The sequence below is a fragment of the Natrix helvetica genome (assembly GCF_964273705.1).
Source record: "Natrix helvetica genome assembly, chromosome: 4".
Classification (NCBI taxonomy): domain Eukaryota; kingdom Metazoa; phylum Chordata; class Lepidosauria; order Squamata; family Natricidae; genus Natrix; species Natrix helvetica.
In genome coordinates, this window is record NC_138550.1 from 67,798,222 (window position 1) to 68,086,579 (window position 288,358).

Genomic DNA, 288,358 nt, shown 5'->3' on the forward strand with positions numbered 1-288,358 from the left:
GGTTGTGATTTTGGTTACAGACCTAAATGATAATGCACCTGAGTTAGCCATCACCTTTGTGATCAACTTGGTGCCTGAGAATTCTCCAGCTGGAACTGTCATTGCCATTTTAAATGCCCGAGACAGAGATTCAGGAGACAACGGAGAGGTTAAATGCTCAATTCCAAGCAACCTCCCTTTTCGGCTCAAGAAAACAATGGAGAGTTTCTACAGTTTAGAGACAGACAAAACCCTTGACAGGGAACAATTGCCAACTTACTCTATCACTGTTACAGCAGTGGATGACGGGGCACCACCACTCTCTACATCTGTCGTTATTTCACTCCAGGTGTTAGACACAAATGACAACCCTCCACAGTTTCTGGAATCAAAATATACTTCCTACCTTCTAGAAAATAATCCAAAAGGTGCCTCAGCCTTTTCCCTTAAAGCAAATGATCCAGACTGGGAAGAAAATGCCAGAATAACTTACTCCATCATTGATAGCCGAATGCGGGACTCACCCCTCTCCTCCTACCTCTCCATTAATTCTGAGACAGGGACCGTCTATGCCCTAAGCTCCTTGGACTATGAGGAGATTCAAGAGATTCAGTTCCAGGTCAAGGCTCAGGATGGTGGATCCCCATCACTCAGCTCTAATGTCTCAGTGACTCTCTTCATCTTGGACCAGAATGATAATATGCCAGAGATCCTGTACCCCTCTCCTCCCGCTGATGGCTCCACTGGAATTGAGCTGGCCCCTCGCTCTTCTGAGCCAGGTTACCTGGTCACTAAAGTGGTGGCAGTAGATGCAGATTCTGGCCAGAATTCCTGGCTCTCCTATCAGCTGATCAAAGCAACAGAACCAGGGCTCTTCACTGTGGGACTCCACACTGGTGACATCAGGACTGCTCGGCTTTTTCTGGAGAAAGATGCCCTGAAGCAAATCCTGGTGGTTTTAGTGAAGGACAACGGCCAACCACCTCTCTCTGCCTCTGTCACTCTCACGGTTGTTCTGGCTGACAGCATCCCTGAAATTCTTTCAGATCTGAGCAACATCTCAGCTCCTGTAGATCCTCAGTCAGACCTCACTTTTTACCTAGTGATTAGTGTGGCGTTTGTCTCCTGCTTGTTTTTTACTTTCCTCCTTGTCTTATTGGCCATCCGGTTGTACAGGTGGAAGAATTTGAAATTGTTAGAGTCAGAAAGTGTACATTTCAGTGGTGTCCCAGTGTCACAATTTGTTGGGGTGGATGGAGTCCGAGCCTTTCTTCAGTCTTACTGCCATACTGTTTCACTCACCAGAGATTCTAGAAAAAGCCACTGCAATTTTCATGAGGAAAACTGTTCAAATACTCTGACTAATCAACCTCTAACCTGTGGGGTGAGTGACCCTATCCTAGCCTGTGAGGATTTAAATTTGAAGAATGATGAGCAAATCTTAGTCAAGGTGAGTTTAATATTTCAGAGTAATGGTGTGTTTTGTTGATCCTATAAGCCCTTATTTATGTCAACAGTGATTTCCCATCAGTCTGTTCTGTTTATTGAATGTTAATACTGGATGTTTTAACATTTTGTTTTTATTCTACTGGGATCCTTCAGCTTTGCCCTGGAGTGTTAGGATAATGTTCATACTGTTGAAATGAACACTGTTCCAAACTGAATGCAGAATATTATGTCTGCCATATTTGCCACTGTTTCATTATTCTTGTGATATGATAAGTCTGGCTAATTTCCTCATGTATTGATTTTCTATTCATAATGCTCATTCTTCCTATGGTAATGGTGTGTTTTGTTGATCCTATAAGCTCTTATTTATCTCAACAGTGATTTCCCATCAGTCTGTGTTCTCTAATGAAGCTTAATACTAGATATTTTAAATGTCTGATTTGTATTCCTTGTAAAAATCTGTTTGTTTACCATTTTCTATTATATTGGTTATATGAAATTTCTGAGGAATTAATTTCATTTTTGGATTAGATTTTCTTAATATATTTTATCTTTTATATGAAAATGTTATCAGAAAGATATAGACATAATATTTCAAGCATTTTATTCTTCTTCCTTTCACTTTATGTTTTAATTTTCTAGGAATATAATAGAACAGAGGAAAAAAATACTGTATTTTTCAGGCTATAAGACACACTTCCCCCCCCCCTCGAAAAGTGGGTGGAAATGTCTGTGTTATGTATCATAAGTTTTCCCTCTGGTCCGTTTCACTAGGGGGCACATTGTGCTCAACGCTGATTGGCTGACCGCTTGACAGCCGGCATATATAAAGGGCTGTCAAAGCCGGGCTCAGCTGTTGCCTGTTAGCTGAAACGCGCGAAATGTGAAGTGCCGCGTTTGGCAACCTGTTAGCAATAAACTGTTAGCATTTGCTAAGTCCTGGCTTGCCTCCGTTTGTACACCTGTGTTCTCCCAGCTAGAACATTGGCGATGAAGGTGGGATACACAGGCGGAGCCCAGGCAGAGCTGTGAAAGTCACTAACCTACGAGCTGAGTCACTGAGAGCTGAATTCCCTCAGGGAATCACATGACGAGAGGTCGAATAAGTCACTTGCCTACGAAGACTGCCTCTGGTTAATCGACAAAGAAAGAAATTACCTCAGAGATGGCCTCAATGAACACCCTAGCCATTTTCAATGCGACCACAGAGACTTGGGGCTCATACATTTCCCATTTTGAGTGTTTTTTAGAAGCCAATGGCTTTACAGACCTAACTGAACAGCGAAAAAAGGCAGGTTTTTTAAATTTATGTAGTACGGAGATGTTTAATCTGGCAGAGACCCTGGTTGCCCCACACTCCATCCATGATGTGACCTGGGACATTTTAATGTCCAAGTTATAAAATCATTATGCCCCAGTGCTGTCCCGCACAACAGTGGTTGTGGTCTAGCCATAACCGGCATAGATCAGATTCAGACCACTCCACTCCTTGACATGCTGATTAAGGAGTTTCCCGAAATTTTCGGGGAAGGATTGGGAAAATACATTGGCACCCCCATCTCATTTAACTTAGACCCCCAGGTACCACCACGGCATCTAAAGCCGTGTAGGGTACCTTTTGCGTTAAAACCTAAAGAAGACGCAGAATTAGACAAGTTCTTGACCCATGGGGTATTAGAACCTATTGACCATGCCCGTTGGGAAACTCCCATTGTTACACCAGTTAAGCATGATGGCTCTGTGCGCATCTGCGCGGACTTTAAATGTACCTTGAACCGCGCATTGCAGCAGAGCGCATACCCCGTGCCAGTGGTGCAGCATTTGCTGCACTCCCTGGGGCAGGGAACCATATTTGCAAAGCTTGACCTAGCTCAAGCATATCAGCAGTTGCCTGTGAATGAGGCAACTGCTGAAGCACAGACTATAGTTACACATAGGGATGCATTTAAGTGCAAGCGCTTACAATTTGGGGTCAGCGTAGCACCTGGACTGTTTCAAAATTTGATGGAAAGGCTGCTACAAGGGATACCAGGCATCGTTCCCTATTTTGACAACGTCCTGGTGTCAGCCCGTTCCCTGTCCCATCTTAGGGCCCATTTGCGAACCGTACTTCGGCGTTTCCGTGGTGCTGGCTTAAAGCTTAAAATGGCCAAGTGCCAGATTGCAGTTCCCCAAGTCGAATTTTTGGGTTTTTTAGTAGACAAGAAAGGGATCCATCCGACCCCTGAGAAGGTGCGGGCGATTAGTCAGGCTCCTACACCTACAACCAAAGCCGAGCTTCTGCTCAATTTTTACAATATTTTCCTGCCTCACAAAGCATCTGTTGTGGAGCCCCTCCACAGATTGTTAGACCGCTCAGCGAAGTGGGTTTGGGGCAAGAAGGAAGCCACAGCTTTTGAGAATGTTAAAAGGTTTTTAACTTCTGAGAGTGTCTTGCACCAATACGACGAATCCCTCCCGGTGATTCTGACTTGTGACGCGTCCCCTTACAGGGTAGGAGCAGTTTTAAGCCACCGTCTGCAGTCAGGCCTAGAAGCCCCTGTAGCATTTTTCTCTTGCACCCTATCCTCATCCGAAAGAAACTATAGCCAGCTTGATCGGGAAGCTTTGGCTATAGTGGCTGGGGTGAAGCGTTTTCACTTGTATCTCTATGGCTGTCATTTCCACATAGTGACTGATCACAAGCCCCTGCTGGGCATCATCGCTGGGGACAAACAGATGCCCCAGATTTTATCTCCCAGATTCATGAGATGGACTGTGTTCCTGGCTGCCTACAACTACACCCTGCATCACAGGCTGGGGAAGCACATTTGCCATGCCAACACCTTGAGCAGGGGCTTCTTGCCCATAGCAGTTCAAGACCCAGCGCCTGCCTCTGAGGTTTTGCTGATCAATGAGATGCAGTTACCAATCACAGCCTCTGACGTGGCCACACACACACGGCAGGACAAACTACTCTCCAAGTTGCTGGCTTGGACTGAACGAGGATGGCCAGCTAAACCACTGGGCACCGAGTGGCAACCCTTTTTGACCAGGCAACACGAACTCTCGTCGCAGCAGGGTTGCCTCCTATAGGGTAGCCGAGTGGTCGTTCCTGCCTCCCTACGAGAAGCGGTGCTGACAACTCTCCACAAAGACCACCCGGGCATCGTCAGAATGAAGTCACTGGGCCGGAGCTATGCTTGGTGTCCGGGCATGGACCAGGACTTTGCAAGGTGGGTCTCTGGCTGTTCTAAGTGCCAGGTGTCCCGACCTGCCTGTCCCAGAGCTCCCATCCAGAATTGGGAGCAGCCAAGGGCTCCATGGTCCAGGATTCATATGGACTTGGCAGGCCCAGTAAAAGGCCAGACTTTTATTGTTATTGTTGATGCTTATTCTAAGTGGGTTGAAATTGCATTATTGTCTAGCACCACTGCACCTGCCATTATCAAGGTATTAAGGAGGGTGTTCTCGACCCATGGGTTACCTGATCTGGTCGTTTCTGACAATGGGCCCCAATTTACTGCTGCTTTGCTAGACAAATTCTTTACCAAACTTGGGGTCCGACATGCGTTTGTAGCCCCATTCAACCCAGCGGCCAATGGCCTAGCAGAACGCGCTGTCAGATCAGCGAAAGAAGTGCTGGCTAGGTTTGGGCCCCTCAATTGGCAGGAAGACATAGACACGTACCTGTTTTGGCAGCATGCCACCCCATGCTCCACAACAAACAAAAGCCCGACTGAATTATTAATGGGTCAGCGAATCAGAACAACACTAGACAGGCTACATCCAGAGTATGCCCCATCAAAGTCTTTAGACTCACACTGTCAGCTTAAGGGGTTCCCATTAAACACCACAGTTTATGCCCGGAATTACGCTGGCCACCCACTTTGGGTCCAGGGAATAGTTAGAAAAATCACAGGCCCCTGCTCTTACCTGATAGAGCTAGAGGACAGCTGAGTATGGAGGCGCCATATCAATCAGCTATGGAATTGGCAAGGGAAGTCAAACATGGCAGGGGAACAACAGGGCCTATCCGACAGAAATGTGCAAACGCCTAGGTCCCGGTCTACCTCCCCTGAGCAATCATGTAATAGGATAGAAAAACCTAGACACTTACCTGATCTTCCCCGTGAGTTTCCAGCGGTGACAGAGTCGGATGGGGCAAGGCCCGAGACCTTGGGAACTGTGGCTACTAACTCCGAGGCAGAGGTTGCCTCCTATGGGGTGACTCTGCGAAGATTAGGGCGGGTCCGACGCCACCCAGGGTATTTGGAAGACTACGCATGCGCGTTCTAAGTGTGGAGGAGTGTTATATATCATAAGTTTTCCCTCTGGTCCATTTCACTAGGGGGCGTTGTGCTCAACGCTGATTGGCTGACCGCTTGACAGCCAGCATATATAAAGGGCTGTCAAAGCCGGGCTCAGCTGTTGCCTGTTAGCTGAAATGCACGAAATGCGAAGTGCCGCGTTTGACAACCTGTTAGCAATAAACTGTTAGCATTTGTTAAGTCCTGGGTCGCCTCCATTTGTACAACCGTGTTCTCCCAGCTAGAACAGTCTGTGCATCTTATAGAGTGAATATTGCAGCAGGGGGAAGGTTGGTGCCATGTGAATCAGCTGTTCTAGTCAGCAGGGATCACTGTCGCCACTACCTATTGCCACCACCCATTTGCCACCATCAATTCACCACTGATCACAGCGATCGGCAGCAAACAGGCAGCAATAGGTGGTGGCGAATGGGCCACGGTGGTGGTGAATGGGTGATGGCAAACAGGCCACGGTTAATGGGCAGTGGCAAATGGGTGGCAGTGAATGGTCCATGGCAAACAGTGCACGGCAGCAGTAAATGAGCCACAGTTGCAAATGGGATGCAGCGGCAAATGGGCCGCAGCGGCGATAATGTGCTGAAGCTGTTTGCTGCAAGGATACTAGCTATATGAATACCAGATGGATGCTGGGAGGCAGAGTCAGAGGCAGATTTTTTTTCTTGTTTCCTCCTCTAAAGCTAATGTGTGTTTTATAGTCTGGAGTGTCTTATAATCTGAAAAATGCAGTACATACAATGATTTCTCCCACTTTAGATTAATGTTAGGTTCTTTTGGTGACAGAAATATTTTCTTTCAGATGTCTAACTGAATTATATTCATATTCTCCCTACTGACTAGTCTCTCCCTACTGACTAGTCTATTCTCCCTACTGACTACAGTATCTTTAGCTGTCTCATGTTGTTTCTAAGAAATCTGATTGTAATATTTTTAATAGTTAAAAATGTAATATTGGATTTTAATATTGTAATAGTTAATACAGAAACCTGCTTCTTTATTAACTGAGTGATGAACTATGAGGAGAATTTCAAGAAAATTATGACTGTTGTAAATATTATTGAAGAAGAAAATGACATAAAAATAACAGTTCCCAAATTTTATTGGTACTCTGTAATTTTATTGCACTGCCTCTAGGCTAAAAAAGATATCTAACAAATGCCATATTTTTGGGAGTATAAGACGCACCGGAGTATAAGACGCACCAAGGTTTTGAAGATAACCTTAAAATAAAAAAAGGTGTTTGCACTTTGCAAACCACCCCAAAACCACCCATTTTTCGTGAAAACGGGCCCATTTTTGTCAACAAAATTGCATGCATAGCTTTTAGGAAGCTTATAGAGTACTCCTGGGGGCTGGGGGGCAAAATTGAGCAAAAAACAGCCCATTTTTCATTCATTTCTGCCCTCCCCAGCCCCCAAGAGCTTTCTGAAAGCCTTCTACAGGCTCTGCACGTCCCTTTTTGTGAAGGGGTGGGGTTTTGGGTGTCCAAAAATACTGTATTCAGTGTATAAGATGCACCCAGATTTTCAGCCTCTTTTTTGAGGGAAAAAGGTGTGTCTTATACTCTGAAAAATATGATATATTTCTCACAAAAATTTAAAATATCCCATGACATCCCTATAGGTTTACTGTATGTAAAGAAATGGCATATCCTATATGGCATCCAATTTCTTAAGTTATGTTGTTACTTAGTACAACACAGGAGAAATTATATTTCCAGAAACTGGCCATTTAAATGTAAAGGTATTCCTATATACCTATCATATAATCATATAAGCAGTGAATGTATATCATGTATAGATGATACACATATAGATAATATCAATGCACTGAGTTTAACATTGCATTATTTTCTTGACTTGGAGAAATTCCGTATGTTTGCAAGCCATTAAAATAATGATATGGATGCATCAAACACAACTGAGACTGTTTTTAAAGGTTTGGTAAAAGTATGGGTTTAACCTACTAGAACCAAGGGTTTAATCTATTGGAATAAATAAATGCCTTTATGTACTACTGCCTCCCCATGCCTCCAACAAAGCACGTTATGACTACTTTTGTGTCTACATCAAATTAATCCTATGTGAGGAAGAGTATGGATACATTAGGAACATCTACTGTAAGTAACACTAGCATTTAGCATTAGAAAAGTACCTCTCCAAAGCCCTCGAGTTTGAGGTAGTCACTACTTTGAGAACTGTGAAGGAATTGGTAGATTGCATTTTGTATATGTGCATTTTGCTTTTATTCTCTTCCTCTCACTGACTTCCTACTCAATTAATTGATCAAATAGAACTTGGATAAACAATATATCCTTAATTCCAGGCCAGGGGAATGTCTCAGTTTGCTCAGTTTCCTCCCATTGATATGTGTCTGTACTAGTCCAAAATGCATCTGTACTAGTTCAAAAGAAAGCAACTATACTTTTTAAAGAAATAGATTACAGTTTTATTTTGTTCTGTTTACTGTATATAAAATATTTAGATTAACGTTTTCATGTATTTGCTTAAAAACAAAGTTCTTTGGAAGATATGTTCCATGGAATTTGGTGGCAAAAGCTTGATTGAACTAAAAGGACTAATTACTATGCAATGGCTTCAATTAAGTCAGGAGGATTTATTTCAAAGAACATAGGTGTTGATGAATGATGAAATTTAGTATATGTCCTCTAACTCACACATTGTACAAAGTTTATGGAACACACATGAAATAAATAAATGGAACTTATTGTTGGGATTAAATAGTAGATGTAGATTTATTAGTAAGAATTGCAAGTGTACAGTCCTTTAGATGGTTCATTTATTTATATAGTAATCTATATCCCAACAGCTGATTGATTAATTGTGGGCTTTGATTTTCAAGTGCATATTGTTGCTTATTGAGAATCATAAATCCTCTACTCACTTGATTATCTTGATGTTCTCCCCATCTTCTACCCTTCAAGAGTTAAGAAGATGAAATTCAGATTGTGACTGTTTCATTTGGTGAAAAGGAATTAGGTACCCCAGTTCCATTGGTCAGAAAATTAAAACAATGTCAAAAAAAATGTATATCATTTGTTCAGCTGTTGGTGTTACAATGCTACTGACAAATCATTAATTTAGTTACAGATTGAATAATATTCTATGTTTTTGTAACAAAAAAACCCCCATCCGCTTAAAATAAAATTTTGTCAGGAAATGCAGTTCACAGTATAGACTCAGTGTGTCACTCTAGGACAATAGGAGCCTTGGATCAGCCCTCTATTCTTCTGCAGCTGTATCCCGGCAGTTGACTAGAAAAGATGCACCAGAAAGCTTTATTCTAAAAGGTTTTCCGGGGAAAACCATTTTCCTTATGAATCAACTCATTAAGACCATTATTTTCTCCAATATTATTGCTAAATACTGTGAAATTGGAAGGTATTACACTAAGAAAGAAAAACAAACAAGAAAGACAATGACAGTAATGGAAGCAAGCTGCATAAAGGGAATAAAGGAGTTCAATTTAAGGCAAGTACTTTTTCTGTTCATATGCTGGGATTTGGTCAATTGGGTGATACCTGAGCAGGTTCAGTACTCACTTTCAGAGGAAATGGAAAAAAATTCCTTTGTGGGGAACCTTGCTAAAGATTTAGAGCTGGATGTCGAACAGTTACCAAAATGCAAACTTGCTGTCTCTTCAGAAAAACAGTATTTTGCTTTCAATGAGCGAAGTGGTGATCTATATGTGAATGACAGGATAGACCGGGAAAAAATATGTGGAAACTCACCTATTTGTATGCTGCAGTTAGAAGTTGTGGCACATAATCCTTTAACTGTTTTCCACATAAAAGTTTTCATCCTAGATATTAATGATAATGCCCCATATTTCAGAAAGAAAAATATCAGTCTAAATTTGAGTGAGTCTCATTTGCCAGGAGCTCGATTTGCTCTGGGAAATGCTGAAGATGAGGACATTGGAATCAACACCCTTCAAGATTATCATTTGAGCTCAACCCCGTATTTCAAGCTAGAAGTTCAAGAGAGCAAAGATGGTGGCAAATATGCGGAATTAATTTTGCAAAAGCCATTGGACAGGGAGAAAGAGCACACACACCACTTGATTCTTACAGCTTTAGATGGAGGACGTCCAGTGAAAACTGGAACTCTTAACATAGAAGTCAAAGTTATCGACATAAATGATAATCCACCAGTCTTCTCCCAGGCAACTTACAAAACAAGTCTGAAAGAGAATACACCAAGAGGGACTTCTGTGCTTCAAGTGAAAGCATCTGATAGTGATGAAGGGTCAAATGCTGAGATATCTTATAGTTTCTGGGAAAATCCAGAAAATATGAATCAGAAATTTATTTTGGATCCCACCGATGGAACAATTTATCTTAAGGAAAGTGCTGATTTTGAAGACAGAGGAAGTTATATGATGATAATACGGGCAAATGATGGAGGTGAACTAGTTGCATATTGCAATGTAGAGATTGAGGTTCTTGATGAGAATGACAATGCTCCAGAAGTAATTATTACATCTCTATCCAGCCTCATTCTTGAAGATACTCTACCTGGAGCAGTGGTTGCCCTCATCAAAGTCCATGACAGAGATTCTGGACTTAATGGGGAAGTCACCTGTTACCTAAGGGAAACTGTACCTTTCCAGGTGGTCTCATCATCAGATAACTACTTCAAACTCCTCACAGATGGCCCCCTTGACAGAGAAAAAACACCAGTGTATAACTTAACAATTACAGCCACAGACCAAGGCATACCTCCTCTTTCCACAGATAAAACCATCTCAATACCAATTTCAGATATCAATGATAACCCTCCAGCATTTGAAAAACCTTCCTATGTTGCCTACATTCCTGAGAACAACCCATCCGGAATGTCTATTTTCCAGGTTAAGGCTTTTGACCCAGATTTGGATCGTAACGCCCAAATCATCTACTCCATTCTTAACAGCAATGTCAAGAACCTGCCTCTCTCCTCCTATGTTTCTATTAACTCTGAGACTGGAACTCTCTACGCTCAACGATCTTTTGACTATGAGCAGCTCAGAGACTTCCAGCTGCAAGTGCAAGCCCAGGATGAAGGCTCTCCATCTCTCAATAACAGTGCCACAGTCAAAGTGTTCGTACTGGATCAGAATGATAATATTCCCCAGATCCTGTATCCTTCCCAAACAACTCAAGGTTCATCATTGTTTGAGATGGTGCCTCGCTCAGCCAATTCGGGTTATTTGGTGACAAAAGTTGTGGCTGTGGATGCTGACTCTGGACATAATGCCTGGCTCTCTTTTCATCTCCTGCAGGCCACAGAGCCCTCACTCTTCATCATCAGCTCCCACACAGGAGAGATCCAAACAGCTCGAGCATTAGTTGAGAGAGACATCACCAAGCAGAGGCTGGTCATCATGGTGAGGGATAATGGACAGCCACCTCTCTCAGCCACCACTAGTCTCAACCTTGTCTTTGCTCAGAACTTCCAGGAGGCTCTTCCTGAAATGAATGCCCAACCTACTAACTCAGAGGATCAGTCCAAGCTCCAGTTTTACTTAGTTCTGACTTTGACTTTGGTATCCTTTCTGTTCCTGGTGGCAGTGATTTTGGCCATTATTATGAAACTTCAAGGGTCAAGGAACCCCACTTTTTTTCAGTGCTTCATTCCCAATTCTCATTCAAAAACTGGTACTGTATTTCCTCCAAATTATGAAGATGGAACTTTGCCTTATTCTTATCAGATCTGTTTATCCACTGAGTCCAGGAGAAATGAACTGACTTTTCTGCAACCCAATGTCCAAATAGTAGAGGATATTCTTTGCGAGGATAAACTTGATACCTCTGTTATGGTCAGCGAAGGTAACATTTTTGATTCTGGAAAGGGCATGGTGAGTTTGATTCATTTTCTTTATAAATTAAGATCAAGCTCTAATATTTGTTTCCATTTTGCTGATACTTTTATAAATATAATTCAAGCAAATAAGTTTGATTTATCATTATCAGTTATTGGTTAAATGTTGGATTCATTTCAGACTTCAATGTCTGTTTTGCTTCACTTTATTCAGTTGATGTTGCATTGACTATTATATATATATATATATATTCGTAGATTTTCACTGGTGTAGGTATGCTGGTTTTGTTGTATTCAGGTATAAATATATATAAATATATAATCAGAATAATTATATATTTAGCTAATATTTATAGTAGTAATATTTGTGTTAAATGTGACATTGTAATGATCTACATTTGCCTTTAAGTGCCATCTCTGCTAAAATTAGAAGCACTCAACTGAGAATATTATTACTGATGCCTTCTACTTCTGAACTGATTTCAATAAAGTTAAAGGATACATGTTTATTTTATGTCGGATGATCATTTCCTTTTAAAAGGAAAAGCTCTAAAAAGAACATTAATTCGAAATTTGTTTTGTCTTATATCTTTATCACCATTGTAGGAGTGGTGAAAATCAAATTCTTGAAATCAAAATAGCTTTCTCTTCTACTGAATTCAGAAAAGTTTTCTCAGAAGATCTCTAGTCAAAATATCCCACAGATAACCAGTTTATCTCAGGCAGGCAATAAAAATTCTCATTCTTCTTTATCTTCCTTTCCTTATGCGTCATTAGAAGGCAAATACAGTTTTTATTAGTGGCAAAAAGTTAATATTTTGAAGAGTTAAAACATTAAAATATTATTCTTGTTCAGATAACAGTGTATTAAATAGATATATAATTATGCATTAATCCTTCTCAAGGATTGATAAACTCCAAATCACATCACCTATTTGCCTACCAATCCTAAGGTAACTTGGTAGAAGAGGAGAGGGCACTTTTGCCTCTTTGCTTGTTCATTTTTGTTTTTCTTTTTCTTTGCCTTTTTCAGGTTGTTAAAGGCACAGTAAAACATTTGCTCTTCTCTCACCCATTTGCTGGATCATATATCTTAACATTCATCATTTGGGGAACCAATTTAATTGATGGATGGATGGATGGATGGATGGATGGATGGATGGATGGATTGTACATCAAATCTTAGTAGCCATCTAGATAAATTTCCTCCATGACAATCTGACTTTAACATAGTCTTTCAGGTCTTCTAATGGTGCACTTGTCACCATTATATGTTGACTGTGTCTCACTACCACTGTATATTGACTGTATCTGAGTCCACCTACCTTGCTGCTGGTTGTTCTCTTCTCTTCTTTTCTTTCCATCCTGTTTTCATACAGCAATAGAGTTTTCTCTGGAGAGCTAAGTCTTTGCATAATATGTCCAAAGTTGGATAATTTGAGCCTGATCATTTGTACCTCTTATTAAAAACCTTGGGTTGATTGGACCAATTTAGTAAGAGTAAATAAAATCATTTGCACAAATGATTAAGAGAAGTTCTGTACCCATTCCATATCTAAATTATTTATTTAATTTAAATTAAAATATCAAAATTGAGTGAAAGACACTCTGCTGTAATCATAGTAATAAGGCTGGCAAGGATGCATCATCAAAAGATAAAACCATTTTATTTGTTCTTGGGTTTTATTTGTTCTCCACTCAAACCATAAATTCCACAATTCTTAAAGACGAATCTATACCTGAGTTTGCAGTCTTTTGATTATGAACAAGAACAAATTCTTCAGCATGATTTCCATCAGTTTCATTTATTTTTTACTAAAATATGGGAATAATGTCTAAGGATGAGTCACTATATACAGATGGTCCTTGATTTATGAAACAATTGGGACTCGAATCTGTCATTGAGCAAAATGATCATTAAGCAAGATCCCCATGTAACTGCTTCATTCAACAACTGTAATCCCAACACTTGTGCTTGCAATCTCATGGGTCATTAAACGGACACTGTCTCAGGTAAGAAGTACCTTAGCGGAAGTGGGAGACCATGGGAAGTCTGCTCAGGAGCTAAAAACCCTCCATACTAAAATCCAAGCAGGATTTTCAGCACCTGGGTGGAGAGACACCAGGGCATGACCTGTGCCAGGTCTGCCATGGCCTCTCCTACCTACCTGAGGCACCCCACACTTCTTGCCTTAACATGTTCCCTCTTCACTCTCTGCTTGGATTTTGGGTGACAAACTCTGGCTGAAAGAGCTGCCTGCTGAAGAAGTTCAGCTTCCCACCATGCATAAGAGGAAACTCTGGCAGCATGCAGGTACAGAGATTTGAGCTCTGTTTCTGCACCACGCCAGAGGACTCCAGCTCCTCTATATGTGGAAAACTTCAGGATTTGAAGTTCGTTTTTACGCCCTGTCAAAGGACTTCATTTGGCAGGTAGCTCTTTCACAAGCCACCAGAGATATGAGTGAGTCCTCTCAGCAAGTGGCAGCAGCTTGCAACCTTCCCTGCTGGCTCCCCCGTTGACTTTCTAGCTGGAAGAAAAGATTGCAAATGGTGAGCACATGATCATGAGGCAACTGGTTGTAAGTGCAATAAAATCGTCAAACACCCAGATTGTGTTCATGTGACTCCAGGAGTAATGGTTCAACATTTTGTGATGACTGGAAATGCTTTACAGGCCATTTTAAAATATAGGTGGTGACCCAACAATTTTTTCCTTCCTATAATTAGTAGTCCACTAGTAGGCTAGTGAACTATTTGAACATGAGTGTAATTTTCCTGCAAGTATTTCAACTAGATAATCAAATAATTTCTCCCGGGCCACTTTGGTAAATTTGGTGGAAAAAAACTTGGCCTAAGCAATGCATTATGCTACTGATTGTGCCATATATCAGTTAATATGGTTTACTACTATTTATAATATTCCATGGTGGAGTGAAGGGAGTACATGTCTCCACAGATGGTGTTGTCCTCAGTGGGGCAACAAAGTGCTTTCTCTACATTCTTTTTTCCTTTTCGTACCTTTCTTTTCTTTCACTTTTATGTTATAAATTTCCTTATATTTTCCACTACCGACAATATTTAATGGAGCTTCCTTCATCTATACAAAGTCTTATTAATATATGAATGAGAGACATTTGAGAAATACCAGCACATAGGCTAGTATGGGAATTGAGAAACATCCCAGAAGAAAACTATAGCAAACCATTTCCATTCTGTTACTGAAAAAACTGAATATGTTCATGGAGATACTAGGAGTTGAGTTTAGTTCAAAAGAGACTGGTCATAAACAGTTGTACTTCAAGCAAAAATTATTCTAAATAAATCCACCTCACATTCAGGAGTAGAGGAAAAATGCTCTCCCCCATCTTGGTTAATGGACTGATTTATGCTCAGCCCATGTCAACTGTAAATAGATTTCCACTTTCCCACCCTATTTCAGCACATGTATTAAGCTTTCTGCTCACTTGTCATTTCCTTGTGGACACAGACTTATGAGTCATAGACATTGCATTGAGCATACTGTGTTTGAGATTATAGCTTTGATTTCTTATTTCCTTTTTATCTTGACATCTGCAAAACAAAATATAAATGGTAAAATAGCAAGCTAACTGATGTTAAAATAATGATGAGGTAACCGTTATACATCCAGTAAGTAATAGAAAAGGGCTCAATGGATTACTGTAACTGAAAGGCAAGTTAGCAGGAGGGCTGTTCCCCATCACTACCTGGTCTTCAGCCAATTAGCATGTGAAATACATAAAAGGATTGTATCTTTTGCCACATCAATGGAATAGAATGGAATTTCTCAGCATTCAAGAAGATTTGGAGGGGACACGGTTTTCATTGAACGTAGCACAGTGCTAGAGTCACATAAAAAAAGAATTCAAGGGTTTTAGTTAACTTGCATCATGGTTTATGGAAAATGATAGACAATGATAGACAAATTATAATGTTGGACCTGGAAGTTCAGGGGGGAAAATTAAGGAAGAATCCATCAGTGTTCATTTTGTAAACAGATGCAGATCAGATGCAGTCTGAAAAATATAGACTAGAAAAAATGCTTAATAACACCTTAGAATAAAGGCTGGCAATTTTTCTCCATTATATTATAGAATATAGCACCATTAGAATTTGTTATAAGAAAAATGGTCTTAATAACTTGAAGAAACATATTTACTTCATTTATCTCATGCAAAATCAAAAGGCCAATAATCTACCACCAATTTTCCAAGGGGGAAAAGTTAAACTTTATGAAATAAAAGTATTAAATACCACTTCACCTCTGTTGGCTATGCTAGTGCTTCAGTTAGCATTTATGCCACAGAACTGCCTTTTCATTGTCCCCTACCCTGCTTTGTCTTGCCTACTGATTCCAGAGACCCTAAATGGACAAACTCAAGAGTAATTTATCCATCAAAGTCACCAAGATATGGCCAGCATATTTTGCAACTATCCTATTTGCAGGTAATGGGATTGTGGGAGTAGGGTCTCATTTGCAATATATTGTATTAACTCAAATACATGGATCAAGTCTTTGAAGACTTTTCCTTTTTCATTTGATGTAGTTTTCAATGAAAAACTTATTATTTGTGACTAATTGCAATTATTTGTAACGTAGAGTAAAGAATACATATATGGATGTTAGCTTCTAATATTAGGTAGACTTCTGCTTTTGTGTGCCACCAAACAGTAACCAGGTTCTATTTTATTACTGTTGTTCTACTTTTTCATCTTTGAAGGATGGAAAGCATAATTTTCATTGAGACAATTAGCCTGATTTGTGACTACAGGTAAAGTAATATTAACATAAGCAAAGAAACATTACAAAAAGTACCTGTAATTTTTGGGTTGTAACTCTGGGTGTCGCTGTTTACCAGTCTGGCAGAGAATTGCTCAGAAAGCGGAACCTTCATATCTGTGCTCCTCAAATACCTAGATTATAGAACAGCAGGATCGTAAGGAAGAGACATACAAGCACAGGCAATTCTTGCTTGCTGAAGGTAAATGGAGAAAAGAAGCTACAGAGAAGGAATTCTACTACAATGCCTTATAATGATGAATTCTTGGAAGATTATTTCTGGTCAGCTCCATTATTCTATTCCAGAGGAAGTACGCAAAGGTACTTTTGTGGGAAATGTTGTGAAGGATCTGGCAATAGGTGGGAAGCAGCCTTTTAACCATGGACTACGCATTATTTCTAATTCAGGTACAGTTCAGTACTTTGAACTTAATTCCAACAGTGGCCATTTACAAACCTGTGAGAGAATAGATAGAGAAGAGATCTGTGGAACAGGAAAGAAATGCATCTTAAAATTTCAAATCCTTGCTGAAAGCAAGTTAAAGCTTTATGTCACTGAAATAGAAATTGTGGATATAAATGATAATGCTCCTTCCTTTCTTTCAATAAGATGGGAACTGAAAATCAGTGAAACATCTATTCCTGGTTCTCAGTTCTTTCTGCCAGAGGCTCAAGATCCAGATCTGGGGGAAAATTCTATACAGCACTATGAACTCACAGCCAGTAACCATTTTTCTTTGGAAGTGCAAAACAGCCAAAATGATGTCAAATCTACTAAACTGGTATTGGAAAAATCACTGGATAGGGAAGAGCAGTCAGTGTATGATTTGATCCTTACAGCTTTTGATGGGGGTGAACCTATCAGGTCTGGTACACTGCAAATTCACATCTTTGTTCTAGATGCAAATGATAATGTACCAGTTTTTAGCCAACCAATCTATGAAGTAAATGTCAAGGAGAACATGCCTAAAGAATCCATAGTGGCTACAGTGACGGCTATTGATACGGATGAAGGAATCAATGGAGAAATAAAATATTCTTTCCAGAAAATATCAAAAAAAGGCTCCCAAAAATTTATGATAAATTCAACTTCAGGGGAAATTATCCTTGTGGGGAGCCTTGATTTTGAAACATCATCAACATATGAATTTGAAGTACAAGCCATGGATGGGGGTGGGCTGAGTGATAGGTCAAAGGTTGTGATTTTGGTTACAGACCTAAATGATAATGCACCTGAGTTAGCCATCACCTTTGTGATCAACTTGGTGCCTGAGAATTCTCCAGCTGGAACTGTCATTGCCATTTTAAATGCCCGAGACAGAGATTCAGGAGACAACGGAGAGGTTAAATGCTCAATTCCAAGCAACCTCCCTTTTCGGCTCAAGAAAACAATGGAGAGTTTCTACAGTTTAGAGACAGACAAAACCCTTGACAGGGAACAATTGCCAACTTACTCTATCACTGTTACAGCAGTGGATGACGGGGCACCACCACTCTCTACATCTGTCGTTATTTCACTCCAGGTGTTAGACACAAATGACAACCCTCCACAGTTTCTGGAATCAAAATATACTTCCTACCTTCTAGAAAATAATCCAAAAGGTGCCTCAGCCTTTTCCCTTAAAGCAAATGATCCAGACTGGGAAGAAAATGCCAGAATAACTTACTCCATCATTGATAGCCGAATGCGGGACTCACCCCTCTCCTCCTACCTCTCCATTAATTCTGAGACAGGGACCGTCTATGCCCTAAGCTCCTTGGACTATGAGGAGATTCAAGAGATTCAGTTCCAGGTCAAGGCTCAGGATGGTGGATCCCCATCACTCAGCTCTAATGTCTCAGTGACTCTCTTCATCTTGGACCAGAATGATAATGTGCCAGAGATCCTGTACCCCTCTCCTCCCGCTGATGGCTCCACTGGAATTGAGCTGGCCCCTCGCTCTTCTGAGCCAGGTTACCTGGTCACTAAAGTGGTGGCAGTAGATGCAGATTCTGGCCAGAATTCCTGGCTCTCCTATCAGCTGATCAAAGCAACAGAACCAGGGCTCTTCACTGTGGGACTCCACACTGGTGACATCAGGACTGCTCGGCTTTTTCTGGAGAAAGATGCCCTGAAGCAAATCCTGGTGGTTTTAGTGAAGGACAACGGCCAACCACCTCTCTCTGCCTCTGTCACTCTCACAGTTGTTCTGGCTGACAGCATCCCTGAAATTCTTTCAGATCTGAGCAACATCTCAGCTCCTGTAGATCCTCAGTCAGACCTCACATTTTACCTAGTGATTAGTGTGGCGTTTGTCTCCTGCTTGTTTTTTACTTTCCTCCTTGTCTTATTGGCCATCCGGTTGTACAGGTGGAAGAATTTGAAATTGTTAGAGTCAGAAAGTGTACATTTCAGTGGTGTCCCAGTGTCACAATTTGTTGGGGTGGATGGAGTCCGAGCCTTTCTTCAGTCTTACTGCCATACTGTTTCACTCACCAGAGATTCTAGAAAAAGCCACTGCAATTTTCATGAGGAAAACTGTTCAAATACTCTGACTAATCAACCTCTAACCTGTGGGGTGAGTGACCCTATCCTAGCCTGTGAGGATTTAAATTTGAAGAATGATGAGCAAATCTTAGTCAAGGTGAGTTTAATATTTCAGAGTAATGGTGTGTTTTGTTGATCCTATAAGCCCTTATTTATGTCAACAGTGATTTCCCATCAGTCTGTTCTGTTTATTGAATGTTAATACTGGATGTTTTAACATTTTGTTTTTATTCTACTGGGATCCTTCAGCTTTGCCCTGGAGTGTTAGGATAATGTTCATACTGTTGAAATGAACACTGTTCCAAACTGAATGCAGAATATTATGTCTGCCATATTTGCCACTGTTTCATTATTCTTGTGATAAGTCTGGCTAATTTCCTCATGTATTGATTTTCTATTCATAATGCTCATTCTTCCCATGGTTCCCCACTACTATCACCTTATGAATTCAGGTTGATGGAGACTGATCCAAAGTCTTCCAGTGAGTTTGGCTGAATGTATAATAGGATATCTTCTACAATTCTCAATGATGATCTGAGGAATTGTTGAGGAATTATGGCACCACATAATTATTTATGTATCACATAACATTGGATGTTAATCTGTAAATAAATAATCCAGTTGTAGTACAAATGTGATTCTTAATCACTGAGGCCTTAATCTGAGAAGAAAGAATGAAAAAGAATTTCTGTGTAGATTCCATTGTAGCTAAATGTGAGCTTTTTGCTATCATTTCTGCAGATGTATTTTCTTTACACAAAAAAATGGTTAGTTACTTTTTTTCTAATAAAAGCCCCTCTAAAGGGAACTTTACTTGGAAGCCTACTCTGAGGCATTTTACATAGATTAAAAATCCATTTTAAATCCCACTACAACAGAGTATTTCCTGTCTAATGGGAATAGTGAAGTAAACCAGATTTTTATTAGTTGTGATAATATACTGGACCTATCTGTGACATTATCACATTTCTTGAAGAAATGAACAAAGTTTGGCATTTTAGATATAGCATTTTTAGAGTTCTTTTGTCCAGCAATTAAAGAAGCAACAGCAGTAACAATAGCACTTAGACTTATATACTATTTCACAGTGCTTTACAGCCCTCTCCAAGCGGGTTACCAAGCATATTGCCCGCAACAATCTGGGTCCTCATTTTACCAACTTTGGAAGGATGGAAGGCTGAGTCAACCTTGATCTGGTCAGGATTAAACTGCTGGCAGTAAGCACAGTTAGCCTGCAATACTGCACTCTAACCACTGTGCCACCACAGCAGTGGTAAAATGTCAGTGGTAATGTAAGAAGCTTCCTTTACTATATGTGATGTTTCCTATCATCCTGAGAAATACAGAATAATCAAAGGCTCTATTTTGACCTGCAATATTTCCCACACAGATTTGAATAAAGGGGTGCACATATTATTAAAATTAAGGAATGAATACCACCTTTTGTTAAGGATTATAGGATTATAACTCTCAGCTTTCAACCTGAGTAATGCCTTAATTTATCAACTATGGCATGCTGTATGACGGGTGGAAACTAATGACAACACATTATCATCACGTGATGTATCACTACTTTTTCCCCCCTTGCTAAATGGGGTGGGCGTGGCCAGTGTGTGTTGCATCCAGCCTGTAGGCTGCGAGTTTGACCCCCCTTCTGTATGAATTTAACCCAAAGTAATAGCTGAAATTCATAATTACCCTTCTTCCTCCTAGTCTGATGAAGTGTTACCTTTTACTCTTGACAGGGTTGTGCTTGCACAAACAGAATTGGTACACAATTTGAGAGTTCTCTTGGACTTATGGTTCCTGCTTGAGTATGTGACAATCTTTGTTAATATTTCATTTGTGCACCAATTGTACCCATTCCAGAATAGGGAGGCCTTGCTCATGGCCCTTTCCTGGTTGGACTAATTAACATGCTGTACATGTGCTGCCTTTGAAGATCCCCAGGAAGTTACAATTGGCACAGAAAGTGGTAGCATGTGTAGTGTTGGGCTTCCTGCTATTTACTCATATTATACTGCTGATTTATGTGTTGCACTGGCTCCCAGTTTCTTTCTGGGTGCAATTCAAGGTGCTGACCTTTAAAGCCTTACATGGCATGAGGCTAGGTTATTTGTGGGGCCATCTCCATTTGAGATTATCTGCCTGCTGCATTGGAACTGATAAAGTGGGCATGTTCCATGTTGCTTTTCTTAAATGCTACCATTTAGTGAGACCTAAGAAGTGTGCTTTTTCCATATCAACCTGTGAAGTTGAAGCTGGATTAAATGATGATAATGCACCCCATTTTTAGTAAGATAATTCAAAACCAGGATCCAGACTTCTTCAAATATTGTCATAATCCACAAAATAATTAAGTAAATTGCTCAATGATATATTTCAAATGTACTATTTTGTCTGGAGGTTAAGCAAAATTTCTAGGTGTCATAAATATTCATCTGTTTTTGGAAAATTCTTTGAACAATAAAGGGGACTCCATTTATAATAATAGCTATTAATGAGAGCTATCTGTCCATATGGTGTTATATTATTCTAAATAATTCTTTTATCCCTTGGGACGCGCCCGAAGACTGCAGCTAGTCCAGAACGCAGCCGCGCGGGTAGTCATGGGGAGTACTAGGTACTCCCACGTAACACCTCTCCTGCGCGAGCTGCACTGGCTACCTGTGGTCTTTCGGGTGCGTTTCAAGGTTCTGATCACCATCTTTAAAGCGCTCCATGGCATAGGGCCTAGTTACCTGCGGGATCGCATCCTCCCACATACATCCCTGCGGCCAATCCGCTCTCACAGGGAGGGCCTTCTCCTGGTGCCGTCCACGAGGCAATGCCAACGGGCGACACCAAGGAGTAGGGCCTTCTCTGTGATGGGCCCAACCCTCTGGAATGACCTCCCCCCCGATATTAGAACCACTACTGACCTCCGCTCCTTCCGACAGAAACTGAAGACACACCTGTTCCGACTGGCTGGTTTGGCATAATTTTAACGTCTACCTCCTGGCATACACATTCTTACTGGTTTTTAGAGGGATATTGTTTTAAATTTAACTTGATATTTTAAACTTTTGTATTGATTTATTTATTAGCTGTACAGTTTGGCATATTTTACCCTCCTCTTATACATGTATTTATATAGTTATTTCTATGTTTTAATCTGTTGTATTTTAATACGGACTGTACACCGCCCCGAGTCCCTTTCGGGAGAGGGGGCGGTATATAAACGCTAATAATAAATAAATAAATAAATAATATTTAAGTAACAATTTACTGGTTTTTAATCGTTTATATAAAATAAGTGTCACTGAGGATATCCTAAAGGAATCCATAGTCTGAACAATAAAATTCAGTAATCTTGATGAAGTAATCAATCATGATATAAATTATGCTTTCAGAAATTAGCTATGCAAACATTTATCTTCAGTTCTAATAAAGGGGCCCAAAGGAATTAAAATAAATGACCAGAAACATCCATTCATGAAGCATATGCTTTGTCAAGAATAAGAATATGACTGAAACCATCAAGCCCAATGACAATTATCTCTTCTTGCTAATACAAATGATACTCTAAAGAATAGTTACAGCTAATTCACCATAAAATAAAATTTTCAGAAGGAAGTTCAAAAACCTGGGAATTCAAGAGGCATTATCACCCAGTCTTCCAATCTGTTCTTCAGGTCAATGATGGGTTATGCAAATGGTATCAACAGGAGAGATTTGGTTTCTGGAAACAAGGCCTGGATTCTTGAAAATGGTCTGAATGGTCTGACTGCTAGCACAAAATAGGTTATACCTCACAAGGATCGACAAAAATTTGTTTGAACAAAGCAAGTTCATTAGAAGTCCTTAAATATTTTGGAAGTTGAAATGAAAATCTCATTTTCTATATACTAATGCCCAGAATTTTGGAAACAAACTGAATCCTTAAAATAGGAAGGCAAGTTTAATTTAATTCATAAAATAGAAACCTAGTGGCTGGAATATAGCAATTGAAGGATGCAGTTTGTTTAAAAGGGGGAAAAAGCAACAGAAAGCAAGGATGAATTGCATTATTTGTTAATAATATTCCTTCATGCTCAAAAATCAAAATGAATGAACTGGTCAATATTATCAGAAACTATTCAAAGAGTCATGAAGTCATACAAATGGGAAATCATTCCAATTGTTGGGAGGCCCAGCCAAGTAAAGACCTTCCAGGAGAGTTCTGATTTGTTTTGCTGACAAATTTCACCTTCAGAGAGAGGAGGAAGAGTCAAGGTTCTAACTCATAGAAATGCCTTAACTGAGGAAGTGGGCAAAGCACAACATTAGCAATGTATTTCTTATGTTCTTGATTTTAAGAGAAACTAAAAACTAACCATAGTCAGAGCAAGGATAAATGGGATTGCATGGGATAGGAAGGAAAAGGTTCTTAAAAGAGAAAACAGAATTGAAAACAAGTCCACTGTGAAGAAAAATGCAGGACAGCAGACCATTCCAGAACAGCAAACCAGTGTAGCTACAGAAAGAACTTACTGAAGATCTGAACACACACAAAAAATATGAAAGGGATTACAACGGAAGAGTTCTGACAGGTAAACTTACAGTGTACAGCTGGTATAAGGAAAGCAGATGCTTAGAATGAATTAAAGCTAGAGAAAGCTAGGTAATGGCACTGTTGAAACAAACCTGAAAAGATGTGGATGCATCAGAATTGATTTTTGCCTCTTTATCCAAAGAAATACCTGAAGATTCTACTTTAGATTTGTAACACTATATGTAAAATATAAGGCTTGTGGGGGCAGGGTAATGAGGTATGTTAATTGCCATTTAAAAGTGCTTTCCCATTCAAAATAATATCTGTTACTGTGACCTCTACTATAAGCACAATAAACTTCACAATATCTTTTAAGATTAACAAGGAATTTAAAGTAACATTGATTTAAGGAAGTCGCATATGTATTTATGGAAGTTGTAACTGAAAACAGCTGACAATATTGTAACATCTTTAAAAAGTCTGAAAACAATCTAACAAACTATATTATATATTGCTATAATATTACATATGAATATAATATTGCACATGAAATAATTGAAAATATTTATACTAATCATACACTTTTTCCTCTATTAAACATATATTGTACCAAGAAAACTCTAACAAAAACATTTTTATTTATTGCATAACTAGAAAGAACTAATCAGAAATTTAAAAGACATTGCATTATTACACGTAGGAGAGTCCTTGTTATTTCTTTCTAAAAGCCTAGATCCAGACATTTCTTGCAGTTCTGCATCTGAGACTCAGAGCGCCGCTGTTGGCCAACATAGTTCCCAGAAAGGAGCTGGAAATCTAATGGGGCTTCCTGCCTTCTGACTATCCAGTCACCGAGTGCAGAGCAGTCAAAGAGCAGGATTGAGGGACACTCACCGACCATGGCAGAGAAAAGAAAACCACTGCAATGTAGATAAAACTCAGGAGAATCGCGGGAACCGCTTGATACTTTCTTTCTAATGGGAATTTAAACTCCTCAGTTTACTGGATTGCACAAAGCACTTTTCACCGCAGGTGAGATGGACGGCAGAAGCCAAGCTAAGAATAGATCTGTAAAAAGGCAAGTACGTCTCCTCTTCTTATTGTCTTTCGTCTGCCAGACTGTCTCAGAGCACCTTCGCTATTCAATTCCAGAGGAAATGGGAAAGGGTTCCATTGTGGGGAATCTTGCCAAGGATCTGAAACTGAGTATTGCAGAAGTGGGAAATCGCAACCTGCATATCCTTTCTTTAGGCAAAAAGCAATACTTCTCCATTAATGCTGAAAATGGGAATCTGCATGTAAAAGACAGGATTGACAGAGAGGAGATCTGTGGGGAAACTGCACTCTGCCCCATCAGTTTTGAAGTGGTGAGTGCAAACCCCATGGACATATTTTACATAACAGTAGAGATCCAGGATATTAATGACAATGCACCACATTTCTTAAATGGTGATATCAAGCTAGAGATAAGTGAATCCACTTTACCAGGAGCTACATTTCTTCTTCGACAAGCAGAAGATGCTGATATTGGAACAAATTCTCTTCAGAATTATCATCTAAGCATTAATAAATATTTCATTTTAGCAATTAGCAAGCAAGACTCTTTAAACAAGTATGCGGAATTAGTACTGGAAAAACAATTGGATCATGAAAGTGAAAGTACTGTTAGTTTAACCCTCACTGCTCTTGATGGAGGAAACCCTGCAAAAACTGGAACAGCCAAAATACAGATCACAGTCATAGATGCTAATGACAACCCACCTATCTTCAGTCAAAGAGTATACAAAATCAGCCTCAAAGAGAATGTGTCAAAGGGATCTACTGTAATACAAGTCAAAGCTACAGACAAAGATGATGGTTCCAATGGACAGATCAACTATTGCTTTAGCAACATTGCCGATAATGTGCATCAAAAATTTGAGTTAGAGCCACATTATGGAATTATAACAATAAGGGAAGAGCTGGATTTTGAGGAAACAGAGAAATACACAATGGTGGTGGAAGCAAGAGATGGAGGTGGCTTAGTGGCTCATTGTAACATTGAAGTAAATCTGATAGATGTGAATGACAATGCCCCAGAAGTGATTCTCGCTTCCTCATCCAGAGAAATTCCTGAAAACTCTCCATTAGGAACATTAGTTGCCCTTATCAATATAAAGGATAAAGATTCGGGGGATAATGGGGAGGTCAACTGCCATTTACAGATTGCTTCCCCATTCAGAATAGTATCAGCAGCTAATAGCTACTATAAGCTGCTAACAGATGGTCCCTTAGATAGAGAAAGCACCCCAGCATACAATCTTACAATCACAGCGTCAGACAAAGGTACACCCCCTCTTTCTACACAGAAAACCATCTCACTGGAAATTTCAGATATCAATGATAATGCCCCTACCTTTGAGAAATCCTTATACACTGTTTATGTGGCAGAGAACAATCCTGCTAGCTCCTCAATCTTCAGCATCAAAGCTGTGGACCCCGATCTTGGTGGCAACGCTAGGATCACCTACTCTATCCTCACTAGCAAAATAGAGGCACTACCTCTCCCATCTTACCTCTCCATTAACTCAGAAAGCGGCACCCTCTATTCTCAAAGGTCTTTTGACTATGAGCAACTCAGGGAGTTTGAAGTACAGGTGAAGGCTGAAGATGGAGGCTCCCCACCTCTCAGCAGCAATGCCACATTGAAATTGTTCATCCAGGACCAAAATGACCAAAGCCCTCAAATTCTGTATCCTTCTCCAGGAGCAGAGGGCTCAGCCTCCTTTGAGATGGTGCCTCGCTCAGCAGAGATGGGGTACCTGGTTACAAAGGTGGTGGCTGTGGATTCTGACTCTGGGCACAATGCCTGGCTGTCTTATCATCTACTGCAAGCTACTGAGCCAGGACTCTTCACAATTGGTGCCCACACGGGTGAAATCAGGATACTGCGGACATTTCTGGAAAGGGATGCTCTGAAGCACAAGCTAGTGATCTTAGTGAAGGATAATGGGCAACCCCCACTGTCTGCTACAGTCAGTCTCAATCTGATTTTTGCTGAAAACTTCCAAGAGGCACTGCCAGAAATAAATAACCAAACCATGGATTCAGAGCAACAGTCTGAGCTCCAGTTCTATCTAGTGCTGGCCTTAACTTTGATCTCCTTTCTGTTCCTCTTGACTGTAACTCTAGTTATTATGATGAAACTCCGACAGTCGGGGAATCTGAAATTTCTTCCATGCTTTGCTCCCATTCCCCATTCAAGCAATGCCATTATATTCCCACCCAATTATGAGGAAGGGACTATTCCTTATTCCTATCAGCTCTGTTTATCATCAGAGTCCAAGATACATGAAATTACTTTTCCAGCACCCAAAGTTCAACCTGCAAAATATATTTCATGCAACCAAAAGTCTGATGAGCTTTTGGCCAGCAATGGATTTAATATCCTAAATTCTGAGATGGCTAAATCTAGTTTGGTGAGTTTTCTTTTCTTCCTTTTTCTTTTTTACCAGTACTACCTTTATAGTCATAACCGTCCTTTAAAATATATTATAGTATATTGCTTTATATACACATTTTACTTTATATTACTATCTCTTTCACCCGTTGTTTCTTATAGCTTTATTGTACAGAAAAACCTCTACCATTTCATTGGTTTCTAATGTATCTTTTATAAATTGTAATTATTTCAGAATCAGATTTTGGAGTAAGTGTAGTTTCCTTCTAATTGAAAATACAGTATATTATTTATTTGTGTGTGAGAGAGAGACAGTTTGCACACATGAATGCATATATGTCAGGTTGTGTATTAAAATAAGAGAGTTGTGGAAAGTGAGAGCTACTCAGACACTTTTTTTCATAGATCCTTCAATTTAATGAAATAAATGGAAAGGGACTCAATATTGTGAGTTCAAATAACATGTTGAATGCCTTGAATGAAAAAGCAAAATAACGAGCAAAAATAACATACAAGTATGAATAACAATTGATGGATTTCTTATGCTTCTCTAGTAGTAGTTTTCAATTCTATTGGAAACTTGGGTTGAGATATAACAGCTTATCTAAAACCACTTGTGGTATATGAATTAATGTGATGTGAATAAGCCTAATTTATGAACTAATCCAATTTGGCAAATGTAAAAATATTGTTACAATTGTAAAAGCAAATTAGAGTTTGTCAGATAACTCTTTTTTTCAAAGAAAGAAATGATAATGCAAAACAACTTAGAACTTTTTAAATAGATTTCTTTCCTTCCTTTCTGATGTCACTTTTTAATATAACAAGGGCAAAAATCAACATAGGGAAGCTTTGTGCGGAGGTAAAGTGGAGGAGATACTTTCAATCTAATTCTGAATGGGGTCTCTCTCTCTCTCTCTCTCTCTCTCTCTCTCTCTCTGTGTGTGTGTGTGTGTGTGTGTAGCTGCTTCTACAATACAGAAAATACAGACATTTTGGACAAACTTCCCCTCCCACTAGACAGAAATCTAAGGTGTTCAGAACTTGCTGTGCCAACCACTCTCAAATACAATTCTTACATGAGTACATTAAACTGATTACAATATAAATGAGACAAGAAAGAAAACCTTACAATCAATTTCTGTGAATGAAGCAGAGGAAGAAAACCTTACAATCAATTTCCACCCTCCCCATAGTCTTTTCAGCTGTCTTCTGGGAATTGAAAAGTCTTTTGGTCTTTACTTCTTCATCTCCTTCCGGGTTCTTTCATGTCTGCTAGGGTGGCATGCTTGGTTTGGTGGTAAGGCTGGTGAGTTAGGCTTCACTCTGGTTGCTGGACATTCAGTGGAGGACTAGATCCAAACCCAATTCCTGGCTCAAATGGATGGAGGTTCTCCTCTGGAGGCATCTGGATCCATGGGCTCTGCTCATCTGTGCAGGGCTGGAAGACACGAGAACAAGGTCCCCTCCCCCACAGAAAAGACATTGTTAGAGGATTAGGGGTAAGGGAGGGTGTGCGGGGGATATATAGCTTGCAGGCAGAGTTTGAAAAATGAAACCATCAGTTACTAAACAGATAAACTGGTAACATTATGGGAATATCACAGATGAGAAATGGGGTCTGGATTCACATGCTTCAGGAAAGAAATGAACAGGTAAAATCATTTAAACACACAATAAATGCAAGGATGAAACTTTTCTTGCAAATGAACTTAAAACATTTCCTGGGTTGTTACTTTAAGGTATAGGGAAGGAAGGAAGAGAAAAAAACTTCTCTTTACTCTGTTTCTGCTGGCCAAACAGACACAAAGTAAAGACTCCCCCCACCTTCACTTAGTTTTCTGGGCCCAACAAATTGAGCGAAGGCAATTTCTGCCAGTTTACTCTTTTCTTTCTTTGAACACTTTAAAATTCTTGTCTTTTTGGATTGGAGACATTTTATAGTTACAATTACCTTGAGGTTGCATGAAGACTTAGACACACATTTACACAAGGACAAGGATAAAATAAGAGGGGGGGGAGAGAACTCTCAGGTTTGCACATCCTAGTCATTCCCAGCACAAATCTGTTAAATGAGGGAAGGCACAAATCTTAACAAACAAACCACGTGGTTGCATAGAAGACAAGAGAAAGAGACAGACAAAGAAAAAAAGAAACCCAACATTTCCCCTTTTCTTTTAAGTACCTTTTATGTAGCCAAATTAGTTTTTCTTGTATCATCTTTCAGGAAAGCTCATTTTTCTACATATCTGTTTTGCTTTCCTTTTTTTCATTCCAGCCAAGACAGGCATCTGCCTTTTCGGCCCAGGCCCCCAACAGTTCAGAGGGTTTCCGTGGCCGCCCGTGAGCTACTGGTCAGATGTGGGGCTCACTTCGTCCTAGCCGGGCTTGCCGCTTCATATTCCCCGCTTCAAATTCGCATCCTTAGAGGACCTTTCGTGCCCTTTTAAAGGGACTTTTTCTCGCCCTTCGGAGGGACTCTTCGCACCCTTCAGAGGGACTTTCCGCGCCCTTCGGAGGGACTTTTTGCATTCCTCACCGCGGGAAACTTTTTTCGCACCCTTACTTGCAGGGACTTTTCGACAGTTTTCAAGTCTTGGGGAAAGACTCGGGAGGACCAGCCGCACAGCTACCCTGGAGGGATCCTGTCATCAGCGGGTATGCGCACCTCCTCTTTTCCTCTCTCTTTACGCACAATGGACATTTGTTTTTTTCTCTCACAGGACAAAAACAGCAGCAACAACAAAATTAAAAAATCATTCACTTTTCCATTCATTTTCACACACACTAGTCACACACATGTAGGCATACACACATTTCCCACGCTTTAAAATTAAATTTTAGAGAATTAAAATTTAGAGGTACTCACCTTCTTTCCAGGCAGCTTTTGAGCTCAAACTCAAAACCCCTTTAAAACCTACATCCAAATGGTAAAGGCCAAGATAAAGTCCACCCACAGACTCAATGGGGTCTGTGCCGGCATGGGAGGCTTACCTGGGCCATATCCATTTGTTAGGCTAGCTTGGAGTCCCATCTGGGGTGCCAATTGTTGGAAGAAATGTCCTTCTGGGTTCAGTTCCAAGTGGGGAAAAAGACACTGGAGACATGGAGGCTGCTTGGAAAGATGGTTTTAATGGTGGACAGGACCACATGGCTTGAGTCCTGAACAGAAAAGGTGATCACATGCTTCAATGTTGGTGGAGAAGAGAAGAGAAGGGAGGAAGAGAAGCTGAGTCCCTGGTTTTATGCCTCTCTGGCCTTTGATCTTGAGCTTGTGTTCTGATTGGTTGTCATATATATATGGTTTTAAACTTAATTGTTTATTTATGGCTTCTGGTGGTGTATCCTAATTTAAACTTCAGGAGTATATAAATAGGCTGTCCAAGTGTGGAATGAAAAAAGCCTGCAAAAGGCCTAGGATAGAATAAGAGTAACTTGGTTGTTTTTGCAAGATTTTTACTATTTGCTCAAATTTTTCTATCTTTTAAAATCTCTAAAATGCATTCCAAAACATATCAAAGAAACACAAATGTGATAAGGAAGAAATAAAACTGAAGAAATGCAACTTTTTACAACTTTTGATTGCTATGCAGTTGGACCAGGAGATGTGTAGGTGTAGCTTGCAAATTGAAAAGAAATGGGCTACTTCTCTGAAAACATCATTACTGATTAAGTTGTGAATAACTGTTCTGCTCTTACTTTATTTCTTTAATATTCTTCAGAAATCTGCTGTTTCAATCCTGCACTGAATTTTAGAATGTAAATTTCTCAGGTGTAGAATTTGGGGGGGGGGGGGGGTTCTTGCACTAAAGTAACTGGTTCAATCCAAACATTCTGAAAATAAATTAGTGAAATACTCAGACAACATGGTGAGCAACTGTATTTTAAACCATTCTGTATATCAATACGGCTGAATTTTTGGTTTGGACATCAGGTTTGGTTTGGTTTGGTTTTTAAGTGTAACATAACTGCAAACCTTTCATATTTCATGTTTTTCACATTTTATTGCTTTGGATTCCATGCATTTCTGAGCCTAGCTGTTGTTCCCATGGGATCCCCTATCTCCAAATGCTCTGAACAAAAAGAATGCCTTTTCAAAATTGAGGCAATCTGCTTTTATACTAATACTGGATAATAGACCAACCAGTTTAAAATTACAATCAAAGGCCAGCATCTAAGTTACTGAATTAGCCTCCTAACTAGGGTTCATATTTTAAGTCTTCAGTATTAAAAACAACAATGTTACTATATTAAATTTAAGAATCTCAAAAAACAGAAATAAGAATATCAGATTTAGATTATCTTCTCTCCTTAATAAACCATACTAGAGCAAAATTAATTCTGATGATTCAGGAATTCTAATTATTTTTATAAAAATTTCCAGTTCATTAAAAAAAACCCCGAAAATATATTCAAAACATCATCTTCCTATTTTCCCCACAACAACCAGGGAAGAAAATAGAAACACCAGAATACCTACTCGTCCAAAATCTATTGCTTAACATAGCATTTATTTTGAAATAAAACGGGTCACATGCAAGTACTTTTGAATATATCTCTTGCAGTTTCCCCTTTGGCCTCATGGTGTTGCTGTTAGCCAACGGGGATGCCGAAGAGAATGGGAAGAGCTGTTTGTTATACAGATGCTTCCCAAAGGAGGATTCCGGCATTTCGTTAAAAGACAGGAGTTAAAAAGACAAAGCAGTCTTGCGAAACGGACACTAGGAAGAAACGAGAGTGTTTTCTATTCTGCATTCCGCTGAGATTTTGAGGCAGTCACTTTATCGCCGAGGAGATGGAACGAGGGCAAGGAGGGAATGGCAGAGCAATCCGAAGGCAAGTACTATCGCTCTTAGTCTTGTCGCTTTCCTACCGGGCCGTCTCCGAACAGATTCATTATTCGATCCCCGAGGAGATGTCAAAAGGTTCTATAGTGGGGAATCTTGCAAAGGATCTAGGACTGAGTCTCAAAGGACTGGCAAGTCGCAAAATGCATGTCATCTCTGTGGACAAGGTGCAGCATTTCACAATTAGTGCAGGAAATGGAAACCTCTGTGTGAATGACAGGATAGATAGGGAAGAAATATGTGGCCAAATCCCACTGTGTATTCTTAATATTGAATTAGTTATTGAAAATCCATTAAATATTTACCATCTAAAAATAGAGATACAAGACATTAATGATAATTCTCCACAATTTCTCAGTAGCATAATCCAATTGGAGATAATTGAAACAACACAAATAGGCACCAGATTCCTTCTTGGAAATGCCAAAGATCCAGACATTGGCACAAATGCTTTACAGAATTATCATCTTAGCACCAATCCTTACTTTACTTTGGATGTGAAAGAGAGTCAAGATGGAAATAAATTTGCAGATTTAATACTGCAGAAACCACTTGATCGCGAGAGTGAACCAACAGTTCAGCTAACACTTACTGCGCTAGATGGCGGGAAACCCAGAAAAACTGAAACAGCCCAAATATGGATCAATGTCACCGATGCCAATGATAATCCACCTATATTTACCCAAGAAATCTACACTGTCAATCTGAGGGAAAACTTACCAGTTGGGTTCCTGGTGCTGCAACTTGTAGCTTCAGATAAAGATGAAGGCTCACATGCACAAATCAGATATTATTTCAGCAATATACCGCTGAGTGCAAATAAGAAGTTCAGCCTAGATTCAACCAGTGGAATGATTTTCCTTGTGGAACAATTGGACTTTGAGGAAAGCTCAGAATATGTGGTGACTGTAGCAGCAAAAGATGGAGGTGGATCAATGACCCATTGTAAAGTAGAAATAAAGGTCCTTGATGAGAATGATAATGTGCCAGAAATTATAACTGCATCTGTTTTTAGTCCCATTCTGGAAGATTCTCAGTCTGGGACCGTTACTGCTCTCATCAATGTAAATGACAGAGATGCTGGTGATAATGGAGAGGTTACTTGCTACTTGCAAAGTGATTTGCCATTCAAGATTCTTCCATCATCTAAAAATTACTACAAGCTCATGACAGACAGACCTCTGGACAGAGAAAAAGCATCTCAGTATAATATTACAATCACAGCCATTGACAAGGGAATCCCTCCATTGAGCGCAAATATAACTATCTTGCTGCAGATCTCTGATATCAATGACAATGCTCCTGCTTTTGAAAAAGCTATCTATAGCATCTATGTGCCAGAGAACAATCCTTCTGGTGCCTCCATCTTCCAGATTCAAGCCTTTGATCTGGATGTGGATCAAAACTCAAAGATCACATATTCAATCCTTACCAGCAACATTGAAGAACTTCCCATCTCCTCCTATATCTCAATTCACTCTGAGACCGGCATCGTCTATGCCCAGCGATCCTTTGACTATGAGCAGTTCAGGGAATTCCAGCTGCAGGTGAAGGCCCAAGATGGCGGGAGTCCCCCTCTCAGCAGCAAGGTCATAGTCAGGGTGTTTATCCTGGATCGGAATGACAACAGCCCCCAAATCCTGTCCCCTTCATCAGACTCCAAGGACTCTGCCCTCTTTGAGATGGTCCCTCGTTCAGCCGAGGCAGATTATCTGGTAACAAAGGTGGTGGCTGTGGATGCTGATTCTGGACACAATGCCTGGCTCTCTTACCAGCTGATTCAAGCCACAGAACCGGCCCTCTTCACTGTTGGTTCCCATACGGGTGAGATCAGGACAGCAAGAACCTTTTTGGAAAGAGATGCTGTGAAACAGAGACTGGTCCTTCTGGTGAAGGATAATGGACAACCGACTCTCTCGGCCTCTGTCACTCTGAATCTGGTGTTTGCTGAGAACTTCCAAGAGGCCCTTCCAGAGATGAAAAACCAGATGAAGAGTTCAGAGGATCAGTCGGACTTGCAGTTCTATTTAGTGGTGGCCTTAGCTGTGATGTCATTCCTATTTCTCTTCACAGTGATTCTGGCAATTGCAACGAAACTGCGGCATGCAGGGAGTGCCAGATTCCTACAGTGCTTTGGTCCTACTCCCCAATCCACAGCTGGGGTCATATTTCCACACAATTTTCAGGATGGGACTCTGCCTTATTCCTACCACCTTTGCCTCTCCTCAGAATCCAGAAAGAATGAATTTACCTTCCTGGCACCAAACATTCATATTGCAGAGAATGTGCTTTGTGGTGAAAAAACTGAGGTGCCTCTTTCAAGCAATGGAGAAAGCAGTTTGCATCCTGAGTTGGAAAATAACAGGAAGGTAAATATCAATTAATTGCAAACCCCATAAATCCATTCCCTAAGAAGAAGCATACTCCTATATTAGTTTATTCAGAAGCTGATTCTATTCTATTTTACTGTGCCAACACCTAAAATTATATTTCTTGCCAATATTTCACTGAGCCATTTAACTTACCCTTCATAGAAAATGGAATAATTAATTTAAATTGTCCAATTTAATACAATAGCAAGGTAAATTTTCTTTAAGATATGTATAATATTTAAAAGAGAAATTATCACATTCATTTTATTTTCTTGGATATAGATAATAAGTATTCGTATGAAGTAAACAATTTTAAACTAGTATTTATTCTACTTAAGTTAATGATACCTTTTATAGTGTGGATTTAAGTTCTTTTCAAAATATTTTTCTGAGGTACTGTTTGATTTTTTGCTGCCTAGATTAATTTCAAAACTATTAAGGAAATATACTAGGTAAGAGTCATAATTATGTCATGATGATTTTAGGAATATGCCGATCTTCTCTAGTTAGATTAATCATTTGACTATTTTCTGTTCCCTGTCTAAAAACACTCACTCTTCAGTCGCCTGCACTCTTTTCTAATATTATATGTCACTATATGTTACTTAATTTAGACAAGTAAATAAATATCATATTTTACTATAACAGAATGTTTTCTAGAACAAAGAGCTTCCCCAGGTAATTAAATGGTATGTCGTGCTCATGCTCCCATCAAAAGTGCTGTAGTCATGCAAAGTTAATAAGTGTGGAACTAGGCACTATAATATTAAGTTTAATTAAACTAACAGAAAATTAAATTCCTGGTCAAAGGCAAGAGAATCATAGAATTTTGCCATGATAGTCTTTTACTGAATGTAGACATCTAAACTAAAGCATCCAGGATAGAATCAAAGAATGATAGGGCTGGAAGTGACCTTGGAAGCCTTCTAGTCCAATGCCCTGCCCAAGACAGAAGGCCTTATATTATTCCCAGTAAATTTATTTCCAATCTGCTTGAAAACCTCCAGCAATGGAGTACCTGTGACTCAAGGAGGCAAGCTGTTCCATTGCTTAATTGTTCTCACTGTCAAAAAAAATCTCCTTAATTCGAGTTTGGGGTCACTCTTTAAGCTTCCACTCAATTACTTCCTCTCCTGCCCCTCATTTCTGTGACTCAAGTACTGGAAATCAACTATCAGGTCACTCCTAATCCTTTTCTATGTTAGACTAGTTCCCTTAATCATTTGGTTTAGTCTCCAGACCTCTTATCATTTTTGTTGCTTTTCTCTGTCCTCTTTCTCAGCATCTTTTTTATATCATACAACCAGAACTGGGTGCAGTATTCCAAGTGTGGCTACACTAGTGCAGTATAGAAGAGTACTATCACTTCTTGTGATCTTGGTGCTATCTCTCTGTTGATGCAGTCTACAACTTTTTTTAGCAGCTGCAACATATTGCTGGCTCATACTTAAGCAATGTCCACTAGGTCACCTAGATTCCTCTCATAGTAATGACTACTAGAATAGGTACCACCTATTCCATATCTATGCATTTGGTTTTTCCTGCCTATGTGCAGGACCTTTTCTTTTCAGACCACTGAATTGGATAGGGCTCAGAGGTCAAATCTGTCAAGATCCTTCTGAATCTTGAGTCTATCTTCCAGTGTTAGGAATTCTCCCCAGCTTGATGTCATCTGCAAATTTAATGAATGTCTATTCCCTCATTTAGGTCATTTATAAAGATGATAAGAACACTGGGCCCAAGACAGATAGACAGCACTCTAGATTGCTTCTGTTTGAACATAGTAAGGGAAAGGCACTAACCTTAACATCTCTGCATAATTGGTTCCACTGTCAAACCATTGATTCTGTTGGAAAGCTCTTTCTAAAACCATTTGCAAATGGCCTTGTTAAAATTGTGTTTTTGCATGTGATATGTAATGACAGGGGGAAAAGTCCTGACTTCTTTCTGTATTACATCCTATCACGGATTTGAAAAGTATTATCTCTCCTCTCCTCTCATTGCAATATTATTTTCTTATAATTGTTAATTACTCATACTTGTTCTTCGTCACAAAACAGGGCACTAAAGATATAATTAGGGAAATTATTTCTTTCTCAGCCTAAACTTTCATCTCTTTTCATACTGATTAACTTGTAAAATCCCTGATCATTTTTTTAGCCCTGCTCAGAACCTTTTTTTAGTCATCTTGAACCAGTGGTGGGATTTAGCCAATTCACACCAGTTCAGGCGAACCGGTTGTTAATTTACACCCCACCCCACCCCCACCCCAGCTATCAAAGTGGATGTGGGTGCTGTGCTGCAATGGAAAAACCGTCAATGGAGCGGCCGGCGTGAAGGAAGGCCGTTTTCCTCCTCCTTCCCTCATACCAGCTGCTCCATTGCCCATTTCCCCATCGCAACACAGCACCCAGGATCCACTTTGATAGCTGGGGGTGGGTGGGTGGGAGTAATTTAACAACTGGTTCGCCCGAACTGGTGTGAACTGGCTGAATCCCACCACTGTTTCAAGATGACTAAAAACAGGTTCCGAGAAGAGCTAAAAGAATGATCAGGGAATTTACATTAGGATCCACTTTGATAGTGGGGAGATGGGTTGGGTAATAATTTGCCTGGCCAAACTAACCCACAGTCTCCCCTGCATTGGGCCCAACTTCGATCATGCTGCCAACTTAATTCCTCACCCCTCTCACCCCCTCACGCAGACTAACCAACACCCCTGCACTCAGCTCCACAGGGAGGAGGGGAATCCCTCCACTTCCCCCGATTCTTGTGCAAGCTCTCAGGAGCATTAACTCCTTGTCTCTATGGTAACCCCCACCTCCTCATTCTTCAAAAACTTCGCCTCTTAAAGGAGCCATGTCCAGAAGGCTGAAACAGCCGCAAGACCAACATGCAGAGAAGCACCCTCAAAAACAGCCTTTTGGCAAAGGGTGGAAGTTTAATAGCCAGTTCACCCACGGTCAGATTAGCCATCACGGGAGGCTCACCCACATGTATGGTGGAGCTGGAGGATGGGGATGGGCCATGCCTCCCACGACAGCCAATCTGACCCTGGGAGAAACAGTTGTTAAATCATTTGAATCCCATCACTGTCTTGAACCCTTCTATAATATGGGGTCATAGCCAGATCCAGATCAGCTCTGTATAATCTAAAATAAAGTTTAAAAAATAGTTCCTGCAATTTTAATGTTTTATTTCTATTTATGCAGCTAACATTGCATTTTTTCTTTTTTGTCATTACATTACAGTGCTAATTCATGTGATTTACAGTCAAATATTCCATTCTGTGCCCTTCAATTTGATTTCTGTTTCCTATGTGAAGAACTTTGCATTTGTCTCTCTTGGATTCTTATCAGAATGTTTCTCATCAAGAGAGTTACAAATCTTATTTTTGTTTATAAGTAATAGTTATGCAACCTAATTTGGGCTCAGTTGCAAATTTGCTTCTACTTTTTCATAATTACTTTGCTGTAATCGTTGATTGATTATAGGGTACATGATTTCTTTCAATGCAAAACTAGCTGTCCCATACGCCTCATGAACTATGCTAGCACAGAATGAGCTGCTTCATTTTATTTGCAAAAATAAATGGAGATGCATTTAAATTGCATATGAAATGGAACAATTTCTGCATCATAAGAATGGCCAATTGGCAGTGACGTGCGGTGAAGTTTATGGCTGGTGAGGCTGGTGACATCATCAGGAAGGCGGGGAATGGGACCACGTGTGCTGGAGGCTGAGACTGCCTCCAGCACACGTAGGAATGATCCCATTCCCCGCCTTCCTGAGCGCGCTCCGCCGGCTCGCACTCCGCGATCCCCAACAGCAGCTGCTTTTCTGTGCATCTGGCGTTTAGGCCATCTACCTAAATGCCAGACGCACAGAAAAGCAGCTGCTGTTGGGGATCGCGGAGCGCGAGCCGGCGGAGCGCGCTCAGGAAGGCGGGGAATGGGATCAGCACATGTGTGCTGGAGGCAGCCTCAGCCTCCAGCACAGGCGGTCCCATTCCCCGCCTTCCTGATGACGTCACCAGCCTCACCAGCCATAAACCTCACCGCATGTCACTCTGCAGTGCTCCTCTCGTCCTGTTTTCGGGCCTGTTTTTGGCTGGCAAAATGCTTCTGGGGGCCAGGGTGGGCGAAAACGTGAGGTGCAGGGGCCAAAACTTTTTTTCTGGTTTTCCTCCTCTAAATATAGGTGTGTCTTATAGTCCAAAAAATATTGTATTTTATAATGAACAGTTTTTCATACACAAACATCTTGAATATCATTGTACCATTTCATAGTTCTTGTCACTTTAAGTAGGAGGGTTTCAACTTCACCCTAGCTCCCAAATAGCCCAATTAGGTAAGTATCCAGTTGCAATACTTACTCCTTTGGATTATTTGTGAGCTGGGGGAAAACACAGCAGCAGCTCCAGCATTTTGTACAAGTGGGCTTTTAAAAGCCTGGTGGAAAATTGGATTTCTCAGTAGAAGAAAAATAGGTTTTTTAAAAAAGTTTTTGCTGTGTTTCAAATCATCCTTTGTAGGTTAGGCAGGAGCTGTAACATTGCAACATTGTTTAATAGAATCATAGAATAACTGAATTAGAAGGGACATTGTGGGTCTTCTAGTTCAACTCTGCTCAACAAATGATTGTCCAATTTCTTCTTGAAAATCTCCAATGATTTTCAAGCATTCACAACTTCTGGAGGCAAGCTGTTCCACTAATTAATTGTTCTCACTGACAGGAAATTTCTCCTTAATTCTAGGTTGGATCTCTCTTTAATAATTTTCCATCCATTACTTCTTGTCCTGCCCTCTAGTGCTTTGGAGAATAAGTTGACCCCCCTTCTCTGTGACAGCCCCTTAAATATTGGAAGATTGCTATCATGTCACCCCTTGTCTTCTCTTCACGAGACTAGACATACCTAGTTCCCACAATTGTTCATCAGATGGTTTAGCCTCTAGAATCCTGATCATCTTTGTTGCTCTTTTCTGGATAATTTCTAGCGCACCAGCATTTATTATATACACTATATATTTGTATAGTGATGACCAGAAGTAGGTGCAGTATTCCAAGTATGGTCTTATAAAGTGGTACTAACCTTCACTTGATCTTGATACTATTCCTTTCTTGATGCAGCCTAGGACTGGCAGCATACTATTGTAACCCAGTTGACGAAATATTCCTGTCACTGCATGCAGTAGCCATTTGAAACAAAGGGGTCTTCCTAGCAAAACTAAACCCCAATAGACAAATTGGATTGCAATTTTCTGCTGCCAAAGCCAGAAAACACTACTTTTAACATGGAGCAGGCAAAGATTGCACTGCAGCAGATTGAGAGTAAGAAGAGAATGAAATCTTCCATTCTTTCCTTCCAGACATTATTGATGGGCCACAAATAATAATATGATTAGTGCCAAGAAAGACTCTATCATTTTAAAGCAGTGTTTCCCAACCTCAGGAACTTTTAGATGTATGGATTTCAACTCCCAGCATGCTGACCAGGAAATTATGACACCCACACATCTTACGGCTACAGAGGTTGGGAAACACTGCTTTAGATGACCACTCAACAATAACCTTTGGTAAGATCTAAATCACTCCCGTTCCTTGTAATATTTGGTTTTAAATAAATAAGGTTTAATTTAATGACAAGAAGTGAATATGACTTCATTTCTTCTACATCTGTATAAAGTGAGAACAAAAAATCTAAGGATTAGGTTTAAAAAGTAATTTAAAATTACCTACCCAACTTTCCTAAGACTTATTCAAAGCCTTGGCAACACTCCTAAATATGTTAGAATGCCAAATGATGAAAACAGGGTTCAAAGCTCAAGAAAATCTTTATATTTCATTATCCTATATTTAAGGGATATAATTTCCATTTTTCCCCATTGAATGTGTGCATAGCAGCTTGTTTGGAGGAATTTTGTCCTACATCACAATGCCAAGCCTTTAGAGAGTTCAAATGAACACCTTGAAAGGGTTTATTAAAAATCCTTCACCAGGAAATATATATTTATTAATAGAATTGTAGAGTCATGCATATATATTTCTAAATTAAAAGTTTTAATTTCACTGAACCAGTCATGAAATATATTAGAACACCATCATGATCTTTCAACTATAAATTTCTGTGTACTATACAATTACTAATTGAGCCAAATACCTTAACATATAATGTGTGAACTCACCACAGGCAATATAACAAGGACAGCACTTCTAGACACTGGCATTGGTGTTCTTCCTCAGGTTACTTTAGATGCAAAATGGTATTCAATAGATTACATTGTAATTTCACAACAATCTTTCTTTTCTTCATGAAAAGTCAGTATAATCAGGCACCACCAATATAGTAATTCAGTTATAAGAATTTAATCCAATGAAATGCTCAGGACACTCATACATTTTGCTTTTATGGCACATTGATTATCAGGAGAGAAGGGTCACTGGAGATAGGAATGCTGTAGAAATGAAGTGTGGCAATCTGGGTACAGAGATGAAATATTGCTTGTTCTATTGATAAAAGTACACAAAAAACCCTGTAAACACACATTATTTACTATAAGCGCTACAGATTCAGCTGTCCATCACAATCAAAATAATCAAAATGGGGAAAATCTGAATGTATTTAAGATGCTTCTTGCAGTTCTGCATCTGAGACTCAGAGCGCCGCTGTTGGCCAACATAGTTCCCAGAAAGGAGCTGGAAATCTTATGGGGCTTCCTGCCTTCTGATTATCCAGTCACTGAGTGCAGAGCAGTCAAAGAGCAGGATTGAGGGACACTCACCGACCATGGCAGAGAAAAGAAAACCACTGCAATGTGGATAAAACTCAGGAGAATCCCAGGAACCTCTTGATGCTTTCTTTCTAATGGAAATTTAAACTCCTCAGCTTACTGGATTGCACAAAGCACTTTTCACCGCAGGTGAGATGGACGGCAGAAGCCAAGCTAAGAACAGATCTTTAAAAAGGCAAGTACATCTCCTCTTCTTATTGTCTTTCGTCTGCCAGACTGTCTCAGAGCACCTTCGCTATTCAATTCCAGAGGAAATGGGAAAGGGTTCCATTGTGGGGAATCTTGCCAAGGATCTGAAACTGAGTATTGCAGAAGTGGGAAATCGCAACCTGCATATCCTTTCTTTAGGCAAAAAGCAATATTTCTCCATTAATGCTGAAAATGGGAATCTGTATATAAAAGACAGGATTGACAGAGAGGAAATCTGTGGGGAAACTGCACTCTGCCCCATCAGTTTTGAAGTGGTGAGTACAAACCCCATGGACATATGTTACATAACAGTAGAGATCCAGGATATTAATGACAATGCGCCACATTTCTTAAATGGTGATATTAAGCTAGAGATAAGTGAATCCTCTTTACCAGGAGCCACATTTCCACTTGAACTAGCAGAAGATCCTGATACTGGGATATATTCTGTCCAGGAATATAATCTAAGCATTAATAAGTATTTTACTTTAGTAATTAGTAAGCAGGACTCTTTAAACAAATATGCAGAATTAGTACTGGAAAAACAATTGGATCATGAAAGTGAAAGTACTGTTAGTTTAATCCTTACTGCTCTTGATGGAGGAAACCCTGCAAAAACTGGAACAGCCAAAATACAGATCACAGTCATAGATGCTAATGACAACCCACCTGTCTTCAGTCAAAAAGTGTACAAAATCAGCCTCAAAGAGAATGTGTCAAAGGGATCTACTGTAATACAAGTCAAAGCTACAGACAAAGACGATGGTTCCTATGGACAGATCAACTATTGCTTTAGCAACATTGCCGATAATGTGCATCAAAAATTTGCGTTACATCCAGAAAATGGTCGTATCACAATTCAAGAAGAGCTTGACTTCGAGGAAATAGATAAATATATCATAGGATTAAAAGCAAGAGATGGAGGTGGCTTAGTGGCTCATTGTAACATTGAAGTAAATCTGATAGATGTGAATGACAATGCCCCAGAAGTGATTCTCGCTTCCTCATCCAGAGAAATTCCTGAAAACTCTCCATTAGGAACATTAGTTGCCCTTATCAATATAAAGGATAAAGATTCGGGGGATAATGGGGAGGTCAACTGTCATTTACAGAATGCTTCCCCATTCAGAATAGTATCAGCAGCTAATAGCTACTATAAGCTGCTAACAGATGGTCCCTTAGATAGAGAAAGCACCCCAGCATACAATCTTACAATCACAGCCTCAGACAAAGGTATGCCCCCTCTTTCTACACAGAAAACCATCTCACTGGAAATTTCGGATATCAATGATAATGCCCCTACCTTTGAGAAATCCTTATACACTGTTTATGTGGCAGAGAACAATCCTGCTAGCTCCTCAATCTTCAGCATCAATGCTGTGGACCCCGATCTTGGTGGCAACGCTAGGATCACCTACTCCATCCTCACCAGCAAAATAGAGGCACTACCTCTCCCATCTTACCTCTCTATTAACTCAGAAAGTGGCACCCTCTATTCTCAAAGGTCTTTTGACTATGAGCAACTCAGGGAGTTTGAAGTAAAGGTGAAGGCTGAAGATGGAGGCTCCCCACCTCTCAGCAGCAATACCACATTGAAATTGTTCATCCAGGACCAAAATGACCAAAGCCCTCAAATTCTGTATCCCTCTCCAGGAGCAGAGGGCTCAGCCTCCTTTGAGATGGTGCCTCGCTCGGCAGACATGGGGTACCTGGTTACAAAGGTGGTGGCTGTTGATGCCGACTCTGGGCACAATGCCTGGCTCTCTTATCATTTACTGCAAGCTACTGAGCCAGGACTCTTCACAATTGGTGCCCACACGGGTGAGATCAGGACACTGCGGACATTTCTGGAAAGGGATGCTCTGAAACAGAAGCTAGTGGTCTTAGTGAAGGATAATGGGCAACCCCCACTCTCTGCTTCAGTCAGTCTCAATCTGATTTTTGCTGAAAACTTCCAAGAGGCACTGCCAGAAATAAATAACCAAACCATGGATTCAGAGCAACAGTCTGAGCTCCAGTTCTATCTAGTGCTGGCCTTAACTTTGATCTCTTTTCTGTTCCTGTTGACTGTAACTCTAGTTATTATAATGAAACTCCGACAGTCGGGGAATCTGAAATTTCTTCCATGCTTTGCTCCCATTCCCCATTCAAGCAATGCCATTATATTCCCACCCAATTATGAGGAAGGGACTATTCCTTATTCTTATCAGCTCTGTTTATCATCTGAGTCCAAGATACATGAAATTACTTTTCCAGCACCCAAAGTTCAACCTGCAGAATATATTGCATGCAACCAAAATTCTGATGTTCTTCTGCCTACTAATATCCTAAATTCTGAGATGGAGAAAATTGATTTGGTGAGTTTTCTTTTGAAGAGTAACAACTTAACATATCTTGTTAATGACATTGAAAATGTTAAAAGATTCTATAAAAGCTACCAGGTCGTTTGATTTCTGTGTAAAAATAAGGTTTTCTACTTTATTGTATACAAGTAGTCCTTCACAACTGATCCCAGCAATTTCTAGAGAAAGTGTTTTGTGAATTTTTCTGCATTTTCCAACCTTTCTTGGCACACAGTTGGTAAGTGAATCACTGCAGTTGTCACCTTAGTAACGTTCTTAAGTGAATCTGACTTCCCCATTGACTTTGTTTATCAGAAAGTTGCAAAAGATTATCACAGTGCCTTGTGGGATTACAGTTGTCTTATGAGTCAGTTGCCAAGAGTCTGTAACAATTACCCAATCCTTTAAATTCTGTATAGAAAGAAAATTATTTTCTGTTTTGTTCCTGCAGCTATCGGTCACTTTATTATTAATTCATTTTTAAACAAAGATAGGTATTTCATAAGTAGTTATTGAAAAACCTTAGAATTGATGTGATTTTTGTAGTTTTTTTCTATTGAAAGTAAACAATTACATTTGATCATATCTAACTTTTGAATGAAATGTCAATAATAAGTAATAATGAAAGATAACCTTTTAATGCTTCTACTATAGCAAATCTTCTGATAATATAGAGCGCGTCAGAATGATTCACCTTAAATAAGGTGTGCATATGAAATATCTCAGTAATGAATACCAATATTGAGTGTTGGGTATTTTTATGAACTTAATAGTATGAAAACCCTTTTGTTTTCTATTGCGACTATAATTTGTCTAAAATCACTTCTGCTCTATATATATTTATGTTAACAGATTACTGTATTTTGGGGAGTATAAGTGGGTGGAAATATCTGTGCATCATATACAGCGAATGTTGTCGAAGCCCGGCCCACCCACTGGCCCTCACCCTTTGGCTGTTTTCAGCCTCCATGTGTCGCATTTTCAGCCTTTGCACACTCCATTTTAGACCCGTTCCAGGCCACAGGGATCCCTGGCTGAAAATATGCCATGCGGAGGCCAAAAGGGGGTGTATGGAGGCCAAAAATGTGACGCGCAGAGGCCGAAAACGTGATGCACAGAAGCCGAAAATGCAATGCATGGAGGTGGCGATCATCAGTGATGTGGTATGGCAATCCCAGCAGCCTGGAACGGGTCTAAAATAGAGTGTGGAAAGGCAGAAAATGCTACGTGCCGAGGCCAAAAATGTGACACATTTGCTCCTCTTTAGGATACGTTCATTATGTTCATATAACAGATGTATGCATTCATCATGCTGTTTAGCATTTGTATACACAGAATTAACTATACTTTCATCAGACATTACATACAAACCATTCTTTAAATTAGCAGTAACCATTTTACCTGCTTTCTCTATGAGACATTTATCTCCCCTAAAGGTTACTACATAGCCAATCTTAAGTAGAGCTCTTACTGATAACAAATTAAATTTCAGTTTAGGTATATACAACATGGATAAATGCTCATTTACAAATGAACACCTTGCCATACCTTCACCAGATGCTTTCACCCTCCAACCATTTGCCAAAGATACATGTTGCTTGCTAGCAGACATTTTTATAAAACAATTCTTATTTCTAGTAATGCACTGTGATGCTCCACTATCAACAACCCATGAATCATGGCTTATTGGTGAATTTCTAGAGATAGTCAAAGTAGACATACCTAGGTTGACATTATCATGTTTCTTAGCCTTTCTAGTATTCTGTCGTTTTTCATTTTTACAGAATCTAGCTATATGCCCCTTTGCCCCACAAGAAATACATTTTCTAACAGTATAGGCAGTTGAAGGTGACTCTTCATGTTGTGGTGGTTTCACTCTCAGTTGCTCTCTTTCCAACCTTCTTCTGGACTCTTCCAACAGGCATGCAGTTATGTCAGTCAATGTTAGTTCATTTCGGGTTAGGACCTCGAGGGACGATACAAAATCATCATAACTCTCATCCATTGATGACAGAATGATGTAAATTTGATGTAACTCTGAGAAAATAAGTTCTTTTTCATGTAGCTCTTGGAAAACTAATTTTATAAAGTTTAAATGAGCTAACATATCTCCTCCCCTCAGAAGACGTGACCTAAACAGTTTTCGGGTAAGATGTATATGTGTACCTACAGTGTCACGTACATATATCTTCTTCAAATTCTCCCAACATCTTGCTGCAGAATTTCCCCACGAATATGAACTAACTGTTGGTCAGTCAACGTTAGACCAATTATACACAATGCTCATTCGTTGCATCTTTGAAACTCTGCTATCTTCTTGGCATCATCCTCGTCATCTGGATTCCAAGAAGTCACGTCTGGTGGATTCTGTACAGCATCCCACAATCCTTCAGTATGCAGAAGTAAGCTACACTTCATTGACCAGGAAACCTAGTTTGTTCCATCCAACTGGGTTATCAGTAATAAACTTGCTGATGGTGCATGTGCCATCTTCTCCATAATAGTAAACACTTATAAACTAAACAGCTATCTGTATACGGTAATGTGTATCAACACCAACTCTCTTTTTAGCTCTGTCTGGTACACTCTGGGCCCATAACCAGTTTTAGGTAATTAAGCTCCCTGTTAGAAGAGCGAGTATGTAGAGAAGCGTAATGAGAGTGATATGGAATAACACGCACAAACCAGCATACAGAGACACTGAATAGTATAAAAATATAGTAGTTTACTATGTAGAAATATAGAGGTATTCAGAGTCCGGTTAACAGTCCAAGTCATACACGGTTCAGTAATTCAGTTATCAAAATAGTCATCTAACACACAAAGTATAGCTAAACAGTAGCAAACCACAATACCTCAAAATACACCTGATCAGCTTCTAACAAAACAGAGAGCTAACAGCCATTCTGACTGCCTCTTATGGCTGCTTGAGGTAACAATCCAATTACATATCTTAAGCATTTAAAGTAACAGTAAAGTAATCATAGCTTATATACATTGCCAAGCCAAGCCTAGAGTTACATCCCTAACAAAAACTCTAAGGCAGAGTTCCTCAAAGTATAGATTTATTAGGCATATCATATTAGCACAGCTGGTGAAAACCCAAATCTGAAATCCCCCAGATTTTCCCCACCTATTCAAAGTCCAAAGTTCTCCCCTACATTACACACATCCATCTTATGCCCCAAACAGGTCTCTCTCTCCACCCCGGATGCCTCTATACCACACCTCTCCAGGTGCTGGTGAGAGTGTCCTTGGTTCCCAGAAGAATGTTATTTTGGCTTCATATCCCCCTCACCAACCTCTACTCCCCACTTCCTTTCCTACAGCTCCAGCCAGCCTTGCTGTAGCAACCCTGAAAATGCTCAAAGATGGCTCCAGGGAGGCATGCTGATTTTCAAGTAATATATGATAATGAAAAACAACTTGGGCTTTTTGTTTGCTGTTCTCCTTTTTTCGTAACATATTCCACACTTTCTGATAAATCTGTCAAAGCAGTTTACGATTCAGAACTTTTTTTATAGTGCTAAGAGAGTGATGATGTGACATAGGTTCACAAGTCTAAGTCAGTACATGACACTTCCTCATTATTCACTACACTTAAGCAGCAGATTATAAGAAAAGAAGAACCTGTGTCACTTCATTACTTTCTTATTAGCACTTGCATGAAAATAGTAGAATCCACCCCAACCTTAGGTACTCACAAAGAGGGACAAAATATGAATTGCATTTATAACATCTGCATCTATTGTGATTTTTGCCTGTTGCAGTTGTAGACTTCCACATATAGTAGTTTTGGGATACATGAAAAAAAATTATCAGTGAAAAGATCTTTGTGACAGAACCTAATTACAGCTGCTTGATATAAATAGAATTCAGTTAAACAATAAAGCCATTGTATGAATTTCAAAGGCTGGAAATGTAAATCTCATACAGAAAAAAGGACAGAAAAGTATAGTTTAGAAGCTTTTACATACCAAAGACAGCACTACTGTAAAAACAATTTAGATTTATTTGTATGAAATGATTCAGCAATGGCTTGGGCAAATATGTAGATCTCAAAAAAAGCATCTTGGTAACTTTAAAATAAAGTCCTCGTTAACATAAGCAGAGTTCTTGAACATTTTGCATGTAATAAAAACTCTGCAGGCATTATTCAGTTCAATTCAATCTTTATTACAGTTATGGACCAGCACAAAAAAATTAAACATTAAAATAAAACAACACAGAACAGAACAACAAGGCATAGTAATATATTACAATTGATGGAGAAATCAATGGGTGACCAAAGTGTGCCTAATTTTATAGACAGTGCAACAAAACTTAGCTAAATTCAGAGAAACTGAATCATACTGCTCCAACAATAAAATTCTATATAAAAATAATCAGAGTTTCCTGGGATATTTAATCAGGTAAGAACCCGTGAATCGCTGTAGAGGGGGCAATACAACAGGATATTGCCTGCACTTTCAATGGCCACTTTTCCACAGAGACACAGATCATATGGAACTTTTTTCTATCGGCCCTCCAGAATTGCTCTGAGCATAGCATTTACAGCATGCTATAGTTAATGCCCTCCAGAATTTAGAGACAGCTATATACCGTAATATAAATATTTAGCTGGTTTGAGAAATGGGCCCTGTCTGTTCAAGAAAACATTCTTGGGTAAACATTTTTCCTGTCCTATTTAACTTCCTGATCTTTAATACTTTGTTTAAATGCACTAGCCCTTCTTGGAGAGGTGAGATGCTGGAATTTTAATAAAATGGTTCTAATCCATATTGATAAATGATAAAGAAAGGGCTCAGTCCTGTCGAGAAGAACAGTAGTTTCAGCCAATATGTTATAATGCAGATCCATGCACTAGTTTCGATCTTGAACAGCCCCGCCTCCTTTAGAACTGCATTAATACAACCCTTACAAATTTAGACTGGACCTTTTCAAGAGGGGCAAAAGAGAAACAGAGTCCTATCTGGAATCTGCACACATTAGAATACCTACAGAGGCATTCCATGATATCAAAATCGTATGGGGACAGGGAGCAGGTGTCTCAGAGAACCCTGAACACCCTCCAAGAAAGACATCTAGGCTTCTAACTTGATTCTGGTGAAAAGTTGTTGAGGTTTCTTCAGGAATCTACTAATTAGAGCTTTCTCCAGGAATCTACTAATTAGAGCTTTCTCCAACTAAGAAATTGAACCTTCACAATCTGCCAGGAATGTGGTTAAAAATGGATACAATTCACATTTATCATTTATGGTTGGTTTTTTTAAAAAAACTAGGGATACATTATCTACCCACCAAAAATGTGCCAAATGGTCAGACTGAGTAGGTTGGATTGTTGTGCATCTCATTTTTTCCTAAACTCTTTTACCACTTCTCTGTACAGAGTCCATGTTTGGAAAAAAGAAGCAAACATATTATTTTTCATTTAATCTTCTTTTGAGTCTAGTCACTCACGACAATTGGGTAAATAATTCGTTCATGTTTGCTACAATACATGCCACACTTAGAGACCATACACAATGCCTTTGTTTTGGAACTATCCAGGTCTGATGCTCAGTGGTGCTGCAGGAAGTTATTATAAGACCTCTCAGAATAGTGTCTGCAGTGCACTTTTCCTTAATCTCTCAGAGAGAGAGAGACGCAGATGTCACATTGCATGCAATCATCCAACACCTCATACACGGAGGAAGAAATAATATAAAATATGTGTATATTTCTGAGACCTGAGTCAACTATTTAATCTATGAGGCATGGCAGCAAAGAAAGGTTTTGTATCTTTTGGCTGCCATTTAATGGTTGTCCAATTTGTTCAAAAGATTGAGTTTGAGAAAAAATTTTAGCTGAAAGGATAGAAGTGGGAACTCTAAATTACTTTAAAAACATGTGAAGTAAAGAAGTATGGAGCCAAGACACCTGGGAGCAGTGGCCACAGGGAAATAAATGTCCTGCCCCACAGACTACAGATATATAAGAGATTACTTTTTTCAGGGATACTTCCAATTACTTTGCTTAGATAGAAAAGTGCAAAAATAATCTGGAAGATGGAATACAAGAATTGTAATTAAACAACTCAGATGGAGTGACAAACAAATTCAAGATAATCTCCGCTTAATTCTGCTTTGTATGAGTAGAGTAGAGGAATATGTTGCCAGGATTCCAAGGCTCTGGTATGACAATCTATAGCAGTAGTGTTTCAGTGTCCCTGCACTGTCTATTTCCTGACCTAACCTACTTGATAGTTGATATTTTAAGATGGAAAAAGTTAGCCCATGTTAGGACTTGACACTCACTAAGTTGACCAGTTGACCAATATACCAACTCATTTCAAAAAGAAAATAAGTTGTGCTAAAGACGGGTTTCAGTTAAAAGAAGATTTTGGGGAGGGGGGTACTACTACCCCCCTCCCCAAAACCTGAGAGAGATGAAAAAGAGCAATTCTGCAGAAAACTGGCTCAAACAATTGTAGGCACAGTCTTCTGGCATGGAAACAGCCTCCTCCATGAACATCAACACACTCAGCATTGCCCCCCCCCTCAGTATATTTGTGTGTGTGCTTTTCTTTGATCTTTGACATAAATACAATAATAAATAATAGGATAGAAATAAAAAATGTATTGGCATGTATCTAACAGTTGTTGATCTGTTGAGATTCTATAGTGTAATGTTTACTTTTTGGCAAAATCCCAATGTGGATAAAAATAGATCTTAAAAAAAATATTTTTGAAATTAATTCAAATGCAAGACAACCTGCCCCTCTCAAATTTTCCAATGGGTACTAGAAGGGTCTGTACAAATAGTGCTGAATGGAGGTTTGATTCTGGGGACTATGAATAATCATAGACTAATGTACATTACAAAACAGTTGTAAACATGATTGATTTACAAATGTTGGTATAGCAAGGGATGCTTTCATTGACCAATTCAACAGGAATCTTTATCCCATACTAATCAATGACATTTGATCTTGTAAGAAATAATTTTTGTTTTTTACAAATATAAACAGAGTACAAATGTACAATATAATAAAGGAGACAATGAAAAAACCTATTTACAAACAAGGGGTTTATACTCTGACTGTATAATAATTGTATAAACAAGAAAATTATTTTATAGAAAACCAGTGCACAAAGTACTAGACAGGTGAAAAGATGTGAAAAGAGTCTGTAATCAATTTAAATTATCTATTCATATTCCAGTTGGCTTTGTTAATGAAAAATACACTCTAATTTTAATGTTAATAGGCCATGGTGCTTAGAAATTAGCAGTCATTATATGATTTAAACTGAATTTACAGTTGTGTCAGCAACCATCATAGGCAAATCTACTCTACTGACTACTCGGAAAGTTATTCTAATTTTAAGAACATGTTCCTAATACATAAAATAAATTAATATTCCTTCATGTGAATTGAAGTCCTCAATCTTCCTCTTGTTATTAGAATTGTTATGTTACAACTAATATGTATGTAAAGGAGAAACAAACAGAAAACAGATATTATTTTCCTTATTGTACCAGGATGTGGTTGAGGATAGCTGAAACTATGAATTCAAATATTGAAGCTATATTCCCAGATAAACAGGAAAAAGGTGGTATATGTGTGATAAGGAAAAAGGGATATATGTCTGAGATACAAAAAAAAATCAAAACAGCAGGACAATAACATTAGGATTCTGCCTACTGCTACCGGAATATTCAGATTCAAGTATCAATAATAATTAATTCTCATGACATTCTTGGAGTCTAGCCTATGTGCCATAGGGTATGTTATAACTTTTAAGATGCAGATTATATTCCTGTTTTCATGAGATCAGGTCTAGTGAAGACATTCTAAATTGATAGGTGCCACATTGCACTGACCAATAGGATATAAAGAGGTTATAAGATAATGCAAGAATATTGAAAGAGGTATGTTACAATTGAAACAATTGAAAGAAACACCAGAATGCTAACTCTTTCAAAATCTAGCATTTATTCTTGAACAACTCAAAAACGGGACACATGTAAGTATAAATCCTTTGCAGTTTCCCCTCTGGCCTCAGGGTGTCGCTGTTAGCCAAGGGGGATGCCGAAGAGAATGGAGAAGAGCTGCTTGTTATACAGATGCATCCCAAAGGAGGATTCCGGCATTTCGTTAAAAGACAGGAGTTAAAAAGACAAGGCAGTCTTGCGAAACGGGAAGACACTAAGAAGAAACGAGAGTGTTTTCTATTCTGCATTCCGCTGAGATTTTGAGGCAGTCACTTTATCGCCGAGGAGATGGAACGAGGGCAAGGAGGGAATGGCAGAGCAATCCGAAGGCAAGTACTATCGCTCTTAGTCTTGTCGCTTTCCTACCGGGCCGTCTCCGAACAGATTCATTATTCGATCCCCGAGGAGATGTCAAAAGGTTCTATAGTGGGGAATCTTGCAAAGGATCTAGGACTGAGTTTCAAAGGACTGGCAAGTCGCAAAATGCATGTCATCTCTGTGGACAAGGTGCAGCATTTCACAATTAGTGCAGGAAATGGAAACCTTTGTGTGAATGACAGGATAGATAGGGAAGAAATATGTGGCCAAATCCCACGATGTGTTCTTAATCTTAAAGTGGTTATTGAAAATCCGTTAAATATTTACCATCTAAAAATAGAGATACAAGACATTAATGATAATTCTCCACAGTTTCTCAGTAGCATAATCCAGTTGGAGATAATTGAAACAACACAAATAGGCACCAGATTCCTTCTTGGGAATGCCAAAGATCCAGACATTGGCACAAATGCTTTACAGAATTATCATCTTAGCACCAATCCTTACTTTACTTTGGATGTGAAAGAGAGTCAAGATGGAAATAAATTTGCAGATTTAGTACTGCAGAAACCACTTGATCGTGAGAGTGAACCAACAGTTCAGCTAACACTTACTGTGCTAGATGGTGGGAAACCCAGAAAAACTGGAACAGCCCAAATATGGATCAATGTCACTGATGCCAATGATAATCCACCTATATTTACCCAAGAAATCTACACTGTCAATCTGAGAGAAAATTTACCAGTTGGGTTCCTGGTGCTGCAACTTTTAGCTTCAGATAAAGATGAAGGCTCAAATGCAGAAATCAGATATTATTTCAGCAATATACCGCTGAGTGCAAATAAGAAGTTCAGCCTAGATTCAACCAGTGGAATGATTTTCCTTGTGGAACCATTGGACTTTGAGGAAAGCTCAGAATATGTGATGACTGTAGCAGCAAAAGATGGAGGTGGATCAATGACCCATTGTAAAGTAGAAATAAAGGTCCTTGATGAGAATGATAATGTGCCAGAAATTATAACTGCATCTGTTTTTAGTCCCATTCTGGAAGATTCTCAATCTGGGACAGTTATTGCTCTCATCAATGTACATGACAGAGATACAGGTAATAATGGAAAGGTTGTTTGTTATTTAGAAAATGACTTGCCATTCAAGATTCTTCCATCATCTGATAACTACTACACTCTCTTGACAGATAAACCTTTAGACAGGGAAAAAGCATCTCAGTATAATATTACAATCACAGCAACTGACAAAGGAATCCCTCCATCGAGCGCAAATAAAACCATCTTGCTGCAGATCTCTGATATCAATGACAATGCTCCTGCTTTTGAAAAAGCTTCCTACAGCATCTATGTGCCAGAGAATAATCTTTCTGGTGCCTCCATCTTCCAGATTCAAGCCTTTGATCCGGATGTGGATCAAAACTCACAGATCACATATTCAATCCTCACCAGCAACATTGAAGAACTTCCCATCTCCTCCTATATCTCCATTCACTCTGAGACCGGCATCATCTACGCCCAGCGATCCTTTGACTATGAGCAGTTCAGGGAATTCCAACTGCAGGTGAAGGCCCAAGATGGCGGGAGTCCCCCTCTCAGCAGCAACGTCACAGTCAAGGTGTTTATCCTGGATCAGAATGACAACAGTCCCCAAATCCTGTCCCCTTCACCAGACTTCAAGGACTCTGTCCTCTTTGAGATGGTTCCTCGTTCAGCCGAGGCAGATTATCTGGTAACAAAGGTAGTGGCTGTAGATGCTGATTCTGGACACAACGCCTGGCTCTCCTACCAGCTGATTCAAGCCACAGAACCGGCCCTCTTCACTGTTGGCTCCCATACGGGTGAGATCAGGACAGCAAGAACCTTTTTGGAAAGAGATGCTGTGAAACAGAGACTGGTCCTTCTGGTGAAGGATAATGGACAACCGACTCTCTCGGCCTCTGTCACTCTGAACCTGGTGTTTGCTGAGAACTTCCAAGAGGCCCTTCCAGAGATGAAAAACCAGATGAAGAGTTCAGAGGATCAGTTGGACTTGCAGTTCTATTTGGTGGTGGCCTTAGCTGTGATGTCATTCCTATTTCTCTTCACAGTGATTCTGGCAATTGCAATGAAACTCAGGCAGTCGGGAAATTCCAGTTTCTTACCATGTTTTGCTCCCGCTTCCCATTCCACAGCTGGAGTCATATTTCCATCTAATTTTCAAGATGGAACCCTGCCTTACTCCTACCAGCTTTGCCTCTCCTCAGAATCCAGAAAGAATGAATTTACCTTCCTGGCACCAAACATTCATATTGCAGAGAATGTGCTTTGTAGTGAGAAAACTGAGGTGCCTCTTTCAAGCAATGGAGGAAGCAGTTTGCATCCTGAGGTGGAAAATAAGGGGAAGGTAAATATTAATTAAAATCAAATTCCATAGATTTATCTCCTAGAAAACAGTACATTGCTACTCCTATTATTCAGAAGGTAGTTTCATTCTTTTTTATCATTCTGTCATGAAATATTCATTTTTTTAAAAAATCATTTGTTATTTGTTGTGCAAAATAAAATAAAAATTAAACCTATTAAAAAGAAAGGAAAAAAGAGAAAGAAGATTTTTTTTTCTACCCAGGTTGCAGTTTGGTTCTGGATTTACATTGGCTTCTCAATTTACAGGAAGCAAAGCAGAGTTTGGCTACTCCTGGAGATGTAAGATTATACTATTCAGCCAGCAGTAGTTGGACAATAAAAAATCAGCGCATCTTGATTAGTCCACTAAAATAAGTATAATAAACCTGTTCCTAATATCTCTGTACAAGAGGCAATATAATAAAGCATGGCTTACAGATTACACTGTGTTTGATCCACAAATATATAATTGGTCATTATAAGGGATTCTTCTGAATTTCTCTTCCATGTGAGCAGTAGTCATCATAGTGGGTCAAGGTGACAAAGCTGCTAAATTTATATATTTCAGATAACTTGCTAGTTTCCATTTCCACATAGGGACAGAGATGTTTAAGAGAAAATGTTTAGGAAAGGAGATAGACTTAGTTTATCATTATATATTCAGTATCAGTGAGTTTATCATTTTAGCTGCCTGATTAGGCTATAGAAGACTTCCCAAGATAATTCTAATGAATTAGGTATTTGGTACTATTTCCTCTGGCAATCAGTTTAACATGCCCTTTTCTCAGAATGTGGGATGATTAATTTGAATTGTCCAACTGAAACCAATAGCAGAGTAAGTTCCTTTTTTAAGACTGCAGTTCTGATAGTGTTTTAACCTAAAAGAAATGAATTATGTCTAGACAATGACTCTTCTATGAAATTGAAGATTTTAAACTGCTCTTATTTTACTTATGGTCCTATTTTACTTATGTTTTACTTACGTTGTATTCTGTGTGCATATTGCAAATGATAGTTTTTAAAGGGGAATGGGAGGTTATGCTCTTTTTAACATTATTCTCAGATAGTATTTGAATTATTCTTGCGAAGATGTCCTGAATTATGCTAAAGGAAATATGCTAATTTCCTTATCACATAATGGTTTTAGGATTATGGCAATATCAAGAGATATGGTACTTTTCGGGTGGACATCAATGTTTGCCTGGTCAGTAATCAGTTCTCTATCTGAAAGTATTCAATTTTCAATCTCATGCATACTTATCTAATATTACATGTCAAGTGCTTAGATAAGGGTATATAATACTTTTGCTTTTTATCGCATGAAAATATTACTGAATCAAAGGAGATTCACCCGGTAATAATTTGTTTTTGCATTTATATTAAATGTTTCTCCATTATATAGGCAAACAACCAGTTCTAATTTTAAAAACCTTTCAATAATCTATATAGTCTGGTTTCTCTTCAGAACATATAAATATTTCACCTTTTATTAGGTTTAGGTTTTAGGTTTTATTAAATTTATAGACCGCCCCCTCTCCCCGTAGGGACTCGGGGCGGTGTACAGACCGTTCGTGTATAAAACAACAAAACATAACATAAAACATCAGACAAAACAACGCAAACATACCGTCTGTATATACAACCCAAACTAATTAAATAATTAAAAACAATTCTAAAACCAATTTAAAACCCCAAAATTTAAAATTTAAAAAGCCATCCAGGAAGGTCAGTAGTGGGTGTTCCCTGTAAATACAATTACAGTTACAATTAGGCCAGGCCAGCTAATCGAAACAGGTGGGTCTTGAGTTTCTTGCGGAAGGAGCGGAGATCCAAGGTGGTTCTAATATCGGGGGGGAGGTCGTTCCAGAGGGTTGGGCCCATCACAGAGAAGGCCCTATTCCTAGGCACCGCCCGCCCGCACTGCTTAGCGGAAGATACCCGGAGGAGTCCCTCTCTGTGAGAGCGGATTAGTCGCAGGGATGTGTGGGGTAGAATGCAATCCCGCAGGTAACTAGGTCCCGAGCCATGGAGCGCTTTAAAGATGACAATCAACACCTTGAAACGCACCCGAAAAGCCACAGGCAGCCAGTGCAGCTCACGCAGGAAAGGTATTACATGGGAGTACCTAGTACTCCCCATAATAACCCACGCGGCTGCATTCTGAACCAGCTGGAGCCTTTGGGGAGCCCCATGTAGAGAGCATTGCAGTAATCAAGACGGGAAGTCACCAGGGCATGAGTGACTGTGCGAAGGGCGTCCCGCTCTAGTAGGGGGCGCAATTGGCGCACCAGGCGAACCTGGTGGAACGCCCCCCTAGCCACGGCTGTATTGATGTCTATGTTAATTAATTTGATTTTGAGAAATCCCTATGTGCTCAAGCAGTACTTCTTTCTGGATATTTTTTGTTGCAAGTATCGTTTCCTTAGACCATATACTTGATATGGATAGTGAGTATACCACAGCATCTAAGAGAAGTAATTTATATGTGAATAAACTTCATTAAAGAACTACAGGTTAGATTAACTAGATTTTTAAAATTGTAGGTCCTGTTGATATTCCCTTGAAAAGTATGCCACTCATCCAAAGTTAATAAATGTGTAGCCATGAGATATAAAACAAGATTTATATGCCACCCAACTCACTGCCAAGCAATTCTGGATACTTAACACTGTCATAAATATACAAGCCAAGGAAAGGGCACCAACCATATTTCTGTATAATTGGTTCCACAATCAAACCACTGATACGGTTGAAAAGTTCCTTCTAAAATTCACTTGTAAACGGCTTTCTTAAAACTTGTTGCTGTGTGACAGAGAAAAGATCTTTACCTTCAGTTCTATTATATTCTTTCAAGGATTTGAAAAGTACTATTATTTTCCTTCTCATCTTAATTTGCATTCTTATAATTGTTGCTAATTACCTAAAGTCACAAAACCAGGCACTAAATATACAACTAAGGATAAACTTCTTTATTTCTCTTCATACTCTTTTGTTTTTTGTTGTCTTTTTGTTACCATTTGACACTTGTTTACTCACACAATTTTCAGAGATGATTGTAGAATGATTAGACTTTACACTTTGTGGGCATTTTGTAATTAAATGAATATGAAACATTGAATTCCACCAATAAGAACTTCTCTGGAATTCTCTTGTCTTCCTTTGTTTTCTTCTTCTCTCTATATAAAAATGGTTTGTGTGTGTGTTCCAGAATAACTCTGGAACGCCTCAAGCAATTTCAACCACACTTGGTATACAGATGACTTACTTTCTGGAGACAAAAAGTGCGGGGGTAAGACACCTCTAACACCTCTCAGGGTGTATGTTCTGTTAAGATGCACCCTGTTGTGCCTTTAAATGGCTTCTACTCAGTGGTGAAATTCAATTTTTTTTACTACTAGTTCTGCTTGGTGGGCGTGGCAAGGGAAGGATACTGCAAAATCTCCATTCCCACCCCACTCTGGGGCCAGCCAGAGGTGGCATTTGCCGGTTCTCCGAACGACTCAAAATTTCCTCTACCGGTTCTTCAGAATCTGTCAGAACCTGCTGGATTTCACCCTTGCTTCTACTGTACTGCCATAAAATAACTTCTACTGTACAGCGCAGTGGAGTTGTCATGGTTTCGGCTTCACAGTACTCCACAAGGGGGCTCCCTCTGGTAAGGGGGAAATCCAACATTAAAAATTACGTTTGATCCGGACATTTTCCTCCTATAGGTAAATACCAGTGCAATGCTGGGTTATTAGCTAGTTCTAAATAAATTTCAACAGCCAATAAATTCTCTTTTATCAGGTTGAATAACCACAGTCAATAAGAATAGTAAAAAATATTCAGCAGAGCACTAAAAGCATCAGTCAAAAGCCCAGGGGGCAGCATTTATCAAGCTAATCTTTGTTGAGCTTGGCTGATCCTCAAGAGCAAAGCAGTGTTAGATTAATATTTGGATGGAAGACTCCCAACATATTATAGAGCTGCAGGCTTTAGAGGGAAGATGAAAATATCCAGAAGGAGAAAACAGCAAGAAATTTTTGAAGTGTTTCCACAAAAACTACAAAAGAAGTATACATTTTTTATGACACTCTAGGCTGAGAAACTCTAGGCTGAGAAACAGGAAAAACCTATATTAGTTGAAAACAGGGCATTAAAAGTGTGGTCATTCAAGATTTTTAACAGATGGATTTACATTAGCATAATTACTCATTTTGTGAAATGGTGACAAAAAGACTTTAGTAGCATAATCCGTGAAGAATTAAATATTGGAACTCTTCAGAATAAAGAATGACAATTGGAAGGGACCTTGGTGGACTTCTAGTCCAACCCCCTGCTCGAGCATATCATTTCAGACAAGCCAAGGTGGGCCAGCATTTCTGAGCAGAGCTCCATGTATGACTTTTGGAAGACAAGTGACAAGGCAGTTTTCAAAAAGGAGGCATAGCCAGGCAAAACCAAATTAGATTTAAATTTGGTTGTCATAAAAATGAGTAGTTAATATTACTACTCTCCACACTATCATATTAAAAATGACAATTTAGCAATAACTTTTGAAAGGATTAAGTCTTTGTTGACCTGTATAAGCCCTAGCTTTAAATATTCTTCAAATGTGCTTTTCAATTTCAGTCTTCAGTAAATAATTCTTATCTTCCAGAAGAAGTGAATAAAATTTCTTGTACATCATTGTAACAATGTGTAGAAGAGAGTGAGGCCCTTAAGGGATCTCTTTGAAGAGTCTTTTTAAAAAATCAGAAGCATTTCTTAACAGTTCCAAAGCCTTGACTATCCTCCCAACTGTACCAGAATGCCAAAGGAAAAATTAGAAAAATAGAAAACTTCTGCATTTGACTGAGCATCCTTTATTTGAGGGCTGTACTTTTGTTTTGTTGAAAGTACGCAGAGAGGCCTGAGTCCTATATCATGATGCCAAACCCTTCTGGGAGCCATACTATATACTTTCAAAATATTTTTTTTTAAATCCTCACCCAGGGAATATACTGTATGTATCCCCAAAACATGTATGTTTATAAATAGATTTCTGAAGTCACACATATCCATTTACAGTATATATTTGAAGATTCAATTTTACAGAAATCATGCATTTATTGCCACAACAGTACCATGTTTTTTACTCAGCTCCAACTTTCTGGGTATTGAATGCTAATTACCAAATTGAAATCTGTAATGTGTGAAATCATTTTAAATCACATAAAAAGGACAGCATTTCCAGACACAGATATTTGTGTTATAAAATATCTCCCATTTATATATTAAAATGTAATATATCAGTGTCATTCAGCAGACAGGATAGCATATTCAGAATAATGTTTTCCTTTCTCTTTATAAATGGGTTTAATCTAGCATCACCACCAATTAATTTTGAATCCACATTTGATTCACAACTACCTTTCAGGAAATGATTTTAAACTGCAGAAACAAGGTTTAAACAGCTGGCCTATATTTTGGATTATATAACATTTTTTCCAGAACTCTTTTTCTAACTTCTTGTTCAGTGAAGATTTCTGGAGCATTCAGAAACCTGAAAACACTTTGCTTTTCTGTCATGTGAATCATGCTAATAAGAATCCTCCCAGTTACAGATGGCAGAAAACTTATCAATCATACAGGAAAAAATTGTGGAAGCTTTTTGCTTTCTGAAATTTTCTAGCAGATAGACAAATTATTGCTTCTAACACTGAAAAGTACAAAAGAAACATACTGTATGTTACTTAGCAATCTATACAAGCAATCCTTCTTAACCATACAAAATCATCAGCAAAATAGAAGCAAAATGAAGTTATTTCTTTAAGGTGCTTCTTGCAGTTCTGCATCTGAGACTCAGAGCGCCGCTGTTGGCCAACATAGTTCCCAGAAAGGAGCTGGAAATCTAATGGGGCTTCCTGCCTTCTGATTATCCAGTCACCGAGTGCAGAGCAGTCAAAGAGCAGGATTGAGGGACACTCACCGACCATGGCAGAGAAAAGAAAACCACTGCAGTGTAGATAAAACTCAGGAGAATCCCAGGAACCTCTTGATGCTTTCCTTCTAATGGGAATTTAAACTCCACAGCTTACTGGATTGCACAAAGCACTTTTTACCGCAGGTGAGATGGACGGCAGGAGCAAAGCTAAGAGCAGATCTGTAAAAAGGCAAGTACGTCTCCTCTTCTTATTGTCTTTCGTCTGCCAGACTGTCTCAGAGCACCTTCGCTATTCAATTCCAGAGGAAATGGGAAAGGGTTCCGTTGTGGGGAATCTTGCCAAGGATCTGAAACTGAGTATTGCAGAAGTGGGAAAACGCAACCTGCATATCCTTTCTTTAGGCAAAAAGCAATACTTCTCCATTAATGCTGAAAATGGGAATCTGTATGTAAAAGACAGGATTGACAGAGAGGAAATCTGTGGGGAAACTGCACTCTGCCCCATCAGTTTTGAAGTGGTGAGTGCAAACCCCATGGACATATTTTACATAACAGTAGAGATCCAGGATATTAATGACAATGCACCACATTTCTTAAATGGTGATATTAAGCTAGAGATAAGTGAATCCTCTTTACCAGGAGCCACGTTTCTTCTCGAACAAGCAGAAGATCCTGATATTGGAACAAATTCCCTCCAGGATTATCATCTAACACTTAACCAATATTTTATTCTTGATATTAGTAAACGTGACACAGCTAACAAATATGTAGAATTAGTACTGGAAAAACAGTTAGATCGAGAAAGTGAAAATGTCATTAGTTTGACACTTACTGCTCTTGATGGAGGAAACCCTGCAAAAACTGGAACAGCCAAAATATGGATCAAGATCATTGATGCTAATGACAACCCACCTGTCTTCAGTCAAAAAGTATACAAAATTAGGCTCAAAGAGAATGTGTCAAAAGGATCTACTGTAATACAAGTCAAAGCTACAGACAAAGACGATGGTTCCAATGGCCAGATCAACTATTGCTTTAGCAATATTGCTGATATTGCTCATCAAAAATTTGATTTACATCCAGAAAATGGACTTATAACAATTCAAGAAGAGCTAGACTTTGAGGAAACCTGGAAGTATACCATAGCAGTAGAAGCAAGGGATGGAGGTGGGTTAGTAGCACATTGTAATGTTGAAATAAAGCTATTAGACATAAATGACAATGCCCCAGAAGTGATTTTCGCTTCCTCTTCCAGAGAAATTCCTGAAAACTCTCCATTAGGAACATTAGTTGCCCTTATCAATATAAAGGATAAAGATTCGGGGGATAATGGGGAGGTCAACTGCCATTTACAGTATGCTTCCCCATTCAGAATAGTATCAGCAGCTAATAGCTACTATAAGCTGCTAACAGATGGTCCCTTAGATAGAGAAAGCACCCCAGCATACAATCTTACAATCACAGCCTCAGACAAAGGTATGCCCCCTCTTTCTACACAGAAAATCATCTCACTGGAGATTTTGGATATCAATGATAATGCCCCTACCTTTGAGAAATCCTTATACACTGTTTATGTGGCAGAGAACAATCCTGCTGGCTCCTCAATCTTCAGCATCAAAGCTGTGGACCCCGATCTTGGTGGCAACGCTAGGATCACCTACTCCATCCTCACTAGCAAAATAGAGGCACTACCTCTCCCATCTTACCTCTCCATTAACTCAGAAAGCGGCACCCTCTATTCTCAAAGGTCTTTTGACTATGAGCAACTCAGGGAATTTGAAGTACAGGTGAAGGCTGAAGATGGAGGCTCCCCACCTCTCAGCAGCAATGCCACATTGAAATTGTTCATCCAGGACCAAAATGACCAAAGCCCTCAAATTCTGTATCCCTCTCCAGGAGCAGAGGGCTCAGCCTCCTTTGAGATGGTGCCTCGCTCGGCAGACATGGGGTACCTGGTTACAAAGGTGGTGGCTGTTGATGCCGACTCTGGGCACAATGCCTGGCTCTCTTATCATTTACTGCAAGCTACTGAGCCAGGACTCTTCACAATTGGTGCCCACACGGGTGAGATCAGGACACTGCGGACATTTCTGGAAAGGGATGCTCTGAAACAGAAGCTAGTGGTCTTAGTGAAGGATAATGGGCAGCCCCCACTCTCTGCTACAGTCAGTCTCAATCTGATTTTTGCTGAAAACTTCCAAGAGGCACTGCCAGAAATAAATAACCAAACCATGGATTCAGAGCAACAGTCTGAGCTCCAATTCTATCTAGTGCTGGCCTTAACTTTGATCTCTTTTCTGTTCCTGTTGACTGTAACTCTAGTTATTATGATGAAACTCCGACAGTCGGGGAATCTGAAATTTCTTCCATGCTTTGCTCCCATTCCCCATTCAAGCAATGCCATTATATTCCCACCCAATTATGAGGAAGGGACTATTCCTTATTCTTATCAGCTCTGTTTATCATCTGAGTCCAAGATACATGAAATTACTTTTCCAGCACCCAAAGTTCAACCTGCAGAATATATTGCATGCAACCAAAATTCTGATGTTCTTCTGCCTACTAATGTCCTAAATTCTGAGATGGAGAAAATTGATTTGGTGAGTTTTCTTTTGAAGAGTAACAACTTAACATATCTTGTTAATGACATTGAAAATGTTAAAAGATTCTATAAAAGCTACCAGGTCCTTTGATTTCTGTGTAAAAATAAAGTTATCTACTTTATTGTATACAAGTAGTCCTTCACAACTGATCCCAGCAATTTCTAGAGAAAGTGTTTTGTGATTTTTTCTGCATTTTGTGACCTTTCTTGGCACACAGTTGGTAAGTGAATCACTGCAGTTGTCACCTTAGTAATGTTGTCAAGTGAATCTGGCTTCCCCATTGACTTTGGTCATCAGAAGGCTGCAAAGATTATTACATGGCCTTGGGGGATTACAGTTGTCTTATGAGTCAGTTGCCATATATCTTAATTTTGATCACATGACCATGCTCTAATGGGTATATGTGTGAAAAATGGTCATGTTACTTTTTTCAGTGCCATAAGTTCAAATAGTTCAAATAGTTCAAATAGTCACTAAATGTAATGTTGTAACACTAGAACTATCTCTAGTCCTCTCTATTTTACTCAGTGTTTCACTTTAAGAAAGATTTGTTTTATTTATTTATTAAATTTATATGCCACCCAACTCACTGACAAGCAATTCTGGGTACTTTACACTGTCATAAATGTGTTGTTTTATAAGTATGATTGAAGATAAGAATTGATTTTTTTTCATAGATCTTTATAGTGAAACGAAAGGAAATGAGAAAATGTGTATTATTTGTAACTGTTTTGAATGAAATTTAGTAGCAATAACCTCAAATATATATAATGAATGACTTTTTAATGATTCTTCAATAGCAGGTCTTGTAATTAATTACCATAATAGAGAGCATTTGAAGCACTCACAATGGTTCACTTTTTTTGACACACATGAACTGTCTCAATAATGGATGCCAATATTTCGTGTGAGACAATTTTACAAGATAAAGCTAATATGAAATCCCATTTTCTTTCCTATTGTGACTATAATTCATCTAAATTCATTTTCTATGTATTTATTTTAATAAATTAAACTAATTTAGTTTTCATTATAAAGTAATACTTGCCGAGCACAGGAAAAACTTTCATACAAATAGATATACTAATAATCCACATATGCCATATTAAATGTTTGTGCCTTACTTTTGAAAGAGATAATAAAAAGCTTTTTAAAAGATTCATTGCTTTTTTTTCTTCTCAACATATTCATGCTGTTGATTAATTTAACTTCTAAATTACTTTCTTAGAAGTATAAAAGTAAAAAAAAGTCTAGTTAAGGAACACTTCCTCATTTTCTCTTTTGATTTGACAACAATTATTTTTTTAAAAAAGAAGAACCATTATCACATTGTCACAGTCTCAATAAAGAAGAGAATGGTGGAATTTATTTCTGACATCAGGGTTTTGCAAAAATATTAATTGTAACATAACATTTGCAACTAGGCTGATTGCTGCAGTTGTGGGCTTCCGCATTTAAAAAAATGGAGGACAATTTTAGTATACTATATATAAAACCCAGTATTTTACCAGTGAAAAGATTTTTGTGTCAGATGCTGCTTCTGCTTGATACAAAGTGAAGAGCTCGGTCAAACAATAAAGCCATTTCATGGATTTCAAAGGGCAGAAAATTACATTCCAAACAGAAGAAAGGACAATAAAGTATGATTTATAATCTCATGCATGTCAAAGGTACCTGGAAAAATTAACTCATTAATTTATATGCTCTGATGTAAATAAAACGAATCAGCATGGAATTAGGCACATACAGAGGTCTCAAAAATACATTTCTTGGTAACTTTAAAATGGCTCAAAATATTCTCATTTGAAATAATATATACAATACTTACTAATACTTATTAATTCATTGTGTTTACCACTGACAGAAAGCTTAATTATAAATATAAATGTGTACAAATATTCACAATAATAATGGCAACAATAACATTAATGAAAGGATATCTGTTTACAAAACAAGGTTTTGCTAGCATATTGATTATATACAGATTAAATGATAAAAGAAAAAATGACATAATAGAAGTTAGAAAAAAACATTACTAGAAGTATTAGAGAAATGAAAGGATGTAAAAGAGACTTTAAAACAATTACTTTTTCAAATCCTGGGTGGTTTCATTAATGAAAACTGTTCTAATATTATATTGCTTGCCATTGTAGTCAGGAATGTGGTTACATATTTTAAATTGACTTTCCAGATCTGTCAGCAATTGTTACAGGCAGACCATACAGATTATTTGGAAAGTTACATTATTGTTAAGAACATTTTCCTAACGCTTAAAATGAACCAGTATTTTTAAAGTGATTGGAATACATCTTCTTTCACTCATGCTCCTCGTGTTCCTTCTTCCTCTTGTTTGTAAAACTATTGTCTATGTAAAATAAAAGAAATAGAAAATTGACATAGTAGTTTTCCGCTGGTGCCATGGTATGTTTCAGGATAAACTAAATTCTGAGATCAAACACATTGAACCTATTTTTAGATATACAGAACCTATAGACTGTGTTAATTATAGGGGCAGTAAATATCAAAGCAACAGAGTAAAAATGCAGTAAGAACTTTAAGATATATATTTAAGTATCATTGTCAACCCATTTATTGAGTCTAACTTGTATGCCATGGGGTAGGTAAGAGTATTAAGATGCATAAAACTCTTAATCTTCAATTATGTTCTCGTTTTCTGGAAGCCAGACCTACTGGAGGGAATTGTAAGTTAACAAGTTTTAACATTGCACTGTATACCATGACATTAAGACTAGAGCTCAGTGAATAAAAGTTCATTGAAAGGGCTATGTTATAATTGAAGCGTGAAGAAGAGAGAAAAAACAAAAACTACAAGGCCAACTCTTACAAAACTCTGTTGCAGTTTTCAGTTAACATAACATTTATGAACACCCCAAAAACGGGTCATTTATGAAGACCCCAAAAACTGGTAACATCCAAGCACTTTTTTTATATTCGCCACTATTTTTTATTACTTGTGGAATAGAATCCTTTGCAGTTTCCCGTCTGACCTCACGGTGCCGCTGTTAGCCAACGGGGATGCCGAAGAGAATGGAGAAGAGCTGCTTGTTATACAGATGCATCCCAAAGGAGGATTCCGGCATTTCGTTAAAAGACAGGAGTTAAAAAGACAAAGCAGTCTTGCGAAACGGGAAGACACTAAGAAGAAACGAGAGTGTTTTCTATTCTGCATTCCGCTGAGATTTTGAGGCAGTCACTTTATCGCCGAGGAGATGGAACGAGGGCAAGGAGGGAATGGCAGAGCAATCCGAAGGCAAGTACTATCGCTCTTAGTCTTGTCGCTTTCCTACCGGGCCGTCTCCGAACAGATTCATTATTCGATCCCCGAGGAGATGTCAAAAGGTTCTATAGTGGGGAATTTTGCAAAGGATCTAGGACTGAGTTTCAAAGGACTGGCAAATCGCAAAATGCATGTCATCTCTCTGGACGAGGTGCAGTATTTCATAATCAGTGCTGAAAATGGAAACCTTTGTGTGAATGACAGGATAGATAGGGAAGAAATATGTGGCCAAATCCCACGATGTGTTCTTAATCTTAAAGTGGTTATTGAAAATCCGTTAAATATTTACCATCTAAAAATAGAGATACAAGACATTAATGATAATTCTCCACAGTTTCTCAGTAGCATAATCCAGTTGGAGATAATTGAAACAACACAAATAGGCACCAGATTCCTTCTTGGGAATGCCAAAGATCCAGACATTGGCACAAATGCTTTACAGAATTATCATCTTAGCACCAATCCTTACTTTACTTTGGATGTGAAAGAGAGTCAAGATGGAAATAAATTTGCAGATTTAGTACTGCAGAAACCACTTGATCGCGAGAGTGAACCAACAGTTCAGCTAACACTTACTGTGCTAGATGGCGGGAAACCCAGAAAAACTGGAACAGCCCAAATATGGATCAATGTTACCGATGCCAATGATAATCAACCTATATTTACCCAAGAAATCTACACTGTCAATCTGAGGGAAAACTTACCAGTTGGGTTCCTGGTGCTGCAACTTGTAGCTTCAGATAAAGATGAAGGCTCAAATGCAGAAATCAGATATTATTTCAGCAATATACCGCTGAGTGCAAATAAGAAGTTCAGCCTAGATTCAACCAGTGGAATGATTTTCCTTGTGGAACCATTGGACTTTGAGGAAAGCTCAGAATATGTGATGACTGTAGCAGCAAAAGATGGAGGTGGATCAATGACCCATTGTAAAGTAGAAATAAAGGTCCTTGATGAGAATGATAATGTGCCAGAAATGATGTTTGCATCCATTTTTAATCCAATTCTGGAAGATTCTGAGACTGAAACAGTTATTGCTCTAATTAAAACAAATGACAAAGATATGGACAATAATGGAAAGGTCATTTGTTTTTTAGAAAATGACTTGCCATTCAAGATTCTTCCATCATCTGATAACTACTATACTCTCTTGACAGATAAACCTTTGGACAGGGAAAAAGCATCTCAGTATAATATTACAATCATAGCCACTGACAAAGGAACTCCTCCATTGACCACCCACAAAACCATCTTGCTGCAGATCTCTGATATCAATGACAATGCTCCTGCTTTTGAAAAAGCTTCCTACAGCATCTATGTGCCCGAGAATAATCCTTCTGGTGCCTCCATCTTCCAGATTCAAGCCTTTGATCCAGATGTGGATCAAAACTCACACATCACATATTCAATCCTCACCAGCAACATTGAAGAACTTCCCATCTCCTCCTATATCTCCATTCACTCTGGGAACGGCATCATCTACGCCCAGCGATCCTTTGACTATGAGCAGTTCAGGGAATTCCAACTGCAGGTGAAGGCCCAAGATGGCGGGAGTCCCCCTCTCAGCAGCAACGTCACAGTCAAGGTGTTTATTCTGGATCGGAATGACAACAGCCCCCAAATCCTGTCCCCTTCACCAGACTCCAAGGACTCTGCCCTCTTTGAGATGGTCCCTCGTTCAGCCGAGGCAGATTATCTGGTAACAAAGGTGGTGGCTGTGGATGCTGATTCTGGACACAATGCCTGGCTCTCCTATCAGCTGATTCAAGCCACAGAGCTGGCCCTCTTCACTGTTGGCTCCCATACGGGTGAGATCAGAACAGCAAGAACCTTTTTGGAAAGAGATGCTGTGAAACAGAGACTGGTCCTTCTGGTGAAGGATAATGGACAACCGACTCTCTCGGCCTCTGTCACTCTGAACCTGGTGTTTGCAGAGAACTTCCAAGAGGCCCTTCCAGAGATGAAAAACCAGATGAAGAGTTCAGAGGATCAGTCGGACTTGCAGTTCTATTTGGTGGTAGCCTTAGCTGTGATGTCATTTTTATTCTTCTTGTCAGTCATTCTGGCCATTGCCATCAAACTCAGGCAGTCCGGAGATTCCAGTTTCTTACCATGTTTTGCTCCCATTTCCCATTCCACAGCTGGGGTCATATTTCCACCCAATTTTCAGGATGGGACTTTGCCTTATTCCTACAAGCTTTGCCACTCCTCAGAATCCAGAAAGAATGAATTTACCTTCCAGGCACCAAACATTCATGTTGCAGAGAATGTACTTAGTAGTGAAAAAACTGAGGTGCCTCTTTCAAGCAATGGAGGAAAAACATTACAACCCGAGATGGAGAATTATGAGAAGGTAAATATTTAACTGCAAATTCTATAACAGAACCCCTTAAAACACAGCAGACTCCTAGACATGTTTTCTCCAAAGTAGATTGCATTCTATTTTACTTTTCTAACATCTAAAATTGTATTTCTTTACAACATTTCACTGCTTTCTCAGAAAATGGTCCAACTAAGTGCAATATCAAGGTAAGCTTCTTTTTTAAGAAGTTCCATATAGTTTTAACAAAGGATCAGTTATCATATTATTTTTATTAAAGAAATTCTTGTGTCTAAGTGGTTAGTGTATGCATGAAGTTAAGTAGCTTAATCTGACCCTTGATATATTTAAATAAATTGTAGGTGTTTAAATCAGTTTCAACATATTCTGTGGCAGCATTTGAATGCCTGCACAAAGTACTGATATTGTTTTGAGGGATACATACAAAAATTGGGGCGAGGGGTATCATAATGCTTTTAGGACTATGTTGATACATATTACTTCAAGGTTTGACTACCAATTTTTGAGTCCAAGTGTTTATTTAATTTAGATAAATAAAAAATGTCTTGTATTTGACTGTCTCAAAATATTTGTTAAAACAAAGAGATAACCCAGGTAATGCAGTACTTTTGCATTTATGTTAGACTTTCTTTCATTATATAAAAAAACCCTTCTCACCCCTATGGGTGGTATGTGTCTTCCTCAATCTCAGGATCCCTACCAGAGTCCTGGGAGTTTGAAAGTTTTGCACAGTATCTTAGACGTTTGTAACATTGGACTCTAACATTGGACATAGAGCTCTGATGGTGTTCCTGGGATCTGTTGGAGCCAATCTCTCAGCTTATGAGTCATAGCCTAAAATGTTCCTAGCTTCATTAGGACCACTTTGCCTTTACTTTCCACATCCTCTCCAGTTTTTCCTACCTTTCCTGGTAGTTCTCCGACTTCTCATATTTCTTCTTCATGATGTTGCTGTCACTTAGCACTGCTATTTTTACTGTATTTTACTTTTACTGCTGTCTTCTGCTTCTTGTTTACTACCATAATGGTTGATTGACAAGTAGCGGCCTGTCTGTCTGGATCTGAAAGTCCCACAGGGTCTCACCTGTCTTATTCTCCATGATTTTCTGTGGGATCTCCCATCTGAACTTGGGAAGATCTAATCCACATACTGTGCATATTCCTGTACACAATCCCAAATTATGCTATCCAATGCATGCTATTCCTGCACTACATAGAGGCAATTGTAAGATCTCATCAAATTCTGCTTTCTACATGTATTTCATTATAAGTGCCATTACCTTACTCTGGTAGCCTGGATACGGCCATTTAAAGAAGTGTCTTATATTTTTTTATATGTAAATTTTAGATATATTTTAAAAATCACAGTTGAATAAAAACAGTTTCTAATGATAGCTGTGCTGATATTCCATTTAAAAGTGCAGTGATCATACAGAGTTAAAAGATCGGTAGTCGTGAGTTTTATGATTATAGAATTTTTATGGGCTTTATGATTATGATCACAAGCTTCATGATTATAGAATTAAAAAAACTCAGAATTGGTCAAGATCCAAGTCCAAGTCCATAGAAACATAGATTCAGAAAATTTTGGCTACCATTCATGATCTCTGTTGAATTCAAGAGTCCAAATTAAAAATTTCTAGGAAGATTACAATCTAGTTTTGCCTCTTAGCATATCCAAGAAAGGAGAGTTGATTACATTTGTAGGCAGATGGATCCACTGTCAAATCATTGTTAGTGTCAGAAAATGCTTTGTAACATTTAGAACCTGCCTTCTTAAAATTTAAATCCATTATTGTATGTCTTACATTTCTACATTTTCTCTATTTCTACATTTTTCTTTGTTGTATCATTGGGGTGCTTAAGAAGTACTCACTATTCTTCACTATTTTTTCTGTTCTTATATTAACAATCTCATAATTATTTTGATTGCCAAGAGTCACAAAATTGAACACTAAAACAAATAATTATTTTCCCCAGCCTAAACGTGCCTAATCTCTTGGATATCTCTTCATATTTATATTTGCCTGATCATCCTTTTACTTAAATCTATTTTCATCTAAATCTTTTTTAATGTGGGTACTCACAAATGATGCTATAATGATGGGGTCAGAATAATGGAAAATAAATTTAAATTTCCCATTATTTAAAATTCCATTTCCTTCCTGCAGCTAAATTGCATTCACCATTTTGCAATTGGTTCACACTACTGATTCATGCAATTTGGAATTAAATGCTGAAGAGAACAGTTAAGAGAACTAGCAGTGACGTGCAGTCAGGTGAGGCAAGTGAGGCATAGCCTCACCACTCTCATCATGAAAAAAAAAAGTAAAAGGAAAAAGCTGAGCTAGTTGCTGCCTCACTGTGGATGACTCTGCTTAACCTCACTGGTGCTCTCCCTCCCCAAGTGTAGTGACTTCCTCCCCAGGCCCCCATTCATTTCTCTCTCTCACACACACAGCTGGATAAAACTATATAAAAATCTAGCCCAGCTTCACTGATTACAAGTTTGAAAAGGCAACATGGCTCCACCTGCAATCAAACTACACTTGGGGAGGGAGAGCACAAGCGAGCACTGAGGAAACCACAGGAGGAGGCAGGAAGCCAGGCAAAGAGCCATGCTGTAGTACACACACTTCCCCCCAGCCTCTTTCTTTTGGAAGGCTCGGCTTGGCTCCCCTCCGGCTTCTCTGCCTCTCCTCTCACCCCAGCCTGCCAGCAGGAGGTGGTGGGTGGGCTTTATTGTGTTCCAGGCATTTCCCACCCAGACAGCAGGCTGCATTTGCAATGGTGGAGGTGTTTGGGAAAGGCAGCAGGGGAATGGGGGGGGGGATTGCAGAGGAGCTGCTTTCAAGCCACTGGAAAAGATATCCAATCCAACTTTTGTGGGGGGGGGGTTGTTTGAGAGTGAGTGAGGGAAGGGGTAGGAGAGATAGTCCAATCCAACTTCTGTGTGTGTGTGTGTGTGTGTGTGTGTGTGTGTGTGTGTGTTTGAGAGAGGGGGAGGAAGGGAGAGAGGGAGGAAGGAGGGGAAGGAAAAGAAAAAGAAAAAGAAAGAAGGAGCAAAGGAGAAAAACAAATGCTGTCACTTTAAATTGGAACTGAGCATGCCTGGCTGTGGAATTCTGGGAGTTGAAGTCCACAAGTCTAAAAATATTTGAAACCCAGCACTGTGTCAGTGCCTCCCCAGTCATAAACCTCACCGCATGTCACTGAGAACTAGGTATGTCTATCTAAAAAGAGAAGGGTTAGGGGTGACATGTTAGCTGTCTTCCAGTACTTGAGGGGTTGTCAGAGAGAAGAGGGGGTCAATTTATTTGCTATAGCTCTTGAGGGCAGGACAAGAAGCAATGGGTGGAAGTTTGTTAAATAGAAATCCAACTGGGAACTGAGAAGAATAAGTGGGAACAATTAATCAATACAATTTGCCTGACAGAGTTGGAGGTTTTCAAGAATAGATTGGGCAACTACCGTATTTTTGGAGTATAAGACGCACCGGAGTATAAGACGCACCAAGGTTTTGAAGAGGCAAATTTTTTTAAAAAAGTTTTTGCATTTTGCAAACCTCGCAAAAATGGTCTGTTTTTTGCGAAAACGGGCCCATTATTTCTTTTTTAAAAAGGCATGAATAGCTTATAGGAGGCTTGTAAAGTGCTCCTGGGGGTGGGCAAAAATAAGCAAAGAACGGCCCATTTTTCATGAAAATGGACCCATTTTTGTCAAAAAAAAGGGCATGGATAGCCTTTAGGAGGCTTATAGAGTACTCCTGGGGGCTGGGGGGGGGAAATTAAGCAAAAAACAACTCATTCTTTGCTCATTTCTGCTCTCCCCGGCCCCCAGGAGCTCCCTGAAAGCCTCCTAAAAGCTATGCACGGCCATTTTGGTGAAGGGGGCAGGGTTTCAGGAGGCAAAAACTGCTGTATTCAGTGTATAAGATGCAACCAGATTTTCAGCCTCTTTTTGAGGGAAAAAGGTGCATCTTATACTCCGAAAAATATGGTATTTATTCAGAATGGTATAAGGTCTGGGTAGGAGGGTGGACTAGAAGATCTTGAGGATCCGTTCCAGCCCTATGATTTTATGTTAGTTGGATATTATGTTATGTTACTTTATGCGATAGGTATAGAATGAAAATTCAGATGTTTATACACGCATTCCTTGTCCATATTGTACTATAACTAAATACTGTATTTTTTGGAGTATAAGACACACCGGAGTATAAGATGCACCAAGGTTTTGAAGAGGCAAATTTTTTAAAAAAGTTTTTGCACTCTGCAGACCTCCCCAAAAGGGCCCATTTTTCATGAAAACGGGCCCATTTTTTGTCAAAAGGCATGCATAGCATTTAGGAGGCTTATAGAATGCTCCTGGGGGCTGGGGGGCAAAATTGAGCAAAAACCGGCTAGTTTCTCGCTCATTTCTGCCCTCCCCAGCCCCCAGGAGCATTCTGCAAGGCTATGCACCGCCATTTTAGTGAAGGGGCGGGGTTTCGGGAGGCAAAAAATGCTGTATTCAGTGTATAAGAAGCACCCAGATTTTCAGCCTCTTTTTTGAGGGAAAAGGTGTGTCTTATACTTTGAAAAATATGGTAATTCCAGGAACTTAATACAGTATTCCACCCATGAGAATCTTACATTAATAGCTGACAAAGCTGCAATAGGATATTAAAAGACTTATTATGCAAAATTTCTCCTAATTCACATGGCATTTACACTACCATAAACATCCTTTCTAAAGTTGAGACAAAAAGATTTTTGTAGCATGACCTATGAAGAATTAAATATTAGAATCCCATCTCTTCAATCCAAGGTGTGCTAGCATTTCTGAACCAAGCTTCATATATAGCCTTTGGAAGGTGGTTTACGAGGCAAATTTCAAACAGGAAGCAGTTCTAGGACAAAATTAAATTGTTTCTTATAAAAATTAAATAATGGTAATTAGATACAGTTAGCACAATTATTCTCCATATTTTTCTCTCATATTAAAGACTGCAATTTATCAATAACTTTTGAAAATATTAAGTCTCTGTTCCCTATGACCCATTTTAAAGTATACTGCATTTTCTTATCAACTTTTCAGCAGTCATCTTTAACTGTAATTATTGTTATTATATTAATAATAATTATTATATTTTTATACCATATTCCAGCAACTCTGGGCAGGGGATCATTAAAAAAATCCTCTCAGTATGCTTATTACTTAACTACAACCTCTGTGTATTGTATACTTATAACCAGTTTATAAAGTATGAAATCATTATAGACCATATAAAAGGCACTTAATTTCCATATTTCTGTTATTTTTCAGTTCCACTTTAAGAGCAAAATGCCATTCAAGAGGATTGTTTCCTGTTTCAGAACAATCTTCTTCCTGAAAAGTGCCTATTATCTGCCACTATCAATACACAATATTGCCTCTTTATTTAGTTTGCAACTACCTTTTAAGGAATGACTTTCAACTGCTTCAATCTGACCAGTGATTGATTGATTGATTGACTGACTGACTGATTGATTGATTTAGTTTCAATGCCACCCATCTTATTAACCAAGTGACTCAGTATATCTTATATCACAATGTGGGTTTGGACTGTATTTCAACCCCTTTTCTAACTTGTTCCTCCCTTTCTGCAACATTTAAAAACTTGAAAACACTTTGCTTTTCTGTTACATGGAACCTACTAATAAAAGGGTCTTCCAGTTACGGATTGAAAAAAAGTTACAAGTATTACTAAAAAGAATTGTGCAATTTTGTTATTTCTGAAATTTTCTATCACATAGACAAATTATTGCTTCTAATACTGAAAAGTACAAGAGAAACATACTGTATGTTACTTAGCAATCTATACAAGCAATCCTTCCTAACCATACAAAATCATCAGCAAAATAGAAACAAAATGAAGTTATTTCTTTAAGGTGCTTCTTGCAGTTCTGCATCTGAGACTCAGAGCGCCGCTGTTGGCCAACATAGTTCCCAGAAAGGAGCTGGAAATCTAATGGGGCTTCCTGCCTTCTGACTATCCAGTCACCGAGTGCAGAGCAGTCAAAGAGCAGGATTGAGGGACACTCACCGACCATGGCAGAGAAAAGAAAACCACTGCAATGTAGATAAAACTCAGGAGAATCCCAGGAACCTCTTGATGCTTTCTTTCTAATGGAAATTTAAACTCCTCAGCTTACTGGATTGCACAAAGCACTTTTCACCGCAGGTGAGATGGATGGCAGGAGCCAAGCTAAGAACAGATCTGTAAAAAGGCAAGTACGTCTCCTCTTCTTATTGTCTTTCGTCTGCCAGACTGTCTCAGAGCACCTTCGCTATTCAATTCCAGAGGAAATGGGAAAGGGTTCCGTTGTGGGGAATCTTGCCAAGGATCTGAAACTGAGTATTGCAGAAGTGGGAAAACGCAACCTGCATATCCTTTCTTTAGGCAAAAAGCAATACTTCTCCATTAATGCTGAAAATGGGAATCTGTATGTAAAAGACAGGATTGACAGAGAGGAAATCTGTGGGGAAACTGCACTCTGCCCCATCAGTTTTGAAGTGGTGAGTGCAAACCCCATGGACATATTTTACATAACAGTAGAGATCCAGGATATTAATGACAATGCACCACATTTCTTAAATGGTGATATTAAGCTAGAGATAAGTGAATCCTCTTTACCAGGAGCCACGTTTCTTCTCGAACAAGCAGAAGATCCTGATATTGGAACAAATTCCCTCCAGGATTATCATCTAAGTATTAATGGGAATTTCATACTTGAATTTAGACTGGTGGAAAATAGAAAACAATATCCAAAATTAGTGCTAAAGAAACAGTTAGATCGTGAAAATGAAAGCTGTATTAATTTAACACTTACTTCTGTTGATGGTGGTAATCCAACAAAGCATGGAACAGCCAAAATATGGATCAGAGTCATTGATGCCAATGATAATGCACCCATCTTCAGTCAAGAACTTTATATGGTCAGCCTCAAAGAGAATGCACCAAAAGGATCTACTGTAATACAGGTGGAAGCCACAGACAAAGACGAAGGTTCCAATGGCCAAATCAACTATTTCTATAGAAATATTGCTGATAATGCTCATCGGAAATTTGACTTGGATTCCAAGCAGGGATTTATTTCAATTCACGAAGAGCTAGATTTTGAGGAAACAGAGAAATATGCCATAGCAGTGGAAGCAAGGGATGGAGGTGGGTTAGTAGCACACTGTAATGTTGAAATAAAGCTCTTAGACATAAATGACAATGCCCCAGAATTGATTCTTGCCTCCTTATCCAGGGAAATACCTGAAAATTCTGCATTAGAAACATTGGTAGCCCTCATCAATATAAATGATAGAGATTCAGGGAATAATGGGAAGATTAATTGCCATTTACAGAATGCTTCCCCATTCAAAATAGTACCAGCAGCTAATAACTACTATAAGCTGTTAACAGATGGTCCCCTAGACAGAGAAAGCACCCCAGTGTACAATCTTACAATCACAGCCACAGACAAAGGTATGCCCCCTCTTTCTACACAGAAAACCATTTCACTGGAGATTTTGGATATCAATGATAATGCCCCTACCTTTGAGAAATCCTTATACACTGTATATGTGGCAGAGAACAATCCTGCTAGCTCCTCAATCTTCAGCATCAAAGCTGTGGACCCCGATCTTGGTGGCAACGCTAGGATCACCTACTCCATCCTCACTAGCAAAATAGAGGCACTACCTCTCCCATCTTACCTCTCCATTAACTCAGAAAGTGGCACCCTCTATTCTCAAAGGTCTTTTGACTATGAGCAACTCAGGGAGTTTGAAGTACAGGTGAAGGCTGAAGATGGAGGCTCCCCACCTCTCAGCAGCAATACCACATTGAAATTGTTCATCCAGGACCAAAATGACCAAAGCCCTCAAATTCTGTATCCCTCTCCAGGAGCAGAGGGCTCAGCCTCCTTTGAGATGGTGCCTCGCTCGGCAGACATGGGGTACCTGGTTACAAAGGTGGTGGCTGTTGATGCCGACTCTGGGCACAATGCCTGGCTCTCTTATCATTTACTGCAAGCTACTGAGCCAGGACTCTTCACAATTGGTGCCCACACGGGTGAGATCAGGACACTGCGGACATTTCTGGAAAGGGATGCTCTGAAACAGAAGCTAGTGGTCTTAGTGAAGGATAATGGGCAGCCCCCGCTCTCTGCTACAGTCAGTCTCAATCTGATTTTTGCTGAAAACTTCCAAGAGGCACTGCCAGAAATAAATAACCAAACCATGGATTCAGAGCAACAGTCTGAGCTCCAATTCTATCTAGTGCTGGCCTTAACTTTGATCTCCTTTCTGTTCCTCTTGACTGTAACTCTAGTTATTATGATGAAACTCCGACAGTCGGGGAATCTGAAATTTCTTCCATGCTTTGCTCCTATTCCCCATTCAAGCAATGCCATTATATTCCCACCCAATTATGAGGAAGGGACTATTCCTTATTCCTATCAGCTCTGTTTATCATCCGAGTCCAAGATACATGAAATTACTTTTCCAGCACCCAAAGTTCAACCTGCAGAATATATTTCATGCAACCAAAACTATGATGTGCTTTTGGCAAGCAATGGAGGCAATATCCCAAATTCTGAGATGGATAAAACTAATTTGGTGAGTTCCTTTTATTAGTACTGACTTTGTAATCTACCTATTCTTTAAAAGATTGTGAATAAACGTTGGATTCTATAATTTTGTATATACTTTCTACTTTACCTATTGTTTGTTCATTGGTTTATTGTACTCAGGAAACCTCTACAGTTGCAATAGTTTCTAGCATATCTTTCATTAATCAGTGTTATTTCAGAATTAGACTTTGGCGCAAACATGGTCTCCTTCCAATTGAAAATATATTATTTGCTAGTTTTGAGGGTTTTTTCATAGAAGTTTCAAATTTAGTGATTTTAACACATTATATAGAAATATATATAATATTTCCCCCCTTACTAATTTCACCTCTATTCTATATCATTAACACAAATCTTATATTCGTAGGTGTTCTATTTCCATCCTTCATCTTTTGTCCATTTTAGTATTTCAATTCTTACTAATTTTTTGTGTGTGCATATTTTCCAAACTCCTCTTTTAGGGCTTTGTATTAATTACATTAGTCATACTCACATCATTATAATAACATCATAAATATTACAATTAAAGTTGTTAACATTATATTTGCTCCACCATGTATATAATCCCTCATCATTTAATTTTTCAATATGTTATTACACAATACTAATAGCCATAGTAACCTTAATACTGTCAAAGAGTATATAGTACAATCATCTTTCAACTTCTAATCCTTTCCTCTACATACTAATTTTAAAACATATAAGAATATACCTAATAATATTATCTCTCTTCCTAATTGCTGAATCTATTCTAAGTCCTGATAGCACAAATCTTATATTAGTGGATATTCTGTTTTTATCCATCATCTCTTGTTCGCTTTTGTATTTCAATTCTTATTGATTTTTAGCATGTTTTCCATACTCCTCCTTTAGTATTTTATATCTCTATGTATCATTCATATTTGATTTAAGTAGTTGCTCTGCTCTACCTCTGCCTCTCACTACCAAATCTTCACTATACCTTTTTGTATTTCTATCCTCACTTCAGGAATGTCTTTCTGCTTATCCAATTCTATTTTTAAGGTTCTTAATGTATAATCAGCTTGGCCTATTTCATCCATTTTAATTATCTCTTCTTTCTCCTTGTCTTTTGGATTCAATTATTGTTTTTTCTGCTCCATCATTTCCTCTGTTTTTTCTATTTTCTCCTCTATTTTTAGAGTTTTCTGTTCACTTTTCATTGTCATTTGCTGAACATATTCTAGTCTCATAACTATATCATGCACCAAACCTTTATCTCCCTGTGTTTTTTTGTTACAGTTTTATAAATACTTTGAAACATCAATGACATTTCTTGTTGAAATATGCTTGTTTCCCCCTGTTGAAGCATAAACTTCCCATTTGGCGTCGCTGTTTGACAGTTGTAGGGAGCGGGGCTCCGTGAACCTAGGCTGAATCCTCCTCGTTGGGAGGGCCCTTAAAGGGCTAAAGTCACCTTGGAGGGGTGATGAAGAAAGGAGAAGTGCCTCATAGATTGCTGAGAGTGGCAGCTCTCCTGCTTGATCCAAGGCTTATCTTCCTATCCAACAATGAAGAGGAGAGGCTGCCATTATCACTGCCATGAAGCTGCAACAATGGAAGAAAGAAGTGTGCTGGAACAATGTGTGAACAGTGGACTGGAGCTGGATGAAATGATTTTCAACTTCTCTACTAGAGACTAAACCCCATAGAAAAGAAATTTGAAAAGATAGACTCTCCAAAATGTTAAAAAAGCAGCGAACAAATACTTAGAGAAAGATTACAGATCCGAAAAAAGTGAAACCTAAAAGAGCATATAATTCTTAAAATACAGAAAGACTGGATTTGAATATTTTATTGGCAATATCTTGAAAGGGCATTTTAAAATGCTGGAAACATTGGGCTCATTATTGGAAGAAACTGAAAGAAATTATTTGAAGGAAATTGGAAGGCCTTCAGCTGTCAGACTGGGAGTAACATTGAAAATCTAGGCGATGGTGCCATCTACTGGTGAAATAAAGAAAATACATGATATTTTCACAAGGCTGGGAAACATACTACAGAGCGGAGATTTTTAAAAAATCTGGAAGACTGTTTCTTTCTTTTGTATACTGTCTGATACTTATTTGTTTCATGACTAAGGAGGAAAAATCTTTGAGACCTTTGAAGATTGCTAAGTAGAGTGGTTCACAAATACTTGGAATTATCATTGGAATTGAAGAGCTGACTATGTGGTTGATGAAGACAAAGGAAAACCTGTTGGATCATCTAGGATTATAAATGTTGTCTGATAACTGTGCAAAGAGGCAGGGGGAGGGAAGAAACCTAAAAGAAAAAAGAAAAAGGCTTTTTTGAAAACTTGGAAGGAATAAATTGACTGGTTATAAAGAATTATAAATATTGTGCATCTTGAGAAATAATTCTGGGACTGAGTGAATAGTTTTAAGACTGGGTTTTTTGATATTACAGACAACTCAGGGTTTGGGACCTTGATTGATTATTGAGTAATTTGTGGATTTATTAAACTAACATAATATATTTTCTGATGAAGTTGTGAAAGTCACTTACAATTTAATGTTAAAAAGGAAAAACAGAAGAATGCCAGTAACATGCTCCATCAATTCACTATTTAATTCCTGTGAAGTAACAAATTACTTCTACTGCCAAAGAAATCCAATGCAAACTACAAATAGCAACCATAATGAATGGAATTTGATCATTGATATTGCTTGCTAAAACATAATAAAATTGTAATTATTCTCTTTTTCAACTCGTGGCTTTATTTGTGTCTTGTATTTGCTGCAATTGCTAGAAATGTAATTTTTTTGGAATATTTTTATTTAATATATTTTATATCACTTTATCATGGACATGAATCAGTGTCCCAGTTAAAATGGAAAAAAATCCCAACCCCCAATTCTGAGAATTCTTTCTCAAAAGACAAATTTAGATATGTGAAAACAGAACACAAGCACGTTGCATCACTATATCTGGTTCACATCATGAGCAATTAATAGGCAAGTACTGAATAGCACATCCTTGATTGTTTCATTCAAGGTTGTATTGATATAAACAGGGAGGCTGCGAGTATAGATTTCTAATGTTTTGATATATTCCATTTAGACATTAGAAATCTATGCTTGCAGCCTCCCTGTTCATATCAATACAACTTTGAATGAAACAATCAAGGATGTGTTGTTCAGTACTTGCCTATTAATTGCTCATGTTGTGAACCAGAGGGTCTTTTCTCATTGCTAAGCCAGAGTCCTCTCCTGTATCTTTGAATCAGTGGTGGGTTCCGGATCCCGTTGCAGCTGGGCCAGGCGTCCACCACATGCACGCGCACAACACACGCATAGCACACGTGCAGCATGCGCATGCATACTTACCGCCCACAACACTTTGCGACACTCCAGCTGCTCAGCGGAGCGGAGTGCAAGTGCCTACCCTCCATGCGCGTGCACGAAAGCCCCGATCAGCTCAAATACAGGTAAGGAGGGCAGATGGGCCCTCCGGAGCACCGTACCGGAACGGTACCTGGTGCTCCCAGCAGGCACCGTTACCGATCGTATCCCACCATTGCTTTGAATCTGTAGAAAGTTAGTTTGAAATTTGCTGTTTCCATTACAAGTCACATCTTGCTTCTATTGAGTCATTGTAATAGCTTGATTATTTGTATCCACATGGTGATGGCCAAATAGAAACTATGGCATACATACTTCCTCATTGCACATACTATAGAGATATCCATAGCTCATTCATTGATGCTATTACTCCTAAGGATACCAGGCCATAAAAATCTCTTCTATAGCAAGTTATTAGTTTTAAGTAATGGAATATTACTACTAATGTAAACAAATACTTTGCAACAACACATAAAATATGATTAGAATTAATATATAATAAGTCTTAATCGAGCTGGAAACATTCTATATTTATAATTTAATCTCAGTACATAATATTATTATTGCAATATTATTATTGTAAGCTATGTTTACTAACGCATCTTTTAACTGGATTAGTTATCATCCCAGTATCTCAAGAGTTTAAGTTAGTTTGATTATTTTAAGCTAATTCAACAATTTAGTAAATTTTAAAGCAGCTGGTAGATCTTAGAATTATAGACTTCTTAATTGATACTTTTAACTGTATAGATTTCAATCTGTTATTTTACATAAATTTCAGACCTGCTTGTAATTTTTAATTTATTGTACATATTAAGTTCATGATAAACACATTTAAGACTACTAAAATCTAGCATTATAGTTACAAAATTTCTGGATTACTTTTGTATTGTCTATTTTACACATTATGCTAGACAAATAATATACAGAACTGACCAATCACTTGATTTTCCTCCAAGGCAATGGGAAACCAAAAGTTTCCATAGGCTTTGACTTTCCTCTTGGATAGGATAGGAATAAGAGAAGCATTACTTTAACATCCTTCAATATTCTACTCCTATCTTAACACTGGAACAGCTATGTACAAGTTTGATTTACTTGTGGGCTGGGACACAATTGGAACCAGCTGTTGCCAGAGCATATTTGTACAGTGGTTAGGCAAGCTTAAGAACTGAGCCTTTATAGTATGTCAAAAATCCTTGCAAACTCAGGGACGTGCGGTCAGGGGAGATGGGAGGCAGAGCCTCACCGCTCTCATCATGAAAAGAAAAAAAAAGGGAAAAGGCACACGTGGTCCGATTCCCTGCCTTCCTGAGTCAACATGAAGGGGACCGCAGAGCGCGCTCCGCCGGCTCGCGCTGCGTGGTCCCTTCATGTTGACTCAGGAAGGCGGGGAATGGGACCATGTGTGCAGGAGGCTGCCTCAGCCTCCTGAACACGTGGTCCCATTCCCCGCCTTCCTGATGACGTCACCAGCCTCACCAGCCATAAACCTCACTGCACGTCACTGGGCTGGGTTGACTTTAAATCAGCTTCAGACAATCCTGTTATGCCTGAAATGTTTGCAAAGTCCTCCCATTGGGCAGTGCTCTACTGGCTGTTTCTGCCCACATTTCTCTTCAGAAAAGCAATGACCGATTGTTTTTTTTCCTGGGGCCAGGTCTTATATAGAAGTGACCCGCCCTCCCAGTAAATTCACCACTATATCATTTTATCTTTTCTCGGTTATTTATACTCAGTTATAGCACATTCAACACTATACCATTTTATTTTTTGTCAATTATACTCAGTTATAACAATGAATGTACTTTGAAAAAGCTAAGTTTCAATCCAAGGAAGTTCTGCATGCAAGGCAAAAGCAATAAACAATAAATTTGATGTAATAAAATCATGTAACAGATGTTATTTAGGAAAAAATGCAGGGATCTGCTTCTGTGACCTCAGTGCAGGGTTGGTCTTGAAAAAAATGAAGCACAACAGGCAATACCTAAGGCAACAGAACCAGAAAACTCTAGTTTGAAAATAGAATAAAGTGGCCAGGAGGTTATATTTATAGTGGTTTAGATACTATCTCTTTGTTGACACATCCTAAAACTGCATTGGCTTTTTGGCAGCTGCAGCACACTGCTGGTTCTTACTTAGGTAATGGTCCACTAGGACACCTATATCTCCCTCTACATGTTATTGACGTGGCTTCACAAGTCTGTACTTTGTGACCAGTATTCCCCTGCAATTTGTTCTCAGCAATTGTTGAACTTTCCAAGATATGAAAGACAAAGTAAAAAAAAAAAGCTCTAATTTTCTCCAAGTAGATAAGTGAAGTCAAAGAGCTTCAAAGGTACCTGATAGAAAAAAACATATGCAAATATCTTCATAATTCACCTCACTCAGGGCCCTGTATAAGGAATTGAATGTGTGAGGATGAGTGTGTCTTTGAGTTAAGCTCCTGGAAAAATCCCTGCAGTTTTCTTGGCAAGAATTTTTTTTGAAGTGTCTTGGAATTGCATCTTTCCTAAGGCTGAAAGAGAATAACTGGCCCAAGATTACACAATTGGCTTTATGCCTGAGGTGGGACTAGAACTCATGGTCTCATGGTTTCTAGCCTGGCGTCTTACCCACTACACCAAACTGGACATCACATCCATAAAGCTCTTTGAAATATAACTTAGATAACCATGTTTTCCCCAAGACTATAAAAACAATGCAAGAAATTACCTTAAAAAGTATTGACTGGGGTAAAAGGAAAGAAGCACTGACTCCAAAATTATAATCACAGTGTTTTAAATATCCACTCAAGTCCGCAATAAATATAATGCTTAAGTAGCAGTCTACAGTATAATGATGTTCACACTGTATCTGCTCGGAAGCAGAAAAGAAGCATTCTTTGCAGTTCTCTTTCTGAGCCTCACATCACACACTGGTGGAAATTGACTTTTGAGTCTAAGATTATTTCACCAGTACTGTGTAAATTGGGGAAACAAAAAAGATGGAGAGAAAAGAGAAAATATTGAAGCTGCCAAACAGAAACTGCATGAGATTTCTTCAAAAAAAATGAGATTTTTTTCTTTATGGAATTTTCTTCCCTCCTGATGAAAATTTGATCTGATGTGAAAGGAAGCACACAGGATAGTGGGAAGAGGTCAAGATGGAAAGAAAGAAAAAAAAAGAATGGAGGAGCACATAGAAGGCAAGTATTACTTCTCTTGCAATTATCATTCCCTTACTGGGTTGCTTCAGAGCAGATTCATTATATAATACCTGAGGAAATGATAAAAGGTTCTATTGTGGGGAATCTTACTAAGGATCTGGGTTTGAATAACAAAGAACTGGCAAAACGCAATGTGCATGCAGCCTCAGTGGATGATATGAAACATTTTGGAATCAATACAGAAAATGGAATTTTCTATGTAAATGAAAGGCTAGACCGGGAAAAAATATACGATAAAAGTCTACTTTGCTTGGTTAATTTTGAAATGGTGATTGAAAACCCTCTGAATATTTTCCATGTAAGCATAAAAATCCAAGATATTAATAATAATGCCCCACACTTCCTTAATGGCAATATCAATTTGGAAACAAGTGAAGTTACTTTGCCAGGCACCAAATTTCTTCTTGGAAGAGCTGAAGATGCTGATATTGAAATACATTCTTTACAGAATAACAAGCTCAGTTCCAATCCATATTTCATTTTGGAAGTAGAAGAGAGTCAAGATGGAAATAAATTTGCAGATTTAGTTCTGCAGAAACCTTTAGATTGTGAAAGTCAAGAATCTATATATTTGGTTTGTATGGCAATAGATGGATATGAACCTAAAAAAAATTCTACAGTGCAAATATTAATAAACATTACTGATGCCAATGACAATCCCCCTATTTTTACTCAAGAGGTGTATAGAGTCAGTCTGACAGAAAATCCTATTGGAACCACTGTGCTCCATACTTCTGTTTCTGATGATGATGAAGGCATAAATGCTCAAATCAGATATCATTTCAGCAACATACCAACAAATGCATAAGAAAAATTTAGTATGGATCCAATCAGAGGGATAATTACTCTCATTAAAACATTAGATTTTGAAGAAACCAAAGAATATATTATAACAATGGCAGCAAAAGATGTTGGAGGATTAGTAACACATTGTAAAGTGCAAATACATATTGTAGATAAGAATGACAATTACCCAGAGATAACAGTGGTTTCCTTATTTACCCCACTTCCTCAAAATTCCAAGTCTGAAACTCTAATCGCTCTTATAAATCTTAAATATAAAGATGCTGGTAATAAAGGAAAGATAACTTGTCATTTACAAGATGATTTGCCATTCAAGATACTTCCATCACCCAATAAATACTACGCACACTAGACAAACAGACTCCTGGGTAGAGAAAAAGCATCTCAGTATAATATTACAATCATAGCACTGACAAAGGAACCCCTCCATTGAGCACACACAAAACCATCTTGCTGCAGATCTCTGATATCAATTACAATGCCCCTGCTTTTGAAAAAACTTCCTACAGCATCTGTGTGCCAGAGAACAATCCTTCTGGTACCTCCATATTCAGGATCAAAGCCTATGATTTAGATATGCACTAGAACTCACAGATCACATATTCAATCCTCACCAGCAACACTGAAGAACTTCCCATCTCCTCCTATATCTCCATTCACTCTGAGACCGGCATCATCTACGCCCAGCGATCCTTTGACTATGAGCAGTTCAGGGAATTCCAGCTGCAGGTGAAGGCCCAAGATGGCGGGAGTCCTCCTCTCAGCAGCAAGGTCATAGTCAGGGTGTTTATCCTGGATCGTAATGACAACAATCCCCAGATCCTGTCCCCTTCACCAGACTCCATGGACTCTGCCCTCTTTGAGATGGTCCCTCGTTCAGCTGAGGCAATAAAAGTGTTACCACTTTTGGTAACAAAAGTGGTGGCTGTGAATGCTGATTCTGGACACAACCCTTGGCTCTCCTGCCAGCTGATTCAAGCCACAGAACCGGCCCTCTTCACTATTGGCTCCCATACGGGTGAGATCAGGATAGCAAGAACTTTTATGGACAGGGATGTGGTTAAACAGAAACTTGTAATTGTAGTGAAGGACAATGGGTAGCCTCTCTCAGCCCTGAACCTGGTGTTTGCTGACAACTTCGAGGAAACCCTTCCAAAAATGAAAAACCAGTTGAATAATTCAGAGTATCAATCTGACCTACAATTTTATTTAGCATTGGCCTTAGCTATGATTTCGTTCTTATTCCTCTTCACGGTGATTCTGGCTCTTACGATAAAACTCCGGCAGTCAGGGAATCCTAGATTCCTAAAATGTTTTGGTCCAGTCCCACATACCAAGACAATATTTCCTTCAAATTTTGAAGAAGGGATGTTGCCTTATTCCTACCAACTTTGCCTTTCGTCTGAATCCAGAAAGAATGATTTTGCTGGGCTGACACCAAAAATTCATATTGCTGAGAATGTTCTTTGTGATGAAATATTTGGTGTATCTTTTGCAGAAGTTGGAGGAAAAAAATTACCTTGCGAGGTGAGATAAAATAGAAATATAAACTTCTTACTCTTTGTCATAGCACAATGCTATCTCTAAATGTTTAATTTGCAGTTAATTGCATTTTTCCAACTCTTTTAGTTGCATAAATCTATATGTTTTAGATATATTTATCTATCTCCATAGATTGTGCAATAATGAATCTCATTTAATATACAGTGCATTTCATATTGATTCCTATGGCACACTTTCACTTATTTATTGTCTATGTTATAATGTTTATTAAAAAATAAACATCTGTTCATATTACATCGGAAGTGATGTTCTTCATAATGTATACCTAAGAATAAGACAAGAGGTTTGATTGCTTTGGGGCAGCATATTTTCAAGAGATAATTGTTGCTTTATTAGCTAATAATAAATATTTAATTGGATCATGCGTAGGAGAATGGATAAATGAGGGTTTGAATAATATATAGTGAATATCTGCAAAATCTTATTTTCTTTGAATATTTATTGAATTTTAGATTTCTTTTACTCTTTGATCAAATGTGAGTAAAAGAGCAATTTACATATTCCATTCTAATGCAATGCTGAATCCTTGATCTTTTAAAAATTGATACAATATTGTTCAACAATCATAAATATATACAGCTTTTTGCCTGTTTATTTGTCTAATTAACTCATTATTCTGCTCAAATAGTATATCAGGTTTGGTACAAAGCATAACGCAGATAAAGGTAAATTTGCTTAATGCAGGGATGCCAAACTTGATTTCATTGAGGGTTGTGTTTGATCTCGGGGGGCCAGGGTGGGTATGGCCAGCTTAACATCATTTGTGTCAGAGCCTGTGGTGGCCTGAGCGCTCTGCCAGCAAAAATGGGCTCCTGAGCTCCATTTTTCAGCTGTGACGGCCTCCTGCAACCCTTTTCACTAGCAGAGGGTTGCAGGAGGCTGTCACAGCCGAAAAACTGAGTTCAGGAGCATGTTTTCGTTGGCAGAGGCACTGCGGGTCGATTCTTCACTCTTTCCAGGGTAGCCCCACGGGCCAGATCTAAGCACCCCATGGGCCGGATGCGGCCCACAGGCCTTGACTTTGATACCCCTGGCTTAATGTACTGTATGCTTTCTTAGTGTTACAAAACTGCAACAGGATTTAATATGAGTAAGAGAATGGGATAGTAAAAAATGTGCCAATGCCAATGTAAAGTAAAGGCCAACTTTCATTTCCCTAATACTCTGTGGAATTGTGAGTCAAATTCATCCTTCAGAGCATAGTACACTTCATAGCACATTACAATATATATTGATGTGTTTCTTCTTGGACATATTTGCATACAACAGACCCAGTTTCTTTTATGATTTGCATGAGTTGTGTAATGATCTCATTTGTATCTATTTGTCAGCATTCTTATTATGTCATTTCCCAGATGACATAAATTCCCACATTATGTCACTGGATATTCCTGAATAAGGAACATTCCCCTCCTCTGCAGTTTCACTGTAAGTTCATAGATTTCTGACAAGATCTGTACAGCCATACTTTTACATTTCACCTCCAGATTTACCCTCAAGTTAACTTCAGCAATAATATAGCTCTTTTCTAGCTTCCTGTTACCTTTTAGTAAATTTCTTTGCTCTCCACTTTGTGTGTCTTTTTTAAATGACACAAATAATTTTCTTAGCGATGTGTTAACATCTTTATTTTCAAAAGTAATATGCTTTGGTAAAATAAATATAACTTGGTAACCTGGACTTTTAGAAGCATTGCCTAAAGTTCTTCAAAAGGTATTAAGTAAATTTAACAGCCATTAAGTAAAAGAATGTCCTGTGTGTGATTTTTTTTTCTTCCATCCATTTCTCCCAATTTGGTCAAATTCTTGGAGGCTGCTTAAACAAGTCCCTGCAGTTTTCTTGGCAGGATTTTTCAGAAGTGAATTGCCATTGTCTCCTTTGTACAGCTAGGAAAAAGTGACTGTTCTAGAGCCACCCAGCTGGCTTAGTGCCTAAGGTGAGACTAGAACTCATGGTCTGCCTATTTCTGAAATAGGAAACACAGCAGGAAAATATTTGAAAGTTCTTACTATAAATAATATTAAGTGTAGCAATATTGGAATTTTATTGAGGCAGGGTGATCTATCACCAACTCTCAAACAAATTGAAGTGAACCATGAATTTCAAAGTGCTTGTCAGAAAAGGGACTGAAAATAAAACTGCTAGTATCAGAATGCTGCTACAGTCTATAGAGTCACTTCATTTGGAATACTCTACAATTCTGATATATCCATATGAGAAAAGATAGAGCTGGGAATTGTGTAGAAAATGGTATTAAAACAAGAGTCTGGAGCAATTTGGAAGAGAAAGATTTGGAAATAGTTATCTAAAAAAGATGACAATCTGAATATGATAAAGACTCTGGCATGATTTGGTAAAGGGAAAGCAAAATATTTTTTGTTTTAATTGATTAATTAATGCTCAGTGAAAATCACTGTCAGTAGTGTCAAGGGGATACAAAAAGTATTGTCAACACAAAATTCATAACTATTCATAATATCCATTATTTTATTCATGGTCTGCTTGCGAGGTTTTTTGAAGACATGTACTGTATATACTATTATGGAAAATGGGATACATTATATCCCTTCATTTACTGAATTTAGAATCTTTATTTTAAAATCCATCAATCAGAAATCATGCTGACCACAGTACTATGTTAACAGATGCAACATCACTAAATAAGTAGCAAATTGTTACTGAGGAAGTATCTTACAAATACAATTTCCATTTAAGGTTGCAAAATCAATTGTGCACATGTATATTTTTTAAAAAGCAGAGCTGAGTGAAGCAGGAAAGAAAATTACAGAGCAACACATGCTGTGGATATAGAAGCATTCAGTCATACCACAACACATGTTTTAAATCCTTAGCTTTAAATTGGTGAAGATGAATGTTCTTGCAATGCTCTGTTTAAACCTCAAAGTGCCGCTGTTGGCCAGCACAGGCTGCTAAAAAGAGTTCATGCTCAATATGCAGTTCTATCAATGCTGTCTAGGAAAATTGAGAAATATAGAGTCAGAGCTGACTTGAAGACTGTAGGAAAACGGGTTCGGGTGGTACAAGAAAAAGGGCAATTTTCCTTGTTTCATCTGTTCTCAATACCCTTTCACCTAATGACAGTAAGTTTAAAAGAAGAAGAGGAAGGGGTTATAGCCTATTATTGAAGAAGACAGATGGACACAAAGAACAGAAAGAATGGCAAAGCATTCACAAGGCAAGTACTGTTTATCTCACTATTCTGTTTCTCCCACTGGGCTGTCTCAAAACACATTGGTTATTCAGTACCAGAAGAGATGGCGAAAGGCTTTGTTGTGGGGAATCTTGCAAAGGATTTGGGACTGAACATAAGGGAAGTGGAAAAACATAATTTACATCTAGTGTTTATTGGTAAAATACACTACTTCAGCATCAATGCAGAGAATGGAAACCTCTATGTAAATGAAAAGATAGATCGAGAAGTAATATGTGGGAAGGCTCCACTCTGTCTTCTTAGTTTTGAAGTTGTGGTTGAAGATCCTTTGAATGTTTTTCATATAACTGTGTCAGTTGAGGACATTAATGATAATGCACCATATTTCTTGGACAACAACTTCAACTTAGAAATAAGTGAAACGACTTTACCTGGAACTCAATTTCTCCTTGCAAAAGCTGAAGATCCTGACATTGGAAAGAATGCCCTCCAAAACTATGAGCTTAGCTCCAATCTTTGTTGTAATTTGGAGACTGGAGAGAGAAAAGATGGAAATAAATATACAGAACTAGTGATTAATAATCCATTGGATCGTGAAAGTGAACCATATGTACATTTGATCCTTACAGCCATGGATGGGGGTGAACCAAGAAAAACCGGTACTGCCAATATATGGATTAATGTTACTGATGCCAATGACAATCCACCCATTTTCACTCAAGAAATCTATAAGGTCAGATTGGAGGAGAATCTTCCAGTAGGGTCTCCTGTGCTCCAGGTTATTGCTTCTGATAAAGATGATGGGACCAATGCCCAAATCAAATATCATTTTGGCAATATGCCTGGAAATAACCATCCCATATTTCATTTGAATCCAGGCAATGGAAAAATCATGCTTATGGCCCCCTTGGACTTTGAGGAAACTGCAGAATATACAATAACAGTAGTAGCAAAAGATGGCGGTGGCTTAGAAGCAAACAGCATTATTGAAATAATAATATGTGATGAGAATGATAATGCACCAGAGATAAACCTTGTCTCCTTATTTAGTTCACTCTCTGAAGATACTCCACCTGAAACATTAATTGCTTTAATAAGTGCAAATGACAAAGATGCTAATGATAATGGAAAAGTTACATGTCATTTAGAAAATGATATTCCTTTCAAGATCCTCTCTTTTTCTAATAATTACTACAAGCTCATGACAGACAGACCTCTAGATAGAGAAAGAATTTCTAAATATAATATTACAATCACAGCAACTGACAAAGGAAGCCCTCCACTGAGCGCAAATAAAACCATCTTGCTGCAGATCTCTGATATCAATGACAATGCTCCTGCTTTTGAAAAAGCTTCCTACAGCATCTATGTGCCAGAGAACAATCCTTCTGGTGCCTCCATCTTCCAGATTCAAGCCTTTGATCCGGATGTGGATCAAAACTCACACATCGCATATTCAATCCTCACCAGCAACATTGAAGAACTTCCCATCTCCTCCTATATCTCCATTCACTCTGAGACCGGCATCATCTACGCCCAGCGATCCTTTGACTATGAGCAGTTCAGGGAATTCCAGCTGCAGGTGAAGGCCCAAGATGGCGGGAGTCCTCCTCTCAGCAGCAACGTCACAGTCAAGGTGTTTATCCTGGATCAGAATGACAACAGTCCCCAGATCTTGTCACCTTCACCAGACTCCAAGAACTCTGCCCTCTTTGAGATGGTCCCTCGTTCAGCCAAGGCAGACTATCTGGTAACAAAGGTGGTGGCTGTGGATGCTGATTCTGGACACAACGCCTGGCTCTCCTACCAGCTGATTCAAGCCACAGAACCGGCCCTCTTCACTGTTGGCTCCCATACGGGTGAGATCAGGACAGCAAGAACCTTTTTGGAAAGAGATGCTGTGAAACAGAGACTGGTCCTTCTGGTGAAGGATAATGGACAACCGACTCTCTCGGCCTCTGTCACTCTGAACCTGGTGTTTGCTGAGAACTTCCAAGAGGCCCTTCCAGAGATGAAAAACCAGATGAAGAGTTCAGAGGATCAGTTGGACTTGCAGTTCTATTTGGTGGTGGCCTTAGCTGTGATGTCATTCCTATTTCTCTTCACAGTGATTCTGGCAATTGCAATGAAACTGCGGCATGCAGGGAGTCCCAGATTCCTACAGTGCTTTGGTCCTACTCCCCAATCCACAGCTGGGGTCATATTTCCACCCAATTTTCAGGATGGGACTCTGCCTTATTCCTACCAGCTTTGCCTCTCCTCAGAATCCAGAAAGAATGAATGTATGTTCTTGACACCAAATTGTCATGCTATTAAAAGTACCCTTAATGGTGATAATAGTGTTCCTTTTGTAGGCAACAGTGAAAATCAATTAAATTCAGAAATGGATCATGACATTAAGGTAAAAAAGGTTTTAAAATCATTTGTTTTATTTAATATTCCATGATTTTTGGTGCTATTGATTTTGTAAATTGGGGATGCAAAATGTATTATGGTGTTTTGTTTTTCATTTACTCAGTTAATTAAATAACTTTCAATTTGCCTACAGATTGGCCTTTCACAAACACTATAAAATCTAGCATCTGTACTACTAGATTTAATAATTTAAAGATCCCTGGTACAACTGTTGGGGCAATGCTGTTAAGTTATTGTTGTTTACAATTATAAGTTGTGTGCAATGAAAGCATGCAGACCTCTAAAAGGGACAAAACATCAGGATTGGATAATCCTGAATCTAAAGAGCAACTACATTGCAAAATTCAATTTAGTTAATGTAATATCAATGTTGTCAGCAGTCTTTCTCTCTGTTTCTTAAACTTTGAACATCAGATTATTTAAATAGCTCCTTTGTTCCTTCCATTAATGGACAGTGTGGAAAGATTTTACAGAGATTGTAAACCCGTGAAAGAGAAACCAATCCTCCTTTAGGTGCTAGGGAGCAAAACTACCACAACAGGTCCAATTGCATCATTGAAAGATATCAAATTCATAGCACCATATTCTCTTTCATTTTATGTTATATATTTCAGCAAAATATGTCTGTCTCAAAAACTTAGGAACTTTAGGCTTGGGAATAGAATCCCAGAGGCCAGGGACTTTCTCAAGTTTTGTTTTGTTTTAAATCAGAGAAGTTTTCAATACAGGGATAAAGAGTCTCTTTAGATAGTGATATGGGTGGCATATAAATTTAATAAATGATATGTAATAATTAAAAAAATACATTACTTTCTCTCTTTATTGCTTCCCAACCAGTCATTTTCTAACATGTGAAACCATCGTGTTGGAATTGGAAAGCTTCAAAAAAGAGATGTAAGGAGATAAGTAGGAGATATTTTTCCGTGCCTCTAAATGTGGAGAATATTTAGAGCAGTTTTAGAGGTAATATAGAATTCCCCTCAACAGAAGGGAAAGCAGCAGAAGCCTGGAAAGTTCTGTTGATTGTTGATTCTTGAGCATCAGACTCTGTTCTTGTTTTTCTCCATGTATTTATCCATAAATTATCATATTTAGATAGTAATTAAATGTATGCATTCAAATATGCTATATTTTCATTTGTTTTCAGCATTTCTATATAAATTATTGTAATTATTCCTAAATTTATATCCATAAGTCAAGAAAATCAGGGGGTTTTTTTTACAAATCTTTTTTGCTACCCCAAGCCCCTTTGAGGTTTTTCAGTTACAGAGTCTGAAAGACTTGGCAAGAACTACTTCTTAAGATTCAAAAGTTATAGTGCCTTTATTTCCCCAGTGGGGGATAGATAAATTCAAATATACCAAAAGTGTCATCCTAATGTATAATGATACCCATTTTTAATACCAACTTCATGGGTAGTCACTATTTACTATACCAAAGACAACAAAACTATGTATCAAATTGGCCACTGTTTTTTGGTTAGGCATGGATATGCACATGTAATTTTCTGTACTTGTACTAGCATACACTGTGGATTTTCTTGTCACTTTCTCCATTATAATGTTTCTCCTAAAGAAAATGAAATTGTTGGCAAAAATGTTATGGGTTTCTTCATAAGTATCTATATGTTATACAGCTTAATTCTAATAAGCTTCTAAGGTTAAACAATCTCATGCTTTAGACAAAACTATTCTATATATCGAGATTGAACATGGGAATTCAATCACTGTTAAATCAAGATACTATAAATTGAAATTCAAAATTAAGTTTTTTTATTTTTACTATAATATTGTAGATTCTTCAGCAGATATATTCTAAACTTAAGACATTAGTTTTGCAAATATAGTTTCAATGGGACCTGGTTTTTAATTATAATATTTTCATATGCATTCTTGGGACTTATTCTATTTCATAATCATGAAGTTCTTTGCAAAATTCTTGACACATAGAATAAAGATTAGAATGAAGCTCAATGAACTTATAGGAAAACAATTGTGTGAAGTTATTAGCTGTGACTAATGGAGTGAAAAATTAATCCTCAAAATTTAGCAGCTTCAGAGGACAAAATGTGGAGAAACTAAAAACAGACCAAATGTTTCAGCTGTAAGACACTATCAGTTGAACAACACATATTTTCACTTTCTGGCAGCTCCCTATCAATCCTCAGTCACAAATCTCCTTGGTATTTCTTAACAAAATAGAAATAATAATAACAAAATGTTCCTAAAACCACAAAAGAGGAGTTATTTTTATTTATTTATTTATTTATGAAGATCCAGATTGTTGGGGGCAATATGCTGACTCTGTAAACTGCCTAGAGAGAACTCTAAAGCACTATGAGGTGGTATATAAGTCTAAGTGCTATTGTTATTGCTATTGCTATTTCTGTTTATTAACATCTACTAAGTCAATCCATTCCCCCATTCCTCAAGAAACAGAGAAAAGCTCTTTGATAGGAAACTGGAACTGGAAATGGGACTGGAAATGAAGAAGGTAACTGATTATATCATCCACTTTGTTTCTTCAAGCCAGACTCCACTTTTTGCTTTGCATTATTAGAATGGACATTATGTATTACAAGGTTAAGGAAGAGAAATGGGGTCAAAGAAGGGAGTGTACCTCTAATTGTGAGATTACAGCTAGAGATTTGATTAAAAATTAAAGAATTGAAGTAGAATTCACTGATATTAATGATCATGCTCCTACCTTCCAGTCAGGGAAGCTAGCAATTATTATTATTATTATTATTATTATTATTATTATTATTATTATTATTATTATTATTATTATTATTATTATTATTATTATTATTATTATTATTATTATTATTATACAATTGTATCACAGTGGCCAGTTGTTTCGCCAGATTTGGCATTGATTACTAGTCGGCCCCACCCAGGGACCTAGGATGTCGTAACATATTTTCATAATATACGTGCGGATCCAAGCAGTGCAGCTTTTTGCATTTGACTGATGGTGATTTTGTCAAGTTTTAACTGTTTTAAATGTAATTCCAGTGCTTTTGGAATAGCACCCAGTGTGCCGATTACCACTGGAATTACCACTGCTGGTTTGTGCCATAATCGTTGAATTTCAATTTTTAGGTTCTGGTATTTTGCAATTTTTTCATGTTCCTTCTCGGCAACCCTGCTATCACCTGGTATTGCGATGTCTATGATTGTAACCTTATTTTTCTCAACCAGTGTGATGTCTGGTGTGCTATGCGCCAGTATTTTGTCCGTTTGTATACTAAAATCCCATAGGATCTTGACCATCTGATTTTCGGTGACTTTTTCAGGTTTATGTTCCCACCAGTTTGTTGTTGTTTTAATATTATAATTTTTGCACAAATTCCAGTGGATCATTTGTGCTACTGAATTGTGCCGCAATTTATAATCAGTCTGCGCGATTTTTTTACAGCAGCTGAGTATGTGGTCAACAATTTCATCAACTTCTTTGCAGAGTCTGCATTTGGCATCATCAGAGAATTTTTCGATTTTGGCCTTAATGGCATTTGTTCGGATAGCTTGTTCTTGCGCAGCCAGGATTAGTGACTCTGTTTCTTTCTTTAATGTACCTGTTGTTAACCATAACCAAGTTTTTTCACTGTCCACTTTATCTTTTATTTTTTCCAGAAATTGACCATGCAATGCTTTGTTCTGCCAACTCTCCATTCTTCATTTTATCACATCTTTTCTGTATTCTTGTTTCGTCTGTTGGGCCTTCAGTAGATTTTTGTTCTTTACTTCGATTAATAGATGTTCTTGTCTTTCTTTGAAATAATCAGCCAGTGCATGTTTTTCTTCTTCAACTATTTGCTTCACTTGTAATAATCCTCTGCCACCTGATTTTCGGGGCAGGTATAGTTTATTAGTGTCACCACATGGATGTAAACTGTAGTGCATTGCCATTAGTTTCCTGGTTTTTCAGTCCAAAATGTCCAAATCAGCTTGTGTCCAGTTAACTATACCAGCTGTGTATCTTATAACTGGTATTGCCCAGGTATTTATGGCCTTGATTGTATTTCCACCATTTAATTTAGATTTCAAAATTTTCCTAACTGTTGGTGTACTTTCTCCTGACAATAGTTTTTACTTCTCCATGTTTGATGTTATCCAACTGCAGAATGCCTAAGTATTTGTAGGCTTCATTTTCATTGCATTTAATTAGTTGGCCATTGGGCATTTCAATTCCCTCACACGCAGTGATTTTGTCCCTTTTTATGGATACAGTGGACCATTTTTCCATGCCAAACTGCATTGAAATATCGGTGCTGAATACTCGGACTGTGTTTGTCAGTAATTGGATTTCTAATTCTGACTTACCATAGAGTTTCAAATCATCCATATATAATAAATGCACAATTTTTTTAGCTTCTTTGGCTGTTTGGTAGCCTAATTTCATTTTTTTAAAGATTACCGATAGCGGGATCATCGTGATGATAAAGAGAAGAGGTGAAAGTGAATCACCCTGGAAAATTCCTCGCTTGATATTAACCATTCCGTAGTTCTCATTCCCTACTGCCAACTCAGTTCTCCATTGTTTCATCGCCTTTTCAGTGAAGGATGTAATATTTTTGCTAATGCCAGTTGTTTCTAAGCATTTTATGATCCAACTATGTGGCAATGAGTTAATTGCCTTTTTATAATCAATCCAGACCATATTCAAGTTCATTTTTCTTTTCTTACAATTTTCTAATATCATTTTATCAATCAGGAGCTGATATTTTGTGCCCCTGCTCCTTCTTTTATTGCCTTTTTGCTCTACTGGCAAGATGTTGTTTGTTTCCAAATAATCCATAATATTATCTGCAATAATGCCTGTGAGTAATTTGAAGGTTGTTGGCAAGCATGTTATTGGTCTGTAGTTTTCAGGTATTGTTCCTTTAGTTGCATCTTTCTGAATCAAGTATGTTTTTCCAGTTGTCAACCATTCATCAATTTGACCATTTTGTAAAATTTCATTCAGTTGCCTGGCCAATATTGTATGTAAACTGGTCAGATATTTGAGCCAGAAACCATGTAATTGGTCATTTCCAGGTGATGTCCAATTCTTTACTTTTTTTACTCAATTTTGACCATCTCAGTTGTTATTTCTAATACTTGCATTTGTTTGTTACCAATGTTTTTCTCAAAGTCATGTATCCACTTTGCTTCCTTATTGTAGTCCTTTGCATTTTCCCACAATCCTTTCCAGAATTCAGCTGTGGCCAGAATGGATCTTGATTCAATTGTTGAAAGCACTGCATTAACCATTTTCATGATAGGACCCAAAATTTTCTTAGGGACAGTTTTTAATGATGGTAAATGTTGCCTTTCCTCACTAGCCAGAAAATGCTCCATGATCTTGTCCTTCAGTTCTTTTTGTTTTTGAGTTGGTTCATCAGTTGGTTCAATGGTAACTGGTTCTGGTGGTAGTGTTGTTATTTCCTCTCCGACAACTTGATCTGGGAGTTCTACTACGATTTCTTTAGTTGTGTCTTGAGTATCAGTTAATTCCTCTTGTGATGTTTTTTTTTTTTTTTTTGGCAATTTGCCTGAATTTCTTCAAGTTCAACTTCGCTAAACACTTTATTCCGTATAATAAATCACCTTTGATCTGCTAGTCGTTGTTCACTAACATTTAAATCTGGATATTGTTGTTTCCATAAATCATACATTCGCTTTAAGTAGCCTCTTTTTTTTTGGCTCTGAGTTGTAATAACAGACCATTATGGCACAATTTTCATCTGCACTATATTTTTGTCATTTTATTGGCTGGTCCACTTGTAGCCCACTTGTCGATGGATGCCCAGGGACCTCAACAACCCGCGCGACAACCGATGCGGTATAGAATTTTTAGTCGTTTCTTTCACCATATTGCATGGGTTGGCGAGTTTTTATGGGGCCAGGTTGCCAACCTGACCCCAACCCTCCTCCTATCTCATCCGGGCTTGGGACCGGCAACGGCAGAGTTGTTGTTGTTGTTGTTGTTGTTGTTGTTATTATTATTATTATTATTATTATTATTATTATTATTATTTGGTTAATGTTTGGTGAGATTCACAGCCTTTGGGGCTGGTTGGTAGCTCAACAGCTCGAGTCCTAACCAAGGGCCTAGGAACTGTTAAGGTAACGTCGGAGGATATAAGTTGTTCCAAGTAGGGTGGTTTTTTTGTAGAGTCAGAATGTTCAAGTCAGGTAAATTTAAAATTTTCAAATAGTGAGGGAGCTCTTTAGGTATTGATCCAAGGGCTCCAATTACAATTGGGACAACATATTATTTCTTTTTCCACAGTCTCTCAACCTCAATTTGCAAATCCCGGTATTTTGTGATTTTTTTCTTGCTGTTTATCTTCAATTCGTGCATCACCAGGTATTGCAATGTCAATGAACCAAACGTTTTTCTTTTCAATTATTGTTATGTCAGGTGTGTTGTAGGCCAAGTGCCTGTCAGTCTGGATTCTGAAGTCCCACAAGATCTTGACTTTCTCATTCTCTAAAACCTTCTCAACCTGATGGTCCCAGTGGTTTTTGCTGTACTCAAATCCAAACTTTTGGCGCAATTTCCAGTGAATAATCTTAGCAACATGGTCATGGTGTTGTAGGTAGTCAGTTTGTGAAATTTTGATGCATCCACTGATGGAGTGGTCGACTGTCTCATCTTTCTCATTACAGAGGTGACATTTGCTGTTGGTGGTAACATGTTGAATTTTTGCCTTCATGCAGTTTGTGGCTAAGGCTTGTTCTTGAGCTGCCAAAATAAAACCTTCTGTTTCTTTTTTCAGTACTCCTGATCTTAACCAGTTCCAAGTTAGTTTTTGGTCAGCTTTGCCTTCAATACTTTTCAAGTATTGGCCATGCATAGCTTTGCTTTTCCAATTTTCTTTCTTCTCAGTTACTTCTTTCTTATATTCAGCTTTTAACTTAGTTGTCTTCAAAAGGCCTCCTTTATTTACTTCCTTAATCATTGGTTCTTCACTTTTCTGGATGTTGTTGTTGTTGTTGTTATTCACCATTTTTCTTTTATTTACAATACAATACAATACAATAGCAGAGTTGGAAGGGACCTTGGAGGTCTTCTAGTCCAACCCCCTGCCTAGGCAGGAAACCCTATACCATTTCAGACAAATGGCTATTCAAGCTGTTCCACTGATTAATTTTTCTAACTGTCAGGGAATTTCTCCTCAGTTCTAAGTTGCTTCTCTCCTTGATTAGTTTCCACCCATTGCTTCTTGTTCTACCCTCAGGTGCCTTGGAAAATAGTTTGACTCCCTCTTCTTTGTGGCAACCCCTGAGATATTGGAACACTGCTATCATGTCTCCCCTAGTCCTTCTTTTCATTAAACTAGACATACTCAGTTCCTGCAACGGTTCTTCATATGTTTTAGTCTCCAGTCCCCCAATCATCTTTGTTGCTCTTTTCTGCACTCTTTATAGAGCCTCCACATCTTTTCTACATCGTGGCGACCAAAACTGAATGCAGTATTCCAAGTGTGGCCTTACCAAGGCATTATAAAGTGGTATTAACACTTCACGTGATCTTGATTCTATCCCTCTGTTTATATAGCCTAGAACTGTGTTGGCTTTTTTGGCAGCTGCTGCACACTGCTGGCTCATATTTAAATGGTTGTCCACTAGGACTCCAAGATCTCTCTCACAGTTACTACTATTGAGCAAGGTACCACCTATACTGTACCTGTGCATTTCATTTTTCTTGCACAAATGTAGAACCTTACTCTTTATGTAAGAATAATTTATGTAATGTCATGTGAGTGAAGTTCCTCAAGCTCAATAATACTTGGGAAAAAATATTCTATTGTATAAAATGTTGATAACATCTTTAACAAAATATTAGTGATATAATGCATAAAATAATTATGGGAGAAAGGTTATTTCCATTTCTTTTTTAATTATTATGCAATTTTCTTTGTTATATATAAATTTTCCATATTCACAATAGCAGTGTACTGTCTGGGTACAATCTGTTTTACATACCATAATAAATCTTGTACATACAATAATTATGACTGTTATTCTCAAAATGTATTTGCCATGGTCATCACTTATCCTTATTAAGCATCTTCCATTGTTTAATTAAACACTCTGTTCATTTTTCTCTATAATCAATTTATACCATCAGACATCATAAACACCATGTAAACATCACATTTATAACCAAGTCATAGTGTTTACTTATCCTAATTATTCAATATTCATTATTTTATTACTATTACTTCATCTTTGTTTACATATCCTCCTTGATTCTAAATTTCTAACATCTGCTTCTATTTTCTAACCATTATTAAAATAGTTCCCAAGTTAAAGAGTAATATTTTCCCCATTTCCTCTATACTAAGTTTTAATAGAACAACTCCTATATTAGTCTGATTCTACATCTATTCCTCATCTCTCGCCCGTTTTCGTATCTCATCTTTTATTGACTTCTTGGCACATCTCCCATACTCCTCCCTTGGGGTCTTATATCTTCTTATATCATTCATGTTTAATCTAAGTATTTCATCTGTCTCTATCACTTCTTCACTCTGTTGAGCCATCAGTAGACCTTTCAATGATCCTTTCCTCACTTCAGGAGTGTCTTTCCATGTATCCTCTTCTGTTTTTTGATCTCTTAAAGTGTAATTTACCATTTCTATTTCATCAGCTTTTACTATCTCTTCTTTTTCTTTTTGTATCCTTTGTCATTTTTCTTCCCCTGTCCTTTCCTCTGTTCTTTCTATTTTCTCCTCTACTTCCTGGATTTCATATTCACTATTCAGTAACATTTGCTCATAATTTTCTGGTCTCACAACTCTGTCCTATATTAATTCCTTTATCTCCTTATGGTTCCTAGATATCATTTCCTGCGTACCTTGGAGCAACAACAATATTTCTTTTACTAATACATTTACTTCCTCCTGTTGTACTATTTTGCCTTATTTTAAAGAATTAAAAAGTTATTCAGTAATCTAGCCAGATCCAAGGTTCCAATTATTCATCACACCAAAAAAGCCAATATTAGAGCAGTTCACAAAATAACTCCCTTTAATAGTCCAATAACTACCTTCACTTAGTTTTAAAGCAAATCCAAGCTGTTTCCCATTTTCACACTGTCCATCATATTTGTAATCCTCAAGGTTCTAAGATTTGAATGCTTTCACAGTCTGTCTCCAAACACCAAGTGCAAACAATTTGCAGATGTTATTTAGTGTATTCCAGCTAATTTGTAGACTAAACAACTTTCACTCCTTCTTCCACTTTTTTCAGCTCTATGATGTCTTCCCCAGCCAGTAAGTGTCACTGTTACTCTTTTTCTCCACTTTTGCTGCGAATAAAATATCTCCAAAAATATTTCCAATAATTTTCCAAAGTCCTCCAAATCCAGGTGGCAATAAAAGTATAATCCAATATTTTGAAATGATTTAAATTGCTAAAAATTAGCCTTTATCTTTAAGGTTGCTTCTGTCTGCAATTTCTTTTCTTTCTTTTCCAAATCTGACAGTAGCTCCAAGTCTTAGTCACCGCTATTCACTTCAATTGAGTCCCACTTTCCAAAGGGGGTGTTTTTAGGGGAAATTGCATGGCAAAAGTTAGAAAGTTTCAGCTGTCATGGCTTCCGTTCTGCCATAATGTCCGTCTTCTCTTTTACCAGTTAAAGGGTCATTCTTTGGATCAAATGAGGAGACTGCACTCTTCTCGCGCAGTCTCTTCTTCCCCTCTATTTTTTGTCATCCCTACAGGGTGTCTTTTGGCCCCGCAGAGCTTCCTGGCTAGAATAATTCAGTGGGACTGTTATTGCAGCTGAGATTTTGGACAAAAATGACAATCCTGTCTACTTTCTGCAATCAGTTTATACTACTTATTTAAACAACGGGGGAGGGCTAGAGGGGACTTCATATTTCCTGTGCGAAGGGAAATAAGTGAGACAATTTCAGAATAACATGCTTCATCAGTTCATCACAGTGGTTCAGTGCTTTTCCATACCTACTCTCTGTTAATTCTGAGATTGGAACTATGCCATGCTATCTTTTGGTTATGAGAGAATGAAAGAAATTCAATTCCTGATTAAAGCACAGCTCCAATGTGTCAGTACCTCTCTTCATCATGGATGACAATGACAAAGTTCCAGAGATCTTATAACCCACCCCTCCCACTGGAGGCTGAACTGGGGTAGAGCTGGGTCCTCAATCTGATACACATTACCTGATCACTGAAGTAGTGGCAATAGATGTGGATTCCGATCAGAATGGTTAGCTCTCTTACCAGTTGGTGATGGCAATGAACCTAAACCAGAATTCTATTGAATTCCACGCTAGCAAGATTACTACAGCTCTTTTGTTTCTGCAGAAAAATACATAAGATGTATTTGCTGAAGTTATTTTTGAGGTAGTAAGGATTTTCCAAAAGTGCAGATGAGCTATTTTAGTTAAATTTGGGTTCCTTAACATTGTGAGATACTATTATATTTGCTTTTATCTATAGCTATCACTGATGGAGATGGAATACAATTCATTCCATATTTTGCATCAAAATTTCAATATTGTTTTCTGTATATGAAAATACCTTTGTCACATATATAAACTATTTGTTCTCATCAAAAACCATTTCTCTTGTGCATAAATATGCTCACCAGAATGAAAGAGCAAAGAAAATATCAGTTATTTGCTTATTTTCCTTATGAAGGAAAGACATTATGAAGATGTTTCTCATATTAAATAAAGTTTTATATTTATTTTTGAGTGATCCTTAACCTTCACCCTGATCACTGCAGATACAAGCTTAGTATCTCATTGGCTAAAGTGGTATTCCTAAGGAAAGAATGCAGGAATTTTCACTTACTGTTTTCACCTATTCTGATATGGAGGGAAATTATTAATGTAACCATATATAATACAGATTTTCAAGTGAAGCAAAATCCATCTACTAAATCATCCAAAAACAAACATGGTGTATTTCCTCATCTACTAGCCATTGAGGTACCACAATTGGGATGAGAATTTCCATTGCTAAACAAGGCAGTTGTTAAGTGAACATGCCCCATTTTACATTTTTTTTGCCACTATTGCTTAGCAAATCACTGCAGTTATTAAGTGAATCATGTGGTGGTTAAGTGAATCCATCTTCCCTCACTGACTTTGGTTGTCGGAAGTGGCTGAGAAGGTCGCAAATGGTGATCACATGATCCTGGGATGTTTCAATGGTCATAACTACATGCAAGTTGCCAAGCCCCTGAATTTTGATCATGAGACCCTGTGGATTCTGTGATGGTCATAAGTGTGAGAACTGGCTGTAGATAATTTTTTTCACTGCTGTTGAAACTTTGAATGGTCACTAAACAAATTGTAAGTTGAGGATTATCTGCAGTATGTTTGTACCTGCTGGTCAATTTCAGGGTGGAGAAAAGAACTCAGATGAGTATATATTTCTGTGTGTAACAAATTAATATGAAAGAAATTTGAAAGAAAAGTTTTGTACTAGGATCCTTCTCTTTCACCCCTTTCTTTCCCTGTCCCCTTCCCTCTGAATTTAGCTGAAAGCGCAAACATCAGCTTTGCATGAACATGTGTACATCTATGTGGGTATGCATGAGCCAGAACTGTGCGTGCTGCTGTCCACCCTCTCAGAAGCTTTTTTCTTGTTTCTTTAAGCACTTGATCAGGGCTTGTGACTATATATTTACCTTGCTAATATTGTAAAGTATCTGTAAAGGTGGTATGAGATTTGCAGATGCTATACAAGGCTCTAATATAAGGTTCGGTAGAGAGCCCTGACTTCTCTTTCAATAAGAAAACTAAAATAAGCAAAGAGAACATAACTTAGACAGCCACTGAATATGGAAATAAACTTTGTGAACAGATATTCTTCTCCATCTATTAAAAAGAATAACAGATATTGCCATTAATAGAAGTTGGGAGAAGGAGGGATCTGCATCACTGAAGGTATTATTCAACTTTATTCTGCATTAATCACAACCCATCTCAAATACTTTGTCCAGCCCTTAACGCCATTGTTTAAGAAGTATTAAAACTGGAACTGCTTTAAAGAAGGGTACTGAGGAAGATCAGAAACTACAAATGTAATAGTATTAAGCAAGTCTGAAGGAACTAAAAATCTTTAGTTTGGAGAATAGAAGATTAATAGAGGATATGAGAGCACTCTTCAAGTACATAACTGGTTGTCATATAGAAGACCACCAAGGCCAATACTGTATTATCCCATATGGCAGAACACTTAACATTTCCATAATAATGAATTTAAATTGGGGTGGGGGTGGGGAATGACTTTGATTGAATGTTATGTTATGTTATGTTATGAAACCTTTTCTAATAGTAAGAGCAATTTGACAATAGGACTGATTGGCTCTCCTTTACTTTTATTTTTAAACAAAACCTGGACTATTATTTGTGGAGAATACGTTCATTTGGATTCTGGAGCAGGAGGTTTAACTTAATAATCTAAAATGAATCTAAAGTTTCCAACTTTATAATTTTATAATCCTATGAAACTCTATATCACACTTTTATCACATGATGTCAGTCACTCAGAATGTCCAGCCTTTGGAATGTATTTTTAAGGTTGTTCAAAAAAGGCATTTATATGGGTTTTTCTGCTATTTTTAAGTTTTAAACCTAAGAATATTTCCACTGTGGTTAACAAGCTGCCTATGAGAAATCCATAAGCAGAATCTGAATGCAGAACTCACTTTTACCACTTCCATTTTTATGTCTGTTTTGTATTTCTAGTAAACTGGCATGTTCTAGCATGTTCCCATGATATGTCTAATTGCATTATTATTATGATATTGTTCAAGAGTAACCTTGAAATATGTAAAATGTATTGGGTTTTGTTGTCCATAAAACAGCATAAAAAAGAAGAAAGTTTATGAAAATGAGCATGGAGCCACATCATTATGATATTTTCAAGATGGAAAAGCTTGCAAAGGCACACATTATGTTTTATCAGAATTACAGTATTTTTAGGGAGGTATTTTCAGTGCTGCTGCTTTTGGAATCAGCAATACATCTTCCAAAGGGGATACTGAGTTCTAATCTTTAAAAAAGAGTATTTTTGCATTACATACACACACACACATGCATGCACGCACACATACACATATTTACAGAGATCAGTAGCTAGATAAAAATTGTTTAATAAAATATGAGATTCTAACATTTTAAAAGACAAATGTAGAGTTTTGTACATTTTGTACAGATTACCATATTTTTGCACCATAAGACGCACCTGACCATAAGACGCACCTAGGTTTAGAGGAGGAAAACGGGCAATGACAAAGACAGAAGAGGCAGCACTGTAAAAGGACCCCGCCACTTATTGTTTGCTCCATAAGACGCAAAGACATTTCCACCCACTTTTTGGGGGATGAAAGTGTGTCTTCTGGAGCAAAAAATATGGTAATTCATTTTTGCATAAGTGATTGTGGATCAGGGTCACTGCACATTCAAATCTTCCGTATTACCATCTGCAGCAGATTAACACAGCTACCTCCTCTACATTTTAAAAATAATATGTTTCAGCCTTCTCAGCAAGAGAGGATAAGATAGAACTTTAACTTTTAAGGTGACAGTGCTAACATAATGTTTTCAGGAGCCTCATTTTATTACATTTTGATAGGTCCTTTTAAAAAAAAGCACAAATTCACATAATCCAAATAATTGTCATTGTTAGAATTACAGAAACAAAGAATGAAGAAACAAATGGAGAAATAAAATAATACCTTAAAATTAAGATTCAAACGTATTTTCAAAATAAACTTAGTTTTATGAGAAAAACAAATCACAGTGAAATAGCATTTCTATTTTAAATTGGATAGGAAAATATTCAATGCAATTTTCTGACTGATCCTCAGAGTGTCACTGTTGGACAATGTGGTATGGGAAGAAAAGCTGGTGAGCCAATAATGTTTAATTGATACTTTTCTCCTATAGTGTTGTACATAATGGGCAAACAGCAGACCACAGAAAAATACAAATCTAATATTTGCAGTCTGAACAATTAAAGACAAGAAAAGCTAATTTTCACATAAATAGATTTATTGCACTGTAAGGAAATTTCATCTTATCACTACTAATTGTGGGGCGAAACCAGAAACTCTGCAGACAGCTGAATGGATAGAAAGAACAAAGACAATGGAAGGGCAGCCAGAAGGCAAGTATTGTTTCTCTTATTATTATCATGTTCCTGCTGTATTGCTTCAGAAGAAATTGGCTTTTCAATACCTGAAGAGATGGCTAAAGGATCTGTAGTAGGGAATCTTCTCAAGGATTTGGGACTAAATATCCAAGAGCTGTCTAGGAGAAATTTGAATGCTGTCTCTGTAGGTCAAATGCATTATTTCAGTATCAATGCCAAAAATGGAAATCTCTATGTGAATGACAGGATTGATAGGGAAGAATTATGTGACAAATTTCTTCTTTGTCTTGTTAATATGGATGTAGTACTTGAAAACCCTCTGAATGTTTTCCATATATCAGTGACAATCGAGGATATTAATGATAATGCACCCACATTCCACAATAACAATATCAGCTTGGAAACAAGTGAACAAATTTTGCCAGGTACAAGATTTCAGGTAGGGAAAGCAGAAGATCCAGATGTTGGCCTCAATTCTGTCCAAAATTACATACTGAGTCCAAATAAACATTTTGCACTAGAAGTTAGAGAGAGAAAAGATGGACTTAAATATGCAGAACTGGTGCTGCAGAAACCCCTCGATCGGGAAAATGAACAGAGCCTTCACCTGATCCTTACAGCCCTAGATGGGGGTGAACCAAGGAAAACTGGAACTGTCCATATATGGATTAATGTCACTGATGCCAATGACAACCCACCCATTTTCACTCAAGATACATATACAGTTAATTTGAAAGAAAGTGTTCCAGTTGGATCCCTTGTGATTCAGGTGGAAGCCTCTGATAAAGATGAAGGGACAAATGCCCAAATCACATATCATTTCACCAACTTACCAGCAGCTGCAAAGGACAAATTCAGCCTGGATTCTGCTAACGGAATTGTCACTCTTAATGCCCTACTCGATTTTGAGAAAATAAAACAATATACAATGACAGTTGCAGCAAAAGACGGGGGTGGATTAATAGCACACTCCAATATTGAAATAAGTGTTCTAGATGAGAATGATAATCCCCCAGAAACAACTCTAACCTCTGTGTTCAGTCCAGTTCCTGAAGATTCACTTCCTGGAACGCTGATTGCTCTCCTCAGTGTAAATGACAAGGATGCAGGTGATAATGGAGAGACTACTTGCTATTTGCAAAATAATTTGCCATTTAAGATACTTCCATCATCTAAAAATTACTATAAGCTCATGACAGACAGACCTCTGGACAGAGAAAAAGCATCTCAGTATAATGTTACAATCATAGCCATTGACAAGGGAATCCCTCCACTGAGCACAAATAAAACCATCTTGCTGCAGATCTCTGATATCAATGACAATGCTCCTGCTTTTGAAAAAGCTTCCTACAGCATGTATGTGCCAGAGAACAATCCTTCTGGTGCCTCCATCTTCCAGATTCAAGCTTTTGATTCGGATGTAGATCAAAACTCACACATCGCATATTCAATCCTCACCAGCAACATTGAAGAACTTCCCATCTCCTCCTATATCTCCATTCACTCTGAGACCGGCATCATCTATGCCCAGCGATCCTTTGACTATGAGCAGTTCAGGGAATTCCAACTGCAGGTGAAGGCCCAAGATGGCGGGAGTCCCCCTCTCAGCAGCAACGTCACAGTCAAGGTGTTTATCCTGGATCGGAATGACAACAGCCCCCAAATCCTGTCCCCTTCATCAGACTCCAAGGACTCTGCCCTCTTTGAGATGGTTCCTCGTTCAGCCAAGGCAGATTATCTGGTAACAAAGGTGGTGGCCGTGGATGCTGATTCTGGACACAACGCCTGGCTCTCCTACCAGCTGATTCAAGCCACAGAACCGGCCCTCTTCACTGTTGGCTCCCATACGGGTGAGATCAGGACAGCAAGAACCTTTTTGGAAAGAGATGCTGTGAAACAGAGACTGGTCCTTCTGGTGAAGGATAATGGACAACCGACTCTCTCGGCCTCTGTCACTCTGAACCTGGTGTTTGCTGAGAACTTCCAAGAGGCCCTTCCAGAGATGAAAAACCAGATGAAGAGTTCAGAGGATCAGTCGGACTTGCAATTCTATTTGGTGGTGGCCTTAGCTTTGATGTCATTCCTATTTCTCTTCACAGTGATTCTGGCAATTGCAATGAAACTGCGGCATGCAGGGAGTCCCAGATTCCTACAGTGCTTTGGTCCTCCTTCCCAATCCACAGCTGGGGTCATATTTCCACCCAATTTTCAGGATGGGACTCTGCCTTATTCCTACCAGCTTTGCCTCTCCTCAGAATCCAGAAAGAATGAATTTACCTTCCTGGCACCAAACATTCATATTGCAGAGAATGTGCTTTGTGGTGAAAAAACTAAGGCGCTTCTTTCAAGCAATGGAGAAAGCAGTTTGCATCCTAAGATAGAAAATAATGAAGAGGTAATATTTTTTTTATTGCTCTTCCCATAATTATGCTCCTTAGGAAACAAACACACTCCTGTACAAACTATTTTATAAGATTTAATTGAACTCTATGTAATATGACAAACTATTTTAAAAATAATGTATAAACTGAAACTCAAAATCATGTTAGATTGTTGTTATTAGAAAATAATAGATGGTAGAAAATATGGAACATTATGATCATCATTGTAAAAAAGGGGAAAAAAGGAAAATATTGATGTACAGATATATAAGTAGGTATTGCTAAATAGCATAAAAATTATAAACTGGACCTTTTAAGCTAATTTAGTTAACTAAACCTATTATAAGAAGTTGGCAGGAATCATAGGATATAACAATCACATGACTCGCATACCATGGCAGCACGGCAGCACTTATATAGCCACAACTTTGCCAAATTTCAATCTCATAGGAATCATAGGTACAGGGTTTTGTACAAATTCTGTAAATTAGCCCATTGAAAGTACACTGATTCAAAAATTGTTGCCCTATGATGTATCAGTTTGCCCAATTGAAGTCTACAATCCTTGGCACTGAAATCATCTGGTCCAGGTAACTTGTAGACTAATAAAGGAGAATATTTGTAGCCCAGGATTGAAATGAAGGTTCTTTGGTGCTCTGCTAGCAGTGATGATATTACCTAGTTAGGGTAATTAAATGTCTGCCAGAAAACAAGCAAGCTCAGAGAGCACCAAGGACCCCTCAATTTGTAGACTAGATAGATATGTATTCTCTTATTAATTCCTAGTCTATTTTGTATACCCGTTCTGTCTTGTGGCTGTTTTTATAGTTTGGGTTTTTTTTTCTCTTCCATGTGCGTAAAAAGTAATGTGAAGAAGGAATTGAGCAGCTCCTTTCTGCTTTCTTCCTGCTCTCTGTTATCTTCCTGCCCTCTACTTCCATTAGTAGACCAAAAATTTCCTTCACTTTCTTTCTGTTTTTTTACATATTGAATTATTTTTTTGCATTAGTTGCCAGTTTTATCTTATTCTTACTCTTAGCTTTCCTGACTCCCTCCTTGCAGATTTTGGATATTTGCTGGTATTCTGTTTTAGATATGTGTCCCTCTTTCCAATTTTTATTTTTGACCTTTATGTCCCTCAATTTGTTAGAGAACTCTTTGTGTAACCGTGCTAGTCTCTTCTGTTGTCTTTTGTTTTTCTTTCTCTGTGATATTGTTTTTGTTTGGGCCTTCAATATCTCATTTTTCCACATTTCCCAAGCACCTTGAGCTATTTTTACTTTTAGAATTTCCATTCATGGAATCCTTCCTGTCTGTTAGTGTGTTGAAGTCAGTTTTCTTAAATTCTACAACATTGATGTGATTTGGTTCATTTACTGTGGTTGCATTATCATGGATTCAAATATAACTTGGTCACTGTCCTACAAAGTTCCTATAACTTCTACTCCTCAACCATTTTGTCCCTATTAGTATATTATTAGTATATAGCTGTCCCTCTAATTCTCTCATCTACCTTTTGTATGACAAAGTTGTCACACCTAGGCATGTCAAGAATATGTTAGTTCTTCCATTCCCTGCAGTGTTTGTTTCCCAGTTGATGTCAGAGTGGTTAAATTCTCCCTTTACTAACATTACTATTGAGGTGTATTTCCTGCAGACCTCAGCTAACTGATTAGTGAAGAGTTCAGCTATTTCCTCTAGTTGGTTGGGTGGACCATAGTACAGATCTATAGCAAAATCATTTTCCCCTCTAATATTTACCCAAATATTTTCAAGAAAGCTTTCATCCCTAGTATTGTGTATTTCTGTGGAGGTATATTAATTCCTTACATACAATGTAACCGGGGAGGGGTCACAGAGAGGAGGGGGTCAACCTATTTTCCAAACCACCTGAAGGTCAGACAAAAAACAATGGATGGAAATTGATCACGGAGAGATTCAACCTAGAAATAAGGAGAAATTTTCTGACAGTGAGAACAATCTACCAATGGAACAGCTTGCCCTCAGAAGTTATTTTTGCCCAGTAATGGGGCACAAGTGCCCCATTACTGGACATTTTCAAGAAGAGACTGGACATCCACATGAGAAATGGTATAGGGTCTCCTGTTTGAACAAGGGGTTGGACTAGAAGACTCCAAGGTCCCTTCCAATTCTATTATTCTGTTATTCTTTAAGTCCTTCTTGTAGGTAGTATAATCCATGGTCTAGAAAGCAAAGTTCTCACCACAGCACCATCCTTTGTGCCAGCAATTTACTTCTGTTCTTGAAGTAAATTGCTGGCACAAAGGATGGTGCTATTGTGAGGATTTTGGCTTTCTAGACCATGGATTATACCTCCATTCTCTTAATCTACTACTGGAAAATACTAAATTTTTGTGTTTTTTTAAATTTATGATCAAATACTCAGTTTTGTAAAAGGATGCCAAAGTTGTTGCTCATTTCATGTCAATTTGCATTTGATTGCCATATCATCCTCATATAAAAGAATTGGAAATCTTTCTGCGAACACTTAACACTCTAATTGCTTGCTGGTGAGCTTTCCAGTGGGTGTTTAACTGGAAAGGTAGGTCTAAGTCAGTCATGTCTATAAGAAAGCCTTCCATGGAAAATTAAAATAAAATTAATTTTAAATATGAGAATTATGAGGTAAAAGTTATATACACTCTACATAAAAGGTCCCCAACCCGCAGGCCACAGATCAGTTCCAGTTCATGGCCTGTTAGGAACCGGGCCACACAGCTGGAGGTGGGCAGCAGGCCTGTGACCATCCATCACACATACACCCCAGTCCATGGAAAAATTGTCTTCCACGAAACCAGCCCCTTTTGCCAAAAAGTTTGAGATTGCTGATCTACACAGTAGTTCTTCATTATGACCAACATTAGAGTATCCAGATTAAGCAGCCAGCATATCTGTTTTTTAATCTTTAAAAAATGTTTAATTTATCTCACAGACATAAATGGATTGCCTTGTTCTCATTTGGTCTTCATAAATCCTTTCTTCTTCTATATTACTAGCATTAAAGTCTTGTTGCATGAGGAAGAGAGGCACCAAACAAAGGCAAAATACATACACGGAATGTGAAGCAATTAATTAGGCACATTAAATAAAATAAATTGGATTATAACTTTTTGTTCCAAAATTTGCTGTTGTAATCAGTTGCCTCACATTATGAAATTCATTTTCCTGGTGTATATATTATGGGTATGTACAGTTCCAAATCAGAGTACCTCTCTATTCAACTGGACTAATCCAATCTCTGTATATTATGAGGGTTAGAGTTTAAATTGCATGGGAATCAAGTTTAAATGATAATGATATGACTAGTTTGCCATTGATCTCATGCCATGAAGCAAATCCTTTTAATATCAGTCTGAATCAATGAAGGTTATACACCATAATTACCACCATACATGTTGTTTTTTTCTTCTCAATCTAGGCTGGAGAGGTTCCATTCCTAAGGGAGGACTAGAACTCCTAATTCTTCTAGTGGATGAGTAACAGGATTTTGAAAAGCTCGGCAATGTTTTACTTAAACTTTCATAAAGCAGTTAAATCCATGTGCTATATTTTAGGGTAGGGGGGGTAAATAACAGATTTTTTTCTCCTTGTTTGTTTGGCTAAAAAGTTTGGCTGCTTCTTTACATTAAAAATGTGACTGTTTTCTAGAATAAATCTTGGACATAATTTTCTAGCTATCATTGTCATATTAAAGTTGTTTATGTATAATTGGAGAGATATACTTTTGTGGAACATTATAAAAGAATTACAATGAAATGATGAAACTTAGTATTTTATTATTACATATTGTTAGAATAATTGCAAATCAATATTTAACATTAAATATTAAAATTGGTATGGCATGGACAAGTTGAAATCTTGGGATGTATGTGGCACTCAGACCTTGGAGGCCCATGTGACAATTCCTGCTGAAAATTGGTAGATTTGTCCGGAAATATCACTTAAAGTATAGTATTTAGGATACTAGTATCCTAAACAATGGTTTTCATATTTCACATTTATACTGATCAGAATGTCTCACTAGATTTTGTTGAGTTTCCTTATCATCAGAGCTTTAAAAATTATTCTTGTTGAACATGTATTTGCCAGAAAAATAATTTGCTTGACTAGATTGCTAAATATAGAATAGAAGACCTTAAAATGGGTAGAAGGAAGAGCTATTGGGTCATGATAGTCCTATCACTTTTTGTGTTCTTGATGCTATCCCTCTGTCCATGCAGTTGCTGCTGTTGAGCCAGGTAATGCCTATTCTATACCTTTGCATTTGATTTTATCTGGCTAGGTGCAGGATCTTACTTTTCACACCACTGAATTGCATCTCGTTACATAGGCCTCAATGCTCAAGTCTGCCCAGATCCTTCTGAATCTTGAGTCTATCCTGCAAAGAGTTAGCAATTCTCCCCAACTTGGTATCATCTGCAAATTTGATGAGCTGATCTTTTTATCTAGATCATTTATGAAGCTGGCAAAGAGCACTGGGCCCAAGACAGAACATTGGGGTGCATGCTTCCTTCCATGTAGATCAAAGGTGGGTTCCTCCCTATATGGTCTGGTACACCAGAAGAGGGAGTGAAAATCTGGTGTACTGGATAAGGCGGGTACTAAAAATAGTGGCTTGGCCATTCCTCCGAACCTGTTCTCCCATCAGAAGCTTCATGAGAAGCTTTTTTAAAAAATTTAAAAAGTTTTTTCCCTGCCGGATCAGACAAGGGGAAAAAAAGCTTTTAAAAGTGAGAGGGAGAGAGAGAGGGAAGGGAGAAAGAAAAAGAAAGAAAGGAGGAAACAAACTCACTTTTCTGCCAGGAGATTCAGCAAAGGAGAAAAACAAATGCTTTAAATCGGAACTGAGCATGACTGGCTGCGGAGTTGAAGTCCACAACTCTTAAAGCTGCAAACTTTGGAGTCCTGCTTTAAATTGAAAAGCTGCTCGGTTTGCAAAGTGACATTCAGCAGTTATTGGGGGGGTTGCTTCCCACAGAGGGTAGGGAGAAAGAAAGAAAGAAGAAAGAAAGAAAAAGAAAGAAGAAAGAAAGAAAGAAAGAAAGAAAGAAAGAAAGAGAAAGAAGGAAGGAAGGAAGGAAGGAAGGAAGGAAGGAAGGAAGGAAGGAAGGAAGGAAGGAAGGAAGGAAGGAAGGAAGGAAGGAAGGAAAACAGCACTGCAATTTAGGGCTAGAAGACTACACATAGGTCATCTAGTCCAATCCCCTGCTGCAGCAGGAAACCTTACATTGTCTGGATTATTTTGGTGCCTCTAACAGAGAGGGAAAATTGCCAGAAAGGAGAAGGAGTGTCAGCGTTCCAAATATCATCCAGAATTAAATCAGAGTTCAAGACATAACTTTCATCAAAGTTCCAATTTAATAAGACAGACATGTTGGCACATCTGTGGAAACCCGAATCTGAAGGCTTCCTGGGTTTCCACCCAGTTGAAAGTTCATGAACTTGTCCCCACACTCACAAGTCCATCACATGGTCCAATCTTCCTCTGCCATGTTGACATTTCTACCCATCTAGTTCCGGTCAGATGCAGAGGTGAAGAGACAAAGAATGACCTTGAATTTTAGAAAGAATTTTTTTATTTTGAAAACAAACACATTCTACTCCTACCCCCTCCCAATTCCCCACCAATGAAACAGCATAGTAAAGAAAGAGAGAGAGTGTGGCAGGCCAAAGATCCTAAAAGGAATATGATTGCAGGCCTGACAAGGAATTTACTAGGACAAGGCTGCCATGCAGAGAAAGGCAGAGATAATCTTTGACTTATGACTACAATTGAGCCCAAACTTTGGTTGCTAAGCAAGAGCATTGTTAAGTGAGCTTCATCACATTTTACCCAATCCATGAAATCTCCTGGTGAGTCACATCAAGTTGGTCACGCCCACCCAGTCACATGACTGCCAAGCCATGCCCACAAAATAGGCCAGGCCCACAGAATAGGTAGTTAAAAGTTTTGAAACCTACCCCTTATGTAGATCTATTTCCATTGAGAACTACGTATATGCTGAGTGTGGTGTGTCAGCCAACTGTGAATTCCTCTAGTGACGGTACTGTCTATCTCACATTCTGTCTTACTAAGAAGTAAATAAAAAATAAAAAATATTTTATATAAAATAAATAATAGTAATAATAATTACCTCTAATATCATAAAACATTAACATCTGCCTACCCCAGGTCCTGGACGAGATTTGATAGGTGGATAAATATACAAAATCCAGTTTTAACATATGGCTCACTGAGCAACGAATCAAAATAAAATTTCCTTCATTTTATGAGAGAGTTTTATGGAATAACATTTTTAAATTACTGAAAACCAGATTATGGTTTATTTTTTTCCTGTTGGTATGATAGTATGAAAGTGGAAGTAAATTATGAGCTCCTCTCCAAAGGATATGTTCAATCAAAGTTTAGATAGCCACCTGTTGCAGATACTTTAAGTTTAGTTGCCTTTCCATTCTATTATTCTATTATGGTAAAGATTTATTTTAAAGGAAAAAGTACTTTTGGTGTCTCCTTGTTTCAGGCTGTAGCCCATGATAAATATGAAAGCATAGATACCAAAATCCGATACATGATTTAATAATCTTCTGCCCTATCAAAAGTCAAAGTGAATCAACAAAAGGGCAACAACTCCAAACATTGATTCTGAGAAAACAGAAAAGCATACTATGATAATTGAAGCAAGAAGATGAGATTGATTATAATTTATGGTACATGCATACTTTCCATATTAGTCATACAGAAAAAAAATGTGAAAAGTAGTAAACACACAAAACAAGGTAACAGAGAGAAGAAAGTATTATTATTGGTGACACAATCAGGTGTTTAGACTGATTTGGCATTTTTATCTACAGTAGAAACTCTGGTCACGACCATAATTCATTCCATAACTTTGGTCGTAACCTGATTTGGTCGTGACCCAAACCTAACCAAAATTAATGCAAAATTAATACAGTGACCACACATGGATCATTGTTGTTTGTAAACAAACAACAGGAAATTTGGCGCTTACAAAAAAACCCGATTTGGTCGTGGTCAGGAGCGCTTGTGACCAGAGGGTCTACTGTACTATTGAATCCTTATGAAGGACTTCGGAGAGGCAGATGTTGTTGATAGATTGTGTTAAAGATAATCCCAGGATGTTAACTATTGCAAGTAAACATACCTTTTGCAATTGACTAAAGGTGATTTTGTCAATGCCAACGGCATTCAAGGGCTGCTCTGGATTGTACTCAAGACACCTATTACTAATAATACTAGCTTTGCTTTCTATTACCTTTGCTTTGCTTTCTATTTCTATTTGCGAGTCCTTATATTTTGTGAAGGGTCAGTCACTAAGACGCTGAGCTTGTCGATCAGAAAGATCGACAGTTCGGCCATTCGAATCCCTAGTGCCATGTAACGGAGTGAGTTCCTGTTACTTGTCCCAGCTTCTGCCAACTTATCAGTTCGAAAGCACATTAAAAGATGCAAGTAGAAAAATAGGACCACCTTTGGTGGGAAGGTAATAGCATTCCACGTGCCTTCGGTATTTGTCATGCCAGCCACATGACCACAGAGACGTCTTCGGACAGTGCTGGCTCTTCGGCTTTGAAACGGAGATGACCACCCCCCACTAGAGTCAGGAACGACTAGCACATATGTGCGAGGGGAACCTTTTCCTTTTATATTTTGTAATTTTCTCCAGTTCTTTCACCTTTATTTTGCTGCAATGCTCACTATCCAGATTTTTTTGTCTTTAATATTGACAGTTGTAATTCTGGGCTGTTACATGGCAAATACTTCTCTGGTTGAATTCTAAAGTACTGACACACTTTAGCTTCTTCGTTTTCTATTACTTCATCTGTTTAAGGTCCAACCATTCTTGCTTACAGGGAAGTGTATTTCTTGAGGATATTTCAATATAGTAGAATGCTGGTAGGAGGAAAAACAGAGCAATATTGCTCTAGAAATATTGTATCTATCTCTCCCCACTATTGGCTCAATTGCAATGCAGCTGCCCTTCACTCCTCTAAATCATATAACCAAATCAATAAGATGTTGAAGGTAAGCAAGGATTCTGGCCAGAATATTGTCCTGAAAAATAAATATAAATTCTGGCCAGTTTATCCAAGACACAGAGTCAAGACTCTTCACTGGGATGCCACACAATTGCCAATGGTTGGGGCAATTACCTTTTTTATTGGCGAAAGATATTGGAGGGTTTCACAAAGAATAATAGTTACCTGCCTGGCTCTGTTTCCATCATTGTACAATGGCCAACCGACTTCCTGAAGTCCCTTATACTTAGCTTTTTTAAGTCTCTGCCTAATCTTCTTGGTGGTTGTAGTGACTTTTACTTAATTTCTATCTTGTATTATATAATTTTGTTCTTGTGTTTTTGCAGCTTGGAATGCATACATACAGTAGATAAAATCTCTAATATATGATGATAGGTCAATAAATGTTAGCACTGTCCCAACCTCATACTTTATAATGATTGATGGAATAAGGTTTTTTTTTCTTCAAGTTCTACTGTAATGAGATTTGATTCTAGAACAAAAGAATTGCATTTCTAGAAAAAAACATTTGAATTAAGAAGAAAAGTCCCTTTGGTACGAAAGAATATTTTCCTTATAAAGATATTGAACATGTCTGTTGCATCAAACTTTGTTCTAACTGTTTAACATTGTGTTTATATGGTATCAACTATCCCTCCTATATTAGAGAAGCATTTTTCTGATGTAGTTATCCAAATTATTTATGAGGGTTTCTCTATTTTTATAAGTGCTCTTTGAGTATGCTTCTTAAGCTGCGAATTTTGTATTACTTGTGCCTTCAAGTTCTCTTGACTCCTAGTAACTACCTGGACTTGCGTATGTAGTTTTCTTTGTAAGATATCAGAAGTGGTTTGCCACTGCCTTCTTTTTAGAGCTGAGAGAGAATGTTTGGCCAGGTTACCCAGCTGGGCGTTTTACCTAAGGCAGGATTAGAATTCAGTCTCCTGGTTTCTAACCTAGTGCCTTAATCATTACATTCATCAAACTGATTCTTATCTGTGGATGTACTTAATAATTATTCCAGTTAGCTTGTTGAGGAGTATAACATGGGATATTTGTCAAATGTGTCCACAACATTCCCACAATCATCTCTGGACATGAGATTTGTCAAAAACAAGAGTTATTTTGATAAATCTATTCTGATCTCTTAAAAAATACTGCATTGTTAAGTTGCTTAAAGGCAATTTCCACTATGATCTGCTGTATCAGATTCATGATCATAGTCCAGCATTTATTTCTTACAATGGACAACAAGATGCAAGAGATGGCTAAGACCTCCATAAATGTATAATATAATAATTTATTTTAATATTGCCATTTGTTTTCTTCTTCAGTGAATATTGATCTACCTCACATAGAATAAAATAGAATCTGGAAGGGAACTTGGAGGTCTTCTAGTCCACCCCTCCTGCTCACTTATATTTCAGATAAGTGACTGTCTAGACCAGCAGTTCTCAACCTGTGGGTTGTGACCCCTTTGGGGGTCAAACAACCTTTTCACAGAGGTAACTGAGGAGCCTCCTGTGGAGAGGTTGGCGAGAAGCTGGCCCGAAGGGAAGGAGCGGCTCGGGTTCCCCGTGCGAAGGAAGGAGAGGTGCCAGAAGACTGATGGGCTTCCCAGCAGGCCAGTCTGGCTGGCCTCCCATGCGGGCGTTTTTCAGCAATTGTTCCTGCCCGGGAGCTCCTACAGAGTGCACGCCTTCACCAGGGTTGAGCTACATCAAAGGGGGATGCTTGGGCAGTGAGAAGGGCAATGGCTGAGGAGAGGCTGCGGTGGCCGCCGAGTCTCCACCTGACATCGCTTCCCCCCTCCCCCTGGCACAGGCCTGGCTCTGTTGACCTGGCTCTGCTTAGTTCTGCTGGGATCCAAGGGGGAGACCATTAGCTGCTCACCTCTTGCACGCGGACGTGCAAGCAAAATACCCTCCTGGGCCAGGATCAAGGCGGAGGGGACAACGATTCTCCTCCCACTGTTACCACTGCGCAATGAGGTGAGTAACTGGGTATGCAGCACAGGGGAGCCACGCTCAGCACCATACTCAGGTCGGCGTGAGCCGCTGTCCCCTTCTTGTTGGCTCAGGAAGGAGGAGAATGGGGAGTAGCAGCAGCAGTTGGTTGGCTGCAGGGAGGGAAGAGCTCCAGTTCTCCTGCACTGCACAGGGCTCTCCTTGCGCAGGGCTCTGGAACTCTTCCCTCTTTGCATCCAGAGACGGCTGCTCCAGCTCTTTCCTGAGCCAACATGAAGGGGACAGCAGCTGGCGCTGACCTGAGTCTGGCGCTGAGGAGTCTCCTGTACAGCGTGGCTCTCCTGCGCAGCACAGCCGGCTACTCACTTCTCAGTGGCGGCAGCGGAAGGAGTCGCTGTCCCAGTCGCCATGATCCCGGCCCAGGAGGGTATTTTGCTTGCACATGCAAGAAAGAGATGAAAAAGAAAAAGGGAGAGAGAGAGAGAGAAATGAAAGAGAGCTGGAAGGAGAGAATGGGAGAGAGGGAAAATAGAGGGAAACAAATTAGAGGGAGAAGGGGGAGAGGGAGAAAGAAATGAAAGAGAGCTGAAGGGAGAGAATGAGAGAGAAGGAAACGAGAGGGAAACAAATCAGGGGGAAAGAAAGGAAGAGAAAAGAAAGAAGAAAGAAAGAAAGAAAGAAAGAAAGAAAGAAAGAAAGAAAGAAAGAAAGAAAGAAAGAAAGAAACTAACTAACTAACTTTCTCAGACCCACAGTATGATGAAAGCAATGGCAAGCTAGATCTTTTGCCAAGAAAACTGCAGTTTTCCAGAAGGCACAAATTGGAAGCAAGTCTGATATTTTTTAAAGAAAATAACAAAGATGGCAAAAAAATGCATCTGAAAATAAGATTATTTATAATTTTGGGTAACGTATTATATTGTCAAACTCAAAAGAAATCAAAATATATATCCTATTGCTGTTAATACAATCTTGCCAGCTTCTATCAACTTAGAGTTCACTATGAAAAGATTACAGAGAAGCAATTTCCTACAATTAATAACTTTATTTTGGATTTGCTATCATGTTCAATGAGAAAGAAAGAAAAAGAAAGAGGGAAAGGGGAAGAAAGAAAGGAAGGAAGAAGAGAAAGGGAGAGGAAAAATAGAGAAAACCAGAAATGAGAGGGGGGGGAGAGAAGAGAGAGAGACCCTATTCCCACAGAAACCACTGAGCCATGAAACCTGGGTAGGCATATCTGAGGGGGGATGTCATGTGACTGGGTGGGAGTGATGTTGAGTTGGCCACACCCACCCAGGTTTTGTGGCTCCTGGTGTTTTCTTTTCTGTGGGAAACGGATCCAAATGGCTTCTTTGAGTGCTTAAGATTGCCGACCCCTGTGCTACGCCATGCTTCAAAACAAAATTTCATTTATTTGTAATTAGAAATAAATATTTCACAATATATAATTACATATTGTTTTTGTGATTAATCACTAGGCTTTAATTATGTTCTATTTCTAGCAATAAAAATACATCCTGCATATCAGATATTTACATTATGGTTCATAACAGTAGCAAAATTACAGTTACATAGCAGCAATGAAAATAATTTTATGGTTGGGGGTCACCACAACATGAAGAACTGTATTAAAGGGTCGCGGCATTAGGAAGGTTGAGAACCACTGACATAGAAGGAATCGTACGGCACTCCCAAGGCAAGTACTGCTTCTCCTAATTTTGTCATCCATCCACCACACTATTGCAAAACAAATTCATTATTCCATATCTGAAGAGATATCAAAGAGGTCCATACTAGGAAATCTTGCCAAGGAATTGCGTTTAAAAGAAAAAGAGTTAAAATATCATAAATTACATTCTGTATCTTTGGATAAAATGCAGTTTTTGATGATCAATGCAGACAGTGGAAATCTTTATGTAAATGACAAGATATATAGAGAAGGAATCTGTGGAAAAATCCTTCTGTGTCTTGTTAACTTAGAAGCTGTGATGGAACACCCTCAAAATGTTTTCCATATATCAGTGACTATCCAGGATATTAATGATAACTACCAAAAATCCAAAATCCCTTCTAAACTTTAACATCGCTGGCGGGAGCTCCTTAAAAACACCAATCATATGCCCATCTATTTGAAGGGCAGAGTAAAGAGACTTCTGCAAAATGTCATTTCTAAAATATCTCTCAGTAAAGTATATCACAACATCTCTTGGTAGTTGCCTTTGTAATGCTATGCGTGAATTTACTCTGTAAATTTTGTCAATCTTAGCTGAAATCTCACTGGGGTCATCCATTTTTAATAACGTAGCCAGAGCATCTGCACAAACTTTTCTTAAGTCCTCTCTAGAGTTTTCTCTTATGCCCCTAAGTCTGATAGGAAACTCCATAGATCTAAATTGTATCATAATAATCTCATTATCCATCCTTTGCATATTCCCCTCCATTTCCACAAATTTCAAATCCGTTTCTTTCGTTTTGGTTTCCAAGTCCACGACTAATTGCTCAATCTTGCTGTCCACCTTAAGAACCACCTCTGATAGTCCCGTCGCAATAGCTTGCATATTTTTATCAATTTGATCCGACCTTTTTATAGTGTTCTGGACCATTTGTTTAACCTCTTTAAGTTCTTTGCCTATAAAATCCTTCAAGTCCTGGAGATTCATTGTAGCGGCTGGGGGAACTGCCTCTTGATCCGTTGCCATATTTAACAGAAAAAAAGGAGGACAGTTCTTCCCAGCTTTCTCACAAAATACTCTTCCAAGTAGGTCAGGTTATATAAACTGACTTAGAAGTTGTTAATAGCTATTTCAGCCGCTCCAGCCCCGGCTGTCAGCAAGCAATTAGCTTTCGTTTTCTTTAGGTTTTCAACTATAAATCAACACCATTTTGAATCCTTTGTTCTAAGCCCATGCCTTTCTTTTTAAGAAATTTTTTTCCCCACTTAAAACTTAAAATACTTGCAAGAGTCTTCCTTCTTGGGATGTTGTTAGGAGTTAAGGCTGTTCCCGGCATTTTGCTCCATTAAAACATTAGCGGAGGATATCAAAAGACCTGAGAATGCAACAACTGCAAAGGGGGGCTCTCCTTGCCACACTCCAGAGGCTATAAATCCTTCTGGAGGGCTACACAAGTGGATCAACCCAACAGCTGAATCTCTCCCTCATAAATTCCAAGAATTTAAGAGTGTCCAAGGCGTTAAAGATCTTAAAAAAACACCTCTACAGCCTATTGATCCGACAAGCTCAGTAAAAGCCTGCCGACGACGTTCGTGGAACAACCGGAAGCCCCAGAATGCTAGATTCTCTGTTGTGCTTTATTGTGGTAGACCTCGCACCAAAATTCTTCAAAGACAATATCCATTTGGAAACAAGTGAACTAACTTTGCCAGGTACAAGATTTCTCTTTGGAAAAGCAGAAGATCCAAATGTGGCCTCAGTTCTGTCCAGAATTACATACTGAGTCCAAATAAACATTTTGCACTAGAAGTTAGAGAGAGAAAAGATGGACTTAAATATGCAGAACTGGTGTTGCAGAAACCCCTCGGTCAGGAAAGCGAACAGAGCCTTCACTTGATCCTTACAGTCCATTTTCACTCAAGATACATATACAGTTAATTTGAAAGAAAGTGTTCCAGTTGAATCCCTTGTGCTTCAGGTGGAAGCCTCTGATAAAGATGAAGGGACAAATGCCCAAATCACATATCATTTCATCAACTTACCACCAACTGCTGAACAAAAATTCAGATTGGATTCAATTAAAGGGACAATTTAACTGACAGAGTTGCTGGATTTTGAAGAAGCAGAAGAGTATACAATACCATTTGCAGCAAAGGATGGAGGTGGATTGGTGACACATTGAAATATTGAAATAAAAATTTCAGATGACAATGACAATATTCCAGAAATACAGTTAACTTCTATGTTTAACCCAATTCCTGAAGATTCTGCTTCTGGAAACTTAATTGCTCTTATAAATGTTAAAGACAGATATATTGGTGATAATGGAAAGGTTACTTGCTACTTGCAAAGTGATTTGCCATTCAAGATTCTTCCATCATCTAAAAATTACTACAAGCTCATGACAGACAGACCTCTTGACAGAGAAAAAGCATCTCAGTATAATGTTACAATCATAGCCATTGACAAGGGAATCCCTCCACTGAGCGCAAATAAAACCATCTTGCTGCAGATCTCTGATATCAATGACAATGCTCCTGCTTTTGAAAAAGCTTCCTACAGCATCTATGTGCCAGAGAACAATCCTTCTGGTGCCTCCATCTTCCAGATTCAAGCTTTTGATTTGGATGTAGATCAAAACTCACACATCGCATATTCAATCCTCACCAGCAACATTGAAGAACTTCCCATCTCCTCTTATATCTCCATTCACTCTGAGACCGGCATCATCTATGCCCAGCGATCCTTTGACTATGAGCAGGGAATTCCAGCTGCAGGTGAAGGCCCAAGATGGTGAGAGTCCCCCTCTCAGCAGTAACGTCATAGTCAGGGTGTTTATCCTGGATCAGAATGACAACAGCCCCCAGATCCTGTCCCCTTCACCAGACTCCAAGGACTCTGCCCTCTTTGAGATGGTTCCTCGTTCAGCCAAGGCAGATTATCTGGTAACAAAGGTGGTGGCCGTGGATGCTGATTCTGGACACAACGCCTGGCTCTCCTACCAGTTGATTCAGCCACAGAACTGGCCCACTTCACTGTTGGCTCCCATACGGGTGAGATCAGGACAGCAAGAACCTTTTTGGAAAGAAATGCTGTGAAACAGAGACTGGTCTTTCTGGTGAAGGATAATGGACAACCGACTCTCTCGGCCTCTGTCACTCTGAACCTGGTGTTTGCTGAGAACTTCCAAGAGGCCCTTCCAGAGATGAAAAACCAGATGAAGAGTTCAGAGGATCACTTGGACTTGCAGTTCTATTTGGTGATGGCCTCAGCTGTGATGTCATTCCTATTTCTCTTCACAGTGATTCTGGCAATTGCAATGTAATTGCGGCATGCAGGGAGTCCCAAATTCCTACAGTGCTTTGGTCCTACTCCCCAATCTACAGCTGGGGTCATATTTCCACACAATTTTCAGGATGGGACTCTGCCTTATTCCTACCAGCTTTGCCTCTCCTCAGAATCTAGAAAGACTTAATTTACCTTCCTGGCACCAAACATTCATATTGCAGAGAATGTGCTTTGTGGTGAAAAAACTAAGGCGCTTCTTTCAAGCAATGGAGAAAGCAGTTTGCATCCTAAGATAGAAAATAATGAAGAGGTAATATTTTTTTTATTGCTCTTCCCATAATTATGCTCCTTAGGAAACAAACACACTCCTGTACAAACTATTTTATAAGATTTAATTGAACTCTATGTAATATGACAAACTATTTTAAAAATGTATAAAATGAAACTCAAAATCATGTTAGATTTTTGCTATTAGAAAATAATAGATAGTAGAAAATATGGAACAAACAGTAATGATCAATTATCATTATATTATTATAGACATTGACATTTTCACATGAGATTGGTACAAATAGATGGCTATAAATAAGTATAACATGGCCATGAACTCATAAAATGAGTACATACCAATGGGGACAGTAGGACAGGGATGGAAGGCACGCTGGTGTGCTTATGCACACCCCCTTAGGGGCCTCTTAGAAAACATGTGAGGTGTGAAAAAAAGGCGGGGCTGATGTCGCTACAACACAACATGCAATCTTGAAGCTCCAGGATTGCTGTTGATATCTTTGTTGCTGGACGGTCCTTTTGGACCTAAACCATCCCGAAGAGATGGTGATAGAGAAGAGCATGTCCTGCTGATCTCAGGGACATCGCAAAGTCCCTGATTGATCCAGGAGAAAGCTCTTTTTGCCAGCTACAAGAGAAATGGCCTTTTTTAAGCTGCATAAGGTTGGGACAGACCCCTAAATGGAAGCTCAGCAGGAGAGAGAGTATGTCAGAATTGGTGAGATAAATTTTACTTTTAGAGAACACGCAAAAGATTTAGAGCAGGGGTTCTCAACCTTCCCAATGTCGTGATCCTTTAATACAGTTCCTCATGTTGTGGTGACCCCCAACCATAAAATTGGTGTCTCAGTTCCTAAGACCATCGAAAATAAGTGTTTTCTGATGGTCTTAGGCGACCCCTGTGAAAGGGTCGTTCGACCCTTTCACAGGTTGATAACCACTGATTTAGAGTAAAGTTAAAATTGAAGACAGATGAGAGTAAGCGGCGGATTAGTCTGAATTAAAACTATTGTGTTATCTTTTTTCTTTTAATTTTGTTTCCTTTTTATGGATGAAATTTTTACAAATGCCTCTTACTTTTTAAATTGGACTGGTCTCTTTTTCCCTTCTATTTTTTCTCATTTTTTGTATTTGTGGATTAAGGATTTCTTTCTTATCTTTTCTTCAATGCACGGCAGGATTGTCCTTTTTAACCATTCTTTTTCTTAACTCAAAGAAAGCTTAAAGAGAGAGCTAAAAGCAGAGGAAAAAGAAGTAATGCTGCCATCTAGAGGCTGGAGACTTGGAAATATTGTTTTTTTTAAATATATATTTGACTTATATCTCATGCTTCAAGGCTTCAGAATTTGTTTATTGAAAGAATAGTGGGAAAAGTACAGTTTGTTTACACAGGTGCTCTTCTGGAATATTATCAGTAGCTGGACTGCAGTAAAAAGAAAGCCTTGACTTGAAAGATTATAATGAATTTATTTGAAACCTAGTAAAAGGCCTTGGATGTCATAGTGGCAGTGTTTACAACTTGGAAAAATGGTGCAATATGAAGAAGAAGAGGAAATAAGTTTGCAAAAAATTATGCTAGAAATTCAAAAAGTCCTAATAAGCACAGAAAGAATTGAAAAGAATCTGGGGATTATAGAACAAAGAACAGAAAAAATGGAGGGAAGAGTTGTGGATATTGATGAAACAATGATGAAACGTGAAGATAGAGCTAAAAAAATTGCAGAGAAATATGAACAACAAGTGACAAGAAAATTGTTGATACTGACAGCAAACCGAGAGTGGAGGGAAATGATACTGAAAGGAGAGGTAGACGAGCTGGATCTCTATCTCATGCTTTAAAACATAGATGAAGAAAGGGGAGAAAATTTGGCAGAAATAATGAGAGTATCTTTGGCAGAAGCACCAGTGATAACCAAAGGCAAGCTGATGAAAGGAACAGATGGAGAGTTTCGAGTCTTTACAAAATATGCAATGAACAACAAGTTGCCAAGAGAAGTTCACATAAGACTTATCAAGAAAACACCTAGAATACAGATTTTACAAATGGCAAGAGATATTGGACTGCACTACTACTGGAAGGATACAGGATGATGAAATGAAATGTCACAATAAAATTAAGTTAAACTTAGTTAAACTTTGAGTATCATGTATAAGACAAAGTAATAATAGTTATAGTCAAATAAATGATTAATAATGATAATAATGCATTTATGTATACTAGATTAATATATGGAATTTTATATAAACTGTAAATGAGGACCATGGAAATGATGTGGAAAAGCCTTTTTTTATACAAGATAAACAATTTTATATAGAATAGAATACAAAGATGAAACATCATTGGATGAGTCCAGGATGATGTAATGAAATGTCATAATATAAATTTACTTTAAATTTAGTATGCTTCACATAAAAAGGATGCAATAGTAGCTATATTCAATACATGTTTAATAATCATAATTGTATGCATATATATTAGATTGATGATATGAGCAATGGAATGTGCGAAAATGAGTAAGTTGACATATGAAATTAGAGAACAAGAAGATAAACAATTTTATAGGACATGAGATCTACTTAATTAGTGGTTAGATTAAAAATAATAATAATATGGAATTGAAAATTTATTAGAGAATGTTACCAACACCAAAATAAAAGAATGATTAAAATAGGATATAAAAAAATACTTATTATTGGACAGGTTGAAGATGATGTAACGAATTATTATAATATAAATGAACCCATATTTAGAATATCTTGTTTAAAATGAAGAAAAATAATAGTCACAGTCAAACAAGTGAAGTACTATAACAGTGTTTCTCGGCCTTGGTTACCTGGAGATGCGTGGACTTTGGCTCCCAGAATCCCCCTGCCAGTAGAGGTCCACGCATCTTCAGGTGGGCCAAGGTTGAGAAGCACTGTACTATAATAATAATGTATATAAATATACAACTGACAATATGTGACTTTATATAAAATTTAAGGGATGACTACGGAAAGGATGCACAAAAACCTTGTAACCAATCAACACACTGTACAGAATTGAAGTTGTTTTTATGTTATGAGTTTTGTTTGTTTATGTTTGTTTTAAAAAACAAAAACATATTTTTAAAAAAGGAAGCATGTGAGGTCCATGGTGGACAGTTTAAGGTTAAAGATATGGGGGTTTGAGGAACTAACAAGAGAATCAGGTAGAGTGTTCCAGGCATTGACCACTCTATTGCTGAAGCCGTATTTTCTGCAATCAAGTTTGGAGCGATTTACTTTGAGTTTGTATCTATTGTTTGCCCATATATTATTGCAATTGAAGATGAAGTAGTCATTTACAGGTAGGATGTTATGGCAGAAAATTTTGTGTACTATGCTTATGTCAGAACATAGGTGACATAGATCGAGTTTGTCCAGGCCTAAAATTTCAAAAAAGTACTAAACCTAAGCTTCTTTATTGGATACTCATATTAATTGTGACAGATAGCTGTCTTGGGTAGTTAACTGGTGTGTTCGTAAAATCAAAAGAGTTTGCCTTTAGGGACAGCTGGAGAGAAATGGGGTACAGTAGTAGATTTTTAAAGGAGGACCCTGTCTGAGGTGTAGAAGTGTCTACATGCTGATTCTAGGGTCACACTTGAGAGGTGTTGTGTGTGTGTGTGTGTGTGTGTTGGTATGTTTATTCTTTTTTTAAAATAAAAGTGTTTTTTTATTTTCAAAACAAACACAAAATCTTCCTTCTTTACATACTGTAGAAAATGTATCAGTTGGTTACAAAAGACTTTCGTGCATCTCTTCTACAGTCATCAAGCATAATTCATATTAACTCAAGTATTTAAACTCATATTTATACATGTTACCATCATCATACCTCCATTTTCATTTGACTATAATTGTTTAAATGTCCATCATAAAATATACCAAGATTTAATACATAACCACATACTGGCATTTCATTTACTATTTCTAAAATCCTCCAATGACACTAAATCCTTATGTCCTATTCTAGCTAAACATCCATAATATTTAATAACAAAGTTTTATATCCTTCTTTCCAAATCACTGTTTACAATTTACATCCCATTTCCTTATGTTGTACCCATACATATATATACGTTATTATCATTATCCCTCCTTTATTTGACTATATCAGGGGTGGCGAACAAGTTCGACAAAAAGAGCCAAAATTTTAAACTGTGAGAGTCAGAGAGCCACACCACGCAGTGACCTGCCAAAACAGACCCGGAAGCAATGTTCCCTCTAATTTTTTTTCGATGTGAGCAGAAAAGTATAGTGTTTGAGCGGCACATTTTCATGCCTGAGCACCCGAATTTTTTTCACAGATGTCACCTAAGACAACAACGAAATCAGTATTATTTGAAACTCAAAGTTATGTTTCTTCAAGGTACCCGCTTAATTCAAAGTGTTATATAATATCAGTATCACTTAACAACGCTCCTGCTTAGCAACCAAAATGTTGGCTCAGAAACTCTGGCATTTGAAGCACGCAACTCTTAAAGCTGTCAAGTTACAAGACCTTTGCACCCCTAACCCTTTAGGGAAAAAAAACCCCAGGGGTCTTCAAACCTGACAGCTTTAACACTTGTGGACTTCAACTCCCAGAATTCCTCCTCCAGTCATGTTGCAGCGACGTTATCTGCGTGGATCTGCTCCATCTTTGCTTTCTTCATTGTGGGCAGGGCTTCTGGTGAAGATGCCGACGAGTACGAGTTGCCACCAGAATAACTGCTGCTACCTCCTCCTCCTCCTCCTCCTCCAACAGAATCACCAGATTTGCTCCTGAGCTCAGCGCTGGGTTACCTCTGCCCCCTCCCCCTCCTCCATGCTTTTGAGGAGCCATGAGGCTTTTTTTCCCCTGCTCCCCCCCCCCCGCCTTCCTACTGGCTCCTGCAGCCTCATGGCTCCTCAAAAGCACGGCGGAGGAGGAGGAGGGGGCAGGGGTAACCCAGCGCTGACTGAGCTCAGCTGCTCCGAGCGGAGGGGAGGCGCCGCTGCCACACGCGGAGATGCCGGCTGGAGCTTTGGCGGCTTCATCTCAGCCGCAGCGCCGGGCGGCAAATCCGGCAGTGCTGCCTGTTAGAGGAGGATGAGGAGGAGGTGGCAGCAGTTCTTCCGGTGGCGGTGGGGGCTTTGGGGCTTCACAACTAGCCTCAGTCGCCCCGTGCTCCTCAAAGCAAGTCTGGGGAAGTCCTTTGCAGGCGGCCCGTTCTAGCTGCCTGCAAAGGACCTCCCCAGCTTCCGAAAGGGAGCGCGCGATCCGAGCCACAGTATACTAAATAAAGATAAGAGGCAAAGAGCCTCATTTATTTTGGCCGGGAGCCACCCCTGGACTATATCCTGCATCATATCATTTTCCCCCTAATAATCAAGACTTAACTAAATCTAACTTAATTGTCTTTTTTTTAAATTAACCTTTATATATAATCCAAAAGGGTTTCTAATCTTCCTTTCATGGGTACCATTCAATATTCATATCCAGTTATTACATATCATAACACTACACATTGTATACATTATTATCATTATCAATTATTCATTTAACTATATCTATTATCACTAAATTTCACTAAGTTTAGCTAGTTTTAAATTATACTCTTCCATCTATCAACCTGTATCTTTCCAGTAGCAAAACAGTCTCATATCTTCTGCCATTTGTGGTGTCAGTCCTCTAATCATCTCCTTAATCAGCTTTGTGTGGACTCCTCTTAGCAACTCTTTGCTTATAAAATCTCCCATGTAATTTCGATGCCCTTCTTCTGTTTCCTTAATCAGCTTATATTTGATTGTCAGTGGTGTTATCAAAACTATTGCTAATAAGATTTCTCTCTTTAAATCCATAAATTCTTCTGTTTTTTCTTCTTCTGTATCTTGCCATCTGGGGTAGATTTCCCCTCCATTTAATTCCTCTTTCAGTATTCCACTCTTTCCATTTTCAGAGACAAACCAATCACCATAAATATCAGCAATTTTAATTTCTTTATATTCATTTTCCTCTTCGATTTTTAGGATTTTAACCACCACTTTTTCCATTTGATTAACATCTTCAACTTCTTCATCATATTTTGCTGTTAGGTGTACTAAAACTTCCAACTTTTTCTCTATCCTCTCACATGTATCTGATAATTTCTGTATTTCTGAAAGTATCTTTTGCAAGCTTAAAACTTCTTTCTGCTGTTGAAATTGTGCCATTATCTCCAGCTAACAAACACTGCTGCTCTAGCTTAGAAGGTTTTAACAGGATTAAGCATCACAATACCATTTCAGCCTTTCTCTGGTTAAAAAATACTTCAAAGGAACATCTGTGTGTTTTTCTTCTTATCACTCTCTATGAACAAGCTGTGAGACCTTGAAGTGTCAAGCCAGGATTATCAGTGAAAAAGTGTTTCGTTTCCAATACACAAAACTCCAGCCTCCGAGTAGCAGTGTTACAATATTACAATTTCTTTACAATTTCTTTGTTTCTTTTTGTATCTTTTTTGTATTTCAAGTTTTTTAAAAACTCTGATTATTAAATGAGAAAAACACCTACAGTAATGAAAGAGGAGAATTTTAGTCCATAGATTACAGAGAATAGTAAAAGAAAAAAATAGAAGAAGGAAACTTAATCCATTCATTTTAAAAGGTTTGCATAATTTCCATCCGTGAAGATAGCATTTAAAAAGTAACACACTGTCCCAAACCAGTCCAAATTTAATTCTGCCGCTTATTTCTTCTGTTTTCCAAATTAAATTAATTGTAAGGTTTTTTTTATAGGCAGTCACTTTTAAAACAGTAAAAATTCTTCACCAGCTAGAAACACTTTCTCTTTCCGTATCCTTCCATTTTGGAGCCGCCCCAACTTCATCAGCCAAATGGTTGGATTTTTTGTCACTGGCTTGAAGAACTTCTCTTGGATCAATCAGGGACTTTGTGATGTCCCTGTGATCAGCAAGATGTATTCTTCCTGTTCACCATCTCCGCAGGACTGTTTAGGTCTGTTTGGACCATCCAGTGGCAAAAGTGTCGACTGTGATCTCAGAGCATTGAGATTGCACGTAGTGTCGTCGCGACTTTGGCTCCTCCTCTCGGTATGTTTATTCTTGGCAACATGCAGTTCCTCTGGGAGATATAATTTAATTAGCTGTTTGTATTTGCAGACCTTATCCTCTCATATGTTGATTAGGTTTTAGTAACTTAATTCGGGGTTTGAGAAAGCTTGTTAATTTGATTAATTTGGACATACTGATTTTCAAACCATTGTGGATTCTGTTAATATTTTAAGAGAAGATGGAAACAGTATAAAGAATAATATATATTTGGAAATAAACCTTCTCACAACCTGAAATGGTCTTTTGTGGCAGGTGAAATGTGTAGGTTGTTACCTACCTGGATTATTTGAGTATTATGTCAAAACTAATAATTATTATGATATTTTGAAACTTTGCTCAACAGCCTTAATTTTTTTTTCTGTCTGTGCACAAATTAAATCCTAGATTGTTAATTCATTGCTAATATACAGTGCATTTGGTTGAAATGTGCATATGTTTTCATCAAATCTTTGCTAATTTTAACTTACTGACCTAATTTATAAATATTAGAATAATGCAATATTTAACTTTTATATATCTAATATATGTGAAGTATAGACTGTGAAGAACTTGAATGTGGGTTGGTCCTTGTATCTAAGTTGTCCAAAAAGTTTTATTTCATAACATCAGCATTGATGTTTTTGTTTAGTGTTATCATGTCTGTTTCAATTGACCCCCCCCCCCCCTTCTGTATAATGGGGACATCTGAAACACAATATATAATTTATGAACTTTGGTTCTCCAAGTGTTTGAAATCTACACACATTGTGCATTCGCCCCCCCCCTTTTGGTTCGGAGGTGTTATCTAATTGGTTTTATCTAATTGAATTGTTTTGCTATGCTTTTGAGAATGTATTTATTCATTACTTTTTTATATTTTTTTATATTGCCCATCTCCCCTATCCTGGGTGGTAAATGTCAGAAACAAGCTTCCTTTGGCCTGAAAAGAAGATGGTGTTTTATTTACTGGTTACTTTCCCTGGAGTTATCATTAGAAGTAGGCATCAGTGGTGGGTTTCTGCCGGTTTGCACCGGATCGGGCGAACCGGTTGGTCAATGAACCCGGAAGTAAATTCCTGCCCCGCCCCTGTCACTCACTCACTCGCTCGCTCGCTTGCCCGCGCCCGTCCAGAAGCCGCTCCATTGCTCGCTCCAACCGCCTGTCTGCACTATCCTAGCCCCACCCACCGCTCACTGATTGGCTACCTCATCAATCGCCTCACCTGCCCTAAGGACCCTATCTAAACCCACTTACCTTTTTTCCTGTTTGGTGCTCTATTGCTGCCTGCTGACTCTGAGAAGTTAAGTAAGCTACAACTAAGCGTGGGGTGGAGAGGGTGGGAGGGCTGCCATCTGGTGACCTTATGCGGCCTTGCAAGGATCCCGGGCTCGCTTATAGCGCAGGGCCGCAGGGCCACCAGAAAGCGCGGGGGTGGGGGCGGCGGCGGGAGCTTACGCGGCACGGCCGGCCCAAGTTCGGGGACCTTGCAAGCCCTTGGCGTTTTTTGCATCGGGGCGTGCTGCAAGAGAGAGGGAGTAAAGACCTTTTCCGGATTGTCGGTGGTGGAGATGCAGGCCTGTGCTCACTAAAGCAGGTCCGGGGAAGTCCTTTGCGCCAGCTGGAAAAGGTCTTCACTCTCCCCCCCCCCTTGCAGCATGCCCCGATGCAAAAAATGGCAAGATCGGCGCACTTGGGGCTGCTGCTGCGATGTCCAGGGAGGCTAAACCAAGCCGCGCGCCTCTCCCAGCCACTTTCGTAGCTTCCCAGAGCACCAAGAACCTTCGCGCTCTTCTCCGCGCTCTCCTCGGCCCCTCGTGATGGCAATAGATGTCCAGAAGCAGCGGGGGGGGCAGAAACCCTAGCCCCAAAAGCCAATTCTGGACATCTATTGCAGTCGTGAGGAGCCGAGGAGAGCGCGGATAAGAGCACAAAGGTTAGGGTTACTGAGCAACGTGTGTGTGTGTGTGAGGCTGGAGTTACGCCCTCCCGCACCCTCCCTCCCGGGGGTCGAAGTACAGCAACCACGCGGTTCACCTCACTGTCTCCCTGGCGACGGGCCGGCGGTTGCCGGCGCTCCACCAGCTCAGGCGTGACCGGAGAAGTTTCTCTTCTCAGAAATGTCTTCTCGGTGGAGCTCCTGAAAGGGACAGGCAGGCTGCCACAGCTCCACTGAGAAGACATTTCTAAGAAGAGAGACTTTTCCGGTCGCGCCTGAGCTGGTGGAGCGCTGGCAACCGCTGGCCCATTGCCAGAGAGACAGTCAGTGGGGTGAACCACGTCATTGCTCGGATCACATGGGCGCAACCCGACTGGAGAAGTTTCTCTTCTCAGAAATGTCTTCTCAGTGGAGCTGTGGCAGCCTGCCTGTCCCTTTCAGGAGATCCGAGCAACCACGCGGTTCACCTCACTGACGGTCTCCCTGGCGACGGGCTGGCAGTTGCCGGCACTCCACCAGCTCGGGCGCGACCGGATAAGTTTCTCTTCTCAAAAATGTCTTCTCAGTGGAGCTCCTGAAAGGTACAGGCTGTCAGGCCTGTAGTTATGTTCTTTTTAGGATCTTTGGCCTGCCACACTTTCTTATAATTTTCTATGCTGTTTCAATAGTGTAGTAGTTGGGAGGGGGGAATAGAAAGGAGTAGGATTGTAGAATGGATTGTTGACATTCTTTTGTAGAAGCCAAGATCATCTTTTGTCTCAGCACCTCGACACCTGGCCGGAAGAAGATGGGTGTACATGCCAGCGTGGAAGATGATGATTGGAACATGTGATGGATTTGTGGGTGTGGGGAGAGATCATGAACTTTCAACTAGGTGAACTTACAGGATGTAATTCAGAGTTGAAATTTCCATAGCCGTGCTAAATTGCCTGTGGAATAAATTGGACCTTAAAGGATGTTTTACCTTGGACAATGATTTATTTCTGCATGGTATTTAGAACCCTAACATAGAGTTTGGGACAAAAGGCTCACTGTGAAGAAGTGGAAAGGATAAGGGGGAAAAAGTGAAGATTGACAGGAGAGAGGAAGAAGGGAAGCATACACACACACACACACACACACACATGGAAGTACATATATTAATATGAATGATTAGCTAATCGGATATTTAGAAATTGCTGTGTGGAGAATATAAATGAGAGGTATGTGATTTGTTCTTTTACATGATAAAATTGTGTTGCTAATTGATTGAATAACAAGGATGATAATAAAAAGATAATTAAATATAAGTTAAAATGTTTGGAATATGGATACATATAGAACTTTTAAGAAGATGAATATAAGTGAGGTGCATATTGCTTGCCATGTTATATAGCAGATTAATGGAATTGTAAGAAGTATTGAATAGCAAGGGTTGTAATTAAAAGATAATTAAATGTAAGCTAAGTAAAGATATGGAAAACATGGAAGGGGAATTTGAAATATATTTGTAATGGAAAAATTACTGAGATTATAAACAGAGAACTAAAAACTTGGGGCATGTAATGATGTATAACTATACAATATTATGATGAGTAGCTGGAAATCGTAACCAGGCCCACACTTCGCCCAAAAAATAAGCTTGGGGGGGGGGGTGTTTCAAAATATAATTGTTATATATGTATACTTCTTTTAAAAAGGGAGGATATATGTTAAAATTATTAATATGAAAGATGTTTATTGAAATGAAATTACTAACACCAATACTTCCCTCCGGAGCATTCAGGGAAGCCTCTGGAATGCCCCTGAAAGCTCTGGAGGACGAAAAACGGCCCTATGGACAAACCAGAAGTCACTTCTGGTTTGCTCTTAGGGTCATTTTTTGCTCTCCAGAGCCTTCAGGGAAGCCTCCTGAAGGCCGCTGAAGGCTCCAGGGGGCTAAAACTGGCCCTACGAGCAAACCGGAAGTCCATTCCCAAACTTCCAGTTTGCCCATAGGGGTGGTTTTTCACACTCCGGAGGCTTCAGGGAAGCTCCTGAAGCCTCCAGAGGGCCTCGGGGGGGGGGGGGAGCTGAGGAGGCTATTTTTGCCCTCCCCAGCCTCCTATAAAGCCTATGGAGCCTGGGGAGGGCGAAAAAAGCACACCAAAAATGGGGGAGCGCTGGTCGTGCATGCATGCATGCTGGGGTCGTGCGCATAGCATTATGGATGTGGCACGCCTGTGCACAACCCCCCTGTGCTCCCCCCACTTTTGACACGCAAGCCACAAAAGGTTCGCCATACTGGTATAGGTTCTCCTGCTTGAGTAAGGGGCTGGACTAGAAGATCGCCAATGTTCCTTCCAGCTTATTCTATTCAATTTGATTCTATCTTGGCTGTATATATGGCCAATGTTGAGCAGTGATTCTATAGTATTTCAGTGTATTTCAGTATTTCAGCAGTGATTCTACAGTATTTGGTGTTTTTCCAAATAGCTTCAAATAATCCATGTAAAGGAGTTGGGATAGCCTCGCAGAGGTTTTGGATGTTTGATAGCCATGGCCTGAATTATTTAGAATTGCTGACAAAGAAATCGGTGCAACAATAGTAATGTCTTTTGGTAATAGTAATCCACTTTTTTGGATCAGAATCCCCCTGGAGGGCGGGGTGAAGAAAGGCAGCGTCTCATCAGATCCAGAGGGAGGCTACAGGTCCCTCGCAGGTCAGAGATTTGCCCTATGAATCGGAGTCAGGGCAGCAGTCTGCAATATGGCTGACAAGATGCTGACTTCTTGTCAAAGCAAATGAACAGGGGTGTGTGGAAGAGATGAAAGACTGGTAAGAAAGTTTATCTAACCCACAGCCATAAATCAAACCTGGAAAAGGCAAAGAAATTTTGAGAATATAAATAATATTGATGGTCAGATCGGGATTCTTTCAAAAAGAAAAAAAGAAACACCAGCCCCCCAAAAAGCTATTTATTTGAAACCATTTTGGACGGAAAGGGAGAAAGCAGAGAAATGACAAGCCCACTCAAATATAAACTCTAAACTTGATTTTGGACTTGAAATAGAAACCAAACATTCTGAAGGAATTATTTTGTTTGAATTTTTCCAACTAATATATCTTAACTCCAAAAAAGCACTTCTTCTTACTGATAACTGATAACCTAACCTTGACTGTGTGGGAAGTTTTAATTAACCAACTGCCATAAATCAGAATTTGGAAAAGCAGGAGGCAAAGAGAAATACCTGAATTTGATTGTTTGCAAGTTTGTTTCAAGTGATATATTGTGAGCAGCTACAATTGACCGAACCCGGAAGCTGGCAAGGGGAAGAATAATAACAGAATAATAACAGAATCAAGAACTGGGAAATATGAAGGTTTTTTTCTTGTTTTGTTTTTCTTTTCCTCTTCTTTTTTTCTCTTGGCAAAAGATGAAGATGGCCACAGCTTCTCTTCCAGTTTGAATTAAATTTAAAGTGGACCAGAATCCCCAAATAAGTCTTGTATAACTAACTGCAGTTTTGGAACTGGACAGTAAGGAAAAACAAAAGACCAAGATGGCTCCCATTGTTCTTCCCCACAGCAACTGAAGTGGATAAATTAAAGATGGAACAGAACTCTGAAATAAGAACTGTATAACTAACTGTAACTTAGTTACAGTTAGTAACTAAGAACTGAACATCATGGAAAACTGGGAATTCAAAGAACTATGTGAAATTATAAAAAATATGCATAAATCATAAATATCAAGCCTAAATAGAATTCTGAATCCAGAGAAGCATATATCTAAAGAAGAACTTAAAGAAGGAGAGGGGCAAGACAATGAAGGAGTAGAAACGGAGGGAAATAAAAATCAGATAAAAAACCTCCATTGGTCCTGGCACTGGTGTAGAGAAAATTGTGAAAAGGGGAGGTGTCCCAACAAAAGGAAATAAAAAGCAGACAAAAGTGGTTTTGGAGGTTGTTAGTGGCATAAGGAAAATTGAAGTAGGAGATTATGCCCCAACAAAGAGAAATATAAAATATTCTTTGACCGGGGGGAAATTGAAGAGAGTGGATGTGTCAAAATAAAGAAAAGGGAGAAGTCAGGAACAGAGAAGTGGGACAAAAGATTTACTAGGAAAAAATCAGATAACTACAAACTATTATATGGGAAAATATAAAGTTAAGATAAGTGCTTTATTTCTAAACTACGACAATCAAATGGAGCTGCTAACTGGTTGACTATGATAATGGAAAGATAGCTAAATAAAGTTTAAAATATATGGAATATGGATAAATATGAAACTGATATGGGGAGGTGGTAAAGCAGAGGTTTGTGATCCAACTTTTTAACATGATAATTAAATTGAGTTGCGAATTGATTGAATATGACAATAGAAGGACAACTAAGCATGGGTCAAAATATATGAAACATGGACATATATAAAACTTTTAAGATGATGAATAAAGTGAGATGTTTACTGCTTGTTATTTTATATAATAGATTAAGGGAAGTGTAACGAACATTAAACAGCAAGGATTGTCATCTAGAGACAATTAAGGATAATCCAATCCAAGATATGGAAAAATGGAGAGGGAACATGAAATATACCTACAATGGGAAACTATTGAGATAAAAAGACAGAATCACTAACGGGGGGGAATGTAAGGATGTATAATTATATAAAGATAATGATGAGAATAGCTGGGAATTGTAACCAGGTCTACATCTCGGCCAAAATTAGGCTGGGGGGGGGGAGTTTTTTAAAAGTACAATGACTATATATATATATACTTTTTTATTTTATTTTTTTTAAAAGGAGAGCACATATTAAAATTAAATATTTATATTGAAAAGGAATTATTATGTATAATTATATAAAGATAATGATGAGAATAGCGGGGAATTGTAACCAGGTCTACATCTCGACCAAAATTAGGCTGGGGGGGAAGGGGTTAAAAACACAATGACTATATGTGTTTGATGACTATATGACCATAACCTACTACTAGATAAAGTAGAAGAATGTGGGTTAGACAGCATCACCACCAGATGGATTGGTAACTGGCTGACCAACCGCACTCAACGTGTAGTTCTCAATGGAACTGCATCTACATGGAGGGAAGTATGCAGTGGAGTACCCCAAGGCTCTGTTTTAGGCCCAGTACTCTTCAACATCTTCATCAATGATTTGGATGAGGGAATAAATGGGGAACTCATCAAATTTGCAGATGATACCAAGCTGGCAGGAATAGCCAACACTCCAGAAGATAGGCTTAAGATACAGAAGGATCTTGACAAACTTGAACATTGGGCACTATCTAATAAAATGAAATTCAATGGTGAAAAGAGTAAGGTTCTACATTTAGGCAACAAAAACGGAATGCACAGGTACAGTATAGGTGATACCTTACTCAGTAGTAGTAACTGTGAAAGGGATCTTGGAGTCCTAGTGGACAACCATTTAAATATGAGCCAGCAGTGTGCAGCAGCTGCCAAAAAAGCCAACACAGTTCTAGGCTGCATCAACAGAGGGATAGAATCAAGATCACGTGAAGTGTTCATACCACTTTATAATGCCTTGGTAAGGCCACACTTGGAATACTGCATTCAGTTCTGGTCGCCACGATGTAAAAAAGATGTGGAGACTCTAGAAAGAGTGCAGAGAAGAGCAACAAAGATGTTTAGGGAACTGGAGACTAAAACATATGAAGAACGGTTGCAGGAACTATGTCTAGTTTAATGAAAAGAAGGACTAGGGGAGACATGATAGCATTATTCCAATATCTCAGAGGTTGCCACAAAGAAGAGGGAGTCAAACTATTCTCCAAAGCACCTGAGGGTAAAACAAGAAGCAATGGGTGAAAACTAATCAAGGAGAGAAGCAACTTAGAACTGAGGAGAAATTTCCTGACAGTTAGAACAATTAATCAGTGGAACAGCTTGCCTCCAGAAGTTGTGAATGCCCCAACACTGGAAGTCTTTAAGAAGATGTTGGATAGCTATTTGTCTGAAACGGTATAGGGTTTCCTGCCTAGGCAGGGGGTTGGACTAGAAGACCTCCAAGGTCCCTTCCAACTCTACTATTGTATTGTATTATGTATATATGTATACTTTTCTGTTATATTGTTTTTTTTTACTAAAAAGGAGGAGAAAAATTAAATATGTATATTGAAAAGGAATTATAAATTCCATCAACATAAAATGGAGCTCGCTCAGAAGCTGAAATGCACCAAGTAAATGAGATGACGAGTGGGAAGTAGAGGAGAAAGATAAGGGAAGAAGAAAGGAATAAGAGAGAGGGCAAGGGGGGGAGAGGAGGAGAGAAATGAGGAGTGGAAAGGGAAGAGAAGAGAAGGGAAGAGGAAGGGAAAGTAGAGGAGGGAAGGATGACAGAGGGAAGAAAGGAGGTGGGGAGGGGGAGTTGAGAGGGAGAAGGAAGTGATGGATAAAGTACAAATATGGTGTATGGAGAGCAGAAGAGCCAATGATTGGTTTTTGGGAGTTGTCAGTAAGATGAATTGATGTAAACATTTAATAATACAATATGATGTTGATTATGTATTAGTATATATGTGATTATATGTTATGGAAATGAAAAAATAAAAAAAAATTAATACAAAAATGAAAATTCTTTTTAGGCTTAATTTTAATGATTTTAATGGTTTATGCATATTTTAATGATTTCACGTAGTTCTTCAAATTCCCAGCTTTCCATGATGTCCAGTTCCAAAGTTAAGTTAGTTATACAGTTCTTCTTTCAGAGTTCTGGTCCACCTTAAATTTATCTACTTCAGCTGCTATGGGGAAGAGCGATGGGAGCCATCTTGGTCTTTTGTTCTTCTTAAATGTCCAGTTGCAAAATTGCAATTAGTTATGCAGATCTTATTTCGAGGTTTTGGTCCACCTTAAATTTAGCTAATTCAAAAACGGAAGAGAAGCTGAAGCCATCTTGATCTCTTTGCCTCCTGCTTTTTCAAATTCTGACTTATGGCAGTTGGTTAATTAAAACTTCAAGATTAGGTTATGAGTTACCAGTGAGAAGGTAGTGCTTTTTTCTTGATTTTTCTCCCTAATTGGAATTGCTTAAGATATATTAGTTGGAAGAGGTTCAGACGTAATCCCTTGGTTTCTATTTCAAATCCAAAACCAAATTTAGGGTTTATATTTAAGTGGGTTTGTCACTTCTCTGCTTTCTCCCTTTCTGTCTGAATTATTTCAAACAAATAGCTTTTTGGGGGGGCTGGTGTTTCAACCCTCCATTTTCCCTTTCTTTATTACCTTTTGCCAAAATTCAGATCTGTCTATTAATATTATTTGTGCTCTCAAGATTCTTTGCCTTTTCCAAGTTTTGATTTATGACTGTGGGTTAAATGAATAATCTTACTGGTCTTTCATCTCATCTCCTGTACAGTACTTTGGCTGGAAATCAGCTTCTGTGCAACCAAGCTGCCGCCCCTACTCCAATTCAGAGGGCAAATCTCTGACCTGCAAGGGATCTGTTACCTCCCTCTGGGTCTGATATGACACTGCCCCTTCTTCGCCCCGCCTCCAGGGGGGTTCTGATCCAAAAAGAATCTTGGAACAGGTTTGTCAGATAGGGTTAATGTGAAGCTCTTGAGAGCTCACCCCCCCCCCACGTCTGTCCAGCTGGAGAGCTTCCGGTCAAATTCCACTTGCCTCCACTTTTATTTTTTGTATATTCCCTTGTAATTTCAGTGACATTCATGTCGTGTCCATTCTCGACCATGATTTATGCTTATTTGAGTAGAAAATATATTGTTTTTTCTCTGGTTGTAATTCCCTCCAAACATCTTTAATTCCTAAATCCTCTGTCATTTAAAAAAAAGGCTTTGGTAATGTACTCCTTGCTTTTTTATTTGTTTTGCTATTTTTATAATCTAATTTTGCATCAACAATTATATTGATAATACAATACAAATATTATCATGTTCTATTTCTGTAATTTTCTTGTGTAATTGTTAATAAAACACCTTGATTAGTATTTGGTGCATATATTATTATTAATAATGTCTGTTTATAATTGTTCATTACTTCCACTATCAAAGTTCTTCCCTCTTTATCTTTATAAATTTGTTTTGAGTCTATAGATTCTTTGATGTAGATGGCTACGCCTTTTTTTCTGTTCTGTCAATGAGGCATATAACTCCCCCAATTTAGGATTCTCTAGTAATTTATAGTGGTCCTTTTTATATGTACTTCCTGGAGACAAATCAAATCTAGATTCAATTTTTTTAGTTTATTGAAGAAAATTTTCCTTTTCCTTGCCAAATTCAATCCATTAACATTGAATGACATTAAGGTGGTTTCTTCTCACATCTTTTTACTTGTAGATTGGTCTAGTAGTTCTGGTGGTTCTTGTTCCTCTTTGATCTTTTGCTCTAGCTTCTTCCCATTCTACTCCTTCTTTTTGCTTTCTTTCATTTCCTTTAAACAATAATGCTTCCTCTTCTTCCACTACTTTTTGGTTCTTACCACTTATTTTCTCTCTCTCTCCTTCAACATTGCAAAATGTTGTTCATTGAATTCAATCACCATGTCTATTGAATCTAACTTATATCTTTCTTCATGCCAGGTCATCAGTAAGCCTTCAGGTGTAAGCCATCTAAAATGTACATCTTACATTTGATCAATTGTCTTGCCAAAAATTGGAATTCTCTTCTTTAGTGGTGGATTTCAAGAATTTTTGCCACCACTTTGGTGAACGTGGCTAGGTGGGGGAGCATGTGACTGAGTGGGCATGGCCAACATGATGTCACTCATGCCAATGCCCACTCAGTTACAAGACCCCCACCACATAGCCGCACGCACCAAACCAGAGGCAAAAATTTGTCTTTTACAACCTTAATGTCCAAATTGACTCACAGATTGCTTTTATCAGCGGCGCAACCTTGCTTGCTTTCCCCACCACCGTGGCTGCTTCTACCTCAGCGCTAAATGGTCCATGCCCCCCTACAAACACACACACACCACTTGTCCTTGTGGCAACTCAGCAGTAGCAGCCAAGCGAAGGAAGGTGGGGCCAGAGAATGAAGTGAGCGCAGCGGCAACCAGAGGCGCCACGTCTTCGCAACAGCCATTCTGTGCCCTCCTTCCTACACACACACACACACACACACACACACACCTCACCCTGATGGCACCCAGGGGTAGCAGCCGAGCAAGGAAAGGAGAGGGGCTGGAGAATGAAGCAGCTGCGGTGGCGGCCAGAGCCACTGCTTCTTTGCAACTGCAAAGGATGGAAGAGGCAGCAGCAGCTGCTCTCATCACCTGGGAAGAGGGGGGATACATTGGAGGGCCTGGCTCCCCTGTCTTCTGCTCGCTCCACTCTATGGTGAACAGAGCAAATCTTCGGGGTAGCGGCTGGCCGCAGGCTGGTGAAATGTCTTCCAGCATTGCTGCCATGTATAAAGCGGTTCTCAAAGAGGTGGCATCTGGTCATAGGCCAGTGAAAAATCCTCCAGTCAGTGAAAAGTCCTCAGGCATTGCTTCCATGTTCTTCGCGCATGCGCACCCCTTGGACTTGCAAGTCTAAGGGATGTGCATGCATGAAAAACATGGCAGTGACACCGGAGGTCTTTTCACCGAGTGAAGGACTTTTTGCCGGCCTATGGCCACCTCTTTAAATACTACTTTGCAAAGCAGCTCTCAAAGAGGCAGTGGCTGGCCATAGGCTGCCGAAAAGTCCTCTGGTCAGCAAAAAAGCTGCTGCCGTCGCCACCATCCCTTGGATACACATGCACAAAGAACATGCCGGCAATGGCAGCAGCTTTTTCACTGACTGGAGGACTTTTTGGCAGCCTGTGGCTAGAGAGCCACTTTGCAAAATTTCAGCCAACAATTCTGCCATTTTAACGCAATGTGTTCTCCCTTTTTTCTATGTTTTGGAATCTGAGGAAATGCTTTTCCCATTTCCAGGTATATTGGGTTTTCTAATGGGTTTTTTAATATAAAGACCAAGTCATCTGCAAATGCCTGTAGCTTATATTTCTCTTTTTTTAATTTCCATTCCTTTTATTTCTTCATCTTGTCAAATATTTCTAGCTAAACTTCCAGAGTCAGTATAAATAGCAAAGGGGACAGTGGACATCCCTGTTTGGTGCCTTTTTTAATATCAAAGTTCTCCATCATGTTCCCATTTACCATCACCCCAGCAGATTGTTTGTTGTATATTGTTTTAATCATATTAATACATCTCTCCCCAAATATTTTAATTGTAATAGCATAAATTGCCAATTAATATTGACAAATGCTTTCTGTACATCTAGGAAAATCAACACCATTTGTTTGCCAGGGTGTGTTTCATAATACTCCAATGTATTTAAAATCATTCTCATGTTATTTTTAATCTGTCTCTTTAGCAAGATTCCATTCTGATCTAAATGTATAAATTCATTCAAAACACTTTTTAATCTCTCTGCTATTATCAAAGCATATATTTTGTAGTCCACATTCAATAGAGATAATTGGCCTGTAGTTCATTATCTGTGTTAAGTCTGAGTCATCTTTCGGTATAAGAGTAATATTTGCTTCCATCCTTGAATTTGATATTTTCTCTTCTAGCAAAACTTCATTATAAACTTCCAACATCAGTGAGCCTAATGTATCTTGTAATTGTTTATAAAATTCTGCCAGTAGCCCATCAGGCCCTGGTATTTTATTATTCTTTTGTCTCTTAATTGTTTCTGTCAATTCCATAATGGTTATTCGTTCATTCAGCAAAGCTTTAACTGATTCAGATACTTTATGGAGTTCAGATTGTTCCAAATATTGTTGTATTTTATTTTCTAGAATTTTCTCCTGATCATATAGTTTCCCATAATACTCTTTTGTTATTATTTTTTATCCTTATTCTGATAAAAAGGGTCCCTTTCTCATCAATTAATTGATGTATAATTTTTCTTTCCCTCTCTTTTTTCAGTTTATATGCCAACCATCTTGTTTATTCGCATTTTTGAAAAAGTTTTGTTTTGCACTTTTGATTTTTTTGTGCCAGTTCATCTTTTTCCAATAGATTCATTTTATGTTTTATTATTTATTTAAGTCTATTTGATTTTTTAAATTTCTTTTTGTGTGTGTGTGGTTCTTTCTCTAAATTTGATTCTTTTTTGTCCTTTCCATACAACTATTATTGGATTGTGATCTGCACAAACATTGGGTTCTATTTCTCTCTCTTGAAAACATGTTTTCCAGTGGGAGAGAGGAAGTGGTCACGTGTGGGTATTCTCAAAGCCTGATTGGTCCAAAGACTGAAGTAAACTTTTTAAATACTCCTGCCTTCCCTTCTAACCCAGTTTCCTCTCAGTCTCTTGGTCCAAGCACTGCTGAGAATTATAGGTAGGATAATTGTTAGGTCAATCTGATATTATTTGGTCTTAATTGGGCATTTTAAATAACTCACTAAATTCTAAATTTGCAGCTGCGGCCCTAAGGGACAGCCTCTGCCTCGGGTGGGCGGGGAGGGCCCTGTGGGGCACTTACCCTTCCCCCCCCCACGGGCCAGGAGCCTCAGCCCGATCCCCGGGGTTGCGGGGGTGCCAGTTCCAGATTCGGCTGCAGGAAAGGCAGCCTCCCTTGCGCAGTTAATTTAAGGAGTTTTAGCACCTCGAGGAGCGCACAAGCCGAGCGCGGAGCCACCGCTAGATTGAGCGGGTTCTCCGTGGTTCCGCCGACTGTTTGGCTAGCGTGGGGGCTCATTGGGGGAGGGAGAGCGAGCCAGTGGGCCGCATGGCCTCCCCCGATGGCTAAGAAAGTGGTGTGGGCGCTGAGAGGCTTGGCAGAGCCGCACGATCACACTCAGGCCCCACTTTTTCGCCTGCGCAGACTACATTGGCCATTTTGCCCACCGCCACATGCGCGAGGCTTTTCTTCAGTGGAGGAAACAGAGGCCGTGCCCAGCAGGGGGCCAGACCAGCAGTCGACTTCTCCCGGCCTTCCTTTGCACAACCCAAGGGCCCAGGTCCCGGTGGGGCCTACAGAGGCCTTCATTCCTTCCTCCTTCGCAAGACACGTGAGTGGGCCAATGGAGGAGGGATCGGAACTTCCCCAGGGCCAAGTAGTGGACCTGGCAGAGGGTGAGAGGGGCCCAGGTCAGGGTCTTGAATCAGGGGCTCTCCCATCTAGGCCTTTCGCGGCCCAGCGGCCATCTAGGTCCTCCACAAGATAGGAGGCCAGGAGACACAGGGCCCTTGAAAGGACTTTTGCACGGGCGGAAAAGCAGGCCAAGGCAGCAGGGCTTGCACCCAGAGACAGATCCCGGTCTCCTATCAGGCCCTTTTTGGAGCACTCCTCACCAAGGGGGTTCAGTCCTTCTTCCCCCTCAGCCTCGCCCGTCAGGTCTCGCGGCTACTCCAGGCGGAGGGGGTCTCCCTCGCCCTCCCCCTCAGTCTCTCCAGGTCTGGCTGAAGGGGTTTCTGTGGATCCGTTGGAGGGGACGTCCAGGGGACCCTGTTATTCACGCAGGTTTGCCCCTCAGGGGCCTAGATCCCCTGTGGGTTATATGGAAGACCTGGAGCGTCCCCCTGAGAATATTAAAAGGCTTATTTCTGCAGCCATTTCATGGCATTTCTGCAGCATAGCCCAACGAGATAAGAGCTCTCACTCCTCCAGACTGGGGAGTTCAGGCCGCGCCCAGTACATCCATGGTTAGTGAAGCCTCAGTCACAGGAGAGGAGAATCTCCAGGACATGGGGTTTTTGGAGGACGAGGAGGTGGCCCCCCAGAGGCCCCCTCTTCTTCGGGTCTCTTCACCACTGCCATGTTCAAGACCCTTCTGTTTTTTTTTAATTAAACAAAAAACACACACAAAAACATTCTTCATTACATTTTCCAGAAAGCATGTCGATTAGTTACAAATAAATTTCGTGCGTTACTACAATCATTCTTTATATTTCATTCATATTGAATTGTACATTTTAAATCAAAAATCTTTATACCATCAATATATCATCATTCTCATTTAACTATATTTGTTTAAATGTGCTTTTGTCTAGAATCATTTATATTTATATTATAATAAATCTAGACAAAAATTTATTACTAGAATTTATAAGTACCCAGGAGAGATTACATCTTTATAACAAAATCTAAACAAAAAAAAATATTAATAAAATTAGTAAATCTTTTCCCCAGGTTCCATATTATAATTTATATCCAAATTGTTTTTACCAGTTAGAGTTATTATTTCATTATTATTGTCATGATGGGTTATCTATTAACGAATAAACATTTTAAAAACAAAAACATTCTATAAGCAGCTACAACATTCTACTTATTAATCACCAAAAATTAACTAAGTTTTTATTTTTATTTTTATTTTCCCATTCAATTATGTTTTATTTGGGTTTCACCATTCTTAACTTTCTTATTTTATCCATAACTATTATTTTTAAGTTTTGTTACATTCCTTCATTGATTCTTGTTTCTTTCCTCCATCCACCTATATCATTTATCCCATATCTGGTAGAATTCTGATTCTTCTTTTCCCTGAATTTCTTTAGTTAGTTTGTCCATTTCAGCACAGTCCATAACCTTTCTTATTATTTCATCTTCACTTGGAGTTAGTTTGTTTTTTCATTTCTGGGCATAGGCAATCCTTGCCGCCGTTATTATATGTAGTATTAAATACTGGATTTCTTTTTTGTATTTCGCAGACATTATTCCTAATAAGAAGATTTCCGGTTTCCATTCTATTTTAACTCCCGTTATTGCCTCCAGCCAATTTTTGATCTTTTTCCAAAACCTTTTAGCCTCCTCACAGGTCCACCATAAATGGTAATACGTTCCGTGTATCAATTCGCATTTCCAACATTTTAGGGAGGTATTTGATGATATTTTAGCTAACCTTGTTGGTGCCAGGTGCCATCTATAAAACATTTTGTACTGGTTTTCCTTGTATGCAACTGAGAGTGTGATTTTTAAGTTTGTTCCCCAAAATTTTTCCCATTCGTCTAATTCAATATTATATCCAAAGTTCTGCGCCCATTTTATCATTTGTTCTTTCACAATTTCCTCTTCCATTTTATACTTCAGGAGAAAATTATATATTCTCCCTATCATTTTTCTATCTGGGCTTTGAATGATTTTATCCAATTCGTGTGGTTCTGTTTCAATGTCATATAATTTGGTATCTTTATTGTATTTAGTTTTGATTTGAAGGTAAGTTAGCCAGTCAACTTTCATGTTCTGTTCTGCCAATTCTTCAATTGTTTTTAAGTTTCCCTGTCTATCAATTAAGTCTCTATATCTTAGCATTTTGTTCCAATCTATAAAATTTGGATGAGTTGTCCTTTCTGTCAGTGATAGCCAATTCGGGATTTTCACATAGTGGGTTTTTTTTTTTTTTTTTGAGCCATTTTTGCAATAACGCTCTTCTAATTAAATGATTTTGAAAACATTTGTGCATTTTATTTTTATCATCCCATAGGAATGTGTGCCAGCCTGCTTGCAAATCATGGCCTTCCAAAGTCAAAATTCTTTTATTCTTTAGCTCTATCCAATCCTTCACCCATGTTATTGATACTGCCGATGCGTATAGATCCCAATTTGGTAATGCTAAACCTCCCCTCTCCTTGCTGTCTTGCATTGACTTTAGTTTAATCCTCGCTTTTCGTCCCTGCCAAATAAACCTAGCTGTTATTTTGTTTAATTTTTGAAAGAATTTTTTACCCGGATTAATAGGTGCGGCTTGCAACAGGAATAAGATTCTTGGTAGAATATTCATTTTAATTGTCACTATACGTCCCATGAGTGATAGTTGAATATTTTTCCAATTTTCTAACTCTTTCTTTATTTGTATCACTAATTTATTATAGTTATCATCTTTAATTGTGGAACATTTTGCCGACACCCAGATCCCCAAGTATTTCACTTTCTTAGTTATTTGCATTCTGGTTGTTACTTCCAATTCCTCTTCTTGCTTTTTTGTCATGTTCTTGGTTATCATTTTTGTTTTGTTTTTATTGATCTTTAATCCTGCCACTTCGCCATATTCTTCTAATTTTTGAATTAATTTCCGACTGGATATTAATGGGTCCTCTAGTACAAATACTAGGTCATCGGCATAGGCTTGGGCCTTATATTCTTCATTTTTGAGTCTTAAAACTTTTATTCCCTGGTCCTTCCGAATTTCATTTAATAAAATTTCCAAAGTCAATATAAACAGCAAAGGAGAGAGGGGGCATCCCTGTCTGACTCCTTTTTTTATTTCGATCTTCTCTGTTAATTCTCCATTCATCAGAACTTTGGCTGTCTGATTGTTATAAAATCCTTCTATCATTTTTATAAATTTTTCATCGAATTTCATCTCATCCAATATTGTTATTATAAATTTCCAGATTATGTTGTCAAATGCTTTTTGTGCATCAAGGAAAACCAGTACCATTTGTTTTTCTGGATGCGCCTCGTAGTACTCTATTATATCTAGGATGATTCTCGTATTATTTCTAATGTGTCTGTGGGGTAAAAATCCATTTTGGGTTCAAGACCCTTCTGAATAAGGCTAGGAAGACCACCAAGGTTGGAACTGGGGATCCCTCAGTGCCCCCTCCTAGGGATCCTGACATGGCCATGTTCTCAAACACCGCCACGAACAAGGAGGAGATCCCAGCCCCTCCTTTGTTTATGGAAGTCCTGACAAACCAGTGGGCTCGTCCCTCTAACTTCTCGAACCCTGGGAGTAATGACCGCCGCTTCTATAATGTAGAGCAGACCTTTGCCCAGGCCATACAGTTACCTAACATTGACACCCCGGTGGCCACTCTGGTTTCCTCCTCGCCTATAGTGTCTGGCGAAGCGGCAGACAAGTTGAAGCTGGAGGATAAGCGCGCTGAGCTTACCTTGAGGAAGAATTTCAACGCAATCACCTGGGCCATAAAGGCCGCGGCTTCGGCCTCTTATTTCAACCATGCCACGATCATGTGGCTCCGCCAACTCCAGGATCGCATTCCGATTCAGGACGATCGGCTTCATCAGGATCTGATTAAGATCTTGGTGGCCTCCCAATTTTCTGCGGATGCTACTCTAGACACTGTGAAGTTTGCATCCAGTGCCTTGGCCACTTCGGTTACTTCCCGCAGACTGTTGTGGCTGCATAACTGGCAAATGGATAACAAGGCCAAGTGGAACCTAGCAGCTGCCCCGTTCAAGGGTCCTAATCTTTTGGGGGATGATCTCGATCCCATCTTGGTCAAAAACAAAGATAAAAAGAAGGTCCTCCCCTCTAACGCTAAAAAGCCTGAGACTAGATCTCACCCTTACCGCAGGCAGACATATAGGGCCCCTGACTATGACCATAACCAAAGCTTCTCCTCTTTCAGGTCAGATAGGCAGTCTTCCAGATCTTCCTTTCAGGACAGAAACCGGTACCAACACCAGTCCCGACGGCCCTTTCGAGGCAGAGGCGGTCACCCCTACCGTAGGGGGAAATGACTCGAACCTGAGTCGTCCCATAGGTGGCCGCCTGTCTCTCTATGTGGATCAATGGGACGAAATCACGTCGGACGCTTGGGTCAGAGCCACGGTTCGACACGGCCTCAGGTTGGAATTTCTCTCCACTCCCCCGAACCTTTTCAGATCGTTCCCTCCGTCCCGGAGCGTGGAGCACTGCCGCCTGATGGAGCAGGCAATATCCCATCTCCTGGAGATTCAGGCGGTGGAGGCGATTCCCCCGGAACCATGGGCCACTACTCCAACCTGTTTATGGTTCCGAAGAGTTCGGGGGGCTGGAGGGCAATTCTGGACCTCAAGGGCCTCAACCGCTTCCTCATGTACAGGCGCTTCAAGATGTCTTCCCTCAAGTCCATTCTGCAGGGCATCCGGAAGGGAGACTTCTTAGCGTCGGTAGACCTTACGGAGGCCTACTTACACATCCCAATTCTGTCAGCTCATCGAAGGTTTCTGAGGTTCTCACATGGGGATTGCCATTACCAGTACAGGGCTCTCCCCTTCGGGTTGGCTTCTCCCCGCCCCCGCGTGTTTACAAAAGTGCTGGCGGCACTGGCGGCGCATCTGCGCTCCATCCCGGTGAGACTCCAATGTTACTTGGACGATGTCCTGGTTCAGGCGGGGTCCTTCCATCAGGCAGTCGCGGACCTCCGCCTCACCATCCAGAGTCTGCAATCTCTGGGGTTTTCGGTGAACTTCCCCAAGAGTCACCTCTCTCCCTCTAGTCACATGCTACATCTGGGAACGGACATAGACTCCATTGGGGGAAGGGTTCGTCTGTCCCAGGAGCGTCAGAAGAATCTGCACCAACTCGCAGACCTCGTTCACAAAAGTCGGTCAGTTTCAGTTCTCACGTTGTCACAATTGTTAGGCAAGATGGTCTCTTGTATAGGGATAGTCCCGTGGGCCAGACTCCACCTCAACCGCTTCAGTGGGAACTCATCCCCTTCCAGAGGGGACGGATGAGCAACTCCCTTCAGACCCTCCGGCTTCCAGCGGGGGTCCGATCGTCCCTCAGGTGGTGGCTTTCCCCGGCCATTTGGAAGGGTTGCTCCTTCTGGGAGCTGGACAGAGTGACCGTCACCATGGACGTGAGCTTGTTTGGTTGGGAGGCCCTAGTGGGCTCCCGATTGGCTCAGGGCAGGTGGACGTCTTCGGATCTGCGCCACAATATAAATTGGTTGGAGCTGAAGGCGGCCCATCTGGCCCTGCAGCACTTTCGGGCCTCGGTGGAGGGCCGTCACGTACTTCTGCTGACATACAATGTGGCCACCAAGGCCCACATCAATCGTCAAGGGGGGACACACTCTCGGGCCCTCTGGCTAGAGGCACTGAGGCTGGGAGCCTGGGCAGAGCGGCATCTGCTGTCTCTGGTGTCGGAACACATCTCCGGCCTTTCCAACCACCAGGCGGACTGGCTGAGTCGAGCGACTCTGGACAATGGCGAGTGGCAGCTCCACCCGTCGTCATTCCGGGAGATCTGTCAGAGGTTCGGCACCCCTCTGGTGGACCTCTTCACCTCACTGATGAACTCACAGCTCCCGTGTTTTTTCACCCACTTCCAGACCAGGTTGACGGAGGGCACAGACGCTCTCCGGAGCAGGTGGCCCTCGGGCCTTCTTTATGCCTTTCCCCCCATTCCTCTCATCCCAAGGACCCTAAGGAAGGTGGTAACAGAAGGGCACGGGTTGCCATTGTGGCTCCTTATTGGCCCAGGAAGCCCTGGTTCACAGACCTGGTCCAGCTGTTGGAGGTTCCCCGTGGAGGATTCCGCGGGAGGAGGTGGTCTTGTGGCAGGGGGTCCTGATTCACCCGGAACCTCAGTAGCTCCATCTGACCACCTGACTCTTGAACAGCGGATCTTGAGAGGGGCTAACTTGTCATCCGGGGTTGTTAGCACCATCGAGGCAGCTAGACGGCCGTCACTGTTCCGAACTTCTTGGAATTTCTTCAGAAGGGCCTGGAGGATGGGCTGTCACACAATACTCTGTCGTCAGGTGGTGGCTCTTTCTTCAGTCTTGGGCGAGTGGGGTCCTCTTCTCTCTCTCATGTCCCCCTGATCAAACATTTCCTGAAGGGGGCGGCTAATCTCAGGCCTCCCCCCATCCATCGGTTCCCTACATGGGACCTTCCTCTTGTTCTTAGAGCCCTGACGGGACCCCCATTCAAGCCTCTTCGGTCGGTGAATCTGCTATTTTTGTTCCTTAAAGTAGCCTTTCTTGTAGCGGTTACTTTGGCCCGGCAAATTTTGGAACTAGGGGCTCTGTCGGCCAAGGATGATCTCTGCCATTTTCATCAGGATAGGGTCGTCCTTCGCCTTGATCCTACTTTCATCCCGAAAGTGAACACCCCGTTCCATAGGGCGCAGGAGATCGTCCTGCCCGATTTCTGTCCGGGTCCCTCCAACGATAGGGAGAGGCTCTGGCACCAACTGGACGTGCGTCGTGCTTTGCATATTTATCTCCGTCGGACGGCGGAGGTCCGTCGGACGGAAGCCTTATTTGTGTCATCCCAACCGGGAACGTTGGGGGCCATGGTGTCTTCGGCCACCATTGGCTGTTGGCTGAGACAGGCCATCATGGAGGTGTACGGGGCGGCAGGGAGGCCAGCCCTATCGGGGATAACGGCCCATTCCACCAGGAGTGCCGCGACCACGGCGGTGTGGGCCACTAGGGCCCCTTTTGAGGACATTTACCGAGCCGCTGCTTGGGCGTCCTCTACGCCGTTCATCCATAGTCTGGATGCGTTCGCCTCAGTGAACGCTTCCTTTGGTCAGAGGGTCCTGCAGAGGGTGGTGGCTGATACTCCCCTTGGGCCTTAGCTGTTAGTTCTTATCCCTCCCTGGGACTAAGCTTGGGTATGTCCCACACGTGACCACTCCCTCTCTCCCTCTGGAAAAAGAACGTTGGTCTTACCTGAACGTTTCTTTTTGGGGGGAGAGAGGGAGTGGTCACGACCTGCCCTGGCCAGGTTGTCGAGGCCAAGGGGAGAGCCGGTGGTTTCCGGGGGAGGTTTTTTTTATTTTCGGTTGTTTGTTGTTTGTTGTTACAGTTCTGTCGTTCGCCTTCGAGGAAACTGGGTTAGAAGGGAAGGCAGGAGTATTTAAGAAGTTTACTCTCAGTCTTTGGACCAATCAGGCTTTGAGAATACCCACACGTGACCACTCCCTCTCTCCCCCCGAAAAAAAACGTTCAGGTAAGACCAACATTCTTTTTCAGTTCTTTTTTTTTAAAAAAACAAAATTTTATTGGTTTTTTAAAAAATAAACAAGGAAAGGGGTGGTGGAATAGGTTACAAATTTTGGCAGTTACAATATGCAGGAAGTGCCCCCCCCCCCGTTCTCATACTTTTCATTTATTAATACATTAGATTATTACTAATTAGTGGTATTTTGTCAGCATATAAACTTTTATCTTCAAATAATTTCAATCATTTTACATCAAACAGATTTTCTTGTTCATTTTTGTGATCTGAGTTTTCTCGATGTTGCCCCTTCTCCCCCCTCCAGTAGAGCTCCGGCACCTCCCGTGTCCTGTATGTCCTGTGTAGTGTCATCAGATTTATCTAAGAGGACTTAATTTTTTTCCATGAAGGCCTGAGCCTCTGTGGTTGTGTTAATTCTAACTCTCGTGTCCTCCCAGAATATTAGCATACCTTCTGGCATCCGCCATCGAAACCACACCCCTTTCTGGTATAATTTCTTCGCTAATAGCGAATAGTTTTTTCTTTTATCTCTCACTTTCTTAGGGATCTGTTTCAGAATGGCTATTTCTCTATCTTGGTATTTTAGTACTTGCCCCCTTTGTGCACTCAGAATCTCATCTTTTGTGGTCTTTCTGAGAAATTTAATATGTACCTCCCTTGGAACATTGTGTGTTCTGGCATATGCTGAGTTTACTCTATAAACCAGGTCCATGTCCCACCCCATCTGTTGTTTGTCTTTTTTAATGTATTCAGCCAATAAGTTTGTCATAATGTCCCTTAGATCTTCATCATCAGCCTCAACCACATTTTGAAATCTAAGGAAAAAGGACATTCTTTCAAATTCCATTTTTATCTGGTGGTTCTCAAGCTCTTGGTTCCCTTTCTGCACTCCCCTCACCTCCCCCCTCATCTCAGCCATCCCCTCCTCCAAAAGATCCAGTCTCTGTGAGTTTTTAATCGCCCGGTCTTGGTTCTCTCCAAGCTGCTCATTCATCTCCTTTAGTTGGTTTTTTAAATCCTCTGTCCCTTTAAAAGTTGTTGGAACATCTGCTGAAAGTCCACCTCAGAAGGCTTGGGCTGAAGCAAAGAAGTTAAAGTCTGTTGTCCACTGGGGCTGGACATTGAAGATGTTGGGGCGGAGACAGCAAATCCCGGCTTCCCCGGGAGTGGTCTTTTGGATGGCATTGTAATAAGCAAAGAGATAACAATGTCAGTACAGAGAGGAAACAATTAGGGAGGAAAACCGCCAAGAGAGGTTACGAGGCAGAGAGTCCAAGCAGATAGGAACCTTTTCTGGATTCAGCTCCTGGCAATAAAGCAATAAAGTCCTTTGTTCCAAGCCCAGAGTAAAATATAGCAAGAGATTTATCTGAGTGTCACGGAGACAAGGACAAGATGCCTGAAGTTTCTATGGGTGGAGTCAAGTTTCATTGTCTATAAAGACGACGGAAGTGTGCCATCTTGCCCTGCCAGCTCCGGGATCAGAAGGCAAAGACCAAAAGTTTTCAAAGTTTTCAGATCATCACCTCATTTACACAATTGCAGTGCAAAATCTGCCTTTGCTATGAGCGTGATTTCATTGCATGGCTCCCCCCTCCTCCTCCTCCGGGGGCAGAGAGCAAAACCGTTTAAATCCGCTTGTCCAAGGGGGGGGGAATCCCCCTCCTTCCAATCACACTTCTCCAAATCAAGTTGAAAGTTAATTCTAAAGAGCTGGCAATTTTTTTTTCTTCAGTCGAACAAGGGAACGGGGGGAAGTTTCCACCTCACCGCACAGCAGCTGCGTCCTTCAAATCTTGCTTTTCTTCCAGCTGCCTCATCGCGAAGACGCCGCGGCGCCTCCCCTCTTGCCTCCCGGTGCCTAGGGCGATGCGGGGAGCCCCCCCGGCCGCCGCCGACACAGGGGGTCCCCCACTACGCCGCCCCCTCGGCAGGAGCCCCTCCAGGGCGTCCTGTGCCCCCCTGATCAGTGGGGAGCCCACCAGGAGTGCGCGGGGCGAGCAAAGCTTGCCCGTCGTGATCCGCAGCTGGAACCGGAAGTTCTTCTTTTTCAGTTCTGATGACATCCATACCATATCAATTCTAGACCAGGATTTATGCCTATTTGAATAGAATGAGTACTGATTTTTCTTGGGGTGTGTTTCTCTCCATACATTTTGAGTTCCTATTTCTTCCATTATTTTAAAAAAGGTTTTAGGGAGTGTTTTCCTAACCTTTTTACCTGTTTTACTGCTCTTACAGTCAATTGTATCTACAATTGCATTAAACCTTAATCACAGACGTGCTATTTCGGCTACGCTATTACAGACATGTCATAATGACCGCTCATACAATTTTCTTAATCTATGAAAATAATAGGTGGGATATGTTCTTAAATTTACTTTGTATAGTTACAATTTTCATTTATTAATCGATTAACAAATTTTATAAATTCTATTTGCAACTGGAACAGTCCATGTCTAAAAATAGGGTGTTCTGAACATTTTGGAAAACTGTTGCAGTCACTATGACCTTGGGTCTGTGGTTAAGGGTTAAAGTCTTCTACCACACATGTATTTTCATATTCCAATTCTATAATTTTCTTATGAAATTTTCCATAAAACTCATTTATTATTAGGTGCATATATCTCATACATCTGTTTTTGATTCATTGTTACCTCCACCATCAATATTCTCCCATCTTCATCTGCAAAGATTTGCTTAGCCTTTATTGTTTCTTTAATATATAGAACCACAAGCACCCCTTTCTTTTGCTGTGCTAGTGAAAAATATAGTTTCCCAATTTTGGGGTACTCTAATAGTTTACTGTATTGTTTTTTTAATGTGAACCTGTTGGAGACAGTAATTAAAGGAGTTTTAATTTTTCCAATTTATTAAAAATCCTTTTTCTTTCCATAGATGAGTTCAATCCATTTATATTGATTGATAATTGTTTTCCATTGTTTACTTATAACTAGGTTTTGTTGTTCTAGTTGATCTTATTTCTCTCTGTTCTTTCTGCTTGCTCCATCTTGTTCCCTTCTCTCTTTTTGCTCTTTTTCAGTTTCTTCATGTTGTATGCTTCCCTTTGCTATCGCTTCCTCTTGTTTTTTGCCATCCATTTCCTTCCTTCTCTCTTGTATGCTGCAAAGTGCTGATAATAGAATTGTTCTGCTTTGTCTATTGTATCTAGACTGTGTCTTTTTTTCCCATCCAGGTCACCAATGTTCCCTCAGGTATTAGCCATATAAAGTTTACATCATGTTCTATTAGTTGTCTTGTCAGAAATTGGTACTGTTTCCTTGTATCTCTTACTCTTCTGGATATTTGTTTCAAGACTGCTATTTCTCTCCCTTTGTATTTCAATGGTGTGTCTCTTGCTCTTTGAAGTATTTCCACTCTTATTGCCTTCTTTGAAAATCTCACATGTATCTCTCTGGGAAGTTAGTTCCTTCTTCCATAGCTTGTATATATTCTAAATATTTCATCAATCCCAGAGAGGACTTCCTGTTTACTCTTTTCCAATGCATCTGCCAACAATTCTGGCATTTTTCCCCCCAGCACAATCTTCCTCTTTTTCCTCCTCAATATTCTGAAATCTCAGGAAATATTCTGCTCTATCCATCTCCTTAGTCAGTCTGTAATCCATCTCTTCTATGTTTTTATCTGTTTGCTCTGTCTTCTCTTCCATTTTCTGAATCCGTTGTTCACTTTTAATGATTATTTGCTGGATATTATCTATTTTATCCTCCATCTTTTATTCGATCTTTTGCATCCTATTTGCAAAATCATCATGATTCTTAGCCATGGCATCTTGCAATAGTTGGAACATAATTTTCATTTCTGACTGAAAAGTATTTAATCTTTTGTTCTGCAACATGATGTCTATAGAGTGTGGGTTTAATGCTGCTGCTGCTGCTGATGGTGCAGATGATATATTTTTCTCCCTGTTTTGCTTAAATTTGTATTGCTTGTCATTTTGATAATTTTAGGTAGTAAAATATTTTAAGTAATAATTATTTAACAGAGACAACCAATCAATAATCAAACAATCAATAATAAATCCAACATTACAATATTCCACAGTACCCAACTTAGACTACACCTGAAGCAGTCCAACAATTTCCTTTCTTATTCCCAGTTCTTGTTTTCAGACCGCAACTCACTTCACTTTTTTAGCTGTTGTATTTCACAAAGCCAAGATATCTATAATTCAAAGTTCTCTTCAAAAAGGTTGTTTTCTTTTTTCATAAATTGTAGTCCACAAAGGCCCACCAAAACCCAAAATTGTATCAAACCAATTATACATCACCAAAAAGGAGAGCTAAAAGATCAAAGTCTTAACTTGCTTTATAAACAATTTCTATTATTTTCCAGTTTCAGTTGCTAAGTTTATAAAATCCATATCCAGTCAGAGAGCTACAGTTTTAAAATTTTATACTGTTTCCACTTTCTTTCTCTGCAGTTCTCTCTGTAAATAGTTTCCAGGTGCAGGCAGCTTATCTTTGTCTTGTAACAATGTTCTTTCAATAAACTGCCCAAAGTTAATTGTTATCTGACTTTCTTTTCTTCACTTTCTTTCTATAACAGTTTTTTTCCAGCCAGCAGGTATAACTGTTGCTCTATTTCTTTTCTGCTCCTACTCCTTTAACTTCCTTTAATATATGCCAAATCTTTTTTCCTTTAGGGGTTCCCGAGCCTGAGTTTTATATTCCAAAAAAAAGTTTTAGTTCAATGAAATCCAATTAATATTATCCTTAAAATAACCAGTCCAGATTTCCTCTTTTAACACTTATTTCTCTCAAACAGTCCAAATAATTCAAATTTCTTATCTGGATCTATTTCAGTTTTGTGCTTATTTGCCGCTATTCTCAGCGGGTGGAAGATAGACAAATCCATCCCCTTCTTTTACAGTCCCACTGTCATTCAAGCCAGCTTTAAAAGGGGGAAATTCCTCAACAGAAGTTGGAAAATTCTCACCCAGTCATCACACTGTCCTTCCTCATTCTTCTCCAGTTGGGCTGTCACAGCCTCGGTCAGGCATGCAATGGCCATCTTTTTCTTCCTGCCAGTTTGAGAGCTTTCCTCCAGATCAAACAAGGAGTTTGCAATCTCCTTGTGATCTATGGAGTGTCCTCTCTTCTTCATCACCCCCACCTCTAGGGTGGCTTAGGTCCCTCGGGATGCTCAGGCAAGAGGAATCTGACAACCTTCCATAGAGCCGTATGGAAAGTACACCCTATTGCCATGATATCAGCATGCCCACTGCTCAGTGAAACTAATTATTAAAGAAGTGGTAGGCTCCTCTTCATTGAATACACTCAGGTGGAAACTATCCATCTCTCTGGGTGCTTCACTATTCTTTCCCAATAGAAAGATGGCCTTCAGATCTCTCTTTCTTAATGTAACCATGTTAGCAATATATGAACTTGTTCTTTTTCAGGAAATTAATCAATTTTCAATGAAGATAAGATGATTGTGCTACTCCCCACCCCATCCCCCAGCCTCAGAGTTTCAGATCAGGCTAGGAGAATCTCAGAGATCAATAGATGATCTAGTAGTTGTCTGGATTTTGCAGGTCAGATGTGGAGGTTGGGAACTGCATTCATAGGCAGTTACCTGGGAAAATAATTTCTCTATCAAGTAGAGAGTGTATTGATCAGAAGATTTCAGTAGCCCAAAATTGTATCTATCCAAATCTTTTATTTTTTTTGAATAGTACAAATTTACAGTTCTTTGGAACAACTTTAACAAGATCTAGCATTCTCTAGAACTGCCCTGCTGCTTGGGAAATTCCAAAACTTTAAGTCCATATATCTGGAATTTATCAATATGAGAAATGCAGTAGATTATGTCTTCCCTCTACTGCTTAAGAGATGTATTACAGTACTGAATTTACTCCAGGAAATAGAATGTAATTATATGAAAAACATATTAAACCATTTCAGTTTTACCGTAATTGCCAATAGGATCATATTTAATAGAAATGAAAAATAACTTTATTGTGCAGTATATAGATTTTAAATATATTCATTAATAAAAGACGTATGTATATATAAACTGATACAGATATAAGATTGTTCAATATTTTCTGTCACAGATTTAAATTGGAGATACTGCACCTACATTTTAATTCTGTGCAGTCCTACTTAATTCCCAAGATGCAACTTGATAGAACTTAACATTTACAGGATTATGCCTATACAAATAGCCTGCATAGCAGGAATGAGTAACATGTGATGCTCCAGATATTGTGGAATGCCACTTCTCTGAAATTTACTATCATGGGCAGCAGTGAGGGACAAAACCTAATATTATATCAAGTGCCACAGGTTGTATCTTTCTGCTCTAGATTAGAGATAATGTGTCGGTTAGGATTTTGAGAATATGCTATGGATGTTTTTGTAAGATGGCTGCCATGGTGGGCATGGTGTCTCACAAAACAATTATTTACCAAAAGAATATTGTTCCTTTCCAACTGTTTTTGTCAGCTGCACAGAAACTTCCTGGGCAGGTGGACACATTTTCAAACAAAGCACTGAAGCACAGCTGTCCAGGATGCCTCTGGAGCCTATTGGGATTCAAGCATTTATTCATAAACAAAATGAGATTGATGTTCTGTAACATGTCAGGTTTTCATACGTTTATTTGTTCATTAAACCAATCTTTTTTTAAAAAGTAAACATCAAGATTGAGTAAATATCAAAGGAAATCTCTATGGATCACAAACACAATGTTGCCCATTCCTGCTACCTGTTGTAGTGTAATACATTCAGACATCAAAATGTCTGGGTAAATAAATAACTAAAAAATAACTTAGTAATTGTAAACCCATCTCTATTCTTATAGGCTTATAGATACTTTAAAATTCCTGCTCTGATAAACTGGATTTCAGACTAGATATTGAGGATCATAATGATACTGTAGTTTAAAATATTCTGAAATATGTAAAATGAAAGATGTTATGAGCTCCTGGCCATTTTGGTCACTGTATTACAAAAAAGATGTTGAGACTTCGGAAAATATTCAGAGAAGATCAAAGACCTGGAAACTAAAACATATGAAGAATAGTTGCAGGATTTGGGTTTGGCTAGTCTAAAGAAAAGAAAAATTAGGGACGACATGATTGCAATATTTGAGCAGGGGGCTGGACTAGAAGACTTCTAAGGTGCCTTCCAGATTCTATTCTATTCCAGTCCAGTCTGATCCAGTCCATTGTGACCAGAGGAAATGACCAATAACCAGCCTGACCAATAACCAGCCAAGCCTCAGTGAAGGCCTTTTGTTTTGTTTATTGCAATAAGCAGAAGAGAAGCTCTCAAATCTTGGTTCTCTTCAAAGTTCATCATCTCAAATCAACATCTTTATACATTCCCTACATCAGCCACCCAAACCTCCTCATTCCCCATTGGCTGAGGTACTATGATAGCTACTACTAGGTACTACTTCACTCATATTCTGTATCAAAGAGATAGGTAAATGATGTTTTAAAAAGTATTTTTATTTGATTTATTAGCTTTTTTATATTACCTTTATCACTTTGTAGATAATTCAAACATGCATAATACTCCTTTTTCCTATTTTATCCTGAAAGGTAGGGTCAGATGAGAGTGACTGTTTCTAAGCAACAATATTGCATTTTAACTTCCCAGAGGCTGGTGGGGGAAGCTGGAAGTACAGAGAACAAAGGTAGCGGCCTCATATAACTATAAACCAAGAATAGTAATAATACATTCAGGGTTAGTGTGCTTGAGATTGTGATTTTATTTTATTTCAAAATGACTGGCTTAGTTCAGTATAATACTTGTTTTGCAGCCGTCTTTTGCAGTACTCTTTTCAAATTTGGATACTGTCCTCTCTGCAAACAAATTATTAGTCTACATGGACAGATTATCTACCTAGAATCTCTAATCTGTGCTCTCCAAGCAGAAATTAGGTGCCCAATTCAGCTATTTCACTCTGCCGTGCTATCAGCCCCCTCTACCACAAAGATCCTGCAGGAAAAGGGAAGTCTGGACAACCGTGGGATCTGGCAGGATGAGAGCTGTGAACCATAAACACAAAGCTTTTGCTGTGACCCAGCATAAGAGATACAGTGTCCTTCCTGAGCTGAATAGGAATGATTGTTGTCCCCAATTCAGATCTGAGCCTGGTGCCGAGGCCAATGAAGAATCCCAGACATGAGGTGTAGGTTTGGATTGTTTTTTATTGGGGTACCCCAAGGAAAAGGGCTCCTGGCCAAAATGCCAAGAACCAAAAATAACGGATTAAGAAAGCTTTATACATTTTCACTAAAGAAGGTGGGACAAGACGAGATAATAAGAAATATCATCTAATAAACATTTCAGTAATAATTCTACAATTTGTTCTATAGGTCTCTAGCTGTCCCTATTCCTAAGTCTTGGCTAATGAATGTCCCAGGAGTTATCTAATACACATTTTATTTGCTGCAGGCCATCTCTATTCCTAACTTTTAGCTGAGGTCTGCAAGTTGCCTAACTCTTTCTTATTTTTATCAGCTTTCTAACTATCCAGAATTGTTACAAGCTTTTGTTGTTATTGTTAGTTGCGAAGTTGTGTCCGACCCATTGTGACCCCATGGACAATGGTCCTCCAGGTCGTCCTGTCCTCTACCATCCTCTGGAGTCCATTTAAGCTCACACTTACTGCTTTGGTGACTCCATCCAGCCACTTCATTATCTGTCGTCCCCTTCTTCTTTTGCCGTCAATCTTTCCCAGCACTAAGCTCTTTTCCAGTGAGTCCTTCCTTCTAATTAGACGGCCAAAGTATTTAAGTTTCAACTTCAGGATCTGGCCTTCTAAAGAGCAGTCAGAGTTGATCTCCTCTAGGACTGACCGGTTTGATCACCTTGAAGTCCAAGGGACTCATAGAAGTCTTCTCCAGCACCATAGCTCAAAGGCTTCAATTCTTTGGTGCTCAGCCTTTCTTATGGCCCAACTTTCACAGCCATACATTGCAACTGGAAAAACAATAGCCTCAGTGATGGGATTCAAATTTTTTTACTACTGGTTCTGTGGGTGTGGCTTACTGGGTATGGCTTGGTGGTCATGTGAGTGGGTGGCCGTGGCCAACTCAATGTCATTCACATCCAGTCACATAACACACACACCCAGCCACAGCTACCCAGGTTTTGTGGCTCCCTGTGTTTTCTGTGGGTAATGGATCGCGACTGGGTGGGCATGACCAACTTGATTGGTCTCACCCTTAGGAAATTTCTCCTTAGTCCAACTCACAATAAAATGGCACAATAAAATAGCACTGATCCAATATTTTGAACAGAATAGAATAACAGAGTTGGAAATGACTTTGGAGGTCTTCTAGTCCAACCCCCTGCTTAGGCAGGAAACCCTACTCCACTTCAGACAAATGATTGTCCAATCTCTTCTTAAAAACTTCCAGTGTTGGAGCATTTACAACTTTTGGAGCCAAGTTGTTCCACTGATTAGTTGTTCTGTCAGGAAATTTGAGGGACTCCTACAAAAATGAGGGAATCCATCTATTTTCCAAAGCACCAAAAGGCACACCAAGAAACAATGGATGGAAACTAACCAAAGAGAGAAGCAACCTAGGACTAAGGACAAATTTCCTAAGGATGAGATCAATCAACCAATAAAATAGCTTGCATTCAGAAGCTGTGGGTGCTCCATCGCTACAGGGTTTCAAAAAGAGTGAGGGTAGTACACTCCAAAAGGACAGTGCCAGGCACCACTAAAGCAATGCAGAAAACTTAAAACAGCCATTCCCCCTTTTTAAAAAAAGTCAACCCCAAAGCAAATGCAGCAGTAATGAAAATGTTTGTAATGTTGTCTTTCTTCCTGAAGGGAAGAGATTAATCCCATCCCTAGATGGGTAATTGATGGATTTCCCTGCCCTAATCCTGTCAGTTTCTGTTGTTTATTGTCTTGATTCAACATGTATCAGCTGCATTCCAGCTGCATCTGTTAAGCGGCGCTATTAACTGAAGGGAGGGGGGGGGAAAAAAACCTCTCGCACTTTATTTTTAACTGGTTCTCCAAACTGCATAAGCAATTAACTAACAGTTTGGGCAAACCGGTGAGAACCGGTTGAATCCCACCTTGTGGATAGCCTTCACTATATCCACTTTTGTTGGCAGGGTGATGTCTCTGCTTTTTAGTATGCTGTCTAGATTTGCCAAAGATTTTCTCCCCAGGAACAAGCGTCTTTTAATTTCTTGGCTACCGTCCCCATTTGCAGTGAACTTGGAACCCAGGAAAATGAACTCTGTCACTACCTCTATTTCTTCCCCATCTATTTGCCAGGAATTGAGAGATCCGGATGCCATGATCTTAGTTTTCTTAACGTTGAGTTTCAAGCCAACTTTTGCACTCTCCTTCACCCGCATTAAGAGGCTCTTTAGTTCCTCTTCATTTTCTGCCATTAGAGTGGTATCATCTGCATATCTGAGGTTGTTGATATTTCTCCCGGCAATCTTAATTCCAACTTTTGATTCATCTAGCCCTGCCTTTCTCATGATGTGCTCTGCATATTGTTTAGTTCATACCTGAGTGACCTAGTGCTTTTCCCTACTTTCTTCAATTTAAGCCTAAATTTTACAATGAGAAGCTCATGATCTGAGCCACAGTCAGCTCCTAGTCTTGTTTTTACTGACTGTATAGAGCTTCTCCATCTTTGGCTGCAGAGCATATAGTCAACCTGATTTCTGTGTTGACCGTCTGGTGATGTCCATGTGTAGAGTCGTCTCTTGGGTTGTTGGAAAAGAGTGTTTGCTATGACCATCGTATTCTCTTGACAAAATTCTATCAGCCTGTGCCCTGCTTCATTTTGTACTCCAAGGCCAAACTTGCCTATTATTCCGGTTGTCTTTTGGCTTCCTACTTTAGCATTCCAATTCTCCACGATGATAAGGACATCATTTTTTGGTCTTAATTCTATAAGATGCTGTAGGGCTTCATAGAACCAGTCAATTTCATCCTCTTCAGCACAAGTAATTGGGGCATGGACTTGGACTTCTGTCCAAGGCAAACCAATTGAATGGTTTGCCTTGGATTTAAACTGAGATCATTTTAACTGAGATACCATATCTAGAGCCATCCTGTTCTGAACTGTCATTTTCCGAATGGCTTCTTGTTCTTTTGCTGCAGCAATAAAAAAACTCCCCAATCTCATTAGCTAGAATTTCCTCCACTGTTTGTATATGATACATGGCATTATTGAGAGACCAGAGCCCACAAAACAAAGGAAGGAGTTGGTAGCTCTTCAGGTACTTTCTGGATTGTTCAAGGTTTCAAATCTTTCTTTCAGATAGTGGGCAAAATGTAAGTGGATGGGAGGACCACAGATACATAACAAATCATATGGTCTCATCCTGACAGTTGTTAAGTCTATTTGTCTTAAAATCCTAGCCTTCACACACACACACCAATCAGCTAGTGGTAATAATTGGGTAACTCTCCTAATTCTAGTGTGGGTAGCCACAAATACCTTTGGGGAAAAATATCTAATTTAGAGAACACCTATGAGAGATGGTAATTCTCCTCTCACACAACTATGGTTCTGGAGGCTTTTATTTCCAGAACAATAACTTAAGTCCCAGTTCTTTTACTGAGGAAGTCACAGGCTGCGCAGTCCAAGAATCAGGAATTGCAGATCATGGGTATTTCTTCACTCTGGAAATGATCTATCCAAGATGCCAGGCCTTCCACTTTTAGTGCCATATGGGCAGTCAGAAGCATTTGAAATGGCCCCTTCCACTTCTGATCCAAGGAGGTTGTTGGTCCTCACAGCTTTACAAGTACCGAGTCTGCAGGCTGAAACGGATGCACAGGATGGTCTAGTCCAGGGTATCAATTTTCCTGAAGATAAAGAAAATTAATAACCCCAGCAAGTTGCCTTACATATTGGTACAAGGTCAGTTCACCCAAAAGTGGGATGGACTTCTCCTCTGCCTTTTAGGGAGGGCCTCAAAGGGCCTCAAACAGGCTCAAGCCTATTTGCTTTTGAGGTGCAATGTGAAGCCCTAACAACGTGAGTGGCAATGTTTGCGGTGAGGCCGGGCAAGCCTCCTGGCATGGTTTAGCTAGCTGTTGTTTTTGTAAATCATTGCATTTTTCTGCCATAGGACTACTTGCCAGGTGGTAGACTGAGTAAAGCAGTGGTGGGTTCCTACTGGTACACACCAGTACGCCCGCACCGGTTGCAGAAATCGGGCGTACAATTGCGTACCCATAGAGCCGGAGGCCCGATACCGGTATGGTCCCTTTCCTGGCTGCCCCCACTCGCTCCCCCCCCTGCTCACCTAGTCTCCAGAGGTGGGTTCCTATCAGTTCGGTAAGCATTTGCACTAACCTCCCTCCCTTCCTCCCCGCTGGCCAGCAGTCTCTCAAAGCCCAGCAACCTTTGCAGCCATGTGGCCAGAGGGGTGGGGGTGGGAGGGAGTGCAATAACCTGCCACTTGGATCTTGCTGGGACGTCCACCCACCCTCTGGTCCGGAGCACCGGCCCCACTCGCTTTCTTCCTTCTGCCGCTGCACTGGGGCCAAGAGGGTCGGCAGCAGTGCTCCAGGAGGGCAGGCGGATGTCCCGGGACTGCAGCGCAGTCTCGACTCCAGCACAGCATCTCCCCTTTTGCCTCAGTGCTGATCAGCTGTTGAGAGCCCAGCTTGCAGGTCTGGAGGAGAAGGCATGTCCCCATTTCCGCCCACCAGGTGATGGCAAGCATTTAATATTACTTGTAATATTTATAATATAAAATCCTAACTATAACAATATGATTATTCAAAGCCAAAGTATTAAGACTTTTGCTGAATGGCACATGATACACTAATAGGAAATGAGAGGAGAGGGGAAGAAGGAAGGAGGGAGCTGGAAATGAGATGGAGGCGTGTGTGTGTGTGTGTGTGTGTGTGTGTGTAGGTGTAGGTGTAGGTGTAGGTGTGTAGGGTGGGGGTATTAGATAGAGAGAGAGGAGGATGTGTGCATGCACACATGCCTATTCGGGAGGTGGTGGGGAGATTTTAAGAACTTCGGAGTCAATCCAGTATAAGAGAAAGGGAGAGAGGGAGGAGAGTGTGTGCAAGCACACATGCTATTCAGGAGGTGGTGGGGAGATTTTATAAGCTTCCAGAGTGAATCCCTTCCCAATTATTTGTCTCCAAAGGTATGCGCACAAGTACCTGGGTCCATCCACTGCTTCCACTCACCTTCTCCCCCTCCCCCTTTCACGTACCTGGGTCCATCCACTGCTTCCACCCAACTTTCTCCCACTTCCCCTTTCACCACTCTTTTGATCAAATCAACAGGAGAATCACTGGGGCTTTGACACCCAGCAGATCAGGAAGGAAGAAGTGGGTTTGTGCCAGCGGTGGATTTTTAGGGGAACTGAGCGTGAGAACCCAATGTCCAGCCACCCCCACCCCGCCCCCGATTAAAGAGGATGGAAGGAAGGAAATGAAGGAGCTGGAAATGAGGTGGAAGGAAGGAGAGTGGAGGGAGGTGGAAGGAAGGAAGAATTGCATGTGGCCCCAAATAATTTTTAGGAAGGGAGGGAGGGGGAGGGAGAAAGGAAATATTCTAATACATTATTACTAGTATGTTTATTAAGAAGATACATTCAAATATTAAGAACTGAACACTTCGTTCTTTCTTTCTTCCTTCCTACCTATTTTTTTTCTTCCTTCCTTCCTTCCTTTCTTTCTTTCTCTACGATATTGTTTTGCTCATTTCCACATTCTTAGAAAAAACCCTAAATTATCTAAATGGGATCATTTATAGTCAAGTTAACGAATCTAAGCTAAAGCTTTTGTTACAGAGTACAATCAGTTTTGAACAAGACTTCTAGAGGTCCTTTAGATGTGATTCCTAAAATGTGTGTGTGTGAGAGAGAGAGAGAGAGGAAAGAAAGTGTGTGTGTGTGTGTGTGTGTATATGTGTGTGTGTGTGTGTGTGTGTGTGTGTGTGAGAGAGAGAGAGAGAGAGAGAGAGAGAGAGAGAGAGAGGAAAGAAAAAAGAGAAAGGAAGAAAAAAGAAAGAGAAAGGAAGAAAGAGGAAGGGAGAGAGAGAAAAAGAGAAAGGAGAGGAATGACAGACTGCTAACCCTGGCACTAGACATGGCTTAGAAAATGCTTTGAAACAGCACAGCAATCTAGTGCTGGAAGGGATCTCTGAGGTCATCTAGTCCAACCCCCTGCCACAACAGGAAACCTTATATCATCTGGATTATTTTGGTACCTCTAACAGAAAGGAAAATTGCCAGAAAGGAGAAGAAGTTTACTAGGACAAGGCTGCCATGCAGAGGAAAGCAGAGATAGCCCTTGACTTATGACCACAATTGAGCCCAAAATTTTGGTTGCTAAGCAAGAGCGTTGTTAAGCGAATTTCACTACATTTTCCAGGTCGGCTACGCCCACCCGGTCACACGACCACCGAGCCACTCCCATCCGGTCACATGACCGCCGAGCCACTCCCACAAAACAAGCCACACCTACAGAATAGGATCTTAAATTTTTTGAAACCCAACACTGGAGTAAAGTAATTCAGTGAAGTCTATTTCCCAAATTGTCCCTGGGTAATTGTCTTTAAGTTGCACACATAGGGATGGGTGCCTGGCTACTTTTGGATTATTTCTGGCACAGATCAGACAAGTTGCTACAGCTTGGGAAACAGCGGAATAGAGACCCTTGCCTACTACACAGCATGTCAGAATGTCTATCAGTGCTTTTGACCTCAATGTGTGCTAGATATATTTGTTATAAATGAATCCCCTGAGGTGTATTAGTAGAATAAGTCTGCCCTCTACCTTCCACCAACCATCATTCCTCTCCTGCCTCCAATTGATATGGCCCATGTCCTATCTTTGGGTGTATAAGAGTGGAGAAGTGGGTATGGAGAAATTGGAATTAGGTAGGCTGTTAATTCTAAGTGTTGTAAGGAAGCTTCCTATCTGCAGTCAAATTTTCTTTTGTGTAAAGGGGTATCTTAGAGTGTCCCTTGACATGTAAGTGCTACTTGTTTTGATTGCCAAACAGCCTCCAATAATTTTAAAAGTTGTGGGCTATATTTAACAGTTGATGATTCTCTTGCATTTAATAATCCTCCTTCCTTCCATAAGGCTCCATGGGCATGCAAGACTCCAAAGGCGTATTTGCTATTAATGTCTAACCATTTTTCTAAGAGATACACAGAGCAGTATTTTCAGGTGATGTTATTAAATTTTCAATAATGCAATGCAAGGGTATAATTTAATTACTAAATACACCTTTTCTTGATTGTAATATTAATTGCAGATCCTAACAATTTCCTCTCCATAGATGATAAATGATATTACTAAAATCATTCTTTTCTCCAATTTTGTGGATTGTGATTTGGCATTTCCTGTATGGCATGTTTTTGATGTTGCATCAGAAGGGCTCCACAAAACCTAATTTCCATGATATTATGAGCAAGAAGATTTTGCTGTAATTAGAAAGGCCTTGAAAAACATAGCAAAGTTTATTGCCTTGTTTCAGGCCTGCTTTCTTACAAGCACTGTGCTTTTGAGGGAACTTTTGCAGCCATTTATGTTCTCTGCTACTTTAACAACCAGTTCTTCAAGCAAACAGCACCTTGTTTAGCTTTCTGCAAATTGTTAAAGCATCTAAATATTTTGTGTTGCTGCTTTAGAAGCTGTTTCTCACTATTTCCATATAGATGTGTATATATTGCGACACAACCCCAGTACTTGTCATATTATCTTGTTAAGGATAATTCCATTTCTGAAAGAAAAAATACTGTAGAGCAGAGTATCAATTAGAAGTGCAAATTGTTTTCAAAGACATTTGTTCTGCACTACTTCTATTTTAACAGGAAGTAGGCTTCCTCCCTTTTCACTGCTAAACAGCACACTTTATACATTTTTTCAAGACCAGGGATATTCTGATTATTACTTTTATTAGATACCAAATGCTTTCTGAAATATATTTTTCCATCAACGAACCTCATTACTGAATGAGGTTCAAGTATTTAAAGTACTTCATTTATTTTATTATTTTTACTTTATTTTCACTTGGAACTAAAAAAGCAACACTTTTAAGAACCTCTCTCATCTGTCTATTTTCTCTCTCTCATCTGTCTATTTTCTCTCTCTTTGTCATCTCTCTCTCTCATTTCTCTTTTTCTCTCATTTCTTTTCTCTCTCAACTCTCTTTCATCTCTCATCTCTCTCTTATCTCTCTCTTTCTCTCAGTAATTTTTCTCTCATCCCTCTCTCTCATATCTTTCTCTCATTTCTCTTTCTCTCATCTCTCTCTTTTCTCTCTCTCTCATCTCTCTTTTATATCTCTCTGATCTTTCTTTCTTATCTCTCTCTTTCAGTATTTTCCCTTGTCTCTCTCTTTTTCTCTTTCTCTCTTTCTCTCATCTCTTTCTCTTTCTCGTTTCTCTCTCTCTCACACACACACAGACCTCTATTTCTTTCTCTCTCATATATCTCTGTCTCATCTCTGTCTCATCTCTCTTTCATCTCTCTCATCTCTTGTCTCTTTTTCATATCTCTCTCATCTCCCTTTTCTCTCTTTCTCATCTCTCTCTCTTTCTCTCTCACTTTCTCTCTTTCTCTCTCATCTCTCTCTTTCTCTCTCACACACAACTCTCTCTCTCTCTCTCATATCTTTCTCTCTCTCTCATCTCACGGGCCAAACAGTGTCTTGGGGTGGAGAGGAAGTCACACATCTCCCAGTTGCGTAGCACCAACCAGGGCCAGAAGAAACAACTGCGAGATCCAGCAAGAGATGAAGCTTTGCTCCTGCTCTGGAATATGGAGCGAATCTCTATCCCTTGCCCTTCCCTTCTCAGGCCAGGCAAGGAGTAAGTGGGAGCGGAGGGCGAAGGGCGGTTCAGCCAACAGGAAGCCACAGAAGGGGACGAAAAAGCCATGGATTGCCGACACCTGTTGCTTCGGCCCTCCTGTGCTGCAACCCCCCCCTTGCTGCAACAGCACCATTACCTCATTCCAACCAGCGAGGACTGTGCTACTCCTTGAACGTTGCATCTCCTGCAAAGTTGCAAGTTGCACGTACCTCCCTCTATGGCAGAGATTTTCAGCCCCACCACGAGCTGCCTGGCCGGTCCCATATTTCAGAGCTCTAGTCACAGGACTGGCCCATTGGTCATCACAGAGCAGCTCCTCCATTGGGTGTGCTGTTGACCACCAAAATTTTCTTGCAGACCACCAGCGATTCATGGACCTCCAGTTGGTGACCTCTGTTCTAGTCCAACTCCCTGCTGAAGCAGGAGACCCTATACCATTCCAGACAAATGGCTGCCCAGTCTTTTCTTAAAAGCTTCCAATGATGGAGCACCTACAATTTCTGAAGGCAAGCTGTTCAACTGGTTAATTGTTCTCACTGTAAGGAAATTTCTCCTTAGTTTTAGGTTGCTGATCTCCTTGATTAGTTTCCATCAATTATTTCTTGTTTTCCCTTCTGGTGCTTTGGAAAATAGGTTGATCCCCTCTTCTTTGTGGCAGCCCCTCTGATATTGGAACACTTCTGTCATGTCTCTTCTAGTCCTACTTTTCACTAAAACTAGACACACTCAATTCCTACAATCTGTTCTTCATTCAACCATTCTCCAGCCCCCTATCACCTTTGTTGCTCTTTTCTGCATTCTTTCCAGAGTCTCGACGTCTTTACAAAACTGGATACAGTATTGTAAGTGTGATCTTACTAAGAACTTGTAAAGTGGTACTAGTACATTACATGACCTTGATTCTATTTCTCTGTTAATGCAATCTGGGATTTCATTGGCTTCTTTGGCTGCTACTGCACACTGCTGGCTCATATTTAAGTGATTTAAGACCACCAGTGATGTATAGAAACTAGGACTCCAAGATCCCTCTCACAGTCAATATCCATCAGGATTTTGAGCCTACCTTCTGGGGTATTGGCTATTCCTGCTAATTTACTGTTGTCTGCAAATTTGATGAATATCAACAGTGATTCAAATAACAATATATAATAACACAAAATCAATTTCACATAATTTACAAATAATTTTAGTTACAAATAACTAAATCATTTTTCTTTTCTGAGCAATTGTAAGATCCAATTATTACATCAGGCCAATATTCGGGTCTTTTCCTGTGTAAGATTGAGAGCATCTTGGCAATGTTTCGACGAGGTCCCACTTGCCATCTTCAGGCTGGTGCCTTCAGCTTCATGCTTGTGCGAGCAAAGCGTGTTCAGAGCTGCTGTCTTTCTATAAATATTGGTGGGGGTGTGTGGAGTGCTGGCTTTGTTGCTGTAAACGGATTGGTTGGCTGTGTTGTAACATCTTGATTAGTTAATGGAGTTGATGTTTGCAGATTAGTCAGCTGTTTTGTAACATCCTGTGCAGCTGAGGTACTGGCTGTGTGCCTATTGTTCTTTTGTGTTGTAATGACCTGGGTAATGGGCTGTGTGATGACATCCTGAGCTCTAGTGTAGTGAAATCCTGAGTCCTGTGCTGCAACCTCCTGGGGCGAGTGGGACTTCGTGGAAACTATCAATCTTACATGGGAAAATACCTGAATACGCCAAGACCTGCATACCTGTACCCGTGAAAATCTACGAATATATGTGTCTGAAATGGTATAGGTCTATAAAGTGTGTGTGCGCATGGTACTGAGTGCCAAAAAGGGGGCTCTTCGCACGCACACTACTCTGGGATGTGAGCAGAAAGAGGAACTGCCCAGGGAACATGCGCACACGCTGGAAAATGAACTTCTGGTTTCCTGCATATGCATGCATGCAAGTCTTCAATCAGCTGGCTGGTGTGCATGCTCACACTGAAAAACGGGAGACCACCTCTTCCTGTTTCCGGCTCTTCATCATGCACAAAGGTCAGCTGATCATCACATGCGCATGCACCAAAAAAATCCAGAAGAGGAACAGGCAATGCCACACGTGCCAGGCGACATGGCTCCCTGTGCCATAGGTTTGCCATCAGGGGTATAGGTTCTCCTGCTTGAGCAGGGGGCTGGACTAGAAGACCTCCCAAGGTCCCTTCCAGTTCATTCATTCTATTCATCATGCACAAAGGTCAGCTGATCATCACATGCGCATGCACCAAAAAAATCCAGAAGAGGAACAGGCAATGCCACACGTGCCAGGCGACATGGCTCCCTGTGCCATAGGTTTGCCATCAGGGGTATAGGTTCTCCTGCTTGAGCAGGGGGCTGGACTAGAAGACCTCCCAAGGTCCCTTCCAGTTCATTCATTCTATTCTAAATATATATACACACACATACACACACACTCACACATTCATTGATTCATTCATTCTAGAAATTTAAAAGTTGAGTGAATGTATTTAACAGTAACAAATAGTTTAATAGAAAAATATCTTCTAAATCAGTGCTGTCAAACTCAAGTAGAAGAAGGGAGGTCACTGAACTGTATGTAATGCTCCCTGTGGGCCATATATTGGCTGTACTCTACACATTTACACACACATACACACCACATTAACATCAGATAAGAACTAGATATGATTAATACATAAAAAAGAAACTATTGCAAATTTGATTACTTATTTTCAATATTTATATGTATGTATATGTCTGTCTGTCTGTGCTATGTATAACTTACCACCCCACTGAGCTTCATCCAGGCCTACCATCAAATTATCACACCATCAACTCCCCCCTCTGCCCACCACTCTCCTATTCATTATCATCTCCTTGCAATGTTCCCTCCAATTTCTGATGAGTTCAAAGCTGGCTGGCTACATGCTATCTAAAGAAAGGCATGAGTGGAGCTTCGTGCTCCTGAGGACTCTTGATCAGCCCACACTAGGGCAGTGTCAAGCGATTTTGGCTGCTGCAATGAAGTTTAAGTAGTAGCAAGCTGGTGCCGAACTTGTCAGTAGCAAACCTGGAGTTTTGATAATTAATGATTACGTTTATTATTTGGTTTAAAAATGTAGCATTAGCTATGTTTTGTTATATTTTTATTTTACTTTCTTAAAACATTACCTGATTGCATTTTAGAATATAGAATAATAGTGTTGGAAGGGACCTTAGAGGTCTTCTAGTCCAACCCCCTACTCAAGCAGGGGACACTATATCATTTCAGACAAATGGTTGTCCATTCTCTTTTTGAAAGTCTCCAGTGATGGAGCACCCACAACATCTGAAGGCAAGCTATACCATTGGTTGATTACTCTCACTGTTACAAAATTTCTCCTTAGTTCTAGGTTGCTTCTCTCCTTGATTAGTTTCCATCCATTGTTTAATCTTGTTCTCCTGCACTCTGGAGTCCTGGGGCCACATGTTTGACATCTCTGTTGTAGGAGGCTTGAAAAAAGGCTCTTATTCTTGCTCTGAGATTCCTACATATATGGAAAAAAATCTATTCATTTTTTCCATCTGGTGATCCAGGTTCTTCAGTATCTCCTTTGTTTCAGCTTTTCATTCTCAGGAGAAATATATATACTAACGAAGAGGTAAATTTGTGCATCACTAAGCCAAATGGAAATTGATGAATGTATTGGCCCAGCTCAACCTAGAATTAAGGAAAACTTTCCTGACAGTGAGGACAACTAATCAATAGAACAGCTTGCCTCCATAAGTTGTAGGTGCTCCATCAATGAAGGTTTCTAAGAAGATATTAGATCGAAATTTGTCTGGAATGGTATAGGGTCTCCTACTTGAGCAAGTGTTTGGATTAGAAGAACTCCAAGGTTCCTTCCAACTCTGTTATTCTTTGAAAATCTATGCTAATGATGAAATGCCACATTACCTTTCCCTGTTCCAGTAATGGATCCACTTGCAAAATTCTTCAGCACAATTTCAAATCCACATGCATCTAGCTAAATTAATACTTTATATAATTGTGTTGCGGCAGACTGTGGCAGGAAACCTCAGTCAGCCAAACATAGGACGCGAGACCACAAGGTAAAAGAGAAACAGGTTTTTAATGATGCATCAGAGTTCAGAGCGTTTAACACTGCAAAGTCTGAACTATCCTGGGTAGGCCAGGACAGAACTTTAATACCCCTTCAGACGTTTTGGGGGTTCCATAGGCGTGTTTGTCCAAAGGAAAAAGGAAGGTCAAGGGGAGGTACATTTGGTCAAGAGGAGGTACATTTTGGATTCATCATCATCACAACTTATACAGTAAAATGTTACAAATGTTCTCCTTGACATTTAACAAAAACAGAAGTGAATTTGTTGACTGCAAGAAAAGAGAAGTAGAAAATGCTAACATTATACAGAAAAACAGAAATAATGTGTTAGCCTAGACGATCTCTACATAAAGGTGATTAAAATGCTAAATGCCACTTCCTTATTTCTTATCTTACAACATATGTTTTTCTGTGCCCTTCCATAAAGCGTTTCCTGAGCTATGTGTCACTAAAATGTGTAATTTCCTATGCCAGCTACAGAAGTCCTTTTAATATGCAGACTTAATCCATGTTTTTATCAAGGAGTTTTATCAAGGAGTCTAGGGGCTCCTATACCCTTCAAATGAGGGGGTTATTTACCTGCTGCCTCATTCCCCCCTGTTGAAACTTCACCTGTATGTGATAGCTTACTGGGGAGTTTCATAAGCACCATTGGGATCATCCCAAGTACGCCAGAGAGGGGGTTCCTCCTTTTCTTGCCGGAGCAAGGTGACATACTCACCTTCCAAGTCACACAGAGCCAAGGCCTTTACAGAGGCTTTTTTGTTGACCAGAAGTGAGAGACTGTTACTAATGGTTCTCACAAAAAGGGGGAGGATGCAAGGCAGAATAACACATCCAGCGGCAATTAGGCCAATCAAAGCCACTATTGCCTGCAGTCCAGGGAGTTTGGGAAACCAAGACCCAAAAGCTGAGGAGAAGTCAAACCCTTTCCAATCCTGCCCCTCAAAGTGGGTGAGTTGCCTCATTTCAGTAGTCAATTGCTTTATAACTGAGCCAGTTTCATCTATTTGGAGACAACAGTTGGTAAGGTTAAATTTTCCACACACCCCACCCTCTTTGGCCAGCAGATAGTCCAGGGCCAGCCGATTCTGATATACAGCGGTCCTTAGTTTATCTGCTGTTGAGGCCAAAATATTAAGTGACTTATCAATCCTTTCACCTGCTAGGTCCAACACTGCCTGGAGCCTAATGATGCGATTCAGCATATATATAGGAGTGCGATACCCCCAGGACCGTACACGAAACACTCCTCACAGGGTGGAAAGGGGCCCGGTCCCATAGTTTCGTATACGGGGCGTGTCCCATTCCCCCCTGTTGGAGGATCAATCGACTCGGGGAATCCCTCCGGCAGGACCAGAGGAGGGTCCTGGGCACGCAAAAGTCGGTACAAATACATAGAGTTAATTACAATAGAAATTAAAAGAAGGACGACTACCACCCAGACGGTGGGCATAAGGCCTCGTCTGATCCAGGCCGTTTGGCGCAGGCGCTGGGTGGCCTCCATTGAGCTATTTGGAGCGCCGGGATGAGCGAAGAGTCCACGGGAGACGTCGTAAGTTGCCCGTGCAATGGGTGACCGTGCCCGGTAGATCACCTGCAGGGGGTGGAGAGCGTTGGTCACCTGTCCGTAGAGAGACAGCGTCCCGAGTGTCGTCAAGAGAGGTGACAGTCCTCAAGTCGGGGTCCCGATGACGACGCAGAGTGAGCTTCAAGGGATCGTGTGGGTCGCTGGCAGCGTGCCACTGGGAAGGTGCTGCCAACTTAACTCGTGACCAATGGATCCACGGTTTGATTTCAGCAACCTTAACAGCAAGGGGAGAACATATGACAACAGTATATGGTCCTTTCCACTTTGGGCCCAATGGTTCCTTTTTCCAGTCCTTGACCCAGACCTCCTGGCCAGGGTGGAAGGCATGGACCGGAGTGGCAACAACATATGGCCGACAGGCCAATACATATTTTTGCAATTGGAGGACTATGGCATTCAGGGCTTGTAATTGTTTAATTTTAATGGAGTCAGCTATCTGAGCGGTCGGGTGCAAGTTAGGGGCCAAGAGGTTGGGGACCCGCCCATACAACAGCTCGAAGGGCGAGAGACCAAGACCCTTGCTCGGAGCACAACGAACCGCCAAGAGAGCCATAGGCAGGGCATCTGGCCACTTAAGGTGGGTTTCTTGGCAAATTTTAGCGACCTTGTCCTTAATAGTGTGGTTCCGTCTCTCTATAAAACCGCCAGATTCAGGGTGGAACGACGAATGCAGCTTCCAGGTGATCCCTAAGATAGAAGCCACCTGTTGCGTGGCCTTATGAATAAATTCTGGGCCATTGTCAGAAGAAATACGAGACGGGAGGCCATAACGAGGGATTATAAGACACATGAGGGCGCGTGTCACCTCGAAGGTCTTCTTCGTCCTAGTGGGGACACATTCAGGCCAGCCAGTGTAAGTGCATGCTAAGACTAACATGGCATTGTATGGACCTGACCTAGGCATGTCTGTAAAGTCAATCATTAAGGAGTCAAAAGGATAGGATCCCCTTGGTTGGTGTCCCTGGGGAAGAGAAGGACCTTGTCGAGGGTTATTGGCAGCACAAATTTGACATCTGGCACATACACTAGCTGCCATGCTAGGAAGGTGCTCAATGTAGACTTCTCTGGCCAAAGCATTTTGTAGGGCAGTCTTCCCCAGATGTAGGTTCCTATGAAGGGAGGTAACTGCTTCCCATGCCAAATGTTGAGGAACAAAAACTCTGTTGTCAGGTAAGACCCACCATCCTTCCTGAAGATGGGCTCCTATGGCTATGGCCTGTTGGATTTCTTGGTTCGTATATGAAGGTGGATGGGATGAGTCTGGGGTCCACAAGGTAAGGCATGTAGCTTGCAATTTCATAGGGCGGAGAGCAGCGGCACGGGCCGTGCGGTCAGCTTTATTGTTGCCTCGCTCAGTGTCCGTGGTGCCTTTCTGATGTCCCCTTGTCCCAGCCGGCCGGCGTCTGTGAGCTCCTGGTCTCTGGTCCTTTTCTCGTGGTTCTTGGAGTCGTCAGCCGCAGGTGCCGCGGCCCCCCCAGTCCTCTGGAAAGCCCCTCAGAACAAAGGTCCGTTGGCGCCAGGGGGAAGTCCCTAGGAGCAGCCGGGCGAGCGGCACCGGGGCCGACACACCAGAGGGTCCCAAAAACCCCTCACAGTCCCGGCGGAGTCGCCAGAAATGTTGCGGCAGACTGTGGCAGGAAACCTCAGTCAGCCAAACATAGGACGCGAGACCACAAGGTAAAAGAGAAACAGGTTTTTAATGATGCATCAGAGTTCAGAGCGTTTAACACTGCAAAGTCTGAACTGTCCTGGGTAGGCCAGGACAGAACTTTAATACCCCTTCAGACGTTTTGGGGGTTCCATAGGCGTGTTTGTCCAAAGGAAAAAGGAAGGTCAAGGGGAGGTACATTTGGTCAAGAGGAGGTACATTTTGGATTCATCATCATCACAACTTTTACAGTAAAATGTTACAAATGTTCTCCTTGACATTTAACAAAAACAGAAGTGAATTTGTTGACTGCAAGAAAAGAGAAGTAGAAAATGCTAACATTATACAGAAAAACAGAAATAATGTGTTAGCCTAGGCGATCTCTACATAAAGGTGATTAAAATGCTAAATGCCACTTCCTTATTTCTTATCTTACAACATATGTTTTTCTGTGCCCTTCCATAAAGCGTTTCCTGAGCTATGTGTCACTAAAATGTGTAATTTCCTATGCCAGCTACAGAAGTCCTTTTAATATGCAGACTTAATCCATGTTTTTATCAAGGAGTTTTATCAAGGAGTCTAGGGGCTCCTATACCCTTCAAATGAGGGGGTTATTTACCTGCTGCCTCAATTGAAGTGTTTATCATCAGCTTCTTTAATTTCTTTTAGTAGGCGTTAGCTAACTGCTAATTTTAATAATGGCTACATCAAACAAATGCACAGACAGTAATTAAAATAAAGTAGTTCTAACTAAACAAATTCATGACTTATAAAAATTCTTAATAGTTTGTTAACAGGTTAATAGCCTAGATCTGTGATGGTGAACCTATGGCACACGTGCCCAAAGTAGCATGCAGGCCATGTAGCCCAGGACATACGGTCTTGCCTATTTGTCTTCTGAGTTTCTGGCATGCATGCATGTGCGATGATCAGCTATTCTTCATGCAAGGGGGCTTCCCGCGGCCTCTGTAATAGGAGGGAGCAGGTCACCCAAAAAAGGGCGGCAGGGCGGTTGTCTGCGGACGCAATAAGAGTGGCACAATGTCGACGTTTGGCCGCTCTTAATGCCACAAGGTAGGTCTGTAAATAGGCTCTTACCTGTGTTCGGTCAGATTCGGAGCGTGAGGACCTCCATCTGCTCTCTAGGCGTCTCTTGTGGCGTTTCATCACCCTTAGCTCCTCGGTAAACCAAGGGGCCAGGGTGGTTCGTTGCCACAGGAGAGGCCGCAAAGGCACAACCCGGTCCAAGGCCCCGGCAGCCGCACTATTCCATGCAGTCACCAGGTCCTCCATCCGGGAGCGGGTCAGGGCTACAGGAAGTGGCCCAAGCTCCGTCTGGAACCTATCCGGTTCCATCAGGTGCCTGGGGTGGAACCATCTAGGACAATCTGGTTCCGCCTCCCCGCGGTGGGGGGTAGCGCCAGGGAAGTCGAGCCGGAGAGATGAGTGATCTGACCATGACAGGGGTGTAATAACCAAATCCCCTATTCCCAGATCACTCGTCCACTGTCCAGAGACAAAAATAAGGTCCAGCGTGGGGCCTCCCTCGTGTGTGGGGCCCTGAATTAGTTGGGTCAGGTCCATGGCTGTCATGGAAGCCATGAACTCCCGAGCCACCTCAGATGCTTCACCCGTCGACGGCAGGTTGAAATCCCCCATAACCAGAAGTTTGGGGGTCTCAACCGCCGTCTCTGCGATCAGCTCGAGGAGCTCAGGCAGGGCCGCTGATGCATAGCGAGGAGCCAAGTATACAATCAGCAAGCCCAACTGCCTCCCTGGGCCCCATTTCATGCCAAGAGACTCACACCCGGATATCTGTGGCACAGTGAACTCCCTCGGTTCCAGACTCTCCCGTATAACTACCGCCACCCCACCACCCTTACCCAGGGCCCGGGGCTGATGAAATGCACGGTAGCCCGGTGGGCACATTTCCACGAGGGGTAAACCACCCTCGTGGCCCAACCAGGTCTCCGTTATCCATGCAAGGTATCCCTCCGTTATCCCTCCGTTATCCCTGCAAGGTCCAGCTCTCCCTCCGAGATCAAATCATTAATGAGGGGGGCCTTATTGACAACGGACCTTGCATTGCATAACATCAGCCTCAGGCCCAGATTGATCTGTAGCTGGCTGACCAATCACACTCAATGTGTAGTCCTCAATGGAACTATATATACATGGAGGGAAATATGCAGTGCAGTACCCCAGAGCTCTGTTTTAGGCCCAATACTCTTCAACATATTCATCAATGATTTGAATGAAGGGATAGATGAGGAATTCATCAAATTTGCAGATGACATCAAGCTAGCAGGAATTCAATGGTGAAAAAAGTAAGGTTCTACATTTAGGCAAGAAAAACAAAATGCACAGGTATAGTATGTCTGGTACCTTGCTCAATAATAGTAAATGTGAGAGGGATCTTGGAGTCATAGTGGACAACCATTTAAATATGAGCCAGCAGTGTGCAGCAGCTGCCATAAAAGCCAACACAGTTCTAGGCCGCATAAATAGAGGGATAGAATCAAGATCACATGAAGTGTTAATACCAATTTTTATTGCACTGTGCATGCATGCGCGTAGTGTGCACAAAAGCGAACCAGCAGTAGTGTCTGCTGGAACCCACCCCTGGTGTCAAGCTTTTCTCCAAAGCACCTCAGGGTAGGACAAGAAGCAATGGGTGGAAACTAATCAAAGACAGAAGCAACTTAGAACTAAGGAGAAATTTCCTGACAAATTAGAACAATTAATCAGTGAAACAACTTGCCTCCAAAAGTTGTGAATTCTCCAACATTAAGAAGATGCTGGATAACCATTTGTCTGAAGTCGTGTAGGATTTCCTGCTTTATCTGAAGTGGTGTAGGGTTGGACTAGAAGACCTCCAAGGTCCCTTCCAATTCTTCTATTCTATTCTATTCTATTAGAGATATGCAAAATGTATCAACCTTAAAGGGTCCTGCCTTAAAATGGATAGTTTCACTGTCTAAGCACAAAGCAAACATGTGTTTTGAGAGTTTTGTTTTTGGGGAAATGGAATGGAATCTGATTGTCTGGTTCCTAAAGAGAAACAAAACCAATGTTCCAATGATGCACTGTTCTCTTGTGGCTTGTAGCTGGATTGCTTCCCCCCCCCCCGCCCCAATCTAACCACTATAATACCAGAAACAGTCATATTTCTTCTACTTTGGTTTAGACTGGATGAAATAATGTGAGTGTCAGGGTTCCAAATAGCATCCAAAATTAAATCAGAGTCCAAGGCAAAGTATTGTTCAACGTTCCAATTTATTAAGAGAGCCATGTTGGCACATCTGGGAAACCTTGAATCTGAAAGCTTCCTGGTTTTCCCCACCTAGTTGAAAGTTCATGATCTTGCCCCCACACCCATAAGTCCATCACATGATCCAATCTTCCACTGCCATGTTGGCAGTTCCTAAGGTGACCAACTTTTTTACAATGAAAAGGAGGACAAAACACGTTCTATTGTCCAAAATGCTAAGGTGACCAACTTTTTTACAATGAAAAGGAGGACAAATAAATTGGAAAAAATATATCGTAAATAAAAGAAATGTTTTATTCATTGCAACAATAATACACTAAAATATGATATATGCATAATAAAAACATTTGCAACATTTTATATTGTAATTATGCTTACATGCCTGTTAATTATTATTTAAATGAGTACTTTTCCATTGAATTAATATTTTTTGTCAATCTATCATCTTCTAACAATATATTGGAAATATCTGAACAAGAAATATCATTCATATTGAATTTTACGGCAAGTGCTGCAGCTAGAGTATCAACATTCAATCTTGATTTCTCACTTGTCGAAAAATCATTGGCAATTGAAAAAAACTCTTTCAACTGCTGCATTAGTTCCAGGGCAGCACAACGTAAATTGAACAAGCATAAATAAATGTTCACATGGAATATGTTCATTTTTGAAATGGCTGAAAATATCCACCCATCTTTTATCAATTTCAACATGTTGATTTTCCCATTGTATTAATTTTTCCGAATTTAAATATACATTCAGTCTTCTAATTTCTTCAAAGAGACAAATGTCGTCTATTTTAATGTCTAGCATTTCTTTAGATAAAAATTCAACACAAGATTCAATATCTGTTCAATATACTTGTGATGAAGTAAAAAAAACACCATTAAAAACTGTTTAATAAAACGTGAATTGTACTTACCTTTGTATAATTGAATATTTACTGAGAAAGAAATAATTACCGTGAGTCATTCAATTGCCGACGTGCCGTGAGTCTACTGCATGCGTATGTGCCGTGTTGTGTTTCGGTAAGAAGTAAACAAAGCCACTTGCACGCGGCGCTCTCTCTCAAGGTCTCCCGTGCGGAGCGCATGCGTCTCATAATCGCGTCTTATACCGCACTATACCGAGTCTTGACGAATTGTCATGTCAAATACAAATATGTCACATAACGCACAACAGATTAGTCTTCAAATATCGAAAAGGAGGACATGTAGGAGGACACTTTTCGAGGGAGGACAGAACTTACAAAAGAAGGACTGTCCTCCCTAAAGGAGGATGGTTGGTCACCTTACAGTTCCACCCATCCAGTTCCGGTCAGGTGCAGAGGTGTAGAGACAAAGGATGACCTTGGATTCTAGAAAGGAATTTTATTTTGGCTACATAGCATTTAACTCTGTACCATCCCTCCTCCCATTTTCCCACAATAGAAGCAACATAGTAGAATAATAGAAAGTGTGGCAGGCCAAAGATCCAAAAAGAATATGGCTGCAGGCCTGGCAGTGAGAATGTAATACTGTATTGAAAGGAAAGGAGTAATTGAGCACATAGCCAGATAAAAAGCTTGACCTAGTTGCATACTTGCCTGCCAATCATCCAGCTAAATTAATGCTGCTTTTTAAAATAGCAAATGTTGGGTTAATATGGGTAGCTTATGTGCAAGGTTTATTTATCATTTTCTTCTGCAGCCAGGTAGTACAAAACTCCCAGTATTTCTGCTACTATAGTACTTTATACCACTTACACACATTGCTAACATTGATGCTATGAATGTCTTTTGCTGTATTAAGATTTGGGGGGGGGGGGTGCACGTCCGTGCAGGTGCGTGCATGCATGCATGTGCTCTCTGGGCATATTTCTGCATATGAAAACAGGGTCTACATTGATTTTGGCTGGTTTGCTGAGCATTAAGGTTTCACATACATTCTGTGCATGGTCTTTTAATTTACTAAAGTATTGTTATATCTATTCATGGAGTTAAGAAGCACCAAAGCAATGTTGGCCTTTTTAAAAAAAAATTGTTTTGTTTTGATAGCTAGCAGTTACCCCTTAAGCAAAAAACATCATAAAGACTAGGAAATTCTTTTGTGTCTGAAGGCTTAAGGCTTAAGGCTTGTGTCTGAATAGGCTATATAAAAAAGGCATGTCAGATTTGTTGCTTGATCTTGCTAGCTGGGGTTTTGGTGCTTACAGAAAAAATTCTAAACAGATTATTCTTTTTAAAAAAAACCTCAAACGTTTTATCATATTTAGGAAAATGCTAATAGAAAGGAATACTATATTAAACAAATTAATTGCTCCCTTTGTCCTGTAGTCAAAGAGGATGAAGTTCTGAAGATTAATTCTAATATAAAGTACGTTTTCAGTGGGGAAAGAACGGAGCATTTTTATTTTTGAAGATTTTAAAAATCATTCCTTCACCATATTATCTACAATTTGGGTATTAGGTAGTAGGATGTTGAATTTAAAAGCAGTTTCTAATTTTTAAACATATTAAAATTAACCCCAAAGCTTATATTTTGGCTGCTCTGTCTGATAAACCTAATGATTTGGGACAGAATAAGAAAGAAAACCTCTGGGCTACCAAACAATTATATCTCCAGACTGTTTGGGAAAAAATGTGATTTTTGCCTTAACTCTTATTATATTAGATATTAGGACTTATATAGCTGATGAAGAATTTAACATCTGCTAATTCATGTTAATAAATTTGATGTACATAATTGTGGCTTATAAATGAACATTTCTTCTAATTTATCTATATGAATGTCTAGTTCAGTAGAATTCTGGGAACAAAACTGTATTAAACAACACGATTGTTGTCAATGAATTTAGACTGCTGCTGTTGCTTTTTAACTAGCATAGTTTTTCAAGTGATTATAATATTTAAAATAATAAAAAAGAAGGTGTGGTTAAGTAACAGAAAAAAATCTCTCTGAATAGTCATATTTTCACTGTCTGTGCTCAGGAAGCATATCAAGTTATTTTTCCTTATATCTTTGGCTTTTTGAACAAAGCAGCTAAGACTAACTTTTTTGAAGTAATGCTATTTGATGCAAAGGGAATTAATTTGTTTTGCACCTGTATTCTAGCCTCTGGGGCACTCACACACATAACATAAATTTGTTTATTCAAAAAGTTATCTTTATTGATTTTTTTAGTCTAATTATCAGTTGGCATGCTATAATTGACCATCTTATTTCCTCAAATTATCCTCCATTCTTTTAATGGACTTAAACCTGACTGCTAACTCGTGTAACATCTTCATCTTTTCCTCTACTGTAAAGAATGTTTCCAAGGCATGATTGGTAAATATTGCAGCTTATCTAAACCTTGTTTTCATCTTTAAAAAAACCCTCCATGGAGCTTGTATTTCTGACAAATATGGCTCTTTCTGTTTCATTGGCATAGCTACTAAAACGGGATAAAAGAGTGGATTTTTTATTGATCTTGATTCTTGTAAGGAATCACAAAATTTTCATTAATGTCTAATTTTTATTTACTGTCTGAAGTTTACTCACATGACCATGGGGATTCTGCAATAGTTGTAAGTGTGAAAAATGTTCATAAGTCACTTTTTTCAGTGCCGTTGTAATTTCAAACTGTCAAGTTGAAAGTTGAGGACTACCTGTATTAGCTCATCATTTCTTAGTTAGCTTCTATAGCTACAAATGGGTTTCAGTTTGTGTTTCCCTAGTTGTTAACTTGGAGACCCCTTAGTTCAGTGTTTCTCTGCTTGGGGAATTCTGAGAATTGATAACCACTCATCTTAAAGTTGCAAAGACTGAGAAATACTTACTGAACTGAAGTATATGGCCTAATTTTTTAGCTTTCTTATTTCTTCTTTCTACCTTCTATGGTATGCTTGATGAAAGTTTCTGGAGAACTTTAAAGTTTATACTTTCCTTTGTGCAATTGGATTGATATTTCAATAACCACCATAGTGCTATTTTATTCTATGTGAATTGGCTCTAATTTGAATCATATTAGAGATTCAAGATATGGTAGGTTGAAATAGTTTTGCTACCTGCGATTTTAGCCTGGTATAACTACTCAACAAGCAAAGGATCCTCTGTATTAGCATTTATTTTCTTATAATTTTGTTTCACCTGGCTCCAAAAATTCCAAAAACCTTACTAGCACTATCTATTTTAACTAATAGGGGCACCAGAATCAGACTGGCCAAGAGAGATATAATACCACAGAAATAGGCAAGTCTTCAATAAAAAAGGCTGGCATACAATAAGTGACACACGATATTTAATCTTGTCTTCCATCATATTCTTAGAAGCAATAAATGTTCTAGCTGGCATCATTCATTTAAACCTGACATACATTCACTCATTGCAATATGGAGGGACTTCTATGTTCCCCAATCATTCCCTTATGAGAAAGGCTCCAAAGGACTGCAAGTTTCAGCACAATGTAAATCATATCTGCCTCAAGCAAATCAAAGAAAAGATTAATTACCAAGTCCATTACTCCCCAAAAGTATAAAGCTGGATTTAAGGTCCTGAGCTATGTCTTATTCTTTGGAAGAATAAAATCAACTTTTGAGGCTAGTTTCATGCTAGGCTTGAAGTCTTATTCTTAGGAGCAAAACAAAGTTGTGGTGGCTGATGCCACTTAGACATGATCCCCTATTTTAGAAAAAATTAAAATACCTTCAGGTTAGCCATGTCTCCCCCTTTCTTAAAAAGAGTGTAAAGCATACTTTAGCTAAGCCTGGCTTCTCATTTCAAAAAGCTTTTGTCTTTTTAAAAGCAACCCATCTAAGGGAAAACCCTATCCTAAGTTTAACAGATTTGGAGAGATAAGGGTCATTGCCCTGTACCTACTAAAAAGAAAACAAGCTGTTGGCATTCAAGGGAAGAGCCACTCATTGTCCACCTATTTTTCACTCTCCTTAACAGCATATTAGTGATTAAGTCACGGATCTGGTGTTGAAAATTTTATACCTGTCCCAGGCAAACCAAAGAACTTTCTGTCTTTTAAAATTCTAACTTTAACTTTTATAGAAGAATGTATTTGTTGCAATCTGCGTCAAAGAGAAGGTTTTTGATAAGCTCTGAATTAGTCTTCTTGTTTGCCTCAGAAGCATTATACTAGTGAGGAGGAGGAGCCACGTCGCGATGTCACAACATTCGGTCTCGACACTCCGAGACAGCCGTTGACACTTTTACCGCTGGACAGTCCAGCTGGACCTAAACTGTCCCGTAGAGACGGTGACCAGGAAGACAAAACCTTGCTGGTCTCAGGGACATCGCAAAGTCCCTGATTGACCCAAGGGAAGGTCTTCAAGCCGGCGGTAAATAGGCAGCGCCCAGGCTGATGAAGTCGGGACGCTCCGGAAGGAAGGGAAAAAGAGAAAGTGAGTCCACCTGGTGAGACTTTTTTACTATTTTGGAAAGATTGCCCAAAGAAACCGTTTTTTTACAAAAAGCTAAAACAGATCCTCAAGCAAGAATTAAGCTGCAAAATTAATTAACACTGGATTGCATTGGAAAGCCTTTTTTCTCTGTAACTATATTTTGTGGATTGAAATGCTCGTAACATTGTTCGTTTCTTCTCTTAAAGTGAACGGATCAACCTTTTTTTAGCTCTGCTCTTTGTTACTTTATTTTTTTATTTCTAGACTAAAACCTTCTTTAACAATGCTTCCTATTACGTGTTACTAAATTTTATTAAAGAACTTTATTTCATTTAAGCCTGGGATAGTGAAAGTGGAAAATAGCAACTAGCCACTCGGAAGTCGGAAGCTGGAGTTTTTGAAACAATGTATCTCTTTTTTTCTCTTTGTTTTCACTGACTTTGTAGCAGAAGGGTTTGTAAATTGTTTATAGAAACTGATAAAGAGTTTGAGGGCATGAATTGTTTTTACAGGTGCCTGTGAGAACTATTTTGGCAGGGGAGAGAAAGTGGGAAAAACAAAATAAAATAGAACCCTTCTCTTTTGAAGAGCACAAAAAACATTGTGCTTAAATCAACCTAAAATTAAAAAATAAAATGGGCTTGGAAAACTAGAGTGGCAGTGGCTATTACTTTCTCTTTTCTTTTCTTTTTTTGGGGGGGGCGGGACATGGATCAATATTCAGAGGAGGAAACTTTAAAATTTCAAAATATTTTGGCTGTGATTCTAAATTTATTGGAAGGATATGGGAGAATCGAGAAGAAGTTGGAAAAACTAGTATTTCTCACATCAAAAGATGAAGGGTCTGGAGCCCCAGAAATTAAAGGCAAGAATGAAGATATAGAAGATAAAAACAAGACAACTGATGATTTTATTAATGGAGCAAATGTGGGTGAAAGTGGAATGAAGGGAACATGGAAGAGGGACTTTGACGAATTCGAAGATTTCAAGATACAGAAGAGGGAAAAAGGGTAATGATGATGGATTTAGGAAAAGAAACTCTTTCAGAAGCACGAATGATACCAAAAAACAAGCTAATTTAAAAAACAATTGGAGGGCAACGAGACTACCTGAGAGATCCTTTAAGCAACAAAGTGCGGAGAGAAATCTTTAAAAACCTTATAAAGGAGATAAAAAGAAGACTGACACCACAATTGGCAAGAGAGATAAGACTGTTTTGTTATTGGAAAGACACAGGTTGACAATGAAAGTTCTTAATAAAAAATTAATTAATCTTGGTTGAGCAATAAGTAGGAATTTAGTAATTTTTAGATTGTTTTAGATTGTTATTAAATGTTTATTCGTTAACAATTAAATAACTATAATTAACAATAATGGAATGATAATGGATACAATTTAATGATATATATTATGTACTGTTAAACTAGTAAAAGAAATCTGGATATAGATTGCAATTGTGAACTGGGAAAAAGACCTATAAATTTTACCAACAAACTTCTATTTAGGTCTTGTTATAAAGGTGTAATGTTTTATTCTATTGGGGGGGGAGTGATGAGAGGAGTTGGGATATAAATAGTAAAGGACTTTTAGCTAATTATAATAACAAGGAAATGTTAATAGATATTATTTAATAATATATGCATGCTCTGATATTGGTAAAAGCAACTTGGATATAATATTCTAAACAGCGAAAAAAAGCTTAGAAACTTTATTAATTGATTTTTTACTCAGAATATATCATAAAAGTGTAATGTTATTGGAGGATTTTTGAAATAGCTAACAAATGCCATTATGTGGTTGTGTTTTTAAGTATGAATAAGTTCAGGCAGAAGCACATTCAAATGATTGTAGTCAAATGAGAATTGTGATATATTGATGGTAAGATATATAAAGATCTTTGATTTAAAGTGTATAATCTATGATGAACTACAAGTAATGACTATGGAAGAAATGCACGAAAGTTATTTGTAACCAATCGACATGCTTTCTACAAGATGTATTGAAGGATGATTCTTTTTTTAAAAAACAACAACGTTTTATTGGTTTTTTAAAAAATTTTACAAGGAAAAAGGTAGTGGGTAGATACAAATTTTGACGGTTGCAATGTGTGGTAGGTGTCCCCTCCCTCCATACTCAAGGTATACATTTGCAAAAAATTTCATTACTAAATAGTTACATATAGTCAGCATGTAAATTCAATTAATAAATTCGGTCAACTTTATCAAGCAAGTTTTCTTGTTCATTTTTGTGATCTGAGTTTTCTCAATGTCGCCCCATCTCCCCCCGCTGGCAGAGCTCCGGCCCCTCCCGTGTCCTGTGTATCTGGTGTAGGGTCATCTGGTTTTTCTAAGAGTGTTTTGTTTTTGTCCATAAAGGCCTGTGCCTCTATGGGTGTATTAATTCTAACTCTTGTGTCCTCCCAGAATACTAACATACCTTCAGGCATCTGCCATCTAAACCACACCCCCTTCTGGTATAGTTTCTTCGCTAACTGCGAGTAACTTTTTCTTTTTTCCCTTACTTTCTTGGGGATCTGTTTTAGAATGGTTATATGCCTGTCCTGATATTTCAATTCTTGCCCCCTTTGTGCACTCAGAATCTCATCTCTTGTACTTTTTCTGAGAAATTTAATGTGTACCTCCCTGGGTACATTATGTGTTCTAGCATACGCTGAGTTAACTCTATAGACCAGGTCTATTTCCCACCCCATCTGTTGTTTCTCTCTGTGAATGTATTCAGGCAAAATACTTGTCATAATGTCCCTTATGTCTTCATCATCTGCTTCCACCACATTTTGAAATCTAAGATAAAAGGACATTCTCTCAAATTCTGTTTTGAAGGATGATTCTTTTTTTGTGTTTATGTTCAATTAAAATAAAATAAAAATTCTTATAAAAAAAGAAGTATTATACTAGTGAAAACATAATTTCTGTCCCAAATTATGCAATTTTTATTACAGGAATTGGGAACTTTTTCTGCCAATGCATTTGGCCTCTTCTTGAATAGTGGCTATAGTCAACTTCTAATCCCTTCCTTCAGCTGTCTCCCACTTTCATCCCACCCCTTCCCCATCCCATCACTGCCCACAAGTTTCAGTGGCTTCCCCAGCCCTGGAATGCTGGGCATTAGGAAGTTATCCAGCCACCACTGGAGAGAATTCACACAGAAATCTCTTGAAGACCCACATAGCCTATACCTGTTAAACACTGATAAAGTTGAGAGAAGGTATTTTCAGATGTTGGCAGCAGCAGGCAGCAATTTTTATTCTGTGTTTCAGGGTAATTTGAGAGGAGAGTTTACCAAAAATAGGGGCTACTGAATAAGTGGCTGTGAGGCAAAGCTAGGCAACTGCCCCTCATTTGTGACTTGTAGGGGCTGAGGGTTGTCATTGGCATTTTACCCTTTTCTTCTTTATAAAACACCAATATGCAAAGCAAGTGTTTTGTTTTCTTCCCTCTCTTTTTTTGCTTTGATGCCCCCCTCCCCATTTTTAGTTATGTATTGTGTTCACACAAAATCAGTAAGATGATGGGGAATTAACACAAAATAAGGGGAAACATTCAAATCAACAAATATAATTTAATTTTTTGTTTTGATTTTAAGCAAAAGTCAAGTAAAACTATTTTTAAGTAGTTCCCAAAACATTCATAGTGTACGATATAAATGTTCCATTTCTTATCCTATTACTTGTGAGTTTCCTGAACTTTTTCACTCTTTGTTGTATTGGTCTCCTTATCACCCTCCCCTCAGTCATTCCTTAAATATTTGCTAAGAGCAAGGAAAAAGAAACTAGGCAGGTGCAGCCTCCATGGAAACATAGTGAGAAAATAATGTGGCTTCCACTTGTCTGTCTAAGGCCTTTATACTGGAGTATATATCTCATATCTGGGAACCCCACCCTGTGTCTATCAATTTGGCTGCCACCCAGTCACTGCAGTTTAAAAGGATCTAATGGCCCTACAATTATAGCTGGTGTGATCACTCCATTAATTTCTTTGTGTTTTGGTGCTGTTAGCTCAAAGGAAAGGGAACAATAAACCTTGTCAGCCAACTTCTCCCTGCTCTTTCTCCCTGCTCTTTCTCCCTATCTGCCTCTCCAGAGTACCATGAGGAAGTTTCTATTTACTGGCAAGCAGAGGAGACATATTATTCTCTTCCCCTGCGATCCACACACTACGAACAACTACAGCCACTAATCTGCAACAGGTGCTGCTTGTATTTAGTCCCCCAGGCTCAGAAGCAGGAAATCAAGATGCTGGTGTCTCACGCAGGACCAGCAGCAGCGGCACCAAGCCGGGGAGCAATGCTGCTGCAGTTATTGGCCAGGACTCTGCGCGCCGCTGTTGACCCAACGATGTTCGATGGGAATACTGTGAGAACTGGGACGTCGCCCGAGTTTGAGAGAGCGAGAGCGCGGCAGACGGAGTGGAGAAGAAAAGAACCCCACTGTTATGTACCGGGAAAACAATGTCCGGCTCTAAAACTCCTCGAAACCAATGTCCGGAACATGCAGAGTTGCAGCAATATGAAACTGCGGGCTGAAAACTTTTAAAGGAAAACTCAAATAAACTTTACAAAGCAACGAGCTGTCCCTCCCTCGTGAGATGAACGGCGCTGCTGGAAAGAACCGATGGGTAACACAATGGCTGCAATTACTGGGGCTTTGGCTGGGTGTCTCGGATTGGGCTTTTGCATTCATTCGCTATACAATTCCCGAGGAAATGCCGAAGAGCTCGTTGGTAGGAAATGTAGTGCTTGACCTGGGCTTAGATCTCCGGCAGTTACAAGCTCGAAATCTTCGGGTTGTGTCGGGAGGCAGCAGAAAATACTTCGAAGCAGATCTCAATACTGGAAAGTTGCTAGTAAATGAGAGAATCGACAGGGAGGAACTTTGTGCGACTCTCTCTCCTTGTGTCCTAAGCCTGCAGATCATCGCGGAAAACCCCCTGGAGCTCTATGGCGTAGCTGTGGAAGTCCAAGACATCAACGACAATGACCCAGTTTTCCTGAGCAAACAAATGAGACTGGAAATCAGCGAGTCAGTGTCACCTGGAGCACGTTTTCCTTTGGAGAGCGCACAGGACCCCGATGTGGGAATTAACTCTTTACAGACTTACCAGCTCAGCTCCAATCAGCACTACGCATTGAACATACAGACTGGAGGAGATAATACAAAATATGCAGAGTTAGTGCTGGAGAAGACACTGGATAGGGAGCAGCAAAAAGAAATCCTACTGATTCTCACAGCTCTGGATGGAGGAAATCCATCTAGATCTGCTACCTTGCAAGTACTCATTGATGTCCTAGATGCAAATGACAACGTCCCTATCTTCAATCAATCTATTTACAAAGCCAGTGTGAGAGAGGACACACCCTTAAACACTTTGGTGGCCAGAACAAGAGCTTTTGATCTGGATGAGGGCCCTAATGGAGAAATAATTTACTCCTTCAGCAGTCACACTCCTGCTAGAGTTCGGCAGCTTTTTGTTTTAGACTCTGATACTGGAGAACTGAGACTCAATGGATTGCTGGATTTTGAAGAAATCAAATTTTATGAGATTTATGTCCAGGCAAAAGATAAAGGCACCAATCCTGCAGAGGCTCATTGTAAAATATTGGTAGAAATTATTGATGTCAATGACAACTTCCCAGAAATCACAGTGACATCAGTGTACAGCCCAGTACCAGAAGACACAGCTCCAGGAACAGTAATTGCTTTGCTAAGTGTCACAGATCAGGACTCTGGTGATAATGGCCTTGTAAACTGTTTTATACCTTTTGGCACTCCTTTTGCCCTTAGCTCTTCACTTAAAAACTACTACACATTGCAAATGAAAGAACCACTGGACAGGGAAATTATTTCCGAGTATAATATCACAATTACTGCTCAGGATGCTGGCTCACCCTCTCTCATGGAAAAAAAACAAATATTTGTTAAAGTGTCTGATATAAATGACAATCCCCCTACATTCCCACTATCTTTCTATGATGTGTATGTGGAGGAAAATAACCTTCCAGGGGCTATTATTTTTAATATTAGTGCCTCTGATCCAGATCTGGACCGGAATTCCCGTCTTTCTTACTCTATCTTGGAAAATGAGAAACATGACAGAGATCTGGTTAGCAGATTTTTTTCTATTAACCGGGAGAATGGTACCATTTATATCCTAGCACTTTTGGATTATGAAAACATAATGGAGTTCAGGCTAGTGGTACAAGTTCGTGATGGAGGATTTCCACCCCTTGCCGCCAACGTCACAATCAATATTTTTGTCACAGATCAAAATGACAATGTACCCAGAGTCTTATATCCAACTTCAGGTAACAGTTCTTTGTTTTCAAAAGTAATGTCCACAGTCAGTCCTGGATATCTGGTTACCAAAATTGTGGCCTGGGATGCAGATGCTGGTTATAATGCTTGGCTTTCCTATGTACTTCATGAAGCCACTGACCCAGGACTCTTTGCTGTGGGCTTGCATTCTGGGGAGATAACAACAACCCGCTCACTACGGGAAGAAGATTCTCACAAGCAAACTTTAATAATTTTAATAAAAGATCATGGAGAACCAGCATTGTCCTCTACTGCAACCGTTATTGTAACAATAGCAGAGACATCCAAGGAGACACTGACAGACTTTACAGTGGTGTCCACTACACCACAATCAAAGAAACACTTGACTTTCTACTTGATCCTTGCTATTATTCTAATATCTGTGGCCTTCTTTGTCACAGTGGTTGGAGTGGGCTCTTATAAATTTTACAAATGGAGGCAATCCAAGGATATCTTTAAGGCCTCCAGGAGCAACCTTTATAGAACCCCAGAACCTTTCAACCATGTTGATACTGTGCGGAGTGGGGGTTTTCCTCCAGATTTCTACCAGCAGATCCTTACCACTGACTCTTGCCAGAGCGATCTTCTATACAAAATGCCTTTTGCTCCCAGTACTATAGGGAGTCATCAAAGTACTGTTACAAGATGTGATCCTGCAATGTACAACCAGATAATAAGTACTAGTAGCAGACTGCTAGTGCCCTCTGAGGTAATGTATGTTTGTCCTTTTCCATCTATGTCTAGAAAACTCAGTTCTGAGCCTAAATTAACTTAATGATAGCTTTTTTTCCTTTCCTGAAATATGTCAGTATCTGTGAAGCTTTTCTTCTTTCTTCTTTTTCTTCCATTCTCTTCCTATGGTGCATATTGTAAGATAATAATTTAGAATTTGAATTCCTGAGTTACTAAATCCTGTTTTTGTTATTTTTTTTATATTGTATGATGGTGGGGAATTCATGCAGTTGCCTTGTGAGTTGCCCTGTGCTAACTCATATCCATGTTAATCTTTTAGGACTCTGTATACACAAGCCTTGATTAATTAACCTCACATTTAATTTAAAAAGGATAAGCAGTTATAGAAACCATAAAACAGCAGCTCATGTAGAGATATTATGCATATACTGTACAAGCAAATGGACTAAATACCAATTGGAAGAATTATGAAGGCTGTATTGCTTGGGTGGTTTTCCAAAAAAAAATAAAGGGAACCTTTCTGTAACATTTTACTTTTTCCTAAGACAGGATGTTATTGAATGACATATGCTACTTTATTTTATCTTGGGAGATTATGGAGGAATCACATAGCACATGAAAAAATATGAGTAATCATAGAAGTGGAAATGTAAAAATAAAAACCTATCAACCACCAAGAAATATAATAGAACAAACAGCAGAATGTTTATTTTTATCCTAGCTTTATTATTTTTAGAAATAACTCAAGGTAGGAAACATACATAATTCTCCTTCCTCCTCCTATTTTGCTCATAACAACCTTATAAGAAAGGGGACCGGGAGAGAGTGACTGGCCCAAAATCAACCAGCCATTAGGTTTCACTGCAATTATGTTTAAAGTAGCTTGACAAATTGTCTTTTGGCCTCCTTTAAAATATCATTATGGTGCCCAACTATAGAGCTTTCTAGGAATCCAAACTGTCAGGAAGATACACAATCTCAGGGAAGGAAGGTAAGAGAGAATCTTGAATAAAACAATAGCTCCAGGTCCCTAGCTACTTTCATTTTTCACAGGACGCTTGATGGAATCATTAGAGGGTTGAGGTCTAGAAAAGGTGAAGTTTAAATAGCAGGTAATAACCCTGTATTTAAAGGGACCTATTTTTCTTTGTTGTTCCAAGATGAGGGTGAAAAACATGGTTGTATAGATTAGAGAGAAGAAAGGGCATTTTATAGATGGGGAACTGCCATCAAGAATGCCTCCCTATGTCTGGCTAATGCAAAGAGGTGGGCCTGGAGGCCCTTTTAGCACAAAGGTAATTTTCTCACTCAGATAGTCAACCTGTGTCCAGTCCAGGTTGCAGATGAACTTACATAGTGGGATACTGGGCTTATTTTACTCCTAAATGAAGTTCTTGCAGGTACAAATGTAGGACACACAAAGAAAACTATTTTAGGTATAACCAAGCAAAATTTATGCGTGATTAAAGCTGTGTTTTTGGTAGAACTTTCTTTTGTGCTTTTCCTGAAACAAAAGAATGTTATTTTGTGGTAAAAGGACATCTGTGAGCAGAGATCAAATTCTGATGATTATCTGGACAGTTCATGTAGTTTTGTCACAGCTTTCTTCCTGAATCCTTGACAAGCTCTCAAAAAGCAAGCTCTCATTTACTGCTTTATAGCTGCTGGCCTACAGGCATAAGAAATAAAAACTTACATAGAATGTCTGTCAGGTAGATAGACAGACATAGACATAGAATCACAGATCAAACTGGGGCCTCAAATAGGCTGTCTAATAGAACTGGAGCGAGACAGGTACACATCACATGAAAGGTTAGGATTGGCTTAATCATTATGCTATACAGGTAGGCTCTGACTTATGAGGTCATTTAACCATTTGGAGTTATGATGGCCTTAGAAAGGATCCTTTACAACTAAATCTGATTTTTTACAGCTTGCAATCTTTCCTTAGGAATGTAAATCAAGATGAAGCAGGAAATCTGCTTCATCATTATGTACAAACAGGGCATCGTAGCTTATTCATCACCCCATAATTAAAACAATTTATGAATTAGTATGGTTGTAGATATACCCATTGTCAAGACAAGCTGAACTTTCATTGCATAAACCAGCTGAAAAACAATAGTAGGGGATCTTTCAGAGGCGGAATGTCTGTGTGTCCTGCTTTTGTTTTTATTTGAAGGCTAGAAACACTTGTACTTCTAGACAATGATAATCTGAGCTAGTTTAGAGAAATGGAGCTGCAGCCCTTTTAAACACATATTGTTCATTCTGTCTCCCTGCATGAAAAAAACCAAATTCTGCAAGTGTTAAAAATTATTTCTGTTTTTAAAATAGAATGGAACTGTTTTGTTCAGTTATAACCACTGAAACAAAAAAACAAAGTACTTTGCTAACTAATTCTCCCCTCCCCAAAATGATTTATTTGTCATGTGATTAACAAAAGAAAAATCTTCTCTGCTAGGCTGAATTTGGGGAAAGGGAGACAAAATTGATTATTAAAAAATGAAAATGGATCTTCTTGAACACTACATATCCATCACCATGGTGATTCAGTAGAAAATATACATGTAGAAGTTATAAGTTCCTACCATTTATCTTTTTAGTTATAACTTCAGTGGCATGTTTATTTATTGCGGGAGGATACTTTTGCCACTGCAATCAAAAAGATTATCATCGGCTTAAATAGAAAAGGTACAAGATACCATACTTTGTTCCCCCCTGCCCAATTACTAACATTTAACGAAGGAAGATCAATTCTTAACTGCCTGCACTATTACCAGGAGACAGAAAGATGATTGCAGCTTTTATATATGCCCTGATTTCATCTGAAAATGAAATAGTTAATTGAAATGGAGGGGGAGGGGCCATTGTGAATTCTTGTTAATACTCTACAGCTCATCTCTTCCCCCTTGTCTTCAGAAGCACGGCTGAATGAAAGCTGGTAAATGTTTTGGTTTAAAGATAAGAAAAACAAAAAATATTACATAGAGTAGAAAAACTCCTTTTGTGAAAACTGCTAATAAGTGTGAGATTCTGCAGGCAAGCTAATAATTATCTAGAACCATATTCAGAATTCACCCACAGTTAAAGTGGTATAGTTCTGACACAAATGTTCACAAAATGGGAATTAGAGTACAGAATAGACTAAAGTTTTCCAAACCATGTGACATCATTGCAATAAACCCACCTTTCCTAAAGTTTCATTTTGTAAAGTTTTCATTATTTTTCGTGTCCTCTTTTTAGGGGAGGTGTGTCTATTAAGATTATAATAAAGGAAGGTGTGATAGCAACAAAACTCCTCTGATAATAAAAAAAATATATTTTTGATTTAAAAATTACTACATCTGAAAATTATCATGCCTGTTGGTGGAGATAATATAGCACTATGATAATGTTGTATCCCCTTGAAATATACCTAGTCCTCGACCTTACGACCACAATTGAGTCCCAAACCTCAGTTACTAAGAAAGACAGTTGTTAAGTGAGTTTTGCTCCATTTTGCGACATTTCTTACCAAAATTTCTTGCCATCCAAATTTTGATCACATGATCATGGGGATGCTGAGAAAAATATAATAAGTCACTTTTTCAGTGCTGGAGTAACTTCAAATGGTCTCTAAATGGATGGTTATAAGTTGAGAACTACCCATATTGGACATAATGTCATCTGTCCCTTTTAGCCAGAAAATACTGCCTTGCACAGAGTTGCAAATAACCACCAAGTATGCTCTACCACAGCGATGGCAAACCTTTTTTGGCTCACGTGCCACAAGTGTGGGGAGCGCAGAGGGGTCGGGTGCGGATGTGCCGCACCCATAATGCAATGTGTGACCCCCCAGTGCGCTTGCGCGCACAACAAGCATGACCCTCTCCCATTTTTACATGCTTTTTTCGCCCTCCTCAGGCTCCAGAGGCTTTATAAGAGCCTGGGGAAGTTGAAAGGAGCCTCCCCCGCTCCCCCGGAGGCCCTCTGGAGGCTTGAGGGACCATCCGGAGGCTTCCCTGAAGCCTTCGGAATGCTTAAAATGACCCTCCGAGCAAACCGGAAGTCACTTTCTGTTTGCTAAGAGGGTCGTTTTGAGCGCTCCGAAGACTTCAGGGACCACCCGGAGGCTTCCATGAAGCCTTCGGAACGCTTAAAACGGCCCTCCGAGCAAACTGGAAGTGACTTCCGGTTTGCTCGGAGGGTCGTTTTAAGCACTCCGAAGGCATCAGGGAAGCCTCCGGACAGTCCCTGAAGCCTCCAGAGGGCCTCCGGGGGGGGGCTCTTTTCGCCCTCCCCAGGCTCCTTTAAAGCCTCTGGAGCCTGGAGAGGGCGAAAAATGGCTTTTAAAAACGGTGAACTCTGTTGGCCAGATGACAAATGGCTCCGCGTGCCACAGGTTCACCATCACTGATACAGTTAAATAAAGGAGGGATAATGATAACAACGTATATACAGGTATGTGTACAACATAAGGAAACTGGATGTAAATTGTAAACAGTGATTTGGAAAGGAGGATTAGAAAACTTTGTTATTAAATATTATGGATGTTTAGCTAGACTAGGACATAAGGATTCAATGTTATTGGAGGATTTTAGAAATAGTAAATGAAATGCCAGTATCTGGTTATGTATTAAATCTTGGTATATTTTATGATGAAGAACGTTTAAACAATTATAGTAAAATGAAAAGTATGATGATGGTAACATGTATTAATATCTGAGTTAAAATACTTGAGTTAATATGAATTATGTTTGTTGACTGTGGAAGAGATGCACGAAAGCCATTTTGTAACCAACTGATACACTTTCTACAGTATATAAAGAAGGATGTATTGTGTTTGTTTTGAAAAATAAAAAAATATTAAATAAAAAAACTACAAAATTAAAATGGAGAAAAGCAAAGCAAAATGAAGGAGAAAGAAGAGAGGGAGGAGGAGGAGGAAGAGACGGTTTTAAAAAGATGAAAAAGGCCAAACATTGGTGATAACCCAAAGCCCTCTGTTTTTCTGTACCACCCCTTTCCCAGCCGCTCAAACTACCCTGCAAAATAAACCAAAAATTGCTGCCTGCTTCTTTTGCTACAATCAAAAACAGTGATGGCGAACCTATGGCATGTGTGCCACAGGTGGCACACGGAGCCATTTGTCAGGGCACACGAGGCGCTGCCCTGTCAGCTGGCCAGTGCGCATGCGCGCACTGGCCAACTGAGTTCACCTTTTTTAAAAGCCATTTTTGGCCCTCTCCAGGCTCCAGAGGCTTTATAGGAGCCTGGGGAGGGCGAAAAGAGCCTCCCCCGCTCCCCAGAGGCCCTCCGGAGGCTTCAGGGACCGTCCGGAGGCTTCCCTGACGCCTTCAGAGCGCTTAAAACGACCCTCCGAGCAAACCGGAAGTGACTTCCAGTTTGCTCGGAAGGTCATTTTAAGCATTCCAAAGGCTTCAGGGGAGCCTCCAGACTGTCCCTGAAGCCTTCGGAGCGCTCAAAACGACCCTCCGAGCAAATCGGAAGTCACTTCCGGTTTGCTTGGAGGGTCGTTTGAAGCATTCCGAAGGCTTCAGGGAAGCCTCTGGGTGGTCTCTGAAGCCTCCGGAGGGCCTCCGGGAGGGCAGGGGAGACTCTTTTCGACCTCCCCAGGCTCCTATAAAGCCTCTGGAGCCTGAGGAGGGCGAAAAAAGCATGTAAAAATGGGGGGGGGTCGCGCCTGTTGTGCGTGCATGTGCACTGGGGGTCGCACATTGCATTATGGGTGCGGCACATCCGCACACGACCCCCCTGCGCTCCCCCCACTTGTGGCACGCGAGCCAAAAAAAGTTCTCCATCGCTGAACTATATCCTGCATCATAACATTTTCCCCCTAATAATCAAGACTTAACTGTATCTAACTTAGTTCTTTTTTATTAACCTTTATATATAATCCAAAAGGGTTTCTAATCTTCCTTTCATGGGTACCATTCAATATTCATATCCAGTTATTACTTATCATAACACTACACATTGTATACATTATTATCATTATCCATTATTTATTTAACTATATCTATTATCACTAAATTTCACTAAGTTTAGCTAGTTTTAAATTATACTCTTCCATCTATCAACCTGTATCTTTCCAGTAGCAAAACAGTCTCATATCTTCTGCCATTTGTGGTGTCAGTCCTCTAATCATCTCCTTAATCAACTTTGTATGGACTCGTCTTAGCAACTCCTTACTTATAAAATCTCTCATGTAATTTCGATGTCCTTCTTCTGTTTCCTTAATCAGCTTATCGTTGATTGTCGGTAGTGTTATCAATGATATTGCTAATAAAATTTATCTCTTTAAATCCATAAATTATTTTGTTTTTTCTTCTTCTGTATCTTGTCATCTTGAGTAGATTTCCCCTCCATTTAATTCCTCTTTCAGTATTCCACTCTTTCCATTTTCAGAGACAAACCAATCACCATAAATATCAGCAATTTTAATTTCTTTATATTCATTTTTCTCTTAGATTTTTAGGATTTTAACCACCACTTGTTCCATTTGATAAACATCTCCAACTTCTTTATCATATTTTGCTGTTAGATGCTCTAAGTCTTCCAACTTCTTCTCTATCCTCTCATATGTGTTTGATAATTTCTGTATTTCTGAGAATTCTTTTGCAAACTTAAAATTTCTTTCTGCTGTTGAAATTGTGCCATTATCTCCAGCTAACAAAAACTGCTGCTCTAGCTTGGAAGGTTTTAACAAGATTAAGTATAGATTCACAGTAATGTTTTATTTTCACCTTTCTTTTGTTAAAGATATACTTCAAAGAGACATCTGTATGCTTTTCTTCTTATCACTCTCTATAAACAAGCAGTGAGACCTTGGGAGTGCCAAGCCAGGATAATCAGTGAGAAAAATTAAGAGTGTTTCGTTTCCAATACACAAACCTCCAGCCTCCGAGTAGCAGTGTTATTGTTGCAATCTTCTTTGTTTCTTTTTGTATCTTTTTTGTATTTCAAGTTTAAAAAAAAGTCCGATTCTTGAATGAGTTAGAAGAACACCCACAGTAATGAAAGAGGAGAATTTTAGTCCATAGGTTACAAAGAATAATAAAATATGAAAAAATAGAAGAAAACTTAATCCATTCATTTTAAAAGGCTTGCATAAATTCCATCCATGAAGATAGCATTTAACTGTTGACTAAACTAAACTAAATCAGAAAACAGGGAAATCATGAGTTAGGGAATAAACTTCAGTGTGTCTGTTATAACTTTCTAAGCTGACAGATATATCAAAATATATACCACATCAGTGGTGGGATTGGAAACGAAACACTCTTAATTTTAAGTTAAGGATGTTTGAAGATTTATTTCAGTTTTGTGAAGAAGCTTCATTCAAACATACCTGGAGATTCTCAATATATGGGGTTATTATTATTATAGTTATTGTGGGCGTGGCCTATTTTGTGGGCATGGCTTGGCGGTCATGTGACTGAGTTGGCATGGTCAACTTGATGTCACTCACCAGGAGATGTCATGGATTGGGTAAAGTGTGGTGAAGCTCATTTAACAACGTGCTTGCTTAGCAACCAAACTTTTGGTCTTAATTGTAGTCATAAGTCTGCCTTCCTCTGCATGGCAGCCTTGTCCTAGTAAACTCCTTCTTTCGGGCAATTTTCCCTCTCTGTTAGAGGCACCAAAATAAACCAGACAATGTAAGGTTTCGTGCTGCAGCAGGGGGCTGGACTAGATGACATCTGAGTAGCCTTCTAACCCTAAATTGTTCTGTTTTTCTTTCTTTCTTTCTTTCTTTCTTTCTTTCTTTCTTTCTTTCTTTCTTTCTTTCTTTCTTTCTTTCTTTCTTTCTTTCTTTCTTTCTTTCTTTCTCCCTTCCCTCTGTGGGAAGCAACCAACCACCTCCCACCAAATAAAATATTACTCCCAGAAAGGTTCATTCCACATTCCTGCCAGATAGAGATTAATGAGATAATGAGCCTATAGAAAGTTTGGCTTCATTCACGAGCAGGGAATGATCCAAACCCTTTTAGAAATACAAAGCCCATATTGCACAAACCCCAAAACTTCAAAAACATAGAACCATATAAGAATCCTACCTTTTATACAGTTTATTATTCAGTTGACCCAGAAACAAACTGCTGAATGTCACTTTGCAAACTTCCTTTTGAACAGCTTTTCAATTTAAAGCAGGTTTCAATTTAAAGTTTGCAGCATTAAGACTTGTGGACTTCAACTCCCAGAATTCCACAGTCAGGCATGCTCAGTTCTGATTTAAAGCAACAGCATTTGTTTTTCTCCTTTGCCGAATCTCCCAGCTAAAAAGTAAGTTTCCTTCTTTCTTTTTCTCTCCCCACCCCCTCTCTCTTACTTTTTAAAACCTCTTTTCTCTTGCCTGAACTGTCAGGGAAAAAGGGCTTTAAAAAAAAGCTTCTGACAAAGGTTCGGGGGCATGGCATTTTCACTACCTCTTCTGGCGTACCGGACCATATCGGACTGTATCGGACTGTATCAGGAGGAACCACCTCTGGTCTAAATACTGCTTATCTTGGCTCCCAAGTCATGCACATCTCTGCTAGAAAGTACTTTGAAACAAAGACTTAGAATTATATCATGGTAGTAAAAGAGTAGCTGGACTGAGAGTAACTGTGTAGGTCACATTGCATTGTGCTTCATCTAAATTGACTAGCAAACCAATGTGTGGAAGTAGATGAAATTAATGATCATATTGTATTTAAAGATCTTAGAATCTAAATCTGAGCTCTAACAGAGAGATGACTACTGGGGTGCTGGTACAAATTTCATTAGTATTTACCATTTAAGTCCACACAAACAATCCAGCTTGAATATTAATTCTTGTACAGATGGCAGCAAAGTGACCTGATTTGAGAGAATGTACTTAAAAGAAAAGAGCAGCTTCAATTCTTCGTCTTACAATGGTAGGTGAAGGAGTTCCAACTAAATTCGGAATTGCTAATGTTACAAGATGGACTATAGATTCCAATGATTATTCATCTTTAGTCAGTCAATATATAAAGCTGGAAAATGTCTGATTGTTACATGTAGAAGATTTAAGGTCCATATTGGAAAATAAGCAGTCCTTGATATTCTCTGAGCTTGGTTGTTTTCTTGCAGACGTTTCATTACCCAAACTAGGTAACATCAGCACTAGCACTCACTGACTAGTACTGATGATGTTAACTAGCTTGGGTAATTAAATATTTGCAAGAAACATCCAAGTTCAGAGAGCACGAAGGACCCATCACTACAAATATTCTTTTTTATTTATACATTGGAAAATAACCTACAGGTAGTCCTTGACTTGTTCATTTGACAGAAGTTCAAAGTTACAATGGCTTTGAAAAAACTGACTTACAACCTATAAAGGAAAAGGAAAAGGTTTTCCCTGCTGTGTCTGACTCTAAGAAGCGATGTTCATCTCTGTTTCTTGGCTCCCAGTGTTAACTGAAGACATTTCTGTGCGTGGCCAGCATGACTATATATAAAGATGCACGGAACATTATTACTTTCCCACAGAGATGGCACCTATTAATCTATTCGCATTTGCATGCTTTCAAACTGCTAGCAGGAGCTGGAGCAAATAACGGGAGCTCATTCCATTGCATAATGCTTGTGTCTCCAGCTTAAGCTGTCAACTTTCCAGATGGCAAGCTCAGCATCTTTAATCACTGATTAAAGATCATCAGAGCCCGCCACTATGACCTTTATTTACATTTACAAACCATTCTACAATAACCCCTTCCAGTCCTATTATCACAATTTGGGCGCTTGGCAACCAGCCTACATTTTCAACTTTGCAACATCCTGTAGTCATGTGATCTCAATTTGTGGCATTTTTGGCAATTTCTGGCAAAATACCCCCATTGAAGAAATTGGATTGCTTAACAACCACCATAAAAATTGTTCTAAGAACAGGTCTGACTTGACCTATGACTGCAATAACTTAGGATAGAAATTCTGGTTCAAATTGTGGTTATAAGTTAAGAACTACCTGTATTTCTTTAACATTCACATTTCATAGAACAACCAGAGAATTTGCAGGTGTGATTACAAATTTGGAGATAAATAATTCAAAAGGTGATGTAAGTGACATTTTTCAAAATTCACAAGAAAACCAATGAACAAGGAACAGCTTCCATAAGCACATCCTGAAAATTCTTAATGATTACCAATGTCAGGCATATGGAATCAGAACTACAACTACATAGGTAGTTGATCAATGGTATGTTTATTGATACTTGCCTATTAACAGGAATCTGATCAGATTCATTGCACTCACTAGAGAACTAGATAAGCACTTTGATGTTTAAAGACAGTCTGTTTTATGCTGCTTCCTCCTTTTCAGCGATTCCAGACTAGCCAGTCTTTTAACTCCACACCTCACTTTAGCTCCAGATTCCATCATAACTGATGAGATATTACTGATTAGGTTCATTTGTTTACTATTATACCAATAGTGTTCTTCTTTGTACCACAGAAATGCTCCTCAGGGTTAGTAAGGAAGATTTTGGAGAAAAAAAATCCCTTTCACAATATCTATCTATCTCTATATAAGCCAAATACCACTCACTCATCACAAAATCTCCAGAACTGCAAAGCCTACAAAGCTGTAATTCAGCATGTATGTATGTTTCTCTTGGCTTCTAGGTGCTCGCTAAAAAAGGATTTTTCAAAATGACCGTCACATCATCAGTATTTCTTATAACTTCCAGTAGCCTTATAGTAACATGCTCTGATGCTACCCCTTCGCTAAACCGGGCATGGGTGTGGCCAGATCCATCTGGCCTGCAGGCTGGGAGTTTAGACATTCTACTCTCCCTCCCCAACTGAAAGGAATTCTGTTCCAACTGCCAGTTGCCTCACATTCCGTTACCTCAGTTCAAACTGGTAGACGTTCCACTCTTTCACTCAGGAGCAGCCTGGGGCTCCTTACAGTTTTGTAGCGAAGCACGTTTATCCAGCTAGTGTTATAATAAATGATTACAGATTTAAGATTTTCAATTCAGAGCAGTATCTGTGTAATCACTCTGATCTCAATAATAACTTGTCCTATTTTTCACAGCCTATATCACAACTTTTAACTAAGAAAAGTGCTGAGAGAACATCAGTATTTTCCATATTTGCATTTGTTTAATCCTGGTATTGTTCAAACTTCACAGCTTTTACTCTTTGGTCAAATGTATAATGGAATATCCATTTCCTTCTATGTTTATACCGTGGAGAATGGAACCAATTATGATGCATATTCAGTGACTAAAATTCATCTACAATGAATGTTCAGTGACTAAATTCAATAGATTCACTTCAGCCAGAACCATTTTGATATCTAATCTCAAATATCAGCATGGCAATTATATCCATAATGAATAGGAGGAGCCGTGGTGGCACAGTAGTTAGAATGTAGTACTGCAGATTAATTCACTGCTCACTCCAGGAGTTCTATTCTGACCGGCTGAAGGTTGACAGTCTATCATCCTTCTGAGGTTGGTAAAAAGAGAACCCAGATTGTTGGGGGCAATATGCTGATTCTGTAAACTGATTAGAGAGGGCTGTAAAGCACTACAAAGTGGTATATAAGTCTAAGTGCTATTGCTATTCCACTCTGCCGGCAATCTCGGCACCTTGTAGTTTTTCTTTATATATATTTAATTTTGAAGTGATTTAAAGATTGAAAATAAGACGTCTGATATGATCCAATACTTGAAAGAAAAAAAAAACCATGTAAATGGAAAAACATGCTCTCTCAACATGCTTGACTCCATAGAGTAAAAGATTAATTTCCTTAAGTTTTCATTAGAGGTATTTTTCCATGTAGTTATAGAAATGGCTAGTTTCTATTATTATGAAAAAGTAAAAAGTTGAGGATACATCTTAATGCCTTATTTTACTCCACCAAAGGAGTCGGAAATCAATGTCTCCTTTTTTCTTTTTCCCTTGCTTTCCCCCACTATCCACTTCCCTTTTTCCTTTCCTAATTTACCTAATATTTGCTTTTGTATTCTTTTTGTATGTTATATTATAAATTAATAGAACTATAAAAATTAGAAGTATTTTTCCGTATAGTCTCCTAAGGTCTGACATGACTCATTCTTCAGAAGGAAGAAACGTCAGGTGTGTGCAGTCAGTCACTAGGGGTGTATTAGCAATAGGTACTCTTCCAGCTAGCTGCCTTTCCCAAAAGACAAATGAAATGTGATGTGAAATGTTTTTCTTTGAGTAGTAGTGGTTTTGATTTGGATGTCTTAATGTTGAAAATGATGACTAAAGCCATGTGAAACAGGTTTTGTATTAAAGTGGACACCTTACAAATTAAAAATACTTTGGGAGAGATTTTTGTGTTAAATAGTTCTTTAAAATATTTTAAAATAAGTCTAAAAATATATGTGAGACTCAAAGATTTGATAAGAAGTAATGCTTTTAATTAATGGGAACATAGGTACAGATAGTCTTCAACTTACAACCACAACTGAGCCCAAGATTCATGTTGCTAAGTGAGACATCTGTTAAGTGACTTTTGCTCCATTTTATAACCTTTATTGCCACAGTTGTTAAGTGAATCATTGCAGTTATTAAATTAGTAACACGTTTGTAAGTGAATCTGACTTCCCCATTTATTTTGCTTGTCAGAAGATCACAAAAAGTGACCATATGACCCTGCAACTATCAGAAATACATGCCAGTTGCCAAGCATCCAAATTTTGATTATGTGATCATGGGGATGCTGCAATGGTCATAAGTGTGAAAAATGGTGATAAGTCCTTTTTTCAGTTCTGTTGTAACTTTGAATGGTCACTAAACAAACTGTTGTAAATTGAGGACTACCTGTATTAGGTTAAATTTCAACAATTGGTTTATGTTACAAAATAAATTTTGTTGGGTAATTTTCCAGAAGTAAATGAGAAAACAAAACACAGAAGAGATTATTTCTATAATTGGATGTCTTATGTTGACATAGAATATGTCCATTCATACAGTACATAATACTAACCCAGGCTTAGACTTAATGATATGTTGCAGAGAACAGATTCACACATCATGCTGAGCCAAAAACAAGCAGACCATATGATGGATGGATGGATGGATGGATGGATGGATGGATGGATGGATGGATGGATGGGTGGGTTGATGGATGGAAAGTTCTTTTCTTTTCCTCCTTGTACTATCTTTTAAATGGAAAATCAGATCACTTTGGAATATTATCATTCTGGATAAAAAGACTTTCTTATTTGTTCAGGTGCAATGGAACAATGTAGAGAATGTAAACAATGAAAATTTGTACTGTTCATGCTTGCTGGATGTGCTGTTTCCTTGAGAACAAGAATCTGAGCTGCTAAACATAGCTGCCAAAACCAGTGACGAACCAGCCTGCTTCATTGGGTGCTATCTCAACTCTGCATGTTGCTGCTACTGTAAAGGTGTAGGTGGAACTGTCAGTGGTAAAGACTATATGGAATAATCCTCTATTCAGCTGCTGATCAGATTTCTGATGGAAGGAAGGGATCTAGTCTTTCCGCCTTGACTTTCTTCCTCCTCCATGGCTATAATTCAGTTTCCCTCCCCTAATCCACCCCCTCACCTTTCTGACTAACGTTGTTGCAGCTGAGCAAGATCAAAAGCTCCTTATATTCATTTGGAAAGGAGAGGGATTTTATCAACAGAACTCATCCAGGTCTTGGAAATCTCTTGATAAATGGGAAAGAAGATTTTCTGAGATGGAGCCACAATTGTCCTGGCAACTCTCTTGCAAATGGCAAGTACTGGGCTTATTTTTATTATTCAACTGGGTGTTGATTACAGAACAGATCCGCTATTCTGTTGTGGAGGAATCAAAGCTGGGGACCATGGTGGGAGAGGTAGCACATGACCTGGGCTTAACACTGGCAGATCTTTCAAGTCGTAGGCTTTGGCTGGGCTCTGAGGAAAGTAAGAGGTACTTTGCAATTAACTTGGACAGTGGTGCTCTGATGGTGAATGAAAAGATAGATCGAGAGCCTCTCTGTGGAGCTAGCTCACTGTGCATCCTGCCTGTGCAAGTAGTAATTGAAAATCCCTTGGAACTCTTTCACCTGGAGGTAGAGATTCTGGATTTGAATGACAATTCACCCAATTTCATCACTCCCTGGCTTGTATTGAGGGTGGCAGAATCTGCTGCTACAGGATCACGGCTCCCACTCAAGGGTGCATATGATGCAGATGTTGGGACCAATGCAGTCAGTGCCTACCAGCTCAGTCCCAATCCTCATTTCATACTTGATACAAAGAATGTGAAGGATGGCAAGCTTTTACCTGAACTGGTGTTAGACCAGCCTTTGGATAGAGAAAAGCAATCAGAACATCAGCTGATTTTGACTGCCTATGATGGAGGGGACCCTGTCCTGTCAGGAACAAGTCAGCTCACCATTGTGGTCCTTGACAATAATGATAATGAGCCGACATTTGATCTGCCTATGTACAAGATACATTTCTTGGAAAACATTCCTGTAGGCTCTTTAATTTTTAAACTCAATGCAACTGATCCTGATGCAGGTTCTAATGGGGAAATACAGTATTTTTTTGGAATCCAGACATCAGATTCCATCCAGACATTATTTGGTTTAGATCCCCAAACAGGTGAGATCTATATTCAAGGAGTTGTGGATTTTGAAGAATCCCAATTTTATGAACTTCACATAAGAGCCAGAGACCAGGGCATACCACAGATGGAAGGCCACTGTGTTATCCAAATAGAAGTTGAAGATGAAAATGATCATTGCCCAGATATTCTGCTTACCTCCTTGGTAAATCCACTGCCAGAAAATACACCTTTAGAAACAGTGGTGGGGCTTTTCAGTGTGCGAGATCAAGATTCAGGTGTCAATGGAAAAGTAAGCTTGCAAATACCAACGAACTTACCCTTTAAAATTAAATCATTTGAAAATCATTTTTCCTTAATTGCACATGAAAAGCTGGATAGAGAAACAGTCTCTCAATATACTATAAAGCTCACTGCCCAAGACTCTGGAATTCCACCTCTAACTAGAGATTTGACTGTCTTGTTGAACATTTCAGATGTCAATGATAATACACCATCCTTCTCTCAGCATTTCTACAACTCCTTCTTGAAAGAGAACAATGCACCTGGCTCTCTGTTGTGCACTGTATCTGCCTCTGATCCTGATGAGGGTGATAATTCCCAGCTCACTTACTCAGTGGCTGGAAATCAGGTCCAAGATGCCCTCATTTCTTCTTTTATTTATATCAACCCAGATAATGGGAATATATATGCCCAGCATTCTTTTGATTATGAAATGCTTCAAATGTTGCAAATCCTTGTTACTGTGCAGGATGCTGGGACACCCATACTAAGCTCCAGTGTTACTGTTCATCTCTTCATATTGGATCAGAATGATAATGCTCCTGTTGTTTTGTATCCAGTGACTGGCCAGCAATTGTCAGCACTCCAGAGAATTCCTCTGTTGGCACCAGTAGGTTATGTCATCACAAAAGTCACAGCAATGGATGTAGATTCTGGTCATAATGCCTGGCTGTCCTACTCCTTACTCCCCCAATCTACGAATGCCTCCCTGTTTCAAGTGGCGCCATACACTGGGGAAATACGGACTGTTCGAAGCTTCCAAGAAACAGATCTTCTTGCACAGAAAATCCTTGTCCTTGTAAAGGATCATGGAAAACCACCTTTGTCCACTACTATTACAATCTTGGTCTCACTAGAGGAAAAAGCATCTGTGGAAAGTTCACAGTCTCATGAGTTCTTAAATAATCCCAAAGAAAAATATGATCTGACACTGTATCTGATTATAGCTCTGGTGGTGGTTAGCATTGTCTGTCTCATTACTTTTATTGTCTTGTCTGCAAAATGCTTTTGGAAAAGAAAAGGCAAAGATTTTTCTTACACCATGAACAATGCTCCTATCAGGGATCTTTTCAAATACTCCAGTCCTAAACTGCAACTCAACTCGAATGGTACCCTGGAAAACATGGAAGTGACACTGAGGCCTGCAGACTCCCATAGCCAGCCCCATAAATCCAGGCATTCTTCAGGGTCAGACAGAAGTGATTTCACCTTCATGAGGCCTATGTATTCTCAGCCAACTACCCTAACAAGGAAAGTTGATCCTTTTTTGTCCCATGTTAGTACGCTGAACCATCCAAAGCAGGTGAGATGACCTTTTGTGTTTTGTTCTGATCCCATCCCAAATATAACTGGCATTTCCAGTAATTGAAATTTGATCAAGAGCTAACCCAAAGGTGCTTTTTCAAAAGGCTACTGGACTTTGTTTTTCCTTTAAGATGTTTTACTTCTCATCCAAGAAGCTTCTTGGATGAGAAGCAAAAAATATTATAGGAAAAACAAAGTCCAATACAATAGCAGAGTTGGAAGGGACCTTGGAGGTCTTCTAGTCTAACCCCCTGCCCAGGCAGGAAACCGTATACCGATCCAGACCAGGGACGTGCGGTGAGGGAGGCAGGGGAGGCAGAGCCTCACCTCTCTTCATGAAATAATAGTATATATATATATATATATGCTGGTTTTGTTGTATTCGGGTCTTTTCCTGTGTAAAGTTGAGATTGTCTTTGCAACGTTTCGGCAGGATCTCACCTGCCATCTTCAAGCGTTGAATACAACAAAACCAGCATACCTACACCCGTGAAAATCTACGAAAACATTATATATATATATATATATATATATATATATATATATATATATATATATATATATATATATATATATATATATATATATATATATATATATATATATATATATATATATATATATATATATATATATATATATATATATATATATATATATATATATATATATATATACACATACATACATACATACATACATACATATATTATATTATATTATATTATATTATATTATATTATATTATATTATATTATATTATTATATTATATTATATTATATTATATTATATTATATTATATTATATTATATTATATTATATTATATTATATTATATTATATTATATTATAATATTATATACATCCGTCCGGCCGCGCACGGGAGCTGCAGAGGCAGAAATGTTGTCGGCGCTCCCGGATGACGAAGGCACGAAAGCGACTGGGGAACGACGAGAACCTTCCTGCCTCTGCTGGATTTCGCGCGCTCTTGTCGCTTTCGCGCAACTGTCACTTTCGTGCCTTCGTCATCCAGGAACGCCGACAACATTTCTGCCTCCGCAGCTCCTGGGCGCGGCCGGACGGATATAGCCACAGCGACGCCGAGGCGGTCCGGGCAGACGAAAGAGCGAGCGAGGCAGCCTGATCCTCGGTCACTCGCCCGCCGGACTGCCTCGGCGCCATTCTGGCTACCTCCGTCCGGCCACGCCCGGGAGCTGCGGAGGCAGAAATGTTGTCGGCGCTCCCAGATGACAAAGGCACGAAAGCGACTGGGAAACGACGAGAACCTTCCTGCCTCTGCTGGATTTCGCGCTCTCCTCGCGACTGCAATATGCAGTCGCGAGGAACACACAAAGTCCAGCAGAGGCAGGAAGGTTCTCATCGTTCCCCAGTCGCTTTCGAGGACTGCGGAGCGCGAGCCAGCGGAGCACGCTCAGGAAGGCGGGGAATGGGATCACGTGTGCTGGAGGCTGAGGCAGCCTGAGCCTCCAGCACACGTGGTCCCATTCCCCGCCTTCCTGATGACGTCACCAGCTTCACCAGCCATAAACCTCACCGCACGTCACTGATCCAGACAAATGGCTATCCAACATCTTCTTAAAGACTTCCAGTGTTGGGGCATTCACAACTTCTGGAGGCAAGCTTTTCCACTGATTAATTGTTCTAACTGTCAGGAAATATCTCCTCAGTTCTAAGTTGCTTCTCTCCTTGTTTAGTTTCCACCTATTGCTTCTTGTTTTACCCTCAGGTGCCTTGGAGAATAGTTTGACTCCCTCTTCTTTGTGGCAATGCCTGAGATATTGGAACACTGCTATCATGTCTCCCCTAGTCCTTCTTTTCATTAAACTAGACATAGTTCCTGCAACCGTTCTTCATATGTTTTAGTCTCCAGTTCCCTAAACATCTTTGTTGCTCTTCTCTGCACTCTTTCTAGAGTCTCCACATCTTTTCTACATCGTGGCAACCAAAACTGAATGCAGTATTCCAAGTGTGGCCTTACCAAGGCATTATAAAGTGGTATTAACACTTCATGTAATCTTGATTTTATCCCTCTGTTTATGTAGCCTAGAACTGCATTGGCTTTTTTGGCAGCTGCCGCACACTGCTGGCTCATATTTAAATGGTTGTCCACTAGGACTCCAAGATCCCTCTCACAGTTACTACTATTGAGCAAGGTACCACATATACTGTATCTGTGAATTTTATTTTTATTGCCTAAATGTAGAACCTTACTCTTTTCACCATTGAATTTCATTTTATTAGATTGTGCCCAATGTTCTGGTTTGTCAAGATCCTTCTGTATCTTAAGCCTGTCTTCTGGAGCATTGGCTATTCCTGCCAGCTTGGTGTCATCTGCAAATTTGATGAGTTCCCCATTTATTCCCTCATCCACATCATTGATGAAGATTTTGAAGAGTACTGGGCCTAAAACAGAGCCTTGAGGTACTCCACTGCATACTTCCCTCCATGTAGATGCAGTTCCATTGAGGACTACACATTGAGTGCAGTTGGTCAGCCAGTTACGAATCCATATGGTAGTGATGCTGTCTAACCCACATTCTTCTACTTTATCTAGTATTAGATTATGGTCTACCTTATAAAATGCCTTACTGAAGTCCAAGTAAACTATATCGACGGTATTCCTCTGGCCCACTAATTTTGTCACTTTGTCAGAGAATGCAATAAGATTAGTGTGGCATCATCTGTTTTTGACAAACCCATGTTGGCTTTTGGCTATTACTTTGTTTACTTCTAGGTGTTCGCTAATTCGTTGCTTGATTATCTTTTCCAGAATCTTTCCTGGTATTGAGGTCAGGCTGATAGGTCTGTAGTTTCCTGGATCTATTTTTTTCCCTTTTTTGAAGATGGGAACCACATCAGTTCTTTTCCAGTCCTCTGGTAGTTCCCCGGTGTTCCAGAATCTTTGAAAGATATAGTTCATGGTTCTGAGATCTCATCTGCCAGTTCCTTCAGAACCCTGGGGTGTAATCCGTCCGGTCCTGGTGATTTGAACTCGTTTAGGGTAGACAGGTGCTCACTTACCATTTTTCCCTATTTCAATTTGTGTTCCTAATCTGATTTTTGTGGTGCTGTTTTTGATAGGTTGGACTGTTTTATCCCTTTGTGTAAAGACAGATACAAAAAATGAGTTAAATAGTTCTGCTTTCTCCCTGTTGCTTGTCACCTTCTTGCCACTTTCTCCAAGCAATGGACCAATTGTTTCCTTAACATTTTTCTTGTTTTTAACATGTTGGGAAGCTTTTTTGTTATTTTTTACTTTTGTGGCAAGCCTTTCTTCGTTGTGAGCCTTAGCTTTCCTTACTTCATCTTTACAGGCTCAGGCTATTTGCTGATATACTGCCTTAGTTATGTCCCCCTCTTTCCACTTTTTATACTTATTTTTTTTTTTGTCTTTCAATTTGTCAGAGAGTTCTTTATGCAGCCATGCTGGTTTCTTTTGGAGCTGTTATTTTTCTTCTTCATTGGTGTTGTTGCCTTTTGAAAAAGCACCTTTGGGACAACCATGACCTGGATGACTGAGAGTCTCCATAGACATTTAGACTAAGAGTTAAATTCTTATGGGTCTGTAGCTTCATAAATGGATAGATTGACCATGGGCTAATTCATGCCTTATTGTCAAAATGGGGCGGGAACTTTGATTGTGTTTTCTAAAATAGATTCTTTGGAGATGAGGCAAATTTTGTGGATGGATCCCGATGACATTACATGTGTTGGAAGTATCTATGATCAGAACCAGGAACTGGGGGGCAGTGGCTTGATTTGGGCAAGAATGAGAAGAAAGTTCAAATGTTCATAATTGTATATATCATTTTTCAAATGCTGTCAAAATCAGATTTTCTTTTATTCTTAACATATTTACAGTGGCAAAGTTCTATCACCTGTCAAGTGGTTTATTATTAGAAAAATGGAATATGTTTTTTGTAAATGTAAATATGTAAATGTAAAAATGTATTTTCTGAAAAAAATGCATTTTATCCTAAAAGTATCATTAATTCAGCATTCTAGAAATAATTAGCTGGGTAAGTTGGGATGGGGAGCCATTTCTAGCCTTAATTAATTGTCATTCCTGATAGAAAATGAGAAATTCACTGTTTTGCTGCATATAAAATATAGGAAGAGCCAGCTGTGCTGTTAGAACAAATATGTGCATGCTGTTAATTCTTCTGGTGGTCAGATAAGCTAGAACAAAGCCAAAATGGGACAAGATGTTAGGCTGTGTTTTCCACAGCCTGTCTTTTTGCCTGGTGTCTCTAGGTTTAAAAAAAAAACACATTACGCGGTCCTTTTTCACACAGTAGCTGCTTTCAGACAGGGATTGGTGCTTGTGTTGCTGTCCTGGGAAAGGCTCTGCTGATTGGATAAATAGAAAAGCAGTCTCAGCGAATGAACAGGCAGTTAATGCTGAGGACCTGCCGTGCGTACCACTCCCTCCATAGCAGTGACAATCTCTCTCAAACCAAAACAATGAATGAGGGAGGTAAATACTAGCTATAGACCCTCTTTCTTTCATACAATGCATATTTCGTTGGGATAAGTGGTGAGCTTCTCAGGGTTTTAAAGCTGAACTCTGTGCTATAAATAGCTTCTGTTTTGCAATTTTTAGACCTTCCTGCTGTGGATTTCTGAAAATGCTCAGACCAGAAAAAACTGCCTGGCGTTTGGGATTCTTACATACCTTGGCTTTCTGTCTGTTTCTGAGTGACTGTTTTGCACAGATCCGTTATTCTGTCCCTGAGGAACTTACTCGGGGAGCCTTTGTAGGAAATCTTGCTAAGGATTTAGGAATGGATGTAACAAAGCTTGCAGCTGCCAATCTGCAGGTGCTTTCCGATTCCGACTTCCAGTATTTTTCTGTGAATGTGAACACTGGAATCATAATAATTAATGACAGAATAGACAGAGAGCAGCTTTGTGGCCAGAACCTGCGATGTTTCTTGCATCTTAAACTTGCTATTGAAAACCCGGTGGAGTTCTATCGCATTGAAGTGGAGATTCTGGATATCAACGACAATGCTCCTGAATTCTCAAGTAGCACAATTGTTCTGCAGATTTATGAATTGGCTGCCCTGGGTGCCCGTTTCCCTATTCCACATGCACAGGATCCAGATCTAGGAACAAATACTTTGCAAACCTATCACCTCAGCATCAATGAGAACTTCAGCCTTAATGTGAAGGCACGCACCGATGGCACCAAATTCCCAGAACTAGTTCTGGAGAAAACATTGGACAGAGAGCGTGTGGCTATGCACAATTTGATCTTGACAGCTGAAGATGGGGGCACATTCCCCAGATCTAGCACTGTACAAATTGCTGTCCATGTTTTGGATGCTAATGATAATCATCCAGTTTTTGACAAACCCACTTATAATGTACGCTTGGTAGAAAACTCTCCTCCTGGGATGCTGGTGATTAAACTGAATGCAACCGACTTTGATGAAGGGTCTAATGGACAGGTACGGTATTCCCTCAGCAGTCATAACTCTGAAGCTTTGTGCAGAATATTTGCTATTGATAATATTGCAGGAGAAATCCGTGTTCAAGGGACTCTTGATTTTGAAGAGGCCAACATATATGAAATTGAAGTGGAAGCTAAGGACATGGGTTCCCCTACCATGGAACAGCATTGCAGTGTTATTGTAGAAGTGACAGATGTCAATGATAATGTCCCTGAAGTCATTCTCACATCTTTCTCCAGTTCCATGAGTGAAGATGCACCTCCTGGCACAGTAATTGCTGTGATACATGTCAAAGATAGAGACTCTGGGGATCAAGGGAAAGTCCAGTGTGATTTGTCAAAAAATCTTCCTTTTAAACTTCGGAAGGATTTTGAGCACCAGTATTCCTTGCTCATTGGTGAGCAACTGGATCGTGAGAACTCTTCTCAATACAATATCACTATCTGTGCCTTTGACTTAGGAAATCCATCTCTCTTGCAACAGACATCTTTCTCCATTACTCTGGCAGATGTTAATGATAATCCACCTCAGTTTGACAGGTCATTTTATGAAGTCATCATAGAAGAGAACAATCCAGTAGGAGTGATTCTCCTTAAGGTTTCTGCAACAGATGCAGATAAAGATCAGAATTCCCAGCTGTCGTATATTGTTTTGTCCAGTCCAGGACAAGAACTGATTGAAGACCTCACTTCTTTCATCTCCATTAACCCAACAAATGGGGAAGTTTTTGCAGAGAGCTCTTTTGATTATGAGTGTACCAATCATTTTCAGTTTCAGGTGGAAGCTTGTGATGGTGGTTCTCCTTCTCTCTGCAACAGAGTTATGGTGCACATTTATCTACTAGATCAGAACGACAATGCACCAAAGGTTCAGTTTCCTTTTACTGGGAAAGATTCAGTTGTACAATTCAGGATCCCTCGATCTACCATGGCCAAAGCTTTAATCACAAAAATTATTGCTGTGGACTTGGACTCTGGGCAAAATGCTTGGCTCTCTTATCATCTAAACCAAGCCACAGATCTTAGTCTGTTTAGCATAAGTCTTCACAGTGGGGAAATGAGGACTCTGCGAATAATACAGGACCTAGACAATCCTATCCAGGAACTAGTCATAGTTGTCAAAGATTCAGGAGAACTTTCCATGTCTACCTCAGTTACTGTGATCATATTCCTGGAAGAGAGCACTTCTGAAGTGTTTCTAGGGTTAAGTGCACACTCCGTGGAAAGTGATAGACCGCCCACATTGACTTTATACCTTATTATCTGTTTGGCAGCAATTTCTACTATCATGTTGATTGCTTTGGTGGCCCTGGGAGCAAGATGTCTTCACTGTGATGCTCTTGCAACATCTACTATCTTTGGATGCTGTGGAGGTAAAGCTAGTGGACTTGAAAATGTCCCAGATCACATGACAGGACATTATCATTATCAGCTGAGCCCTGGAGATGCCATGATTGGAGTACAGGTAGCCACTTCAGGACCTCCAGTCAGAGGATACAGATCTTGCTTTTCTCCTGTATCAGATATCAGCGAGTTTGTGTTTATGAAACCTAATTTGACTCTTAGGGCAGCCTCTTGCAGCAATCTAACTGAAGCCAGCTTCTTTCATAAGGTGAGAATTTTTTACTTAAGCCCTGGGTTCTGTGCAAATCTTATGGTCTCTGCACAAGAGATAAGGGTGGGAAAATAAATGAATAATCTATTGCATAGATACTGTTAACCTACACATGCCCACCCTGAAGCCTTCTGAATTGTCTGTCTAGCAGGCTGCATATAGGTTCTTTACTCATTCAGTCAGTCACTTCCTTAGGCATCTATGTTGTTCCAATTGCTTTGGGGGAGATTGGGAATTAAGGCTGGGAGTCTGTCTTTCTTTTTTCTGAATTATTTATATTCTAAGCAACTCTCTCTGCCTTTCTTGTATAGTTTTGATTTCAGCTTTTTCAGCCAGGCAGTGTTTGCAAGCTCTTTTGGCCAACAGCACCCTTGGGACAGTTCTCTCTGCTGTGCTGGAAAAGAAGGGGGAGGAGGAGCATGGTGACTCTGGAGATGGACAAAGTATTTTGGGGGATGTATTTTGAGAAAGGGACTTCAGTGCTGTCACGGAGGAGGGGATTGCTAGTATCCATTTTAGAGCTCTTTTTCCTGTTTTCCATTTTGCCAAGGAAGAGCTGCTGCTGCTTGAAAAATCAATTCCCCTTCCTCCCCTTTCCCTCTCAAGCTGCAGCATCCTTTTTGGGGGGCTGCACTGCCCCTCTCGGGTCATCCCAGAGTCACCAGGTGGGAGGGACGGAGTGTATCTAGAAGCAGGGAGGGGAAGCACACCCACCCACCTCCCCCAACCCCCGGCAAGAAGCAGCAGCAGCAGCAGAGCCAGAAGCTGCAATCCTTTTGACTGAAGCAAGCCAGGCATGGATAGCAGACAGAATTTGCAATGGCAGCTGCTGTTATTTTTAGCTTCAGTGTTTTCCCTGCCAGATCTCATCTCCATGCAGATTCACTACTCCATCCCAGAGGACCAGGATCCAGGCTCTTACGTGGGTAATATTGCCAAAGATCTGGGAGTGGATGTGCGGACTCTGCGTGCTCGCCGCTTGCAGCTGGTCAGTGAGGGAATGCGCCAATACTTCCAAGTGAACCTGGCAGACGGAATGTTACTCGTCAATGAGAGGTTAGATCGGGAAATGCTGTGTAACTCCAGCCCCAGGTGTTCTTTTCCTTTTCAGTTGGTGCTGGAGAATCCATTGCAACTTAACCGGGTGGAGGTGGAGATACTGGATGTGAATGACAATGCCCCCCGATTCCCAAATGACACTGTTTCTTTAGAAATTACTGAGGTTGCCAACCTAGGCACCCGATTACGGCTGGAAGTTGCAGAAGATCAAGACACTGGTTCCAATTCCATTGCAACCTATGAGCTCAGTTCAAATGAACATTTTGCTTTGAGTATCAATATTAGAGGAGATGGGGTCAAAATACCTGAAATTGTATTGGAAAAGCTCCTGGACAGGGAAAAAGCAGCTACCCATCATTTAATCCTGACTGCCCTAGATAGTGGAAATCCTGTTCAGTCAGGCACTGTTCAGGTAACAGTCCATGTTCTTGATGCAAATGATAATCCCCCAGTGTGTGAACCACCTGTATCAAAGGTTTATTTGGAGGAAAATATCCAGGTGGGGACTATTGTAACAAAACTCAATGTTACTGACTTAGATGAAGGACCTAATGGAGAAGTTGAATATTTCTTTAAATCCAGCAGCAGTGTACAGCTAAAACTCTTTGATGTGTTTAGTCTGGACTCTCAAACAGGGGAAATCAAGACAAAAGTTTTATTGGACTATGAAGAAGCCAATGCATATGAAATAGCCATCTACATTAAAGACAAGGGATCCCCTGCTATGGAAGGTCATTGCAATATTAGAGTAGAACTTGTTGATGTTAATGACAACAGTCCAGAGATTATGATGACCACTCTTTCTAGCTCAGTACAAGAAGATGCACCCATAGGAACAGTCATTGCACTTATCCAAGCAAAGGACAATGATTCTGAGGAAAATGGGCAAGTCCGCTTAGAGATTCCAAGACATGTACCATTTAAATTGGTGTCTTCATTTAAAGGTCATTATTCACTAGTGACTAATGGTCCACTTGATCGAGAGAAGACTGCTGGATACAGTATCACAATTAAAGCAACAGATTCTGGAATACCTCAAAAGTCAACTGAGAAAAATATATTAATTCATGTTTCAGATATCAATGACAATGCACCCACTTTCTCCATCCCTTCCTACACTGCCCATGTAGAGGAAAATACATCTCCTGGAACTCTAGTCTTTTCTGTGTCGGCCTGTGATCCAGATGTAGGTGTCAATTCCAAGCTATCTTATTCCATTGTGGATACCGGAAATCATGGCTTGCCCATCTCAACCTATTTCCACATCAATCAAGAGAATGGCAGTATTTACACATCCAGGGTTCTAGATTATGAGCAAGAAAAAGTATTTCAAGTTTCAGTAGAGGTGAAAGATTCAGGTTCCCCACCGCTAAGCAGCACAAGCACTCTTCATCTGTTCATAGTGGATCAAAATGATAATGTACCTCTAATTGTACACCCAGAAGTTCCCAAAGGTTCTGCCTTTCATCAGTCACTTCTAATCCCAGTGGAACCTGGATATCTGGTGACTAAAGTAGTGGCTGTGGATGCTGACAGTGGCCATAATGCATGGGTTTCATACCATTTGCTCCATGAGACAAATGAGGTGAATGCTTTCAAAATAGAAGACCACTCAGGAGAGATCCGTGTCACTCGGACACTGAGGGAACCTGGGATTTCTCACCGGTTGGTGGTAGAAGTGAAGGACAATGGGGTGCCATCTCTTTCAGCATCATTGATTCTAATAATCTCTTCAGAGGATAATGCTGCACAGGACTTTACCAAGTCCTTGGACCTTCTCCCCAAGTCACCTGCCAGGGCTCAGAATTTAACTCTTTATCTTATCATCTCTCTTGTGGCTATCTCTCTGGTGTCTTGTGTAATGATGATTATTGTAGGAGCCAGATGCTTCAAATCTGGCTTCTGTATCCCGAATTGGATCATATCACACTGGTGTAGTAGGAGGACAGACCGTAAATCTACCATAAATATCAGTGGGTATCCAAATCCAGAAGGCTTTATAAGATACCTTGAAGTGAGTGGAGCTGGAGCTCAGAACTACAAGTCTTGTTTCTCCCCTATGTCTGAGCAGGGAGATTTCTTTTTTGTTAAACCTTTCAGTCATTCCACTACAGCAGAAAGCATTCTTGCCTTTGAACACACAGGCAGTGCTTTGCAGAATCCCTCTGATGCGGTAAGATACACCAAGACAATGCTAGAACATTATATAAATATATATCTATAGGGATATACACATATTTGCAGTCTATATTTAACAGAAACTCTGCCATGAACTTTTATTTCACCTGAAGATATCATCTTCATGGATAGGGAATAGTGTTGTACTGTTTTTTGCAAGTGATTTTGGATGCTTTGTTATAAATAACCTGTTTTGCCATTTGTCTCCACTTTGACAATTGTCTTTGCTCCTCAATGAGACATCTATATTAAAAGAGAATGAAGTTTTGTCAGTGATCCTGGTCTTGGTAACTGCTATTTTGATTCTTTTACAGGCAGTCCTTGATTTATGAGCACATTTGGGGCAGGAATTTCTGTTGCTAAGGGATTTGGTAGTTAAATGAATCACACCCAACTTTATTATCTTTTTGCAGTGTTTGTAAAGCAAATCACAGGATCATTAGGCGAACCCAACTTGCTCCATTGACTTTACTTGTTGGAAGATGGCTGGGAAGGTTGCAAGTAGCAATCACATGATCCTGGGATGCTGCAACCATCTTAAGTACACGCCAGTTGCCAAGTACCCAAATTGTGATCATGTGACCACAGGGATGCTGCAAAAGTCATAAGTATGAGGATCAGTCATAAATAATTTTTTCAGCACTGTTTTAACTTTGAATGGTCACTAAACAAATATCATAAGTCAAGGCCTACCAGCATTAAGTACAGTTAAGTACATTTAAAAACAGAAATCAAATCTAAAAAATTCAGAAAGCTGATTAAAATCAGCAATAAAAAAGTATTAAAATAATCCAATAAATTGTTTGCCCTTTAATAGAAAGTTGTTGGTGTTGTTACTGTGTTAAGAAGGCTTCAGTGTCAATTTAGATAAGGAACAGGTAGTAAATTTATTGATGAATAAAAATTAGCAGATGAAATTCAGATGAAGTTCCTTCAATTATCAGTTATTTGTGCAGCAAATGGTTGGGAAAAAGTTCTGGACAGATTTAACTATTAACTAAATTTAACTACTTTAACTTCATTTCAGACTAAAACAAGCAAACATTTTATAAAACCTATTCAGGAATGCAGAGCAAAAGTTTCAGGAACACTGTTTCCTGCTGAGTATTAGAAAAACTTCCTAATCAGAAGTCCAGTTCAATATTAGAGGCTAGGCATCCACCTCTCAAGGAGGCTTTAATTTGGATTCCTGGACTGAATGGAATGCAGTGACCTAAATGATCCTTTCCCAGTCTATGGTTGGTTCCCTGAAAGGATACTGTGGGATAGGTATTTATTTCCTTGCTTCCAGTTGGAGTTTTGCAAATATGCCTAAAGATTTATTTTTAGCAAGGGGTTATGATTTCTAAAGTGTTGCGGATTTCATAAAATGCTCTCATCTTTCTCACATTGCTATCACTCTATATGATTGTTAAACAGTTTTCAGAATAATCTTTGTTGCAAAATTTCAATGCTTACTATTCATTATACAAACATACAAAATTATTTATCCAAAGAAATTCAGGTACCTGGGCTCAAATGCTCGACAGGACTTTTGAGTTTACTTTTTTTAATTACCTTCTACTTTATGAGACTTTATCCCCATATTCAGGGATAACAGATTTATCCTTGGGGGAAGATGGTTGCTTATTTTATTGCTTTTTCAGAGGGTCACTGTTAAAATGACCATCCATGAGCCCACACAAACCTCCACTAATTGTCACAATTGTTATTTGCTGCCAAAATTCAGTGCTATAGAACAGTGCTATTTCTAGAGTGAAGAGTGCTATAGAACTCTACAAAGTTTGGTTTAGGTCTTTAAAGAAAAATTTGAAAATTCTATGAACTTTATTTTCCTGAACAGAATCCAGATAGACTTTAAGTTGTTTTATTATTTTATGTATTGGCTGTATAGTACTATATAGGCATTTCTTTAAAAAAAGAACTTTAAAAGAAGTTTTACATATATGAAGTAATATATACACAATCTTAATCGTTATAGCATCAGGGGGGATTCTTCAAAAGCTGACACAGAAAACTACATCCATGATGGCTGTACCCACTTAGAATTGGTTAGAAATTGTGTTTTGGAAATTGTAGAAGCACTGGTGTCTAGCTTTCATGAAAAAAAGCATGACTTTTTTCAGTGAGACAGAAAAAAGATGTTTCTGCTGCTTTCAGAAATCCATTCATTTAAGTTTTGTTTTGTGTCTTTGTGTTGACTCTTGGGGACTGCTGAAGCAAATCCCTGAAGTTATCTTGGCAAAACTTTCAGAAGTTTCACTATGTGATTAACTTATTGGATATCTTTTAATAATGTGGTGGGTAAGTTAAACATTATTACAAGTAGTCCCTACTTAGCAACTACTCCTTCAGCAACCATTTGATGTTAAAATGGTGTTGAAAAAGGAGACTAAAGACCAGTCCTTGAAGTTATGGCTGTCACAGAATCCCTGTGGTCATGTGATCACAATATGGGAACCTGGCAACTAACACACACAATGGTTGTCATATCCCACAGTCTGGTGATTGTTATTTGCAACATTGATTGTGACCTTTCCTTCAGACAAGCAAAGTCAATGGTGAAGATGGCAGGAAGTCACGAGTTGTGATCACATGACATCATGCTTAACAACCTGCAGTAATTTGCTTAATGATTGCATCTGGAACTGATGAACTAACATCATTAGTTAAGTGCAGTCATATGATGTTTCAGTTTGCAACCATATCATTTAGTGATGGAGCTGAGGGTCCCAATTGTAGTTGGTAAGTGAGGACTACCTATATGCACTATGTTTCTATTGAATCTCCCCCTCCCCCCTTTTTTTCCCTGTACCCATCCACATTCTATTGGAAAAAATATAGTGAAACAATTCTCTTTCATTATCAATCCTCCCCTAATCATTATTGGTGATATTCAATTATGCTATTTCAGGTTTGTTTCATGTTTTATTTCATCTATGTATAATTTTTGTGAATGATTTTTCTAATAGATTATAGAATATTTCAGATTATGGTGATACTGAAGTGCTCTTGAATAAACAAGCAAACATTTTTAAGCAGACTATTTAATCAGATATTCCTGTTTGGAAATAGCTTGAAAATGTCATTATATACTTGTGCATATTGTTTATAATAAATAAAACTTTCAAAGCATTAACTAGCCATATGTTATAGTTTTGTTTAATATTCTGTAGTAATAATGAGGATACTGTGCTTAAATTGAAAAATAGAAATATGTTCCTCTTTATGTTTTTTTTTTCCCCAGCAAGCACAACCTAACACAGACTGGCGCTTTTCTCAGGCTCAGAGACCAGGAACTAGTGGGTAAGTTGCTTTACACAGTTAAAGTATTTTATAAATGGATGTTACCTTTGTGCTATAAAAGTACATGAAAATATCTTGGGAAGTAGTAGACTTTTCTAGATCTTTATCAATTGGAACATGCTGGAATATGTACAAAGATTAAAGTGTGAAGTCTGGTTCTTATGTAAACTCATTTTTGATTGTGCATGGCCCCAAAATAGCATGCATATTCCAAAAATACTCCAATATTTTTTCTACTTATAGTTACAAAACTGAAGCTAAAATTGTTCAAATATTTTACTAATGAACAGTAAGAAATAATATAGGAAACTACATTTTGTTATTTGCCAATTCAAATTGTATTAGTAACATTCACACAAAAAGTTTCAGATATTTTGTTACTTTCAGAGAGTAAAAATGATAAAAAATGTAGTCTAAAAATGAAAACTCTAGAACAGTGATGGCTAACCTTTTTGTTGTTGGGTGCCAAAACTGCAAGGGTGCGTGTGTGATAGGGCACGTGTGTGCCAGCACCCATAATGCAAAGTGCCCCCCCAATGTGCATGCATGCACACCCCCCCCACACGCTCCCGCCCCATGCACGCTGCACTATTTGCCTCCAATCTGAGCTTGTTATTTCCTCTGGGGGACTGGGGGAGGCTGTTTTTGCCCTCCCCGGGCTCCAGGAAAGCCTCCAGAGCCTGGGGAGCACAGAAAAAGGGCTCAACAGGCCTACTGGAAGTTCAGAAACAATCTGTTTCCGGCTTCTGGAGGGCCTCCAGGGGGCCGGGGGGGCATTTTCATCCTCACCAGGCTCCGGAGGTTTTCCTGAAGCCTGGGGAGGGTGAAAGCGGCCTCTCCCGGCCCTCCAGAAGGCTGAAAATCAGCTGGAGCTGACAGTTTGCGTGCCAGCAGATCACCTGTTCAGTGCAGACATAGGTTGTCTCTTCCATTCTTGAACAACCCTAACTTCTATAATATTTTTTTGATATCCGGCCACACTCTACTTTGTTATAATTTATACTACTGTTTTGTTTCTTGCCTTTTGGAAAACTCTGAACAGTTCTGTCCCATGTTCTACATGACAACCCATTTTGTATGTTTGGTCTCAGTCACAATATTCTCTGATAATAGATTGAAGATTTTTTTCTTATAGTCCTGGAACACTTGGTTCTCAAAATTCCTTGTTACCAGCAGGACTACCTTTTCTGCTTTTCTACTTGTCCATATCTAGTTCTTTTACTCGGGCCAGTAGAAACCATATACTATATATTTTTGAGAGTTATTATTGTACTAACTAATAGATTGAACACCACTCTGATTTTCCTGGTTCAGAATTCATCTCTGCTATTCTTTTAGGAGTTAGCCTTCTTACTTGCAATCTTGAGATAGTAAAACTGATTTATCCCAAAGGTGCTTTTTCCAATAGGCAACTGGACTTTCTTTTTTTTCCTTTAAGAACATTAAGCTTTTCATCCAATAAACTTCTTCAGTTCTAACTGAATGGTGAGGAATGGAAAGATTATATAAATATTCTCAACCAGTCAGGTAGAAATGAAGACACTTCTTGGATGAGAAGTGTAATGTTTTTAAAGAAAACAAACCCAAGAAAGTGCAATTGCTTTTTGGAAAAAGCACTTTTGGGACAATCATGACCTGGATATTTGAGAACCTCCATAGACATAACACTGATTTACTTTGTATCAGATGGGAAATTTGTAGCTCTGCATTTTTTGTTAAACAGTTTCCATCATTCTTTTGAGAATGGCCAAGCTGGCTGGGGCTGTTGCTTACTTTGAGCAAAATTGGAAGCACTACAAGTTCCTTATTTCTATTCCATTACCACTGTAAGAATATAATCTGATAAATATATTCAGTGCTTTGAATATTTGAACATACTACAGAAACGCTACGTATGCATTAGTATTATTAGTTAAACTGTTTCTGCACCTGGATTTTAATAAACAAAAATATTTTGGCTGTAGTTGGAAAGTTCATTTTACATATTTTATTATGATCTTACATATGTAAGTTTATATGTACCAGTATATGTAATATACAATCTATCTCTGTTAGTCAAAACTTCTTCTTTTCAGAAATATTTCAACTGCTTTAAAAGCAAAGCCATGCAGAATATAATATGCAAATGTAATGTAAATAACTTAATGCAGAAATTGCCTATATAAAAAGTGTAACATTTATCTCCAAAGTGTTTATTTAACAACTGTATATTTAACAACTACTTGGCAATCAGAAATTCAGTAGTTTAGCCTTTTCCCTCCCACTTCTGGATAACTGAGAAACATATTTGTATACTTGAAAAGGGGTCAATAGATGAAACTTTTCTCAATTACACAGGTATGATGAGAAGTATTGGCTTTATTTGCTTATTCCTTTTTGTTCTACATCAGTTAAAGCTATCCTTCAGAATCATGAAACTCTGAGGCAGAGCAGAAGAATTTGGAATAGATTTTCATTTAACTAGGTTAGAACATAGCAATTGCGAGTCCCTTCTGGGAGAGGGGGCGGTCTAGAAGCACAAATAAATTGAAATTAAAATTTGAACTTTCTCTTTTCCACATTTGAGCCTTTGTGAATTTGAAATTCTAAATTCTTCCTTTGGAACTTTGAAACACTGAGGATAATGGCACTGTAATAAATGTGTAAATGTTAAACTTTTAAAAGTTGCTTAACATTGTCCCCTGTTTATGTAGAATGCAATGATGTGAAGGGAACGAAAATATTCAGAGCCCTCAAAAGTGATTTTGTACTTTCTTTGCTTTCTATCTTTATTCAAAAGGAAGAAATAGCCCAACTTCTTAAAGCAGCACCAAAGGAGATAGAACAGGTATGCAAGTCAAAATAGGCAAGGAATTAGTAAGAGCATATTATCCACCCTGACTTAGTACAAATCACCTGGACCAGATAGTTTATATCCCAGGATTCTGAAGGAGCTGGCAGATGTGATTTTGAAACCACTGAATGAAATCTTTCAGAGCTTCTACAGCAGAAGGCTGAAAAAGAGCTGATGTGTTTCCAATCTGCAAAGGGGGGGGGGGGATAAATCAGAAAACTATAGGCAGATCACTTTACATCAATACCTGGGAAAATCCTGAAAAGGTAATCAAGTGGTGGATTTGTGAGTAGGGAACTAAACATGTCTAACCTATCAAAGAGAAGAATTAGGGATAAATTGATAGCTTTTTTCCAGTACTTGAGGAGCTGTCATAGAGTGGGCTTATTTTCCAAAGTACCTATGGGCAGGATAAGAAGTACTGTAATGAGTGGAAGCTTGTTAAAGAAAGAGCCAACCTAGAACCAAGGAAAAATTGCCTGACAGTGAGACCAGTTAATCAATGGAACAGCTTGTCTCCCAGAGTTGTAGGTAAACCGTTGCTGGAGGTTTTCAAGAATGGACCAGACAACTATTTAGTTTGAATGAGATTGGTAGTTCTCGGCATACTACCATTCATTTCATGACCATTCAAAGTTATAATGGCACTGAAAAAGTGACTTATGACCATTTTTCACACTTATGACAGTTATATCATCCCCATGGTCGGGTGATCAACATTTGGATACTTGACAATTGACATGTATTTATGATTATTTCAGTGTCCCAGGATTATGTGATTACCTTTTGCGATCTTCTGACAAGTAAAGTCAATGGGGAAGCAGAATTCACTTAACAACTATGTTATTAACTTAACAGTGATTCATTTAACAATTGTGGCAAGAGAGATCATAAAAATAACTCACTTAACAACTGTCTTGCTTAGCAACAGAATTTTGGGGCTCAATTGTGGTAGTAAGTCGAGTATAAGGTCTCCTGTCTTGAGCAGGGGGGGTTGGATTTGAAGACCTCCCAGATCCATTCCAGCCCTATAATTCTATAATTCTTACAGTTCAAGCAACAGATTTATCTAGCATCACAATGACTTGAAGGAGGCAAATCTTCAGTTATTTCAATAGCTCCTTGATGCAGTCACATTGTCACCAATCCATCCCTCTGTTAATTCAAAATGTAGATATGCTATGTAGATCATAAATTCATCATAATGGAAAAGAACTATTAGAATACACATAACATCTAATAAACAGCACACTTCATAGAATCAAGTTCAGAAAATAAGAAAACAAAAAATTCCCTTTCCTAAACATTCTCATTAGCAGACAAACCAATAATAAACCACAGGTTTCACTGAAGATCAACTCACAAAACCCCAAAACTTCTATAATAACAAACAGCACAAAGAACAAGTTGACTAAAGCCTATAAAATCAGAAATAAAATATTATAAGACACCCCTTCAATACAGTGGATTATACTTTCATTTTGTTGCATCCTGGTTGAGTCTTGAGGATCCTGTCAGAATCCTTTTAATCTATTTGGATTTGAAACTGTGTAGTGAAGCATAGGTTATAATTTTGTTATTGTCTCTAATTTTGGGTCAATTGATGTGAGAAGAGCAACAATACCACAGTTTCATTCTTTTCGGTTGTAAAGTCATTTACTTTTGTAAGATTTTGTACTATACTGCAGCCTTATTCTAGATTTTTAAAGTTTCTTGATCTGTATAAGTTTATATAGATATTTCTTCTTTTTCTTTTTCTTACTCTTCATCCAGTATTCATGGCAATATTTATCATTGCGAAGAGCATTATCTTATCAATTCTGATTTTTATTGTCTTGTAATGTCCTTATCCTTTACAATCTTGTCTAAATTTGTGACTGCCTCCCTCTATGATTTTATACTTCTCAACACCCTGTCCATATTTCTCTGTTTGGTTAATATACTATATTGCTATATTGCATATCTGAAATTGTTAACTGGTTTTGCTTGCCTATTTTGAATCCATCTTTCATCTCTTCAAATCCTGTCATGTTTATAATAGAATCACTGTACAGGTAATCCTCGACTTACAACAATTCATTTAGTGACTGTTCACAGTTACAAAGGGATTGAAAAAAAGGGACTTATGGCTGTTTTTCACAATTATGACCGTTACAGCAACCCTGTGGTCATGTGATCAAAAGTTGGATGCTTGGCAACTGGTTCATATTTATAATGGTTGCAGTCTTGGAGTCTTGTGATCATTTTCTGTATTCTTCTGACAAGCAAAGGGAGAAACCAAATTCACTTAACAATCGTATTACTAACTTAACAATTTCAGTGATTCATTTAACAAATGTAGCAAGAAATGTCATAAAATGGGGCAAAACTCACTTAACTAATATTTCACTTAATAACATACATTTTGGACTTAATTGTGGTCGTACGTCGAGGACTACCCATATACAGAGCGTTGTTAAGTGAGTTTCACCACATTTTACAAGTTGGCCACACCTACCCAGTCACATGACCACCGAGCCACTCCCACAAAACAGGCCACACTTACAGAATGGGTTCTAAAAGTTTTTGAAACCCACCGCTGACCTCTCTATAAAGGGCCTCACAGCTGACAATGTATACTGGAGCAGAGCAAAAGCCATGAGGTTAAAGGAACTGCCTGCAGAGCTCAGCTATAGGATTATTGCAAAGCACAGATCTGGGGAAGGCTACAATAAAATTTCTGTTGCACTGAAGGTTGCTAAGAGCACAGTGGCCTCCATAATTCTCAAATGGAAGAAGTTTGGCATAACCAGGACTCTTCCAAGAGCTGGCCGTCCAGTCAAACTGAACAATCTGGGGAGAAGGGTCTTAGTAAGAGAGATGACCAAGGACTCAATGGTTACTCTGACTGAGCTCCAAAATCCTGTATGGAAATGGGACAGAGTTCCAGAAAGACAACCATCAATGCAGCCCTACACCAATCTGGGCTTTATGGCAAAGTGATTAAACAAAAACCTCCCCTCAGCACAAAACACATGAAAGCCTGTTTGCAAAAAAGCACCTGAAAGACTCTCAGACTGTGAGGAACAAGATTCTCTGGTCTAATGAAACCAAAATTGAACTGTTGGGCCTCAATTCTAAATATTATGTCTGGAGGAAACCTTATCTTTATTTCTAGGTTGAATCTCTCCTTGATCAGTTTCCATCCATTATTCCTTGTCTGGCCTTTGGGTGCCTTGGAAAATAGCTTGACCCCTTCCTCTCTGTGGCAGCCTCTCAAATATTGGAACACTGCTCTCATGTATCCCTTGGTCCTTTTCTTCACTAGACTAGCCATGCCCAGTTCCTGTGACCGTTCTTCATATGTTTTAGTCTCCAGTCCCCTATTCATCCTGGTTGTTTTTTTCTGCAATTTTCTAGAGTCTCAACATCTTTTTTATAGTGTGCTGATCAAAACTGGATGCAATATTCCAGATGTGGTCTTACTAAGGCTTTATAGAGTGGTATTAGTAGTACCTCACTTGATCTTGATTGTGTCCCTCTGTTAATGCAATTTGGGATTGCATTGGGTTTTTTGGCTGCTGCTGCACAGTTAGCTCATATTTAATTGGTTATCCACTAAGACTCCAAGATCCTTCACATAATTACTGCTATTAAACCTGGTTTCACCCAGTCTATATGTGAAACTATATCCCAACAGTGAAACATGGTAGTGGCAGCAACAGCATATTGTGGAAATGTTTTTCAGCAGCAGGGACTAGGAGACTGGTCAGGGTTGAGGGAAAGCTAAATGGACCAAAGTACAGGGATTTCCCCAATGAAAACCTGTTTCACGGTACTCAGGACCTCAGACTGGCCAAAGATTCATTTTCCAACATGACAACGATCTAATCACACATCCATGACAACATAGGAGTAGCCTAGGGACAATTCCGTGAATGTCCTAGGGTGGCCTAGCCAGAGCCTTGACTTGAACCCTATTGAACATCTCTGGAGGGACCTGAAAATGGCTATCTACCAACAGTCACCATCCAACCTGACTGAGCTTGTGAGGATTTGCAAGTAAGAATGGCAAAAAATCCATCAATCCAGGTGTGCAAAACTTGTCACATAATACTCAAAAAGATTCTAGGCTGTAATTGCTGCCAAAGGTTCTTCAACAAAGTAGTGAGTGAAGGGTCTTAATACTTATGCCAATGTGATATTTCATTTTTTAAAATAAATTTACAGACATTTCTAAATTTCTGTTTTCACACTGTCATTCTGGGATACCAACTGTAGATTAATGAGAGGAAAAAAAGAATTTCAACAAATGTAGAATCTGGCTGCAGCATAACAAAATTGACAAAAGTGAAAGGGGTCTGAATACTTTCTGAATGCATAAGTGAAACAGGTATGCATTGACAGTATTGTATTATCCTTGCCTCAGTTCCAAAAGAACTGTTTTTCCTGTTGTAGTTCTTACAGTAACTTCTTATTCATTATAACGTTTCTTCAAGGAAAAAATGTCTGCCTGCCTGCCTAGCTAGCTAGCTAGCTATCTCATCATCTATCTAAATTCTTGTTTCCATAGCCTTTAATTGGGAAAAATAGTGCATCATAAGGCAACAATTTTTGAAGGAAAGTACCTTGAATGAGCACGGTGACCCAGTGCTTAGAGTGCAGTACTGCAGGCTACTTCTGCTGACTGCTGGTTGCCTGCAATTTGGCAGTTCAAATCTTACCAGGCTCAAGGTTGACTCAGCCTTCCATCCTTCTGAGGTGGGTAAAATGAGGAGCCAAATTGTTGAGGGCAATATGCTGACTCTGTAAACTGCTTAGAGAGTGCTGTAAAGCCCTGTAAAGTGGCATATTAGTCTAAGTCAGTGTTTCTCAAATAGTGGGGCGCGCCCCCCAGGGGGGGCGCGAGGCTCCATAAAAGGGGGCGCGAAGGCTCCCTTTCCATCTGGGTGCAAACGAGGAGCCAGGAGCAACAGGCGGGGTCCCGCCACCACGTTCAACAGTTTGCTTTTCCTCTCCCCGCTCGCGCGAAGGGCATCTGCGCTGCTGGCGCCGTCCGCCGCTTGGGTTTTTTTTTCAAAGCACGGAGGATGGATGCCGCCCTGGAAGTACGCTCTATGGTTGTGGGCTGCAGATTGTACAACCATAGAGCGTACTTCCAGAGCGGCATCAATCCTCCGTGCTTTGAAAAAAAACCCCAAGCGGCGGACGGCGCCAGCAGCGCAGATGCCCTTCGCGCGAGCGGGGAGAGGAAAAGCAAACTGTTGAACGTGGTCTATGAGTATAAATTCATTTAAAAGTCTCTTCATTCTTTCTGTCAACTTCGCTCTCCAGCCATGCAGAGCCCCATTCACTCACCTAGGGGCATTCTGAAGGCACCGAGCCGCGGGAGGTGGAGGGCGGCGAACAGGTGCTCGCGTTGCTTGGTGCCTTCCAGGTACTGCTAGGTCGGTCAGCGGCGCTGTACCCGGCTGGAAAGGGGGGTTGCCGGGCGGTTGCTCATAAGCTTGGTCACCTCATGGCTGCTGCGTTGCTGCCCAAGGCCATATTTCGTGGGTCAAAAAAATATAAGCCCCTGGGGTATTTTCGGGGAAACACGGTATCCCAAGGAACAGAAATAGCATTTTAAAAAGTCTTTTGAAAATCTCAAAGTTCCTTGTATCTGGTGGGTGTTATCCTTTATCTAAAAGGGTTCGAACTTTGAAAGATTTTTTTTCACTATTAAAGTTCATAACATGTCCTATTTATAGGAAACATTTGGACTGTATTTTTGTTTGATCCTGTTGATAGGACAAGGAAAGGATTATATCATATCATTGCAGTTGTAATTGGATTTGGAACAATAATTGTTATAGACAAATGATACTATTTACAGTCGCGCGGGGGTGGGGGGGCGCGAAATGTTTTCTTCTTCCTAGGGGGGGCATGACAGAAAATAATTGAGAAGCACTGGTCTAAGTGCTATTGCTATTGCTAAATGGTCTGAACTTACAGAGTGTGTCCAGAATCCAGGACCCATGAATTACAAGGCAATGGAATTTGGGGAAACTATGATTGCTTCTGTACTCTTGGACTGCTGCTGTGGTCTCACCATGCTCATTTTGAATGTTCTTTGACAGCTTCCAAATGACTTGCAATTTCTTGTTCCCTGCTCCACCCAGCAGTTGCCTGCAGGGAAGGGAAGGAGAAGAAGGAATAGAGAGGGGAGGGAGGAACAGGGAGAAGGGGATCCCCATGCACTTTCCCCAGTTTATACCACTCTTCAAATGCTCCCCCAAGCCACATCCCTTATGGCATATCTTAAGACATCCTCTCAACCACCCCTGTGCATTATCCATGACTTGAACAGCACATCTCATATACTCTCACACACCCAGGCACCCTATTTAACATACACCATTCCTCCACAAATTTCCTGACTTGTCACAGACATTTGCACCCTTCCTAACTCATGTTGCCCCTCCCCCCATGCAGCGTCCCTGACCCTTGTGCACATGTGCCCACTCTTCCTGGCCCATGTGGCACCTCTCATGCATCCGCACATACCATTCCCAACCCAACGTATTTTATTTGGACCTGGCTATTTACAGTCTGACAGCTGGTCCATTGCATTTCATATATCCTTTCCTAGTGGAGATGCCCCCTCATTCTACAAATATTAAGATACTCATATTTATTAAACCCTTCTGTAAAGAGATGAGGGAATTCTTACAAATGTGCAAATGAAGCATCTGGGTGGGATAGCTATTGCTCCAGAATACTGAACAAATTTTATAGCAATCTTGATAGTTTAGAAAAATGAGCTGAAAATAATAGAACGAAATTAAAATTTCTTCAGTGAGAAAAAAGAAATGAAATGCACAAGTGCAAGTTGGGGAATAACTATCGGTAGCTTGACAATTGCAGGTATAAAAGGGTAATATAGGCCCCCATCTCTTCAGTCAGAAAGGGTCTCATTGCAAAGGTTTGACTTATGAATGGGCCTGTCACTTTCTGAATCTGTTCTCCCACTCACCCTATTGCATTTCTTTATGCAATCATGTACCAGTGGTTTTAAAAAACAAATTGGCATGTCTCCCAGGATACAGCCAATTAAAATATGATGAAACTGCATAAAAGGAAATCAAATTGGAACTTTGAATCTGAACAGACATAACAGAACTGCTCATTTCATAACCTCCATGATGTAGAAGTACTTTTCCAGGAACTAATGTGTATTGGTGAATTAGTTCATTTAAGTAATATTAATATATGAGAAGTTAATCTACTTATTGGGGAGTGGTCTTTGTATAAATATTAAGAATAAACTTTGATACAAATTATGTGAAGAAATCAAAGCAGCATATACATAAAATCAATAAATAAAAATACATTTTTTTTCATTTTGCTTCTATTGTACTTTTCATATATTTCTATTGCTTTCTTTCTTTTCAGATCTCAGAATGGAGATGAAAATGGAACTTGGCCAAACAATCAGTTTGATACTGAAATGCTTCAGGCTATGATTTTAGCATCAGCAAATGGTTGGTTTCACAAATAATCTAGCCTATTTTAGTACTGTATTCCTATCCCTCTTCAAAACCCTTTAAATTTAGTATAAAATGTACTGCAAAAGATTTCTGTTTGATGGCAAGAAAGCTAAAGTGTCTCTTACGTTAAACTAATCAAAAGTCACTGCATATTATAAAAAATATTACATTAAATATATTCTAGAATGAGATTGAATGGTTTGGAACCATATGTAAGTCTGAGAAGTCTTTGTGCTTTAATTGCACTGTAAAATGGATAATACTATGCATATTGAAATTTAAGGCTTAGAAGTTATAAATTGGTACAGGTAGTCCTTATGACCAATATGGAGCCCAAAATTTCTATTGTTAAGTAAGACATTTGGTAAGTGAGTTTTGCCCTATTTTACAACCGTTCTTGCCCCAGTTGTTAAGTGAAATCAGTACAGTTATTAAATTTGTAACATGGTTGTTAAATAAATATGGTTTCCCCATTCACTTTGCTTCTCAGAAGGTCACAAAAAGTGATCACATGACCCTGGGACACAACAACCATCCTAAATATGAATCAGTTGGCCAAGTATCTAAATTTTGCTCACATGACCATGGGGATTCTGCAGTAGTTATAAGTGTGAAAAATATTCATGTCACTTTTTTCAATGCCATTGTAACACTAAATGATGTAAGTCAGGGACTACCTTTATATGATACCAGAACTTGCTAATTCTTGCATTGTGTACTGTTTCCTTATTTTACATTCTTGGAGTACTTATCAATTCTGGATATAAAATTTTTCATGCTTTCTAATAAACTTTGTTTCATGATTTGGTTCTCTGTATATACGTTAACTATTCCATAAACTGAAACAAGATATTGAATGAATTTGTAACATAAATAATAAAACATACAGTGCTCAAATACTCTGTTCTCATATTTCAGTGGAAGGGTTTTTTAAAGAATGTGAAATTAGTTTATTTTGCTCTTAAAATGACGTGAATCAAGCAGCATAATAATAATAATAATAATAATAATAATAATAATAATAATAATAATAATAATAATAATAATAATAATAATAATAATAATAATACAAGAAAGAAAAAAGTTTGGATAATTGGATGCAATTACAAAATTTCTGGAACATCACTTCAACACCATCAGCATTGACAAAATCACTATCAGTCTATTGCAAAAAAGCAGTTTTACTTGGAACAGTTTACATCCTGCAATGATATCTTTAACATCCTCAAACAATATCAGTCTACTCCAGCTCCTTGAGAAGAATTTGATAGCCAAATCCAGACTGGTGTTTTCTGTCTGATTGTACAACCAACCATAACAGATTTCTCAGAGAGAGTTTAGGTACATATTATAGATATATTTCAGCAGCCAAAACATTATTTCGCATGGTCTGTCCTGTTACTGCACTTGGTATTGAAAGTTTAGCATTAATAGCAGAACTTCAGACCCATTGTTGTGGATTCACGATTTATAAATTGTGCCAAGCTGAATTCCACAGTATTTCAAACTTATCAAGACATTGAGCATTGTGATATTTTATGAATGTTGATAGCCAAAATAATTATTATACAATGCTGAAGGAAAAATCTGTATTTAATTCAATGCTTGAATTACATTTTTATTTTGAATAAAGAGAGAAGGAAGAGGTGTTCAAAATTTTTGCAAGGTTTTAAAACATAGTATAATATATCTGGATAGTGTTGTTATTGTTGTTGTTGCTTTAATTTTGTTGGTTTTGTTTTAATCTTTTTAAACAGTAAGTCTATATGTGCACATTATGTCAACCCTATATATATTTGGAAGCTCCAGAGACTGGAATGCATAATTATTGGAGAGGCAATATATGTTACTTCTCTCACCAGAGAAACTAACAATACAGGATTTTTTCAGGGAATTCAGGCAATTGTTCTTCACGTTTCAAGCAGATGTTAGAAATTTATTTAGATATGTTTATATAATCTGACCGTTACTAAAACATATCCCTCTTCAATTGCAGGGAAGAGAAAATGTTCTTTTCAGTCAAATCTGCATATGCATGACATCATTCAAGTATTACTTTAAAACCTATTTATTTCCCCTCTTCCTGTCCTAATACTCTTGCAGAAGCTGCTGCCGCCGCTGCAGCTAACCCAGATGGAAATTCTACTCTGGGAGGAGGAGCAACAGCAGGTACCATGGGGCTTAGCACCAGGTATGGCCCCCAATTCACCCTTCAACATGTTCCTGATTATAGACAGAATGTGTATATCCCTGGGAGCACTGCTACCCTCTCCAATTCTGCTGGCAAACGTGATGGAAAACCAGCAGCCTCTGGAGGGGGAAATAAGAAGAAGTCAGGAAAGAAAGAGAAGAAGTAGGATCCACAGGATAACACAGCCACTTCCACGTAAATCTAAAGGGCAGACTCTTCCAGCACTCCCCCAGATCATAGTCTAGGATGGAAGATGAATGTGAATTTGTGGTTAAACTTTTTTTAAAATATGGTACATTGTGAATGTACATTGTTGTTGTCATCTAAGTTTATGAGTAGATGTACTGCTGTTATTTATGAAGAAAAATATCTGAATAATAACGAATACAGTGTATACTCTTTCGAGGACAATGTAATATGCAAGGGTGTCAGATCTTTGAAACATTTTCTTTCCTGAAGATCTGCATCACCAACAAAATTTAGGATGGGCTCTGCTCATTGTAAATAATTATTCTGAACAGAGTTTTTTTTATTTATATAAGTTCCTCCATTTTTACAAAAATTCTCACTTTTCCAAATTTTGATAGAAGTTCTTGGGGGGAGGGATAGACATCATTTCAGCTGGAATCCTTGTTATGATATTGATAGGGAGTGCTTTAATTCCTGCTTTATATTAAAAGAAGTGTGTATCCTGTATTATTATAAGAGTATGAGATTCAGCTACATTTATCTTTTTTACAAGTTTAACCAATGATGTCCAGAAAAAAATAAACTGATATTGTAATTTCTGAGAAGCAAGAAGTGTATTGCAATGGGAAAATGTTCATGCACAGAACATGTCATAGATATAAGCAAGACAGAGAACACTGCCATTCATGATTGATTTACAGTGATCTCTAAAGAGGCAACACATCTCATCACAGTATATGTATACTAAATGTTTTGTAGAAAAAGTTAAAGAAAAAAGTCATTCACTTGTGAGCATAGTGAACTACTGCTCATATCTTTGCTTGACTGCTGAAGGAGATGTCTTTGTTAACTGGATGAGCTCTGCTGATCTTATAGGTAGAACATTAAAAATAGAATGCTTCACATTTTTCTGCACATCAAAATGCATGCAAATCACTTCACATTTACAGAACAGCTGATTTCACACCCAAGCTTGAATTGGGAAATTTATTGCATGACATGAACAGCATGCTAATATGCTCTCAAGTGCCCACATCAGCACTGTCTGTGAGTAAAGTTCACAAACAAGATGCATTGCCCTTCCTCAGAGAGATTGGGAAGCTTGTGTATTTCATTTCTCTGTGCAATTTAGCCAAAAAATAAGGTTGGTTTGTTGATCTTCACAATTTGATATTAAATAGAAAATGGCTGATTTGGGAAAGCTAAGGGACCAAGTCCAATTAAGGTATACTGGAGTAGAACTGGCCAAATTGCAAAGCCAATCACTTTGTTCCTGAAATTTATAAATATTAAACAAATGACATTGTATTGATGCAATCAGGAAATTTGAGGGCCCTACCACTACCTTGTCTTGGATATGAATAGACCTTAAAATATTAAAAATGCAATTTGTGTTACTATGTTTTGAAATGGTTAGATTTACTCTTTTAACTGCATCATTTCATAGCCTAGTATGGACAAAAAGTGAGGTTTCCTAACTCTGGCCCATTTGATAATGTAATGGCACTCTGAGTCAGGTGGGAAATTGTAATGTTACTTGGCAAGATTGGTTGTCTTTCTAGATATATTGTAGGTTTCCTGTACTATCTCATGGTTTTCTTTATTGCAACAAAAGAGCCATAAAGAATCAGAGGAGCATATTTCCAACATGGAGGGTAAACCATTAGTCCAAGAACATTTTTTCCCCTTGTAATAAATAGCTTTCTTGAAATAGTCAAAAGAGATCAGTCTAAACATATGACAAGTTTCTGAAGTTTCTTGTCTCCCAAACTGATTGGCTATGTTTTTGTCACTGCTAAGAGCATTTTATGAACTATTTGATGCTTTCCCCGTGTCTAGAAAGTAGGATTTGTCTACAAGACATTTTTGTCTACATATAGGTTTTATAGTGATCCCAAATGCTTCTCCATCAACTTTTTCTTTGGTGACTGCACTAGAAACAGTTTACATAGTTAGTGAAATAGACAACAAACTAGTGGGATGTTCTGTAGCATGAGCCACATCTAAATGAATGAGAGCGCAATAGTCCTCCTGTCACACAGCTCCCATTTATCTCAATGCAGTTTGTGCAGGTACACCTCTGCTGGGTTGTGCCTAAAGCTTCTTATGTAATTGAGTAGTTAACATGTGACCTTTCCCAAAGTACTGTAGAGGAATCTTAGTTAATCTTGTTTATTTTTTCATCTACACCTGAAAATACTGTAGTAGTGAGTAGTGATATGTGCTTTTTATTTGTTTAATCTTAGTAATTGAGTAGTGGACATGAGTATTTTATATTCTTTTGGATCTTCTTCATGTGTGTTCATTGTGCTTTTAACTGTATGTGAACTGAAACACACTTACGTGACCCTTCAATGTGTCTAATATTGAACTATACTTATATATATATATATATATATATATATATATATATATATATATATATATATATATATATATATATATATATATATATATATATATATATATATATATATATATATATATATATATATATATATATATATATATATGCTTATATCCTTCTTATATCCATGTAACTGATATTGATGTGTTAACATGCAAGTTTTATACTCTAATATTTATATTGCTTTTTTTCTTTCAAAAAAAATAAAATCTTTTCTTCTGATGTGCTGTTACTGGTATGGCATATTTCTAATGAACAAGCCATCTTTTCTTGAGTTTGAAAAATCTGAAAAAATATGTAGGTGCAAGCACACTGAAGAGTGTAGACTTTTATAATGCCACTTTTCTAAAAATGTCATATTTAGAAATAAAAATAGAAAAAGAAATGTGTTCTATAAGTTAACATTTTATTCTTTGGGCAAAAGATTCTGGACACACAGCCTTGAAATGGACAAAGAAAATTAAGCAATGACAAATAAACAATGGCAACTATCACATGAACGTTAAGTTAGGCATCCTTATTATGGGCCCCAGACCAGACAAAATAAAATAAATATATGATGCAAAATAAAAAGGCCTGTAATTGTGCCTAGTCTAATTTGCATTTGGCAATGCATAAATCCTACAGTTACAAATTTAGCAATGACAAGAGTTGCTTTAGGATCTTTATCCATGAAAAGAAGTTGAACATTAGATTATTCTGTCTATCCAGGCAATGGGCTAAAAAGAGGTATTAGTACCTCATCAAAAATGTCGGTGTAAATTAAAATAAAGCAAAACATGAGCCCGTCTTCACAATCCCATGCTGCATCAAGGTTTTTTGGAATTTACCTTCCAGGACTGTTGATAGCAAGATACTTAGTTCCAATTGTGTGAAAGTTCTACAAAATTTTTAATTTGTAGTTTGGTCAAGCTACAATGCTGGTTTAAAACTTGGGAAAAAATGGATAAATGTCCCTGCTATGTTCTGGGTAAGAGTTCACTATATTCTATTTGTAATTCTGTATTGAGAATCCTTTGAGAATTACGATAGCCTATTGTAGTCTCCAGGAATCCTGTGGTACAAGGTGCAGATAAAGAATCTATTCTACTTAATGTGCCTTAATAGCTGTCTAATGAGAAGGAAGGACTCACTGGAGAAAAGCCTAATGCTGGGAAAGATGGAGGGCAAAAGAAGAAGGGGATAACAGAATGAGGTAGCTGGATTGAGTCACTGAAGCAGTTAGGCGTGAGCTTAAATGGACTCCAGAGGATGGTAGAGGACAGGAAGGCCTGGAGGAACATTGTCCATGGGGTCACGATGGGTTGGACATGACTTCGTAAAATTTTTTATCAGAAATCACATTAGCTTTCCCCCCATAATTAACTCGTGTTTTTAAAATTAGTGTTTCTTACAAAAATAGGTCAATGATTTCACAACTCTTCTAAGCCTTGTTAGTAACTGCAGCCTCGCAGCAGCGCCTGCATAAAATAGTATAGATGCTAGTCAACTTACCATTGTAAGAGTGAATGGGGTAGAAGTATTTCTGATATAAGTATTATACCAATATATTATGAAAAGCCACCCAGGTACCCTCTGATAAGATGGACAGCCAATAAATTAGATAAATAAAATAAAGTTGAACAATAATGGGGCTAAATGTCTCTCTGATTCATGACATTTCATCCAAGGTTGTATTACTTGTGATAATAATATAACTAATCCTCTGGCAAGTGTGAATCACAGATCTTGAAAGGCTGGAATATGCTGGATCAGGTCTTTTTGTCCTGTTTATCAGTGTGACTTGCTGAGAAATTCATATTCCAGCCCATTTATAAAATACATATTTAGTTAGCAGCAGTTTGTACTTTTCATTGGCATTTTGGGCTCTGACTGCCTCAGTCCTCCATGGACCTCCATGTTAGGGTGTGAATTCCGCCTTGAATTAAGGAGGTGTGAATCTTGGCATTCCTTGTAGCATGCTTTTGAAATAAGCAAAAATAAACCCGAAGCAAGATCTAATAAAAACATTTTTAATATAAAAGAAAATAAAAATACAAAACTTGCTAGCTGAATTAATTACATCTTGACAAAGCTATGTGCCTGTCTCCTTCAGCAGGCGAACAGAAGATCAGAAGAGAAAGTGAAGGAAAGTGAAGGAGCATGCGTACTAAATCACTTGCAGTAAATCTTCAGCGCAGCTAGCAAACCAATTAACGCAGTGACGCTCCATGGCTAAAGAATGCAGAGTTTAAATACTAAAAGGGTCATGTTCTTAAATATTATGTGTCTCTAATACATCTATTCTTTGCTATTCATTCTCACAATTCTGGGAAGCTTGCAGGAAATACAATAAACTATTAAACTAAAAACAATAATTACAGTTAATAAAAATATGTAATGAAAAATTAATTTTAAAAACTGCTGCTACTATCAGGCACATCTGAATGATCTCAGAAGGATGATTATCCTCATTTTATAAAATACCAAGGCAAACACCTGATCTCAGGAGTGGGGCAAACTGTTACAGAGAGAGGGTTTTTTTTACTGAATCTAGGAAAATATGATTCTGTACTAACCTCTTTGGGAAAATGCTATCTTATCAAGTGTTATAGATGCAATATCCATAGTGCCAGAATGTTTCTGAACCAACCGCAGCCCTATTTTTCTGAGATTTTAATTGCCCTTTGTCAACTCATCACTTATCTTACTGATTCCAGGCACCAGATCAGGATTTCCAGAGATGTTCTGCTTGAGATGGTAAACTAGGAATTATATTGATGATACCTAATCCCAAAAGTATTGGCCAAGGACGTCTCCCAATGTTTCTATGTAGAAGTTACATAAAGTAAAAAACAAGGACAAAATCTTTTGGTATTGCACATTGAATTGCAAATATTATAACTGCCAGTTCAGGAAGAAATAGAAACACTGCAAAACAGTGTCCATAATCCCAGACCCTCACTGACAGTCCAAATATATATTGTGGTAGATGATAGCAAACAAGCACCAAAAGGTTTAGCAGGTCGAGATTCACAAGTCATTCAATACTGTAACCAGTGGGGTCTCCATCCCATATCTCTGTAGATTCTCAATCATCCAGGTCCAATTGCTTTTTTAAAAAAACGTCTTTGGTGATCTCCATCCCAAGCTCATGCCTTAAACTATCCCGAGCCCTCTGTAGTTCAAGTCTCATAGTTTTTCTAAGACGTTAGAAGTTAGAGACTGGATTATAATTCTCTAGGCTGGATACACGAGTAGCTTTTTGAGGAGGGAGCATGCCCTGCCTAATGTAAGGTTGGCAGTATTAACCTCACCAAGGATGAAGTGATCACCTCCTGGATCTATGCAATCACTGCCTCTTTCAATGCTTGTACTAGCCAGGAGAGACTACATTACAGATGGCTGAGCTCAGTCTAGAACAATATTATCTCATGAGTGGCCTTCTCCCCCCTCCCCTCTCCCTCCCTCCCTCCCTTCCTCAGAGTGAATGAGTGATTTATACTGCTTGGAGCTTCTCACACATCTCTTATGTTTGCAAAATCCTACGCAGTCTATGAAAATATGCCTAATATCCTTTTTAATTGTCAAATTGATTGCAATTCTATATTTTAAAGAAAGAAAAAGGACTAAGTGCAGGAGTACTGTACTAAAAGGCAGGTAGGACTAATGAAATAAAACAAATTAGGGATCATCCCTAAATCACAAAAAGCCCATTCAAGTAAAAAATATCTGTTGTTTTAACGATCAGAAAATGAAAATATTGGTTTGCACAGTGTTTTATAGAAATCATTCAAAGAATGCATTAGGGCTGCAATGCAGACTAATCTCTGGTCCCAAGAAATTAGGGGAAGGAAAACACTTTCTAGGGGCCACAGCAGTCCATGGATGAAAAAAGAACCCCAATTACACACTGCAGTCTAGTAACCACAGTACTGTTCATAAAAGTACCCAGAAAATCCCTCCATACCTCAAGAATCCAGGTACTATAATGGCCTCTCTGTCTTCTAAAACACACAGTATTGTTCTTCCCAACTGACCTAACAAAAGGAAAAAGAAGGCACTAAAAAGGGGGCACTAAAATGGTTCACGGATATACCTGGGAACCTTCTCCCCACTCTGATGAAATATACTTGGCAAGAAACGGGGACAAAGCACCAACCCGCCCACCTCCCCCAGGTTCAAGCTTCAGTAGCCTCTGGCTCATACTGATGTTTTACAACATTGTTTGGAAAAACATAGAAGGAGGGAGGAGGCGGATCTCTATCCAAGGAAGAACATGTACCTCCAGTATGTGTAGCTTCCCTACCGCCTCACTGGGGGAAGAAAATAAAACTGCTTTACCAAATATGCTTTGTGAAAGCAACTCCTTCCGTTTGCCTCAGATGCCAGCAAGATAAAATCTTTCAGGCTTGAGGAGGAGGAGGAGCAGCAGGAAGGGAGGGAATGAAAAGAAGGTCCCTTCTCTCAATTGGAAACCATTATCACCTTCCTGTGACACTTTTGTACGTGTATAGAAGAGTGTGCCAAAAGCGACTTGCCATCAAAGAAGCAATGGAAAAAGTCCCCTCCCCACCAGCTCCTTCAGCTCATGACAAGATTTCCTATTGGGTGTTGCGATGATTGTGTTCCTGGGGAGGAGCTGAAGAGGGGGAGTGGGCATGGGTAAAGATGTGGGTGGATGGAGAGCCTTTAAAGGAAACGATTTGGAATGTCGATTAAAATACTTGTGGCACCAGTAAGAACATACACAGAATGATCATTTGAATCACAGAATTTGTCATAAGTTTATTTATTAGTATCATGTTGGAAGAAAATTCAGGTCTGGCACCAAGCTGGGAGGAAGACACTGGAAATAAAATGGATGCTGGCTGCAAGGAGAGAAGGTCTCTATTTATTTGGATGCCAGAAACTTTAGTGACAGCAGCATGTTTTTGGGGTGGCTGACAAAATGGGGTTGGAATAGCTGGGTTTTTATACATTCTTTGGGGCTTTGCCATTGAGATTCCTGTTCCTATGTAAGAATGTATCCTTTAATATTTTAATGGCTGTTGCCAGATTCCTACGTGGTCATGTGGGGGTCATGGCTGGCTCTTCAGGCAAAAGGGAAATCCCAGGTGTTTTTCTGAGCTAATCTTTTCAGCTTGCCTAATTGGGTTATTTATTTGGAGTCTCTTTGCTTATGAATAGATTGACCCAGTCTTTCTGAATGGATACAAAATCTCCATTCCAAAACCCCCCCCCCCCCCAAAAAAACAGCCTCTTCAAGCTTCTGCTTGAAATTGTTTTCCTATGGCAGGAAGACTGGGGCTGCTTTCTGCCTTCAAGAACATGTTTCTCCATTTCTCCTTTGGGGAAATATAACATTCTGCCTTTTTTAATATTCCCCAGAATATTTCATTCTGTGGAGGGGGATAAGCTTCCCACAGTCAGAAGCATCACAATTAAAATAGGGCATACTACATGATATAAAATTTAAAATACAAGAGTTAAATATGTACAAATTAAATAAATCTTGCCCAGAAACTAGCAACATTAATCACATTCTGTCATGCTGCCAAGAGGCCTTCAAGGGTTCATTGATAGGGGCACAAATCATATATATTGTTGTCTACATGTAAAAAAATAATTGTGTGCACCCCATGAAGCCACCATGAGGCAATACTGAAATGAAGGCAACGCCCACCCCCAAATCCAACAACAGGCATGTAACAAAAATTGATAGGTGAGCTGCATGTGCTATGCACACAAACTGCAATCAACCACGTTGTCTATGAGAGCTTTCCAACTATTAGAAGAATTTCTGTGGATGACCTTGCCCCTCCCAATAGCAGGATTAGCACCAGTCTGATTTGTAAGATTTATATCCACCCTCTCTTAAACAAAAGCAGCTCCACTACTCATATATTCCATTCACCAGACGTACAAAAGTAGACAAAATTTGGGCAGAATTCCTGTTTATAACAGTTCTAAAACAGCAGCATTTACCTAGTTTCTTGTTTGTTTGTTTGTTTATTTGGATTTATATGCCGCCCTTCTCCAAAAGGACTCAGGGCGGCATACAACATTAAGAAAACACACATCCCAAAAGTTAATAAATAAATAAATAAATAAATACATATCCAAAAAAACAAACCGAAGTTAAAAGACAATACATTTAAAATAAGTTAAAATTAACAGGCCAGGCCGGCTTGCTGGAAAAGCCAACTTTTTAGGGCGTGTCGGAAGGACCGGAGGTCAGGGTTTATGCGAAGCTCCAGGGGCAGCTCATTCCAGAGGGAAGGCACTCCCACAGAGAAGGCTCTCCCCCTGGAGGTCACCAGCCGACACTGTCTGCCCGACGGCACCCAGAGGAGGCCAACTCTGTGGGATTGTACTGGATGGTGGGAGGTTACTGGTGGCAGTAGGTGGTCTCGCAGGTACCCTGGGCCTAAGCCATTGAGCGCTTTAAAGGTCATAATTAATACCTTATACCTCCCCATACATCCCTGCGACCAATCCGCTCTCACAGAGAGGGACTCCTCCGGGTGCCGTCCACTAGGCAGTGCCAGAGGGCGGCGCCCAGGAGTAGGGCCTTCTCTGTGATGGGCCCAGCCCTCTGGAATGACCTCCCCCCAGATATTAGGACAACGACTGATCTCCGCTCCTTCCGCACGAAACTCAAGACCCACCTGTTCCAACTAGCCGGCCTGGCTTAATTAGAACTCTCTAACCTCCCTGGCAATTTTAAACTGTAAATTTAAATCTTTTGGGTATTTTAATTGTTTTAATTGTTGTAATTTTACTGTTATTTATCTTAACTTTGTGGCTTTTATTTCTATTTGAATTGTTAAATGTTGATGTATTTACCTCCTCCATGCCACACGCCTATATATTTGATTGTCCGTCGCCCCGAGTCCCTTCGCAGAGAGGGCGCGACTGATAAATTGAATAAAATAAATAAATACCTTGAATCGCACCCGGAAAACAACCGGCAACCAGTGCAGGCCGCCTAAAAGGGGTGTAACATGGGAGCACCTAGGTACCGCCATGACAACCCGCGCGGCCGTATTCTGGACCAGCTGAAGCCTCCGGGTGCTCTTCAAGGGCAGCCCCATGTAGAGAGCATTGCAGTAGTCCAGGCGAGAAAGGACGAGGGCATGAGTGACTGTGCACAGAGCATCCCGATCCAGGAAGGGGGGCAACTGATGTACCAGGCGAACCTGGTAAAAGGCCCCCCTGTTCACGGCCGTCAGGTGTTCTTCTAAACTAAACCGCGTATCCAGGAGGACTCCCAGATTGCGAGCCTTCTCTGAGGGGGCTAAAATTTCTCCCCCTATCGTCAAAGATGGGACAAGATGTACAAATCGGGATGACGGAAACCACAGCCACTCAGTCTAGGAGGGATTGAGCTTGAGCCTGTTCCTCTCCATCCAGATCCGCACAGCCTCCAGGCATCGGGACATCACGTTGAGGGCATCATTTGGGTGGTTTGGGGTAGAGATGAAAAGTTGGGTATCATCAGCATATTGATGATACCGTACCCCAAAACCACAGATGATCTCGCCCAGCAGTTTCATGTATATGTTGAACAGGAGGGGTGAGAGAACCGACCCCTGGGGCACCCCACAAGTGATGCGCCTGGGGGTTGATCTCTGCCCTCCAGTCAACACAAGCTGCGACCGATCTGACAGGTAGGAGGAGAACCACCGTAAAACAGTGCCCCCCCACTCCCAACCCCCTGAGTCGTCGCAGTAGGATACCATGGTCGATGGTATCGAAAGCCGCCGAGAGGTCTAATAGGACCAGGACAGAGGAGCAGCCCCTGTCCCAGGCCTGCCAGAGATCATCGACCAACGCGACCAATGCCATCTCCATGCTGTACCCGGGCCTGAAACCCGACTGGAATGGACCCAGATAGACAGCTTCATCCAGGTACTGGGGAAGCTGACGTGCTACCACACTCTCGACAACCTTTGCTACAAAGCGAAGGTTGGAGACCGGACAATAGTTGGCTAAAGAAGCTGGGTCCAGGGAAGGCTTCTTAAGGAGGGGCCTCACCACCGCCTCCTTCAAGGCAGTGGGAAAGAGCCCCTCTCTCAATGAAGCGTTGGTAATCGCCTGGAGCTAGCCTCGTGTCACCTCCCGGGAAGCCAAAACTAACCAAGCGGGACATGGGTCCAGCACACAAGTGGCAGCACTGAATCTCCCCATAATCCTGTCCATGCCTTCGGGGGTCACAGGGTCAAACCCATCCCAGATTGTCTCCTCAAGATTCATCCCCATCGGCTCACCCGAATCTACCCAGAGTCCAAGCCTGTCCGGATCTGAGCGATTTTATCTTGCAGATACTGAACAAATTCTTCAGCCCTACCCTGCAAGGGGTCTTCCCCAGTTCCTTGGTTAAGTAAGGAGCGGGTCACCATAAATAGGGTGGCTGGGCGGTTATCTGCGGACGCGATAAGAGCGGAAAAATATTGCCGTTTTGCCGCTTCTATCGCCACTAAGTAGGATTTAATATGAATTCTTACTAGTGTTCGATGAGATTCGGACCGGCTGGCCCTCCAGCCACTCTCTAGGCGTCTTTTCCGGTGTTTCATCTCCCTGAGCTCCTCGGTAAACCAGGGAGCCATCCGGGATCGACACCGGGTCAGAGGCCGCAAAGGCACAATGCGATCCAAGGCCCCAGCGGCAGCCCTATCCCAGGCTTCCACTAGGGCTTCGGTCGAGTTGTGAGCAAGGGATTCAGGAAAAGTCCCAAGCTCCATCAGGAACCTTTCAGGGTCCATCAGGTGCCTGGGGTGGAACCATCTAGTCAGTTCTGCCTCCCTGTGGCGAGGGGTAGCAGTATGGAAGTCAAGCCTGATGAGGAAATGATCAGACCATGACAAGGGTTGAATAGAAATATCCCCTAAATCTAGATCATTCATCCACTGCCCAGAGACAAAAATCAGGTCGAGCGTGTGTCCCCATTATGGGTGGGGTCTTGAATTAACTGAGTTAGGTCCATAGCTGTCATGGAAGCCATGAACTCCCGAGCTGACTCGGATGTCTCACCAATGGAAGGCAGATTGAAATCCCCCAGGACCATGAGCCTGGGGAAATCAACTAATCAACTAATTAGCCAATCCAGCGAATACATCCAGCAGCTCCGGCAGGGCCGATGAAACATAGCAGGGAGACAGGTATGTATCAAAAAGGCCCACCTGAGCTCCACGGCCCCACTTCACAAAGAGGGACTCACACCCGCCTATCTGAGGCACAATGACCTCCTGAGGTCTGAGACTTTCCCTAATAACCACTGCCACTCCCCCGCCCCTGCCCTGGCCTGTCGGCTGGTGAAACGCCCAGAAGCCTGGTGGCTTCTTTAGCACAGGGTTGTCAAACTCAAGCCCGAGGGCAAATCTGGCCCACAGGGCCAGTCTGGAAATCGCAAAGTACCTGCCCGTGGTGCCTCTGTTAGCAAAGTGGGGTGCAGATGGGGGGCACACACCCCACCCCCTGCAACAGCTTTTGGCCTCTGGAGTGGTCCAGGAGATCTTCGAGGCCCAAAACGGCACTTCTGGAGTACTGCTGGAGGCCGTCTTTTATTCAGAAGGTTATAAAAAGGAGGAAAAGTACAATATTTTACCTTTCAGGCTTGCAGGATTCTGCAACTAGCCTATTCCAATAATGTATAATTCTAGTCTTCCTATGGAGTCAGTTTCACGATCTAGACTCTCTCTCTCATAAGGTGATCAATCAATCAAGTAAGTATTAAAAAAACCAAATCAAAGAAATGTATGCCTTCCTATTTTTATATGTTTATAAACCATGTCTGTGGAGGTGCGGTTCCATGTCATGCCCACCATGGCACCCACCCACCCAGCTTTTTACATGGCAAGTTTAGTTTTAGGTGTTGGTGGAGAGATTAACTTTCTCCCCTATATGAAACTGCTTCTGGGGGAGGGATCACTTTTTGTCTTCTGCTCCTTTTGCATCTCTGTGGCTTTGGTTAGTGTCTGTTTTACATTTCCCCCATGCATCCTTCTTTGCAGAACTTGGACCTGGAGAGTGGTGGGCAGTGGTGAAATGTTACCAGTTCTACGGGTTCTCTAGAACCAGTAGCAAAAAATGCTAAGATTCGCCCGAACTGGTAGTAAAAAAATCTTTTTTTCACTTTTCAAAGCATTTTTATTACCTATTCGCTGGAAACATTAGTACAAAATGCTTTAAAAAGTCGTGGGGGAAAGCTTCTGACAATCGCGCAGATCAGCTGTGTGCCACACGATTGTCAGAACCTCTTCTTTCCACTTTTTAAAGCATTTCTTTCCTGCCGGTTCAGGGAAATAGGTAGGGAAAAAAGGCTTTAAAAAGTGGGGGGGGGGAGTTCTGATGATCGAACGGCTCACAGCTGATCTACACAATCATCAGAACTTTCCTGTCCCCTTTTTAAAGCATTTTTTCCTGCCGGTTTGGGTGAATAGGTAGGAAAAAAATGCTTTAAAAAATGAAAAAAAGTTGGCCATGGCCACCTAGTCACATGACTCCCCCCCAAACTACACCCACAGAATTGGTGGCAAAAAAGTTTAGATTTCACCACTGGTGCTGGGGGTGTACAACTTTGGGGGTTTCCATGCCAACCCATTTTGGGAGGTCAGGAGTTGTTGGTTGTCCATGAACCAGGTGTCAGTTTGCAGTTTGGCTCTGTTTTTTTCAAATTAGCTCTTCCCCCAACTCACTCAATCATCTCTGAGTCTGTTGCCCCATAGTGACGTGCTGCTTTCTGGGGGATGATAGCATTGACCACTTCCTCACACTTATTCCTGTACTGGGGCATTGGGGACAGGACATCCCCTAGGAAATTCTTCCCTCCGGAGATGTATTTCAGCATGAAGTCAAACCACAGGGCCCCCTTGGAGCCTGAATGGCATTACTTTAAATTGGAAGCTGCCTAGTGGGCAGTTAAAAGCAGTCTTCCATTTGTCTCCCTCTTTGATTCTCACTCTGTAGTATGCATTCCTCAGGTCTAGTTTGGTGAAGATTTTCCACAGCATGTCCTTCATTAAGGGGAGGCGGTACATGTTTTACATACACCCCTCTGCTTTAGGTCCCATATTTTGGCTTCAGTCTGCAGGTCTTGGAATTCATCTTCAAATCTGGCTCTCAGCTCCCCCATGAAGGCTTTCATGTTCCCCCATTCTGGCATGTCTTCATCATGGAATTCCATCACCCCCTCCATGGCTTTCCCCTCTAGATTAGCGGCCATGGCATTCACCATCGCCACGTCCAATGGGTAACTGGGGCATGGCAGTCTAGATGGGCCCACACCTGGTTAAGGAAGAATGCCAATTTCTCTGGGTCAAATGTGGCCTTCATTGGTGGCGAGTCTTCCAGCTGCAGAGTGGGTGCAGCCCCAGATAGCAAGGCCACGGAGGATGCCCGTGCCATCCAGGAAGAGGCTGGTTGCCCTGCTGGACTTGCTGCTCATGCTCTGACTTCAGGATAGATTCACTGCTCCAGCTGGCTGGGTAGTACGAGTTCTACTCAACATGAATGAGAAAGTCTATGACCACCAGAAAACAGCCTCCCCCCCCCCCCCCGAGGCCCTCTGGAGGCTTCCCTGAAGCCTCCGAGGGCGAAAAATGGCTCTAAGGGCAACCTGGAAGTTCGGGACTTCCGGGTTGCCCATAGGGCCATTTTTTGCCCTCCAGAGGCTTCAGGGAAGAGAGAAAGCATGAGAGAGAAAGAGAGAAGGGAGATGGGGGGGGGGTGTATGCATGCATGCATTTGGAGATAAATGAAATCAAAAGTAAATGCAATCAAGAAATACAGAATTTGGCTCAGATCGCTAGAGCCAATCCTGCTGCCTGGAAAGCAAGTTCTTTGGAATCATACAGTTCTCAGCACAGCCATTTCGACTTGGCATGGGGTTGCTGTGGCCACTTGTGACTAGCTCATCCTCAGCTCGGACTTACTCCACGTTATCCCAGAAGAACTTCATGCTGGAGATCCACTGCTTGCCATCATTAATATTCTCCCGCCGTCAGGGAGGTGAGATCAAGTTAAGCTCCTCAATGCAGGGGCAGCGTCCTGATGCCCCAGCTTTCCAAAATCCCTCTACTCTCTTCCATTCAAATAAGTACACCTGGCAGCTTTCTCCCTATTTACACCCGCTCCCTGAGTTTTCCGCCCCCTCATCTCTTTTCCTTCCTCCCGGCCCTGCCAGTCTAGTCTGCAAAGCCCTCCCCCACTTCGACTCCATGCTGCAAAGCTCGACAGCCCCCTAAGCGCTGCAGAGCTCCATGTCATGGCATATTGCAAAGCTCAACCTTTCTCCCCCCCACCAACGCCACCCGTCGCCACACTCAGCAAGGCAATCAGTGGAAAATTCAGCTTTCCTCCTCCAAATTAGGGAGGGGGGAAACCTTCCACTCAGGTGGTTGGTGCCCTGTGGAAAGCTCCTGCGTGAGCGAACACGCCAAGCAGTTACATCTGATTGCCCTCGCAGATGTAAACTAAACCTCCCGCTACTCCGCTCACATCTTCAGCCTCATTTCCAAAACCTCCCCATTGATAAAATATTATCTCCCTCTCTTCCATTAAGCCCTACAGAGACTCAGTCCAATAAAGGTGTTACTAATAACTCGGTTCTATGGAGTGTAACTATCTTCCTGAAGCCTCCGGAGGAGGAAAAAAACACCCCTAATATGCAAACCGGAAGTCAGTTCCCGAACTTCCAGTTTGTGCGTTGGATTATTTCCCCCCCCCCCGGAGCTTCAGGGAGGCCTCTGCAGAGAGAAAAGGAAGGCTAAAATCAGCTGGCCAGTGCACACATGCGCACATGCACTGTAAGGGCAATGCCTCACGTGCCCTAAGAAATGGCTCTGCGTGCCACCTCTGGCCCGAGTGCCATAGATTCGCCATCATGGCCCTAGATCATAGCACATAGCACCACTGTATTGCTATAGTACAAAAAGCAAAGCATAGATCATGATTATAAAAAGTATTGGAAATTTTTAAATGTCCTCACAGCTTGCATCAATTTCACCTGTAAGTGTAGATTAATTTTTGGAAAATGATTATTGAAATTTACATTAGTAATGGGATTGCCAGACAGAGGCAAAATGAAGGGAGTTTTTGTGGACAATTTCATTGTATTGCTTTTCTAGAAGAAGATTAGTAAATAAAATGCTTTTCTTGATGAGAAACAATGGATGAAAACTAACCAAGGAGAAAAGCAACCTAGAATGAAGGAATAGAATAGAATATATCTTTATTATGGTCATAGACCAGCAATAGACATATAGACCCGAATACAACAAGACCAGCATATACATCTTCAGGCTGGGTTTTGGGCTTAAAGTGTGATCAGAGCTGTCGTCTTTCTGTAAATCTTGGTGGGGGGATATGGAGTGCTGGCTTTGTTTCAATAAGTGGAGTGATTGGTTGTGCCGAGACAAAAGCCTGATCCCCACATGCTTCCAACTAAAATTCCATCGAAAGGATCCTGAAAAGAACTGAATTAGCCCTAATCAGAAATGAACTCCACAGGAAAAGATTCCTATAGACCAAACCAACCGAGACCTACTCACTCTTCACTTCAAACTCAGCAACAAAATCCACCCAGCACTCTGGGACAAATCCAAACAACTAGCCCTCTGGAGAGCTGAAGCAGAATCCTCCTACAAAACAGACAAACACACCAACAAACACCACAGACTAGAAAAACAGAAGCCCACCCCCCTACACAGCAACTAATGAAACAAACAGTACACAACATATCAGACAGAACCCTCACCACAGCTGAAACCAATGTCCTTTCCAGAGGATTCAACTTTGCAGTCACCCTAAACGCATCCCCACTGAAGACATCATATGCACAGTTGAAGCTACACTCACCAAAATCAATATGATGAAGCCAATAAAATCAGACTTGCAGTCAGCAACGTTCTTTGCTTCAGTAATCCACCCAGAAGCAACTTACAGAAAGAAGAAGAAATAGCACTCACCAACCTGAGGAAAGACAACATAATCATTCTCCCAGCAAAGGTAACACCACAGTGGTGATGAACACGCCTGACTACCAAGCCAAACTATCCAACCTATTCCAAGATCCCGTTTACAAACCTCTAAACACAGACCCCACCACCTACCTGGAAAAAAACCACCAAATCCAAAATAAAAGCCTCTCCCATCAGTGAAGAGATCCAGCAAAGAATCATCCCCAGAGAGAAATCTTCCAGATGCCCCAAACTCTATCGCCTCCCCAAGATACACAAAGAAGGAACACCACTCAGACCCATAGTCAGCTCTATAGGCTCACCTCTACAAAATCTTGCCAAATTCCTCGCCAAACAATTCCAACCCTATGCAGAATCCATCACCTCACACGTACAAAACTCACTCCACTTCATAGAAACAATTAAAGAAACAAAACATACAACCCAGCAACCTACAACCCAGCAACCTACTCGTGAGTTTGATGTCATATCCCTTTTCACCCAAGTGCCTATAAAAGAAGCCTTGACAGCTATCCAGAACAAACACAACGCCCCTAAACACATCCTGGACCTGACCAACCACTGCCTAACCAACACATACTTCATTCATAATGGACAAAGATACAAACAGATAGAAGGAGCACCCATGGGATTACCCCTCTCACCCGTCATCGCAGATTTATACATGGAACATTTTTAAACTAACGCCTTAGATAAATCTGAACACAAACCCAAACTCTGGCTTAATATGTTGATGACACTTTCATGATTTGGCCACACAGGAAAGAAAAACTGGACAAGTTCCTCACACATCTCAACAGCCTACACCCCAAAGTACAATTCACCATGGAAATAGAAGCAAACAACCAACTTCCCTTTCTGGACGTCCTAATCTACAAAAAACCCAATGGCTCCCTACCAGAAAAAAACACACACCAACCGCTACCTAAATGCACAATCCCATCACCACCCTGCACAGATCAACTCTGTAACCAAGACCCTCATCTCTAGAACCAAACGCCTAGCCGACAAAGACCACCTGAAAACTGAATTACACACACTCATAAACATATTAATCCCCAACGGATTCCAAAGAAAAACAATTACCAACCTAATCCAAACCCCCAAAACCAAGACACAGAACAGGACAACGGCATCGCCCTCCTCCCTTACATCAAAGGCACCACAAATAAAATCAGCAAAATTCTCCACAAACACAATATCAAGACAGCCTTCAACACTGACCAAAAAATAGCCAACATCTTAAGAAACCCCAAAGACAAAATCCAGCTAGAAAACCAAGGAGTCTACGAAATACCATGCAAAATCTGCCCTGCAACATACATAGGACAAACGAACAGGAGAATAAATGCACGCATCGCAGAACACAAGAACGCAGTAAGAAAAAAAGAAAAAACTTCCTCCCTTTTCCAGCATCTTAAAGCTACAGGACATGAAATTAATTTTGAAGGAACCAGATTAATCTCCAAAACAGAACACTTCAATAAGAGAATAATCATGGAAGCTATCGAAATAGAGAAATACCCCCACAACATGAATAAACGTGATGATACCTCCCGCCTACCAAACATCTGGAAACCATTCTTAGTCAACAAACGAGCCCCACCCACCACCCAGGCCATTACAACACGAAACAACAATGTACACACAGCCAGCACCAATCAGCAGCAATCTACCAATCATGATACAACCACACAACCAATCACTCCACTTACTGAAACAAAACCAGCACTCCATACCCCCCCCCCAAGATTTATAGAAAGACGGCAGCTCCGATCACACTTTAAGCCCAAAACCCAGCCTGAAGATGGCGAGTGAGACATATATATATATATAGTACTGACATTAATAGTGGATAATAACACAGTCATAGACCAGCAAAATATATACATACATACATACATACATACATACATACATACATACACACACACACACACATACACATACATACATACATACTCTACATACATACATACACACACACACACACACACACACACACATACATACACACACGCTGGTTTTGTTGTATTCGAGAAAAGACCCGAATACAGCAAAATCAGCATACCTACACCCGGGAAAATCTACGAAAACAAATACATACATACATACATACATACATACATACATACATACATACATATATATATATATATATGTTTTCGTAGATTTTCACGGGTGTAGGTATGCTGGTTTTGTTGTATTCGGGTCTTTTGCAAAGACAATCTCAATCTTACACGGGAAAAGACCCGAATACAACAAAACCAGCATATATATATATATATATATATATATATATATATATATATATATATATATATATATATATATATATATATATATATATATATATATATATATATATATATATATATATATATATATGTGTTGTATTTGTGCTGATAAAATATATATATATATATCAACACAGAATTTTGCCACTGCATGCATGGTAGATGAGTTTGAGTAGTGGCATAATTAAAAGTTAGAAAAGGGAAGGAAACTAGAGAGAGAGGGATTAATGGAATACACATTTTTATATAATAATAAGATGAAGTAATAACAAGAGGGGAAATCAGAACTTGAACGATGGTAGTATTAAGCATGCTTGAATAATTGGCATAAAAATAACCTATTGAAATATTGAATAACTAAATAATGAAGATTATAACTCAACAAAAATATGTGTACTATTACCAAAACTATATAAGCTTGTCAAACATAGTAAATATGATAAATATTATTTTATTTGTACTAAAATGTAAGACCCTTAGGTGCCACACTGCTCATGCATTGATATGTTTGTAAAAAAAACAAATCTAGAGGGAAAAAAGCAGTTGTGTTTTATCTGAAATGATATAGGGTCTCTTGCTGAAGAGTTGGACTAGAAGACCTCCAAGGTCCCTTAGTGAAAAAAAGGACCAGAGGAGACATGATAGCAGTGTTCCAATATTTGAGGTGCTGCCGCAGAGAGGAAGGGGTCAAGCTATTTTCCAAGGCACTTGAAGACCAGATAAGGAATAATGGAAGGAAACTGATCAAGGAGATTCAATCTAGAAATAAGGGGAAATTTTCTGACAGTGAGAACAATCAATCAATGGAACAGCTTGCCTTCAGAGGTTGTGGGAGCTTCATCACTGGAGGCTTTCAAAAGATTGGAGTTCCATTTGTCAGAAATGGTGTAGGGTCTCCTCTCCTACTTGGGCAGGGGGTTGAACCAGATGACCTACAAGGTCCCTTCCAACTGTGTTAATCTAATATAATATAATCAATGATTCTGTGCCACAAAAAAAATGTGAAAGCTAATCTGGATTCAAACTCTGAACAAATATCTTTAAGATTAATAATTCTTCTTTTGCATACCTAGCCACCTGCTTGCAGGGCTCAGCTGAAATAGAAGTACAAATGACAAGTACTTGAGGAGCAGATCACTTTTTTACTGTTTTGGAATGAATATAATCATAGGCAAGCCATGAGTCACAATCAGAAGGCAGATCATGAATCCTGCCACATTTACAGTTATACAGAGCTGGTTGGTCAGTCCTCAAACTAAACCATGCTAGTGACTGAAATCTTGCTGGGGTGGGTTTCAAACAGGAAAAAAAACCATATAATTTGGATTCTCAGAGAAAATGAGGTTTTGCATTCTCTTGTTCAGAGTCACATGCAATGTTCCCTCTAATTTTTTTTCAGTGTGAGCGGAAAAGTATAGTGTTTGAGCAGCACATTTTCATGCCTGAGCACCTGAATTTTTTTCACAGATGTCACCCAAGACAACAACGAAATCAGTGTTATTTGAAACTCTGGGTGAGATCATCCGTGGTTTTGGGGTTGAGTACCATCTTTACGCTGATGATACTCAGCTGTATATTTCAACCCCAAACCACCCCAACGAGGCTGTCGAAGTGATGTCCCGGTGTTTGGAAGCCGTCGGGGTCTGGATGGGGGACAACAGACTCAAACTCAACCCCTCCAAGACCGAGTGGCTGTGGTTACCGGCACCTCGGTTCAGCCAGCTGACTCCATTGCTGGCCATAGGGGGCGAACAACTGTCCCCTGTGGAGCGGGCGCGCAATTTGGGCGTCCTCCTTGATGCCCGGCTGTCAATGGAGGACCATGTGGCAGCCGTGGCAAGGGGGGCGTTCCACCAGGTTCGCCTGGTGCGCCAATTGCGCCCCCTACTGGACCGGAGTGCCCTGCGCACGGTCACTCATGCGCTGGTGACGTCTCGCCTGGACTACTGCAATGCCCTCTACATGGGGCTTCCCTTGGGACGCATCCGGAGACTGCAGCTAGTTCAGAACGCAGCCGCGCGGGTTATTATGGGACGTACACGTTACTCCCACGTAACACCTCTCCTGCGCGAGCTGCACTGGCTACCTGTGGCCTTTCGGGTGCGTTTCAAGGTATTGATCACCATCTTTAAAGCGCTCCATGGCAGAGGACCTAGTTATCTGCAGGATCGCATCCTACCACATACGTCCCTGCGACCTATCCGCTCACACAGGGAGGGGCTCCTCCTGGTGCCGTCTGCTAGGCAATGCCAGCGGGCGACACCTAGGAGTAGATCCTTCTCTGTGATGGGCCCAACCCTCTGGAATGACCTCCCCCCAGACATCCGAACTACCACCGACCTCCGTTCCTTCCGGCAAAAGTTAAAGACTCACCTATTTCAATCAGCTGGCCTGGCACTTTCTTAGTTTTACCTCCCAGGGATTTATTTTATTTTAGGGTTTGGGGTTTTAATTGTGATGTTTTTAGGTATTTATTTCTTAGTACAGCCTATCTCCCCCTCCAAATGTATTTTAAATGTAGCTTAAATGTATTTAATTATTATGACTGGTTTTATTGTATTGACTGTACACCGCCCCGAGTCCCTTTTTGGGAGAGGGGCGGTCTAAAAATCTAAGAAATAAATAAATAAAACTCAATTCTACCATGTAAATATCCATTAAGTAAAGAAATCTCCCTATACAGGTAGTCCTCAATCTATGGTCATAATTGAGCCCAAAGTTTCTACTGCTGAGACATTTGTTGAGTTTTGCCCCATTTTACAACCTTTCTTGCTACATAGTTAAGTGAATCACTGCGATTAAATCAGTAACCTGGTTGTTAAGTCAATCTGACTTTCCTACTGACTTTGCTTGGCAGAAGGTTGCAAAAGGGGACCCCAGGACACTGCAACCATCATCAATATGAGGCAGTTGCCAAAGATCCAAATTTTGATCATGTGGCCATGGGGATGCTGCAATGATCATAAGTGTGAAGAACAGCCCTAAGTCACTTTTTTCAGTGTTGATGTGACTTTAGTCATTAAGTGAACTGTTGTAAGTTGAGGACTACTTGTATTCAAGTTCAATGGATGCCTCTCTATGGGAAAAGGATCAAAACTTCCCTCTATCCACATTTTCCATACTATGAATTACTTTATATGCTTTATACTTTCCCCCTTACTATCCAATAGTCTGCAGTGATATTAGCAAGTTATGAATAAATTACCAATTGATGTAGATTAGCAATTGGGGTACATAAAGAAACAAACAAAAAGGGGAGAGGAGGGGGGGAAGGAAGGGAGAGAGAGAGACACATACACAGAGAGAGACAGAGAGACAAAAAAGGAAAGAGGAGAAAGAGAAAAAGAAAGGGGAGAGGAGGGAGGGAGGATAAGAAAAAGAGGCAGAAGAAAGAGAGAGAAAGAGAAAGAGGAAAGGAAAGGAAGAAGGAAGGAAGGAAAGAAAAAAAGAAAGAAAAGAGGAGAGAAGAGAAGGAATAGAGGCCAAAAAAGCAAACAAGGAAAAGTAGGAAAAACTTTCACTGGAAAACACTATTTTTCCATCAGCGCAAAACTTTCCTAAACAAGGTTAATTTTCGGGATTTTGAGTTTCTGGTCTAGGCGGACCAAGAAGCCTCTGTTTTCTTTTTCTTTTTGAGCAATCAAATAAAATAAAATCCGCGGAGCACCAGCTCGACTCCCCCTTCCTGCGGAAATAACCTCCAGCCCCAATGCTCCGAACGCAGAGGCTGGATTCAGACATGTGCCCACCCGGCGTGGGTTTCCACTTGCTTGCCTGGCAAGCGCCTCCCGCACATCCGCATCTCGGAAGCGGAGCCAACAGCAGGGAGCCCAGCCATGGGGGCTTAGCTGACAAACCGCCACGGAAGCATCCTCCGCTTGTCCCGCGGAGAGTTTGCTGTTGCCGCTGCTCCCCCCCTCAGTAACTTTGATCCAGGAGGGAACGGCCCCCTGTCAATCAACCACGCGCCAGCGGAGGGGCCCAATCATAACCCTAGGCGGCCACATTTCTGTTGGCCAAAGGCCCGCCCTCCTCTGGGTGTGTCCAGGCACTATAATATCCCGGCCCAGCTGATAGAAGCCTCCTAGCCGCCTGCAGCTTAAAGTCCATCATGCTAAAGATCCCTGCGCGGCAGTTGGAAACTGCTGCGCTGTGTTTTGTTGCCACCTGCGCGTCCGTGCACCCGCGCAGCTTAGAGGGAACATAGGTCACATGGTGCACAATGCTCTCTTGATCTTTGTTTTTCTATCAGAAGACACAACTGCATCCTAGCCTCAGTACTGTGAAGTGTGAAGTTCCCAGAAGATGACCTAATTAATTTACGAGCCTCGAGACAAAGTTCAAAAGAAATCCAATCGTTTATTAGGAAAGACATTCTGGCGTGGATTCCTGTGGAGCCAAAACTGCTTTCACTTAATTGCGTTTGAACTTTACCCCTGTATTCCCTCCCTTTTGTCCTGCATCATAACACACATTGTCCAACTAGGCTGTAGACATGAGATCTGAATCCGGCCGAAGGCATGCATGGAATTTACCCTTCCATGCCAGCCTGATAATACTCATGGCAATGCTTTAGAAGTTGACATTCGGCTCCACTCACTTCCCAAAAGCGACCTGTGTGACACAAAGACAATTTGAGTACAGGTATATTACTTAGGGATGTGTCCCTCCCCCAGGCTTGCTTGGATTTTCTGCATGGAATTTTGCTATGAGGCGATCAGCCTGGATATTTCTACTTTTCACCCAAGATGCCGCCGATAATGGGTAGCCCTTCCACTTGATTAAGTATTGGAGTTGTCTCCTGTGCCACCTTGAATCAACGATTCGTTCATAATGGGTTTGGCCCCCTATGACCATAGGGCCCGGGGGTTCCCGGGGTAGTGGTCTTGGAATGGATCCAATCACAGGTTTTAAAAGGCTACCATGAAACGCTGGGTGTACCGTCCCCAACAATCGAGGCAGTTTCAATTGCACTGTGATTGGGTTGATGATCTTTACTATAGGGAATGGTCCCATAAACTTCGGCCCCAGTTTCTTTTTCTTTTTTTAAACAAAGTTTTATTGGTTTTCAAATATATAGGGAAGGGTCTAATCTCTCTTCAAGGACAGAAACACAAAAGACTCACAAAGTGATTGTTGCTTTTCTCCTAAGTCCTCCAAGAGCATCGGTCAGGATCCCCACCTTCAGTCTCCAGCTGCCCTTCTCCAACTTTTCTTTTAGCCTCCGGAGCCATCCGCCGAGAGGGCGGGCAGCGCAAAGCTGTCTCTCACTCCCCCTCCGCTCCCCAGCTCCTAGGCAAAGCCGAAAAGCACCCCAGCTGGCTGCCGCCACATGCGGGGTGCCTCAGCCAGCCGCCCTTCAGCAGGACCCCCCTACAAGGGCTCCTGTGTCCCCTAAGGGACACACCGGGGAGATGAGCGGCGGACAAACATGTCCATCATCGTCCGATCCCGGAAGTGACCTCCCTCACTTCAGCCCCAGTTTCTTGCTAGGCAGTTTTAATCTCAAATATTTTGTGGAGAGGTAAACCTTCTCTCCCACCTGGAATGGTCGTTGCGGAGCCTGGTGTTTATCTGCCTGTTTCTTATAGGTTTGTGCCGTTTTAGCCAGTGCCTTTTTTACATTTTCCCAGGTTGATTTCAGCATCGAAATCCAATCAGTTAAGCTGACTGAGGAGGGGGGATCCCTTGGATACTCAGGCATTGAGATGAAGTCCATCCCACTCACTATTTTGAACGGCGTGAGTCCTGTGCTACTATTAACAGCATTATTGTACGCAACCTCAGCAAAAGATAAAAGGTCTGCCCAATTGGATTGCTGATAGTTCACGTAGTACCTCAGGTACTGCTCTACCACAGCATTCAGTCTCTCTGCTGCTCCATTGGTTCTTGGATGAAAAGCTGAACTAAGACCCTGAGATGACCCAATGGACTGCAGGAACTCCCTCTAGAACTTATCCATGAACTGGACCCCTCTGTCTGAGATAATTCTTCGAGGTACTCCATGCAGTTGGTAGATATGCTTCACGAACAGTTTAGCCACCTTGTGAGCCAAGGGTAGTCCGCTGCAAGGTATGAAGTGTGTCTGTTTGGAGAACAGATCTATTACAGTCCAAATCATTGTGTTTCCCCCCACCTTTTGGCAACTCTATTATAAAGTCCATTGCGATCTCTTCCCACGACCTCATTGGCTCTGCTACTGTTTGCAGCAGTATGGGAGCTTTTCCTGGTCGTCTCTTCATTGTGGCACAGATGGTGCAACTTTTCATGTAACTATCTTTCTTTATGCCAGGCCACCAGAATTGCCTCCAGGCTAAGTGTAAAGTCTTTAGGAACCCAAAGTGGCCTGCTAATTTGGCGTCGTGACTCCTCAGGAGAACTAGGGTACATAGGGATTTTGGGACATAGAGTTTCATCCCCTTCCATGCAAAGTCATCTCTTTTTGTCAAGATGTGTTGGTTGTTTTGGAACCAGGGGTCTGCTAGCAGTTCAGTTTTGAGTCTTGTGGTGAGCTCGCTTGCGGGTTGCTCTTGCCGGTCACGGCGTTGCTGCCTGGTGGTTACTTGGGCAGCTGTTTGAGTAGAGGGAATGATAGCATCCAGTACATGCTCCCGTTCGCATTTATACTGAAGCATGCGGGAGAGGGCGTCAGCTAAAAAGTTTCTCCTGCATGGAATGTGCTTTAAGACAAAATCAAAACGGTTGAAGTATTGAGCCCATCCTGACTTGTTTGGGCGATAGTTTCCGTGGGGTCCTAAGCACCTCCAGAATTTTGTGGTCGGCCCAGACATCAAACGGTTTCTGGATCCCTTCCAACAGGTGTCTCCAGGTTAGCAGTGCCCATCTCACTGCGAAAGACTCCTTTTCCCATGCAGCCCATCATCTCTCTGTGTCTGTGAGCTTGCGGGAGGTGTAGGCACAGGGTTCTAAGTTTCCTTGGTTGTTTCTTTGAAGTAGCACCACTCCCACTGCCACTTCGCTGGCGTCTGCCTGGATCATGAAAGGTTGCTCGTGAAATGTTTGCAAACATTTCTTTTAGTGTCTCGAATGCCTCTTAGCAGGTTAGGTCCCCTGGTAGGGGTTGTCCCGGACGAGGTTTCGTTCCTGGGCTTCCTGTCTTCAGGAGGTCTGTCAGGGGTTTGGCAATCTTCGCAAAGGAGGGGATGAATTGCCTGTAGAAGTTCGCAAACCCTAGGAAGCTTTGTAGCTGTCTGCGGGTGTGAGGGCGATGCCAGCTCAGGACAGCTTGCACTTTCTCTGGGTCGATCTCTATTCCCTCATTTGACACTCGGGAACCCAGGTAGTCTAACCGTGCATGGTGGAATTCGCATTTTGATACCTTGACATACAGGTTGGCTGCCAGAAGTTTCTCCAGTACTTGGCGGGCCAGGGGTACGAGGTCGTCCATGGTCTCCGGGTAGATAAGGAGGTCATCTAGGTAGATGAGGACCCCCTTGTAGAGGTGCTCGTGCAGCACCTTGTGTCTTAACTGCATGAATACCGCTGGGACCCCCTGCAGCCTGAAAGGCATCAATTTGAATTGAAAGCTCCCTAGGGGGCAGTTGAACGCTGTTTTCCACTCATCTTCCTCTCTGATATGTACTTGGCAGTATGCTTCTCTGAGGTCTAGTTTGGTGAAAACTTTTCCCTTGGCCAGATGAGACAGCATGTCCTTCATGAGGGGGAGGGGGTATAAGTTATGTACGCACACCCCATTTATCCTTTGAAAGTCCACACACAATCTAATGGTTCCATCTTTTTTTTTCTTTGAAGATGACTGGTGCCGCGACTCATGGCTTGGCTGGCTCAATGAACCCCTTTGCTAGGTTTTTGTCTATGTATTTGCACATCTCTTGCCTTTCCCGGGGCATCATGGCATACAGTTTGGGCTTGGGTAGTTTTGCCCTGGGGATGATTTCGATGGCACAGTCTGTTTCCCCGTGGGGAGGCAGAACATCGCACTTGGCCTCACTGAGTACTTCTGCGAGGTCCTGATATTCTATCGGAATCAGTTCGGCCTCTGGGGTTTTGTCGAATGTGGTTTCCAGTTGTTCTTGTGGGCACTCTTGAGGGGTTTCCAGTGTGGGTCATGCTTCTGCTTGCTGGTGTGGGACGGGTTGGGAGCCCCTTGATATCCTAAGTCTGCGGGTACCCCCTTGCCACCAGATGGTCAGTCCCCACTTGTCTAGCCAGGAAAGTCCCATTATGACTGCATATGTCATTTTGGGAGCTATTATGAATCAAATTACTTCCCAGTGATCCGCTACCTCTAGCCTCACTGGTTCAGTCAGGTGGGTGGCATAGGCTCCTACCATTAGGGATCCGTTGACCTGCTCGAACTGGATCAGGTGGGCCAGTCTTTTTGTTCTGATCCCGTTTCAGGACTGTGGTTAGGTTGATTAAGCACCTTGTGCAGCCTGAGTCTATTAGGGCTTGAAAATCCCCCTGATTTCCTGTTTTTGGGGCTGTGAGGCATATTGGAAAAAGGAAATGGTGAATTGATTCACTCACCATTGGGTCATTTTCTCTCTCGTCCTCGCTGTCATATGATTCGGGCAACTGGTTGTCGTTGCCTGGGGTTCCATCACTTTCGCCTGAGGGGGAAGGGGCCTTTGCAGACTAGAGGGCTTTCCTGGACATGTTGGTGGTCCGTTTGGGCCCTCATTCTGGTCGTGCCCTAGGTGGTGGATCTGACCTTCGTTTTGGGGCTGGGGTTGGACATGCAGCTGCCATGTGGCCCATCCCCGAACATCTGTAGCATTTCAGCTTCCCATTACCCCCTTGAACACTGCTGGCTGCACCCCCCCATGGACATGTCATCTCCTCGTTTCATCTCCCCATGATGTCATCCCATTTGGGATGCCACACTCTCCTCTATGTTATACTGCAACAGAACTATTCCCTCCTGGAACTCCCCCTTTCCCGGGGATGGCCTTCTGGCTTCCTTAATGATGGATCTTGGGATCCCAAGAGGTGGCATGCGAAGAAAAGATTTCTTAGGGTTTTTTTACAGGGGTTTTTAAACCAAATTTTAAGGGGGGGAGGGGGGTTGATTAGGATGGTTCAGACAGGCTTGGGGGGGAGTCTGCCAGGGCACAGGCCAGAGCTAACTAATGGGCGCGGGTTGGGAGTGCTGGGAAGGGTTGGGATTCCGGGGGAGACATTAAGCCATTCCATTGGGAGGGGTCACCATCTCTACTGTTTGTGGGAGAGGCAGATATGGTGGGGGCCGAGGGCCAAATTATGTTCGGAGGACGCGGGTTTGCTGTTTAAGAGCGATCGCGCATTCCGACCCTCATCACCCTTCTTGCACCCCCGGGTGCTCGGGATTACAGGACCCTGGTCTCCGGCTGGTGTCACAACGCCAGGTCCTTGGTACATAAGGCTCCCCTCATTTACAACCTCATACAAGAGGGTAGAGCAGACCTGGCATGCATTACGGAGACCTGGTTGGGCCATGAGGGGGATGTTCCCCTTAGCGAACTATGCCCACCAGGCTTCCGGGTGGTTCACCAGCCGAGAGCCCAGGGCAGGGGCGGGGGTGGTGGCAGTGGTTGTTAGGGAAAGTCTCAGACCTCAGGAGGTCACTGTGCCTCAAATAGGCGGGTGTGAGTCCCTTTTTATGAAGTAGGGCCTTGGAGCTCAGGTGGGCCTTTTTGTTACATATCTGTCTCCCTGCTACATTTCATCGGCCCTGCCGGAGCTGCTGAATGTGTTAGCTGAATTGGTGGTTGATTTCCCCAGGCTTAGAGTCCTGGGGGATTTCAATCTGCCTTCCATTGGCGAGATATCCGAGTCAGCTCGGGAGTTCATGGCTTCCATGATGGCTATGGACCTAACTCAGTTAATTCAAGACACCACCCATAATGGGGGACACATGCTCGATCTGATTTTTCTCTCTGGGCAGTGGATGAATGATCTAGATTTAGGGGATATTTCTATTCAATCCTTGTCATGGTCTGATCATTTCCTCATCAGGCTTGACTTCCATACCGCTACCCATTGCTGCAGGGAGGCAGAACCGACTAGATGGTTCCGCCCCAGGCACCTGATGGACCCCGAAAGGTTCCTGATGGAGCTTGGGACTTTTCCTGAATCCCTTGCTCACAACTCGACCGAAGGCCTAGTGGAAGCCTGGGATAGGGTGGCCATTGGGGCCTTGGATCGCATTGTGCCTTTGCGGCCTCTGACCCGGTGTCAATCCCGGGTGGCTCCCTGGTTTACCGAGGAGCTCCGGGAGATGAAACACCGGAAAAGACGCCTAGAGAGTGGCTGGAGGGCCAGCTGGTCCGAATCGGATCAAACACTAGTAAGAATTCATATTAAATCCTACTTAGTGGCGATAAAAGCGGCAAAACGGCAACAGTTTCCTGCTCTTATCGAGTCCGTAGATAACCGCCCAGCCGCCCTATTTAGGGTGACCAGCTCCTTACTTAACCAAGGAACTGGGGAAGACCCCTTGCAGGGCAGTGCTGAAGACTTTGTTCAGTATCTGCAAGATAAAATCGCTCAGATCCGGACAGGCTTGGACTCTGGGTAGATTTGGGTGAGCCGATGGGGATGAATCTTATGGAGACAATCTGGGATGAGTTTGACCCTGTGACCCCCAAGGGCTTGGACAGGATTATGGGGAGACTCAGTGCTGCCACATGTGTGCTGGACCCGTGCCCCTCTTGGTTAGTTTCGGCTTCCCGGGAGGTGACACGAGGCTGGCTCCAGGCGATTACCAACGCTTCATTGAGAGAGGGATTCTTTCCCACCACCTTGAAGGAGGCAGTGGTGAGACCTCTCCTTAAGAAGCCTTCCCTGGACCCAGCTTCTATAGCCAACTATTGTCCGGTCTCTGTCACTGCGTTAATTGTTTGCTAGCCGAGAGAAAAAGTTACTGCGCAGGTCATAGGCAGGTCATAGGCCTTATCAGCAAGTGAAGTACTGCGCCTGCTCACACACATTCCAGAGATTTCTTTACATTTGTTCTTCTGTTCGTCTGCCAAGAAGGTGGGCGACAAATTGCTCTTGCCAAAATGTAACAATTAGATAGATTTGTTTATTTTCTTATTTCTTATTTTCATATTAAAGTTTGTTTTAATTAGAACTTGTTATTGGACCTTACTTTCGCTTTTCTGAAGATATGCTGTTTGGAAAAGCCGTCGATTCTAGACCTCATTAGCTCAGGGTAAAATTTCCCCTGACAGTCTCCAACCTTCGCTTTGTAGCAAAGGTTGTCGAGAGTGTGGTAGCACGTCAGCTTCCCCAGTACCTGGATGAAGCTGTCTACCTGGATCTGTTTCAGTTGGGTTTTAGGCCCGGGTACAGCACGGAGACGGCATTGGTCGCATTGGTTGATGATCTCTGGCGGGCCCGGGACAGGGGCTGCTCCTCTGTCCTGGTCCTATTAGACTTCTCGGCAGCTTTTGATACTATTGACCATGGTATCCTACTGCGACGACTCGGGGGGTTGGGAGTGGGGGCACCTTTTTACGGTGGTTCTCCTCCTACCTGTCGGATCGGTCGCAGTTTGTGTTGACTGGAGGGCAGAGATCAACCCTCAGGTGCATCACTTGTGGGGTGCCCCAGGGGTCGGTTCTCTCACCCCTCCTGTTCAACATATATATGAAACCGCTGGGCGAGATCATCTGGTTTTGGGGTATGGTATCATCAATATGCTGATGATACCCAACTTTTCATCTCTACCCCAAACCACCCAAACAATGCCCTCAACATGATGTCCCGATGCAGATCTGGATGGGGAGGAACAGGCTCAAGCTCAATCCCTCCAAGACTGAGTGGCTGTGGTTTCAGTCATCCCGATTTGTGCATCTTGTCCCATCTTTGATGATAGGGGGAGAAATTTTAGCCCCCTCAGAGAGGGCCCGCAATCTGGGAGTCCTCCTGGATACGCAGCTTAGTTTAGAAGAACACCTGATGGCCATGACCAGGGGGGCCTTTTACCAGGTTTGCCTGGTACGTCAGTTGTGCCCCTTCCTGGATCGGGATGCTCTGTGCACAGTCACTCATGCCCTCGTCCTTTCTCGCCTGGACTACTGCAACGCTCTCTACATGGGGCTGCCCTTGAAGAGCACCCGGAGGCTTCAGTTGGTCCAGAATGCGGCCGCGTGGGTTATCATGGGTGTACCTTTTAGGCGGCCTGCACTGGTTGCCGGTTGTTTTCCGGGTGCGATTCAAGGTATTAATTATGACCTTTAAAGCACTCCATGGCTTAGGCCCAGGGTACCTGCGAGACCACCTACTGCCACCAGTAGCCTCCCACCGTCCAGTATGATCCCACAGAGTTGGCCTCCTCAGGGTGCCGTCGGCCAGACAGTGTCGGCTGGCGACCCCCAGGGGGAGAGCCTTCTCTGTGGGAGTGCCTTCCCTCTGGAATGAGCTGCCCCCAGAGCTTCGCATAATCCCTGATCTCCGGTCCTTCTGATGTGCCCTAAAAAGTTGGCTTTTCCAGAAAGCCGGCCTGGCCTGTTAATTTTACCTAATTTTTTTTAATGTTATTGTCATATTAATTGGGTTTCTTTTTTGGGGGGATATTTATCTAATTTCCTTTTAACTTTTGTGATATGTGTTTTTTAATGTTGTACGCCGCCCTGAGTCCTTTTGGAGAAGGGCGGCATATAAATCCAATAAAACAAAACAAACAAACAAACTGGTAGGATGGCAGCATCTGGAGCCACGCCTCCGAACTGGTCCCCTGGTCTGTCCCTGATCACTTGCCCCAGTCGCTGCTCGCTTGACCCACCCACTGGCACAATGTTCGCCCCGCCTGCTCACCCATCAGCCCGCCACTCACTGACTCACTCGTGGTTCACCCGACCCATCCAAGCCCTATATATACTGTGGTCACCATCCGGCCCACCTACTCCTACTGGCCTCGCATCATCGTGATCACCTGAGAGTTGACCTCGCTTGCTGACTTCCCGGGCTGCTGCGCCCCAATGGAACTGCTGCCTCCTCCTGCGGCTGCCTAAAGGTGAGACTACCGCAGGCCTCGGCTGCAACTTTGCTTGGTGCGGACAGTAGGGAGGCAGCAGAAATGCTACAGAAGCTCACCAGCGAGCCTATGCATGGCCAGGGACTGGGGGGCGGCAAGAAAGGCCTCAGCCAGCACCGGCGCTTGGCTGAGGTCTTTCTTGCAACCCCACAGTCCCCGGCCTCGTGTAGGTCATGAAGCCTGTTGGCACTCAGCACCAGCTATGACTACGCAGGGCACAGATGGAAGGGGGAGGGCAAGAAGGATTACAGGACAATGCCCATGGGCTTTATGGCCTACGTGAGGCTGGGGACTGGTGGGGGGGTGGCAAGAAAGGCTTTCTTGCTACTCCCACCCGGTCACATGCCCGCTAAGCCACTCCCACCCAGTCAAGTGACTGCCAAGCCACTCCCAAAAATTAAGCCACTTCCACAAAATAAGCCACACCCACAGAACTGGTAATAAAAAAATTGGAACCCACCCCTGAAGTTTACCCAGAGAAAGTCTCCAGTTACTACCCCTAGATGGTTGGGTGAAAGAGCTCTGTGAAAACATAGTTTCAAGTTGCATGTTAAGAACATATAGGGGAAGCAGCATGATTTCCTTCTGATTTGGATAAAAAGAAAACATGGCAGAGCAGCTGTGGTTAAGACCTGGTAAGAACAAACTGATGTTTTTAATGTTTTCTCTTTCAAACTAAACTAAGCAACAAAAGTGACCCCAGGTGAGCACTTGCAAATAAGTAAATGCCTAGTGATGTCCTATCTTAGGCAGCTGTTGACAAAGAAAGAAGAGTTTTGCCTGGTCTGTAGTTTCCTGGATCCATTTTTTTCTCTCATTTTGAGGATTGGAATCACATCAGTTCTTTTCCAATCCTCTGGTAGTTCCCCAATGCTTCAGGATTTTTGAAAGTTTTGTTCAGTGATTCTGCGATCATGTCAAGAAACGTTTTTGAAATTATTTTTGAACTGGTTTGCAAGTCTTAATTCATTTTCATCATTAATATTAGAAATATTAAGGATACCTGATTAATGCCTTTTTAAGCGCCTTTTAGATTGATAGATACCTGAGGATCTTTTCACTGTTGAGCTATACTGCAGACAGCCTAGCATGGGTGTTTGCATTCCATGGTACACTTTGGTCCACAGCATATGTGCTGTATGAGTGAAGGCTGACTGATTGTTAGGAATGTAAGCTAACAGTTGGGTTAGCAATATATAAACCAGGATGGTAGTACTGTTTCTTTAAGTACTGTTGTAATGTGATTGGTTGCTGTTACCTCAAGCAGCCATAAGATGGAGCCAGAATGGCTGTTAGCTCTCTGTTAGATGCTGATTGGTGGATGTATCGTGAGTTACTGTGTTTTTGCTACTGTTAGCTGCTTTGTGTGCTGAACTGATTATATGATACTGGACTGTGTTCGAAGGATCATTCCTTAACTGAAAACATTGATAACTGACTGAACCATGTATGACTTGGACTTTAAATTGAACTCTGAATACCTCTATATTTCCACATAGTAAACTACTATTATTTATACTATTCGGTGTCCCTGTATGCTGATTTGTGCATGTTCTTCCATACCACTCTCATTACACTTCTCTGCACACTCGCTCTCCTTATGGGGAGCTTATTTACTTAACACTGATGATACCAGTCTTAGATTTTAAAACAGCTGATTTTAATAAACTCAGAGAGAACTTGGGAAAGATTCCTTGGATGAAAATCCTAAAGGGGAAAACAACTTAAGAAGCATGGGAAACTCTGACAAATATGATCATAAAAGCCCAGTTCAGCACAGTACCACTGAAAAGAAAAACAAGAAATCCAAGAAGAAACCAGCAGGGCTGCACAAAGATCTATCTGATAAATTGAAAGATAAAAAGGACAAGTACAAAAAATGGAAAGAGGGACACATAACTAAGGCAGAATATTAACAGATAGCCAGAAAGTAAAGATGAAGTCAGGAAAGCAAAGGTTCAGAATGAACAAACACTTGCAGCAAAGTCAAAGATAATAAAAAAGTTTCTTCCAACATATAGATAAGAAGAAAAAAATCAAAAATCAACAGATGGTCCAAAGAGAGAAGACAGCAAGGAAGTAGCAGGCAGTAGAGAGAAAGCAGTGCTGCTGAACTCATTCTTTGCATTGGTCTTTGTCACTGCGTTAATTGTTTGCTAGCCGAGCTGAGAATAAATTACTGCGCAGGTCATAAGCCTTATCAGCAATGATTTACTGTGCATGCTTTATAATACATCACACATTCCAGAGACTTCTTTCCTTTTGATCTTTGTTCGTCTTCAAGAAGGCGGACAACATTTGTTCTTGCCAAAATGTAACAATTAGATAGATTTGTTTTATTTCTATTTTGTTATTTTTGTATTAAAGCTTGTTTTTAATTAGAACATGTTCTCGGGTTTTATTTTATTTTTCGCTTCTTGAGGATATGCTGTTTGGAAAAAGCCGTCGATTCCAGACCTCATTAGTTCAGGGTGAAATTTCCCTGACAGTCTTCATGCAAAAAGAAACTATAGCCCAACCTACCAAAAACATAACTGTAAAAGACAGATTAAGAATAAGTTAAAATAAGCAAAAAAAAATGGTAAGAGAATACCTATCTGATCTTGATGAATATAAATCACCAGGACCTGATGAATTATATCCAGTGGTGGGATTCAAATAATTTAACAACCAGTTCTCTGCCCTAATGACCAGCTGGGTGGGCATGGCTGGTGGGCATGTGGCTGAGGGGGCATGGCTGGGGGCATGTGACTGGGTTGGCATGGCCAACTTGACATCACTCAAAAAGTTATACCAAAAGTTAATTTATTATTTCATGCATTTAATACTTAAATAAGAACAATAAAAGAAGTACACAGAACTATATTTTCTCATACTACTAATATTTGGGTTCAGAAGCTTCCACTGTTGAAAGCCACATTAGTATTTCCATGTAATGTTTTCTTTTCACTTTCTCCCATACTGTGAATAAACCATTTCTTACAATGTCTCTGAAAGTAACCATGTATTCTATTTTTCCCATACCATAAAAATGTCAACCCAGTTGCATATCATGTCCCTCCAAAGACAATAACCTTGTATTTCTCAGTAAAATTCATTCTTTTATCCAAGTTAAAGCTGCCAATTGATAATATGACTCCCAGTTTGGTAAACCAAATCCACCTCTGGTTCTTGAATCTTGTAACATTTTAATGTTAATTCTCGCTTTTTTCCCTTGTCAAATATATTTCCCTATTATTTTATTTTATTTTTTTCAAGATTTATTGGTATTGTTTGGAATAAAAATAAAATTCTTGGTAGTATGTTCATCTTAATTACAGCTATGCTTCCCATTAATGATAACTGCAAATTCTTCCATTTCTCTACACCTTTTTCAATTTGGTTTCTTAATTTTTAATAATTATCTTCTTTAATGGTTACACACCTCGGGATCAGCTGTATGCCCAAATATTTCACTTTCTTCACTATTTGAATATCTAATTTCTCCTTTATTTCCCTTTTCTGTTTTTCTGTTATATTTTTCACTAAAATGTGTTCTGTCTTTATTAATTTTCAATCCTGCTACTTCTCCATACTCTTCTATTTGTTCAAGTAGTTTTGGTCCTGTTTCAATTGGAGCTTCCATAATAAACACTAAATCATCTGCAAATGGCTGTAATTTATATTCTTCTTTCTTGACTTTCATTCCTTTTATTTCTTTATCCTGTCTTAATTTTCTATTCAAAATTTCTAATGTCAATATGAATAATAATGGAGATAGCAGGCACCCTTGTCTGGTTCCTTTTCTAATAGACATTTTTTTCTGTCATATCACTATTTACAATTACTTTGCCAATTGTTCTTTATAAATGGTTTTAACCATATTTATGAATCCCTCCCCAAAATCCATCATTTGCAATTGCATTATCATAAATTGCCAATTTACATTATCAAAGGCTTTCTGCACATCCAAGAACAACAATGTCATTTGCTTCTCTGAGTGTGCTTCGTAGTATTCTAATGTGTTCAATATAATCCGCATATTGTCTCTGATCTGTCTCTTGGGTAACAAACCATTTTGATGTGGATGTATGGATTCATTTAACAGTCTTTTGAGTCTTTCCGCCATTATTGATGCAAAATTTTGTAATACACATTTAATTTAAAAAATAGTTTATAGTTCTTTATTTGCTGAAAATCCGACTCTTCTTTTGGGATAAGAGTTATATATGCCTCCGACCAGGAGTCTGGTATTTTTGCTTCCAATAACAGCTCATCAAATATTTCCAGCATTACATTGCTTAACACATCTCGTAGTGTTTTATAAAATTCCGCTGGCAATTTATCCGGCCCTGGTGTTTTCCCATTTTTTTTTGTCTTTTTATTCCTTCCATCACTTCCATCATTGTTATTCTCTCTTCCAGTGCCTTTTCACATTTTTCGGAGATCTTGGGTGTTTCCACTTTTTCTAAATATTGTTTTATTTTTTCCTCTGCCACTGTCTCCCGTTAATATAATTTCTTATAATACTTTTCCATCATTTTTTTCTTTTCTTCATTTTGATAACAAGTATTTCCTTCTTGGTCTATTAGCTGGTTTATATTTTTATTTCTTTCTCCTTTTTCAGCTTGTATGCCAGCCATCATCCTGGTTTATTTGCATTTTGAAAAAAAAAATTTGTCTCATTGATCTTATTTTATTTGCCATTTCTTTATTATTATTAGGTTCAGTTCATGTTTTTGCAGGTCCATCAAATTCTTAGTTTTTATATTTTGTGGTTTTTTCTGTAATTCTACCTCTAATCTCCTTTACTTCCTCTATCTTCTTTCATGTTTGTCTATTCTGTTTATTCCTTTTTCCTGAATATGTCATTACCAGTCCTCTAATATATGCTTTGCTGGCATCCCACACATTCTGCAGTGATGTATCCTCCTTCCAGGGGTGGGTTTCTCCTGATTTGCACCGATATGGCAGAACCCGTTCTTGAAATTCAGCATAACTTTTAGAACCTGTTTGTCTGGTGGGACAGTGCCAGAATGCTCCCTCCTGCCATGCTCCCCCCACCCATCCGGTTGCCGCTTGCTTGCTCACTCCCCCTGTCCATCCACACCATGCTTGTCCCGCCTACTGATTGGCTGGATCACCAATCGCCCTGCATCTAAGAGCCCAATTTAAACTGTGGCATGAACGGCCCACTTACCTCTTTTCCTGTTTGGCTGTCGTGTCGTCGCTTGCTGATCAGATCCTCGCTTCGCTTGCCTTCCCTGCTGCTATTGCTGCCTCCCTCAGGTAAGCTGCAACTAAGTGCGAGGACGCAGGATGGGTAGTGGCAGGACCCTATGCCGAGCAGATCGGGTACGCGAGCCCGGGCCTTCACGAAGGAAGGCCTTCATGAAGGCCATGAGCTCGTGTACACCGCGTGGCGGAAGGTAGGTAGGGGGTAGGCGGCGGCAGCAGGAAGCCAGCTGGAGCGGCCTGCCACGGACCTGTGCTCTGGGCACATCTGGGGATCCTTTGGGGCCTTTGTTCCAGCTAATCCCTGAGCACGCCTAAGCGTGCTCCCTGAATCCATTGCATCAGAGAGCTGCTGATTCTGCCTGCTGGTAAGTGACTCAGTTTTTTTTCCTTTATGCTTTTAATTTTTTTAAGGATATTTTATTTATTGTTTATAGAATATTTTAAAATGGTTTTTAAAAATGTATTGTGTCTAGAATATTTTAAAATGTTTTTTAATTTATTGTTTATAGAATATTTTTAAAGGTTTTTTTAATGTATTGTGTATAGAATATTTTTAAATGGTCTTTTTAATTTATTGTTTATAGAATATTTAATGGATTTTTAATTTATTGTTTATAGAATATTTTAAAATGTTTTTTTTAATTTATTGTGTATAGAATATTTTTAAATGGTTTTTTTAAACGTATTGTGTATAGAATATTTTTAAATGGTTTTTAAAAATTTATTGTTTATAGAATATTTGTAAATGGTTTCTTTAAACGTATTGTGTATAGAATATTTTTAAATGGTTTTTAAAAATGTATTGTTTATAGAATATTTTTAAATGGTTTTTTAGTGTATTGTGTATAGAATATTTTTAAATGGTTTCTTTAAACGTATTGTGTATAGAATATTTTTAAATGGTTTTTAAAAATGTATTGTTTATAGAATATTTTTAAATGGTTTTTTAGTGTATTGTGTATAGAATATTTTTAAATGGTTTTTTAAAAATTTATTGTTTATAGAATATTTTAATGGTTTTTTAAAATGTATTGTGTATAGAATATTTTTAAATGGTTTTTAAAAATGTATTGTGTATAGAATATTTTAAATGTTTTTTTAAAATTTATTGTTTATAGAATATTTTAAATGGTTTTTTAAAATGTATTGTGTATAGAATATTTTAAATGTTTTTTTAATTTATTGTTTATAGAATATTGTTAATGGTTTTTTTAAACGCATCGTTTATAGAATATTTTTAAATTGTTTTTCAAGTTTATTGTTTATAGAATATTTTTAAATGTTTTTTTTAAACGTATTGTGTATGGAATATTTTTTAAATGATTTTTTAAATGTATTATTTATAGAATATTTTTAAATGGATTTTTAAAATGTATTATTTATAGAATAGTTTAATGGTTTTTAAAAATGTATTGTGTATAGAATATTTTTAAATTGTTTTTTATTTATTGTTTATATAGTATATGTTTTTAATTGTTTTTAGAGAATGGTTTTTTTATTATTTTCAGAAAATGTTTATTACAAGAAATGTTATTGCTTTTTGGAAATATTTTATTTGTGATGCAATATGTTGCTTTTAAGTGCGAAGGTTGGTATATGGTTTGGGTGATTTGTGTGTTTCTGTAGCGAATTCACTACAGAAATAACTACAAAATCTTGCAAAGCTGCCTTGCACCAACATGGTCTGCCCATAGAAAAGCAGCCGCTTATGCCTCAAAGGTGAGGTGGTTGCTTCTTGCAGCAATAATCAAGTGACTCCATGGCTGTTTTCTTAAATTGAGTTGTGTGCTGCTTTGTGACCTCCTGTAGCTTGATGGGTTTTGATGGTTTCTGATTGCACCTTTAATCCACCTTGTTCCCTCCAGCTCTAGTAGGAAAAAAAACAACTGAGTGGAGAGAGAAAAGAAGAAAAAAATAGCTTTAAAAAGGTATCTACCCAAAAGTAAATCCATGTAAAAAAAGATTAAATCTGAATGAAAGCAAAAACCTCACAGTTCGAAAACTCCAAAATTATAGGCAAAAAAGCAAAGCTAGAAAAAAGAAAAACAAAAGATAAGCACACAGCTGCTGGTGTTGTTTCTTCTTTAGGAGACAATTGTTATCACCACTTTGTTTACCAAGTCTCTAGACATTGTCCAAGGTCATTTCCTTTCAATCTCCCTCTTTGTTCTTTGGCTAGTATATTTCCTCTAGTACCACTAGATGGCACTATTGTTTATTCCCACTGTTCAGTTAATGTTAAAAAAGGAAGAGAAAAAAACCCAAAAGCAAATCTCAGAGTTTCAAGCCTAGTGTCAGGCCTGCAGTTATATTCCTTTTTAGGATCTTTGGCCTGCCACAGTCTCTATTATTTCATTATGCTGTTTCATTAGTGTAGTAATTGAGAGGGGGAATAGAAAGAAGTAGAATTGTGGAATGTGTTGTTGTCATTCCTTTCTAGAAGCCTAAGGTCATCTTTTGTCTCTGTACCTTTGCACCTGACCGGAACCAGCTGGGTGGAGATGCCAGTGTGGCTGAAGAAGATTGGACCATGTGATGGATTTATGGGTGTGGGGATAAGATAATGAACTTTCAACTGGGTGGAATACCAGGAAGCTTTTGTCAACGCCCAAGGCGTTTCCATGACTACTATCACCTTGAGAAGGGGAGGGAAATTCCATGCATACTTTTGGCCAGAGTAAAAGTCTCATATTTCTGTACTGGGATGTGAATGCGCACGTCCAGAACCCTGCCATAACGTCCTTTTGGAGAATGTGATTGATGACTTCAGCCAGAGGGGAGGGGGCACAGGGGTAAAGCTCAGACGCCATTAAATGTGATTTAGTTTCAGCTACACAGAAGTCCGGGCTAAGATGTTAGTCCTAATAAACGAATGGTTTTACTTTGAATTTCGTCCCAGGGCTCGTAAATTAATTAGGGCAACTCTTGGAACCTTCACAGCTTTTAGATTTGGGATTTCCACAGATGTGGCAACATGTCTGTCTTATTAAATTGGAACTTTAAGGATAGCTCTGCCTTGGACTCTGATTTAATTCTGCATGATATTTGGAACACTGACACCTAGAATCTTTCAGTATAGGAGTATGAAAGTTTCAATAAAAATCAACTCTGTCCAATCTGCTTTCCATTATCAAATCAATCCTCAAAAACATTTAATTTTGGCATTCACTTCTTTGCTGCTACTTCTGGAGGTGGAGAGATAGTCAGAAATCCACTCTCCCCCTCCCTTTTGCCATTCTCATTCTAATGTTCTTCAATCAGGGAGTAAAAAGAAAATGAATACAGTGTACCCCAAGATAGTCTCATGATCTCACCCAGATGCTCCAATGCACTTTCTTCTCCTTCTTTGTGTGGCTGCCCCAACTTTGACAGCTCGCAATGGCTGTCAAAGCGCAATTCCTTGGCGCTGAGTTGGAGGCTATTGCTGATGCTGCAGGGGGGTTGTGGCATCCCCGTTCACATCTGCACGTGCCCCCATTCCTCACCATCCTTATGAGACAGCTCTGACCCCTGATGGAATCCCCAAAATGGCAGGGATATTGCCATTTCTTGGGAGCCCCGAAGTTCGTGTGCATACCGCTGCCCCACTGGCCACGAGTTGTCATCAACCTCCTATTATTGCCCCACTCTTTCATATCTTTCAAGTAATGTGATTGGATGTGTAAATAGGCCCACTATTTCAATTCTACCCCTTGTTCTTTAAGTTCTTGCCTCAATTTCAACCTTCTTTGGTTATTATATCCTTATAGGTAATCTGTTTTTCATGATTGATAAGGCTTGGACGCACTGTTTCTAATAACCAAATCGGAACCTTGTTATAGTTTTTTTGCTTACATTTGTTCTGTATCTCCAATAACGCCTGTCTTATAAAATGTCTTTGAAAATATTGATGTGTTACTTGCTTCCCATATCACAAAAATGTGTGCCATCCTAGATGTAAATTGTGGCCCTCTAATGTTAGCAATCTTTTATTTTTTAACTCTATCCATTCTTTTACCTAGGTGAACATTGTTGCTTTGTGATATAACTCCCACTCTAGCACGCCAAATCTTCCTCTTGCTTTTACATCTTGCAAAAGTTTAAATTTAATCCTTGGTTTCTTCCCTTGCCAAATGTATTCCGATGTTATTTTATTCAGTTTTCCAAAATACTTTTTATCCAATTTTATAGGGATATTTTGAAACAAGAAAAGTAATTTTGTAGAATATTCATTTTGATCACCACTATTCTTCCCATTAAAGAAAGTCTCAAATTTTTCCTTCTCTCCAAATCTTCCTTTATATAATTTGTTAGCTTAACATAATTGTCCTCTTTGATTGATGTGCATCTTGCAGTTATATAGATTCCTAAATATTTTCTTCACAATCGGTATGTTTATTCCCTTGGCCAATTCCTCCTTCTGTTTATCTGACATATGCTTAACTATCTAAAAATTATCTTTGTTAATTTTCAATCCAGCTGCTTCTCCATAATCTTCTAATACCTCCATAAGCCTCAAACCTGAATTTAGTGGTTCTTCAAGAATAAAACTAAATTGTCTGCAAATGCTTGCAATTTATAAAGTTCTTTCCTAATTTCCAGACCTTTATTTGTATTTCTTTCCATATTATCCTCATTATCACTTCTAAAGTCAATATGAATAGCAATAGGGATCGTACCATTCTGTATTTTGAACTTTTTTGTTACTGCTCTATTCACTATTACTTTGACTTCTTCCTTAGAGTATATTGCCCAGAACATATTTAAAAATTTGTCGCCAAATTACATGTATTTTAATTGATGTACCATGAGTTCACATTTAACATTATCAAAAGTTTTTTGGCCATCTAAAAATAACAATGCCATCTGTGTTCCACTGTGTATCTCATAATATTCTAAGACATTTAGGATTATTCTTTTTTTAAAAAACAAAATTTTATTGGTTTTTTAAAAAATAAACAAGGAAAGGGGTGGTGGAATAGGTTACAAATTTTGGCAGTTACAATATGCAGGAGGTGGCCCCTCCCCCCATGCTCATACTTTCCCTTTATTAATACATTAGATTATTACTAATTAATGGTATTTTGTCAGCATATAAACTTTTATCTTCATATAATTTCAATCATTTTGCATCAAACAGATTTTCTTGTTCATTTTTGTGATCTGAGTTTTCTCGATGTTGCCCCTTCTCCCCCCGCCAGCAGAGCTCCGGCCCTTCCCGTGTCCTGTGTGTCTGGTGTAGTGTCATCAGGTTTGTCTAGGAGGACTTTATTTTTTTCCATAAAGGCCTGAGCCTCTGTGGTTGTATTGATTCTAACTCTTGTGTCCTCCCAGAATATTAGCATACCTTCAGGCATCAGCCATCTAAACCACACCCCTTTCTGGTATAATTTCTTCGCTAATAGCGAATAGTTTTTTCTTTTATCTCTCACTTTCTTAGGGATCTGTTTCAGAATGGCTATTTCTCTATCCTGGTATTTTAGTGCTTGCCCCTTTGTGCACTCAGAATCTCATCTCTTGTGATCTTTCTGAGAAATTTAATATGTACCTCCTTTGGAACATTGTGTGTTCTGGCATATGCTGAGTTTACTCTATAAACCAGGTCCATGTCCCACCCCATCTGTTGTTTATCTTTTTTAATGTATTCAGCCAATAAGTTTGTCATAATGTCCCTTAGATCTTCATCATCAGCCTCAACCACATTTTGAAATCTAAGGAAAAAGGACATTCTTTCAAATTCCATTTTTATCTGGTGGTTCTCAAGCTCTTGGTTCCCTTTCTGCACTCCCCTCACCTCCCCCCTCATCTCAGCCGTCCCCTCCTCCAAAAGATCCAGTCTCTGTGAGTTATTAATCGCCCGGTCTTGATTCTCTCTAAGCTCCTCATTCATCTCCTTTAGTTGGTTTTTTAAATCTTCCTGCCCCTTTAAGAGTTGTTGGAACATCTGCTGAAAGTCCACCTCAGAAGGCTTGGGCTGGAGCAAAGAAGTTAAAGTCTGTTGTCCACTGGGGCTGGACGCTGAAGATGTTGGGGCAGAGACAGCAAATCCCGGCTTCCCCGGGGGTGGTCTTTTGGGTGGCATTGTAATAAGCAAAGAGATAACAATGTCAGTACAGAGAGGAAACAATTAGGGAGGAAAACCGCCAAGTGAGGTTACGAGGCAGGGAGTCCAAGCAGATAGGAACCTTTTCTGGATTCAGCTCCTGGCAATAAAGCAGTAAAGTCCTTTGTTCCAAGCAGAGTAAAATGTAGCAAGAGATTTATCTGAGTGTCACGGAGAAAAAATAAGATGCCTGAAGCTTCTATGGGTGGAGTCAAGTTTCAGTGTCTATGAAGACGATGGAAGTGTGCCATCTTGCCCTGCCAGCTCTGGGATCAGAAGGCAAAGACCAAAAGTTTTCAAAGTTTTCAGATCATCACCTCATTTACACAATTGCAGTCCAGAAATCTGCCTTTGCTATGAGCGTGATTTCATTGCATGGCTCCCCCCCTCCTCCTCCTCTGGGGGCAGAGAGCAAAACCGTTTAAAGCTGCTTGTCCAAGGGGGGGGGGAATCCCCTCCCTCCAATCACACTTCTCCAAATCAAGTTGAAAGTTAATTCTAAAGAGCTGGCAATTTTTTTTCCCCTTCAGTTGAACAAGGGAATGGGGGGGAAGTTTCCACCTCACCGCACAGCAGCTGCGTCCTTCAAATCTTGCTTTCTTCCAGTTGCCTCATCGCGAAGACGCTGCGGCACCTCCCCTCTTGCCTCCCGGTGCCTAGGGCGATGCGGGGAGCCCCCCGGCTGCTGCCGACACAGGGGGTCCCCCGCTACGCCGCCCCCTCGGCAGGAGCCCCTCCAGGGTGTCCTGTGCCCCCCGGATCAGTGGGGAGCCCACCAGGAGTGCGCGGGGCGAGCAATTCCTACCCGTCGCGATCCGCAGCCGGAACCAGAAGACGACATTCTTATGTTGTTTTTCATTCGTCTTTTTGGTAAAAAACCATTTTGGTCAATGTGTATAAACTCATTTAGGAATCTGTTTAAATGTTCAGCTATTATTGATGTGAATATTTTATAATCTGTATTTAGAAGAGATATAGGTCTATAGTTCTTAATTAGTGTCCTGTCCGAATTCTATTTTGGTATCAGTGCAATATTTGCCTCCAGCCATGATGGTGGTATCTTTGCTTCTCCCAACACTGCATTATATACTTCAAGTAGGGTTTGTCCTAGATGTCAGGCCTGTAATTATATTCTTTTTAGGATCTTTGGCCTGCCACACTTTTTAATAATTCTCTATGCTGTTTCAATAGTGTAGTAGTTGGGAGGGGGGAATAGAAAGGAGTAGGATTGTAGAATGGATTGTTGACATTCTTTTGTAGAAGCCAAGGTCATCTTTTGTCTTTGCATCTCGACACCTGGCCGGAAGAAGATGGGTGTACATGCCAGTGTGGAAGATGATGATTGGAACATGTGATGGATTTGTGGGTGTGGGGAGAGATCATGAACTTTCAACTGGGTGAACCCAGAGGATGTACTTCCAGAGTTGGAATTTCCATAGCCGTGCTAACATGCCTGCGGAATAAATTGCACCTTTAAGGATGTTTTGCCTTGGACAATGATTTATTTCTGCATGGTATTTAGAACCCTAAAACTAGACTACCTTGCAATTCTTTACATATTTCTATTGGTAAGCCATCAGGGCCTGGTGTCTTATTATTATTTTTTGTTTTTGGATCGAATCAGTTAATTCCCACATTTGTGAAGTTTCCAAAAGATACCCTAAGTGAATTACAAGCCTCGAGACAAAGTTCAAAAGAAATCCAGTCATTTATCAGGAGCAACATTTTGGCATTATCTTCTGCTATGGAGCCAAATCTGATATCCGCTTAATGGCGTCTGAACTTTACCCCTGTATCTCCCCTCCCTTCTGTCTGTGTAATAAATCACATCCACCAATGAGATGTCACTGCGTTAATTGTTTGCTAGCTGAACTGAAGATTTATTGCGCAGGTCATAGGCCTTATCAGCAATGATTTACTGTGCATGCTTCTTAACACGTTTCTTAATACATCACACATTCCAGAGACTTCTTTTCTTTTGATCTTCTGTTCGTCTGCCAAGAAGGTGGACGACAATTGCTCTTGCCAAAATGTAACAATTAGATAGATTTGTTTATTTCTTATTTTCATATTAAAAGTTTGTTTTTAATTAGAACATGTTATTGGGTCTTACTTTCGCTTTTTCTGAAGATATGCTGTTTGGAAAAGCCGACGGTCTACACCTCATTAGCTCAGGGTGAAATTTCCCCTGACAATAAATGGCAGCAGAAGGATGGTCATAATTTACGGCATTTTCCTTCCTGGTTATCTTCAAGAGATAAGCTAATTAGAAAGAATGGTCTAGCTGTTGAGGTATGCTTAAAAATCAACTTTCTAACCATGCTGGAAAAAAAAGAGAGAGAAAAGGCAGAAATGAAGCACGTTCTGAGGGTCCCTTCCCTCTCACACAGAAGTGGAGAATTTTTCACGCTGGCTTCCAAGTTCCCAAACTCCAGTAACCGAACTGGGTGAAGATCCTGCTGTGGGGGAAACATTTCAACAAGTGGAGACTGTTCCACAAGGTGAAATCTACGGACTGAGGTCAGTAAATTTACCTTCTGATTATGCATGTTCCCAAATATCTCCAAGAGATTATGAAATGCTCGGGGCTAAAGCAAAGCATTCCACGTTGCCAGAGCAAATTCACTCCCAAACTCTTAGAGATTGTGAAACAATTGATGTCTGGCCAAATCTCTTGCAGCAACGGCCAGCAGAGAAAAATCACCCCCACGCAGAAATCCCTCTCAGGCCCTGGGGAAGATATGAAAAGCTATCGTGACCGGATAGACTTTTTTAAAAAACAGGTTTTTCAAGCTAGAAAACACTATGAAAGGCTAGAGGCAAGTAGGAGGGGTTTCCCCATTTCCAAAATGTCTGAGGACGCCATCTTGCCTTCTTCCCCACAACCTAAGTCACACACCCTGGTGAAAAAAGTGTCAGGCAAATCAGAACAAAGAGATATGTACACGTCACCGAGGTCACGTGATCTCCTTTGTTCTACTTCTTATGCCACGCACGCAAAAATTTTGCAGCCAAGAAGTAAAGCTGCACTGCCATCTCATGGCGGAAATAATTTATTAGAGCAACAATTAAATAAATTGCAACAGTCTTGGCTACCTGTAGCCCGTCCAGATGGCCAAGCAACAATGCAAATGCCTCCAAAGATTAAATCTTCAACTCCCCCGGGTGTTGTTGTTCAAGTTGTTCAAATGCATATCCCTCAACAGGCATTTTCTGTCACTCCTTTGACTGGTGAGTCAAAATTAAAGATGTCAGGACAGAATTATAAAGTCTGGGTCAGTGAGATTGCACTTTTGCTTCGCAGAGAAGGTACCCATTGCATGGTGTTTAATCCTCCTGCCCAACCATGGACTCCTGCAATAAGAGACCTAGAGACTAGGGCTTGCACAACATTGTTGATGTCCATGAATACTGAATTGCAGGTTACCTTTCCACCTGATGCAACAGCCCAACAAATTTGGGCTATTTTGGAAGATTGCTACAGGCCCATTTCAATTGAATCTTCATGTTTGCTCATGTCTGAGTTCCATGGTTCGAAGTTGAAACCTGGTGAACGAATTGGTGGACATTTGACCAAACTGAAAAGAATAAGAAGTGAATTGAGAGAAAGTGGCCATGTTATTGATGATATCCAAATGATCAGCATCATCATTAACTCATTGAATTATGAATGGAAAGATGCCATTGCAAAGATTAACTATGTGCCTATTGCTCAACGCACTGTTAATCATGTATGCAGACTTTTAATTGAGGAGGAAGCTATCAAATTAGCTACACCACATCTGCAACGATCCCCAACATCAAAAGCTCCAGCTAGACGTCCCTTCCGAGGAAGAGGCTATGCTCCAAGGATGCCAAGATGCTACATCTGCAACTGTATGGGACATGACACCCGGGATTATCCCCAATGAGTTCCAGCTCCCGTCACATACCAGCCCAGAGGAACAGACTCCAGAGGCAGAGGTAGAGGTGGAAGACAAGGTCGTCGTGATCCAAGGCGTGATCCACAAGCTCCACTCACAATATTGGCCATAACCAATGTTCCACAACCTGATCCAGAATACGACAGACGTCTTTTGTGGACTTTAGATAGTGGCACAGCTGTACACATTACCTACAGAAAGGAACTTTTCACAGAGATGGGCGAGCCAGAAAATTGTATCGAAAATTGTATCGAAAATTGTACTCCTTCTCCAACCACACTTGTAAGGTCATGGGAAAAGGAACTGTTTACATTGAAGAGCTCGATACATTCATCCCTGATGTTTATTACATACCTTCAGCAACCAGTAATTTGCTTAGTCAAAGTCACTTGTCTAGAGAGTTAAAGTTCCAGGTTCACCACCTCAAGAAAGCAAGTTACATAGTTAAAGATGGAGATATTGTTGCTGAAACCATGCTGATTGGTGGTGTTTATTACTTAAAGCCAAAAGCACAGGCAAGTATGCAAACTCCAAAAGGGGACAGCACGGGCCCAGAGAGAGTTGGTTCAGAGAGAGAACCCGTTATTGTTCCAAAGGCTCCTAAAGCCAACAAACAAAGAAAAAGGAAGCAGGTTGCTCAGAGCAAGCCTGAGGTTCCTCATGAAACTGTTAATGTTGAAAATTCACTAACTGGTAAACCTTTGCATTCCAGGTGTATCCACAAGTGGCATAGAAGATTGGGGCATGCCAGTTTCCGTGTTCTTAGAAAGATGCCAGAATTCGCAAAAGGTTTGGATCTAAAGGGGTGTAAGGTGTTTTTGGATTGTGCAGTTTGCAGGAAAGCTAAATCCAAGGCAGCTGCAATTCCCAAACATGCTACACGCCTGTCAACACGCATTTTTGATTTGGTACACACTGACATAGTGGGTCCTTTCCCACCATCATTTGGTGGCAGAAAGTATTTTCTAACAATTGTAGATAATCATTCTAGATATGGATTTGTATATCCTATGAGAGAGAAATCTGAGACCTTTCAGATCTTTAAAGACTTTGCAGCTTTTGTTTCTACACAATACCAAGTTCGCATCGCCAGAATCCAGAGTGACCGTGGTGCAGAATTCATGTCTCAGAGTTTCCAGGACTGGATGCGTAAGAATGGAATTCTTCATCAGACATCCGCTCCATATACACCGGCTCATAACGGAGTCGTAGAAAGAAGACAAGGGGTTCTACAAACCATGATGCGTTGTCTCCTAGAAGATGCCAATCTCGGTAGCATATACTGGGGTGAAGCAATCAAATATGCAAATTACATTGTCAACCATACTTGGAGCAGTGTAATCAATCAAACTCCTTTCTACATGATGTATGGCTACAAGCCTGATCTCAAGAACCTCCACATTTTTGGTTCATACGCTATGGTGAACATTCCCTTAGCTAAAAGAAGAAAGGGAGATCCAGTAGCAAAGAGACTGAGATTTATGGGTATTGATGATAACTCAAAATGGAGCAAATGTATTGATCCTAAACATGTAATTGTCATTTCACAATCTGCTAATTTTGAGGAAGACATTGACTGGTCCAGGATTCATTCCAATGATCCTGGAGTTTATTTTCCTAGAGATGATGTTGCAGATGCCACGCAGCCTGATGACAATTTGCAGGCAGATATTCCTTCTACCAGTTCTTCACAACCTGATGTTCCGTCTTCGCAAGCTGCGGATGCTGATGCTAGTGACGAACGTGAGGATGAGGACGAAGAATAATAATGGACTGTTGTTCCAAGACGTTCCAAGAGGGTCACAAAAGGAATCCCTCCACAACGATATTTGTGGCAACTGACAAAAACACCATTACCTTTGATTTGCAACGTTACTTTTCCTCCTGATACATTCACACAAATCAAACAGCCTCCTGATTCAGAGCAAGATAAATGGTATGATGCAATGCAGGATGAAATGGACAGTTTAAAGAAACTTAATGTATTTACACCTGCAAAACCTCCAGCAAACAAGAAAGTCATTGGCACTCGATGGGTCTACAGAATCAAGAAGAAACCTAATGGTGAGTCTTTATACAAAGCCAGACTTGTAGCTCAGGGTTTCGCTCAACGTTATCCTGAGGACTACACAAACACTTACTCACCAACAGTCAGAACTGAAAGTGTAAAAATTGCTTTAACCACTGCAACTATTCTTGGTTTAGACGTTTTCCAATTTGATGTAGACACAGCTTATCTACATGCAGACCTAGATGAAGAAATCTATGTGATTTCTCCAGGATTCCGAAGGCAAGAAGGGGATTACTGGTTCCTGAACAAAAGTCTTTATGGTCTGAAACAGTCAGGTTTAATGTGGTACTTATGTCTTACTGACAAACTAAATTCAATGGGCTTTATTAAGTCCGAAACTGATGAATGCGTGTTCACAAAAAGATCTAACAATGCATATGAGATAATTCTTGTTTATGTTGATGACATTGTTTACATTGGTCCAAATAAGAAAATGAGTGAGATTTTTGCTAAAGGTTTGCAGAGATACTTCACACTGAAATCTTTAGGTCACATTAGCACTTATTTAGGTGTTCAGATTGAAAAAACACAGAGAGGGTTTAGTCTTTCACAAGAGGAGAAAATTGACCACATTTTGCATCATTGCAACATGAAAGATGCTAACAGAACAAAGACACCCATGCAAACAGATTTTCACAACTTAACACATGAACCAAGCCCTGAGTTCAAGGACCAAACACTTTATCGTTCAGTCATTGGGTCACTATTGTACATTAGTAGTTGGACCAGACCCGACATTGCACTTAGTGTTAATCTCTTATCACGACACGTAGGTAAGGCAACACAATTTCATTGGACATGCATTAAGAAGTTATTGAAATACCTGAAACACACAAAAGTACTTCAGGTTACATGATGTTCCTGAATGGATGTCCTGTTTACTGGCAAGTGAGAAAACAGAGTTTTGTTTCATGTTCCTCTACTGAAGCTGAATATGCTTGTGTTTCAGATGCTTGTAATTCTCTAACGTGGTTTGATGCTTTGATCACAGATATCTGGACAGTTCCAATTAGACCAATCACCGTGATGGAAGATAATGAATCGGTGGTTTATATTTCTGAGTCACATTTTACAGGTTCTAGGTCCAGACACATTGACATTCGTTATCAAAACACAAAGCAATTAGTTAAGCAAGGTTTTGTTAAATTGCAATATGTTTCTACACATGATCAGATTGCTGACATGCTCAACAAACCACTTCCAGCAGCTCAACATGAGTATCTGTGAAAGAAGATGTGCCTTATTTGATGATTTGATGACATCAGCCCAACTAGCAAAAGAAGGTGTGCGTTAATTGTTTGCTAGCTGAAGATTTATTGCGCAGGTCATAGGCCTTATCAGCAATGATTTACTGTGCATGCTTCTTAACACGTTTCTTAATACATCACACATTCCAGAGACTTCTTTCCTTTTGATCTTCTGTTCGTCTGCCAAGAAGGTGGGCGACAATTGCTCTTGCCAAAATGTAACAATTAGATAGATTTGTTTATTTCTTATTTTCATATTAAAAGTTTGTTTTTAATTAGAACATGTTATCGGGTCTTACTTTCGCTTTTTCTGAAGATATGCTGTTTGGAAAAGCCGACGGTCTACACCTCATTAGCTCAGGGTGAAATTTCCCCTGACAAGATACTGTAGCAGGCTATGAACTTGCACATCTCACATGCCAGCTGTAGAAATATGAGACCTGACTGGCTAAAGGTATGCATAGAATTCTCCTCCCTTTTCTCCCTTTTCTATGTCAACTTGGTAATAATCATGGAAATACTTTACAAGTTGACATCATTCTTATTTCTTCACTTAACATATTTTTGATTTCTTCTGGGATTTTTGGCAATTCCGCTTTCTCAAGACATTGTAGTATTTTCCTTTCTACCTGGCAATTGGTCTCTTTGTATAGTTTCTCATAAAATTCCTGGGCTATATTTTTCTTCTCATTTTAATGATGTATATTCCCCTCTTCATCTTGTAATTAGTTAATCCAGCTCTTCTCTGTTTTTTCAATTTATATGCTAGCCATCTCCCCAGCTTGTTAGCATTCTCAAAAGTGTTTTGATTTATCTTTTTTATCTGTTGTGCCAAATCCTTCTTTTCAAGTAGATTCAATTTGTGTCTAATTAAGTCCATTTGTTATTTTATGTTTCTCCCTTGCGGTTTCTCTTGTAGTTTCTCCTCCAGTCTTTTGTATTCTTTATTCCTGTCTTGAAATTGGCTATAATCTGTTTTTAAATGTTCACAACCTATTAGTCTTTTATTCAAATATGTTACGATGTTTTCTAAAAGTCTTTCCCAAGGAAGACCAACAAATCAATGATTTTCAACAAATTTTATATTTTTGAATTCTGAAGTAATTAATTCATCAACTTGTTTTTTGTGATGACCCTTTTCATTTCCAAGCATTTAAATGCTTTAATAGATCTTATCACAAGTTTTTCAGCCTTTATTATGCCTATATTTGTTGCTTGCAGTGCATTTGAAAGAAGAAAAATTTTGTTTAGAATACTGATCATCAATGCCAAATCAGTCATAAAATATGTATTTTCAAAATGAGCAGCCATACCTAATTTTTGATTTGAATGAAATAAAAAATGATCCAGTGATGTAGCACTGGATAAGTACACCATACAACTAGGGTTGACCTTAAACTATAGGCAGCCCATCTTGGTCCCACAACTCTACCAATCTTTCTAGGTTCAATTCCAAGTTGTTTGGATATTGTGGTAAGTTCAATTTGATTCTTATTGGGTTGATGAAAAATAGTATATATCTTATCAATAAATATTTTCAAAGGATTGCTTTATTTCCTTTATCAAATCATCTAAAACAAGTTGGAGGTGATGGTTTAAACAGTGCCATATTATTATGTTTGGAACCTCTTTTGCTATCCTAGTGCTCACTCCAGATTTTCTCCCAAGCATAATGCTGGCACCTTTGGAGCAAAATCCTATTAATTTTTTTCTAGGTAATTCTTAGTAAGCCCAAGATCAATTAAACTTTCCATAACTGTAGAACATATTGTCTCTGATCGATTTGAAAATTGATCTCATCTTCTGTGTCTGAAAATGGTTTGCATCTTTGTGCCAGGCTATAAACTGTATTAAATACTCTATAAGTAGTACCTACATTTTTAGTTTAGTTTAGTTTAGTTGAGTTTATTAGACTTCTAGACCGCCCCCTCTCCTCATCTTATCTAACCTGTTTCCCTGAAAATAAGACCTCCCCAGATAATAAGCCCAATCGGGCTTATGAGCACATGTGCCCTCTGTCACTGCGTTTATTTGGTTTGCCAGCCGTGCCTACATTCTGTGCAGAATGAACTGTCTCTTATCAGCAATGATTTACTGCACAGGTCATTACACCACATAACTTCTTCCTTCCTTCGTCTGTATGCAGGCAGACAAAAGGAGTTCTGCCAAGATGTGATTAATTTAGTTAGTAAGTTTGTATTTTTACTTTAGTTACAATTAAAATATATTTTATTAGATTATGCCTCGGGTTTATTTTTGCTTACTTCAAAGGTATGCTTTCAAGGAATGCCAAGATCCACACCACATTCATTCAGGGCAGAATTCTCACCTTGACACCCTCCCCCTAAGATAAGCCTTCCCCAAAATATTGCAACACAGCAGCAGCCATGAGGTGACCACGCTCACTGCCTCCTGCACCTCAAAAATAATAAGACCTCCCTGAAAATAAGGCCAAGTGTTTATTTCGGGGGGGCAAAAGAAAATAAGACCCTGTCTTACTTTTGGGGAAACACAGTATTCCTTTTGTTATTGAATCCTGCTCACATTGTTTTATGTTCAAAACAATGAACATCCAAATGTTATGAGCTATTGATGAAAAATGTTCTTTCAATTTTTTTCCTTAGAGGAGCTTGTTGTACCTCTTTATTTTTCCCTGATACCTCAATCTGAAAATATTTCCATTCTTTTGATACATGAACACTTTTCTCTTTTGTGAAGTCATAGTTTGAACAATACTCGCAACCTAATTTTTTGTTAAAAATAATCAATCCCTCATATTTTTCTTTAAAGTTGTTATATTGTTGCAATGTCCAGCAGTCAGGAAGATTATTTTCAATTTTGGAGTTATCAGTTATTTTAATAATCGATGTGCTATTTTCTCCAAGTTGGAGTGATTTTGCTTGTGACTGTTTTGTATCATCCAAGGCCAATTCTGATACAATTTATTTTTATAAAAAGTTTTTATTTTTTTCATTTTCATAATAAATAGCCACATGTATACTATTACATAACCAACATTATTTTATATTATTAAATATTTACATCAATTCATCTTACTATCAACCCCCAAAAAACAATTATTGGCTCTTCTGCTCTCCATACACCATATTTGTACTTTATCCATCACTTTCTTCTCCCTCTCTCCTCCTCCCTACCTCCTTTCTTCCCTCTGTCATCCTTCTCTTCTCTACTTCCCCTTCCTCTCTCCTTCTTCTCTGTCCCCTTTCCACTCCTTCTTTCTCTCCTTCTCTGCCCCCCCACCCTCTCTCCTAACCCTCTCTTCTTCCCTTACCCCTCTCCTCTACTCCACACTCTTCATCTCATTTACTTGGTGTATTTCAGCCTCTGAGCAAGGTCCATTTTATGTTGATGGTATTTATAATTTCATATCAATAAACATCTTTAATTTTAACATTTTTTTTAAAAAAGAAAGAAAAATATATACATATATAGCAATTATATTTTAACACCACCCCCAACTTATTTTTGGGTGGAATGTGGACCTGATTACAATTCCCAGCTATTCTCATCATAATATTGTATAGTTATACATCATTACCCAACCCAAATTTTAGTTCTGTCTTTATAATCTTATTATAATCATATTTCATATTCCCCCTCCATTTTTCCATATCTTAACTTAGCTTACATTTAATTGCCTTTAAATAGCAATCCTTGCTGCTCAATGTTCATTACAATTCCATTGATCTGCTGTGTAAAATAACAAGAAATACACACCTCACTTTGTCCATCATCTTAAGAGTTCTATATGCATCCATATTTCATATATTTTAACTTTTATTTAATTATCTTTCCATTATTATGTTCAATCAGTTAGCAACTCAGTTTAATTATCATGTAAAGGAGTAAATCACATACCTCAGCTTTATATTCACCACATAACAATTTCTAAATATCTGATTTTTCCCTAGCAAGTCTTTTGTCCCAATTCTCTATTCCTGTCACCTCCCTTTTCTTTCTTGGGATATGTCTACCCTTTTCAATTTTCCCCAAGCCACTATCAAATCCAGTGAAATATTTTGTCTTCTTTT

At 39.9% G+C, this 288,358-nt stretch overlaps 5 protein-coding genes and 1 pseudogene across 24 annotated transcripts in view; all 6 read left to right on the top strand.

The window, feature by feature from the left end:
- The window catches only part of LOC309390754 (protocadherin gamma-A6-like), a 2,707-nt gene extending 1,147 nt beyond the window's left edge, over positions 1 to 1,560 (top strand). Inside the window, exon 1 of the mRNA XM_081950458.1 lies at positions 1 to 1,560. This exon is cut by the window's left edge and continues 1,147 nt beyond it. Coding sequence (XP_081806584.1) covers positions 1 to 1,468 — 1,468 coding nt within the window. The 3' untranslated portion in view covers positions 1,469 to 1,560.
- A 7,286-nt stretch (positions 1,561 to 8,846) lies between these two features.
- LOC309390750 (protocadherin gamma-A4-like) lies at positions 8,847 to 236,517 on the top strand. 19 transcript variants are annotated; one of them, XM_081950425.1, is made up of 4 exons: positions 8,847 to 11,594; positions 221,319 to 221,377; positions 231,624 to 231,712; positions 233,822 to 236,517. In XM_081950425.1, the coding sequence occupies exons 1-4, from the start codon at positions 9,072 to 9,074 to the stop codon at positions 234,073 to 234,075; spliced, it is 2,925 nt and encodes a 974-aa protein (XP_081806551.1). In that variant the 5' UTR covers positions 8,847 to 9,071; the 3' UTR covers positions 234,076 to 236,517. The 19 variants fall into 19 exon arrangements, with proteins under 19 accessions (XP_081806551.1, XP_081806567.1, XP_081806564.1 ...); XM_081950441.1 differs by lacking the exon at positions 8,847 to 11,594 and adding an exon at positions 16,526 to 18,982; XM_081950438.1 differs by lacking the exon at positions 8,847 to 11,594 and adding an exon at positions 24,262 to 26,856.
- Positions 82,919 to 84,332, top strand: LOC309391638 (protocadherin gamma-B1-like; the record flags this gene model as incomplete). Its single annotated transcript, XM_081952306.1, has 2 exons — positions 82,919 to 82,952; positions 83,332 to 84,332. 2 exons carry the CDS (start codon positions 82,919 to 82,921, stop codon positions 84,231 to 84,233), a joined length of 936 nt encoding a protein of 311 aa, XP_081808432.1. The 3' UTR covers positions 84,234 to 84,332.
- Positions 84,246 to 85,765, top strand: LOC309391639 (protocadherin gamma-B5-like; annotated as a pseudogene). The gene has a single exon. The product of its transcript is annotated as a protocadherin gamma-B5-like (transcript).
- LOC309391640 (protocadherin gamma-C5-like) lies at positions 205,378 to 214,382 on the top strand (the record flags this gene model as incomplete). The annotated part of the gene is made up of 3 exons (XM_081952307.1): positions 205,378 to 207,737; positions 212,368 to 214,327; positions 214,374 to 214,382. Coding segments are annotated over 3 exons (4,329 nt in total), but the record flags the coding sequence as incomplete, so codon positions are not given.
- On the top strand, positions 215,709 to 217,856 carry LOC309391641 (protocadherin gamma-C5-like; the record flags this gene model as incomplete). Its single annotated transcript, XM_081952308.1, has 1 exon — positions 215,709 to 217,856. A coding segment is annotated over one exon (2,148 nt), but the record flags the coding sequence as incomplete, so codon positions are not given.
- Positions 236,518 to 288,358: the final 51,841 nt, after the last annotated feature.

Coding starts and splice junctions, on each gene's coding strand:
- LOC309390750 (XM_081950425.1), top strand. CDS start 9,072: ATGAATCAACTCATTAAGACCATTATTTTCTCCAATATTATTGCTAAA. Junction 221,378..231,623: donor CAGAGACCAGGAACTAGTGG/GTAAGTTGCTTT, acceptor CTTTCTTTTCAG/ATCTCAGAATGGAGATGAAA. Junction 231,713..233,821: donor GATTTTAGCATCAGCAAATG/GTTGGTTTCACA, acceptor ATACTCTTGCAG/AAGCTGCTGCCGCCGCTGCA.